This window comes from Lepidochelys kempii, chromosome 10, assembly GCF_965140265.1.
Source record: "Lepidochelys kempii isolate rLepKem1 chromosome 10, rLepKem1.hap2, whole genome shotgun sequence".
NCBI lineage: Eukaryota > Metazoa > Chordata > Testudines > Cheloniidae > Lepidochelys > Lepidochelys kempii.
This window is the reverse complement of record NC_133265.1, coordinates 40490232-40778589: the sequence shown is the minus strand read 5'-3', so window position 1 is coordinate 40778589 and position 288358 is coordinate 40490232. Positions and strand designations below refer to the sequence as shown.

Below are 288358 nucleotides of genomic sequence, written 5' to 3'. Positions count from 1 at the left end.
TGTGTATCTGGAGAGCCTGGGTGCTGGGCATGTCCGAGGTCAAGCATCAGACAAGTGAGATCTGAGCTGCATGTGGACTAGGTGTGACAGACACAGCAATTTCCTGCTGTATCCTTCGGAGACCTCACTGAATTAAGTTCAAGCCTCTTTGGGGTCTGTTAAATTATATAAAGGTGTCGGTGGTAGGCTACCGTTGCACCTCAGCTCCAAACATGCACTGCCATGCCCAGGCCTAGTTAAGGAGGGTTATTCTTTTATGACAAGGTTAAACAACAAGCAGAGTGCAGTCTGAAGTCAATACCTGGCCCCCCGGCCTCAGGGCCACTCCTCCCAGGGGTCTCTGACACTCCATGTCCTGGCAGCTCCCTAGCCTCAGCCAGCTCTGCTCCCCTCTTGGAGCAGCAGCTACAGGGATGCTTCTCTGAGACCCCCCTTGCGCCTGGTACTTACCACAGGAGTTAGCTCCACTTCTCTGTGGCCTTTGTTGCCCAGGGCCCAGCTTGTCTCCATCCTTCCCCCTCAGCTGCCTACTAGTGGCCCTTTAGAGACCCAGGGGAAGCCCAACCCTCTTTAGTTAGCTGGGTTGGGTTCACCTGCTCCAGTCCAGGGGCTCTGGGCTCAGTCCATCCACAGAGACCAGCTCCCCTGTGACCACCAGGGTTGTACGTAACCTCTTGAGGGGGGCGAGGTGACAGAGGTGAGGCCTGAGGGCTCAGAGGACTGTAGTGAACAATGGGCCAGACAAGAATAGACTGTCGGAGCAAAAGCATGACGTGATTTTCCTGGGGAATATCTAGGGGTGGAGAATGTCAAACCCTCACCTTCAGTTATGCCAAAACCCAGCCTTTGGGAAACTGTGCCCTGAGCAGGGGGCCATTAACTGCTGGGCACTGTTACATGAGGCCAAGATCAAAGGCCCAAGCTGTATAAAGGAAAGACTGAACTATTCCTGGTGGTTCTGGTTCTGACTCTGAGACAGCTGCAATCACGGGGAAAACCTGGGGGTGGGCAGTGGTGCTGGAACATTTTTCATAGTGAGGGTCCTGAAAGCCAGCTAAGGAAACTGTACAGCAATGGTCCCCAAACTTTTTACCTCATGCCCGCCCTTACCCCTCTCAAAACCTTCCCCACCCACCTGAGCTGGGGTCGGGAGCGGGGCTGTGGCTCCGGGAGTGGGGGACACGGACAACAGTAAGAGAGCCAAGGCTGTGGCCACAGCTGGGGGATGGCCATGGGCCCAGTACCACAGGCATGAGGCCAGGAGCAGAGCCGTGGGGATGGGGCCAGCAGCCGGGACCCAGCACGCAGGGCCAGGAGTGGAGCCTGGGGCATGGGCTGGGGGTGCTGCAGCACCCCCCTCATTCCTAGTTCCCGCACCTATGGTGGTGGATTTTGAAGGACTGACACCTACCAGAATCCAATGTTGGAGCTGGGTTGGCCTGTGGTCAGCTTTTTAGCATATGTAGGTTCTTTTATTATTTTTAGTATGTTTCCTCTGCAATGCTTTCACCTTAAGAATAAATATGCTTGCTTAGAAAAAGCTCTGGGATAACTTATAACTGCAGCCATTACACTGTTCATAGACTCTGGAGAGAAAGGAAAGAGCAGATGTTGGCCTGTTTAGGCTGTCTGGCTTGCTGGGGATATCACAGTGTAGGCAGAGAGTTGTGCAACCTGGAAAAACAACCCGCTCAGAAGGAAGAGAGATGCGAATCTCTGCCCAGGAAAGGTGATGACTTAGGAGCTGGGAGCCTACAGTGAGTGCCCTTGCTGAACCACAAGGTGGAAATTCAGGTGCAGTTGCTCTGAACTATGACACTATCAATAGCTGAATTTCAAGCATGCACAGGGCCAGGATTTGGGTGAGCCTAAGGCGAGTTTCAAGCAAGACTGGCCTGACATAACTTTGGGGTGGAAGCATTGGAAATTGTCCAGTGAGACATGTTTTTGAGTTCAAACCCCTTGTAACTCATTGGATTCATCAGTATTTTGCTTTTTAGTGCTGGATTCATTTGAATCCAGGATTGAGAGGATTCCAACCTACACTGAGCAAAAGATTTACATGACACCGCTCAGGCAAGTCCCCATATTCTCAAGCCTCTGCCCTACTGCCCCTCTATAGGTGAGGCCAACAAGAAGTGGGTGAGCTCAGGCCAGATAGATAAGATTCACACTTACGGTGAGAGCACCGGGGCCTCAATCTCCCCCCTGTCTGCGATGAGTAGAGAGAAATTGGTTCATTCTGGGTTTGTGGTGTTGAGTGCTCTATGGGTGCTAATTAGAATCCCAGCAAAGTTTTCATCCTTACCTGGCAGATAAACCCATGACAGTACCATTTACTGGGCTGGTTTTTCAGAGGACAGTTGAGTTCCTATGTGCTCTGTGTGGATGTAAATAAGTCTCATGGCACGGAGTCAGGGTTTGGACTGTTGTCTTTGGCCTAACTGACTCCACAACTGTCAAATGTCCTACCTGTCTGGTTCATGCCCTCCCTCCCCGTGGTGGCTGCATTTCACCAGTGCTGTGTGTCTATAGCTTGCGAAGGGCTTTGGGGTGAAAGGTACTATATGAATGGGGAATGTTATTAAAGCTTTGCATGCCGTTCCTGTCTCCACGGTTTAGGAAGGATTGAGAGGAGAACTAGAAAAAATACAGCTGAGATGACACATGAGGAGTGGATTATCAAATACATGAGGAGAGACTACAGGACCGGATGGTATAGAGTCTAAAAAAAGAGACAGCTCAGGGAGACGTGATCAAAGGCTGAACTGGAAAAGCCTTTGAGGTAGCAGTTGACATGAAGGAAGGGAATTATTCACAGTCTCAGAAGATGGCAGGGCAAGGAGCAAGGGCCTAAAGTTAGAGAAGGAAGAGTTGAAGCATCAGGACAAAATCCTAACAGTGCAATTGGGCAATGGAATGGCAGTCCCTAGGGGTGCAAATGGGGCTCTGCCACTGCAGAGAGCCAAGAATGGGCTAGCAAAGGCAACTGGGGACAAAGGCGCATGAGGCTGCCCAGTGCAGTGAGATGGGATAACTGGCCTCTGCTCGCCCTACACTGATTCTGTGAGCGAGGGAACTGGTTCCACTCTGATTTACACTCTTACAATAAAAAGCACAAGAACAAATCCACACAGACACACCCCTGGGATCCCGACCTGGGGTATTCTATCTGCTACCCAAGATCCATAAACCTGGAAATCCTGGACGTCCCATCATCTCAGGCATTGGCACCCTGACAGAAGGATTGTCTGGCTATGTAGACTCCCTCCTCAGGCCCTACGCTACCAGCACTCCCAGCTATCTTCGAGACACCACTGACTTCCTGAGGAAACTACAGTCCATCGGTGATCTTCCTGATAACACCATCCTAGCCACTATGGATGTAGAAGCCCTCTGCACCAACGTTCTACACAAAGATGGACTACAAGCCGTCAGGATTCTATAAGTTTTTAAGGTCAGGCTTGACAAAGCCCTGGCTGGGATGATTTAATTGGGGATTGGTCCTGCTTTGATCAGGGGGTTGGACTAGATGACCTCCTGAGGTCCCTTCCAACCCTGATATTCTATGATTCTATGAATTGTGTAGCTCATTGGGCCAAGTCCTGTGTCCTGTTCCAGCTGCTTTCTGCCTCTTTGGCAATGCAAGGCAGCCATAAATGGCTGAGGATTTGCCATGCATACAGGAAATCCTATCTGAAAGGGGGTTCCAAAGAGGGTGGCTCTAGACTGTTCTCAGTGGTACCAGATGACAGAACAAGGAGTAATGGTCTCAAGTTGCAGTGGGGGAGATTTAGGTTGGATATTAGGAAAAACTTTTTCACTAGGAGGGTGGTGAAACACTGGAATGTGAGGTGGTGGAATCTCCTTCCTTAGAAGTTTTTAAGGTCAGGCTTGACAAAGCCCTGGCTGGGATGATTTGTTTGGGGATTGGTCCTGCTTTGAGCAGGGGGTTGGACTAGATGACCTCCTGAGGTCCCTTCCAACCCTGATATTCTATGATTCTATGATTCTATGAATCCTCAGAGGGCATAGAACTGCTACAGCAGCTATATCCCTCCTCTGTACATGGCTGGGGAAAGAGTGTTTGGCCAGGGTTTCCCCAGACCCCAGAATCCTGGAACAACCTTTGCGGGGGGTGGGAATTGGCAAGTGGTATAAATTAGAGCAGCCTTGAGACTGCTCTAATTTATGCAGCGAACTGGCTCTCATATGGCCCCAGAATCAGCAGAGTGCAAAGGTGTCTGAAATCTGGCCTTCAACCTCCCTTTCTTCCTGACTTGTATGATTCCAGATTGGTCGCCACTCAGAATCTGAGCCAATGCCTCTAGTTCCAAAATGCTTTTACATTTGAGTTTATGGTTCGATTTCATTAAAACTTGGTAGAGCTGTACATAATTTGTTTGTAATTCAACTAAAGCCCTGTAAACTACTCAGTCAGGTAGACAGACTGCTCCGACTTAGTCTCCCTCAGACATATCAAGTAGAAATGCCAAGAGGATTCTCTGGCACAAAATAATTGTAGTTTTAATTAGTCTTACTTTCTGATGCCATTTTAATTTTGCTTCGGATTTTCCCCATAAGTAAGCAGCTTAACAACAGGGAGGGGGAAGGACTCAGTCCTTCTGAAGCAGCACTGCTGTAAATTTTAACCTATAGGGTCAGTAGCTGTGGTTCTATGGGTGCCTTCAGAAATGCATTTAAAATAGGAGGAGCTGGCAGCAATCACTGTATTTAGATTGTCCGACACTTTCCATTATAAATGTATTTCTTTGAGATGTTCTCGCACCTCCATTTTTGCAGCAGGCCTTTGATATTCAGTGGGATAAAGGCCCCTCAGCTATGGAAGTGCCTTTTCTTTGGCCCATGAAATTCCATTCAGCTTCTGCTGAGATATAAGCTGTTAAAATGGCTATTTTCCTTCTTATGCGTCCAGAAGGGTTTCTTCAGGTATGTTAGCAACAACAAGAAAGTCAAGGAAAGTGTGAGACCCTGAATGAATGAGGGAGGCAACCTAGTGACAGAGGATGTGGAAAAAGCTAATGTACTCAATACTTTTTTTGCCCCTGTCTTCACGAACAAGGTCAGCTCCCAGACTGCTGCACTGGGCAGCACAGCATGGGGAGGAGGTGATCAGCCCTCTGTGGAGAAAGAAGTGGTTTGGGACTATTTAGAAAAGCTGGAGGAGCACAAGTCCATGGGGCCAGATGTGCTGCATCCAAGAGTGCTAAAGGAGTTGGCAGATGTGATTGCAGAGCCATTTGCCTTTATCTTTGAAAACTCATGGTGATTGGGGAGGTCCCGGACGACTGGAAAAAGGCTAATGTAGTGCCCATCTTTAAAAAAGGGAAGAAGGAGGATCCTGGGAACTACAGGCCAGTCAGCCTCACCTCAGTCCCTGGAAAAGCATGGAGCAGGTCCACAAGGAATCAATTCTGAAGCACTTAGAGGAGAGGAAAGTGATCAGGAACAGTCAGCATGGATTCACCAAGGGCAAGTCATGCCTGACTAATCTAATTGCCGTCTATGACGAGATAACTGGCTCTGTGGATGAGGGGAAAGCAGTGGACGTGTTGTTCCTTGACTTTAGCAAAGCTTTTGACACGGTCTCCCACAGTATTCTTGCCAGCAAGTTGAAGAAGTATGGGCTGGATGAATGGACTATAAGGTGGATAGAAAGCTGGCTAGATTGTCAGGCTCAACGGGTAGCGATCAATGGCTCCATGTCTAGTTGGCAGCCGGTATCAAGTGGAGTGCCCCAAGGGTCAGCCCTCGGGCCGGTTTTGTTCAATATCTTCATTAATGATCTGGAGGATGGTATGGATTGCACCCTCAGCAAGTCTGCAGATGACACTCAACTGGGAGGAGAGGTAGATATGCTGGAGGGTAGGGATAGGATACAGAGGGACCTAGACAAATTATAAGATTGGGCCAAAAGAAACCTAATGAGATTCAACAAGGACAAGTGCAGAGTCCTGGACTTAGGACGGAAGAATCCGATGCACCACTACAGACTAGGGACCGAATGGATAGGCAGCAGTTCTTCAGAAAAGGACCTGGGGTTACAGTGGACGAGAAGCTGGATACGAGTCAACAGTGTGCCATTGTTGCCAAGAAGGCCAATGGCATTTTGGTCTGTATAAGTAGGGGCATTGCCAGCAGATCGAGGGACGTGATCGTTCCCCTCTATTCGGCATTGGTGAGGCCTCATCTGAAGTACTGTGTCCAGTTTTGGGCCCCACACTACAAGAAGGATGTGGAAAAATTGGAAAACGTCCAGCGGAGGGCAACAAAAATTATTAGGGGACTGGAACACATGACTTATGAGGAGAGGCTTAGGGAACTGGGATTGTTTAGTCTGCGGAAGAGAAGAATGAGGGGGATTTGATAGCTGCTTTCAACTACCTGAAAGGGGGTTCCAAAGAGGATGGATCTAGACTGTTCTCAGTGGTAGCTGATGACAGAACAAGGAGTAATGGTGTCAAGTTGCAGTGGGGGAGGTTTAGGTTGGATATTAGGAAAAACTTTTTCACTAGGAGGGTGGTGATACACTGGAATGCATTACCTAGGGAGGTGGTGGAATCTCCTTCCTTAGAAGTTTTTAAGGTCAGGCTTGACAAAGCCCTGGCTGGGATGATTTGTTTGGGGATTGGTCCTGCTTTGAGCAGGGGGTTGAACTAGATGACCTCCTGAGGTCCCTTCCAACCCTGATATTCTATGATTCTGTCATTCTATGATTTTAAAAAAACACGTGTTCCCCCATTGGCAAGAAATGTTTGAGCTCTTATAAGCCTTTCAGCCAGAGGGGGTCGATTTTGTCCGAGTTACGTATGTGGGGCCTGATTCAGACACTCTTGCTCATGCTCAGTAGTGTCTTGCCCCAGGAGGAGGCTCACCAGTTTAGCCTGTGGTTCTTCCCGTACGCTGGTGCAGAGAAAGAATTGTGGCTCAGAGAATCTGGCAAGTCATCTTTGTTGGGGCAGATCCTGAGACCAGACGCACATAGGCATTGTCTAGACTGGGATCTAAGGGGTGATGTCAGCCTGTGTCAGCTCATCAAGTGTAGACTAGGTGGCGTAGACTTTAACCCCTGCTAATAGGGGGCAACCAGGAGGAGAGTTGGGGGTCTCAGCGTCCTGCCCTTGGCCATAGGCACTACCACAAATTCCCGGACTCTCTGCTGGGAGGGGAGGAGAGGTCTGGGCCAGTCTCTCTCACCTGGGGCTAGTCCTTGGAGATGGGAAAGAAACAGCGATTGAAGCGGTCAGTGACTAGCATGGCTCCCCTCCTTAGGAAAATTATGGCTGTGCCTGTGCCTGCTAAGCTCATCAAATTAAAGCCCAAGTTCCCTGTATGCTTTAAGAGGACCAGGTTAACACATTTCAAAGACAGCATCACCTCGTCTACACTAGACTTTGAAAGTGTGTTTGCTAACATCACACCTTAAATCCTAGTCTAGACAAGGCCTAAGAAACCAGAGCTCAGGCCCCCCAAATGCCTCTCTACCAACCATTTGAACCCCAAGCAGTTGGGATGGTCCCATTCATAGAATATCAGGGTTGTAAGGGACAACAGGAGGTCATCTAGTCCAACCCCCTGCTCAAAGCAGGACCAATCCCCAATTTTTGCCCCAGATCCCTAAATGGCCCCCTCAAGGATTGAACTCACAACCCAGGGTTTAGCAGGCCAATGCTCAAACCACTGAGCTATCCCTCCCTCCCATTCCTTGGGCCAGTGCTTGCCTGACCTTTTTGTGCCATTACTTCTATTAGTATTTGCATTCTAATAGCATCTGGTGACCCCCTACAATGATCTGGACCCTGTTGTGCTGGGTGCTGTACAGACTCACAGTAGCAGACAGTCCCTGCCCCAAATAATTTGGTCTAATAGACGAAGTGGCGGGGGGGAAGAGAAAGAGAGGTGAAGTGACTTAACTTGCCCAAGGTCACTGGCACAGCCAGGAACAGAACCCAGGTCTCCAGCATTCCATCCCCTAGGCCCTATAGCCTCCCTACTGCAATACTGCTACCCACACCACCTTGCCCTGCTCTAGTGCACACTGCCTGGCATCCCAAGCACTTTACAAGCAGAAGTGAATGCAGCCCCTGACCCAACACCCCTTTAGTGCAGTCAGACAGCTTGGGATAGTCTATACATTTCCTCCTATTGATGCCACAATCCCTCATTCTGGGTTCACAATCTCCATGCCCTAGCATAGATTCTAACCCCCTTCTAATGTGGGGTGGTGGGGTTTGCTGGGTGACCAGATGTGACCAGAAATTCACGGTCTCTCAGCTGATCAGGAATGTTGGGTTTTTGGAAACATGTAGTTCACACTGAGCAGGTGTGGACTGAACACATGCCTGGCACAGTCAGTGCAGCTGGGTGGCAGGCCGGGAAGGTCCGGTGTGGCCAGGGAGGGGAGATATCAGTGGGGAGGTGAAGTGGAGTCTCATGGCACATTGTGGAATCCCGTAAGTCATTTAGTTAAGTTTCTGTGTAGGGTGTCTCGGGAGCAGTGGGACCTCAGGAACTGAATGGTTCCTGGATGGCCCCTGCCCCAGCACATCTCAGACAGGATTGCTTCCCTCCTAGTCATGCTCTTTGCTGGGTAAAATGATAATGGGGAAAGAAGAAGGGCACAAGAGTTTTGCTCCTATGTTGGCCTGGGTTAGATTGTCAAGCTGGTTAAGGGATTTAACACAACTCTGTTATGGATCAGACCCTTCTAGAGAGGAAGTATGGTCCAGTAATTAGGACTCGCACCTCTGGAGACCCTTGCTCCTTTACTCATTTCCTGTGGAGTGGGTCACTGAGTTGCCCTGTGCCTCAGTTTCCCCATCTGTACAATGGGGACATTAGCCTTGCACTGCCCCAAAGGGAGGTTGGGAGGATAATGACATTCGATATGGTGAGATGCTCAGGTATTGCAGTGATGGGGGCTGTACAAATACCTTAGCTAGACTGCACTGAAAATCTCATCGTCTTCTAATGTCATATGCCAGCCTCAGAACTATCTGCAACATATTGCTCTTCTTTTCCATCCCAGCTCTCATCTACCACTTTAAAGAAAAAGAGAGAATTGCTGGGGTTCTGAACGGAACTCAGAGATAACATTGGCCGGTGTTCATGATATTTAGCATGACATTTTCTGATGAGAGGAAATCCTGAAATGCATCATGTTGAGAGAGGATAATTTGTGCTTGGGGAGAAAAATCCCAGATAATTTATTCCATAGATTTCATGCCACATGAAACACCTGGAAAATAGCCATATGGTTTTCCATATGGGTGGTGACTATTTTCCAGAGTACAGAAAGGCAGATTGTTGGAAGAACTCCCTGTTCTGTGATTTGTTGTGTTATTTTTTTAAACCAGAGCGGCATTTACAGTGTAATGTTTCCTGAGTCTTGTTTAGATAATGCTCCGAGCACACCTCTAAGCAGGGAAAGGCAATTAGAAACAGCAATCTGCTCCTTCATCTAGAGCAGGAGTCGGCAACCTTTGGCACACGGCCCATCAGGGTAATCCGCTGGCAGGCTGTGAGACATTTTTGTTTACATTGACCATCCTCAGGCATGCCCCCCCTGCAACTCCCAGTGACCACGGGTCACCGTTCCAGGCCAATGGGAGATGCGGGAAGTGGCCCAGGCCTCAGAGACATGCTGGCTGCTGCTTCCCACAGCTCCCATTGGCCGGGAATGGTGAACTGCCACTGGGAGCTGCCAGGGGCTGTGCCTGTGGACAGTCAACGTAAACAAAATGTCTCGTGGCCCACCAGCGGATTACCCTGATGGGCCGCGTGCCAAAGGTTGCCGACCCCCAATTTAGAACATGATGCCTCACCTCTGCATGGGAGCTGCAAAGATCCACTCTGTACTCCAGGATGGAGGAAAAGACATTTTGATTTAAGCAACTGTGCCACTACAGGCTATGCAATTCCTGGGTCTCCTAAGTGAAGCAGCATTGGGCTTAGCTGGTCTGAGGATCGGAGACCTTTAAAGGAAATGGAAGATAGAAGATGATGTTAGTGATTCATTGGCCAACACTGTTCCCTCTGGATCAATAGGTCAGCATTTTGTTAGGGGACAAAGATGTGCTGTCATTCAATTGAAATGCGCTAGTTAAACCCTCCGAACCAAACCACACATGGTCATTAAAGATCTGATGTCACCATCTGCAAGAACATTAGCCCCAGTGTCCTAGGTAAACACCAGCTTTTGTAATGATTGAGGTTTCCTAAACTTCCCCTGCAGCTCCTCAGAGTAAAGGATTCTTCTTCACACACTGCCCTAAGCTGTTGTGTGGTGGATCTGCTGGATTGCATTTCAGAGGGGCAGACGGGTAATTCATACTTATATCATAAGCAAAGAGCCCTGGGGTCCTACTGGATGAAGGGCTAATGTGATCATGGGGTACATTAATGGGAATCTGGAATAGGAGCAGAGAGGTTATTTTATCTCTGTATTTGGCACTGGTGCAACCACTGCTGGAATCCTTTGTCCAGTTCAGGTGCCCACAACTCAAGAAGGATGTTGATAAATTGGAGAGGGTTCAGAGAAGAGCTATGAAAATGACTAAAGAATTAGAAAATCTGCCTCACAGTAACAACCCGAGAAGCTCAGTCTATTTCGCTTAACAAAGAGAAGCTTAAGGAATGACTTGATCCCAGTGTTTACATGGGGAATAAATACTGAATTATGGGTTCTTCTATCTAGCAGAGGAAGGTCTAACACCATCCAATGATTGGAAGCTGAAGCTAGACAAATTCAGAGTGGAAATAAGATGTAAATTGTAATGGTGTGAGTAATGAACCATTGAAACAATTTACCAAGGGCCATGGTGGAGTCTCCGTCACTGGCAATTTTCAAATCAAGATGGGCTGTTCTTCTAACAGGTCTGCGCTAGGGATTGTTTTGGGGAATTTCTCTGACCTGCGTTATATAAGGAGGTCAGACTAGAGATGATCACAGTGGTCTGTTCTGGATTTGAAATCTATAAATCTATAATAACAATACCTTACATAGCACTTTTCAGGGGTAGCTCTCAAAGTACTTTGCAGTATGTAATATATGTCATCCTTACAACAGACAGGGCTGTCATCCTCATGTCACAGATGGGGAACTAAGGCACAGAGAGGCTACATGATTTACCCAACATCCTACAGGAAGTCAGGGGCAAAGTGCGTACTTGAACCCAACTCCCCCAAATGCTATAGGAGGGCCCAAACCACCAGGCCAGGCATTCTGAGAGTAGCTGCCTGGGGCTTCTGAGCTTTTGTTGTGAGGGCCAGTGGAATGGATCCCTGAGGCCAGAGCAATGGAGCTCTGTTGATCTACATCTGCTGAGAATTTGGCCATTTAGAAATCTCTTGGAGCAGGAACCTCATCCTTATAGCACCTTGCACAGCTCTGGCACTCTATAAGGCTTGTACTAGTCACGTGGCCAGTGGAACTTGGCTGCCTCGCAACCAGTGGTCCATGAGCAGCTTGAATAGTGGGTGAGCAGCATGCAGTGCCAAACAAGCAGCTGTTGTGGGTCTGGGGACAGGAATCAAGGAAGATGTACCCCACTGAGGGGAGATTTTCAAAGTTACTGAAGGGATTTGGGGGCCCAATGGGGGCAGGGGTCCAGACCTTGAAAGACATTTAGGTGCTTAACTCTCACTGACAGTGTGACGCTCTGGGCCTGGGTGTCCAAATCCTCTAGGCAGCATTGATATTTTAGGAGAGGTGATAGAGGGGCTTTCCAGCCTCCCCTACATTCAGATATTTGGGGTCAAATCCCAGGCAGCAACAAATAAATGCCTGGTGAGGAAGGCCCAATACAAATGTCATCTTTACTCAGCCCTCAAAGGACTGAGGGGCAGCCACACCTCCTTCTCCCACAATCCCTTGGGGCTGGATATCCCATGGCATTGGGTGGAGTGGGAGGGGCAATTTTGCCTCTGGAATTCCTCAAGCCTTGAGCACCAAAGATCTTATGGCTGCTTCCATTCTTCCTCTTCCCCCTGCACCTTTCTCCAGCATGGGCAGGATTAAGGATCCTGTCTGAGCTGCCTGTTTTTCGTGCCACCCATTTTCACTGGGCAGAGGGGGGATAAGCCTTTGTAGCCGATCCAACAGGAGAGAATGTTTCTGTTTCTCAAATGTTGCTGCCTTGAGGGGCCTAGGAGCCGCCTCCAGAGCTTCTCCCAAAACAAACCACAGCTCTTCTGCTTCTTTCCCAGCCCCCACTCAGCTATGGAATTAGAAAGGTTGAGAAAATGACCAATTTTCAGCTGATCCACCAGCAGAGGCCAAAATCAATTATTCTGATTACAGAGAGTGCCATGGGGAATAGTAATCAGAGAGTCATGAATAAATTACTGCTGCTTTGTTTGCATCCTTTTCTCGCTGCATACCACATCAGGTGGGGATCGCAGCTCAGTCCAATGTGCCTCTTTCTGGGCTGGGAGAGGCTGTGTTATAGCCAGGGATTTTTGTCACTTCTGGAGGCCTGGCTTCAATGCTTCCTTGGGCAACAACAAATGTATTGAATTGTGGGGAGTCTCAGTTTAGTTCTTTGAATAATCCATTCAGTAGTATTGCCAAATGGTGGGGGGGCAGTCTGTGTTCCAAGGGGGAAGAGCAGGCTTATAAATCGGAGCAGGGGTTTATTGACACATCTTTGTGAAGGGCCAACAAGTGGAATTACTATGTTGGGAGTGCAGTGTGGGGAGGAGATCGGAAGAAAAGGGGAGTTGCACATCAGTAGTCAGAGCAATTGTGCATTAGCAAAGCTGTGTGCAGGATCCGGGGATGAAGCACCAGGGATACTGCAGGATTAAGGTGCACCAGCAGGACTGGAATAGCAGGAGGGCTGCAGCTCAGGGTAAGGTGCATCAGCAGAGCTGTGTGGGGACTATGGATTAGAAACCAAAAGGTGCTATGGGTCAGGACTGAGGTGCTTTGGTAGAGTTGGGAGGTAGGAGGCAAGGATTAGAATACCGGGGGGTTCTGTGGGTCAGGACTGAGGTGCACCAGCAGAGCTCTGTACAGGACCTATGTGAGAAAGCTGGGTCCACCTTTAAAATGATACTCCCCCAATGACAGTACAACCCCATTCACGCAGCAGGCATGCATATTGATGGTAACTTTAACACATAACAATCACTCGCCCTCTCCATCCTCTCCATCCTTTATTTCCTCCGTGATGGTGCTTACTAGTGCACAGAAACATACACAAGCACTGAGTGTCATTGTTCTGCACTGCTGCCCTAACAGGAGAGCTGGTCCTAAAGGGAGAAAGTTCCAATATTAGTCTTAGCACCTACACTCTGGTTACTGTGTGCCCTCTACTGGACAGAGTCAGAACTGCTCAACTGTGTGTCATGGGGCCTGCCTTTAGAGTTGACTGGGAATTTTTCAATGAAACTTCTTTTCATTGGAAAATTCTAATTTACTAAACTTAAACTTTTGGTGAAAATGTGTTGGTTTCGACAAAACACTGGTCAGGAAGGTTTCTATAGTCCAGGATGGAATTTCTGCTCAGAACCAGCAAGAGAGTATGTGCCCTAAATAGCCATATCATTCACCCAGGATGGAAGAGATATGTGTTCAAATCCCTGCTCTGCCAGGTTCAGAGCAGAACAGATCAGTTCCCTAATCACCAGGCTACAGATTCAATCGCTCTGTTGTGCTGGCCCAATGAATAACCAATTATTTATACAGAGTGTACCAACTCCAAGAGGCAAACAAACTCAAGATGACCTAATTGCCCAGTGGTTAGGGCAATGTGAGTGCCAGGTTCAAGTCCTTGCTATGCTGGATCCTCTCACTGATGTGTAACAATAACAAATTTCAAGCCTGTGAAATGGAGTTAGTGCTTTCTGGCTAGCCCTGCCTCCAAAGCAGAGAGTCCCTTTAGCTGAAGGGCTCTGTGCAGGCTCACAAACAGAAGGGGCAAAGGGGGCAATTGCCTAGGGGCTCAGGTGATTTAAAAGGGCCTGGAGGCCCCCAGCTGCCACGAGCCCCAGGTCCTTTTAAATTGCCCAGACGGGCTGCAGGGCTCCTAGGCGTGCGCAGGGTGGTACCGGTGGTGGCGAAGGCAGCCGGGCAGGCATGTGGAAGCCCTGGCCATGCCGGAAGAGCATGCCCAGCAGCACATCCAGCAGCTCACTGGGCACCAGCCAACGCGGGTGTAGCACCACCCAAATGTCAGGCAGATCGCATCCTCGGCTTGTGCATGCATGCACCAGCCACCACAGGTGGTCCAGCTCCGCGCCCATGTGGCAACACCACGCCAGGCCTGGTGTCCCATTGACTATTCTGCTCTGGGGCCCAGAATTACCATCGGCAGGCCTGGCTCTGTGCTTTTGGAGCAGGAGGATCTGAGTTTCACCTGTATTGCAGCAGTCTGAAGCTCTGTGTGGCTGAGGCTTGCACCAGAGGGACAGCCACAATACCCCAGTAGGCGTAGACTGGCTGTAATGTCTCACTGGTGAGCTAGCACGTTTTGTTCTGGAAGATGTTTTCCTGCTTTTGTTTACTATGAACACCACCCCATAGCACTGAAATGCAGCCACCCCTTGGGTAGGGCATTCTTCTTTGCTTCTTACACTCAGCTGCTATGGTGCTGTAGGTAATGTGTACCCAGAGCAACAAACAGGCAGCCTTCAACGCCTCCTTTTCTGTGATCCTCATTCTTATCCAGCAAGACACTGCTGCCAGTTAGTTACTGCATAAAAGCAGCATGTGTGATACCGAAGAGGCAGTGGAGAGGGAATACTGGTGCTGGGCAGGTGCCTGTAGCCTGAGGTAATGAGTGCCCTCTGCTTTTGCTGTCACGTGCACTACATTCTCAGGATCAGACCCACGGACTTTCCCCTGGCCACTGGCTGTTTGGCAGCACTCCTGCATTTCTAAAGAGGTCAGTTTGCTTTTAAACATGTCATTGTACATCCATGTTTCCTCAGGCCATGAGGCATTGAGAAAAGCCCCCTGCCAGTGGGGCTGGGAGGAGGTTTTTCATTGTAGCAGCCCCAGACACTTGAGGACATTTGAGGACACAGAGCTGAGGAGTAGAGTGGAGGCGGGGAGAGCCTGTCTGCAGTGTGTTTATAGACTCAAGCCTTGCCAAAGGAAGCTAACAGGAAGCTGTCAATTAGCCTCTGTGCCTTGATTTGTGTGGTAAATCAGCTCCTCCAAAGAAACATTAAGGAACTCTGCTATATTTTGTTTTCCAAAGTCTGTCATAGAATCATAGAGTCATAGAATATCAGGGTTGGAAGGGACCCCAGAAGGTCATGTAATCCAACCTCCCGCTCGAAGCAGAACCAATTCCCAGTTAAATCATCCCAGCCAGGGCTTCGTCAAGCCTGACCTTAAAAACCTCTAAGGAAGGAGATTCTACCACCTCCCTAGGTAACGCATTCCAGTGTTTCACCACCCTCTTAGTGAAAAAGTTTTTCCTAACATCCAACCTAAACCTCCCCCACTGCAACTTGAGACCATTACTCCTCGTTCTGTCATCTGCTACCATTGAGAACAGTCTAGAGCCATCCTCTTTGGAACCCCCTTTCAGGTAGTTGAAAGCAGCTATCAAATCCCCCTCATTCTTCTCTTCTGCAGGCTAAACAATCCCAGCTCCCTCAGCCTCTCCTCATAAGTCATGTGTTCCAGACCCCTAATCATTTTTGTTGCCCTTCGCTGGACTCTCTCCAATTTATCCACATCCTTCTTGAAGTGTGGGGCCCAAAACTGGACACAGTACTCCAGATGAGGCCTCACCAATGTCGAATAGAGGGGAACGATCATGTCCCTCGATCTGCTCGCTATGCCCCTACTTATACATCCCAAAATGCCATTGGCCTTCTTGGCAACAAGGGCACACTGCTGACTCATATCCAGCTTCTCGTCCACTGTCACCCCTAGGTCCTTTTCTGCAGAACTGCTGCCTAGCCATTCAGTCCCTAGTCTGTAGCTGTGCATTGGGTTCTTCCGTCCTAAGTGCAGGACCCTGCACTTATCCTTATTGAACCTCATCAGATTTCTTTTGGCCCAATCCTCCAATTTGTCTAGGTCCTTCTGTATCCTATCCCTGCCCTCCAGCGTGTCTACCACTCCTCCCAGTTTAGTATCATCCGCAAATTTGCTGAGAGTGCAATCCACACCATCCTCCAGATCATTTATGAAGATATTGAACAAAACCGGCCCCAGGACCGACCCTTGGAGCACTCCACTTGATACCGGCTGCCAACTAGACATGGAGCCATTGATCACTACCCGTTGAGCCCGACAATCTAGCCAGCTTTCTACCCACCTTATAGTGCATTCATCCAGCCCATACTTCCTTAACTTGCTGACAAGAATACTGTGGGAGACCGTGTCAAAAGCTTTGCTAAAGTCAAGAAACAATACATCCACTGCTTTTCCTTCATCCACATTTCCCTGTCTATCCACCTAGCCGTCCAGCAGCAGTATTTTGCTATCTAGGGATACAGATTTATTTATTTTAGAGCCAGAAGGGACCACTTTTATCATCTAGTCTGACCTCCTGCATGACACAGGCTAGAGAGTTCCACCCAGTAATTTCTACAATAAGCCCATAATTTACGGTTGAGCTAAGTATATCTTTTAGAGAGACACCCAGGCTTGATTTAAAAACTAGGTAAGGTAGGTCTCTCTGTCTATCAGAATTGTATCTAAGAACACCCAGAACTCTTTGATTTTTGAAAATGAACACATTTTAAAAGTCAAATAGAGTTTTCATCACTGATAGTGGCTGTTTCCTTTTCATGAGTCACCATGCTTGGGCAGGGACACTAGGCTGGTTAATTTCACATCCTGTTTCTAGTCTGTTTCACATCCTGGTCTCTCCTGCTAGCCCAAGGCTATGGTATTTGGACTCCTATAATAAGCTATATATATATAACATCTTTTACAAACCTAAACATGGGGGCTAAACAATCACTTCTCAATGGCTATTTAAATAGTTTTAAAGACAAGAATCAAGCAAGTGTGTAGATATCTGATACGAAACACGATGAAAGATCATCCTTCACTGGGGCATGCTTTAAAAGGGGCTCTGGGAGACATCAGCTACACACATCACAGTGCAGTGCCAGGGACAAGGCAAACCAAGGGTAGGAGATCAGTGTACCCCCATTTACAGAGGGGAAACTGAGGACCAGGGAGATTAAGGGCCAGATATTGAAAGCATTCACCACTGTGAGTGCTAAATTCTTTTGAAAACCTTGGGTCTAAGCCACTCGCTCAAGGTGCTACAAGAAGTCTGTAGCAAAGTGGGGAACTAAATAAACAGCTCAAGAATGCCAGTCCACTCTCTTAACCACAACTCCAGCCTCAACCTTGCCCATCCCAGACTGCCTTTATTCCTTGGAACGGCTCTTCCACAGTCTCAGCCCTCTCTGTTCAGAAATCTTGCCTGCTTATGCAGCCTGCACTTGCCTTTGGTTGTCAGGATTCTCTCTAAAATGTCACAATTCACTGAAGTAAAACCAAAAGGAAATAAGAAAAACCCTATACTAAAATAAAGATGCTAATAAAGATATTGTTCATTTGTTTGATGGCATTAACTGCATTTACATATGCTCCAACAACATTTCTGTCTGTCCAACAGTTCACTCTGAGTTTGAATTCAGCTGAGTGTCCCCAGTAAAATGTTAAATACACAGTAATATAAGCACTGGCAGCGGGGAACTTTCCAATGAGTACTGAGAGGGTTAGAGCTTGGGAAAGCAGGAAAGTGAGTTGGAAGCAGCTTGAAAGACAACCAATTTTTTTTTGGAGGGGGGTCTATCTAGGTTCATATATGATAAATCAAGAAGGGACCACTGTGATTAACTAGTCTGGCCTTGTGCATAACACAGGTCGTAGAACTTCCCTGAATTGATTCCTGTTTGAGCTAGACTATCTGGACTGGGGTGCGATAGAGTCTGTTAACCCCCTTACCAGCTATTCTACCACCATGGACAAAGTCACAGTATGGCCAGCCCCAAGCATTCAAAAATCATGAATCAAGTGGCCCAAAATCATGAGATTGTTCTAAACATGGCCATGTTTTCAAGCTTTACCCTGTAGCCACCAGGACTTGAAATTTTCCTTTTTGTAAAAATGAAAACTGAGATTCTCCTGTCCCGTGACTCCTGGAGCTAGGGCTTTAGCAAAACACCAAGTCTCCTGAGACCCATTTTCAAATCACAAGAGTTAGCAACACTGTAAAGATTGAGGGTGGGGGCACTTCTCCCTGGAATAAATTCACTTGTGGGTCCACACTGGTTTGCAGAGGGCCCTGCGGGTGGAAAGGCCTTGGGAAGGCAGAGATGATGCTAGCTCCAGTCTCCTCTCCACTGAAGCTGACGTGGCCAGGGCTTAGATTCAGCACATGTCCCCACCAAAATCCTCTGACAATGGGTTGCATCTGGGGTGGATGCGTGCACTGACCCAGGGAAAGGGGATAGCAGTGCCATTGGCTGCCCTTTCTCAAGTAAATAGACCCCTCTCTAGCATCCACACCTCGCTGGATGTCTCTCTCATTGGCTTGCAGATGCTGTAAGCCAGGGCTGCTTCCAAAGCTCTCTTTCGGGCAGCATTTTAAGAATACAGCCATATGCTCACAGCTCTTAATGAGACAAGCATGTAGACTAAAGACTCGGCCTCCTTTAGACTAATTGTAGCCAACCCCTCAAGAACTGCAGGGTGCTGCTGAGCACATGCAGCACAGCGCAGCCTACAGGGCTGCAGTCAGCACTGGTGCGAGTCTCATTATTGCTGCTGAGCTAAGGCTGGCTTGGCAGATGGGCTCCCCTGGGACTTAATGGGGCATCTCCAGGGGCTGGGTGCAGTTCTAGCTTACCCCAAGAGCAGCTGGGCCAGGCCTGGACCACGGTCCTTTTTGAAGGGGGCAGAGGAGGAGGGAGGGGGCAGAACTGCCTTGATTTCTCACAGTAATTACAGCTGTTTATTTTCCATGGGGAAGGCGCAGAATAAACCTGTCTTCTCCAGAGCTGTTTAAATTGTGCATGAGATTAGCCTGCGATAAAGGGCACAGTGGCTGCTCAGAGCCTCTGGTTCATGGGGATCAGGGCTTCTGCCATTTGGGCTACAGGGCTTGCCCCCCTCTGGGTGCTAGGTTGGGTCACTCTCCCCGGACCCCCCTCCCAGGCGAGAGTAGGAGAGAGCAGCAGGCCCTTCCTTCCCCACCCCGCAGCCATGGCTGGCAGACCAGTGGGTTGCTCTTGTCTCTGCCCAGCAGGAGGCACGATCAGGCAGTGGTGGAAGGAAGGGGCTCCTCCTCTGGGTCTGGGCGGCTAGAGTGGCCTTAACAAGCCCCCAGCTGGTGGGTCTTTTGGAAGATTAGGATAATGAATCCCTTTGGCCTCCAACTGCTGCACCCTTCTCCACATAGGAGCAGAGCCTTGCTGACAATGGGCAGATCCCCAGCTGGGGTAAATGAGCCCCATTCCACTGGACATCAGAGTGACTCCCAGTGTAGGCCAGCTGAGCATCTGGCACACTGAGCTAACCAGAGCTAGGATGAGTTACGCAGGACATGAGACTGGCTGAGTAGGGGCAGTGAGTCCAGGCCCTGCTGTTACAGGGAACCCCATCGTATACCCCAATTTATACCAGCCAACCGAGCAGTAGGGCTATTGACTTCTCTGGCACGATGGTGATTTACACAAGATGTGGCCGCAGTGTGTTTGCATATCACATACCAAAGCAAACAGCTAAGCTTTGTGCAGGTGGATGGGAGGCATTGTTTACATTGGTTTGGCCCTTTGTTTATGTACAATGGGGATGTGGAGCATGGTGCATCCTGGGAGCTCCATTCCCATATCCGAAGGCTGATGGATAATTGGGGATTGTATTTAAGAGTTAGATTAGGATAAATAGTTTAATTTGCAGGGTGGAGTGGGTGCTGGGGAGGCAGGGAAAACAGGGCATTTGCAGCAAATATCCCACTGGAGTGTTGGAGGCAGTTATATTTGGATCCCAGCCATGTGATTTGAGTGATTGACAGCTCTGCCGCAGGTGCGTCTTTCCCAATGTTCCTCAGATGTTGCATTGAAATTCAAATTACGTTTCTCCGGCTGCCATGTCTCATTGTCACTTCGTTAAAGACTAATTGTCACTTTTTTAATACACTGGAATTGCAGGGAGGTAGGGGTGACACAGTGTTTTAATAATAATAATACAAAAGGAATCCTTTGGATAGTAAATCACTCCCTTCTTCCACCCAGCAGCTGCTCCGCTCCTCAGCACAACAGCAATCAAGACACTCCATCATTCATCATGGGTTTGTTTGGAAGAGCACTTTTGCTTTGGTAAACAGTGTGATTCCTTCTGCATAGCAGAGAGGTTCTCTGGTTGTTGTTTTTTAACCCATTATAGATGACTGGGATGGGGGGGGCTTACAACCATGCACTTGTCCCTTAAACAGCAAGGCTTCCTGAGGTTGCTTACCATCATTTCCCATCAATGGGAGTTAGGTGTCTACATACCTTTAAAAATCTGTCATAGAATCATAGAATCATAGAATATCAGGGTTGGAAGGGACCCCAGAAGGTCATCTAGTCCAACCCCCTGCTCAAAGCAGGACCAATTCCCAGTTAAATCATCCCAGCCAGGGCTTTGTCAAGCCTGACCTTAAAAACCTCTAAGGAAGGAGATTCTACCACCTCCCTAGGTAACGCATTCCAGTGTTTCACCACCCTCTTAGTGAAAAAGTTTTTCCTAATATCCAATCTAAACCTCCCCCACTGCAACTTGAGACCATTACTCCTTGTCCTGTCATCTGCTACCATTGAGAACAGTCTAGAGCCATCCTCTTTGGAACCCCCTTTCAGGTAGTTGAAAGCAGCTATCAAATCCCCCCTCATTCTTCTCTTCTGCAGGCTAAACAATCCCAGCTCCCTCAGCCTCTCCTCATAAATCATAGAATCATAGAATATCAGGGTTGGAAGGGACCTCAGGAGGTCATCTAGTCCAACCCCCTGCTCAAAGCAGGACCAATCCCCAATTTTTGCCCCAGATCCCTAAATGGCCCCCTCAAGGATTGAACTCGCAACCCTGGGTTTAGCAGGCCAATGCTCAAACCACTGAGCTACCCCTCCCCCCCCAAATCATGTGTTCCAGTCCCCTAATCATTTTTGTTGCCCTTCGCTGGACTCTCTCCAATTTATCCACATCCTTCTTGAAGTGTGGGGCCCAAAACTGGACACAGTACTCCAGATGAGGCCTCACCAATGTCCCTCTGTGTCTTGATGGCCCAGCTGTAATAGCAAGTTTAGGTGGATGAAAGATTGTGAGGAGCTCAGCTACTATGGCACTGGTACTTTTGGAATGCAATGGAGAGAAATGAAGTTACCCTGCTGTAAAAATAATAGTAATAACTAAAAAAATAAACAATTAGCCTGTGGCACTCATTGCCACAAAAATCATTGAGATCAAGAGATGAAAAAAAAGGATTGTCTGTTCATCTGAATAACAAGAATATCCATTTATAAGAGTAAATTGAGACAATGTTGCTGAGTAGCTATCACACTGGACTGGCACTCAGAAGATATGGGTCCTTTCCACATCCACGCTGGATGACCTTGAACATGTCACTCCCCCCATGCCTCAGTTTCCTCATCTGTAAAAGGGGATAATGATACTGACCTCCTCTGCAGAGCACTTTGAGATCTCCTGATGAAAAACACGAGTAAGAACTATGTGTCACTGTTATTAAATAAATGATTGGGAGCTTAAGAACATAAGAACAGCCAGAGTGGGTGAGACCAATGGTCCATCTAACCCAGTATCCTGTCTTCCACCAATGGCCAATGCCAGATGCTTTAAAGGGAAGGAACAGAACAGGGCAATTATCAAGTGATCCATCCCCTGTCTTCCAGTCCCAGCTTCTGGCAGTCAGAGGCCAGGGACACCGCGAGCATGGGGGTTGCATTCCTGACCATCTTGGCTAATAGTCAGTGATGGACCTATCCTCCAGGAACTTGTCAAATTCTTTTTTGAACCCATTTATACTTTTGGCCTGCACAACATCCTCTAGCAATGAGTTCCACAGGTCGACTGTGTGTTGTGTGAAGAAGTACTTCCTTTTGTTTGTTTTAAACCTCCCGCCTATTACTTTCATTAGGTGACCTCTAGTTCTTGTGGTATGTGAAGGGGTAAATAACACTTCCTTAGTCACTTTCTCCATACCAGTCATGATTTTACAGACCTTTATCATATCCCCGCTCAATCATTTATTTTCTAAGTTGAACAGTCCCAGTCTTTTTAATCCTCATATGGAAGTCCTCTAATCATTTTTATTGCCTTGTCTGCATCTTTTCCAATTTTGGAAATTCTAATGTACATGTTTTGAGACAGAGTGACCAGAACTGCACACAGTATTTAAGGCATGGATACTATGGATTTATATAACGGCATTACGATATTTTCTGTCTTATCTATCCCTTTCCTAATGGTCCCTAATGTTGTGTTAGTTTTTTTGACAGGTTTCAGAGTAACAGCCGTGTTAGTCTGTATTCGCAAAAAGAAAAGGAGTACTTGTGGCACCTTAGAGACTAACCAATTTATTTGAGCATGAGCTTTCGTGAGCTATAGCTCACTTCATCGGATGCATACCGTGGAAACTGCAGCAGACTTTATATACACACAGAGAATATGAAACAATACCTCCTCCCACCCCACTGTCCTGCTGGTAATAGCTTATCTAAAGTGATCATCAAGTTGGGCCATTTCCAGCACAAATCCAGGTTTTCTCGCCCTCCACCCCCCCACACAAATTCACTCTCCTGCTGGTGATAGCCCATCCAAAGTGACAACTCTCCACACAATGTGCATGACAATCAAGTTGGGCCATTTCCTGCACAAATCCAGGTTCTCTCACCCCCCCCCCACCCCCCTCCCAAAAACCACACACACAAACTCACTATCCCGCTGGCAATAGCTCATCCAAAGTGACCACTCTCCCCACAATGCGCATGATAATCAAGGTGGGCCACCCCCAGCACAAATCCAGGCCTTCTCACCCCCCCCCACCTCCATACACACACAAACTCACTTTCCTGCTGGCAATAGCTCATCCAAACTGACCACTCTCAAAGTTTAAATCCAAGTTAAACCAGAACATCCGGGGGGGGGGGGGGGGGGGAGGTAGGAAAAAACAAGGGGAAATAGGCTACCTTGCATAATGACTTAGCCACTCCCAGTCTCTATTTAAGCCTAAATTAATAGTATCCAATTTGCAAATGAATTCCAATTCAGCAGTTTCTCGCTGGAGTCTGGATTTGAAGTTTTTTTGTTTTAAGATAGCGACCTTCATGTCTGTGATTGCGTGACCAGAAAGATTGAAGTGTTCTCCGACTGGTTTATGAATGTTATAATTCTTGACATCTGATTTGTGTCCATTTATTCTTTTACGTAGAGACTGTCCAGTTTGACCAATGTAAATGGCAGAGGGGCATTGCTGGCACATGATGGCATATATCACATTGGTGGATGTGCAGGTGAACGAGCCTCTGATAGTGTGGCTGATGTTATTTTTGGTTGCTGCTGGACATTGAGTGGATGTTTTCAGGGAACTAACCAGAATGACTTCAAGATCTTTCTTGAGTGGTAACAGCTAATTTAGACCCCATTATTTTATATGTATAGTTGGGATTATGTTTTCCGATGTGCATTACTTTGCACTTGTCAACATTGAATTTCATCTGCCATTTTGTTGGCCAGTCACAGTTTTGTGAGATCCCTTTGTAATGTTTCATAGTCAGTTTTGGATTTAACTATCTTGAGTAATTTTGTATCGTCTGCAAATTTTGCCACCTCATGGTTCACCCCATTTTCCAGTTCATTTATGAATAGTTTGAACAAGTCCAGGACAGATCCTTGGAAGTCTCCACTATTTACCTCCCCATTCCTTTGTTTCCTGCTGGCTAGGTTGAATCCTTAAAGAGAAAGTGCTCTTTTATTCCTATGATATTTGGGATATGGAGCTATTACCTGACAGAAATTAAAGGTTAGAGCCCCGCTTTCTTCTAGCCCTGCATTCTGGGAGTTTTCTGTAGTGTACATGGTAACCTGAACCTCCTTGGTAAGTAGGTAATAAAGCATCTCTCCTGGTGGTGCTTTTGCAAGTACTGCCTTTCACTTCTTCAGTGTTGCTCTTTTGAAATTCCAGTGCCTTCTTTGAAGCTGATGGGCTGAGGGGGGAGTAGGCTGGGAAAGAAAAAAAAATCCTACTGAAAAATGAAATATTTGCCATCATGCTCATGTATCTCAGCAGATCCACAGCACTCCAAAATGCATTTGATGGCATGGGCAATTGATTTGATATGTTAGAGAATGTTTGAAAGGAATTGTCATGGTCCAATGATGATTGAAGCCCAGATTCAGCAAAGGACATAAGCATGTACTTGGTCCCCCTCCCCACGTTATTATTATCTATATTGTGGTAGCATGACACAGAGATCCCTTGGAAAAGGGTCTCCTGTTCTTTGCAAACAACTCTCGTCTCAGCCCTGACAACCTCACTACACCAAACATGTCTTGTTGGCTAGTTATCCCAAAGAGATAATGTAAGTTATTTACAGAAAGCTAGGAACTTGTCAAGACTCAATCATTGCAAGAAGCACATACAGGTAATATTTGAAGAATAATGTAACTATATTGAAAGTCTGCTTTATGGTGTTGGAGTAAAGTCACACAGGAGGGAGTTATTACCCTGCCCCAGTTAGCTGGTGATTTAATGCAAAGCTCAATTGTCCAGCCTTGCTCCATCCCAAACCAATCAATGGAAAATCATCAGAGACAACAGCGAGTAATCAAGCCACTGGGAGGTAAACAATGAACTCAGGGGATAGCCCTGCCTATGAATAGAGACAAAAGGTTATCTCAGTATAACACAGAGTAGAGAGGCACTTTGGATCCATTCACTGAGGAAACATCTTGCAGAGCCACTGAATTTTCATGGAAGTTTGGATCCTGGTTCCTCTGAGGCCAGTCAGCTCTGCAACAGACTAAACACTGGGTGGAAAACCTACTTTATAAGATAGGAAAGATAACTGTTAATAAATGTAGGCCCTAGTTTGTGTTTAATTAGTTTGTTTTGCATTGTAGCCATTTGTATCCATCACTCTCTCTCTCATTTCTGGTTGAATGTCTGTTTGCTTTTAAAATAAACCTTCTTTTGTTTTATTACAAGTACTCACAAGTGCTGTGTGATTTTACCAAACAGTGATTTAAGATAAAACTAATAAAAGGGTACACTCCTCCTTTGCGGGCAGAGGATCTGGGATTTCTGTGAGTAGCCCATGTCAGGGGCTGGATATCACAGGAGATCGATTCAAAGGCGCTTAGGGACTGGGGTTCACCTATTATTAACTTGTAAGGCAAAGCCAGGCCAGGCATAGCCCTGAGGAGAGTGCTTGAGTAGCTAGCAGGCTGGTGATGGGAGGATGCTAACACACAGCTACCTCTCACTCTAGGCAGGAGGAAACAAGATGACTCACAGTCTTGGATACCCAAAGAACAGGCACAGGTAGGGCCTAGGAGCCCTAGTCATGGATCAGCACCCCATTGCGCTAGGTAGCATACATGCACAGAACAAAAAGACAGTCTCTGCCCCAGCGAGCTCAGCAGAACACTCTCTTACATATAATCATGTGCACTGAAGTCGATGGGACTTAAGTACATGTTTTGGTGCTTTGCTGAATCATGGCCCAAATCCATGCATTTCACTTCTCTTGGGTGACATCAGCTCCTTGCACATAGGGCAGCTGCTTGGTCCAGGTGCTTTATACCACTTCAAGCCCATGCAGGGGCAGTGCTGGGAGCTGGCAGGTAGAACAGGCACATAGAGGTACTCACCTGCCAGCATCTGTGGGCCAGGGATAGGGTGACCAGATGTCCCAATTTTATAGGGACAGTCCTGATATTTGGGCCTTTTACTTATACAGGTGTCTATTACCCCCCACCCACTGTCCTAATTGTTCACGTTTTCTATCTGGTCACCCTAACCAGGGAACTCATCTCCAGAACTGCTTTATGCAGGGCTGGGTGGTATGTCAGGCCTGAGTAGGGGCTGTAGTTATGCAGCTCTAACAGCCTTGGTTCCTAGGGCGTACCAGCCCTGCACTGGTGCCACAGGAGTTAATCCTTCTCTTTGGGCCAAGGAGGCCACGCCCGCTCTGCTGTGCTGGGCATGTTCCAGCTGGAACCAGGATATAAAAGGAAACAGCTCAGCTCAGTCTGGGTAGACTGCTGGAGAGGAAGGAGGTGTGTTGCGGGCTCCTGCTGAGGGACTGCCTGCACTCTGGGATGCGGAGGCCAGCCAGTGATGATCCCCAACCCCCAGGCTCGGGACACCACAGAGGGAGGAGAGACTGTGGGGACCCCAAGACAGCAAGCCACAGAGAAACGAGTCTGTCTTTGCAGAAAATAGGTTGTAGAACCCGAGACTAGCTCTGTGTGTTTCAGCAGGATCCCCACCGAGCTGATAGTGGGCAACCCCACCACTGATAGAGCCCTGGGTTGGGACCCCATGGAGAGTGAGTACCCAGGATACCCTACCCTGGCCACTGCCCCACCCTGGGGTGGCAGCCCACCTTACCAATCCTATTGACTCTGGCTGCTGGGCTGCATAGCCTGACAGAAAGGGTAGTTATATGGACTCTGGCCAGTACGCCTCGTAGTCCTTACTGAGAAGGTCACCTTATGGATGCTGGCCATTAGGCCATACTGCCCTGAGGCCAGGGGCCTTCATCCAAACTCAGCCACGTGGCCATAATGCCCCTTCACCTCCCCCAAAGGGTGACAGGGTGTACCAGCCCCACGACAGCATCGATCAGCATGAAAGAGCCACAGCTGCTATGTCAGACCAGATGCTGGAGAAGCAAGGATGGGGCAGCGGGAAGTACAGGCGGGAGCAGCAGGATCTGATGGTGGCTCTGTGCGTTGAGCCTGGTTTGGAGGTGGATTTCACCTTCCCATTCTCCTCCCAGGCTGGGTGTGTAGTGCCCGAGTATTTGGGGATGGCATACATTCAGATTGTCCACATGGGTACAGGGCCTGTCTTCTTGGTATGTGTGCACAGTACCCGGCACACTGGGGTACATATCTCTGACTGGGGCTTGGAGCTGCCACTGCCAGCACAAATCATCACCCTGAGAAGGTGAATAGGTGAGAGCAGGCCCAGTGCAGGTAGATGTTGTGTAAGCTTCTCCCCTCCTCTGTAATCTGATTTCAAATGCACCCCTCACCTCGGTAACTGATCTGATGTTTGAGTTGGTCCATTGTCAAGAGTAGGGCCATCTGGAAACTTTGGATATAGATTCAGGTTTGGAGTTCACACACACCTTGAGATTTTTAATTCAGTGGTTTTGGTTTGGGACATTAAAGCTGGTGGCATTCATCCAGCTTTACACCAGTGGGGCTATGTGCAGACTATACAGTTAAGCTAATGTAAGCGGGGGAATAGTCCCGCTCTTGTGGGGAACTTTCCTGGCTTCTGCACTACCCTGGTGAAGTGGGCTAGCGAAAGGATCTGAGTCCTCGCTCCCACTTCCTTTACCCAGTGGCCTCCCTGCCCTTGAGGACTCCCCGTTCACTCTCCTGTCTGGCAGAGTCCTCGTAACCCCAACAAGGCTGGGCCCAGGATTCCTGCGGGGGCTTGACCCCCAACCCTGCTGTGGTCACCTAGGACAGGGACTAGGGTGTCCCCATTTTGGGGTACTCTTTCTGCAATGGGCACTTCTCTGACCATTACATACAAGTTAAAGCAAATGCAAGTTATTTAATCAATAATTAATTTTAAAAAGAATAAGGGAAAATGAGAGAGGTTAAAGGAAACACATCAACTTGCTCTGTGGCAGGGAACATCACAAACAGTGTCTCTGGAATGTCAGGGCAGTTCAGTCTGTTCCTTGTAAGTCCCAGGCCTTCTTCTCCAGCCCAGGCTGTGCTGCAGGGATGCTGTGGGTTGGACACTTGCTCTGGTGGTGGCCTCAGGCTCTAAGTGGTAGGACCCTTCTTCCCAGTGTCGCCCCCGCCCTGTTGGGGCTATGACCCAAGCCTGGCCTGCAGAGGCGTCTCCCTGTGCTGGGCCCGCTACCCAGGGTCCCCCTCACTCTTCCCAGCTGCTCATCACACCCAGCTCCACCACTCTGCCTCTGCTGCTCTGCCTCCAGCTCCCTGGGCTGCTTCTTTGGCCCCTCTGGTTGCTACAGCTGTCTCCCAGGACAGGTCTCCTCTGCAGGCTGCTTCTGTGACTCTGCTCCCAGCACTGACCTGCTTCCTGGGCTACTTTTCTGGACCCTCTGGCTCTGGTTGCTGCAGCTCTCCTCCCAGGGCAAGTCCGCTCTCTCTGGGCTGTGCCTCTGGCTTTGGGGCTGCAGCTCTGCTCCCAGGACAGGGTCTGCTCTCACTGGATCTGGCACAGCTCAGCTTGGGCCCCTGCTTTCTCCTTAGCTCGGCCCCACTCTGTCTGACCCAGGCAAATCCAGCTCCCATTGAGGATGGGACCTCCCTGGCCTCCGGACTCTCTGATTAGCCTGCTCGCCCTGTCATTCAGGCTGACCTGGAGCATTGGCCTCTCCCCACTGTTCCTGGGGACTGTCCATTTCAGATTTCTCATAGACCCTTCCCCTTTCAGTACTGGGAGCTAGCCAACCAAAACATCCCCACTGAATGTTAGTAAGGGGGCAACAGTCTCCTTACACTAAGCAGACAAGGCAATTCCATCTGAGGCTCTTCAGTCAAAAAACAAAACCAAAAAACCAACCTGGAAATCTCACAAGACAGATATTGCCCAGAGAGCCCCAGTGCTTTCTGATTCATGTGAGGTGGCAAATCTGCTTTGAACAGCTGCCTTTGCCGTATCTGGGCATTTCCATTTATCATTGTAGCCAGAACCAAGCAGTGCAGAGGCAGACAGTAAAGAGGGTAAAACCCCTCTGACATTAACCAAGCTTTTTTCAAACCTTAAGAGAGGTTCAGAGTTTGGAGATCAAATTTAGGGAGAAGGTTCGTATGACTTCTTAACTAAACCCATCCATCCCTAGGTCAGACACACAGAGAGGAAGAAGAAAAGGAACACTTGTGGCACCTTAGAGACTAACAAATTTATCCGAGCATAAGCTTTCGTGAGCTACAGCTCACTTCATCGGATGCAGCAGCAGACAGACACTTCAAGGGTACAAAGGGCCTAGAAACCAGTTACACCCTACTTAAACTCTCTTTTGAATGATGTGTTGGCCTGCTCTGGACTTCTGCACAGCGGTGAATATTACGCGAGCAGAGGCAGAAAAAACTTTTCCCTGGTTTATTTATCTCTGCATCTCTCACTGTTAACTACTGCCAGACCAATGCCACCTGGACTGTTTATGACGCCAGTAAAAGTCAAACAGAGACATAAAACTGCACCTGTCATAAGTGGGCTTGATTTAAAGGACACTCAAGCAAATAGAAGGCTAAAGGGATGTGTGCTGAAGGGAGTTCCAAACAATAGTATGGAAAATTTTATAGCATTTTGGGCCTCTCCAGTATGTCTTCATTTTGAGCAACATGCACAATTTGGATTACCTCTCTAAAGATCTGTCCCAAAGCCATTGAGCCTTTCCATTGATTTCAGTGAGCTTTGGAACTGACAACAAAAGAGCACATCAGGATCAGAAGGCAATGAAAATTAGTCTTGGCACCAGGGATGATGGGGGCAGGAAGATTCTGTCAATTAAAAAGACAATGTTGATTTAGTCTGGAAGGAAGAGGAAGACACGTATAAAGAATGACTGAGAAGACAGGTCAACGGGGCCCTTCTAACCACATTATACTGTAGCAAATCCGTGACCCCTTGGAACTTCATGGCAGCAGTGATCAGAATTTAGATTCATAGATTCATAGATATTTAGGTCAGAAGGGACCATTATGATCATCTAGTCTGACCTCCTGCACAATGCAGGCCACAGAATTTCACCCACCACTCCTAAAAAAGACCTCACACCTATATCTGTGCTATTGAAGTCCTCAAATTGTAGTTTGAAGACCTCAAGGAGCAGAGAATCCTCCAGCAAGTGACCCGTGCCCCATGCTACAGAGGAAGGCGAAAAACCTCCAGGGCCTTCCAATCTGCCCTGGAGGAAAATTCCTTCCCGACCCCAAATATGGCGATCAGCTAAACCCTGAGCATATGGGCAAGATTCATCAGCCAGATACTACAGAAAATTCTTTCCCGGGTAACTTGGATCTTACCCCATCTAAAAACCCATCACAGGCCATTGGGCCTATTTACCATGAATATTTAATTACCAAAACCATGTTATCCCATCATACCATCTGCTCCATAAACTTATCGAGTTTAATCTTAAAGCAAGATAGATCTTTTGCCCCCACTACTTCCCTCGGAAGGCTATTCCAAAACTTCACTCCTCTGATGGTTAGAAACCTTCGTCTAATTTCTAATCTAAATTTCCTAGTGGCCAGTTTATATCCATTTGTTCTTGATTTAGATCCTCCTGCCCCAGCAAGCACTGGCTTGAGTTCTCTAGTGCCACACTGGTAGCTGGATTGGCCAGCGTGGCACTACAGAGCCCAAAGTCTTACCAGACACTGGCCACACTTGCTGTGCCAGCTTGTCGTGAGTCTTAGAAAATAGAACACTGGTATCATACAGAGATGGGACAACACTAGGACAGCTGGTCATGAAACAATATTTTTCCCCACCAAAACACTAAGATGGAAATTACTTTAATTTTTGTCAAAGCAATTTCCATGAAAAATTCCATCAAAAACCCCAAAATTTGCTGAATGTTTTCAGACCGATACTGAAAATTTCAGTTCCTAAAAACTGAGACATGGTGTTTTGGCAAAAAAAACAAAACAAATATTTTAGGTAAAAACGGCTTTTCATGACAAGTTTCATTATTGACAAAACCTTATTTCCTGAAAAAATCATTTGGTCAAAAGTGTGCCAGCTCTATTATCTGACCCGCACTGAATTTTGACGGCTCAGTTCAAAAGGATTCCAGATCCAAACCATACCTTTGATTTGGGTTTTCTGCGAACCCAGCCCAACCCTAGTTTCATTCTGTTCTTCAAAAATTCAGTTAAAGAAAAGGGGTCTGAGAGCTAATTGCATTTAGTAGTGGAGATTAGGTTGTATACGCTCCCTGGCCCAAAAAGGAACTAACTCAACTAGTGAAGAAGCCTGCAGATTAGATCAGCGTTTTGGGAAGAAAGGGCTGAGCCGGCCTGATTGTGGGCCATGGCATCTGTTTTCTGTGTGGCTTCCAGTGCATTAAGAATCCTGCTGGCATCAGAAGCACAGGAATCAGATTAAAAGAACAGATAAATTCTTCACTCAGGTCAACCTTCATTTATTTTTCTCATTCAAATACTTGGGCTGAGATGCCAGGCTGGCAAAAGGGGTTTGTGGTCCATGTCTCTAGTCGCGACCACAATACAAATAATAAATTATGAAAACAATGCATCCTGTAAAATCAGGACAATTGAACATCCTAGTTTAGCAGAGATATCATGTTGCCGAGCTGCAAGTAAATGAGAAGTCAGGGAGAAGGAAAATGCTTTACTGTGTGTATTTTTCATGCTGCATAACTGAGTGTACCTGATAGCCCCACTGATATAATGAACCATTGAGCACTTCACTGCAGTGGAACAAAAATTGCTTTGATTCCCTCTGAAAGCAGGATCTCCTGCACGCTCTTGCTGTTCATTCTATATCACTACTGCAACAGGCGTGTATATTTTAAAATAATGAGGGGGAAGGATGGTTGCAGTTTTAATCTGAGGTTGTTGGGTTCCTTCTAACTTCACAGCATAGCGAGCTTCAAAAGCTGCTGATAAACAAAGATTGACAAGCATTTTTAACCCTTGGTGATCCAGCAACCTGTATTCTTCGGAAGGTGTTGATCCTCAGAGTCATCATGCTGCAATGAGCTATGTCCAGGCAGACCCCAAGCTAGGCTGAAATGAACTAGGTCAGGGATTTTGGCTGTAAGGAGCTGATTATGGGATCAGTGTGTGTTTGGAGAGGGCTTTGTTTTTAAAAGGTCGTGAAAAGATTAGGGGGCACTAGGGCCCAAATGTTCATTAAAATGTGGGCTAGAGCCCTTTCCCAGTCGAAAATGTGGATTTGTCAAATCAGGTGATAGCCCACAGGCCGCCTGGTTCCCGGCCTCAGATCAGTCACCTTAGAGGCTGCTAATTAGTCACAGGTGGGGCCTAAAGGGCCTTTGCATCCCTGACATCTGCCTCTAGGTTTATGATGAGATAAAATGTTTGGATGAATGAGCTGGAGGTTGAGGTAACAGTGAAACAAGCATATTTTTGCACAACAACCAATGCTCTCAGCTCACTCACTTAGCCACCATAACCGTGTGTGCGTGAGTCGAAATACGCAGCTGTGCGACTTGGTTATTTGCTCACACAATTGCCTCAATTGTGCATGCAGTCACGGTAACTGTGTAGATGAATTAGGCCTGCAATTGGATTCACATTTTCATCTCTCAGTCTAATTTGCATTTAGATAGCAGCTATCACAACAGTATCTAAGCACTGGAGAGGGATTTTAAAAAAAATAAAAATAAAAAAAAAATAGAGATATGCCTGGATAATCAGTTCTCCATTCTTCAGTAGACCGCCACATGGGATTGGGTTTGGAGCACCTGTTCTGTGTTCTGTCAGGGCTTGATCCAATGTCTATTTAAGTGACTAAGAGCCTTTCCATTTAATTCAAAGCCCCTAATGTACTGCCGTTGTAGATGAACACACCCGACTTAGCCAGAGGTCACTTCAGCCCTGAGCTACTTGCTTGTGTGCGCTTTTCTGTTTTCAATAGTCCTAAGATGAAATACGGACCACATCTGATCATTAGCAATTCTGGAAGTCTGGTTTCAGATACCCAATTTCAGAAGTCTTAACAAGCCTGGTTGTTTACAAAGTGCTGAGTACCCATTCTCTGAAAAATCAGACCCCTTTAAGGTGCCTCAGGTTTGGGCACCCAAAGCACTAGTCACATATGAAAAAAGGAGGGGCCTATATTTCCAGGGTCCACATGGAGAGGAACGTAATAGTGTTAAGGATACCCTGAGACCACGACACCAAAAAGGCCAGTTTATGTGTTCCCTGCGTTATGGGGAAACTTTTCAACTGTACCAACTTTCAAGAAAATGTGATAAGCTACCAGCTTGGTCAACACACCAGAGACTGAACCAAGCACCTCTAGAACTAATAATATGAGTGTCTATAGTTTGAACAAAAGGGCCAAACCTACATAGCAGGGGCTGTAACTGATTCACAACCTGTTTCACTTGCGCACAATGGTGAGCCAGTGATACACACTCATAAGTGGGTCTCACAGGTTTCCAAGCACTTTTTCCCCTTTTGAACCTACAAGATCAATTGAATTATTCAGAGACAACAGGCAGATTTTCATTTCATGGTGAGCAAGCCTAGAAATCAAAGATGGGAACAGTTCCAAAAGGCTATTTCCACCTATCTGCTCTGCTTCTCAGCCAGTGCAGGATTCTTTCCTACATATTCTGGATATAGTGTTTTCCACTGTATGCATCTGATGAAGTGAGCTGTAGCTCACAAAAGCTTATGCTCAAATAAATTTGGTGCTACAAGTACTCCTTTTCTTTTTATGGATACAGACTAACATGGCTGCTATTCTGAAACTTGATATAGTATGTAATACATTCTGCTATTTATTCCCAGTATATTCTTAATACCACAGCCATAGAATATCAGGAGATCATCTAGTCCAACCACCTGGTCAAAGCAGGACCAAGCCCCAGTTTTTGGCCCAGATCCCTAAAAGGCCCCCTCAAGGATTGAACTCACAACCCTGGGTTTAGCAGGCCACTGCTCAAACCACTGAGCTAGCCCTCCCCCCATGCTGTGTTATGACTTCTGCAACATACTGGCTTGTGGGTGGGTGTGATTATAACACCCTCTACTGAAAAAAGAAAAGGAGTACTTGTGGCACCTTAGAGACTAACCAATTTATTTGAGCATGAGCTTTCGTGAGCTACAGCTCACTATGAAGTGAGCTGTGAGCCGTAGCTCACGAAAGCTCATGCTCAAATAAATTGGTTAGTCTCTAAGGTGCCACAAGTACTCCTTTTCTTTTTGCAAATACAGACTAACACGGCTGTTACTCTGAACCCTCTACTGCGTGATTCACAGAAAGGATAAAAGCTTTACTACAAGTGCTAATGATCTAAGCATGTCCTGAATCTCCTGTGGTAGAAGGCTGTTTTTTCAATGACAGGGAGCCTGGGTTCTATTCTCTGCTGTCTTATGTGTGAAGAGCTTACTTGTTGTTAATGGCTGTACTTGGGGTGCAAGTGGCTGTAGACCTGGTTGAAATTTTTCACTCAAAACATTTATTGATGAAGAGTAATTTTTTAATCAAAACATTTCTCCAAGAAATGTAAATTTTTGATGGCTATTTTAAATTGTGTTCATAGAAAAAAACAAATCTGAAAATGCTTCGGTTTTCAGCAATTGAAACTCAAAAAACTTCATCCAAAAAGCCTCAGAATTTGTGTCATCAACCAAAACCCATAAACTTTCGGCCAAAAAGTGAAAAAAAAAAATTCAACTAAAACCTGAAAAATGTCAAAAACTTCATTTTTTCCCCAATGAAAACATGTAAAAAATTCTATGGAAACAAAACTTGTAAGTTCTTCTATAAGTTTTTTCATGGGAATCTACTTGGTTTTCTTACACTTGCTTTGGGCAGTTCTCAAAGATCACAGCTTAGTATGAATAAATTGTAATTATCCAGCAAAATCACCAGCCATCTGAACGGACTGCTGCTATGTGCGAGCTGATCATCACTAATGAGCCAAATCCAATACCTTGATGGATCTCTGTGGGGCAGCTACTATGTTCCAGACACATTCTTAGCATTATCACAGACTGCTCACAGGGCCAACCTCGAGTGTCTTGCACACCCAAGTGCTTCCTAAGGAAATTCACACGTTACAGTCCATACACACATAAAAGGCATTTAAAAAAGCATGTGTTGTGATAATGGATGGCAAAGCAAGGAGAGGGATCCACGCCAAGAATATCGATGCCCTCCATAGTGGGGTGCCACTTTCAGAGTCTGCTTAAAGTCCTTAAGAATATAGTCCACAGCCCATTTGATGGCAGCCTGGGACCACCCTGGCTACAACCACACTCTCTGTTCCAGGACAGAACTTTTCAAGAACCTGCTACGTTCAGTGGGCTGTGTCAGTCTAGGAACTAGGGAGTTTAGCTCCTCAATGGTTCTCCCAGTCTATGCCTAGCTGACAGGTTACAGTATTACTGATGGGATCAACTTAGCACAGTCCTGTATTGTTTCCTTCTGGTCAGTGATGGCCAGATCCTCAAAGGTATTTAGACTCCTAACTCCCATTGATTTCAATGGGACGAGGGTGCCTAAATACCTTTGAGGATCTGGGCCTGGCTGCTATTCAGCTCCCACTGTGCTCAAGCCACAGAAGATGTGAGCATGTCAGAGCCCTCCTACTCCTCCCGTCCCATGGCAGAAGTTCTCTTTAGCTTAGGCTGTAACAAGTTATATGTTCAGCTCTAGAAGGCCCTGGTTCAATCACTCATATCAGCCACTCTATCCCAGCATGCGTGCTACCATGTGTGACCAGTTATGCAAAAGTGGTGTTCTAGATTACAGAGGGCCAGATCCTGAGCTGGTGCAAAATGCATACTCCATGGACTTCAGTACAGCCATGCCATTTTACACCAACTGAGGGTCTAGCTTGGGTCCACTGGCCTGAGGGGCCATGTTACAGCTCCCTTCCTAACAGTAGGTTGATCCTTCTCTCCCTGTGCTTGGCATGGTGTGTGTGTGTGCACACGCGTGTGTGTGCAATAATAATATGCCATATGTTTCAGCCATTACATATTTTATGTACACTTGATAACTTAACGATAAGCACTTCAAGGATTAGCCAATTAGCACAGATGAGCATTTTGTTGTTACTGTCTGGAAGGCTGAGAGACGGACTGGCTGCAGGAAATAAATCACTTTCAAATAGGAGTGAGCCATTTCTGATCTGATATGCTACAATTACAACCCGGCCAAACTTCACTGAGAACAACAAAGAAGGCATGCTGGCCAGACCCTCAGTGGACATAGATCAGCTCCCCTGAAGTCAAAGGAGCTATGCAGATTTGCCCCAGCTGGAAATCCAGCTCCTGACCCTGTGTGTGCTTCGCAAAAATACAGTTGGACACTCTTCCCCCACCCCCACCAGCTCCATTACAAAGCAACTTGGAATCTTGTATGACCATCAGTGCAATTTTTGTTTTTTTTAATACAGAGCATCAGCATGGGGACAACCCCTGGGGAATGATAACGAGGATTCTCTGCATTTTAATCTAGGAGGCATTCTCCGCTTCTCTCCAATTGCATTTCTTCCAACTAATTCTCCCAGTATCCTGTCTTAATGAACAGCTGCTGGGATATCAGGCTAGTGCTTGCAGGGCATATTAAAGACATTTCCACATGCTAAGGATTGTGGCCTAGCTCCTGGTTCCCTTGTTTCTATGCTGCAGGACATCTTCCACATTCTCTGACCCTTCCCCAGTGTCCTCCCACTTTTGGAACTGTAACAGGGCACACTCACGTCTTGCGAGAGCCGCCCTTGGCGGAGTGCTTGTGCCCCTCTTTCCCCTCCCCCCCCCTTGGTGACTCAGCCCTCCAACCGAGTCTCACACAGTCTGTCTGTGTGATGAAAGCAAAGCAAAAACCTGTTCTGGAGTCTCAGTACCCCATGTAATGTCTCCCACAAGTTGTCCCTGCTCCAGGATAGAGCACTGCCTCAGGGCTCCCTCCTTAGTGACAAAGTCTTTGTCCTCTTAGGGCCTTTCTGGCCACAACTCTCCAGCTGGGCCTCTGCAGTTCAGTTCCCTCCCTTTGAGGTTTCAGAGTGGTAGCCATGTGACTCTGTATCAGCAAAAAACAACAAGGAGTCCTTGTGGCACCTTAGAGACTAACACATTTATATGGGCACAAGCTTTTGTGCGCTAAAATCCACTGCATCAGATGCATGGAGTGGAACATACAGTAGGGAGGTATAAATACACAGCATATGAAAAGATGGGAGTTGCCTTACCAAGTGGTGGGGGGGGGGGGTCAGTGCTAACGAGCCAATTTAATTAAGGTGGAAGTGAGCTATTCTCACTAGTTGACAAGAAGGGGTGGAAATCACTTTTGTAGCGCTAATGAGGCCAATGTAAACAAGGTGGCCCATTTCAAACAGTTGACAAGAAGGTGTGAATATCAGCAGGGGGAAATTAGTTTTTGTAGTGACCCATCCACTCTGTAAGCAAGGACTGGACTGTCTCCCAAAGTCTGTGAGAGTGCGGGATCGTCCTTCAGGATAGGTTGTAGATCCTTGATGATGCACTGGAGAGGTTTTAGTTGGGGGCTGAAGGTGATGGCTAGTGGCATTCTGTTATTTTCTTTGTTGGGCCTCTCCTGTAGTAGGTGACTTCTGGGTACCCTTCTGGTTCGGTCAATCTGTGTCTTCACTTCACCAGGTGGGTATTGTAGTTTTAAGAACGCTTGATAGAAATCCTGTAGGTGTTTGTCTCTGTCTGTGGGATTGGAGTAAATGCGGTTGTATCTTAGAGCTTGGCTGTAAACAATGGATCATGTGATGTGGTCTGGATGGAAGCTGGAGGCATGTAGGTAAGTATAGTGGTCAGTAGGTTTCCGATATAGGATGGTGTTTATGTGACCATCACTTATTAGCACTGTAGTGTCTAGGAAGTGGATCTCTTATGTGGACTAGTCCATGCTGAGGTTGACGGTGGAGTGGAAATTGTTGAAATCCTCATGGAATTCCTCCAGGGCCTCCATCATTGGTTGAGTTCAGGATCCTGACGCAGGGAACAAAGGTAAGCAGCAGGATACGGACCCTGGACTTCAGGAAAGCAGACTTCGACTCCCTCAGGGAACGGATGGCCAGGATCCCCTGGGGGACTAACTTGAAGGGGAAAGGAGTCCAGGAGAGCTGGCTGTATTTCAAGGAATCCCTGTTGAGGTTACAGGGACAAACCATCCCGATGAGTCGAAAGAATAGTAAATATGGCAGGCGACCAACTTGGCTTAATGGTGAAATCCTAGCGGATCTTAAACATAAAAAAGAAGCTTACAAGAAGTGGAAGGTTGGACATATGACCAGGGAAGAGTATAAAAATATTGCTCGGGCATGTAGGAATGTTATCAGGAGGGCCAAATCGCACCTGGAGCTGCAGCTAGCCAGAGATGTCAAGAGTAACAAGAAGGGTTTCTTCAGGTATGTTGGCAACAAGAAGAAAGCCAAGGAATGTGTGGGCCCCTTACTGAATGAGGGAGGCAACCTAGTGACAGAGGATGTGGAAAAAGCTAATGTACTCAATGCTTTTTTTGCCTCTGTTTTCACTAACAAGGTCAGCTCCCAGACTGCTGCGCTGGGCATCACAAAATGCGGAAGAGATGGCCAGCCCTCTGTGGAGATAGAGGCGGTTAGGGACTATTTAGAAAAGCTGGACGTGCACAAGTCCATGGGGCCGGACGAGTTGCATCCGAGAGTGCTGAAGGAATTGGCGGCTGTGATTGCAGAGCCACTGGCCATTATCTTTGAAAACTCGTGGCGAACCGGGGAAGTCCCGGATGACTGGAAAAAGGCTAATGTAGTGCCAATCTTTAAAAAAGGGAAGAAGGAAGATCCTGGGAACTACAGGCCAGTCAGCCTCACCTCAGTCCCTGGAAAAATCATGGAGCAGGTCCTCAAAGAATCAATCCTGAAGCACTTGCATGAGAGGAAAGTGATCAGGAACAGCCAGCATGGATTCACCAAGGGAAGGTCATGCCTGACTAATCTAATCGCCTTTTATGATGAGATTACTGGTTCTGTGGATGAAGGGAAAGCAGTGGATGTATTGTTTCTTGACTTTAGCAAAGCTTTTGACACGGTCTCCCATAGTATTCTTGTCAGCAAGTTAAGGAAGTATGGGCTGGATGAATGCACCATAAGGTGGGTAGAAAGCTGGCTAAATTGTCGGGCTCAACGGGTAGTGATCAATGGCTCCATGTCTAGTTGGCAGCCGGTATCAAGTGGAGTGCCCCAGGGGTCGGTCCTGGGGCCGGTTTTATTCAATATCTTCATAAATGATCTGGAGGATGGTGTGGATTGCACTCTCAGCAAATTTGCGGATGATACTAAACTGGGAGGAGTGGTAGATACGCTGGAGGGGAGGGATAGGCTACAGAAGGACCTAGACCAATTGGAAGATTGGGCCAAAAGGAATCTGATGAGGTTCAATAAGGATAAGTGCAGGGTCCTGCACTTAGGACGGAAGAACCCAATGCACAGCTACAGACTAGGGACCGAATGGCTAGGCAGCAGTTCTGCAGAAAAGGACCTAGGGGTGACAGTGGACGAGAAGCTGGATATGAGTCAGCAGTGTGCCCTTGTTGCCAAGAAGGCCAATGGCATTTTGGGATGTATAAGTAGGGGCATAGCGAGCAGATCGAGGGACGTGATCGTTCCCCTCTATTCGACATTGGTGAGGCCTCATCTGGAGTACTGTGTCCAGTTTTGGGCCCCACACTTCAAGAAGGATGTGGATAAATTGGAGAGAGTCCAGCGAAGGGCAACAAAAATGATTAGGGGACTGGAACACATGAGTTATGAGGAGAGGCTGAGGGAGCTGGGATTGTTTAGCCTGCAGAAGAGAAGAATGAGGGGGGATTTGATAGCTGCTTTCAACTACCTGAAAGGGGGTTCCAAAGAGGATGGCTCTAGACTGTTCTCAATGGTAGCAGATGACAGAACGAGGAGTAATGGTCTCAAGTTGCAGTGGGGGAGGTTTAGATTGGATATTAGGAAAAACTTTTTCACTAAGAGGGTGGTGAAACACTGGAATGCGTTACCTAGGGAGGTGGTAGAATCTCCTTCCTTAGAGGTTTTTAAGGTCAGGCTTGACAAAGCCCTGGCTGGGATGATTTAACTGGGAATTGGTCCTGCTTTGAGCAGGGGGTTGGACTAGATGACCTTCTGGGGTCCCTTCCAACCCTGATATTCTATGATTCTATGATTCTATGATTCATCAAGGATCTACAACCTATCCTAAAGGACGATCCCTCACTTTCACAGACCTTGGGTGACAGGCCAGTCCTCAGGGCCAGTGCAACCACTAGGCGGTCACCTAGGGTGCCAAGTGGTTGGGGGCAGCCAAAATCGTGCTCCGGGGAGTGGAGGTGAGCTGGGGCAGGGAGGCACAGGGAGGGCTGCCTGCAGCAAGTAACAGGCGGCGGCATGCAGGGGAACCACTCCCCACCCCAGCTCATCTCTGCTCCGCCTCCTCCCCTGAGCACGCCGCCCCACTCTGCTTCTCTCCCTCCCAGGCTTGCGGTGCCAAACAGCTGATTGGCACTACAAGCCTGGGAGGTGGGAGAAGCGAAGCGGGGCAGCGTGCCCAGGGGAGGAGGCGGAGCAGAGGTGAGCTGGGGCGGGGAGCTGCCGCACAGCTCCCCGGGCCGAGCGGAGGGAGGGAGTGGGAGGCGGGGAGCTGTGGCTCGGGGGGGGGGAGGCGCAAGGTGGAAGTTTTGCCTCGGGCACGAAACATCCTTGCACCGGCCCTGCCAGTCCTCGCTTACAGACAGCCCCCCAACTTGAAGCAAATAATCACCAGCAACTACGCACCACACAACAAAAACACTAACCCAGGAAACAAACCCCTGCAACAAACCCCGGTGCCAACTCTGTCCACACATCTATTCAAGGGACACCATCATAGGACCTAACCACATCAACCACACCATCAGGGGCTTGTTCCCCTGCACATCTACCAATGTATATATGCCATCATGTGCCAGCAATGCCCCTCTGCCATGTACGTTGGCCAAACCAGGCAGTCTCTATGCAAAAGAATAAATGGACACAAATCTGACATCAGGAATTGTAACATTCAAAAACCAGTAGAACACTTCAGTCTCCCTGGACACTCAATAACAGACTTAAAAGTGGCAATTCTTCAACAACAACAAACTTCATAAATAGACTTCAATGAGAAACTGCAGAACTAAAATTAATTTGCAAACTGAACACCATCGAATTAGGCCTGAAAACAGACTGGGAGTGGATGGGTAACTACAAAAACTAATTTCCCCCTGCTGATACTCACACCTTCTTATCAACTGTTTGCAATGGGCCACCTTGTTTACATTGGTGGGTTTTAGCCCACAAAAGCTTATGACCAAATACATTTGTTAGTCTCTAAGGTGTCACAAGGACTCCTCACTGTTCTCCCTCTGAGGGTGCCTCAATGTCCAGGCCACTCCCCCCAGCCCAGGGATCCTGTAGATAGCAGCTATCCATTGTGACTCTTTACCTAAGCCATGATCTGCTCTAATTCCCTGGGCCACTTCCCCACAGCCGTGCACTGTCTTCACCCTTACCTCAGGGCCTTGACCTAATGGAGTCCCTGCAACTAGCTCAGGGCTCCTTCTCACTCTCCCTGGCTTCTGGCAGCACTACTTCATCCAAGGTCTTGCAGCTCCCTCAGCCAGCCACACACACCATCCATGCTCCTTCAGCTCTAGCAAGGAACTGTGACTTAATCTGGCCCTGCAGTTCTTCTTATACTGATCTGCTGAGCCCTGGCTATGTCCCACACAGCCATTCTAGGCAGCTTGGAGGACCCTCTCCACTGCCTTTTTCTTAAGATATGGCAGGGCCATGAGGCCTCCAGCAGGGGGCCTCAGAGTGTCTGATATACCCTGTCACGGGACCCTAGTTGCCTTTTCCATTGTGTTGTTTGCCAAAACAGCTATGAACCGGCAATTTGTAATGGGTTTCTCAGGAAGCAGAGAGCCGAGGGTGTCTGGATCCAGGGTTTTGGTTCAGCCCTTATATAGAAAGGGCCAACCACAACATTTGGATGCTGAAGTGAATTTCCACAAAATCTGAGCATGCTGAGGCCCTTCTCCAATGGAATGATTCCCTGCCCTTAAGCATTTCCTTCTCCAGAATGCCAACATGCTAGGTTAGGAAACCCCCATAGGCACTGTCCTTTGGGAGGAAAAGTCACTGATTACACACCACTGCCAGCCCCACCCATTCAAAAACCCGGTGTAAGGCCCCCAGAGACTGGCTGAAAATAAAAGAATTCAGGGGTGTTTGCTTACTGGTTTCGGATCTTTCAGCCTCTGCTCAAGTCATGTTTTCAAACTTTTCTCCACACCCACGTGGCTTTCAAAAAAGAGAAACCACACAATTCTGGAGCTAGACTCCAGGAAAAATACCAGACACCATGAGACTTCTGACAAAATCAAAAAGATTTGGCCACACTGGAGCCACCTTTCCCCTCCCGCCTCATCTCCTTGCAGTATTACCAACCCCAAGCGTTCCAAAAATCAGGAATCGAGGCCCCAAACACCTGGAGATTGCCTTAAAAACTGTGAGATTGAGAATAAATATAAATAATTATACACTTTGTTCTTTGTATTTGTTTCAGGGCTTTCTCCCCCACACCCCCACCTGTAGGGTGCTTTCAGATTGCTTTTTCCAGCTTCTCTGTATAACCAAACCACCAAGGTTCATTGAAATCAGTGGGAGTTAAGCACCTAAATTCCTTTGTGAATGCCACCCTTACTTTAGTAAATGAAAAGTGAGATTTGTGCATAAACCCAGGATTCCTGGAGCTGGGGCCTTAAGGAAAATATCGTGAGATTCAAGAGTTGGCAATGCTGGGCTTGGCTTTCCCTGCCATGCTTCACCTTGTCACTAAAGGTCTCCTACATTAAGCAATGCCCTCAGCTCGGCATGGTGGGTGTCTGTCAAACTGGAAGAGATCTTTGGGACAATAAGAACAGCAGGGTTTGTCTGAAAGGTGAGATTTTTCTTTCCCCAGAGTTATTTATTCTGAACTCTGCTCAGTACGGCCTGCCCTATTGGGAGATAATGTTAGTGTTTAATCATGAGTAATGAAAGAAAACTGTGTCATGTCTGTGGTATCTCGTCGTCCTCTTCCCTCCAACAGTTTCATATCCTGTTGGAGTAGTGTCACGGATTAAAGCGGAGATGGGAGCAGTGACATGAGAGCTTAGAGCTGGGGGGCCTGGCCATCTCCCAATTAGCACTCTGGCTTTTGGAAAGTCATGGAAGCAGAGATGTTGTCCAGGCTCCTCACCCGCCCACCCACCCTATACCTACTTTAATGAAAAAGGATGCAGGGTTGTACGCATGGCTGAGCTTCCCTGCTGAGGAAAGAGTGACAACATCTCCTCCAGCCCCAGCCCAGCTCCTGCTTTAGCTCTGCTAATAAAACTGCTGGCTACAGAGTGTCAGAGGCCCCGACTGAGCCCTGGTTCTGGGATGCATATGGAATATCCACCTGCCTAATGCAGGACTCCAGCTAAGTGGTTAAAACCACTCTAGCTCATCTGCCTGGCTGTGGGCGAAGAGGGAGACACAAAAAAGACTTTGGCATCATGGCTCTCTCTCTTACCTTTCTGTCTATGCCCCCACCACCATAGGGTGGTACTGATGGAGGGACTGAGGCATAGCTACACGGAGGGCATGTCTACACTGCCATAAAACCCCATGCACCAAATCTGAGCCCAAGTCAGCTGACTCAGGCTCAAGGGGCCAGCAATAGCACTGTAGAGGTTCAGGCTTGGGCTGGAGCCTGGGTTCTGGGACCCTCACCTCATGCAGGGTCTCAGAACCCAGACTCCAGCCAGGAGTGGCAAAAGCTTCCTAAAAGTGGGTGGGGGCCCCCACCGGTGCCTGAACCATGGCCCTGCCCCCCATACCCCCCATGCCTCCCCTTGTCCCCAAGGCCCTGTCCCCATGCTACTCCTTCTCCCCCACCCCAACCCCCCATCGCTCACCCTTGCAGTTGGTAAAAAGTGGTGCAGCCATGGTCCCCTGGTTCCTCCCTGTTCCGGTGCCCCTGTCTCCAGCCCAAACCAAAGCTCTACCCCACAGCCTGAGCATCTTTTAGGTTTTCTCTAGCAAGAGCTAAAGAGGTTTGGAGGGTGTTTTGTAGGTTGTTGACAAAGTCCAGAATGTTAGTTCATGGAGAAGGCGTAAAACCCTCCCATTGCTGTTTCACCAACTATAATGGCCCCTTAACCTCGCAACCATACACAAGTTCAAATGGTGAAAACCCTAAACTGGGATGTGGTACAGCCCTGTAGGCAAAAAGCAACTGCGGCAACACTAGGTCCCAATCATTAGAGTGCTAATTTATGAATTTAGGTATCATGGTCCCCAAAGTTCCATTAAACTCCTTCACTAGGCCATTTGTTTGATGGTGGTAAGGGGTGGCAACCAAGTGGTTCACCCCATGAGCTTCCCACAGGCTTTTCATGGTCCCTGCCAGGAAATTAGTTCCCGCATCTGTAAGGATGTCGGAGGGCCAACCTACCCTGGCAAAAATGTCTGTTAATGCCTGGCACACACTTTTAGCCCTGGTGTTGCTTAGAGCTACTGCTTCTGGCCATCGGGTGGCAAAATCCATGAAAGTCAGTATGTACTGCTTTCCTCTGGGTGTCTTTTTTGGAAAAGGACCCAGAATATCCATAGCTACTCGCTGAAGGGAACCTCAATGGTGGGGAGTGACTGGAGAGGGACTTTGACCTGGTGTTGGGGTTTTCCCACTTGTTGGCACACCTCACAAGACCGGACATAATTTGAAATGTCCTTGCCCATTCCCTCCCAGTGGAATGACGTCCCCAGATGGTCTTTGGTCCTGTTCACCCCAGCATGGCCACTAGGATGATTGTGGGCTAAACTCAAGAGATTGATCCGGTACTTAGTTGGAACTACCAACTGCCTCTGTGGATGCCGGTCCCCCTGGTGCCCACCAGAAAGAGTTTCCTTGTATAAAAGCCCTCCTTCTACAGCAAACCGGGATCGATTAGAAGAGCTGAAAGGTGGTGGGTTGCTCCGTTGTGCCATCCAAGCTCCCTGGAGGCTCTCATCTGCTTCCTGCTCGGCCTGGAACTGTTCCCTTGACGCTGGAGACATCAGTTCCTCACGGGATGGTGGACCTGGGCTTGGTCCCTCGGGAAGCGATGCAGGGGATGGGGTTGGTTCCGGTGACTGTGAATCGCTCTCCATGGGTGCACTAGGTTGGGGTTCACGCTCCAGCTGAGCCTCTTGCACAGGTTTAGCTGCTGCTGCCAGGGCAGGCTCGGTGGTGCCCCCTGGTGTTGGAGTTGCAGATGGGGTTGCACGTGCTGGACTCAGAGCTGGCAATGGTTCTAGTGCTGGTTGCTCTGCCAGTTCTGGTTCTGGGCCTGGCTCTGGCTGGGTCTCTGCGACTGGATCCACTGCGGCTGTTCCAGACATTGGCATGGGGTCTGGTTCCATCACCTCAGACTGGGTCTCTGGTAACACAGGCAGGGCCCGGGTAGAAGGCTCAGGGACAGAGCTAGGTGTGACGGCTCACTTAGCCTGGCTGCGGGTAACCATTCCCACCCTGTTGTCTAGCTTCACATGGTTGGCCAAGTCTTCCCCCAGCAGCGTGGGAATGGGATAATCATCATAGACTGCCGTGAGGTCAGATGGTCCATGCCATAGAGATGACCTTCCCTTCTGGATTGCTGTTGTCCCCGGATATGTCACTACCCCCGGGAGTGCCCAGCAGCTCCCTGTTAGAGAGGAGCCCAGATGTAAGCTGCATACCCAGACACCTCTCAGTTTTGGAGATGTGCTGGGACAAATCCAAACCTTGTGGCTGAGGCTCATCTTTAGTCATAAGGCAGGAGCAGGGATTGACAAAGGGCTGCCTCCAGTGCTGTGACTCTACTGCAGATAGACCCCCCTGTAGATGGGGAGCCTGGGTATTCTGATGATGGGTGCACTAGAAGTAGGTGGATGGATGGAAAAACTAGATATTTTCACACTCGATGAGACCCCAGCTCTAAGCTGAGAGAATGTGTCACACTTTGGTCTGATAGGGATGCGCAAAAAAAACAAGTTGCAAAACTTATCAAATGGCAAAAAATTAACAAGTGTCTAAATTTGAGGCCCTCTTTGAGCTTGAGGCCCCGGCCAATTGGCCTTCCTGGCCCCACCTCTGGTTGGCCCTGAATGCTGGAGAAGACCTAGGTGAGGCAGGCAGGGCTCTGTGTGCACTATGTGGCTGCAGGCCCAGAAGTGTCATGCTGCGGTCCTGGGATGGAGGTTATAGTTGAAGCTAATGAGAAAATGCCAGAAAATGTTGATTCACCAAAACCAGAACCAAACCAAAACCAAAAACCAGAATTTTTTGTGGGACAGGGTCAGTTTAGACAAGCTTCTTGACTTGAAGAAACAATTCAGGATTGCCAAAGCATTTCACCAAACTATCTTTGAAGAACTATGCCTTATAAATGATTGAAAATAGAAAGTAAGAGCATAACTGAGAATACTTTGTTGGCTGTAGGGCATGAACTGGGGCCTTCTGCACTAGAAGCTTGGGTTTTTATCACATGAGCTAAAGAAGCATATCCATTAGACACCAACTGTAGTAGACTCTTATCCTCTTACATGAGCCAGCCACTAGAGGAAGGTGGAAAGCATGAAACGTGCAGACAGTCTATGTGATGGCTTGCGGGAGATATAATAACCATCCATAGGGATGTGAAGGGTGCAAGCACCAAGGAAGGATTGGTCCTGCACCAGTGCAGGGTTCTGCAATGGAGAGATGCAATGGGTGGTCTGGGGTATGGAGCGGACCCCAACCCAGCATTAAGAAGTGCTGCCAAGTCCCTCCTGCTGGGTAGCAGGTGCAGCAGCAATGCCAGTCTTGAGCATTCAAAGGTCAGGAGTCATGTACTGTCATGGATGGATATAAACTGTTCAGGAAGGACAGGCAGGGCAGAAAAGGTGGGGGAGTAGCACTGTATGTAAGGGAGCAGTATGACTGCTCAGAGCTCCGGTACGATACTGCAGAAAAACCTGAGTGTCTCTGGATTAAGTTTAGAAGTGTGAGCAACAGGAGTGATGTAGTGGTGGGAGTCTGCTATAGACCACCGGACCAGGAGGATGAGGTGGATGAGGCTTTCTTCCGGCAGCTCGCGGAAGCTACTAAATCGCATGCCCGGGTTCTCATGGGTGACTTTAATTTTCCTGATATCTGCTGGGAGAGCAGTACAGCGGTGCATAGACAATCCAGGAAGTTTTTGGAAAACGTAGGGGACAATTTCCTGGTGCAAGTGCTAGAGGAGCCAACTGGGGGGGAGCTTTTCTTGACCTGCTGCTCACAAACCGGGAAGAATTAGTAGGAGAAGCAAAAGTGGATGGGAATCTGGGAGGCAGTGACCATGAGTTGGTTGAGTTCAGAATCCTGACACAGGGAAGAAAAGTAAGCAGCAGGATACAGACCCTGGACTTCAGGAAAGCAGACTTCGACTCCCTCAGGGAACGGATGGGTAGGATCCCCTGGGGGACTAACATGAAGGGGAAAGGAGTCCAGGAGAGCTGGCTGTATTTCAAGGAATCCCTGTTGAGGTTACAGGGACAAACCATCCTGATGTGTCGAAAGAATAGTAAATATGGCAGGCGACCAGCTTGGCTTAACGGTGAAATCCTAGCAGATCTTAAGCATAAAAAAGAAGCTTACAAGAAGTGGAAGGTTGGACATATGACCAGGGAAGAGTATAAAAATATTGCTCGGGCATGTAGGAATGAAATCAGGAGGGCCAAATCGCACCTGGAGCTGCAGCTAGCGAGAGATGTTAAGAGTAACAAGAAGGGTTTCTTCAGGTATGTTGGCAACAAGAAGAAAGCCAAGGAAAGTGTGGGCCCCTTAATGAATGAGGGAGGCAACCTAGTGATGGAGGATGTGCAAAAAGCTAATGTACTCAATGCTTTTTTTGCCTCTGTCTTCACGAACAAGGTCAGCTCCCAGACTGCTGTGCTGGGCATCACAACACGGGGAATAGATGGCCAGCCCTCTGTGGAGAAAGAGGTGGTTAGGGACTATTTAGAAAAACTGGACGTGCACAAGTCCATGGGGCCGGATGAGTTGCATCCGAGAGTGCTAAAGGAACTGGCGGCTGTGATTGCAGAGCCATTGGCCATTATCTTTGAAAACTCGTGGCGAACGGGGGAAGTCCCGGATGACTGGAAAAAGGCTAATGTAGTGCCAATCTTTAAAAAAGGGAAGAAGGAGGATTCTGGGAACTATAGGCCAGTAAGCCTCACTTCAGTCCACGGAAAAATCATGGAGCAGGTCCTCAAAGAATCAATCCTGAAGCACTTACATGAGAGGAAAGTGATCAGGAACAGTCAGCATGGATTCACCAAGGGAAGGTCATGCCTGACTAATCTAATCGCCTTCTATGATGAGATTACTGGTTCTGTGGATGAAGGGAAAGCAGTGGATGTATTGTATCTTGACTTTAGCAAAGCTTTTGACACGGTCTTCCACAGTATTCTTGTCAGCAAGTTAAGGAAGTATGGGCTGGATGAATGCACTATAAGGTCGGTAGAAAGTTGGCTAGATTGTCGGGCTCAACGGGTAGTGATCAATGGCTCCATGTCTAGTTGGCAGCCGGTGTCAAGTGGAGTGCCCCAGGGGTCGGTCCTGGGGCTGGTTTTGTTCAATATCTTCATAAATGATCTGGAGGATGGTGTGGATTGCACTCTCAGCAAATTTGTGGATGATACTAAACTGGGAGGAGTGGTAGACACGCTGGAGGGCAGGGATAGGATACAGAGGGACCTAGACAAATTGGAGGTTTGGGCCAAAAGAAATCTGATGAGGTTCAATAAGGATAAGTGGAGGGTCCTGCACTTAGGACGGAAGAACCCAATGCACAGCTACAGTCTAGGGACCGAATGGCTAGGCAGCAGTTCTGTGGAAAAGGACCTAGGGGTGACAGTGGACGAGAAGCTGGATATGAGCCAGCAGTGTGCCCTTGTTGCCAAGAAGGCCAATGGCATTTTGGGATGTATAAGTAGGGGCATAGCGAGCAGATCGAGGGACGTGATCATCCCCCTCTATTGGACATTAGTGAGGCCTCATCTGGAGTACTGTGTCCAGTTTTGGGCCCCACACTACAAGAAGGATGTGGATAAATTGGAGAGAGTCCAGCGAAGGGCAACAAAAATGATTAGGGGTCTGGAATGAGTTATGAGGAGAGGCTGAGGGAACTGGGATTGTTTAGTCTGCAGAAGAGAAGAATGAGGGGGGGTTTGATAGCTGCTTTCAACTACCTGAGAGGTAGTTCCAGAGAGGATGGATCTAGACTATTCTCAGTGGTGGAAGAGGACAGGACAAGGAGTAATGGTCTCAAGTTGCAGTGGGGGAGGTTTAGGTTGGATGTTAGGAAAAACTTTTTCACTAGGAGGGTGGTGAAACACTGGAATGCGTTGCCTAGGGAGGTGGTGGAATCTCCTTCCTTAGAAGTTTTTAAGGTCAGGCTTGACAAAGCCCTGGCTGGGATGATTTAATTGGGTATGGGTCCTGCTTTTGAGCAGGGGGTTGGACTAGATGACCTCCTGAGGTCCCTTCCAACCCTGATATTCTATGATTCTATGATTCTATATGCTACATCCTCCCAAATCATGAGATCTTTAAAATACAGGGTGCTTTTAGCTGGCCTTCTGGGTTTTGAGCCTCTAGAGGTCATGTTTGCCAGCTTTTTTCTGGAATCACAAGAACTAGGAACTTACTGTTTTGTATATGAAAACTGAGATTTTCATGTAATCCCAGGAGTCCAGGAGCTGGGGGTTTAACACCACATATCATGTGACTCTGTGATGGGAGTCCCCACACTTGCCCTGAAAGGGTTAAGGAAATTTAACAAGGGGGTTAATTAACCCAACAGTCCACAGCTGAGAGGAGGCAGGTGGCTAAGCAATGCCCTGACTGAGGGAGGGAGCCCAGCTAAGGAGGAAGACCTGGGCTGGATGTGTAAGGACAAGAGGGGTGTGCTGGGAAGTCCCCAGTCATGCCCTGGGAGAAGGGAGGTGTGCTTGGAGGCTACAGGGAAAGGGAGCCCACAGTTACTTCCTGGGAGGGGGGGGTTAGGAGGCTGGCAAACCCAGAGAGTGGGGAGTGGCAGATGGTAGGAGAAGCTCAGGGAAAGGCAGTGAGGAGTGGAAGGGCACAGACTTGGCTGTTGGCTAGAGGGTCCCTGAGATGGAACCGGGAGTAGAGGGCAGGCTGGGTTCCCCTGCCAGCGGCTGTGGGAGTGGCACTATGCCTCAGTGACTGCCTAGGGTGAAGAAAACAGACTTTGGGACCCCAGAAGGGGAAAATAAGAATAGTGTCCTGGCTGGAGGGCTGAGTCACAAAGAGGCAGCAGCAGCTCATGGCGCAAGAAGGGGGCTGCAGACCCAGAGAGAGAGACTGAGATGGAATGTTGACCTCGTGAGCTATTCGCCAGAGTGACCAGTAGGAGGCACCAGTCTAGCGGTGAGTGGAGCTCCCATCACAGACTCACAAGGAAATGGCAATGCTGAACCAGTAGGGACCGGTTCTGTACTGGCAACTTGTGGGGGGCAGGATGGACAAAACAGACTAATGTATATTTCCCATCTCTAATTTCTATGATCCTGTGTTTTCCCTGGACCTCCAATTCCAGATGGCAAATCTTGAAACTCCCCTCCAAGCCAAAATCTCTCTGCAGCAAAACAGTACCCCAGGATGCTAGGAGACATTCCTAGGCCCAGACATACTAAGGCCTGGGAGTTTGGTTCCTTAATTCCTTTGAGGCTCTGGGCCCCAGTTGCTTGAGCTTTCCTTGTGCCTTGAGCTCCGAACACACCCTGACTGCTGCCCTAGTCTCTTTATCCACCCTGCAGGCCATGTGCTTCCTGAATCCAGGCTGTGATCTCGGCCCAAATCTACAAAAGCATTTAGTGACTAGATGTAGAAGTAGTCAAGGATTCATGGGCTGGGTGCTGAGGGTCTTGATGGGTCAAAGGTGTGAACCAATGTCACTCCTGGTTGGTGAAGTCCACCTGCTAAATGGGAGGAGAGGAAGCTGCTCCAAAACATCTGGAGTATTGCGTCCAGTATTTGGGGGCCCCCACTACAGAAAGGATGTAGACAAATTGGAGAGTCCAGCAGAGGGCAACAAAAATGATCAGGGTGCTGGGGCACATGACTTATGAGGAGAGGCTGAGGGAACTGGGGTTATTGAGTCTACAGAAGAGAAGAGTGAGGGGGGATTTGATAGCAGCCTTCAACTACCCGAAGGGGGGGTTCCAAAGAGGATGGAGCTCGGCTGATCTTAGTGGTGGCAGATGACAGAACAAGGAGCAACGGTCTTAAGTTGCAGTGGGGGAGGTCTAGGTTGGATATTAGGAAACACTATTTCAGTAGGAGAGTGGTGAAGCACTGGAATGGATTACCTAGGGAGGTGGTGGAATCTCCATTCTTAGAGGTTTTTAAGGCCTGGCTTGAGAAAGCCCTGGCTGGGATGATTTAGTTGGGGATTGGTCCTGCTTTGAACAGGGGGTTGAACTAGATGACCTCCTGAGGTCTCTTCCAGCCCTAATCTTCTATGATTCTATAATTCTATGATCTCACTGGGCTCTTACAGGTGAAGTTTAAACAGACTGAGGGGGGTTTATGAATCCTTGGTGCAGCTGTAAAGCTGGTGGTAGTGGGGGGAGGAAACACATGTAAACAGCTGGTTATCCCGGTAAGCCATTGTGCCCTAGAGTGAATTAGCTCCAGGGCTCCATCCTCCCCTGCCTCCCCTCTCCATCCCCGCCCCCACACCCACCATCCCCCAGTGGGAAGTGAAAGAACAATGGAAGATAAATTAGTTAATAGCTGTTCAAAAAAGCACACAGTCCCTAAAGCCTGAAAACAACCCCAAGTGTGATTAAGAATCCAAATCCAAGAGTCCAGCAGCTGTTTACTGCTGGAATCAATGGGGCCGTGTCATCGAATGACAGCTTCCCCATAATGCTATTTAGCTATCCTTAAGAGGATGGTGAAACGAAGCCTGTCACAGCTCAGCATCTCACATCAGATGAGAGAGCAAGAGCTTCAAAGCTATGTGCTGTAATTACTGGCGTCCCTGTACAGCCTTTTAAATTCTCTCTTTAAATCCTGGCTCCTTTGATTCGTGTTTTCTTGTTTGAGAAAGTAAGCGACATTCCCCTCCCATCTCTGGGTCTCTCCTGCCTCTACACATTAGTCTGGTGCATGACTTACCAGCTGCCTTGCATCCACATAGCAAGACAGACTCCCCCATCCTGCCTTCTTGCTTTGCTGGCAGGCTGTGGAAGAGATTCCAAAATGTATGGATTATAGGTTTTCAAGGGAAGTTTTAGATCTCACTAATAAGCCCCCAAACTTAGGGTCTAGGACTTCAGATGTGTGGCTGTCCTCAGTCCAGGATGCTGTTTGAGAGACTCCACACAGGGTCAGTTAGGGCCTGGTGCTATAGGGAATGGGAGTATGGTACTGCTCCCTTCTCCACTTTGTGACTGGTCTGTGGCCTCACTCCCTATTTTCAAGAGCACCACATCTTTAAAACACTCCAGTGACTGGATTGTATAGACCCGTAGATGTGTAACATTGCCCTCTAGTGGATGAACTTTTCATATGTGTATCAGAGTCTCTATGTTGCCAGCAGTTAACAGAGATTCTCCTTTGGCTAAAGTGGTAAGGGTCTGTGCTTCTGTAGGACGAGGAACTGAATTTATTCCCTGTTGGGAAGTTCTGAGTGCCTAGGGTCAGTGGTGGATTGGCCACTGGGTCAACAGGGCTTATGCCCAGGGGCCCCGGCCAATTGGGGTGTCCCGGAAAAATGGGCACCTCAACCCAGCTCCCTGGCAGAAGCCCTGGAGGTGATGGGGCGGGGGACTGCCCAGGATGTGCAGCACAGTGATAGCTGTGAAATCTTCTCTGGCCCCAGATTAGCAGTGATAAGAAATTTAATCTAAACAAGAGAGAAACAGCAGGTGGCTGTATGTCTCTGGGGAGAGGAAGTGGGAGAAGGAAGCTGTCACTTCTAGTACAGCCATGGGCTCAACGCAGGTGGCAAGAGACTGAAAATTATTGCCATGTGACTGGGACATATGCCAGTGGCTACAATGCAGTGATGTTGTGGGCATTGTACGGGAGACTCCAATAGATCAGCAGTTCTCAAATGGTGGGTCGGGATCCCAGCGTGGGTCGGGACCCCATTTTAATGGGGTTGCCAGGACCAGTGTTAGACTTGTTGGGGCCCAGGGCTGAAACTGAAGCCCAAGCTATACCCCCACCCAGGGCCATGGGGTTTGGGCCGCGGTCCCTCTCCCGGAGTGGTGGGGTTGGGCTCTGCCTCCCCGCCCCCAGGGTCATGTAGTAACTTTGTTATCAGAAGGAGGTTGTGGTGCAATGAAGTTTGAGAACCCCTGCAACAGAATGATTCTGATTTACACCAGCTGAGGATGTGTTCTTTAGTTCCCAGGATGTGTCTGAGGACTGTGAAAATGCCTGCACATTAGCTCTTACTGCCCTTTTAATGCCACCATGAAATCTCATCAACAGGAATATTCAGAGGATGGGTGGCTCAGGAGTTTTTTTAGAGCATCACATTTATACATTGCATCTGACTCGCTTGTAGCTGAAAGTAGCTAATGCCATCCCACAGCTATTTGATAATAGAGTTAAATTGATCTCCGTCTAGTTCCAAACGGACATCCAAAGGGCTTCAATGGCGCCTAGGTCGTAGGGTGCATAGAGGTAAATTTCACCCAAAGACAACAACAACTGAAGAAAGCCATAAAACTGAGTTCCGTGCTTGTTAATTTAACACACATGTAGAACTCATTCTGCAAGCATGTCTAAAACCATACAAAACCACATTAATGAGACATGAAAGATAATGATGGTAAAAAATAATGGCACTAAACAAAGATAATTGTGCATATAAGTGCAAAGTGCATTAAAAATGAATTGAGATCAAATCAAATAGAGTCAAAGTCTAAGTGTCATAAGCAGCTAATCACCAAGAAAGAGATTTATCTTGAGAGAAATTGTCTATGTGCCTAATTAAAGGAACACTGAAAACCATGAAGGAAAGATAAAAGCACTTGAAAGAAACTATTATGAATCACATCACCTGATACTTCATGAGATGTTCTAGGACATTTCCGCAAACAAAGTTAGATGCTGGGGGCTTGACCGCCCGCCTCTCATTTACAGCATACATTCCACGGCCAGAAGGGCCATAGTGACCATCTAGTCTGACCTCCTGCATAGCACTGGCCAGAGAACCACACTCTAGCTCAACCACACATTCTTAGACTAGATGTGAATCTTTCAGAAAGACATCCACATCTTGATGTACAGACTCCAAGTGATGGAGAATTCCCCACACCCATGGTGAGCTATTCCAATGGTTAATTGCCCTCACTATTTCAAACATACCCCTTCTTTCCAGTTTGTACTTTGCAGCCATCAACTTCCAGCCATCAGATCTTGCTCTGCCTTTTTGTTAGCTTGAGGAGTCTGCTAGTCTCTAGTACCTCCTCTCTGTGCAGGTATTTATAGACCAGGATTATGTCAACTCATATGTAAATCAGGAGTAACTCCACAGAGACAGACCCTGAAAAAATGGTGTAACGTGACAAGAAACAGAGCTGGGAGTTCGATGTGTGGGGCTGATGCTGATGTCACTTATACCAGTGACAGTCAGGAATAAATCCTCTGACATTACTAGAGAAAGGTAATAAACCAGAGTGGGATTAGAATCCAGCACCGTGCCTTATCCTTCAAGACCAAACACCCTTTGGGATGTACCTAGTACTCTGCTATATGCAGTCCTTTCAGCCTGCATACAGCTGTGGGCTGCTAGTGCCTAAACCTCACTGGGCCACACAGACAGGTTGATGAGCCTCTTAGGGGCGTAGGTCTTTCAGCTCCAACAATAGAGGCTGATGCTTGTTGATACAGAGCTCCAGTGTCTGATCCCCACTACTGACAATTCACCAATTGGTGCAGCACTACAAACCTGTTGTGGACATTTCTCCACTAGGAACTGTACTGATGGTCACAGTCCACCACACAGGTCAGCCTTCAGACCCCAAGGATTTTCAGATGCAACAGAAACAGATCTGCAGACCCAGAGAGCTGATGCTTAGATGGCAGCCCATTACCAATCCTCTGAGCCATGCACTTGCTGGTACCATGGAGGAAACCAGCAAACCTTGTCTCCTCTTTAGTCTAAACTACAGTTTAAGTCTTTCCCCCCTTTAACCTGGTTGCTGTGGACCTCTCTGCAGGCTTATATGGGATGAGATCTGGTAAAATCTTCCTCCTCGAGAGTTTATATACACCAGCCCTGGCAATGGTTTTCCCCCTCCAGCAGCAGGAGAGGGAGGACTAAGAGCTCTCATTCTGTGGCACTCATAATACAATACCCTGGCCAGGCCAGGTGACCTCAGCTGCACGTAGAAACTTGGTCACCTGAGCTGGGAACATTATCTCTGAACATAAAGATGGAAGCTCCCTGGGTCATGGGACCCCTTCCAATGGATTTTGCCCTCCCCTGTCTGGAATTTCTCTCCTGGTACGTACTGAGAGCAGGGCACAGGGAAGATGTGCCATTATTTTCCTCTAGTCTCAGCAATTTCCCCTTGGAGCTCCCCTCTGGTTTCTGGGGTCAGCCCCCAGCAATCTGGCCCATTTCATCAGCAATTACTGATCCGTGCTGCAAACTCAATTAAAGCTCCCTCCGAGCACAGGTAGCATATAGCTTTGTCAGTTTGGCTGTCATGAGGAACGCGCTTGAAAGGAAGGCGGCTGCTGGGGAGATCTTCTGGGAAGAGGTTTTCTTCAGGAGCCGAACCAATAGATACATGGAAATGACAGAGACTCCTGTGAAGCAGATCCAGCTGCAGGAAAAAAGGCTCGGGAACAAGCTGCCCGTTCTGCTATCCAGTACACTGCTTTCCTTACCATTCAGAAATGGCCCTGTATATATACCTGGGAGGTAGGGAACGACACACTTAGAGATATTAGCCCTGTGAGGTGGCACTGCGACACCCGTTCTATAGAGGGGAGGCTGAGACACAAGAGCAAGGTTAAGATTTCCACAGAGGACTGAGAGGCACAATCGCCCTGGAAGTTAAGAGTTGCATCCAGGCCTCTGTGTGTCACTGAAGATCTTAGGCTAAGCCATTAGCCTACCGTCAGCAGCAAACCAAGACTATGATCCTTCCCACATGTGGTTGAATGGGAACAAGGGCGAGCTAGCACTCTTGTGGGTCTGGTCTTGATTGGGCAATGACTCTAGAGTTCCCTGCTGTCAGCCCAGAGGGTCCCCAACCACTGTGCAAAATGCATGGTACTTGGACAGCCCATCATCACAGGCATGGTTGCTTCCTAGCCATGTCACACAGCTCGGCAGGGGGGAGTGGGAAGACAGGCTGGGCAAGGGGAGGGGGACATGGATGTAGATGGTAGGGCACTAGCCAGGCACTTTGGAGATGTGGGTTCAGTTCTTTGCCTCATGTGACCAAGTTTCTATGTGCAGCTGAGGTTACCTGACCAGAGTAGAGAATTGTGGCATGACAGCCAGGGAATTATATCACTCAATCAACCCTCTTCTGCTTGGCCAAGTCTCACAGGGGCCAGCTACACTTTGAGGTGGGGATGTAACTCCCTGGTTGAAGAGATAGACCCACCCAAGCTGCAGGGTAGCCATGCTGGCGAGAGCAGTGGGAGAAGCGAGCTGACCCAGGCCCATCTGTAGTGTGTACTCACGGCATCCAGCCCCTCCCACTGCTGCATACCAGCTTGACCACAGCCAATGTGAGTATGTCACATCAAGCTGGAATTTACACCCCTTAGCCTCAGCGTGTCCGTTCGCCCTGTGTGACATGGAGATCATGGCCCTGTCCTACCTCACAGGGGGGAATCACAGAATCATAGAATATCAGGGTTGGAAGGGACCTCAGGAGCTCATCTCATCCAACCCCCTGCTCAAAGCAGGACCAATCCCCAACTAAATCATCCCAGCCAGGGCTTTGTCAAGCCTGACCTTAAAAACTTCTAAGGAAGGAGATTCCACTACCTCCCTAGGTAATGCATTCCAGTGTTTCACCACCCTCCTAGTGAAAAAGATTTTCCTAATATCCAACCTAAACCTCCCCCACTGCAACTTGAGACCATTACTCCTTGTTCTGTCATCTGCTACCACTGAGAACAGCCGAGCTCCATCTTCTGTATAAAAGCCAGTCAGCTGCGAACCAGCTGAGCAGCGAACAGCAGAGAGGCTAACAGAGGGAGTTCGCCTGGGGAGAGCCTGCTGAGGCTTACATCTGGCTGGCTTCTCTGAGTAGTTACTACAACTCCTAAGGAAGCTTGTAGAAGGAAGGTAATATGGATGGGGGGTGTTCAACTGTTGTGACCTGCACTGGATGTGCCATGTTTGTCTTTCTTCCAGAGGACAGAAGCGACTTTGTCTGTACAAAGTGCAAGCTGGTCTCCATATTGGAAGAGAAGGTTCAAGGTCTGGAGCAACAGGTATCGACCCTGCGTTGCGTAAGAGAAACTGAAGATTTCCTGGACAGACGTCAGGATATGCTTCTACGGGCAAAATGTTCTGAAGATTCAGAGCAGGCTGCGCAGCAGTGACAGGAGGATGGTGAAGAAATTTGGCAGCATGTGACCGCCAGAAGAAGAAAGGGGAGCGTCCATGTACCAGCAACACAGATACAGGTAAGTAACTGTATTCATGTTCTCTCCACAGGTACTAATGGGGAGAGTGGACTAGACGATACATCTGAGGGAAGGGAACAGAAGGAGACTCCGCCAATTGGAAGGCATGAGATGTACTGTCCTAGGGATGGGGGGTTCCACGACCACCGCTCCCAAGAGAAGGAGGCAGGTGGTGGTGGTGGTGGTTGGGGACTCTCCTCAGGGGGACTGAGTCATCTATCTGCCACCCCGACCGGTAAAACCGAGAAGTCTGCTGCTTGCCAGGAGCTAGGATTCATGATGTGAGGGAGAGACTGCCAAGACTCATCAAGCCCTCCAATCACTACCCCTTCCTGCTTCTCCACTTGGGCACCAATGATATTGCCAAGAATGACCTTGAGCGGATCACTGCAGACTAAATGCCTCTGGGAAGAAGGATAAAGGAGTTTGAGGTGCAAGTGGTGTTCTCGTCCATCCTCCCCGTGGAAGGAAAAGGCCTGGGTAGAGACCATCGAATCGTGGAAGTCAACGAATGGCTACACAGGTGGTGTTGGAGAGAAGGCTTTGGATTCTTTGACCATGGGATGGTGTTCCAAGAAGGAGGAGTGCTAGGCAGAGACGGGCTCCACCTAACGAAGAGAGGGAAGAGCATCTTCGCAAGCAGGCTGGTTAACCTAGTGAGGAGGGCTTTAAACTAGGTTCACCGGGGGAAGAAGACCAAAGCCCTCAGGTAAGTGGGGAAAAGGGATACCGGGAAGAAGTAGGAGCACACGAGAGGGAAGGGCTCCTGCCTCATACTGAGAAAGAGGGACGATCAGCGAGTTACCTCAAGTGCCTATACACAAAAGCAAGAAGCCTGGGAAACAAGCAGGGAGAACTGGAAGTCCTGGCACAGTCAAGGAATTATGATGTGATTGGAAGAACAGAGACTTGGTGGGATAACTCACATGACTGGAGTACTGTCATGGATGGATATAAACTGTTCAGGAAGGACAGACAGGGCAGAAAAGGTGGGGGAGTTGCACTCTATGTAAGGGAGCAGTATGACTGCTCAGAGCTCAAGTATGAAACTGCAGAAAAACCTGAGAGTCTCTGGATTAAGTTTAGAAGTGTGAGCAACAAGGGTGATGTCGTGCTATAGACCACCGGACCAGGGGGATGAAGTGGACGAGGCTTTCTTCCAGCAACTCACGGAAGTTACTAGATCGCAGGCCCTGGTTCTCATGGGAGACTTCAATCACCCTGGTATCTGCTGGGAGAGCAATACAGCAGTGCACAGACAATCCAGGAAGTTTTTGGAAAGGGTAGGGGACAATTTCCTAGTGCAAGTGCTGGAGGAACCAACTAGGGGCAGAGCTCTTCTTGACCTGCTGCTCACAAACAGGGAAGAATTAGTAGGAGAAGCAAAAGTGGATGGTAACCTGGGAAGCAGTGACCATGAGATGGTTGAGTTCAGGATCCTGACACAAGGAAGAAAGGAGAGCAGCAGAATACGGACCTTGGACTACAGAAAAGCAGACTTTGACTCCCTCAGGGAACTGATGGGCAGGATCCCCTGGGAGAATAACATGAGGGGGAAAGGAGTCCAGGAGAGCTGGCTGTATTTTAAAGAATCCTTATTGAGGTTACAGGGGCAAACCATCCCGATGTGTAGAAAGAATAGTAAATATGGCAGGCAACCAGCTTGGCTTCACAGTGAAATCCTTGCTGATCTTAAACACAAAAAAGAAGCTTACAAGAAGTGGAAGATTGGCCAAATGACCAGGGAAGAGTATAAAAACATTGCTCAGGCATGCAGTAGTGAAATCAGGAAGGCCAAATCACACCTGGAGTTGCAGCTAGCAAGAGATGTTAAGAGTAACAAGAAGGGTTTCTTCAGGTATGTTAGCAACAAGAAGAAAGTCAAGGAAAGTGTGGGCCCCTGACTGAATGAGGGAGGCAACCTAGTGACAGAGGATGTGGAAAAAGCGAATGTACTCAATGCTTTTTTTGCCCCTGTCTTCACGAACAAGGTCAGCTCCCAGACTGCTGCACTGGGCAGCACAGCATGGGGAGGAGGTGACCAGCCCTCTGTGGAGAAAGAAGTGGTTCGGGACTATTAAGAAAAGCTGGAGGAGCACAAGTCCATGTGGCCGGATGTGCTGCATCCGACAGTGCTAAAGGAGTTGGTGGATGAGATTGCAGAGCCATTGGCCATTATCTTTGAAAATTCATGGCGATCCGGGGAAGTCCTGGACGACTGGAAAAAGGCTAACGTAGTGCCCATCTTTAAAAAAGGGAAGAAGGAAGATCCTGGGAACTACAGGCCAGACAGCCTCACTTCAGTCCCTGGAAAAATCATGGAGCAGGTCCTCAAGGAATCAATTCTGAAGCACTTCGAGGAGAGGAAAGTGATCAGGAACAGTCAGCATGGATTCACCAAGGGCAAGTCACGCCTGACTAATCTAATTGCCTTCTATGACAAGATAACTGGCTCTGTGGATGAGGGGAAAGCGGTGGACGTGTTGTTCCTTGACTTTGTCAAAGCTTTTGACACGGTCTCCCACAGTATTCTTGCCAGCAAGTTAGAGAACTATGGGCTGGATGAATGGACTATAAGGTGGATAGAAAGTTGGCTAGATTGTCAGGCTCGACAGGTAGAGATCAATGGCTCCATGTCTAGTTGGCAGTCAGTATCAAGTGGAGTGCCCCAAGGCTCGGTACTGGGGCCAGTTTTGTTCAATATCTTCATTAATGATCTGGAGGATGGCTTGGATTGCACCCTCAGCAAGTTTGAAAATTTGGACCTGCTCCATGATTTTTCCAGGGACTGAGGTGAGGCTGACTGGCCTGTAGTTCCCAGGATCTTCCTTCTTCCCTTTTTTAAAGATGGGCACTACATTAGCCTTTTTCCAGTCATCCGGGACCTCCCCCGATTGCCACGAGTTTTCAAAGATAATGGCCAATGGCAAGAATACTGTGGGAGACTGTCGTGCACCTCATCCCCCTGGTCTGGTAGTCTATAGCAGACTCCCACCACAACATCACCCTTGTTGCTCACACTTCTAAATTAATCCAGAGACTCTCAGGCTTTTCTGCAGTTTCATACTGCTCTCTTACATACAATGCAACTCCCCCGCCCGCCCCTTTTCTGCCCTGCCTGTCTTTCCGGAACAGTTTTCCATCCATGACAGTACTCCAGTCATGTGAGTTATCCCACCTAGTCTCTGTTGTTCCAATCACATCATAATTCCTTGACTGTGCCAGGACTTCCAGTTCTCCCTGCTTGTTTCCCAGGCTTCTTGCATTTGTGTATAGGCACTTGAGATAACTTGCTGTTTGTCCTGCTTTCTTAGTATGAGGCAGGAGCCCTCCCCTCTCACGCTCTCCTGCTCGTGCTTCCTCCCGGTATCCCACGTCCCCACTTACCTCAGGGCTTTGGTCTCCTTCCCACAGTGAACCTAGTTTAAAGCCCCCATGGGAAGACTGTGAACTGCTCACATCCTATGGCAACAGGATCTAGAGAACATTGCTGTTCTGCTGGCTTCATAGCAATTGCCAGGTCAGCCAAGGGACTCGCAAAGTCCTTTTATCCTATAACTCTGAAGCATCTCATGCTGGGATAATCTGCCCCCAGGGAAAGCTCCTCCTAAGACCCAGAGTTACGCGCTGGCTTATGCCTCAGAGGAGACTCTTGTTTGTTCTACCTCTGGATAGTCTGGTCTAATCGGCTGCTCATCTGCTCAGCTCACTCACTGAACTCACAGCATTATCTGATGCACTAGGCCAGTGGATTTCAAGCAGGATGACCCCTACAAATCTAATCGGGATTTCCTGCTCCCATTCATTAATATAGGAACGGTAGGAGTGTCACCACTCCAAAGTTCAGATCCTTTGCACTAGGCTAATGGGAGGTCAATCATGGCTACGAACCAATGGAGAACACCTTCCACCATGGGACAAACCGATCTGAGCAACTCGCTGCCACACCTTCTTGGGGCATGAAGGCCCATCCGAGGGAGGAACCTAACCTGCTCCCATGGAGGTCAATGGGAGTATCACTGTTACACGTGTGTAGTGTGGTAGCAGCTAAAGGGCCCAGTCGTGGACTAGGGCTTCCGTGATGCTAAGTGCTGCACAAACACAAGAGAAAGATGGTCCATGGCCCAAAGAGCTGAGAGTCAGTTTTGCTACTGACATTACTAGGAGCAGGACTGGAGCCTTTGTCTAGCCTATAACGTGGGTCCTTTATTCTCTTGCAGGTGTCTGCATTTCGTGCCTTTTCCTGGGGCTGAGTGGATCACAGATGCTCCATTGCAGAATGAACTGAGCTTCCTGGTGGCTAGTAATTCTGTTTTGGTTTTAATAAAATCGTCTCTTCTTTTAAAGTCTGTCTCTTCTTCCCAGTCAGTTCCTCAGCCCAACACCAGAATCGCCTCTTACAACGCAGCTCACATTATCGGTAGGGCCCTACCAAATTGACAGCCATGAAAAATGCGTCACGGACCGTGAAATCTGGTCTCCCCCCATGAAATCTAGTCTTTTGTGTGCTTTTACCCTGTACTATACACACAAAAGACCAGATTTCATGGGGGAGACCAGTGTTTCTCAAATTGGGGATCCTGACCCAAAAGGGAGTTGCAGGGGGAGCTGCAAGGTTATTTTAGGGGGATTGCGGTATTGCCACACTTACTTCTGCTCTGCCTTCAGAGAGCAGCAGCTGTCCTCAAAGAATCAATCCTGAAGCACTTGCATGAGAGGAAAGTGATCAGGAACAGCCAGCATGGATTCACCAAGGGAAGGTCATGCCTGACTAATCTAATCGCCTTTTACGATGAGATTACTGGTTCTGTGGATGAAGGGAAAGCAGTGGATGTATTGTTTCTTGACTTTAGCAAAGCTTTTGACACGGTCTCCCATAGTATTCTTGTCACCAAGTTAAGGAAGTATGGGCTGGATGAATGCACTATAAGGTGGGTAGAAAGCTGGCTAGATTGTCGGGCTCAACGGGTAGTGATCAATGGCTCCATGTCTAGTTGGCAGCCGGTATCAAGTGGAGTGCCCCAAGGGTCGGTCCTGGGGCTGGTTTTATTCAATATCTTCATAAATGATCTGGAGGATGGTGTGGATTGCACTCTCAGCAAATTTGCGGATGATACTAAACTGGGAGGAGTGGTAGATACGCTGGAGGGGAGGGATAGGATACAGAAGGACCTAGACCAATTGGAAGATTGGGCCAAAAGGAATCTGATGAGGTTCAATAAGGATAAGTGCAGGGTCCTGCACTTAGGACGGAAGAACCCAATGCACAGCTACAGACTAGGGACCGAATGGCTAGGCAGCAGTTCTGCGGAAAAGGACCTAGGGGTCACAGTGGATGAGAAGCTGGATATGAGTCAGCAATGTGCCCTTGTTGCCAAGAAGGCCAATGGCATTTTGGGATGTATAAGAAGGGGCATAGCGAGCAGATCGAGGGATGTGATCGTTCCCCTCTATTCGACATTGGTGAGGCCTCATCTGGAGTACTGTGTCCAGTTGTGGGCCCCACACTTCAAGAAGGATGTGGATAAATTGGAGAGAGTCCAGCGAAGGGCAACAAAAATGATTAGGGGACTGGAACACATGAGTTATGAGGAGAGGCTGAGGGAGCTGGGCTTGTTTAGCCTGCAGAAGAGAAGAATGAGGGGGGATTTGATAGCTGCTTTCAACTACCTGAAAGGGGGTTCCAAAGAGGATGGCTCTAGACTGTTCTCAATGGTAGCAGATGACAGAACGAGGAGTAATGGTCTCAAGTTGCAGTGGGGGAGGTTTAGATTGGATATTAGGAAAAACTTTTTCACTAAGAGGGTGGTGAAACACTGGAATGCGTTACCTAGGGAGGTGGTAGAATCTCCTTCCTTAGAGGTTTTTAAGGTCAGGCTTGACAAAGCCCTGGCTGGGATGATTTAACTGGGAATTGGTCCTGCTTTGAGCAGGGGGTTGGACTAGATGACCTTCTGGGGTCCCTTCCAACCCTGATATTCTATGATTCTATGTTGGCCAGGTGCCCATCTCTAAAGGCGACGCCCCACCAGCAGCAGTGCAGAAGTATGTGTGGCAATACCATACCATGCCATCCTTACTTCTGTGCTGCTGCCTTCAGAGCTGGGCAGCAGGAGAGTGGTGGCTGCTGACTGAGGGCCCAGCTCTGCACACGGCAGCACAGATGTAAGGGTGGCATATTATAGTATTGCCACCCTTACTTCTGTGCTGCTGCTGGCAGCAGCTCTGCCTTCAGAGCTCGGCTCCCGGCCAGCAGCCACCGCTCTCCAGCCACCCAGCTCTGAAGGCAGGGCCACTGCTTGCAGCAGCACAGAAGTAAGGGTGCCAGTACCCCCCGTACAATAACCTTGTGGCCACCCCACAACTCCTTTTTGGATCAGGACCCCTACAATTACAACACTGTGAAATTTCAGATTTAAATAGTTGAAATAATGAAATTTATGATTTTTAAAATCCTATGACTGTGAAATTGACCAAAATGGACCGTGAATTTGGTAGGGCCCTAATTATCAGGCTTATTACAATGGAGCCTTCACGTGATACAAGCTCACAATGGGCCAGCAATTTGTACGCATGAGAAGAGGGGAAGATGGTGGTTATATAATTACCATGATCTCTCACTCTCTTTTGGAGGCTGTCTGAAGCTGTGAGCACAGCTCCCTCAGCTACCTCCTGCTGCAGTGCTAGGTTTTACAATGGCACCAGTGGCTTAATAGAGCTGGGCCCATGCTCAGAAGGGGCCCCAGCCTGCTCCATTTGCACCATGCCCTGAGACCATGCTGGCTTCCCCCACCCACCACTTGCTCCTCTTGGCCTGCCCACCAGCTGGTTGAGAGCTCCTCTCCGTCCCCTGGCCCAACCCCTCTGCTCCTCTCTGCCCCCTGGACAGACCCCAGTGCACCTCCAGCTCCAGGCAGTCTCTGCTTCCCACCACCTGTGGGGCCCCACCTGTCTCCCTGGAGCTGAGCCGCCTGGGACTGGTGCAGAAGCCTGGACAGTCTCAGTCAGGTCGTGGGGGTGGGGGACAGTAAGGGAGGCTTGTCTGGGCCCTTCCAGGCAGGTAGCTCTTGAGGGAGCCCGGCCGGAGCAGGCCCTGGTCTGGCTGATCGCGCCACAGTCACCTCCCAGCAGGGCTGGTGAGTATGGCCAGGAGGCAGGGAGTGGGTCCCTTGGGGACCTGAGCGGGTGCTGGGCTGTGACAGGGCAGGGAAGATGTGTGTGTTGGGGCACTAGGGAGTGGGGGTTCTGTGTGGGGTGCTGGGCAGTTGTGGTGGGGCTCTGTGTAGGGGGGCACTGGGCAACGGTGGTGTTGTGCAGGGTGCTGGGTATTTGTGGGAGAGGGTCTGAGGGACGTGCTGGGCAGAGCGGGTCTGGGGGGGCTCTGGCCATAGGGAGGTGTTGGGTGGGGGGCTGTGTGGCGTGGCATGGGCTCAGCCCAAAGGGGAAGGGGCATGCTAGCAGCACAGGGCTGGGCAGGCCACTTTGTCTGGCAATTGCCAGTTTGTAAATAGAACCATCGCACTGGGCTGGGAGGAGCAGGGCCACCCCTGCCATGCCATGCCCCATTGCTTCTGGCTGGCTCCTCGCTCTGGGGATTGATCTCCCTGTGCCATGCTCCATTGCCTCCTTGTGGGCCCACAAATATGTTTGGCGTTGGGCCCAAAAAAGGTTAATCTGGCCCTGTCCTGCTGGGTGATCCACTTACTTTTGCAATCAGTATTCCACCAGCCAGGCTTACCCCACATACCAACTTGACTGTAACATTGTTTGACATTAGGTGATAACAGAACAATGTGTAACGCTGACAGACCCTGGTCATCAGCAGGCGGGATTGAACCTAGGATCTCGAGAGCTAAATGCATAAGTCTCTACTTCATGAGCTAAAAGCCATATGGCCCTTAACTAAGACTGCAGAGCAAACTCACTAATCTCTCTCTAAGTGGTCTTGGTGCCACTAGATGGGACAGAACACCACACCCAGGAGGCGTGTGGGCTACATACTTCCCCTAGCTGAGGAAGCATGTCCCAAGCTTCAGAGACTTCCCAGTTGAAATCCCAGATGAGCTCCTACTTGTATCACCGAAAGACCACCGTCAAGGGTGGACCGGATTGAACCTGGGGCATCTGGAGCTAAATGCATGAACCTCTAGTGCATGAGCTAAAGCCACATGGCTGTTAGCTAAGGCTGTAGCAGACTCGTTAATCTCTCTCCAAATGTTCTCGGTGCCACTAGATGGCACAGAACATTACTACCCAGGAGCTGTGTGGGTTACATATGTGTTGAGGCAAATCTGTTAATTGTCACCCACTGGGCTCCCTTATGAACCTACCAGGGCAGTGACTCAGGTGGAGATCAAGCAGGAAAGAGTGCAGAGGTGACACTGAGCATGAGAAGGGATGCTATGCGACCTCTGTCTACTGCATCAGGGAGACAACTAATAGAACACTCTGTCCACACATTAAAGAGGATGTTGAACAGAGAGGGCTCAGAGAAGAGCTGCAAGAATGATTTGAGGTCTAGAACACACATTCTTCAATGAGAGACCAAATCTGCACAAACTTTAAGAGAAGGTTAAGAAGAGACTTGATGACTGGCTGCACAGGGAGAAGATCTGATACCAGATGGCTCATTAACGCAGCAGATAAAATTATTATAAGGTTCAATAGCTGGAAGTTGAAATCAGCAGAGTTGGCTGGAAATTAGAAATAAGGTGCAAATTTTGGTTAGCAGCAAGTATAATTAATTAGCAGCAAGGATAATTTGTTGGACTAGATTACAAAGTGATGTGGTCAGCCACAAATAGTCAGTGTACTCTCCACTACAGAAATGAACATGCTGAGATGGTCAAGTCATTGGACACTCCATGATTGGAAACCAAATGAGGTTGTGAGGGGCCTAATATGGGTTGCCTCAACTGGCGACAAGTTGAGGGATGCTAGGCTATGTTGATATGGACACGTCCAGTGGACATCTGAGTTTTATTGGTAGGATGGTCATTGCAATGATCAGAGATGGAAAAGGACCAAGCAGGGGCCAAAGTCTCAGTATGTGGACTGGATATCAGCAGACCTTAGCCAGGCATACAATCAAGAGTTTTGTAAGAAGTCTATAAAGGTTGCTGACCCCAAATAGGGAAATGGCAAGAAAGAAGAGGAATATGACCAGTGGTGCAAGCAGAATTAATTTCTTACCTGTATGCTGCACCAGCTAAAGAGGGGGGGGAGCAAATAACCTCTCCAGGTGACCCCCCCCACATGACTCCTCATGTGACCCTGCCCCATCCCCAGCCCGGGGCCCGTGCTCTCCCCCTTCTCTCCCCATGATCCATCCCATGTTACCTTGTGGCGGGGGAGGGGCCTCTGTCCTCCTCCTGCTGCACCAAAAACTTCTGAACTGCAGGGCTCTCTGGAACCACAGCGGCAAAAGCAGCAGAACGTGGGGCTGCCATGCGGCCCCACACTGGCAGCTCCTCTGGCGTGGCTGTACTGCCCCCAGCCCTGCCCCCAGCCCTTCTATGCAGCTGCATCTCCGGAGTCCTGTCCGGGATCTGTACAGCAGCCCTGCTGGAGGACAGGGCTGGGGGGGCGAGGCTAGGGACGGTACAGCTACGCCAGAGGAGCTGCTGGCATGGGGTTCTGCTCTTTTTGTTGCTGTGATTCCTGGGACAGCCCTGAACCTCAGGGCTCTCCTGGGAACCAGAACAGTGAAAGGACCAGAACATCAGGCATCCCCATGCTGGCAGCAACTCCAGCACGGCTGTACCTCTCCCAGCCCAGTCCTCCAGTGGGGCTTCTGTACAGACCCTGGAAAGGAGATGCAGGCACACAGCTGCGTGGAAGGGCTGGGGGCGGAGCTGGGGGTGGTACACCCACACCGGAGGTGCTGTATGTTCTGCTCCTTTCACTGCTGGGGTTCTCAGGAGAGCCCTACAGTTCAGGGCTCTCCCAGGAACCCCAGCAGCAAAAGAAGTAGAACATGGGGCTGCCTGGCAGCCCCACGGTGGCAGCTCCTCTGGCACGGCTGTACTGCCCCCAGCCCTGTCCTCCGGCGGGGCTGCCTACAGACCTCAGACAAGAGATGCTAGATGCAGCTGCGTGGAAGGGCTGGGAGCTGTACAGCCGAACCAGAGGAGCTGCCAGCATGGGGCCACCCATGTGCCGTGTTCTGCTCCTCCTGTGTCTTTCCAGTACTGTGTACTGGCTATAAATAGCTTACTGGTACAGCATACCATACCATACTGCCTTACTTTCACCACTAACTATGACCGAGGGACATGGTAGATTCTCCATCAAGATTTGATGTCTTTCTAAGGGATGCTCTAGCTCAATTAGATATTATAGGGTTCAATTCAGGAGCCACTAGGTAGAATTCTCTGGCCTGTTATGGCAGAGGTCAGATTAGATTACCATAATACTCCCTCTAGTTTTACAACTTGAAGGTACCTGATCTGTGAGCAGAATCCGATGTTTAGATGCCCAAGTGACCAAAACTGCACACAGTGATTAGACCTGCATAAAGGCAGTCCCATGAAAGCCAGGCTGAACATCTGAGCCTAAATATTTATCATAAATATCATCTCAGTCAGGCAAAATAAGATGCTAAATCAATATGTTGGTCTCATGGCCAGTGAAATTCACTCTCCATATTTATTGAGCCCACACTCGCAGAATGTGCCTCTGTCCCCCTTTAGTGGCTGGAAAGCAGCTGTCCTTGAGTCTGTTAGTAGCTTTAAGATAATAGATCAGCCTTAGTCCAGTCATTAGTGATGCATCCAGTTAACCAAAGAGGTCCTGGGCTCACTCCCTGCTGCTGACAATCAAGCCAGGGTTCATAGAATCATAGACTATCAGGGTTAGAAGGGACCTCAGGAGGTCATCTAGTACAACCCCCTGCTCAAAGCAGGACCAATCCCCAACTAAATCATGACATTGCAAAGTATATACATTGCAAAGTATATGACATTGCAAAGGATATACACCTTCCATCAGAGAATGCCAGATGGTTTTATAGCCATTAGCTAAGCATTTCTTAAGCTGGAGGTGTCAGGTAGAGCAGGGAGATAGGGTGCAGCTGGGGCATGAGGGTGGGAAGCAAAACAATCTGTGTTATCTCAGATCAGGCAACCCCACTGCAAATATAAACCCACAGCCATGGGGCTAATGGTGACTGGCTCCTTGAAAGCCTGCTGCTCACACGGCAAACCCTGATGCAGCCAGGCATAGGAGCTGCTAGGCCAGGCCATGAGGCAGGTGAGAGGGCAGCCCACAAGTTCCATCTTCTCATGTTTGCCCTGGCTCCATTGAAGACTGCTTTGGAAACAAACAGAGAAGGAGGAAAAACCATGAAGGGGGAGAAGACAGCATGGCAGGGAGAGAATTGCCAGAATCACAGGTGTAACCCACACTAATCCCTCTAGTGAATGGACTCTGAGTGGTTTGATTTAAGTCTGCTACTGCAAGTAGCTTCAGCAAGCTGGATTTGCAGCTAGGAGAGTTGGAAGCACATACCTTTCAGAGCCTGGGTTCAATCCCCACAGATTGGCCCATGCAGGGCAGGATTGTCACTTCCTGTGTGTGTATAGTGCCTAATGTTGCCCAATCTTTATATTATGTATTAATTATATTGATTATTTAAGAATCCCCAGTTATCACTTTGAGGGTTGCCAGGTTCTTGCCCCAAGATCAGGCCCAGTATTATTCAAATTATTATATCATTGGGATCCCCGATGTGCACAGTTGCAACACTCACACTATAGGACAGAGGTGGGCAAACTACGGCCTGTGGGCCACACCCGGCCCATGGGACCGTCCTGTCTGGCCCTTGAGCTCCCTGTCAGGGAGATTAACTGCTGGCCCCTCCCCAACTCTCTCCCCTCCCCCGCAGCCATGCCACCACTCGGGCAGCACTCTGGGCGGCAGGGCTGCACGCTCCTGCAGGGCAGCGCGGTAGCGTGCCTGGCTCCGGCCGGGTGGCGCGGCTGCCAGACATGCTGCTCTAAGCGGCATGGTAAGGGGGCCGGGGCTGGGGCCAGGGTTTCCGGGGGGCAGTCAGGGGACAGGGAGCAATTGGATAGGTGTGGGAGTCCTGGGGGGCCTGTCAGGGGGCGGTTGGATGGGACAGAGGTTCTGGTGGGGCAGTCAGGGGACGGGGAACAGGGGGAGTTGGAAAGGCATGGGAGTCTAGGGGGCTTATCAGGGAGCGGGAGTGTGGATAGGGATCAGGGCAGTCAGGGGACAAGGAGAACTTGTCCCCTTGGATAGGGGCAGGGGGGTCCTGGGAGGGGGCGATCAGGGGACAAGGAGCAGGGGGGTTGGATGGGTGGGGGGTTCTGAGGGGGGTAGTCAGGGGGTGGGAAATGGCAGGTTTTAGGGGGCTTATTCCTTCACCCGCTTACTTCCCTGGTCCTTCTCGCATGAACAGAGAGCAACAATACCCGAAGTCCAAAGGTGCAAACAATTTGATGTTTATTGGGGTGAATTTCCAGCAAGCATGATTCCAGTTTCCTTCCTTAGTGTCCCCCTTCCCAGCTCTGACACCACAGAGCCTTACCGGTGTCCCTGTTCCCATTTCCCCCCTTAGCAAAACATGATTCCAATTCCCCACCCCCATTCCCTGTTCTATTTGCCACACTTGTCCGGGGCCCGGAGTGGGTTCTAGGGCAGCTGGTGGCACAGGATGTCCCGGTCGGGGGTTATTCTTTTGGCAGACTAAGCAGTCCGCTTGTACCTGGGCAGCCAGGGGTCGGAGTCCGGAAGCGATAAAGTATTTTCCCATTAGTTGAATAAGTGCTTCCCTGCCAGCATGAGTGGTTTGATGTAGTTTCTGCAGCACTGGCTGGATTAGGCCCTTTGGTAAGAGGACCTTCCCTTCTGGGGAATGGAGCCATCCCTCCTTTTCCCAGAGACTGAGTTAGTCAGTTAGCTGTCTCTCCTCCCCAGAGTACTGAGGGGTTGGAAGCTCCCCTACTGATGGGATAAGGGCATGCATATGGGCGTTCTCAGTCTGAGGGGATGGCAGGATGGCAGCATGCTTAGCCTCTCTATCTGCCCGGGCGTTACCTCTGGCCACATCTTGATCCTCCCTTTGATGGGCTTTACAATGTACCACCGCCACTTCCGAGAGGAGTTGTACGGCTTCTAGGAGCCGGAGGATTTGGGGCCCGTACTTGACTGGGGAGTCTTGGGCTGTCAGCATTCCCCTTTGCTTCCATAGGCCAGCATGAGCATGCAGCACACCGAAAGCATACTTTGAATCAGTAAAAATGTTGACCCACTTTCCTTTTGACAGTTCAAGTGCACGGGTCAGGGCTATTAGTTTGGCCAGCTGGGCAGAGGTCCCAGCAGGCAAACCTTCAGCTTCCACAGTGTCATGGAGGGTCACAACAGCATAACCCGCCCTCCTTTGCCCATTTATTACAGTACTGCTACCATCAGTGTTCCACTCATAATCTGCATTTGGGAGGGGTACATCCTTTAAATCTGGACGGCTGGAGTACTGGACATCTATGATCTCTAAACAGTCATGTTTCTGTTCCTCTGTTTCTGGCAAGAGAGTGGCTGGGTTAAGGGAGGGGCAAGGCTGTAAGGTGACTTCAGAGTTCTCTAACAGCTTAGCCTGGTACCGAGCAATCCGAGCCTGGGTGAGCCAAAGCCCTCCCTTTGCATCCAATAAGGCTCGGACCATGTGGGGAGTATAGATTTGCATAACCCCTCCCAATGTTAGCTTCTCGGCTTCCTCAAGCAATAGGGCAGTAGCTGCGACCGCCCGTAAACATGCCGGCCAACCCTTTGCAACCTGATCCAATTGCTTAGAAAAATAAGCCACGGGACGTCTCCATGCTCCTAACAGCTGTGTAAGCACTCCTAGGGCCACCCCCCTTCGTTCATGTACATACAACTGAAACGGCTTAGAGAGATCCGGCAGGTCCAGAGCTGGGGCTTCCATTAATTTTCTTTTCAGGATTTTAAATGCCCTGTCAGCCTCTGGGGTCCAATAGAAGGGGTCATGATCTGCTCCTTTTACACAGTCGTACAGGGGTTTAGCCCACAGTCCAAACTCTGGGATCCATATCCTGCAAAAGCCTGCCATACCCAGAAATGCCCTGAGCCGCTTACAATTATTTGGAGAGGAACTTGACAGATTCCTTTCTTTTTTTTTTTTTTTTCGCTTGAACGCTGACGCTCCCCTTGCCTTAGCTGTAACCTGATCCCTCTCCACCTCAGACAACAGGGTTCTCAGGAGGATATTACAGTCGTCCCAATCGGCTTGTGACTACTGAGGCACCCCTCAAAGACTGAAATAAACCTGCTTGCGTGCGTTGAGAATTCCCCAGCCTGTGTTTTAAAAGCTGCTAAGTCTATTGGATTGAATGGCACATGGGTGTAAACTTGCATAGTGGTAGCCTGACGTCCGTCTGCCCCTGGGCAAGCCACAACAGTCTCGGTAAGCAAAGGATAGAGTCCCACCGAGGGGGCAATCTCTATAACCTGAGGCATCCTACCCTTATACGGTGGGAGTGTGGGGGCCGAAGGGGACACCGGCTCTGCCATTACAGTGGGGGTGGGGGTCTGGGGACTAACATTAGCTACTACCGAACCAGTCGGAGTCAGATTACAGTGCTGTAAAATATCTGGCCGAGTACATAAAGTCAGAAACAAATGCGCATACATATGTTCATTCCATTTCCTTGTTCTCTGACAGAACAGGAGTAACTGAAGGATCGTGTTGTAATTAATTGACCCTCCTGGTGGCCACCACTCCTGGTCCTCTAGTTGATATTGAGGCCAGTCAACTGTACAGAATCGTTTTAATTGGCTCTTAGTCATCGGATCCGCACCAAATACCTTCCAGTTTGCTAGAATGCACTCTAGGGGCGTACACCGTGCCCTAACCTCTGAGCTCTGTCCCTGTCCCATACCTACAGGGTAACTCTGGGCGTCCCCAGGTTCCAACAGAGCATATAATCCGGATTTTAAAAGGTTCCTACCTTATCCAAGGGACCGGTTCTTCACCGTGGCCTGCAGCTGCTCCTCCCCCATGTCTAAGGGACCGGTTCTTCACCACCGTCCACAACAGCTTCTCCACTATATGAGTGCGTTGCACCGTTGTGCCCTCTGGGGTCGATCAAATCGCGTCTCCTTCGAAGCCCCCGATGAACTCTCCGGTGCGTGCTGGGCGTCGGTTCTCGCCGCAATCCTCAACCTCCAGGAGGGGTCCGGGCAAGGCTAAATTGCAGCCTCATCACCCACCCAGGGATGCCAAAAGCTGTTGCTGGCACCCAGTGCCGAGAGGCTGAACAACAGCTTGAGTGGTTCGTTACCCGGTGTGCTACACCCAATAATCACAACGGGGTGGAGAAGCAGAAAAGTTTATTTGCAGCTGCAAAAAGGTACAGGGAGAATAAAATCTCAAATCCTGCACAACAGAGCAGGAAGTTACACAGGCTTTTATACATCCTTTTTCCCAGCATACTTATCCAATAGCAAGCTGCCCCAAGTATCCATATAGCCAGCCAATCCAGTTCCCAGCTAGTTCCCTGATTCTCTGTATCATTTGTTAAACTATACATAAAGCTGCTTTATTCAGCATTGTTCTTCCATATCTCCCCTGTTTGGCCTTGCTTAATTTCAGGCAGTCTGACTCTGCAACATACTGTTGCAGATTCTCAGCATAACTGCTGTGTGTGCCTCCAGGCGGGGGGGCCAAGGACACTTGGGCCTAGTGCGAGGGGGCTTCATCGACACTCGTGGTCTTCCATCCCCTCGAGTTACCTAGTGGCCATGCCCCAGTGTCCCCAACAATTCCAATTTCCCCACCCCCATTCCCTGTTCCCATTCCCCGCCCCCTTACTTCCTGATTGACTGCAGACAATATAGTAAAACTTGAGTTCTGCTTAGCTATACCTTAACCTATCATTTTACTGAAATTTAACTAACCAATCCTAACATGATTATTTAACCAATTATATCCCACCACCTTAATTAGTTTACACCCAGCAAAATTAATTATACAACAGACAGAAACAATCACAGAACCAGACAGAGACCATGCAAATAAATAGCAAAGTGGGAACTATAATGACAAAACAATACAGAAGTGAGGATTTCACAACTACATCTATTGATAAGTGATTTCTTGCCAGACAGGATGCTATCAAACTAAGTTTCCTTTTACATTTTCTAGGCACTTCCCTTTCTCTGGAGGCGATAGGCACTATCAGGACAGGATTGTATTCCTAACAGCCCAATAGCACCTTATTTCAATGAGACTAGTTTGGAATGTGAGGATATGACCGTTCACTTCCCAGCTTATGGCTGCCTCTGCTGCTTAGCCAAAGGCCTTAGCCTAAGAACAGGGCCTCAGGCTGTCAGTGAGAAAAGGCCTTATACAGTCAGACAGTGATTTTGATTCTCTCTTTTATACCTCTATAACTAGCTAAGAGATAAGAATACACCTAAATTAGAGTATAGGCCTTTACAAACAGGCCTGAATATCTATATCCTAACTGCAGGGGTCAGATGGGGGCGGAGCCAGGCTGTTTGGGGAGGCACAGCTTTCCCTACCTGGCCCTCCATACAGTTTTGCAACCCCAGTGTGGCCCTCGGGCCAAAAGTTTGCCCACCCCTGCTATAGGAACTCTTTTTTGTTTACAAATATAGTTTATTAATATACTTAGCACAGTCACAAACACCCCACTCAGTGAGGTAGATAGAGATACTACAGAATGTACCTTTGCACATACTCACATCATCCCTTGTAGAACAACCTGAAATGTTAGCCATCATCTTCCTTGTCACCATCGCCTTCCCTATCATCACCAGCGGCCATCATTCTGGCGACTCCCAAGGACTACATCTCTCTCTTTCTTACCACCACTTTTATAATGTGTTATGCTGAATCCACTGTTTGATGCATATTCAGTGGGGGCCTTTTTCCCCTTTTCCTTTTTTTGTATTTCCTCACCTTATTAATGTTGGAGTGTCTTTTTCCTATAGGTTAGTATATCAATGATCTCAGCTAATTATCATATACGTCCATTTGTTACCATGGCCCTTTTGTGATTAGGTATCACATTTGTTATTTTTGTCCTAACTGGTTATTTGGATTCTTTCCAAGTTCCAAGTTGTGGTGTACCTGTTAAAAGGGTATGAACTTAGGAAATCCCCTATGCCAACCTGCTTTAACGCATCCTCTAGGTAAAAGGTCACATCCATACATGGACCTTATGCTTTAGCTCATCACCATCTATCTAGGTGAAAGTTCCCTAATATATGTATGCTAACTTTGCTTTAGCTCATCATACAGGATGTGGCCTGCAGGTCCCTTGTGTTACAGCCAAAATATACTCCAATATAGATCTATAAAACTATTATAAATAAAACAAATTATCAAACCCATATGAAAATAAGAAACTGATAAGAAAAGAGAGGCAAGCAAGCACGCTAGCCTTAGCCCTGGTCTATACTAGGAGTAGAGGTCGAATTTAGCAGCGTTAAATCGATTTAACCTTGCACCCGTCCACATGACAAAGCCCTTTTGTTCGACTTAAAGGGCTCTTAAAATCGATTTCCTTACTCCACCCCCAACAAGGGGATTAGCGCTGAAATCGGCCTTGCTGGTTCCGGTGACTATGAATCGCTCTCCGCGGGTGCACTAGGTTGGGGTTTAGGCTCCGGCTGAGCCTCTTGCGCAGGTTTAACTGCTGTTGCCAGGGCAGGCTCGGTGGTGCCCCCTGGTGTTGGAGCTGTCAACAGGATTGCAAGTGCTGGACTCAGTGCTGGCAATGGTTCTGGTGCTGGTTGCTCTGCCAGTTCCGGTTCTGGGACTGGTTCTGGTTGGGCCTCTGGGACTGGATCCACTATTGCTGTCACAGACGTTGGCATGTGGTCCGGTTCCACCACCTCTGGCTGGGTCTCTGGTAACACAGACGGGGCCTGGATAGAAGGCTCAGGAACAGGGATAGGTGTTGAGGCTCGCTTAGCCTGGCTGCGGGTGACCGTTCCCACCCTGTTGTCTAGCTTCACATGGTTGGCCAAGTCTTCCCCCAACAGCATGGGAATGGGATAATCATCATAGACTGCAAAAGTCCACATTCCTGACCAGCCCTTGTACTGGACAGGCAACTTGGCAGTAGGCAAGTTTAAAGAGTTTGACATAAAGGGTTGAATCATCACTTGGGCCTCTGGGCTGATGAATTTCGGGTCCACTAAGGATTGGTGGATAGCTGACACCTGTGCTCCAGTGTCCCTCCGTGTGATAACCTTCTTCCCGCCCATACTCACAGTTTCCCTTTGCTCTGAGGGTATCTGGGAGGCATCTGGGCCTGGGGACCTTTGGTGTGATTACGGTTTATTGAAGTGTAATCTGTTGGGGTTCTTGGTGCAGTTGACCTTCATATGCCCAGCCCGTTACATTTAAAACATCACCCAGCTGACTGGTCACTGGGGCGAGGTGGATTGCTGGAGACTGATGTGGTGGGATGATAAGGTGTTTGGGGTTTTCCTTGGGATGTAGGTGGGGCCTTGGGTTGCACCCGGTGGTAGAATGTTGTCTCGGGTTGCCCCCTTCTGATATCCGCTCCAACTGCTACTAGCTTTTTTCTTTTCCATCACCTCCACCCATTTGGTTCCAATCTCCCCCACCTCGATTAGGGCTAGCTCAGTGGTTTGCGCATTGGCCTGCTAAACCCAGGGTTATGGGTTCAATCCTTGAGGGGGCCATTTGGGATCTGGGGCAAAAATTGGGGATTAGCCATTGGACTAGATGACCTCCTGAGGTCCCTCCAACCCTGGTATTCTATGATTACAGTTTTGGGCTTCCCATCTTGGATGTACCTTTCTATTTCCTCAGGAATACCTTCTAAGAACTGCTCCAGTTGCATTAGGAAAGACAGATCTTCCAGAGATTTAACACTAGCTCCTGATATCCAGGCATCCCAATTATTTATAATACGGTAGGCATGTCAGGAAAATGCCACATCTGGTTTCCATCTTAGGGCTCTGAACCGACGACAGGCATGCTCAGGTGTTAGCCCCATTCTAATTCTGGCTTTTTTTAAAAAAAAGTTTGTAGTTGTGCATATGTTCTTTAGGCATTTCAGCTGCCACCTCTGCTAAGGGTCCACTGAGCTGAGGCCTCAGCTCCACCATATACTGGTCTGTAGAGCTGCTGTACCCAAGGCAGGCCCTTTCAAAATTTTCTAAGATGGCTTCTGTATCATCGCCTCCCTTGTAGGTGGGGAATTTTTTGGAATGAGGAGCAGTTCCTTGAGAAGGACTCTTAGGATTATTTGGTAGACCCAGCTTAGCCCTTTCCAGCTCTAAGCACTTCAGCTCTAACGCCATATCCAAGTGTTTCTCCTCCAAGCACTTTGCCTCTTTCCTCTCCTCCGCTTCCAACTCGAAGCGCTTTGCTTCTTTCCTCTCCTGCACCTCCAAGTGATTTAAGTCCATTTGTCTTTTATGTTCCTTCTGTTTCTCTTCAACTTCCAATGTGGCTAATTCCAGTTTCTTTTGGACCTCACTTTCCATCATTTTTGCTAGCCCTCCTCCCCTTAGCCTAGCCTGAGAGTTAGGGGGAAAAAAACAGCTTGTGAATTCCCTTGCTATACTCTGCCCTCAGGCAAAGAAAAAGAAAAACTCCAGCTGCTCTCAGCTAAAAAAAAAAAGTGTGTCCTTTAAAAAAAAAACCCCCCTCCCGGTTTTCAAGCAGCCAAAATCAAAAAATGAGTCCTTTTAAAATACTGAGGTCTGTGCTTCCGGTTCAAAATGATCCCACCGTGCTGCCACGATATCAGGGTTCCCTCCCCACTCTGAACTCTGGGGTACAGATGTGGGGACCCTCATGAAAGACCCCCTACGCTTATTTCTACCAGCCTCGGTTAAAAACTTCCCCAAGGCACAAAATCTTTTCCTTGTCCTTGGATGGTATTGCTGCCATCACCAAGTGATTCAGACAAAAATTCAGGAAAAGGATCACTTGGAGTCCCTATTCCCTCAAAATAGTACCCCAAGCCCATTCACCCCTTTTCCTGGGGAGGCTTGAAAATAATATACTAACCAATTGGTTACAATGTGAGCACAGACCAAACCCCTTGGTTTTGAGGACACTGAAAATCAATCAGATTCTTAAAAGAAGAATTTTATTTATAAAAAAGTAAGAGAATCACACCTGCAAAATGAGGATGGAAAGTAACTTTACAGGGTAAATAAAAATATTTAAAACACAAAGGATTCCCCTCTGACTCTGCTTCCCAGTTACAAAACAGGAATGAAATTACCTCTTAACACAGGGAAAATTCACAAGCTAAAACAAAAGATAATCTAATGCATTTCCTTGCCCTTACTTACAATTTCAGTAATTTTAGATGGATTATTTCAGGTATGTTTTCAGGAGATGTTTTACCTGCCTGGCCTCTCTCTCTGTCCAGAGAGGGAACAACAAAGAGAGCACAAAGAAAACCTCCCCCCTCCCCACCGCCCAGATTTGAAAGTATCTTCTTTTCTCATTGCCCCTTCTGGTCAGGTGCCAATGAGGTTATTTGAGATTCATAACCCCTTACAGGTAAAGATTCAGTACAGCTACCCAGGAGGATTTTATGTAACTGCATACATAAAGGTTGTTACTCTTCCCTTTATATTTATGACAATACCATGTTAATTCTCTACCCTTTTATTCCTGAGAAATCAAAGTTCTCCAGTTTACAGCCCAGTAAAGAAATGATGCTGAGTGGCCTGAAGAAGTCTACTATGATGAAAAAAGCAATGGTGGCATGGAAGAGATGAGCCTTTCCATGACCCTTGGGCGTAAGCAGTGACAGTAAATCCAGGAGCTGTGCACCAGCTTCATGCCAATGTTTTCAGCCACCCCAGGATGGACAGAATGGATGTACCACTCCATTGACACAGGTAATGGTCACCCAATAAGAGCCCAACCCTACCAGATGGCTTCTCAATCCAAAACCGCAATAGAAAGGGAGATCAAGAACATGTTACAGAAGGGTGTAATCCACCCCTCTGAGTGTGCATGGGCTTCTCCAGTGGTTCTGGTTCCCAAACCAGATGGGGGAATCTTCTTTTGTGTGGACAACCATAAGCTAAATGCTGTAACTCACCCAGAGAACTATCCAATGCCACGCACAGATGAGCTATTGGAGAAACTGGGATGTGCCCAGTTCATCTCCACATTAGACTTAACTAAGGGGTACTGGCAAGTGCCGCTAGATGACCCAGTCAAGGAACGGTCAGCCTTCATCACCCATGTAAGGCTGTATGAATTTTATGTGCTCCCTTTCAGACTGAGAAATGCACCTGCCACTTTCCAGAGAATGGTAGATAATCTTCTAGCTGGATTTGGGGAACTTGTATTAGCCTGCTTTGATAATGTGGCCATATTCTCAGATTCATGGGTTGAAAACCTGGAACACCTCCAAGCTGTCTTCCAGCACATAAGGGAGGCAGAATTAACCATTAAGGTCAAGAAGTGTCAAATAGGCCTAAACAGGGTAACGTACCTTGGACACCAGGTGGGTCAAGGAACTATCAACCCCCTACAGGTTAAAGTAAATGCTATCCAAAATTAGCCTGTCCCTAAATCAAAGAAGCATGGCCAATCCTTCTTGGGCTTGGCTGGGTATTATAGACGATCTGTATCACACTACAGCCAAATTGCGACCCCACTGACAGACTTAACCAGGAAAAAAACAACCAAATGTAGTTCAGTGGACTAAGAAGTGTCAGAAAGTGTCAGCTTAAGGCAGCCCTCATGTCAGACCCTATACTAAGGGCCCTGGACTTCGACCAACCATTCATCGTAACCACAGATGCATCTGAGCATGGTGTAGAAGCAGTTTTAATGCAGGAAGGACCAGATTAACAATTCCATCCTGTTGTGTTTCTCAGCGAAAAACTGTCTGAGAGGGAAAGCCACTGGTCAGTCTCAGAAAAAGAATGTTACGCCATTGTGTATGCTCTGGAGAAGCTACGCCCATACATTTGGGGATGGCGTTTCCACCTGCAGACTGACCATGCTGCACTGAAGTGGCTTCACACAGTCAAAGAAACTAACAAAAAACTTCTTCGGTGGAGTTTAGCTCTTCAAGACTTTGATTTTGAAATACAACACATTTCAGGAGCCTCTAACAAAGTGGCTGATTCACTCTCCAAGGAAGGTTTCCCAGAATCAGCCAGGTAAAAATGTCCCTGTATTCTAAGTCATTGTAGTCCTTGAAATATAAAAGATACTGTTTAGTTCTTCAAGTAATTAGTAGTAAAATTAGAGGTGCATGTATCTTATTAACTCTGTTTTCTAAATCTCCAGGAAGAAATCCCAGCCAGTGTGGCCCGACCTGAACCAGGCTGGCCAGCATTATCTGTGATTTGGGGGGCGTGTGATAAATGAAGGGGGGTAGGGAGCTCCTTTTCATGGGCACCCCGCCAGCCAGTTAGCTATAAAATCCCAGTTAGTAGCTCTTCTCTACTTGCTTTACCTATAAAGTATTAAAAAAGCCTGTAGGTAAAAGGAAGGGAGTGGTCACCTGATCAAAAGAGCCAACGGGAGGGCTAGAACTGTTTAAAATTGGGAAAAAACTTTCCCTTTGTCTGTCTGTTGTTCTCCGGAGAGAAGAGATGCAGAACAGGAGGAACAGGGCTGAACTGTGCTGTAGGAAGCTTTAAGTCAGGTATGAAAAACCATGAGATCATACCTAGAGACTACTTATCTGAAACCCCCAGATATATAAGTAGATCAGGGAATGTCTAGTAAGATGTGATTAGGTTTCTCTCTTTTTATCCTTATTGGCTTGTGGACTTCTCTGTGCTAACCCCCAAATGCTTTTGTTTTGCTTGTAACCATTAAGCTGGACCTCAAGAAAACCATTCTTGATGCTTAATTATTATATTTACTCTTTTTAAATCTAGCAATATCCTAAGTTCCAGATGTATTTTCTTTCTTTTTCTTTTTAATAAAATTTACCTTTTTAAGAACAGGATTGGGGTTTTTGTGTCCTAAGAGGTTTGTGCACATGTTGTTTAATTAGCTGGTGGCAACAGCTGATTTCTTTTGTTTTTCTTTCTCAGCTCTTACCCGGAGGGGGTGTGAAAGGGTTTGAGGGTACCCCACAGGGAGGAATTCCCAAGTGTGCCATCCTGGCTCCAAAGGGGTTTTTTGCACTTGGGTGGTGGCAGCATCTACTCAACCAAGGTCAGAGAGAAGCTGTGACCTTGCTAGTTTAATACCAGCGTGGAGTGGCCAGTATTAATGTTTAGAATCCTTGCCGACCCCCACCTTCTGCCAGAGTGGGGAATCAGCCTTGACAGGGTCTGTGGCATTCAAATATTTGGACTGTTCAAATCTGGCATCAATGGAAGCCAGAGAGATAAAATGTGTCAAATTAAGCTTCATTTTGCCATGGCTCAAGCTGCTTTTGGGACATGGGATACTGAAAGCAGAGTTTTCTTAGCGCACTTAATTAGAAAACCATTTAATGTGAAGAGTGGGGATTTTGCAGCTGCTCGGGAGCTCCAAGGGGATGCTTGCATTTATATGTTTGTAAAAATAAGTGTCTGTAAAGGGCTGGATGAGAGATCTAGCTGCTTTCAGCTCCCTTTGCACATGGGAGGAGTGCAGGGCCCAGGACTGAGACGTCATAGGGTAGTGTTGGTGATGCATCACAGGGCACTGCAAGGAAAAGACCTTTTTTGTGGCTTGTTTGACATACCCCTCTGTATGCTTCTCATAATAGCATGGGCACTTCTGAAGAACTTCTGTGACCTCAAAGACAAAAATGCTTCCAAACCTGGTGTCCTGGTCATCTTCTGGCCGCGGAGGAGGAGGATTAAAGTAGCCACTAGAGGCCCTACATGTGATGGGAGCCACTGCGTTAGGTGGTGCACATACATGCAGTCAGATACAGTCCCTGCTCCGAAGAGCTCACAATCTAAATAGACAAGACTGACAAAGGCTGGGAGGAAAAAAGCATCGGGGAGAGGTGGGATCCCCAGAGGCCTTACAGGAAAAAAGCCGCATGCTCTGTTTGTCCAGCTGAATCCTCCCCCACCCCATGTCATGCGTTGCCTGCCAGCCACATGCCAGCTCTCCAGGGGATCTGTAAGAGGACCCCATCTGTTCAACAGTTGCAAAAAAGGCTAATATCCTTCCAGGGTGTATGCAGGGCTGGATTTATACCTTGGGTGTCCCTAGGCTCAGGGGCTTAGACCCCCCACCACCACCCGCGGCAGCTTGGAGGCCCCTCACCACCTGCAGCGGCCAGGAGCTCTTAACCCTATCCTACCCTGCCACTTTTAACTTTTAGACACCCCGCCACCCACAGATCCCCCCACTACTCAGCGCCCCCGCACAGCCCCACCACAACTTCCCAGTGCCCCACACAGCCCCACCACAACTTCCCAGTGTCCTACACAGACCGCCCCACTTCCCTGTGTCCCAACACACACAGACCTCCCTCACCCCACACTGCTCAGCGCCCCCCACAAACCTCCCACTGCCCAGCACCACCCACCCCCTCACTGCCCAGAGCCTCCCCACAAACCAACCCCGAGACCCCTCTCCCAAGCACTACCCCCAAGCTGCACTCACTGGCCCCTCTGGGAGGTGACTCCATCTGTTGGCCTGAGCATGGAGTGCTCCAGCAGGCTGCGTGGGGCCATCTCCCCCTCAGCCAGCTCTGCTTCCTGCCAGGACCGGGGAGCGGCAAAATTTGAATTTTTAGGCACCCCTATAATGCCTGCATCCATAGGCACATGCCTACTGTGCCTAATGGATATACGAACAGAAGTGGGGCAAGGAAGACACAAGAGGTCATTGTCCCACTCTGCTTGGTACTGGAGAGGCCTCAGCTGGAGCACTGTGTCCAATTCTGAGTACCGCCTTAAGGAAAGATGTGGACAAAAGGGAGAGAGTCCAAAGCAGAACAACTAAAATGAACAAAGGTTTAGCAAACCTGCCCTATGTGGAAAGGTTCAAAAACTGGGTGGGTTTAATCTTGAGAAAAAAAAGACTGAGGGGGACCTGATAACTGTCTTCAAATGTGTTTGGGGTTGTTATAAAGAGGACAGTGATCAATTGTTCCCCATGTGCACAGAAGGTAGCGCAAGAAGTAATGGGCTTAATCTGCAGCAAGGGCGAGTTAGGTTAGACGTTAGGAAACCTTTCTAACTCGATGGTGAGTTAAGCTCTGGAACAGGCCCCAAAGGGAGGTTGTGGAATCCCTGTTATTGGAGGTTTGAGAACAGGTTGGACAAACACCTGTCAGGGGTGATCTAGGTTTACTTGGACCTGCCTCAGCGCAGGGAGCTGGACTGGGTGACCTCTTGAGGTCCCTTCCATCTCCATATTCTATGATTCAGGCCCTCTATTTTATGTTCTGTCCCAGTGAGTGCTTCTCCAGCATCCCAGCACCCCTAGCATCATTCTGGGGCTTTGAGTCAACCCAGCATTGTCTCAGAGGCAGAAGGAGAGTCCTGCTTACTAACAACATATTCCCAGTTCCAACAGAAACAGATCTGATGCGTCCAGGGCTGCTTGTCGGCATTCACTGAGCACCTGATTGTCTGCTGCATTTGTCAATGTGGTCACAGCAGCACCAGTATCTGACTCACTGCTTTGTCAGGTGCTTAGAGATACATGCCGCATTGGAGGTGGCTATAAAAAACCAAACTCTATTCTTCACCTGAGCCCCGGATTCATAAGGAAAGAGAATCTGAAACACTGGAGCCCACCAGAGCATGGGTCTGCCCAGAATATTTACCTGACCCCTCTCCATAGACGCTGGCTTGTGAGCACCAGTCAGGATTCTCCAGCTGGAAGGAACTGTTCAGACTTGGCTGAATAATTGATGAAGGAAAGGAGATGGGGGCTTGTATGACCACGGGGCAGAGCTGCCCCTGTATGTAATGATCCTGCATTCTCTTCATGCGCCAGAGCAAACAGCCCAGCTCCCCGCCCTGCTCAGAATATCTGCAAAGGACACACCTGCCGTTTTTCTCCTACAGCAACCCATTGTGTGCATGCATGAAGATTTCAGCATGGGTGTATATATATGTACGTATCTATGTCTGTGTGTCATGCCCTCTAGTGGCTGGCCCATGCAGGATAATTGACCTACTATTGCTAACAGAGTCTCCCTTAGCTCATTTGGTATAGGAGAGACTTTGTTGGGGGAACAATGTTCTAGTCCCAGGACCCAAGCCCATGTGATTTCTCTGGTAATTGAGTCTCTCCTTTGAAGCCCATGAAACTGTTCCTGCACCCCATCGCTGGAACAACTATGAGCTCCGCAAAATGTCATCACAGCCTAGCTGGCTCCTGCCTCCCGATTGCTGGCTTGGAAGCTGGGAGCACAAGCTCCTCTTTCGAAAGGACGCCCCCCCCATGTCACCCCATCAGCCCAGAACACGATGTTGCGATGGTGCTCCTAAACAGGATGTGCACTGTGCAATGCAAATGTGGCTATTGGGGTCTGCCAGATGCAGAGGGATTCATAAAACAAACAGCTCCATGGCAGCATTAATGGAATAACACAAACACTCTCCCCTCCTCCTCCTCCTTGTTTCTAGGAAGAAATTGTCTTGAATTTAATTAGGCCGAGGGTAATGGGGGGAGCGGGGAAGAGCCTTTGTATTCTGTGGCTGGGAAGAATATTGCTTTTTTTAAGCACAAGGATCTTAAACAGCACTAACAAAGCTAAGAGGATGGAAATCAGGCCATCATAGCCAACTGCTTCCAACTTCCCCCCTCCCTCCACCCCTGCAGCACAGCCAGCCAGGAACTCATGCTTAGAAGCCAGAACTACAGATCAATGAGGTGGGCTGCAGGTGGGGAGTGGCATGTGTGGTTTTAGGTTTGTTTTTCATTCTGGTCACTGGAGCTGTAAACTTCCCTTGTCTCCCTTCTCTCTCCCACTAAGGGTCTGCAGATCCTTGTATCACACAGAGATGCGTGCCTTGTGGATCTCAGAGCACTTTGCACACCATGAGCCCCGCAACCCCTCTGTGAGGTTGGGCTGTACTGCTGTCCCTTATTTTTACAGCTGGGGAAACTGAGGCAAGGAGGGGGACACCACTTCCCTAGGACAGTGCAGAGAGGCAGATCTGGCAGAGACTCCCTGAATTCTTGCAGGGCCATAGCTGCTCTGGAGCTCAGGGAAGGTTTCTGTCACCCATCCCCCCAAAAATGTTGGTTTCAAGTGTTCCAGCAGTGGCCAGTTGTGCCCTGAGGATTGGCACTCGGCTGCAGGACTCTGAGAAGACGAGAGATGAACCTGAGCTCAGGGGAGTCATTGGGCTGCAAAGGTAAAGGCCCACTCTCATTGGATCAGCAGATGCTCCGTTCTGCTCCTTGTTCCCATCGTTCCCAGCTGCTTCACCCAAGCGGGTGGGGCCAGCCCTTCTTGCAACAGCCCTGCCAAGCTGATGTCATCTCCACTCTGACTGCACTGCGGGCTCCAGCCATGAGCAGCCCTCCCCTCACATCTGGGAGCCTCTCAGAGCCATAGCAAAGATGCTGGCTGGGCTGAGAGCCTGTGGAATGCTCATCCTGAGAATGGAGCTATGGAGGAACAGGGAACCATAGGCCTGTGCAGCCAGAGATGGAGCATCCAAGGCTGATTGCAAGGAGTGGGGATTGGGAGCTGCTGACAAGCACAGAGGGAAGTGCAATCTCCCCCCCACCCCAATTCTAATCAGTGCTGCCCTGGGCTCCAGCCCCACCAGATTGCAGTTCTCTGGCGCAGGGGAGGTCTTAGACCATCTCTGTGTTCTGTGTTTGTACAGCCCCTAGCACCATAGGCGGTGAGTTTTATGGGCCTGTGATGCCCGTGCTCCACCAATGTTCAGGAACATGGGCCCGACTCCACCAATGTTTGGGCTTATATTTAATCAGAGCCATCCTGTCCACAGGACGGACTGGGGCAACCACTCCGGGCCCCATGCTCTGCGGAGCCCAGTGCTTTGGGGGCCCCCATGCTTCAGGGGGACACAGGGTCCAGGGCAGCCTGGGAGGGTTAGCGGGGGGTGTGGTGCTGGCAGCAGCAAGCAACGTGGCCCTAACCCACCCCACTCCGCCTCTTCCCACCCCCTGTTCCACCCCTGCCCGCACTCCACCTGTTCCCCCAAACCCCTGCCCCACTTCTTCCCACCACTGCTCCGCCCCCACCCCACATCTTCCTGCCCCTGCTCCACCCCCATTCTACCCCTTCCCTCAAACCCCTGCCCTGTCTCTTTCTGGCTGCCGTCCCCTCCCCTGAGTGATGCCAGGAGCCAGTGGAGCAGGGCAGGCTGGGGCCAGGTCGCTCACTGCTGCCAGCACCAGGCCCCCTGCTTACTCCCCAGGCCACCCTGGACCCCACGTCCCCCTGAAGTGTGGGGCCCAGGGCAGTTGCCCTGGTCCATCCTATGGATGGGACGGCTCTGCTTGGACCTGTTCTGGGCACCACCAAAAATTATACAAACCTGGCACCCATGCCTAGCACAATGGGATCCTGGCTATGACCGGGGCTCCTAGGTGCTATGGTAATACAAGTACTAAATAATAGTAAGAAAAAGGTGTCCAGCATTCTGTACCTCTGGCTCCCTGAGCATGGCTGTATGCAGAATCAGTACAGTCTGTGCTACTTGGGGCCCCATTATGGAAAGAGTATGGTGAGTGCCTACAGCCACACTGGGTCCACAGATGGTGGATATTATTCTAGAAGTATTAGAAATGGTGTAGTGACCCTATGACAGGAAAGCAATGGACCACAATGGTACATGGAGGTATAAATAGGAATAATGGGGTGAAATCAAACAAAGGAAAATTCCCTAACAGTGAGATCCATTACTCAACGAATGGAAGGGGTGAAAATGCACTTGCTTAAACCATTTAGTTGGATCAGAGGTCTGGGCATCAAGATTCCTATGCTCAGCTCAGCCATTGATGGACTGTGTGACCTTGGGCAACTCCTTTAACTCCTCTGGGCCTCTGTTCCTCCTGCTGTGAAATGGTTCTGATTACAGGTACCTAACCTCACAGGGCATTGGGAGACTGAATGAGAGTTTGCAAAGCCTTGGGAGATCTTTGGATGATGGGATATATATAGACTGGAGCTGGTCAGAGATATTTGGATCGAACCATATTGCATCAGAACATGCAGTTCCATCAAAATTGAAACACTTCATAAATTTGGATCAGTTTGGCCATAACTTCATTTGGAAGAAAACAAGGGACAAAACAAGTTCTAACAGGGTCGCAACGTCCCATTCTCAGAATGCAACATTTTGGTTTTCCATTTTCCATTTCAAATGTATTAATTTTACATTATATTTGTCTTATACGATATAATAACATAATGCAACATGTTAAAAAAGTCAAAATCCAAATTAAATGTTTTGAACCACCCAAAAGGAAATTGTTGCTGGAGTTTTCATTCATGGACTGTTTTTGAAATGACTGGCTTTTGTTCCATCTGGAATGAAGCCAGATTTCAAAATCTCAAACTCCTTCACAAAATGGAATGTCCATCCTCTGCCCAGCTCCAATATAGACAGCTAAATATAGTTATTTTCTCCATTTAAAATTAGACTGAATACAACACTAGTGCACAGTAGAGAGCAGTCATGCCCTGGCTGGTGGATTGACTAGCTGATCTCATAGGTTCTCTCTCCCTCTAATTTCTTTGGGGTCAGTCCTTGCTTTGCTGGGAAAACCAAGATCACAGTTTCTTTTCTAGGCACTCTGCTGCTCTGGAGAGAGAGCAAACTTCCCTGCACAGAGTATATCACCCAGTGGGCTTGCACAGTTCCTCTGAGTGATACATAGAGTGGGTGCAGCCAAGGTTCCACCCATTTCTGACCTGCTTACTTTGTCAGGCCTGCTTCTCCTCGCATGCTGAAGTTGGCAGGAGTAGCCAACGCCCGGGAACAAAGGGGCAACTTGCCTGTTGTGACAGGGTGGGGTGCCACTCCTGTCCTCTGCTCTGTCTACAGACTATTTGGAGACCTGCAGGTGTTAAATGCCACCATGTAGTTTATTTACATTTCTCTTCCCACCATCTTACTGCTCCAAACACCACATTGTTTAGAGCAGTGGTGTCATGCCCCGCCTTACCAGGATTGGAATCTCTCCGTGCCCCCCTCCATTACTGCAGTTGGCTCAGCAGAGGAACTTGGGGTGATGACAGAGCTGGGGGAAGAATGGGGGATTGGGGAGGAGCTGGGACTAGAGGCAGAGCTGGGCTGGGAGCAGAGAGGGAATGAAGGCAGAGCTGGGCTGGGGCGGAGCAGGGGGTGGAGTGGAGCTGCAACCGGAGCTGGCTGGGGGTGAAGTGGAGCTGTGACTGGAGCCGGAGCTGGGCTGGGTGGCACTCCTTTCTCTCCCCCCCCATAGAGACTTGCCCGGACCCTACCGTGCCCCCCCAAACATTCCTCCATGCCTTCCTAGGGGGGAGCCCCACAGTTTGGGGACCAGGGGTTTACAGCATCAGGTTTCTCCTCAGCCCTCTGCCAAGGAGAGGGAAGAGATCCCTCCACACACAGATCCTTCTTCGTTCTGGCTCCACAAGCCTATCTCTGCCCCCAGCACTTCCTTCCTGTGCCTTCTTCCACCCTCTTCAGTGATAGTCTTATTAGCTCTTTAGTCTTCCCCAGCCCATTCTAATCTGTTTATTAGGCACAGTCAGGAACACCCAGCATGGGGGAATTAAATGGTGTTTAAATGCTCAGAGTGCTGGGTCAGCTGTTGGTTCCCAGCACTCTGTCATACCCCTCCTTTTTCCCATGACCCAGCAGGCTGGATGAGCCACGATCTGGCTCTTTGATCCCACAAGGGTTAATCCTAAGTATTAATTGTTACTGAGAAGCTTGAACATCCTCTTGTCAAACATCTTCCCTGCTGTTACCAAGGCAGATTCAACAAGCTTGGAGAGAGAACAGCTAGCAATGGAATGAAGAACAAGCTGATGTCATAATCATTGGCGGGGCCATCATCCTTCCTGACTGTGGATGCAGCATAGTATGTGCAAATATGTAGACCTGTACCCCACACAGCCACACAGTCATAGATATTGCAAGAGTTGATTTATTAACCTTCCTCTCCAACAACCAGGGTTGTGGAGCTGAGCTGGGAAATCATGTGGACTTAAGTTGGAGGCTGGTGGAAGTGCAGCAGCATCAGACTAACGTTTGCAAATTGCTGACAAACTTGATTTTGTCTGCAGTCTGACGATCCTACTTAAAGACATTGATCTATTTCACTGGCAGCAGCAGCTCTTCCAAAATTTATAAGTTGCACTCCTAAAGTTGCAAAATATGTTATTATGCTGCCCGCTGGCTTCAGTTGCTAGATGATTCCAGGGGTTAGGTTGCTGTGTCTGATGTGCAAATCTAGGTGTCCGGGCACCATTTTGCTAGAAGCCCTAAATAAATGGAAGACTTCTCAGCTGACTAAAGCTCTCCCAGACTAAGCGTGTGCAAGGGCAGTTCTGAATCTCAGGTGACATATTTTCAGCGGCATACACTCCTTCCTGGTGGGGGCACGGATGCCTCAGGGTACTGTGCCTTTTACTTCAACATCACAAGGCAGAATACAGAAGTGATTGAACATTATTAGCATCTGATGCCTCCTTGGCTGCCTATATGAAAAGCATTGTTGGATTGCTATGTGACCGAGAGTTCTCTACATCAAGGGACCACGGCTTGACAGAGTGATCCATAGCTTGGAGCTGTATTAATCATGTCTGTGCTGCATGGGCATCCACACAACACAATCGTAACTTCACTAAGTCCTGACCCAGCATGCACTGGGCTTGGGGTAACTCCACGGCAGGAATCTGTGATGTGGAGGGAGAGTGGCTTCTTCTTTGACTGTCTTGAGGTGCTGGTCAGGAACCTGATGGGGATGCTATTGAAGATGGCAGTGGTCTAAGCCCGTGCATCACAATCAGCATGGCCTGCCTCCCCAGCTGTCTGTCCAGACAGGGAGGCCATGGATGGAATGAGCCATGGAGGCTCAACTCCCCTCTTATCCTTAGAGGCTGAGCCTGAAGAGTCAGCTAAGATAATTCCCTGTGAGTCCTGAGGGTCCAGCCAAGCCACAAGCAAGGATCTAACCAGGAGACCCCAAGGCAGGTACCCACTCCAGTCTGCTCAGCGTCACAACCGTGTCGGGGATACTCCCAGCTGCTTGGTAGTTCTGAAAGACTGCTCCTGCTCCTGCCATGGCCACTCGCTCAGCTGTCCTGGCTCTGAGGCACTTTGGTGGGCCCATGTGGATGTGTCCACACTGCTGCCCTGCCTGTACTTGCCTGATGGCTACCCAGGAGGAAGCATGGGCTAGTTGGGTGGGATGCAGAAGATGGGGGTTCTCTTTCTGGCTCCGCTACTGAATTTGGACAAGTCCCTTCACCTCTGATTCTTTTTCACCACTGTGTATTTAGATGGTAAACTCTTCAGGGCACAAGCTATGTCTGACTGGCCTCCATGCTGGGTGGAACCTGGGAGGGTTACAGTTGTACACACAATGATAGCGGGCCTCTGTCTCTAGTGCTGTTAGCCCTTCACCAGCACTAAGCCATATTCATTCCAAGGTGTTCCCAGATGTGAAATGGGGATTTGGATCCTGCCCTCCTTTGTGATGGACTTTGAAATCTACTGAAGAAAAGCATGAGACAAGAGCTAGGGATTATTATTATTTTTTAAAAATCCCAAATATAAAATACGTTAAGAAACAAGGCATGTACACTGTCTCCAGCCAAGCCTCATTATCAAATGCATGCAACATTGCTGGGTATCTACATAGATCTAACCAAACCCTCCTGTCCCAATATGCACTAAGCCTGCTGCAAAATCCAGGATGGGTCCTTCAGGGCTAGCTCTCCTTTCGTTGTTAGACCATTAACCAAACCGGAGGCTCAGCAGGAGGAATTTCAGGGACATCAATGGTCCTTTTCTCCCCTGTCCATGAGGCGTGTCCCTGGAGATCCCATCCTCTTGGGCCCTCATCGATTTCAGTGAGAGGAAGGGTCAGGCCATTATGTTCTGCTGAGAGAGATGGAGCTACTTCATGCAAAGTGCGGTAGTTTTAATCTCACTAGTTTGGGTCCCAGAGTACTCCTGCCTAGTCCTGTGGGTAATTGGGATCGGGGAGGGCTTGTGCAGCCATGCTGCTGTGGCTTCACTGCTCTGGGACCCGAGATATCTAGATTGAAGCTAGCTCAGGTACATCTGCATGAGCTGCAATAACACTGCAGTCTGGACATACCCTTTGATGCCCCTGGACTGTCTGACACCATAGAATCATAGAATATCAGGGTTGGAAGGGACCCCAGAAGGTCATCTAGTCCAACCCCCTGCTCCAAGCAGGACCAATTCCCAGTTAAATCATCCCAGCCAGGGCTTTGTCAAGCCTGACCTTAAAAACCTCTAAGGAAGGAGATTCTACCACCTCCCTAGGTAACGCATTCCAGTGTTTCACCACCCTCTTAGTGAAAAAGTTTTTCCTAATATCCAATCTAAACCTCCCCCACTGCAACTTGAGACCATTACTCCTCGTTCTGTCATCTGCTACCATTGAGAACAGTCTAGAGCCATCCTCTTTGGAACCCCCTTTCAGGTAGTTGAAAGCAGCTATCAAATCCCCCCTCATTCTTCTCTTCTGCAGACTAAACAATCCCACTGTATAAGCATCACAGGCCCATTTTGGGGATTCAAGCTCAGCCTCTTGGGCAGAGATTCCTGGCCCAATCCACTCCCACAGCCCTGAAAACAGTGCTGCAGGGTGTTAAGGAGATACTGGAAAAAAGTGAACTGACCTGTCGATACCATCCTGAACAGTGACACCATGGCAACGGGCATGTTTGAAATAGAGAGAGAGAGAGAGTGCTGCACTGTGGTACAATCCTGCCTTCTGTCCACTGCTGTCTATGGTGATGCTGCTCTGTAGAGATGTTGCCTGGAAAGCTTCTGTCCGGAAACGTGAATGCTGTGGCCCACTGCCAGCCCGACTCCCAGCCCAGCTGTGATTGCTCCTCAGCAGAAATTAATCCCTGTTAGATGATCAGCTTGGCAGCCCTGTTTGATGGAGATGGAGTCTGTCAACAAAATGGATGGTGATGGAGTTATCTCTAATCTTTTTTTTTTTTAAGTGACTGACGGGAAGAAGATAAATTTTGTTCCAATTTTGTCTCACAGAATCCCTCTCTCTTCCCTCCCCACTCCCTCCCTTGCCTCTCTGTCACTTTGAGACCTGGAGGAGTGGTTGGTGAGTGCTAGTATCTTAGGATATGTCTACACTACGAAATTAGGTCAAATTTATAGAAGTTGTTTTTTTAGACATTGTTTTTATAGAGTCGATTGTCTGTGTCCCCACACAAAATGCTCTAAGTGCATTAAGTGCATTAACTCGGCGGAGTGCTTCCACAGTACCGAGGCTAGTGTCGACTTCCGGAGTGTTGCACTGTGGGTAGCTATCCCACAGTTCCCACAGTCTCCACCGCCCATTGGAATTCTGGGTTGAGATCCCAATGCTTAATGGGGCAAAAACATTGTTGCAGATGGTTCTGGGTACATATCGTCAGGCCCTCTCTCCCTCCCTCGGTGAAAGCAATGGCAGACAATCGTTTCACGCCTTTTTTCCTGAGTTACCTGTGCAGATGCCATACCACGGCAAGCATGGAGCCTGCTCAGCAAACTGTCACCGTACGTCTCCTGGGTGCTGGCAGAAGCGGTACTGCATTGCTACACAGCAGCAGCAACCCATTGCCTTGTGGCAGCAGACGGTGCAATAGGCCTGATAACCATCGTCATCGTGTCCGAGGTGCTCCTGGCGACATTCGGTAAGGTCGGTCAGGAGCGCCTGGGCAGACATGGGTGCAGGGACTAAATTAGGAGTGACTCGATGAGGTCATTCTCTTTACTCCTGCCAGCAGTCCTATTGCACCATCTTCTGCCGAGCAGGCAGGAGATAAGGATGGCTAACAGTCCTACTGCACCGTCTGCTGCCAGCCAAAGATGTAAAAGATAGATGGAGTGACAGCTACCTGTCAGTCGGGAATCAATTTGGAGTGGGCAAATCTACTGTGGGGGCTGCTGTGATCCAAGTAGCCAACACAATCACTGAGCTGCTGCTGTCAAGGGTAGTGACTCTGGGAAATGTGCAGGTCAGAGTGGATGGCTTTGCTGCAATGGCATTCCCTAACTGAGGGAGTTTCCCTGGGATCTGTCTGAGAGGAGGTACGCTAAGGGCTGCATTAGGGAGGCTGTGTTGGTGAGTTTCTGAGTGTTGGTGAGTATCTACATGGCTCTGGAAAGAAGGAAAAAGGAGTTTGAGGTGCAAATGGTGTTCTCGTCCATACTCCCCGTGGAAGGAAAAGGCCCAGGTAGAGACCGTCGAATCGTGGAAGTCAATGAATGGCTACGCAGGTGGTGTCGGAGAGAAGTCTTTGGATTCTTTGACCATGGGATGGTGTTCCAAGAAGGAGTGCTAGGCAGAGATGGGCTCTACCTAACGAAGAGAGGGAAGAGCATCTTCGCAAGCAGGCTAGCTAACCTAGTGAGGAAGGCTTTAAACTAGGTTCACTGGGGGAATGAGACCAAAGCCCTCAGGTAAGTGGGGAAGTGGGATACCGGGAGGAAGCACGAGCAGGAGAGCCTCCTGCCTCATACTAAGAAAGCAGGACAAACAGCAAGTTATCTCAAGTGCCTATACACAAATGCAAGAAGCCTGGGAAACAAGCAGGGAGAACTGGAAGTCCTGGCACAGTCAAGGAATTATGATGTGATTGGAAGAACAGAGACTTGGTGGGATAACTCACATGACTGGAGTACTGTCATGGATGGATATAAACTGTTCAGGAAGGACAGGCAGAGCAGAAAAGGTGGGGGAGTTGCACTCTATGTAAGAGAGCAGTATGACTGCTCAGAGCTCCGGTATGAAACTGCAGAAAAACCTGAGAGTCTCTGGATTAAGTTTAGAAGCGTGAGCAACAAGGGTGATGTCATGGTGGGAGTCTGTTATAGACCACCAGACCAGGGGGATGAGGTGGACAAGGCTTTCTTCTGGCAACTGACAGAAGTTACTAGATCACAGGCCCTGGTTCTCATGGGAGACTTCAATCACCCTGATATCTGCTGGGAGAGCAATACAGCGGTGCACAGAAAATCCAGGAAGTTTTTGGAAAGGGTAGGGGACAATTTCCTGGTGCAAGTGCTGGAGGAACCAACTAGGGGCAGAGCTCTTCTTGACCTGCTGCTCACAAACTGGGAAGAATTAGTAGGGGAAGCAAAAGTGGATGGGAATCTGGGAGGCAGTGACCATGAGATGGTCGAGTTCAGGATCCTTACACAGGGAAGAAAGGAGAGCAGCAGAATACGGACCCTGGACTTCAGAAAAGAAGACTTTGACAACCTCAGGAAATGGATGGGCAGGATCCCCTGGGAGAATAACATGATGGGGAAAGGAGTCCAGGAGAGCTGGCTGTATTTTAAAGAATCCTTATTGAGGTTACAGGGGCAAACCATCCACATGTGTAGAAAGAATAGTAAATATGGCAGGCAACCAGCTTGGCTTCACAGTGAAATCCTTGCTGAGCTTAAACACAAAAAAGAAGGTTACAAGAGGTGGAAGATTGGACAAATGACCAGGGAAGAGTATAAAAATATTGCTCGGGCATGCAGGAGTGAAATCAGGAAGGCCAAATCACACCTGGAGTTGCAGCTAGCAAGAGATGTTAAGAGTAACAAGAAGGGTTTCTTCAGGTATGTTAGCAACAAGAAGAAAGTCAAGGAAAGTGTGGGCCCCTGACTGAATGAGGGAGGCAACCTAGTGACAGAGGATGTGGAAAAAGCTAATGTACTCAATGCTTTTTTTGCCTCTGTCTTCACGAACAAGGTCAGCTCCCAGACTGCTGCACTGGGCAGCACAGCATGGGGAGGAGGTGATCAGCCCTCTGTGGAGAAAGAAGTGGTTCGGGACTATTTAGAAAACCTGGAGGAGCACAAGTCCATGTGGCCGGATGCGCTGCATCCAAGAGTGCTAAAGGAGTTGGCGGATGTGATTGCAGAGCCATTGGCCATTATCTTTGAAAACTCATGGCAATCGGGGGAGGTCCTGGATGACTGGAAAAAAGCTAATGTAGTGCCCATCTTTAAAAAAGGGAAGAAGGAGGATCCTGGGAACTACAGGCCAGTCAGCCTCACCCCAGTGCCTGGAAAAATCATGGAGCAGGTCCTCAAGGAATCAGTTCTGAAGCACTTAGAGGAGAGGAAGTGATCAGGAACAGTCAGCATGGATTCACCAAGGGCAAGTCATGCCTGACTAATCTAATTGCCTTCTATGACGAGATAACTGGCTCTGTGGATGAGGGAAAAGCAGTGGACGTGTTGTTCCTTGACTTTAGCAAAGCTTTTGACACCGTCTCCCACAGTATTCTTGCCAGTAAGTTAAAGAAGTATGGGCTGGATGAATGGATGATAAGGTGGATAGAAAGCTGGATAGATTGTCGGGCTCAATGGGTAGTGATCAATGGCTCCATGTCTAGTTGGCAGCCAGTATCAAGTGGAGTGTCCCAAGGGTCAGTCCTCAGGCCGGTTTTGTTCAATATCTTCATTAAAGATCTGGATGATAGTGTGGATTGCACCCTCAGCAAGTCTGCAGATGACACTAAACTGGGAGGAGAGGTCAATAAACTGGAGGGTAGTGATAGGATACAGAGGGACCTAGACAAATTGGAGGATTGAGCAAAAAGAAATCTGATGAGGTTCAACAAGGATAAGTGCAGAGTCCTGCACTTAGGACAGAAGAATCCCATGCACCGCTACACACTGGGGACCGAATGGCTAGGCAGCAGTTCTGCAGAAAAGGACCTAGGGGTTACAGTGGACGAGAAGCTGGATATGAGTCAATGGTGTGCCCTTGTTGCCAAGAAGGCCAATGGCGTTTTGGGATGTATAAGTAGGAGCACTGCCAGCAGATCCAGGAACGTGATCGTTCCCCTCTATTCGACATTGGTGAGGCCTCATCTGGAGTACTGTATCCAGTTTTGGGCCCCACACTGCAAGAAGGATGTGGAAAACTTGGAGAGAGTCCAGCGGAGGGCAACAAAAATGATTAGGGGACTGGAACACATGACTTATGAGGAGAGGCTGAGGGAACTGGGATTGTTTAATCTGCAGAAGAGAAGAATGAGGAGGGATTTGATAGCTGCTTTCAACTACTTGAAAGGGGGTTCCAAGGAGGCTGAATCTAGACTGTTCTCAGTGGTAGCAGATGACAGAACAAGGAGAGTGCGGTGCGCATCAGAGAAGCTTTGAAAACCAGTTTCATGAATGGCCGGGCTGCGGTGTGAAAGTTCTGTTTGTTTGTTTCTCCTTGATGAAACCCCACCCCCTTGGTTCACTCTACTCCCCTGTAAGCTAACCACCCTCCGCTCCTCCCTTCGATCACCGCTTGCAGAGGCAATAAACTCATTGTTGCTTCTGTAAGCAGAGTCAGGATGAGCTCCACCCTGACATCTGGTGGTGAGGTGTGGCAAGTTGTGGAAAAGAACTTCAGGGGCTGATCTCATTTGCATAGGCACACCCACCCTGCCTAGAATGAGGCCATAGCTGCCCAAATGGTCACCTTGACTGCTGTGGGATCCCCAGTGTCTCTGTTATTGGGGCAGGAAGAATAAATTGTTATTACCCTGATTATGGGAATCAAGGACAGTGGAACTGTACCTGGCCTTTTGTTATGATGGAGGGGCTCGTCATCAACTAAGTAGCACTCACTAGGCAAGGGACATGGGTTCCAAAACTCTGTGAATTGAGAGAGGCTGGGGATAGGTATTAATACTTGGTAGCATGGGCCCCCTAGTGAGGTCCTTACATGCTAATTGCACTTCTGTCTCTCTCCACTGTGGAATATCAGAGTTAATTTTGATTCTATTAGGAGTCTAGTTACTGGCTGCTGATCTGAATTCACTTTGGGCTAATAGTGCACCAGCACTGAGGCTCCCCTACTACAAGCTGAAATCACGGAAGAACTAAACTTACTAAGAGCTGAAATCACTGAGTGTTGTGTTAAGTAGTGGGGGAGCCGTTTGCGGGACGGTGAGCAGAGCGGCTTGTGGAGCAGAGCAGCTGGTGGAGCAGAGCAGTTTGTCGGATGCCTAGAGCAGCTCATGGGGCGGCTGGCAGAGCCAAGCCCCATGCAGAGGTGGGACCATCAGCTTTGGACCATGTAAGGTGCCCCTTAACATGCCCCCCCAGGCTCCACCCAGGTTGGGGGGTAAAACTCTGCAGATAAACGTTCGAACTCTGGGGCTGCCCTGACCAGGGACAGAGACTTTTGGGTTGTTGGACTTTTGGGACTTTGGGTGATTTTGGGTTGCTGGACTCAAGAACCAAAGGGAAAGGACATGCCCCAATTTGCTTGAAGTGGGTTTTTGCTCATGGGTTGTGTTATGAATCCTGTTGGTGGTGTTTCCCCAACATAATGCCACATTGTTTCTCTCTGTTATTAAAAGGCTTTTTGTTACACTCAGACTATGTGCTTGTGAGAGGGGAAGTATTGCCTCTTGGAGGCGCCCAGCGGGGGTGGTATATATTTGTCCCAGGTCACTGGGTGGGGGCTCGAGACGGTTTTGCATTGTGTTATTGGAATGGAACCCCTAGATACTGAACCCGGCCCTTGTTGCTGCCAACTCTGACGGGCAGAAGGGTTACACTTCACATTCATGCATTCTTTATTAATTCATCACACAAATAGGGGGATAACTGCCAAGGTAGCCCGGAAGGGGTGGTGGAGAAGGGAAGGACAAGGCCACACAGTACTTTAAAAGTTTAAAACTTTAAAACTTATTGAATGCCAGCCTTCTGTTGCTTGAGCAATCTTCTGGGGCGGAGTGGTTGGGTGGCCGGAGGCCCCACCCCCAGCACATTCTTGGGCATCTGGGTGAGGAGGCTATGGAACTTGGGGAGGAGGATGGTTGGTTACACAGGGCCTGTAGCGGCGGTCTGTGCTCCTGCTGCCTTTCCTGCAGCTCAGCCGTAAGTTGGAGAATATTAGTTTGATCCTCTAGCAGCCTCAGCATTGAATCCTGCCTCCTCTCATCACGCTGCCACCACTTTTAGCTTCAACCCTCTCTTCAGCCCGCCACTTACTCTCTTCAGCCCGCCACCTCTCCTCCCTGTCATTTTGTGCTTTCCTGCACTCTGACATTGTCTGCCTCCACGCATTCATCTGTGCTCTGTCAATGTGGGAGGACAGCATGAGGTCAGAGAACTTTTCATTGCAAGTGCGTTTTTTTCACTTTCTAATCTTCGCTAGCCTCTGGGAAGGAGAAGATCCTGTGATCCTTGAAACACATGCAGCTGGTGGAGAAAAAAAAAAGACACATTTTATAGAACAATGGGTACATTCTTTCAGGTAAACCTTGCTGTTAACATTACATACATAGCACATGTGCTTTTGTTACAAAGTCACATTTTGCCTCCCCCCACCACATGGCTAGCCCCCCCCCCCCTTGGCTAACAGCAGGGAACACAAACAGCCCAGCAGGAACGGGCACCTCTGAATGTCTCCTTAAGAAAAGCACCCTATTTCAACCAGGTGACCATGAATGATATCATTCTCCTGAGGATAACACAGAGAGCTAAAGAACAGATGTTGTTTGAATGCCAGCAAACATACACTGCAATGCTTTGTTCTACAATGATTCCCGACTACGTGCTAGTGGCCTGGAGTGGTAAAATGTCCTACCATGGCGGACAGAATAAGGCTGCCCTCCCCAGAAACCTTTTGCAAAGGCTTTGGTAGTACATCCAGGATTTCCACTCCATCTCCAGACACGTTAACAGAATTTTCCAGTAGCTGTACTGACTGCGAATGCCAGGGCAAATTAATCATTAAACATGCTTGCTTTTAAACCATATATACTATTTAAAAAGATACACTCACCAGAGGTTCTTCTCCTCCTGGCGCGTCCAGGAGGCAGCCTTGGGTGGGTTCGGGGGTACTAGCTCCAGGTCCAGGGTGAGAAACAGTTCCTGGCTGTTGGGAAAACCGGTTTCTCCGCTTGCTTGCTGTGAGCTATCTACAACCTCATCATCATCATTTTCCTCGTCCCCAAAACCTGCTTTCGTGTTGCCTCCATCTCCATTGAAGGAGTCAAACAACACGGTTGGGGTAGTGGTGGCTGAACCCCCTAAAATGGCATGCAGCTCTTCATAGAAGCGCATGTGTGGGGCTGTGACTCAGAGCAGCCATTTGCCTCTCTGGTTTTCTGGCAGGCTTGCCTCAGCTCCTTAAGTTTCAAGCGGCACTGCTTCAGATCCCTGTTATGGCCTCTGTCCTTCATGCCCTGGGAGATTTTGACAAATGTTTTGGCATTTCGAAAACTGGAATGGAGTTCTGATAGCACGGATACCTCTCCCCATACAGCGATCAGATCCCATACCTCCCATTCAGACCATGCTGGAGCACTTTTGCGATTCATAGATACTAAGGTCAGAAGGGACCATTATGATCATCTAGTCTGACCTCCTGTACAACTCAGGCCACAGAATGTCACCCACCCACTCCTGCAAAAAACCTCTCACCTATGTCTGAGCTACTGAAGTCCTCAAATCGTGGTTTAAAGACTTCAAGGAGCAGAGAATCCTCCAGCAAGTGACCCGTGCCCCATGCTACAGAGGAAGGTGAAAAACCTCCGGGCCTCTTCCAATCTGCCCTGGAGGAAAATTCCTTCCCGACCCCAAATATGGCGATCAGCTAAACCCTGATCATATGGGCAAGATTCAGCAGCCAGATACCCAGGAAAGAATTTTCTGTAGTAACTCAGATCCCACCCCATTAACATCCCATCACAGGCCATTGGGCCTATTTACTGTGAAGATTTAAAGATCAATTAATTGCCAAAATCATATTATCCCATCATACCATCTCCTCCATAAACTTATCGAATTTAATCTTAAAGCCAGATAGGTCTTTTGCCCCCACTGCTTCACTTGGAAGGCTATTCCAGAACTTCACGCCTTTGATGGTTAGAAACCTTTGTCTAATTTCATGATTAAACTTCCTGATGGCCAGTTTATATCCATTTGTTCTTGTGTCCACATTGGTACTGAGCTTAAATAATTCCTCTCCCTCTCTGGTATTTATCCCTCTGATAGAGAGCAATCATATCTCCCCTCAACTTTCTTTTAGTTAGGCTAAACAAGCCAAGCTCCTTGTGTCTCCTTTCATAAGACAGGTTTTCCATTCCTGGGATCATCATAGTAGCCCTTCTCTGTACCTGTTCCAGTTTGAATTCATCTTTCTTAAACATGGAAGACCAGAACTGCACATAGTATTCCAGATGAGGTCTCACAGTGCCTTGTATAACGGTACTAACACCTCCTTATCTCTACTGGAAATACCTCGCCTGATGCATCCCAAGGCCGCATTAGCTTTTTTCATGGCCATAGTACATTGGCAGCTCATAGTTATCCTGTGGTCAACCAATACTACGAGGTCCTTCTCTTCCTCAGTTACTTCTAATTGATGCGTCCCCATCTTCTGACTAAAATTCTTGTTATTAATCCCTAAATGCATGACCTTACACTTCTCACTATTACATTTCATCCTATTACTATTACTCCAGTTTACAAGGTCATCCAGATCCTCCTCTATGATATCCCAGTCCTTCCCTAAAGTGGCAATACCTCCCAGCTTTGTATCATCCGCAAACTTTATTAGCACATTCCTGCTTTTTGTGCTGAGGTCAGTAATAGAAAGATTAAATAAAATTGGTCCCAAAACCAATCCCTGAGGAACTCCACTGGTAACCTCCCTCCAGCCTGACAGTTCACCTTTCAGTATGACCCGCTGTAATCTCCCCTTTAACCAGTTCCTTATCCATCTTTCAATTTTCATATTGATCCCTATCTTTCCCAATTTAACTAATAATTCCCCATGTGGCACCATATCAAACGCCTAACTGAAATCTAGGTAAATTAGATCCACTGCGTTTCCTTTGTCTAAAAAATCTGTTACTTTCTCAAAGAAGGAGATCAGCTTGGTTTGGCATGATCTACATTTTGTAAAACCATGTTGTATTTTGTCCCATTTACCATTGACCTCGATATCCTTAACTACTTTCTCCTTCAAAATTTTTTCCAAGACCTTGCATACTACAGGTGTCAAACTAACAGGCCTGTAGTTACCCGGATCACTTTTTTTTCCTTTCTTAAAAATAGGAACTATGTTAGCAATTCTCCAATCATACGGTACAACCCCTGAGTTTACAGATTCATTAAAAATTCTTGCTAATGGGCTTGCAATTTCATATGCCAATTCCTTTAATAGTCTTGGATGAAGATTATCTGGGGCCCCCGATTTAGTCCCATTAAGCTGTTCGAGTTTCGCTTCTACCTCATATATGGTAATATCTACCTCCATATCCTCATTCCCATTTGTCATGCTACCATTATCCCTAAGATCCTCTTTAGCCTCATTACACACTGAGGCAAAGTATTTGTTCAGATATTGGGCCATGCCTAGATTATCCTTAACCTCCACTCAATCCTCAGTGTTTAGTGATCCCACTTCTTCTTTCTTTGTTTTTTTCTTATTTATATGGCTATAGAACCTTTTACTATTGGTTTTAATTCCCTTTGCAAGGTCCAACTCTACTTGACTTTTAGCCTCTCTCACTTTATCCCTACATGTTCTAACCTCAATAAGGTAGCTTTCCTTGCTGATCCCTCCCATCTTCCACTCCCTGTACGCTTTCTGCTTTTTCTTAATCACCTCTCTGAGATGCTTGCTCATCCAGCTTGATCTACAACTCCTGCCTATGAATTTTTCCCCCTTTCTTGGGATGTAAGCTTCCTATAGCTTCTGCAGCTTTGATTTAAAGTAATCCCAGGCCTCCTCTGCCTTTAGATCCGTAAGTTCTTCAATCCAATCCACTTCCCTAACTAATTTCCTTAATTTTTGAAAGTCAGCCCTTTTGAAATCAAAAACCCTAGTTGCAGATTTATTTTTGTTAATCCTTCCGTTCAGTTTGAACTGAATTAGCTCATGATCACTTGAACCAAGATTGTCCTCTACAACCGTTTCTTCTATGAGGTCCCCACTACTTACCAAAACCAAATCTAAAATGGCATCCCCTCTAGTCAGTTCAGCAACTACTTGATGAAGGAATCCATCAACTATCACATCTAGGAAAATCTGAGCCCTATTATTACTACTAGCACTCGTCCTTCAGTCTATATCTGGGAAGTTAAAGTCTCCCATGATCACGCAGTTTCCATTAGTATTTACTTCATTAAAAACATTAAAGAGGGCTCTATCCATATCCAAATTGGATCCCGGCGGTCTATAGCACACCCCAAGCACTATCCCAGGGGAGGCTCTCGTAGTTTTCTTCCCCAGTGTAATTTTTGCCCAGACAGTCTCTGTCTTATCCATTCCATCGCTTCTTATTTCTTTACTGTCTACCTCATCATTGATATACGATGCTACTCCACCACCTTTACCTTTATTTCTGTCATTCCTAAACAGCACATACCCTTCAATACCTGTACTCCAGTCATGACGACTATTCCACCACGTTTCTGTTATCCCTATAATATCTGGTTTCACTTCCTGCACCAGTAGCTCTAGTTCCTCCATTTTGTTACCGAGGCTCCTCGCGTTGGTGTACAAACATCTTAATTTTTGCTGTTTGGCCTCACTCACATTCTGTACCCGATTAGGCACAGTCATTCTACAGCCAGTATAACCTATTAGACTGGTATCCACGCTACCCTTCCTCCTTATCTACACATTCTCCCACCCACGGCTGTACCCTTTCTTACTTTGTTTTCTTCCCTCTCAATGCTAAAATCCGGCGTGGAGATTACCTGGACATCTCCCAACCATCTCCCCCAGATTCCTAGTTTAAAGCTCTCTTAATCAGTTGTGCCAGCCTCCATCGCAGAAGTCTATTTCCTTCCCTACTCAGATGAAGTCCATCCTGAGAGAACTGTCCTCTGTCCATGAATGCCTCCCAGTGGCCATACATCCCAAAGCCCTTGTTATGGCACCACTGCCTAAGCCATCTGTTGATAGTCATAATCTTGTCACACCTTTGTTGCCTTTCTCTAGGAACAGGCAGAACCCCACTAAAGATCACCTGAGCCTCAATTTCCTTAAGCGTCTTCCCCAGCCTAGCATAGTGTCCCTTAATACTTTCCAGCGAGAATCTAGCTGTATCATTTGTTCCCACATGATGGATAATTAGGGGATTCTTCCCTGCTCCCTTTAGGATCCTTTTCAACCTCAGGTCTACATCCCGTATCTTAGCACCTGGAAGACAGCACACCCTTCTATTCTCTGGATCAGCTCTGGTTACAGACCTGTCTATTCTTCTCAGTAAAGAGTCCCCGATCACATCGACCTGCCTTTTCCTGGTGACGGTGCTATTCTCCAGTCTATCCCCTGTCCCCTCTGGCTGCAAGTTCTTTCCATTCCTATTCTCCCTTTTAGTCCTCTTCAACCCATCCTGTATCCTCCTGGGGCTCATACTTGGTGTAGTCTCCATTGACTCTTCCCCTTTTCCTATAGGACTAGCCGCTCTTCTCTTCTTCCTTGCCCTTCCACCTTCAGTGACCACCTGCTGAGCCCCTCCTTCATTTTCCAACTCTGCAAACCTGTTCTTGAGCTCTGTTTCTCCTTCACTAGCCCGTCCTTTCCTCTGCCTGGTTCTTTTAGTCACATGCTTCCACTGACCACTTTCCTCACCCAGTCTCCCCTCAGAATTCCTCAGTCTTGCTTCCATCTGCAAGTCTGAGCTTTTCAGATACCTCATGTCTTTGCTCCATCATCTGCTTGAACCCCTTTCTAAACTCAACCAGATTTTCCACCTGCATCTCCAGACCTTGGATCTTTTCCTCCATCAGCTCTATCAGACGGCATTTCAGGTAGACAAAACTCTTACCAGGTACCCCCTCCAGGATCATGTACATACCGCAGCTTCCACATCCAGTCATCTTCATTGTGTCTTCCACTACATGAGTCACTCCCACTGCTGCCTCTGTATCTGTCATAGCCTTCCCACCTAAATCCTGTTAATCTGGGAAACACAAACCACACCAAACCACCACCACCCACAGCAAAAACAAACCCCAAACAAGTACTACAAGACGAACTTCCCTTACGAACGCCCACTGAAACTCCTCTGTTTACAGCTCTGTTTGCTAGCTCCTGTGCCGCTACAGCTGTCTGTGCCCCTGCCTGACTGGCTGGCTACCTTTATAGGACCCCTAGTCAGAGAAGCCCCGCCCCCTAATCAGGGCTCAGCTTCTCTCCCAGCACAAAGCCCCTACAAGCCTCTACACATACAAATAATACAAATACAAAACCAGATACAAATACCTTCTCCTCCAAGAGAACTCCCACTGAAACTCCCCTGTAAACAGGGGATTCTGGGACTCCATCATGGTCACCTCTGCTGATGAGCGCTGCACTCACCTGCAGCTTGTCACGCTGGCCAAACAGGAAATTAAATTCAAAAGTTCGGGGGCCTTTTCCTGTCTACCTGGCCAGTGCATCTGAGTTGAGAGTGCTCTCCAGAGCGATCACAATGGAGCACTCTGGGATAGCTCCTAAAGGCCAATACCATCTAATTGCAACCATAGTACCCCAAATTTGACCCAGCAAGGCTGATTTCAGCACTGATCCCCTTGTCGGGGGTGGAGTAAAGAAATCGATTTTAAGAGCCCTTTAAGTAGAAAAAAGAGCTTCATCGTGTGGACGGGTGCAGGGTTAAATCGATTTAACTCTGCTAAATTCGACCAACTCCTAGTGTAGACCAGAGCTTAGAAAGATCACCGCTGTAACATTGTGAATAATCACCAGGTGGTGCTACTGCAGATGAAAATTTAGTTCTATTTATCTGAATGCATGGGAGTTAGATCTTGGAAAAATGCTTATTGCCAGTTCCAGGCACTTTGAGTAGATTAACTCTGCTTTACACTTCCTCTCTTTCTCTGTCTCTCTGATTTTTTTTTAAGGTGTAGACGTTGCCTCAGACCTATAATTGCACAAACAAGCAAGAAAAAAAAATCAAAACCCCAATATATTATATCCTCTGTATTCTGGGCCTCTGGGAACAATGGAAGTACAGGCTGTTTTCACTCAAGGAATCCAACCCAGGTTTTGCATCAGACCCAGGTCACAGTGCTGGGAGATGTGTGGTGAGGTTTAATCAGTTCAAGACAGGCCACTGTCTAACCTGAATGAATTTCTATTTTATCTTAATGGATTCTTCATGTTAGTCTTAAACTCCTGATGATCTGGGACATGGCAATGAATGACTTGTTCTTCTGATTCCCAGAGAATGCTGTCTTGAGTGCACAGGGAATAACTCATGGCAGGCTTGGAAGATAGTATGGCTAGAATTTGTGATGGGGTAGATAAGAATCCATATGAGGCCTCACAAGACTCCTGTGACCCCTTAGAACATGGCTTCCCTGTCACTTCAAGTTAAAGCCTAAATAGCTTTGAGCCATAATGGCATATGTGTTGGAACTTCAGTTAGCCAATCAGATTGCTTCATCAGTCCTGCCTGTTCATTAGAATTTATTTTGATTGGCTTCTGCAGCCAACCCATATCACACCAGCCCTGCCATGATCTGCTGCAGCAGAAGAAGAAAGATAAAGCCTAGTGTTCTTTTAGTTGTCAAGAAAATGGGTTAGAAGAGCAGTAAAAATGGGGGTACTGGAACTGGCCAGCTAAAATTAATGCCTCTCAGCTATGTGTCAAGCCATCAGGTCTCCTAGGCACTGACAAAATGCCCTGAGTTTGGCTCATTACTGCTTAAAACAGTAAAAAAAATTTACAGATCAAAGGGGGATTCTATCTGCACCTGATTTTTATTTTGAGTACTGATGAAAGTTGTTGGATGGACAGTCCTGGGGAGCACATCCACTGACCAGAGATGGATCATAACATGCTCCCTCCGTACACTACCCCACCAGCCCACCTCAGCATCCTCCTGAAGTGGTCACCTCCTTGGGGAGAGGACAACTCAGCCTCCATGGCCCTATTGGCCACTGGCCTCCCGGCTGAGACATTCAACCGTAATGCTAGTTATGTGTTTATGATGGCTAATGGCACTGAAAAGAGGTCCTGCTGCAGCTCCTACTCTAAGTACCTTCACTGTTGTTTGGAGAACAACACAATCAAACTGGAACCACGTGCCAAACCCAGCAAGACAGCTCCCCTAAACAACTTGGGGAGTAAAATATTCCTCACCCAAATTCCCTAGCTCTCAGAACCACCATCACCAGGCTCCACCCTCTTCTGCTGCCTTGCAGCTTGCCCTGATGATCAACAGGCTCAGGCTAGATCAACCCAAATGCGGACGGTTTTTCCACAGCTGAGGGCACCTTATGGAGAATGTTCTCCCACCAGGCTCTTCTCTGTTAAATCAACCATCTCTCCTGGTCACAGCTGTGACAGCATCACATGGGGAGAGAGATGAATCTCAGGTAGGTAGTGTGACATTTTACTCCATATGTTTATGGAAATATGCTTATGAGTATAAATATAATGTAACTGGAATACGCTTTATGCAAAAGGTCTCCTGTAAGCTGTCATTACAAAGCTTATAATGTACTGAGTGTGTTCATCCTATTTGCATACATATATCATTCTTGTATCTGAAGCTAGAAATATGAAGTATTACTCTGAAGTACTATTGTAACCAATCAAAATGTGGGCCATTAATGGTGGCTTGGAATCTTGATGTCTCCCATTAACTAGGACAATTGGTTGTAAATGGCTCTGTTTACTTGTAAGCCTTCCTGTATACATGTGTGTGCCAGCCAGTGGGTAATGAAGTCTCACAGGACATGTGAACATGTCACATGATACTGGAATCCGTCTTAAACCTGGTGCTTTTCCATTTAGAAGGAAGGCTGGGAATGCAGAAAGAAACAAAAGATTCCTGCCTTGTGCCAAAGATATAAAAGGGGGTGGAACAGAACAAAGGGCACTGCCAGTCATGAGAAATCCCCTAGTTACCACCTGAGCTGGAACTAACAAGAACTGTACCGGGGAAAGGATTGGGCCCAAACTAGGAGGGAGTCTAGTCTGTGAAAGAAGTTTATTGGAACATCTCCAAGGGTAAGATTTACTTATATTCATTTTCTTAAGGTATTAGGCTTAGACTTGCGTGTTTTTTTTATTTTGCTTGGTAACATTTCTTTGTTATGTCTGTTATTATTTGAAACCACTTAAATCCTACTTTCTATACTTAATAAAATCACTTTTGTTTATTAGTAAACCCAGAGTAAGTGATTAATACCTGGGGGAGCAAACAGCTGTGCATATCTCTCTATCAGTGTTATAGAGGGTGGACAATTCATGCGCTTACCCTGCATAAGCTTTATACAGAATAAAACGGATTTATTTGGGGTTTGGATCCCATTGGAAGCTGGGTGTCTGGGTGCTGGAGATAGGTGACTTGCTAAAAAGTTTTTGGTTAAATTCTGCAGCTTTGGGGGCATGGACCAGACCTTGGTCTGTGTTGCAGCAGACTAGCATGTCTGGCTCAACAAGGAAGGGTTCTGGAGTCCCAAGCTGGCAGTGAAAAATGGGCTCAGAGGTCATTCCAGCATGTCAGGTGACAGCCTCAAAGGGGGGTCTCTGTGACCGAACCCGTCACAGGTACGTCCTAGGTTATTTAGGACGGTGTAGTCTGAGTCAACAGTGTGCCCTTGTTGCCAAGAAGGCCAATGGCATTTTGGGATATAAGTAGGGGCATTGCCAGCAGATCGAGGGACGTGATCGTTCCCCTCTATTCGACATTGGTGAGGCCTCATCTGGAGTACTGTGTCCAGTTTGGGGCCCCACACTACAAGAAGGATGTGGAGAAATTGGAGAGAGTCCAGCGAAGGGCAACAAAAATGATTAGGGGACTGGAACACATGAGTTATGAGGAGAGGCTGAGGGAAATAGGATTGTTTAGTCTACGGAAGAGAAGAATGAGGGGGGATTTGATAGCTGCTTTTAACTAACTGAAAGGTGGATCCAAAGAGGATGGATCTATACTATTCTCAGTGATAGCAGATGACAGGACAAGGAGTAATGGTCTCAAGTTGCAGTGGGGGAGGTTTAGGTTGGATATTAGGAAAAACTTTTTCACTAGGAGGGTGGTGAAACACTGGAATGGGTTACCTAGGGAGGTGGTGGAATCCCCTTCCTTAGAAGTTTTTAAGGTCAGGCTTGACAAAGCCCTGGCTGGGATGATTTAGTTGGGATTGGTCCTGCTCTGGGCAGGGGGTTGGACTAGATGGCCTCCAGAGGTCCCTTCCAACTCTGTTATTCTATGATTCTATGATTCTATGAAACCCAGGACTTTAAATTCCATCTAGGAAACCAACTGTGCAGCTCATGGAGATCCAGCATCACATGCTCCTAGTAGAACACACACTGACCACGTGGACTGCCACCTTCCCCATCAGCTCAGGTCTCCAAGTTAACCTGAGGTGTGGCCCCATGCCTGGTGGTGGTTTGGATGACACTAACACCTGCCTGTCAAGCACTGCACTGGGACCTGCAATTCTTTTCACACATACCACTGCAGAGCCAGCAGATGATAATGCTGCCATCCTAGGCTACATTCAGATGCAGGCCCAAAGTGTTAAAAGGCCTAGCAACATACTGCCAATCCCCCAAGCTTCCTGCTCCTCAAACTAGGACCTGAAATAGGGATTTGAGGAGTGGAAAATGAGCCTCAATGTCTTTGTTGTCGATCAAACTGTGGAAGGCTCACATGACTGTGCTGAGGCACTGAAAGTTGGAGAAATGATGGTCTTATGGTTAAGGCACTGGAGTGGGACTCACGAGATTTGCATTCAATTCAGGCCAGTGCTATAGGTTCCCTGGGTAAATCTCTGGATCTTTCTAGGCCTGACTTCCCCTTCTTTAAAATGGAGAAGATGATACCTCCTTTGTCTGTCTCATCTGTTTGGATTGTAAGCTCTTTGTAGGGGAACTGGATTCTGTTCTCTTTGCACAGCACCTAGCACAAAGGGGCTGTCATCTTGGTTGCAGTCTGCAGGCTCAACTGCAATAGAAATCATAATAACAGAGACCAGCTAAAGTACCTGGTGCAGTGCTATGCATGATATTGCTGCAGTCGTAAGTTGTTGCAGTGAAAGACGGTCCCATAAAGATAAGCTACTACGTAAAGACATGCATGAGCTACTAGGTAAAGCCATGCGTTGCTCATAGTTTTTTAAAAATACAAAACTCTTCCAAACCCTAAAAGCAATTTCATTTGGGGTGTTGGACAAGAGGCTGGGGTTGGTCCAAAGGGATGAAACATCCCCTGCTTTTTATCCAAGGGATCTGGTCAGAGAGAGTGGAGTACAATGAGGAAATTAATGGGCTTGCTTCAGAACGACCTATGAGAGAGATGGGGGAGGGCTAAAGAGCTTCTTCCGCACATGGAAAGGGAGAGGAGAGGATGCACAGGCCTCAGACAATTTTGGAAGCAAGATTATTATTTGTTTTGAGCTAATCCCCAGGAACCCTGGGCATGGCCCCAGAGCCCATTGTGCCCAGTGCTAGGAGCTGAGTGAATAACTGTTTTTTTGGCTCATGGCCAAACCACAAAAAAAACCAAAACTATTTGTTTCAAACTGGAAGTGAATGTTTTTGGTTTTTCTGACTGAAACTAACCAACAAACAACCCCCCACTGACATTTCCAAATGAGGTGGTTCAACTTTTTCAAACGTTTTCCTAATTTTTTATTCTGCTAAAACTATTTGCCAAATTTACTAATAGTTTCAGTTGCCCCCAAACCGTTTTCCAGCAAATTTACTGGCTGTACCCCTTAAGAGATCATTGCAGCCAGGGTTTGCTAGAAGTGTTACCAGGTCTGTATGTGTAGCTCTCACATAACCCTTTCCCTGGGTTATTGCCTTTGCTAGGGACCTTGCTCACCAGGAAGCTAGAGCTGGATAAGTTTAACTTGCACAGGTGAAAGGTTTAACAGTGAGGGCAGCTGACCATTGGACTAGCTCACTGAGGGGCAGGGAGGATTCTCCGTCACTTGCAGTCTTCACATCGGATAGGATGGCTTTTTGAAAAGTATGCTAGAGCAGCTGCCATCAAGTATGAGCTGGATGCTGGACTCACTGCAGGAGATTTTCTGGCCTGTGTTATGCAGATTAGATTATTACAATAATCCCTTCTGGCCTTAAATCTTAGGAATCAGACAACCTCTTTCTGCCAGCCCAGTGATCTCACTCGGATCTGGCTCACGGAGTATCAAGATCATGCCTGGCCTATGAATGGTTCCCATGTGTGCAGACACTAATGTCTTTACCCCAAACTTTAACCTCTCCCAGCATGCCACAGGTCCTGTCTGTTCACTTCCCCAGCACCCAAATTCTGCTCTGGAGTCATTCGGGTAGGGTGTGTCTTGGACTGTACAATGGCACAGGGAAGTGAGAACTCCCTTACACCCTGGCATGGGCTCTCCCAATCTTTGGTCCATATTCTTCCCTGGGGGCTCTGCCCTCAGTGCATTGGCCAGTGCAGCTGAGCCGGCATGGGAGGTATCATACTTAGCGACTGGGATAGGCCAACTGCAAGTTACTATCCTGTCACTTTCCAATAAGGAGGCAGTGGGGAGGGGATTGTGTCTCCCAGGGGTTTTCACCAAGAGATGCCCCATAAGCTTCTCCTGGGGTGGTGCAGTGCATGCACCACCCTTCACTCAGAGTAGTGCCTCAAGGTGCGATCTCACCTCCTCTATGGTGTATCTAAAATGAGATTATTGTCTCTGAATTTGTTCCCCAACATGAAATCCATGCTCTGGCTTCTGCTGGGCATGAGCCAGGCTCACCCTACAGGCCGTCAGTCACAGGTGGACAGATGAGTAATTCCAGGGGACGCTTGGCTAGTGTTTGCCAAGGGATACAATTTGGCATGGTGTACTCTTGGAGAAGAAGCAACATTTTATATTCAGTGCTGCTAGGCAAGGATGATAGCTTACCCCTTCTTATCTTGGAAGCTAGATCTTATCTATCTGTAATAGGGTGAGGCGCTGGAGGGCTGATTATTAAAGAGGCACACCTGGGTTGCATTAGGGGATTTCTTATAAAAAGCAGCAGGAAGCTAGAGGCTGTGATTGACAGAAGCCAGGGTAGAAGAGCTCCAGCCAGAGGGGACTGGGACAGGCAGCTCTGGGTGGAGCAGCCTGGGAGAAAAAAAGGAAGGAAGGAGAGAGAGAGTAAGCTCCATGTATGGCAGAAGACCCAGGTTAGGGACTAGATTTGGGGGGACTCTGTGGATTATTTGAACCTCTTCCATTTGTAAAGCAGCCCCGGCTGGGGGTGCTGTTAGCCACAAGGATAGTGCGTGTAATTCTTAAGGGGCCTACTGAGGCAGAGTGCCTGCAAAATGACCCTTGGCCACAAGGGGGTGCTCAGTAAGCACCTGCCCTGCCACACTATTTATCTCTCAGTCAGGCAATGCGCTGAATGATCCCCAGTGGGTCTGAGTCTCTTATAGAGATTACATGATGGAGCATATTTGATCCCTGGGTGCAGATCTCTTCCCCTGCAGCTCACTGTTACCAGGTTGTCTAAGTGGGTGAGTGGTGTGTCACAATCTGTTTGCTGAAGACTTTTCTCTGTAGCAACGTGTGAGGCAGTGCCCAGAGATTCTCCCAGGCACACACTCATTGAGCATGTGCAGACACCCACACACTGTCAGCTGTGCACAGGCTACATGTGCACACACACAGAGGCTCTCCCAGGCACACACTCATTGCCAGGGGGCGAGAGTTAGCACATGGCAAACCCTCCAGTCACATTGGGGGAGCCCCCTGAAATGGTCCTGCACACACTGTCCAGCAAACATCTTGGCCTGGGTTCCCAACCTGAGCAAGGGATGGATAGAGCAGCTCCAATAGCCTGGGTGTGGAGCGGGGAGGCTCCAGCCCTGCTGCTTCAGCTGGTGTTCTGGAAGGCCTGGTACAGTGGGAGAGGCCTGAGAGCCCTGCCAGGAGGGGTGAGTAGGTATGGTCTAGTCTGGCTCACTCTGCTGCGTGAGCTATACTCTCCTCTCGCCTCCCATGCTGGGCTGCAGCACCAGGGACTAGTATCAAAGCAGATCTGTTATCGTGTCATCCCCATTAGTGCTTTCAGCTGTGCCAGCACTCAGCCTGGCTTGGCATATGCTGGCTGCCGCAGGCAGAGGCAGTGCATCATGGGCACGTCCTGACTTCTAACAGCGCACGTGCCACACTCACACCAGCGCTCACACACAGAGGTTCTCCCAGGTGCACACTCATTGGGCACACACATGCACACACACTGCCGACTGCATGCAGTCTACACACACAGAGACAGACTCTTCCAGGCACACACTCATCACACGAACACACACAATGCCGGCTGCACACAGGGTACATGTGCACACACACAGAGGTTCTCCCAGGCAGGCATACACTCATTGGACATGCACGCACAAATATGCACACACTGCCGGCTTCACCCAGGCTACACACTCACAGGGCTCTCCCAGGTACACATTCATCCTACACACACACACACACACACACAGCCGGCTGCACACAGGTTACGTGTGCACACACACAGAGGTTCTCCCAGGCACACACGCATTGGGCATGCATGCACACATTGCCGGCTGTGTGCAGGCTACATGTGCAGATACACAGGGGCTCTCGCAGGCACACACTTATTGTGCACACACACACCCCCACACACAGACACTGCCCGCTGCACACAGGCTACGTGTGCACACACACAGAGGCTCTCCCAGGCACAGACTCATTGGGCAAGCACGCACACACTGCCAGCTGTGCACAGGTTACATGTGCACAAACACAGAGGTTCTCCCAGGCACACATGCATCGCACACATTCTGCCTCCCATCCAGTCCCATAGAAACACACCCACACAAGTTACATGCTTAATCTTCACCTACTCTTCTCAGGAGATGAAAATCCCAGCTTTCTTAGCTTCTGCCTGCTCTCCTCACATCCAGTGTGCAATTTACCAGCTCAGTGTGACACCAGCTAGAGCTACTGAGAAGGACACAGCTCCCCAAGTTTGTTCTGAACTCTCAGACTCTCCTATACTCCCCTCCCCCCCCCCATACACACACCTTTCTGAACTGCCCAAAGGCACCTGGGACTGACAACATCAGCAGCTGACTGAGGTCAGGAATTCCCTGATGCTTGTCACTCACTTCTGTCCTGCTGGCTGTCTCAGTTAGAGTTCTGTGGCATGTGTTAGATCTCTGCTGAAAATCCAAGCTTCGGTGTGAGGGGCATATATTTAGACTAGATCACCTGCAGGTAAAAAATGTTCAAACCAGATTTCATTTTTCATTGTGGCTTATACAACATGAAACATGAATATAAAACTTCTTTCCTCACTTGCAAACAGTCTTTTCCTTCAGTGACTGTGGTCTAGTGGCTAAAGTAGAGAGATGGGCTGCTGGGTTCTGTTATCACTCTCTGACCTTGGGCATAGAAACATATGGATTGCTCAACTGGATTAGCCACAAAGTCAATCTAGTCTAGGATCCTGTCTCTCATAGGGACCAGTGCCGGATTCTTCAGAGGAAGGTGTAGGAACAGATGTGGAATAATCAGCAGTAGCAGATGTGGAATAATCAGCTCCACTCAGTAGGTCTTATCCTGCTCTCTAATAGTAAGAGATGGGCTTAAGCCCTGAAGCGTGAGGTTTAATATCCCTTCCAACATTTATGTTGTCATTAATTATGGTAATGATGGCTATCAAGAATAGCCAGATAAATACCCAACCCCAGTTTGAGTCATAGAATCATAGACTATTAGGGTTGGAAGAGACCTAAGGAGGTTATCTAGTCCAATCCCCTGCTCAAAGCAGGACCAACACCCACACAATCATCCCAGCCAGGGCTTTGTCAAGCCAGGCCTTAAAAACCTCTAAGGATGGAGATTCCACCACCTCCCAAGGTAACTCATTCCAGTGCTTCACCACCCTCCTAGTGAAATAGTGTTTCCTAATATCCAACCTAGACCTCCCATACTGCAACTTGAGACCATTGCTTCTTGTTCTGTCATCTGCCACCACTGAGAACAGCTGAGCTCCATCCTCTTTGGAATCCCCCTTCAGGTAATTGAAGGCTGCTATGAAATCCCCCCCCCTGCCCCCCACTCTTCTCTTCTGCAGACTAAATAAGCCCAGTTCTCTCAGCCTCTCCTTGTAAGTCATTTGCCTCAGCCTCATGATCATTTTCGTTGCCCTTCGCTGGACTCTCTCCAATTTGTCCACATCCCATCTGTAGTGGGGAGACCAAAAGTGGGTGCAATACTCCAGGTGTGGCCTCACCAGTGCTGAATAGAAGGGAATAATCACTGCACTCAATCTGCTGGCAATGCTCCTACTAATACAGTCCAATATGCCATTGGCCTTCTTGGCAACAAGGGCACACTGTTGACTCGTATCCAGCTTCTCGTCCACCGTAATCCCCAGGTCCTTTTCTGCAGAACTGCTGCTTGGCCATTCGGTCCCTAGTCTGTAGCGGTGCATGGGATTCTTCCTTCCTAAGTGCAGAACTCTGCACTTGTCCTTGTTGAACCTCATCAGATTTCTTTTGGCTCAGTCCTCCAATTAGTCTAGGTCACTCTGGACCCTATCCCTACCCTCCATTGTATCTACCTCTCCCTCCAGTTTAGTGTCATCTGTGAACTTGCTGAGGGTGCAATTAATCCCATCATCCAGATCATTAATAAAGATGTGGAACAAAACTGGCCCCAGGACTGACCCCTGGGGCACTCTGCTTGATACCAGCTGCCAACTAGATCTTATTAAGCTCTTGGTCTTAACAACTTACAGTGGCAGTGAGTTCCACAATCTGGTTACACTTTGTATGAAAAAGTATTTCCTTGTATCATGGGAACAGTTCACTTAGCCTCTGCAGACCTGAGGCAGTGTGGTCTAGTAGATGGAACATGGGCCTATGAGTCAGGAGACCTGAGTTCTATTCCCAGGTCTGCCCCAAGCCTGTTGGCTGGTCTTGGGCAAGTCACATTCCTGCTCCATGCCTCAGTTTCCTCATCTGTTAAGTGGGGATAGTGAGACTGACCTGTTCTGTAAAGCACTTTGAGATCTACTGATGAAAACTGCTATGTAATAAACACATGATTAATTGTGTGCTCCTGCTAAACTCTAGGCATATGCTTAAATCCATCTCCAGACTTGACTTCTGTGGCACATACGTACAAAGGTGCTTTGCTGACTTGGGGAAATCAGGTACTGTGCAGTATGGTACAATGACGAACAAATAAAGAGTAGTGAACAATTGCTATTGCCAAAATCCTGTGCTCCTTGGAACAGCTAGCTCTTTAGGAGTGTTCCTCAATGCAATATTTCTCAAACCTTTCCTCAAGGCACTGTTACTGAAATCAGGTCATCTGCAGTCGAGAGCAGCCATGATCTCAAAGATATTTTGGGCTCTCATGTCCAAGTGCAGCATCAGTCGCACATCCATATGCCCTCTCCTTCTTAAGAGCCTGTGGAATGCCATTAAGGGAGCATTTCAGTTCACCTTCAAACACTGCAATAAGTAGAGTGTGTTTTCAAAGTAATGGTTAGCAGGAGTTGATTTACTGCTTGCCTGGGAACTCAGAACCTGAATGAGCCCTGCATCGCAGCACAGAGCTTTTGTGCCTATAGGTCAGGCTATGACAGAGGGGCTATCTCAGAAGAGCAACTGATTCTCACAGCTTGCTGTAATAACCCTCAACATGGGTCATTGCTTGAACATGGGACCTTTAGTACACAGGCATTTACTAACGTAAACTAATGGAATAACTCTGTTAGTTAGCAGTAGTAGTAAGGCTGTTATCCTCTATGTGGCCCTGCCACTAGAGTAGGATGCAACACTTCCTTTACAAACATGCTTGTATTGGGGTGCCTGCCCCAGACTGTGCTCTAAGGGGTTAATAGAGCCCTTGAGAGGCTGCAGAGGAAGCAGCCAATCAGAGATTGGCCATGAGGAGCAGTCAATCAGGGCCGGGCATGCCCCTACAGAGCAGCTTCAGTCATTCCCTGGAGTGTGAGGAAGGAGGAGGACTGGCTGCCTTGCAGGCTGAAGACAGCAAGCACTTCAGGACAGAGCAGTGCTGCAGGCAGAGACCCAGGGAGCTAACGGCAGCTCCTGGCAAACTGCAGGGATCTGCAGGCTAGAGCAAAGAGGGTTCTGGGGAACACGGAGAAGTGACCCAGGGAAAGGTACTCAAAGAGGTTGGAGGGGATGCAGTGCGTGGCTGCCATCTACAGTATCTCTGGGCCAGGATCCAGAGCAGGCCGGTTCCACGTTCCCTCCCCCCCCCCCGCCTTGCCATTGAGGAAGTGGCCAGACAATTGGCTACAGAAGCCACTGAGGGAAGTGGCTGGACAGTGGACTGTGATACTGTCCCTTGAAGTGGGGAGCACAGAGTGCAGCACAGACAGAGGGCTGTGTCACGAAGAGGACGCCGGTGTCCTGGGAGAGACCTGGGTGCAGAAGTGACGGTGGCGAGACACCACCAGAAGAGGGCACACTGGCTAGCAGAGCTGATCCTCATGACATCCAGCAGGGGATGCCGCAGTGGTGAGTCGCACCCTGTCACAATGCTATACTTGTATGATAGATATAGTACTGTCATCACCATACATACACCTCCTGCCATATCATCACCATACGTACACCTTTTTCCCTCCCTATCTATCTGGATAGCTATGAGGGGCAGACACAACACACACTTCACAAATATGTTGCACTTGTATCTCATGCACCCATTTAGAGCTGTGCAGAGTGAGTTTAAAATGTTCCTAGAATCTTCCCTCACTTGCACAAGCAATGGCCTTTCGCACCCATTTTGCCCACAGGTGTAAATGATCACCCGGACTGGCCTGGAGGAGGAGGCCCATGAATGCCAGCTACCCAAGCCATGTGCACAACTGGCTGTTTTCCCTTTGTTTCATTCCAGTGTGCACTGGAGTCAGCTGCATACACAGCACTCACAGGATGCAAACTAATGTAAGTTGTGTTCACAGCTGCTCATACTTCATTTGCCACTAAAGGTCATTACCAGCTATAGGTAAAGGCTATTACCAGCAGGAGAGTGAGTTTGGGGGGGGGGGAGGAGAGGGTGAGAAAACCTGGATTTGTGCTGGAAATGGCCCAACTTGATGATCACTTTAGATAAGCTATTACCAGCAGGAGAGTGGGGTGGGAGGAGGTATTGTTTCATGGTCTCTGTGTATATAATGTCTTCTGCAGTTTCCACAGTATGCATCCGATGAAGTGAGCTGTAGCTCACGAAAGCTCATGCTCAAATAAATTGGTTAGTCTCTAAGGTGCCACAAGTACTCCTTTTCTTTTTGCGAATACAGACTAACACGGCTGTTACTCTGAAACCTGTTTATAAAGGTCATTAATATTCCTTCCGAAAGTGGGGCATCAAACCCACAGCCTGCTACTGAAAGTGATCCATGTCTCTGCACTTTAACAGAGTGCAGAGACATTAAATGTTGCTTTTATTCCAACAAGCTTGTCTTACACTAAAATTCTTAAATGCATAAGACACTAATTTTGCATGTGTGATGGGAAGATATTGCCATTCTAGAGCCTAAACACATACACATGCTATGGATCCTTCTAGTCACACTTCAGCTCTGGCTATCGATTTCAACTGCCTCCAAGTTCAAGGGAGTTCGGTTCTGGTTCCAATCCATTTTATAGAGATGGGCCCTCACAGTGACATCTGGAACTCAGAAGCATGAGTTAGATCAACAATGATGTTCTGTCTTCCATCCACTGTGCCAGAACCACAGGTACGCTCTGGATACAACTTACCTGTGGACTGGAAGCTCACATTACTGCAATAGAGACTCTCACTGGGACCCTTGTGGAGATCAGGCAGCCACTGCTACACCTGCTGAGCCAAGACGAAATCTTCTGCCAGCCCTGCCAGTTTGAGCTGAGCTTGTCCCTGGTGGGCATTGCCCATGATGTGGTAACAACAGGACAGCTCCACTGACAGAACAGGTGGACGAAACACAGACAACATTGTTTTTCTGTAGGTCCTACCAGATGCCCTTTCACTCTGGGTTGGAGCCCTGTCAGCTCTCCCAGTTCGGAAGCAGGCTTGCCTCATTTGAAACATTGTCCTCTGGCTTCAAGCTCCACCTCGGAATCAAGGTGGTGCAGCGCTGTACCACCCCAGAGGCAGCCCCCTCATCCTCACCTACCTTAGCTCCCCCTGTCCCCAGGAACAAAGCCAGCATCCACCAATACTGCAGAGATCTAAAAGCCTCTGAACATTGAAAGAGATGTCAGTCCCAATCCAGCTGAGCATCTGTCCCCATCCATTCTCCAAGGGAGCGATAAACACGATGGATGGAATGAATCACGGAGAAAATAGAGGGATAAATCATGGTGACAAACAGGGTTTTTGTATTCATTTAGAGTATCTACCTTATACAAAGCAATGCCTTTTTTTGAGGGGGAAGACCAGAAATAAAATTGTAATCACTGATGCGCCTCATCCTTGGCATTATCAGTGTTTAGCATTTATGCTGCAGTATGGCCACACACACACAACACCATGTGGTTCCTTGCCCAAGTATTGTGGAAGATGCAAAAATCCATCTCCTCTGACCTTGCACAGCCTATACAAGAGCCATGATCACCATAACTGCACCCTGGGCATGCCCTGAAAGTGGCTGGATGGCAGGCAAAGCCGTGGCCCTGCGCTCTTCCACAACAGCCTGTGGATTGGCCCGGTGCTTCAGAGAGGGAGTACGCTGCAGCATCCCAGGTGATAGCATGCACACACCATCTGCCCTCCCTGGAGATTGGAGGGCAGCGGGGGCGGAGGGTGGGGGGGAGAGATTATGGCTCCTGATATACAATCATCCTTCTCAGACCTCCCCGTGGGCTGTGCGTGAATGCCACAATCCAAATTTTTAGTGTGCTTATTATGTACGGGTGGGTGGGTGTGGCTGCATGCACAGGTGCGTAATAGCTATACACAAGTGTATGACTAGATCAGATGAGAGATGATTGGAAAATGGATTATTTTCCCCACTGAATATTTCAATTTTTCAGGAAAAATTCCAAAATGGAAATATTTCGGAGCAAAACTGAAGTCATTTGAGGCTGAAATGTTGCCACAGTGCCTCATGGGAGTTGTAGTTCATGTAACTCATCCTTGCTTCCTTCTCTGTTGACTGGGCTCCCTGCTCAGATTACATGTCCCATGATGCAGCACCATCTTCTATATTGGTGAAGGAAGGCAGTGCATCATGGCAGTCCCTGGCCATGGTGCCTCATGGGATCTGCCATTTGGGTCTCTCATGCTCCTGTTCTCCTGTATGGAGTGTGTTCCCTAGCTGGAGAACAGGAGCATTAGAGACCCAAGTGGCAGCTCCCAGGAGGCACCATGGAGCATTTCTGAGTAGAAATGTTTTGATTTTGGGGTGGTCAGTTTTTCGACAAAAAACCTGAAATTTTCTGAGGAAAGCAAATGCTTTCGAGAAAGTTGAGGAAAAACATTCAATGAGCCCTAGTAGAGATATATGTGTTACATATAGATATCAATCAGCATAAAAAACAGGACATCAATCCCACTGAATCCTTAATTCTCTCTCTCCTTCCTTGCCAGGAGTGTGGTAATGAAGATGGGTTGGTCTTGCCCTTCTCACCCTACATCCTTTATCTCCGGCCATGTCTAAGTTCTAGATACTGAACATATCGTTGGTAGCATTGTTATTGGAAAAGAGGTGAACAACTTTCTATTATTCCTGGGGCCCATCTGTCAAAGAAGGAACAAAACATGTTTGCAAACCAAAGACTAAAATGCAAGATCAGGATTTATTTAGAAAATAAAACCCATAATTCATTCTGTTTTTTCCTCCCCTCCTATGGTCTGTTTATCTAATGCGTTGATATCTATTCATCTATCTGTCTTCTGTTTATATGTCTGTCTGTATTAGCTCTTTATGTATCAGGCTAATACAAAAAGGAAAAGACAGACATATAAACAGAAGACAGATAGATTAATAGATATCAGTGCATTAGATAAATAGACCATAGGAGGGGAGGAAAAAACAGAATGAATTATGAGTTTTATTTCCTTAATAAATCCTGATCTTACATTTCAGTCTTTGGTTTGCACAGACATGATTTATTTTCTTTTTCTTTCATCTTGCCCTCTGTCCCCTGAATATACTCTTTTATATAATGCACCATTAGCCAGTGGAACTCAGTGTCACAGGATGAGATGGGGGGGAAGAGTATAGGGACTTTAAAAGGATTTATAGAGATGTTTAAATATATTACTTACACACAAGTCAAGCTCTCAAAAGTTAGGAAGTGCCAGTATTAAGGTTGCTTGCTTAACCTTAATTTGGCCCCCCTTGTGTGTATGTATTATGATATGGTCTTTAATTACACAATCACATGGTTTTTTTTTCCCATGGGACTCCTGCCTCATTCAGTGTGAGTAGCGTATCGTCTTGGAGAAATGTTGCATTTCTGTTAGTTTTGTGCTATTGTTTCTCTAGGGGAAACATCTGGTTTCTCTGGCAAACATCAAACCAGTTTTCTCTCTGCTTGAATCTCTTTAAAGAGAGCCAATTCTTGAGGCAGAGTTGCTTCTTGGGAACTGGTATTTAGTGTCAGAAAAAGGTTTGCTGTTTGTGCCCCCCTCAGTTCCAGGTCTGGTGAATGTAGTGTAAATAAAACGAATGGGACTAAAAAAATACCAAGCTTCCATGTCACTTATTTCTCCTCCCACTAAAGCTGGCCTGCAAGGCTGTGACATTTGTTACCTCTTGGTAGAGGGGTGATGTTAGAAAACAGTAAACGAAAACTAAAAACCAATGAAAAACAACAAACATTTTTGCTGAAAAATGCAAAATGTTGAGAAAATCAAAATGTTTTTGCAAACCTTTCTGTTTTTGACAAATGGTCCCATGCAAATCTGTTTGGCTTCCAGTGTTGCCCCTCTCAGCCTCAGCAAGTGAGTTCTGCTACCGCTAAGCTGTGTGCCAGCTCCCTGACATACCAGCCTGTCTGCCTTGCCAGCAAACTCTTCTGGATTCTGCCAGTCCAGACCTTGCCTTGCAGTGAACCCCAACTCCTGAGTTCCCCAGAGACATCTCCAATGCAGGGTCCAGCCCTCTCCTGGAACGCTCCCAGACGTTATTCAGTTTGTCGTGCCTTTAAAGAGCCAATACACTGCAGCCCGTTAGTGTAAGTAGGGCTAATGCACTCTTCCCTTCCATCAGTGCACTGAATTGGTTAATAAAAATAAAACCTAGGATTCAGTGATATCAAGTGGAAGGAATAAAATAGAAAGGGTTACAAGAAAATAAAAGTACATATGTACTAAGACTATAGTCTTTTATTCTAAGACTATAACCTGATTTAGCAAATTAGAAGTTGTTGTTTCAATGGTTAATTAGACTCATTGTTAAACATTTGTGCCATGCATCTAGTCTGAATTTGTGTATTTTCTAATTCCAGACATTGGATCTTGTTGCTCCTTTGCTAGGCTGAGGAGCCCACTATTATGAAATTTCTAGTCCCCAAGTTAATATGTAGGCCCTTAGTCACCTATCTCCCATCAAAATCAAATCCTACGCCATAGGTGACTTTTGAGGATTTGGGCTGTATAGACTGTGATTAAGTCACCCCTTAACCATCTCTTTGTTAACTTAAATAGACTGAGCTCCTTGTCACTGTCACTATCACTATAAGGCAGGTTTTCTAATCATTTAATCATTGTTGACAGGTTTCAGAGTAGCAGCCGTGTTCGTCTGTATCCACAAAAAGAAAAGGAGTACTTGTGGCACCTTAGAGACTAACAAATTTATTTAAGCATAAGCTTTCATGAGCTACAGCTCACTTCATCGGATGCATTCAGTGGAAAATACAGCGGGAGATTTATATACATAGAGAACATGAAACAATGGGTGTTACCATACACACTGTAACCAGAGTGATCACTTAAGGTGAGCTATTACCAGCAGGAGAGCGGGGGGGCAGGGGGGAAACCTTTTGTAGTCATAAGCAAGGTGGGCCATTTCCAGCAGTTGACAAGAACGACTGAGGAACAGTGGGGGGTGGGATAGACATGGGGAAATAGTTTTACTTTGTGTAATGACCCATCCACTCCCAGCCTCTATTCAAGCCTAAGTTAATTGTATCCAGTTTGCAAATTAATTCCAATTCAGCAGTCTCTCGTTGGAGTCTGTTTTCGAAGTTTTTGTGTTAAAGTATTGCCACTTTTAGGTCTGTAATCAAGTTACCAGAGAGATTGAAGTGTTCTCCAACTGGTTTTTGAATGTTATAATTCTTGATTTGTGTCCATTTATTCTTTTACGTAGAGACTGTCCAGTTTGACCAATGTACATGGCAGAGGGGCATTGCTGGCACATGATGGCATATATCACATTGGTAGATGTGCAGGTGAACGAGGCTCTGATGGTGTGGCTAATGTGATTAGGCCCTATGATGGTGTCCCCTGAATAGATATGTGGACACAGTTGGCAACGGGCTTTGTTGCAAGGATAGGTTCCTGGGTTAGTGGTTCTGTTGTGTGGTGTGTGGTTGCTGGTGAGTATTCACTTCAGGTTGGGGGGTGTCTGTAAGCAAGGACTGGCCTGTCTCCCAAGATTTGTGAGAGTGAAGGGTCGTCCTTCAGGATAGGTTGTAGATCCTTGATGATGCGTTGGAGAGGTTTTAGTTGGGGGCTGAAGGTGATGGCTAGTGGCGTTCTGTTATTTTCTTTGTTGGGCCTGTCCTGTAGTAGGTGACTTCTGGGTACTCTGCTGGCTCTGTCAATCTGTTTTTTCACTTCAGCAGGTGGGTATTGTAGTTGTAAGAATGCTTAATAGAAATCTTGTAGGTGTCTGTCTCTGTCTGAGGGGTTGGAGCAAATGCGATTGTATCGTAGAGCTTGGCTGTAGACAATGGATCGTGTGGTGTGGTCTGGATGAAAGCTGGAGGCATGTAGGTAGGAATAGCGGTCAGTAGGTTTCCGGTATAGGGTGGTGTTTATGTGACCATTGCTTATGAGCATCGTAGTGTCCAGGAAGTGGATCTCTTGTGTGGACTGGTCCAGGCTGAGGTTGATGGTGGGATGGAAATTGTTGAAATCATGGTGGAATTCCTCAAGGACTTCTTTTCCATGGGTCCAGATGATGAAGATGTCATCAATGTAGCGCAAGTAGAGTAGGGGCATTAACGAGAGCTGAGGAAGCGTTGTTCTAAGTCAGCCATAAAAATGTTGGCATACTGTGGGGCCATGCGGGTACCCATAGCAGTGCCACTGATTTGAAGGTATACATTGTCCCCAAATGTAAAATAGTTATGGGTGAGGACAAAGTCACAAAGTTCAGCCACCAGGTTTGCTGTGACATTATCGGGGATACTGTTCCTGACGGCTTGTAGTCCATCTTTGTGTAAAATGTTGGTGTAGAGGGCTTCTACATCCATAGTGGCCAGGATGGTGTTTTCAGGAAGATCACCTATGGATTGTAGTTTCTTCAGGAAGTCAGTGGTGTCTCGAAGATAGCTGGGAGTGCTGGTAGCGTAGGGCCTGAGGAGGGAGTTTACATTGCCAGACAATGCCTGAGATGATGCGGCGTCCAGGATTTCCAGGTTTATGGATCTTGGGTAGCAGAATACCCCAGGTCTGGGTTCCAGGGGTGTGTCTGTGCGGATTTGTTCTTGTGCTTTTTCAGGGAGTTTCTTGAGCAAATGCTGTAGTTTCTTTTGGTAACCCGCAGTGCGTTCAGAGGGTAATGGCTTGTAGAAAGTGGTGTTGGAGAGCTGCCTACCAGCCTCTTGTTCATATTCCGACCTATTCATGATGACGACAGCACCTCCTTTGTCAGCCTTTTTGATTATGATGTCAGAGTTGTTTCTGAGGCTTTGGATGGCATTGTGTTCTGCACGGCTGAGGTTATGGGGCAAGTGACGCTGCTTTTCCACAATTTCAGCCCGTGCACGTTGGCGGAAGCACTCTATGTAGACGTCCAGTCTGTTGTTTCGACCTTCAGGAGGAGTCCACCCAGAATTCTTCTTTTTGTAGCCTTGGTAGGAAGGTCTCTGTGGGTTAGTATGTTGTTCAGAGGTGTGTTGGAAATATTCCTTGAGTTGGAGGCATCGAAAATAGGATTCTAGGTCACCACAGAACTGTATCATGTTCGTGGGGGTGGAGGGGCAGAAGGAGAGACCCCGAGATAGGACAGATTCTTCTTCTGGGCTAAGAGTATAGTTGGATAGATTAACAATATTGCTGGGTGGGTTAAGGGAACCACTGATGTGGCCCCTTGTGGCATGTAGTAGTTTAGAGAATTTAGTGTCCTTTTTCTTTTGTAGAGAAGCAAAGTGTGTGTTGTAAATGGCTTGTCTAGTTTTTGTAAAGTCCAGCCACGAGGAAGTTTGTGTGGAAGGTAGTTTTTTTTATGAGAGTATCCAGTTCTGAGAGCGCATTCTTAATCTTTCCCTGTTTTCTGTAGAGGATGTTGACCAGGTGGTTCTGCAGTTTCTTTGAGAGCGTGTGGCACAAGCTATCAGCATAGTCTGTGTGATCTGTAGATTGTAATGGATATTTTACGTTCAGTCCTTTTGGTATGATGTCCATCTGTTTGCATTTGGAAAGGAAGATGATGTCTATCTGTATCTATATTAGTTTTTTCATGAAGTTGATAGATTTCCACTCCATACAGCTAAATTCAGTGCCTTGCATAATGACAGGTTTCAGAGTTTCAGAGCCGTGTTAATCTGTATTCTCAAAAAGAAAAAGAGTACTTGTGGCACCTTAGAGACTAACAAATGTATTTGAGCATAAGCTTTCGTGAGCTACAGCTCACTTCATCAGATGCATTCAGTGGAAAATACAGCGGGGAGATATATATACGTAGAGAACATGAAACAATGGGTGTTACCATACACACTGTAACCAGAGTGATCACTTAAGGTAAGCTATTACCAGCAGAGAGCCGGGGGCGGGGGAACCTTTTGTAGTTTTTTTACCTCAGTGGCTGCCTGAGGTAAGTGCCGCCCCCTTCAATGGGCAGGTTCTGAATGGCTCTGCGGGTTCTCTGCAGAGAAGGACCTAGGGGTGACAGTGGATGAGAAGCTGGATATGAGTCAACAGTGTGCCCTTGTTGCCAAGAAGGCCAATGGCATTTTGGGGTGTATAAGTAGGGGCATTGCCAGCAGATCGAGGGACGTGATCGTTCCCCTCTATTCGACATTGGTGAGGCCTCATCTGGAGTACTGTGTCCAGTTTTGGGCCCCACACTACAAGAAGGATGTGGAAAAATTGGAGAGAGTCCAGCGGAGGGCAACAAAAATGATTAGGGTTCTGGAACACATGCCATATGAGGAGAAGCTACGGGAACTGGGATTGTTTAGTCTACGGAAGAGAAGAATGAGGGGGGATTTGATAGCTGCTTTTAACTACCTGAAAGGGGGTTCCAAAGAGGATGGATCTAGACTATTCTCAGTGATAGCAGATGACAGAACAAGGAGTAATGGTCTCAAGTTGCAGTGGGGGAGGTTTAGGTTGGATATTAGGAAAAACTTTTTCACTAGGAGGGTGGTGATACACTGGAATGCGTTAGCTAGGGAGGTGGTGGAATCCCCTTCCTTAGAAGTTTTTAAGGTCAGGCTTGACAAAGCCCTGGCTGGGATGATTTAGTTGGGGATTGGTCCTGCTCTGGGCAGGGGGTTGGACTAGGTGACCTCCAGAGGTCCCTTCCAACCCTGATATTCTATGATTCTATGAAATGAGGGACAGATTGGAGCACTGCCACCAGTGAAAATAAATCCCCAAAGCAAAGCAGTTCACCCCTAAATTATTTTTAAATAGCCACTTACATCTCATTTATGCACAACATTTGGACTGAATTAGCATGTGCAACAGCTAGGCAATAAAGAGGGAAGGTGGCGGCTGCTGCTGTGGTGTGGTATCATGGCAGTGGCACCAAAGGTCATGAGGATTTAGGCTACATAGGTTCAAGTTTCGCTCTGCCACACACTCTCTGTGTGACCTTGAGCCCATCACCATCTCTCTGTGCCTCAGGATATGTCTACACTGCAATGTAAGCCCAAGATTGGTGGGATTTGAGTCAGCTGACCCACGTTAGGGAATGCTGGACTTGCGTGTGTATGTTGCATTTTAACCCTAGGTTAAGACTTTTCCAACTTCTGCTCGAATCTAGGTGTCCATGCTGAAGTGTGCAGACCTGAGTCAAAGGAACCATATCCCAGACTCCCTAGCTCCCTCCCAACACCTCAAAAATGTGTCCACTCGAGCCCTAGGACCATCGTACACTGTGGGAAAACTTTACCACTCACCCTGCACAGTACCAGGAAGCAGCTCACTTTGCAAAAGGCTTGATAGGTTCGCTCTCCACTGCAAACCCAAGCAGCTCTCTGATTGTTGGGAAAGGGAGGACTAAGGAAGTTGTCCCATAGAATTGTGGGATACTTCCAGCTGACACCCTGGAACCCAAGCCAAATGCAGCTGCAACTACACTGTAAAGCAAATGAGCCCAAAGCCTGCCTGAGCAGTGAGCTCGGGCCCTCCATCCCTGCAGGGTCCTGGGGCCTTGTGTCCAAGCCCTGGGTTAGCGCAATTGCAGCATAGACACAAGGTGGGAAGGGGATAGGCTTGAGTCAGGGCTCAAGAATGGGTTTACACTGCAAGGTGGACATCCCCTCAGTTCCCCAGCTGGGGGATAATACCTCCAGTGTCTTAAGAACAGAACCTTCCTCTCAGATTATCATGGGGACCATCAGCTGCACAGGAAACGAGGAACTACAACCTGAATGAATTATCCTTCTCAGAACACAGTCCATAAATATCTCGTACCAAGGCATAACCTTACCTCTCTCCCTAAACATACATAATTCACTCTCTTCTTTTCTAACCTTTCTCCATCTTTCTTTCCCTTCCTCTGCTCATGTTTCTTCTCTCCCTTGCTTTCTACTCTTCTGCATTAGAAATTTTGGTACCCATGTGGCTACACTGATACAATGGCCCAGTTTAGATGGACGTTAATGGTGTGATACGCCCTGCTTTCAGCCTTCATGTACCCATCTCAGTTCTGTCTAGACGTCAGAATCACATTGACTGAGCTTAACCTGAGTTACTAAGCTTGATGCATGCCAGCATGAAGTAGAGAATCCATACTCGCTCACAGGTTTGGCCAATATGCCCCACACACCGTATTAGCTGCAATGACTTCTGGGCACACCTCCCATAGTTCCTGGCATTGCTCCAAACTACAGCACAATGTGTAGGATTCCACGCAGCCTTTTGGGAAAACTTTCCAGCCTTAAAGAGATTATAGCAGGAGGGGTAAAATGGTCATCCGCAAATGAGCAATAAGGGAGACGATTGGGTACACAAGGACCTTGTCTCTCACCTAAGGTCAATTACCTTTTGTCTGTGGACATAGCATTCTTTCTGCTTCCAGTAGGGTGAGAGATTACGTTTGTTTGTTTGAAGATACAATCCTGATGTAAGCAGAGTCAGGATGAGCTCCACCCTGACATCTGGTGGTGAGGTGTGGCAAGTTGTGGAAAAGAACTTCAGGGGCCAATCTCATTTGCATAGGCACACCCACCCCACCTAGAATGAGGCCATAACTGCCCAAATTGTCACTTTGGCTGCTGTGGGATCCCCAGTGTTTCTGTTATTGGGGCAGGAAGAATAAATTGTCTTTACCCTGATTATGGGAACTGTGCTTGGAACTGTACTTGGCCTTTTGTTATGATGGAGGGACTCACCATCAACTAAGTAGCACTCGCTAGGCAAGGGACATGGGTTCCAAAACTCTGTGAATTGAGAGAGGCTTGAGGCAGGTATTAGAACCTAGTCCTGACCGCAGACGACCCAGAGAACCTCCAGCGTATGCTAGATGCCACCAGTCGAGTTGCCGATTGGATGGGGCTCCGCTTCAATGCGAAGAAATGCGCATCCCTCCACATAGATGGCAGCAAAAGGGACTCCATGCAGGGGACGGAATTCCAGATTCAGGGCGAGCCCGTCATCCCCCTGGCAGAGGGGCAGGCCTACCGACACCTCGGCACGCCGACAGGTTTCCGTGTCCGCCAGACGCCAGAGGACACCATCCAAGAGATCCTACAGGATACCGCCAAGATCGACACCTCCCTGCTAGCACCGTGGCAAAAGATAAACGCCCTGAACACCTTCCTGATCCCCCGCATCTCGTTCGTCCTGAGGGGCTCCGCCGTGGCAAAGGTACCCCTCAACAAGGCGGACAAGGTCATCCGGCAGCTGGTGAAGAAGTGGTTATTCCTTCCCCAGAGAGCCAGCAACGAGCTGGTCTATATCACCCACAGGCATGGCGGTGCCAATGTCCCCCGCATGGGTGACCTGGGTGACATCGCAGTGATCACCCATGCCTTCCGCCTGCTGACGTGCCCCGACACCACGGTAAAGAGCATCGCAGCGAAAGCCCTCCACGACGTAACGCAAAAGCGGATCGGTAGAGCCCCGTCCAGCCAAGACACCGCCAGCTTCCTGAGCGGTTCCCTGGACGGCGAATTCGGCCGAGATGGGGGCGACATCGCTTCGCTGTGGTCCCGCGCCCGCAATGCCACGCGCCGCCTGGGGAAACGCATCGGCTGCCGCTGGGAGTGGTGTGAGGAGCGCCAGGAGCTGGGTGTCCTGGTGCCACAGATCGGGTCCGAGGGCAACACCATAGTCACCCCGAGCGCCAGGGGCCTGCTGGAAAGGACCCTGAAGACAGCCACCCACTCGCTGTACGTAGAAGCCCTGAAGCGCAAGCCGGACCAGGGAAAAGCCTTCGAACTGACCAGCAAGTGGGACGCCAGCAACCACTTCCTCGCCGGGGGCAGCTTCACCCGCTTCGCCAACTGGCAGTTCATCCACCGCGCCCGGCTCAACTGCGTCCCGCTCAACGGAGCCGTCCGCCACGGGAACCGAGACAAGCGTTGCAGGAAGTGCGGCTACTCCAACGAGACCCTGCCCCACGTCCTGTGCAGCTGCAAGCCCCACTCCAGAGCCTGGCAGCTGCGCCACAATGCCATCCAGAACCGCCTGGTGAAAGCCATCTCACCTAGCCTGGGGGAGGTCGCCGTGAACTGCGCCATCCCCGGTACCGACAGCCCGCTACGACCCGACGTGGTCGTCACCAACGAAACCCAGAAAAAGATCATCCTCGTCGACATTACGGTCCCTTTCGAGAACAGGACCCCGGCCTTCCGAGAAGCTCGAGCTCGGAAACTGGAAAAGTACGCCCCACTGGCCGACACCCTGAGAGCGAAGGGCTACGAGGTGCAGCTGGACGCCCTGATTGTCGGAGCCCTGGGTGCTTGGGACCCCTGCAACGAGCGTGTGCTGCGGACCTGCGGGATCGGTAGACGCTACGCACGACTCATGCAGCGCCTCATGGCCTCGGACACCATCCGATGGTCCAGGGACATCTATATCGAGCACATCACCGGCCACCGACAGTACCAGGAGGAGTGAGCCAGTACGACGCTGTGCACACACTGTGGGAAAGAGACTGAGAGGCCTTCCCCATCGGACCGTATGAACTGGAACCGTAAACCCGCTGAACATTAAACCCCACCAAATGAGGGTAGACCCATCCCCACCCCCGTATTCACTCACTATACCCAGCATACCGAACGTAGCTGTTGTGTGGATAACTTACCCCATATCTCGATGTCTGTACTCTGACCGGTTAAACTTTTCCCTCAGTCGGGGAATTTGCAGATTATTATGTGATCCTTGCTCCACCAGCTCCTAAATCGCATTTTGCACCCCTTGATAATCTGTACCTTATCCCCTGACGACCAGAAACTCCTATGCTTGAACTCTGTACCGTTCCTTATTTCAACATTATCTCAAATAAAATTATTAAATCTGGTGGTGTGGGCCCCTTTGTGAGAGCCTGAAACACCAGTTGCACCTCTGTCTCTCTCCACTGTGGAATGTCAGAGCTAATTTTGGGTCTATTAAGAGTCTTGCTACAGGTACTGTGCTGCATTCACTTTGGCCTTATGGTGCACCAGCACTAAGGCTCCCACTACTATGAGCTGAAATCACTGAGCACTGTGTCAAGTAGCGGGGAGCTGGAAGATCTAGAGTGCAGCTGTTTGTGGATAGGCTGGTGGAGCGGAGCTGTTTGTGAGATGGTGAGGCGAGCTGTGCAGAATCATAGAATCATAGAATCATAGAATATCAGGGTTGGAAGGGACCCCAGAAGGTCATCTAGTCCAACCCCCTGCTCAAAGCAGGACCAATTCCCAGTTAAATCATCCCAGCCAGGGCTTTGTCAAGCCTGACCTTAAAAACCTCTAAGGAAGGAGATTCTACCACCTCCCTAGGTAACGCATTCCAGTGTTTCACCACCCTCTTAGTGAAAAAGTTTTTCCTAATATCCAATCTAAACCTCCCCCACTGCAACTTGAGACCATTACTCCTCGTTCTGTCATCTGCTACCATTGAGAACAGTCTAGAGCCATCCTCTTTGGAACCCCCTTTCAGGTAGTTGAAAGCAGCTATCAAATCCCCCCTCATTCTTCTCTTCTGCAGGCTAAACAATCCCAGCTCCCTCAGCCTCTCCTCATAACTCATGTGTTCCAGTCCCCTAATCATTTTTGTTGCCCTTCGCTGGACTCTCTCCAATTTATCCACATCCTGCTTGAAGTGTGGGGCCCAAAACTGGACACAGTACTCCAGATGAGGCCTCACCAATGTCGAATAGAGGGGAACGATCACATCCCTCGATCTGCTCGCTATGCCCCTACTTATACATCCCAAAATGCCATTGGCCTTCTTGGCAACAAGGGCACACTGCTGACTCATATCCAGCTTCTCGTCCACTGTCACCCCTAGGTCCTTTTCCGCAGAACTGCTGCCTAGCCATTCGGTCCCTAGTCTGTAGCTGTGCATTGGGTTCTTCCGTCCTAAGTGCAGGACCCTGCACTTATCCTTATTGAACCTCATCAGATTCCTTTTGGCCCAATCTTCCAATTGGTCTAGGTCCTTCTGTAGCCTATCCCTCCCCTCCAGCGTATCTACCACTCCTCCCAGTTTAGTATCATCCGCAAATTTGCTGAGAGTGCAATCCACACCATCCTCCAGATCATTTATGAAGATATTGAATAAAACCGGCCCCAGGACCGACCCCTGGGGCACTCCACTTGATACCGGCTGCCAACTAGACATGGAGCCATTGATCACTACCCGTTGAGCCCGACAATTTAGCCAGCTTTCTACCCACCTTATGGTGCATTCATCCAGCCCATACTTCCTTAACTTGCTGACAAGAATACTATGGGAGACCGTGTCAAAAGCTTTGCTAAAGTCAAGAAACAATACATCCACTGCTTTCCCTTCATCCACAGAACCAGTAATCTCATCATAAAAGGCGATTAGATTAGTCAGGCATGACCTTCCCTTGGTGAATCCATGCTGGCTGTTCCTGATCACTTTCCTCTCATGCAAGTGCTTCAGGATTGATTCTTTGAGGACCTGCTCCATGATTTTTCCAGGGACTGAGGTGAGGCTGACTGGCCTGTAGTTCCCAGGATCTTCCTTCTTCCCTTTTTTAAAGATTGGCACTACATTAGCCTTTTTCCAGTCATCCGGGACTTCCCCGGTTCGCCACGAGTTTTCAAAGATAATGGCCAGTGGCTCTGCAATCACAGCCGCCAATTCCTTCAGCACTCTTGGATGCAACTCGTCCGGCCCCATGGACTTGTGCACGTCCAGCTTTTCTAAATAGTCCCTAACCGCCTCTATCTCCACAGAGGGCTGGCCATCTCTTCCGCATTTTGTGATGCCCAGCGCAGCAGTCTGGGAGCTGACCTTGTTAGTGAAAACAGAGGCAAAAAAAGCATTGAGTACATTAGCTTTTTCCACATCCTCTGTCACTAGGTTGCCTCCCTCATTCAGTAAGGGGCCCACACATTCCTTGGCTTTCTTCTTGTTGCCAACATACCTGAAGAAACCCTTCTTGTTACTCTTGACATCTCTGGCTAGCTGCAGCTCCAGGTGCGATTTGGCCCTCCTGATAACATTCCTACATGCCCGAGCAATATTTTTATACTCTTCCCTGGTCATATGTCCAACCTTCCACTTCTTGTAAGCTTCTTTTTTATGTTTAAGATCCGCTAGGATTTCACCATTAAGCCAAGTTGGTCGCCTGCCATATTTACTATTCTTTCGACTCATCGGGATGGTTTGTCCCTGTAACCTCAACAGGGATTCCTTGAAATACAGCCAGCTCTCCTGGACTCCTTTCCCCTTCAAGTTAGTCCCCCAGGGGATCCTGGCCATCCGTTCCCTGAGGGAGTCGAAGTCTGCTTTCCTGAAGTCCAGGGTCCGTATCCTGCTGCTTACCTTTGTTCCCTGCGTCAGGATCCTGAACTCAACCAACTCATGGTCACTGCCTCCCAGATTCCCATCCACTTTTGCTTCCCCCACTAATTCTACCCGGTTTGTGAGCAAACCGGAGCAAAGAGCGGAGCTGTTTGTCAGACGGCGAGCTGTACAGAGCGGAGCCCTGTGGGGCAGTCAGCTTCAGGACATGTAAAGTGCCCCTTACCTCTTTCCCCCACACACAGGCACATTTTAGCCAGACTGGGGAGTAACACTCTGCAGATGAACTTTTGAACTCTGGGCTGGACTTTTTGGACTTTGGGTGATTTGTGGATTGCTGGACTCAAGAGACGTTAAGGTTCTGGGAAAGAACCCGAGGGAAAGGATGTGGCCCAATTTGCTGGGGTGGGTCTTTGCTCATGGTTTGGTTAATGAACACTAGTTGTGGTGTTTCCCCAATTTAATGCTGATGTCGTTTACCTCATGTTATTAAAGATTCTCTGCTACTCCGAGACTCTGTGCTTGCGAGAGGGGAAGTATTGCCTCTTTGAGGTGCCCAGGGAGTGTGTAAGATTTTCCCAGGTCACTGGATGGGGGCTTGAGCCACTTTTGCATTTGCTTTGATGAGAGGGAACCCCTGTGTACTGAACCCGGCCCTCGCTGCTATCAACTTGGCCTGGCAGAAGGGTTACACTTAACTTTGTTTCACGAAATCATTGTGTAACAGCTTGGTTGCCTTGCCCTATTTGGGGTATAAGCAACAGCTGTACTGCATTTGCTGACACAGTTGTTGCACTCTCCATCTCTAATTCATTTCTTTCTCCAGCGCTCTGGGATACCATGAGTATAAAAGATGCAACAACAAAGTTCTGTTCTATTCCAAATCCCTTTTGCTTCTCCAGCAGAATATACCTCCTAAAAACCAACCAGGATTTTCATTGGCAGGTGATTCTGCCTCTTGAAAATGCCTATATCTTCTCTGTATTGAAGTATTCCAGAGGCCCTCCTACTGCTTCTGTAATAGTCTGCATTTTATTACTTTATTTTTTCATTATTTTTTTTTTAATACAAGAGACAGGCACGTTCAGAAAAAATCAGCAGCTGGCAGAAAATGGAGAGAGAAACTGTGGGGGAGGGGAAGAAATGAAGGAAACAATAAAGGAAAAGAAGAGGTTGCATTATTCAAGAAGGAGAGATTCAGACAGGATCTGCAGAACAGCCACATCAGATCAGCACAGAGAGTGACCAGCATGGAAAATAACATCACAGGAGAATAATCAGAGATGGTTAGTAATTCCCCTGGCTCATGTGGAGTCAGTTGAACACCTGTCCGTAGTGATTGATGCTACACAATAAGCAAGCTGGCTATTTTGCCATAATAATATTTTGCATCTTTCACCCAAAGAGCTCAAAGAACTTTACCAACATCAGGGGATTTATTTTTCCATCTCCACGGTGATGCAACTAAAACCCTGTTTTATAGATGGGAAAATTGGGGCACAGAGCAGTTAATAGACTTGCCCAAGGTCAAAAACTGACACTGTGACAAGGCCTGGAACAGAATCAAAGTCTTTGGGCTCCCATGTTTGTGCTTTAGCCCCACAAGAACATCCTTACTCCGTATCTTTAGTAACACCCCCAAGCACTAGCTATGCTAGTAAAACATCATGTGAGTTCTTGAGCTCCTGCAGATTGAGGTTAATATTAATTGCAGATACTGAGTAGAAACAGAGAAGCAATGGAGAAAAATGAAGGTGAGATGATATTATTTGTATTCCAGAGGCCTCAGCTGAGATCAGGGCCAGTTGTATTAGGTGCTGCACAAGCACACAGTGAGAGTCAGTCCCTGCCCCAGTGATCTTACAGGCTAAATATGCAAGACAGATAATGGAAGGGAGGAGAAACCAAGACAGAGGTAAGTGAAATGTCCAGCTGCCATTCACACAGCCAGTTAGTGGGAAAGCCAAGCTAGAACCTGGCCTCCAGAGCCTTAGACCTGTAGTTCTGCATACTGGGCCCTACTGGATAATTTAGGAGACACCTTCCTAGTGACTCATGTAACTGAAATGATTGTAGAGCGACTTCCTTCTAGCAGTCAGATGATCCTAAACTGTCACCTGACTTGGGTGGCAAAACCCCCAAGATAAAAGTGGAAGGTCAGGTTCCATCCGCAGTAGCCTGCTCCAGATAAAGTACTGGCTGGAAAATTGGGCTTGAACACTGGGATTAATACTGTAACAAGTGCAATTCATGGCTGCTCCCAGGAATTGCACTATGGCAACCAGAAACTTCACAGCAACAGAACTTCAGTCCTCCTTCTCCAAACAACACAGGCTCACTTGAGCTAGAGGAGAAGCTCTAGCAGCTGCTAGTAGAATTAAGCCTTGGATATGTTGCTGAGCTGTTCTGATAATACCCACTGAAAGGCAGAGGTACATGTGCACACGCATACAACAGTCCATGTCAATACTAACATGAATAAGGTAGGGCAGGGAGTGCAATGGTGACTCTCATTTTGATGGCCATCTTGATTTCACTGGACCATCTTGCACCCTGGAGCAGGAGATGGGCTCGCTATTGCCTAGCCTGATGTGGCTAGAGAATTGGAGGGTTCCAGAAAATGAGGCAGAAATGGGTTCAGCACTATAGGGAAACAATCAGAGTCTTGAAATGGGGGTACAACTTCTACATGTGGAAATCAAAATGGAAGGAAATATGAGAAACAGTTATCAAACTACTATATCACAATTAATAATACATCAATTATTAATAGGCTGGCAGGAGAACTTGTGATGCTCTCAATGTAACTAGAAATATAGCAATCCCTTTGGATTTAGAGCTGTCAGTGTTCCTGGAGAGACTAAGTTCCCCCTGTGGAGAGGATTATACTGTTCTTATTAAGATAGAGTGCCTTCTGCAGGAGGTTTCCATAAGTCCCGGGGGCCTCGGAAACACTAGTGTCGAGGTCCCATGGGCCAGAGAGTTGTAGCTGTGGGTTTTCTCTGATCAAGTGTGAGCTGAAGGCTGATGGGCATATTCAGCTAACTCCTTCTCAGGGAGTCCACAATTCCAGCAATGCCACAATTATGGAAGGACACAAAGCAGGAGCCAGAAGAGGTTGGGGAATTTGAAACTCAGTTTCTCCATGAGTCATGCTCCAGATCAGATGTTTTTAGGCTGGAGGTGACCACTTGTCTGACTGTGTCTCAACATGGATGGTAGGGATCAGTGCTTGTACAATGGGGGTCCAGCCTTATCTTCCCAGCTGAAACACAGGCATTGGCATGAAGACATTGGGATAGAAGTGCTGCTTGGAGTGCAATGACATCTCTCTACCCAGGTAAAACTCTCCCTGACTTCAATGGGAGCAGTCCAGCCAAGTCCTGTCTGTGACCTTCCCTCTGTCCTGTTGGAGTACGTGTAGAAACTACACATCAGTTCCATAACCCACCTCCAGCAATGGCCAGCAGTACCTCATGTCTCAGGGAAAGGCAAAGAACAGACCATATTGTGCTTATCTAAGCATGCCAGGGGCTGGGTGGAGAATGCCTAAAGGGGGAAGATTTCCTTCCTGACCTGCTTAGGCAGGCCATCAGCATACACCCCAAAGCATGAGAATTGAAATACTTCTTTATCACCCTGCTGCTTAAATTGGTCTTTAATTGTCTTAGAAGTAAGAAATCAGCCACCTGTTAAATGCCACGGATAAGGTTCAGTCATAATAAAGCTGCACAGCAGAATTAGGGCCTTCTATTGTGCTGTCTCCTGGGCAGATCCCAGCCCAGGTAATTACTCTACTTTACTCTGCCTGTCTTGGTGTTTCCCCAGGAGTTTCAATCAAAGAAATTGTTCTTCACTTCCCCTCCTAACATCACTATTGTCTAGGTGACACAGAGGGGAGAATAGGTGCTATTCAATCCATGCCCTCCCACCCCCAAAGACTTAAAACCAGGCACTTTCCACTTGTCATCTGGTCATAGGTTGAAGAGTCACCAGGGATGAACTCAAAGATTCAGAGGAAGAGAACAAGGCCCGTTTTATACCCAGCCAATATCTGTTCTTCTGAACGGGTCAGAGTGTCTCTGTTGTTACTGTGGCCCTGGCAGGCAATCGTTAATGGCTGTGTAAAAGTTCAGACTCACGCCTGCAGCACCTCCTGCTGGTAGTCGTCACGAATTATCTCGTCCAGCCACCGGAGCACCTTCTGCAGGCCAGTGATCCGCCTTACCGTCGGCCCCCCCGTGTCCCTCCCAGGACCCGATGCCCCTTTCTCTGGGGTACTGCCCGGGGGCAGTACCCCCCCACTCTCAGGTTCTGGGTCTTCCCACCCAGGAGAACCCCCACCCTCTAACCCCACCTTACCTCAGTCTGGGCTACTGCCAGTCCCCACTTAGCCCCTTATATCGGGGGCAGACTGCAGTGTATATGCCACTCATCGCAGGCAAGGGGGTTTTGGACCTGCTGCCTCCGTCTACTCACGGGCTGCCCCTAGAATCATAGAATATCAGGGTTGGAAGGGACCTCAGGAGGTCATTGAGTCCAACCCCCTGCCCAGAGCAGGACCAATCCCCAACTAAATCATCCCAGCCAGGGCTTTATCAAGCCTGACCTTAAAAACTTCGAAGGAAGGAGATTCCACCACCTCCCTAGGTAACCCATTCCAGTGTTTCACAACCCTCCTAGTGAAAAAGTTTTTCCTAATATCCAACCTAAACCTCCCCCACTGCAACTTGAGACCATTACTCCTTGTTCTGTCATCTGCTACCACTGAGAACAGTCTAGATTCATCCTCTTTAGAACCCCCTTTCAGGTAGTTGAAAGCAACTATCAAATCCCCCCTCATTCTTCTCTTCCGCAGACTAAACAATCCCAGTTCCCTCAGCCTCTCCTCATAAGTCATGTGTTCCAGTCCCCTAATCATTTTTGTTGCCCTCCGCTGGACTCTCTCCAAGTTTTCCACATCCTTCTTGTAGTGTGGGGCCCAAAACTGGACACAGTACTCCAGATGAGGCCTCACCAATGTCAAATAGAGGGGAACGATCACGTCCCTCAATCTGCTGGCAATGCCCCTACTTATACATCCCAAAATGCCATTGGCCTTCTTGGCAAGAACGGCACACTGTTGACTCATATCCAGCTTCTCGTTCACTGTAACCCCTAGGACCTTTTCTGCAGAACTGCTGCCTAGCCATTAGGTCCCTAGTCTGTAGTGGTGCATGGGATTCTTCCATTCTAAGTGCAGGAATCTGCACTTGTCCTTGTTGAACCTCATCAGATTCCTTTTGGCCCAATCCTCCAATTTGTCTAGGTCCCTCTATATCCTATCCCTACCCTCCAGCATATCTACCTCTCCTCCCAGTTTAGTGTCATCTGCAAGCTTGCTGAGCATGCAATCCACACCATCCTCCAGATCATTTATGAAGATATCGAACAAAACCAGCCCCAGGACCGACCCTTGGGGCACTCCACTTGATACCAGCTACCAACTAGACATGGAGCCATTGATCACTACCTGTTGAGCCCAACATTCTAGCCAACTTTCTATCTACCTTATCGTCCATTCATCCAGCCCATACTTCTTTAACTTGCTGACAAGAATACTGTGGGATACTGTGTCAAAAACTTCGCTAAAGTCAAGGAACAACACGTCCACTGCTTTCCCCTCATCCACAGAGCCAGTTATCTCATCATAGAAGGCGATTAGTCAGGCATGACTTGCCCTTGGTGAATCCATGCTGACTGTTCCTGATCACTTTCCTCTCCTCAAAGTGCTTCAGAATTGATTCCTTGAGGACCTGCTCCATGATTTTTCTAGGGACTGAGGTGAGGCTGACTGGCCCGTAGTTCTCTGGATCCTCCTTCTTCCCTTTTTTGAAGATAGGCACTACATTAGCCTTTTTCCAGTCATCCGGGACTTCCCCCAATCGCCATGAGTTTTCAAAGATAATGGCCAGTGGCTCTGCAATCACATCCGCCAACTCCTTTAGCACTCTCGGATGCAGTGCATCCAGCACCATGAACTTGTGCTCCTCCAGCTTTTCTAAATAGTCACCTACACTTTCCAAAAACTTCCTGGATTGTCTGTGCACCGCTGTATTGCTCTCCCAGCAGATATCAGGGTGATTGAAGTCTCCCATGAGAACCAGGGCCTACTATCTAGTAACTTCCTCAGGAGTTGTAGTAACTACTCAGAGAAGCCAGCAAGATGTAAGCCTCAGTGGGCTTTCCCCAGGGGAGCTCCCTCTGTTCACTGCTCAGCTGGTTCACAGCTGACTGGCTTTTTAAAACAGTCAGGCCCACTCAGGGCTCACCTGGAGCAAAGCACTCCCAATTCACACTTTTCAAACAAAAAACCAATCAAGTACACGGTCAAACTGCCCCCACAACAGACACTCAGATACTCCCCAACACAGTCTCCTTAATGCAGCCCTTAGCATACCTCCTCTCAGGCAGATCCCGGGCAAACTCCCTCCGTTAGCCTCTCTGCTGTTGGCTGCTCAGCTGGTTAGCAGCTGACTCTGCAAACCAGCACCTGTTCAGCCTGTAGTCAGGCCTGCAGCCTGAGGTTTTTCAGGCCGGAGCTCCCAGCTCCTCTGGCCCTTCCCCAGCCCTACTCCAATCCAGGTGTCCTGCTCAGCACCTTGCAGCCAGGCTCTTCTCCCTCTCTAGGCAGAGGGAGACTGACTGGGCTCCTGGCTCAGAGCCTCTTACAGGGGCCAGCTGGGCCTGATGGATCTGGCCACAGCTGTGGCTGCTTCCTTCATCAGCCTGGGCTTTTCCCACAGCCCCAGCCCTCTCCTAGGATTGCCCTCTGCCTTTCAGAACAAGAGCTGGTGACTATGCCACTCCAGGAGGGAAAGATCAGTCTGCTTGGGCTGCCCTGCTGGCTGGAGCCCTCCCTCTTCCTCTCTGGCTGCCCTGCTGGCTGGAGGTCCTTCTCCCTCCCTTGGGCTGTTGCTGGTTGGAGGGCTCCTTCCCTGGATTGCTGCTGACACTGCTGTTGAGTTGGGGGGGCCTTGCCGGCCTGCCCCTCTCCCCACCTCTGGAGGGAGAAGCCAGGACCCCACTACTGCCACCTGTGAGGGGTCCTTCCTGCCTGGCCACCAAGGTTGCTAGAGCTGCTGCGGCTGCCTCATTTGTCCTGGGGAGCTGCTGGAGCCTGAAGCAGAATAGGACTGAGAGGACCGTCAGCTGCTGGGGGAGCATACGGAGACTCTAGAGACCACATTAAGGACTGAGTGATTATCGAACTGTGCTTTTGTGGTGGAGGTCCTGACTGTGTTTGTGGGGATGTAGGGGGTGTGGTGTGGAGCCTACCCCCGTCCATCTATGTGTCCCCCTCCCCCACCATTGCTCCCTCCACCGGCCACCTACCATCTGCTCAAGGTCCTGCCTCTAGGACTGTGCTGCTTGCCTGGCCTGCCACGCCCATTTCCACCATTTGGGCCTGCAGCAACAGCCAACCACACAGTGACTTTTTCGCAAGCGCACCTTGGTGCACGTGCCCCCCCTTTTTTTGGACTGCCCCCCCTCCGATTACAGCCCTTTGCCCCCCCAGCTTCTTTGCCTAAGCCCCTTGCGAGCCTAGTTTGTTTGCCTGCCCCACCCTTTCCCCTCTGCGGTTTGGTTTGCTTGTCCCGCCCCAGCCCTACAGCTAGCCCCTTGGTTCCCCTGCCCCACCCCTAGCTTGGTTGCTCCCATGCGCTTGTGCCCCCCTGTCTTGGTTGATCACTGCACCCCCTTGATGTTATTGTAACCTTCCCTCCCCTAGTGTAGCTAGAGGAGCCAGACTTCCATCTTCTGTCAGTGACTGACCACCACCCCCACCCCCAAGTCCTTGATAGACCCCCTATCTGCCCCCCCATTTTGGCACCCTCCTCCCCTGCCTGCAGCCTAGCGGGGAGGAGTGGTTGACCTGACTCCCCTTTCCCCTGCTTTCTCAGGTGTTTTTCCCCTCCCTCACTGCTCGTCATGGTGGGAGACACAGCGGGTGGGATCCCTAGGGCAGACGCCTGTCTCCCCTCCACCGCTTGCCCCCCCCCCCCGACAGCCCTCCAGCCTCTACTTCAGCCGCTGCCAAACCACCTGCTATCACTCCCGCTGGGGCGCCGGCAGCGGCAGGCAATGGGGTGACCTCCACTGTTGCCACGTCCCTTGCCCCCTCTGATTCTAGAGGACCCACCGCAGCCGGCAGGAAGGGCCGGGGAAAAAAGAAGGGAAAGAGCCCCGCTACAAAGACTAGGCCCTCCGTGGCAGGGGCTGCCCACACTGCCGTGGCTCTGCAACCGGCTGCGACATCCCTCCCCACTGTTCCCTCCACCAGCACTGCGGGTGCCCTCCCTCCGGCCCCCAGAGCGTATGCCCAGGTGACGGCAGCCCCTGCCCGCCAACTACTATGTCATCTCTCCCAGCCACCGTCGCTGTTACCATCCCTAGCGGCCGGGGCCCCTTCCCCACCTTGACCAGGAAGCATGGCATCTCCTGGTGCCTGCATTGCCCCACGTGGAGACGTACTTGTGGGCGTTGGCGAGGGTGATGAGGCCCACGGCCATCGTGGCGGCCTCCAAAATGTATGGCAAGGTCATCTTCTTCCTTGCCTCTGAGGCCACCGCCCAGGAGGCAGTGGAGAATGGCCTGGCAGTGGGGGAGTGTGTTTGTCTCCCTGGAGCCGCTGGAGGACCTGGGTGCCGATGTAGTCCTGAGCTGCTGCCCACCCTCTCTACCCTGGGGAAACCAATCTCCATTATCAGCCCTCTCTCGCTGGGCAGCAAAGACCCCACCCTCCATCACATCCTCTCATTTGGCGGGCAGGTGCAGCTTCAATTGCCACCGGTGGCGGAGAGGCACTCGAGGGGTCTTTCCTGGTCCCCTACCAGGGGGCCCAATACTGGGTGCATTATTCCACGGGGGTGGCCCAGTGTTACCTCTGTCAGGCGATGGGGCACGTCTGGAGGGACTGCCCCTTGGCCCAGGACCCTTGAGCCCTGGCAGGGCGCCGGCCCCGTCCTCGCCGGTGCCCAGAGTCGCCCCTCCTCTTTCCCAGCCCCCCACTGCTCCTGCTCAGGCCCTAGGGGTACCTCCCCCAGTACACTGAGATGCGCGGGAGAGCCCCACCTCTGCTGCATGCACTGTGGCGGGGCCCGTAGAGGAGGGTGCAGTGGGGGTATTGCCGGGTGTGGGAGAGGGCCCGCCCCAGGGGGAATCTGCCCCTCCTTGTGCTGCCCCACCATTGCCTTCCCGGGTCCCTGAGTCATCCTCCCTGCCCCCAGACCCTACCCCTGTTACTCAGCCTGCAGACGATGCCATGGAGGGCTGGACCCTAGGTACAGGGAAAGTGGGGCAAGAGGAAGGCTCGAGCTCTGCTCCTGCCATCCGATGTGGAGGTCCCCCAGAAAACCAGGAAGGGGGGCACCGCTGCCAAGCCTTCCGCCCTGCCCACGGCAGCGTTCCATCTAGCGGTGCCGGCTGGGGAAGACATGGCAGCACTAGAGAGGAGTGCAGCCTCTCCATCGGGGTCCCTCCCGACGGAGGCCTCCAATAGAGCCCCTCCTGCGCCCTTAACATCTGAAACCCCTGCGAGCCCTAAAGCGAGTGTCACACTGGCGGAGAGGGCCCCAGGGTGGTGGGAGGCGATCTCCCCTCCATCTATGAGTGATCGAGGCCCGGGGTCTGACACCCTGGTCACCCAGGGGGAGGATGACCCTCTGCCAGCAGGCCTCACCCTGGCGCCCACTTCTCCGTGCCCCCTCTCCATAACCACTGCTTCTGCTCCCGCCTCCGAGGGTCCCCTGGACTCTTCGACCTGCCCAGTCGCAGGTGACACTCCGCTGACGGCCGCCGAACCTGCTGAGGCGATGGCCAGTGCCTCACGGCTGGGATCCAAGTTACCAGGGGTATCTCCCGTTGGTGTGGGGCAACCAACTTCCTTCCTGGGCGGGGGCCCCACTGAAAATTTCCCACCTCGTGATACCGTGGCTGTCACACCTGTCATTGAGCCTGAGACCGGCATCACTGGGGACCCCCTCCCCATCCCTCAGACCCCTGAGCCAGACCAAGGGGAGCCACCTCCCGGTGGCCCAGTTACTGGGGCCCAGGATCCTGCCTCTGCCCCTCTCCCTGACCCTACTCTTGACCCCTGACCTGTCCACCTCCCACGATGCCATTGCCACCCCTGGGGCCATCTCCTTCCCTTTCCTGGAGGATGACCCTCAGGGAGTGGCCTTTGTGTTTCACTGTCCCGACCCGCTAGGGGCTGCTGTCTTCCCTCTGCCGCCCCCCCATTGAGCCAGGGTCTGAGGTGGGCCATGTGGCGCTGGCCCGTCGGGCGCCACATCGAGGGTCCGCCCCTTGCCTGCCCGTCTTGGTCGGCCACGGGGCTGTGCCGGGGCCCCATCGGAGGATGACTGGGGGCCAGTGACCCCACCCCGCCATCAGCTACAAGAGGAGCTGCAGGAGTTTCTAGAAGACATCCATGGCTCCCGCAATAAGATGCAGCTCGCTCTCCAGCAATGGGGGGATTTTCATCAAATCCTCCAGGCCGTGAGGGCCCTCATTGGGGAGGGTAAGGGGACTGGGAAGCAGGGCACGATGGCTTACCATCAGGCCTGTGGCTTCTGTGATTCCTTGCTCACCTTCAGGGTAGGTCACAGTTTGCTGCGAGGCCCACTGGAGGCCGTGAGTGTCCCTGCCGGTGAGGATCTGCAGGAGACCCATATGGATCTGGCCACCGAAGACAGCTGGCAGCTAGACTCGGGGAACAGGGTCTACTTTAGCCATCTCACAGTTCATACGGCTGGAGTGGCAACCCTGTTCTCCCCGATCTACGGCCCGAGGTGCTGGGGGTCGCCGAGGTTGTGCCGGGTCGCCTGCTGCACCTCCGAGTCCACGTGGAGGGGCTTGTAGTCAACCTCATTATCGTCTATGCCCCGACATCGGGCCCAGAGCAGCTGCGTTTTCATCAGCAGGCGTCCGCCTTCCTTGGCTCCTTGGATCCTCATGAGTGCCTGGTCTGGACAGGGACTTTAATGCCACCCTCGAGAAGCGGGACCACTCGGGGACCAAGCAGAGCTTGGCTGCCGTGGATGTCCTCCGGGAGATTGTTGAACATCACTCCCTGGTGGACGTGTGGCGTGACCGCCACCCGGACAATGTCTCGACGTTTACCTATGTCCGGGTGGAGGCCCATCGGTCGTGCCTCTTCCGGTTGGACTGCATCTATTTGTCACGCTTCCATCTTTTGCGGGCCCACTCCTCCACCATTCGGCCGGCCCCTTTTTCAGATCACCATCTGGCCACCATGACGGCCTCTCTCCATGCGGAAAGGCTGGGGCCGGCCTATTGGCATTTTAACAACAGCTTGCTGGAGGATGTGGGCTTCATGGCATCCTTCCGGGAGTTCTGGCTGGCCTGGCTAGGGCAGTGGCATGCCTTTTCCTTGGCGCGGCAGTGGTGGGACATGGGGAAGGTGCGCGCCCAGTTCTTCTGCCGTGACTACACCCGGGGTGCAAGCCGACGGAGGGATGCGGCAATAGAGCAGATGGAATGGGAGGTCTTAGAGCTAGAGAGGCATCTGGGCACCAGCCCAGAGGATCCATCCCTTTGCAGAGCGTGCTGGGAGAAGCGGGAGGAGCTCCGGGCCCTCAACGACCATCGGGCCTGTGGTGCTTTTGTTCGATCCTGCATCCGCCTCCTTCAGGAGATGGATTGCAGCTCCCGCTTCTTCTACGCCCTGGAGAAAAAGGGGGGGGGGGGGCCAAGAAGCACATCACCTGCCTTCTAGCGGAGGACGGCACCCCCCCTTCACGGATCCAGAGGAGATGTACGAGAGGGCCAGGACCTTCTACGCACACCTTTTCTCCCCGGATCCGACCCATCCTACCGCTTGCAGAGTGCTCTGGGGTGGAGTCCTGACGGTCAGCGCAGGCAACCGGGACCTGCTAAAGCTGCCTCTCCCTCTGGCCGAGTTCTTGGAAGCCCTCCGCTGCATGCCCACCAACAAATCTCTGGGCATGGATGGGCTGACCGTGGAGTACTACCGAATGTTCTGGGATGGTGACTAGGTCTGGGCCGAGTTATTACAAAGCGGGGTCCTCCCTCTTTTGTGCAGGCGAGCCATGCTCGCCTTATTCCAAAGAAGGGGGACCTCCGTGACTTAATGAATTGGCATCCCGTCTCGCTCCTCCGCATGGACTACAAAATTGTAGTGAAGGCCATCTTGCTGTGGCTGGGGTTGAAGCTGGAGGATGTGATCCACCCAGACCATCCCGAGCCGTACCACCTTTGATAACCTGTATCTGGTCTGGGATCTCTTGGAGCTTGGGTGTAGGGATGGTCTGTCATTCGCCCTCCTCTCCCTGGATCAGGAGAAGGTGTTTGACAGGGTGGACCACGGGTATCTCCTGGGCATTCTGCGAGCTTTAGACTTCAGATCCCAGTTTGTGGGTTTTCTCCAGGTGCTGTACGCTTCCGCAGAGTGTCTGGTCAGGCTCAACTGGACCCTGACCGAGCCGGTCAGCTTCGGGTGGGGAGTAGGGCAGGGGTGCTTCCTCTCAGGCCAGCTGTACACTCTGGCAACTGAGACCTTCCTCTGTCTCCTCTGCCAGAGGTTGACGGGGTTGGCGCCTCGAGAGCCGGAGCTGCGGCTGGTCCTGTCGGCGTACACTGACGATGTGCTCCTCATGGTCCAGGACCTGGGTGACTTGGCATGGGTGGAGGCTTGCCAGACCGTGTACTCGGCGGCCTCCTCCGCCTGGGTCAAATGGGTCAAGAGCTCTGGCCTGGTGGTCAGGGACGAGTGGCAGGTGAGCTCCCTCCCATCCGCGCTTCAGGCCATCTGGTGGAGTGCAGGTCCACTGCTCTATCTCGGCGTTTACCTTTCTGCCACACATCCATCTCCGCCGGAGGACTGGCACGGTTTACAGGGCAGAATGACAGAGCAGCTCCGAAAATGGACAGGACTACTCACGTGCCTCTCCCTTCGAGGGAGGGCACTGGTACTCAATCAACTAGTCCTGTATATGCTCTGGTACTGGCTCAACACCCTGGTCCCGGCCCTGGGCTTCCTGGCCGACCTCCAGATGACCATTCTGCAGTTTTTTTGGCCAGGACTGCACTGGGTCTCTGCAGGGGTTCTCCATCTGCCCCTGGAGGAGCCAGGGCAAGGTCTGAAGTGCCTACGCACCCAAGTCCATGTCTTCCCACCTCCAGGCACTGCAGAGGCTCCTTTATAGTGCAGGTAGTCTGGCCTGGAGAGTACTAGCGCACGCCTTCCTGTGCCGCTTCCAAGGGCTCTAATATGACTGGCAGCTCCTTTATCACGATCCTAGAGGTCTTCTGCGAGACCTCTCTGGGCTGCCAGTCTTCTACCAGTACCTCCTCCGGACCTGGAAACTGTTCTCGGTGAGTTATTGATTCCCAGAGACTTTTTTTGGATTGTCACACTACCTAATTAGTCATGTGCTCATCGCACTCTTAAGATTGAGCTGAGTTTTTCACTTAAAGCAGTGATTCAACCGTTTGGTTTATAATAGTAACAAGGGGCAAGAGCTTCAGCTAGTGTGATCGGCATAGCTCCATCAACGCAAGTGCAGCCATGAGAATTTAAGCCAGCTGAGGCTCTGGCCCAGGATGTTATATCTATATATATAAAATCCACATATATACAAGGATCACTCCACTTCCAACTGAAATGCAGCCAGTTCTGGGGCAGAACAAAGAAGCAGCTGTTTAATAGCACAAAGGAACACTACACCAAAAGGTTAGGGCAAGAAAAATGTGGTACCTAGTGAAGAGACCACCAAAGAATTTAGGTCGGGAGAATGTAATTACCCAGGCTGGAACAAACTGAAGTTGGACACTTGTTTTATGACGGTCTTAGGCAAGCAGACCTAATATAGTACAGCTCACAGAAGAACTCTAAAATAACCCTGTCTGATTTTTCTTTCACCTCATGCAGCCTTGTTTCTTTGGTCTGCTCTTTGCTCACTCCCAAGTTGTGCATCCCCATTTATATATTTGTTCTTTTGGCTCCTTCCTTGCAACCAGGCTTTATAGAAGAAAATATAGCTCATCATTTTGATGTAATAGGAGCTATTTGGAAGCTTCTATTTTTCTTCCTTCTCTGCGTGTATCAATAATGTTGATTCAGAAGAAAATTATAAACACAGTAAGTAACATTTTTTAACAGAGGAAGAAAAACAGCAGCACATTTTGCTGTAGGACAAGGATACCTGAATTTCCAGTGCAATGGTTCTTCACGCACCCCTACACACTCGGACACCACTCTCATCTAGCTGGAATCTCCCTCTCATTTAGTGCAGAAGTGATGGATTCAAAGCAAGAATTCTCTGGCTTGTGTTGTGCAGGAGATCAGACTACATGACCATATTGATCCCTTACAGTCTTAAAACCTATGGATGCACATTGAATCTATAGATGTTATCAATAAGAGCAGGGTAGGGTGGTTGCAACCCTATAATACCTGTCCTACTTAGTGCATTTCTACTTGAACTAGAGGATAAGAGCCAAGCACTCAGCTATGATAATACTAATAGTACCTAGCTTTTCTCTTGTGTTTTTCACCAGTAGATCTCAAAGGGTTTTCCAAAGAAGGTCAATATCATTGTTACCATTCTTTTTACAGCTGGTGTGTGATTGGGTGCTCACCCACATAAGCCCTGAGTGAGAGAGGCTGGGGGCAAGTATTGATACTTGGTGGTATGGGCCCCTTGGTGAGGGCCTTACATGCTAATTGCACTTCCTCCTCTCTCCACTATGGAATATCAGAGCTAATTTTGATTCCATTAGGAGTCTAGTTACAGGCTGCTGAGCTCACTTTGGGCTAATGGTGCACCAGCACTGAGGCTCCCCTACTACAAACTGAATTCACCTAAGAGCTGAAATCACTGAGCGTTGTGTTAAGTAGTGGGGGAGCCTGAAGATATATTGTGGAGCAGTTTGCAAGGAGTGCTGGAGTGCCTTGTGGACAGGCTGGTGGAGCAGTTCAGAGGACAGCGGGAGCCACTTGTGGGACGCAGAGCGGAGCAGTTCATGGGATGGCGGGAGCTGCTTGTGGGCCGCAGAGCAGAGCCGAGCCGAGCGAAGCAGTTAGTGGGGCGGCTGGCAGAACGGGGTGGGGCGGAGCGAAGCGAAGGCCTATGGAGCTGTGGGGCGGACAGCTTCAGATCATGTAAGGTGCCCCTTACCTCTCCCCCCCCTCCCCCCCCGCCCACATCTCCACCCAGGTTGGGAGGTAAAGCTCTGCAGATAAACTTTCGAACTCTGGAGCTGCCCTGACCAGGGACAGAGACTTTTGTGCCTCTGGACTTTTGGGACTTTGGGTGCTTTGGGGTTGCTGGACTCAAGAACCAAAGGGAAAGGGCATGCCCCAATTTTTGGTGGGGGGAGGGATAGCTCAGTGGTTTGAGCATTGGCCTGCTAAACCCAGGGTTGTGAGCTCAATCTTTGAGGGGGCCATTTAGGGATCTGGGGCAAAAATTTGGGGATTGGTCCTGCTTTGAGCAGGGGGTTGGACTAGATGACCTCCTGAGGTTCCCTCCAACCCTGATAGTCTATGATTCTATGAATCAGGGAGCCAATTAACTGTATATGTTGCACCTTGAGGGGAGCCAAGGCTTGATCAGGCTTACGGGCAGAGGAAGCCCAGCTGGGAGGAGCTGGGCTAGGATTATAAAGCCAGGCAGTAAGAGCAGCAGGAAGTGCAAGGAAGGCCCTGCAGTCACTCTCTAGGGAGATAGGATGCTAGGTAGGAATAAAGAGAGGATCCAATGTCTAATGAGCCCTGGGGTCCTGCCCAGTCTAGGGAGTCTTACAAGAGGCCTACAGGGGTGGAGTAGCCATGGTGAGTGGAGGAAGCTCTGGTGGCAAACTCAGAGATAAGGGAGGAGATAGAGGCTGAGTAGGAAGAAACTGTTGTTGTGGAAAAATTAACCACGTGTTGTGTTTGGATCAGAACAAACCTGAGGTCCCTTTATTCAAGCATGCAAATACAGGGAGAGTCAGCCAGAGCTGCTCTGCCATAAAAAGAAATACAGGAGCTTATCTTGCTGAAAACCACAATTTGTCAAACCCACTTTCTTCAACAGCATTTTCCTTATTTGGCATATAATGCAAGCTTCAACAGTAGCTCTGCCTTATTTGGAGTTTAGCAAAAACAAGCTTTTTCTGTTATTGACAGGTGTTTTCCATGCAATTAATGTTTTTTTCCAACTTCTAGCGTTTCTTAAGCTGTGCTGTTTGCAATTGCTTTTCAATGGAATTTTCCACACTCTCTCTTCTTAAGCTTCATATACACAGTTAGCTTGACCAAAGTTTTAGGCCTACTTGATCCACTGAATTTTTCCTCCACATTCCCCCCCTTTTGGTGCCTTTTTTGGCTCCACTAATTAGGCCTAAACTTTTATAGCCATTAGCTTGTTAATTTTTTTTTCCTTTTTTTCTGTCCTTTTGCCCAAACTGTGCTACATGTTTCATTTACAGTTATTAGTGCCACCTGCTTCCTTGTGCCGAGATTGGCAAGTCTAGGGCTAGGCAATGATAAATACATTTCTTACAGCAACAATAACATAATCCTATTCTAGACAGCAGTAAAAGCAATAACATTTCCATGGTAATAATATGATGTGGTTGGGACTGGTGTATAGCTTTAGTTACAAAACACAATACATTAGTCTGGGTACACAAAGTAGACCTTTTATAGGCAGTATAAAAGGCATTCTTTTTGGCTTGAAATATATTTTGGAGCATGTAAATCTGAACTACAGAAACAAAAAATTTTTTAACCTTTGGTAGGATTGAAAGCAAATTTTGGAATTGGTCAGGTACTAAAGCAGTCCAGTTAAAGGGTATCTGGAACCTAAGGGCTAATTGTAGAGTTTTATTCGCAGGCCAATAAATGATATGATTGCCTGCAGCTGTGGTGAGATTAAAATGTATGTCATTTAAGGTAGTGGTCTTAACATGCACACAGCTGCTATTAGCTTGGAAAAGTAGATATCCTGTCATGGGAGTCCCATGTCCCATACCCTTTCAACAAATGTTGTCATGAACAGTGACAATCTTTCCTGGTTTTAGTTTATGTACACACTGAAGTTGAGGGGGTTCTAACGGTCAGAGTGTCCATTGGCTTCCAATGCCTACCCGAATGTCGGGCGTTACTCCAGGAGCACTGACTATGAATCGGTTGGGCATACCAGGTAGTTTTAGTTTTCAAATGTCTTGGTGAATTATCCAATCCCACATGCATTCTTCCCATGGACCCGGCAGGATTCGGTAGGTGGGAGCCCATACCCCTCCAACCGACTCGTATACTTGGAAGGAGCACTGTGAATGTCTGCATCTCCATTTAGAAAATCTCCAAGCCTGTCTCCACGGCCACGGATTAGATGGAAGTCCTGAGGTATTTGTAAGGGCAGTAGGCCACACCTGATATTCATGATCCCTCTGATGGCCGTGAGCTGGTCATTCAGAAATCCTGAACCTCTGAACAAGCCTGATCCCACTGCAATGACTTTTCAGTATTGGTGATACCTAGTACCATCTTTGTTAACAGCTTTTGGGTCATTGAACTAAGGGCGGAGATAACGTATAATTCACCAACACTAGCCTGAACCTGTGCTAGTTGTGCTCCAGTAATAAGGCCTGTGGCTTTTTTTAACTGTTTCAATTTTTCCTTATGTTGCTGACCTTTATAGATATTTCAGATTGCAGCTACGCTATTTGCCCCATCCCACAGGTGTCCAGCCAAGTCCCTTTTCTTTCTAGCGGAAACCCAGGTCCGTTGCTGTGCCAACCGAATTGCAGCTCCTTTTGAACAATTAGGATATATAGAGGTAATCTGAAAACTAGATAAGGGTAGTGTAAATTTTACAGTCCGTAGTGTAGCATTAATTACAGTTTATTGAAACTTTAACCCATCTTTTTTTTTTTAATGAAGTATTATACCACATTTGATGACTGAACACCCTTATATACTCTTGAGAGGCCTCAACATTAATATTATTGGACGGGGTGTACTGCAATATGGTGCAGTTTAAATTATTAGTGTAACCCTTCTGCCCGTCAGAGTTGGCAGCAACAAGGGCCGGGTTCAATATCTAGGGGTTCCATTCCAATAACACAATGCAAACCGGCTCGAGCCCCCACCCAGTGACCTGGGACAAATATATACCACCCCCGCTGGGCGCCTCCAAGAGGCAATACTTCCCCTCTCGCAAGCACATAGTCTGAGTGTAGCAAAAGTCTTTTAATAACAGAGAGAAACAATGTGGCATTATGTTGGGGAAACACCACCAACAGGATTCATAACACAACCCATGAGCAAAAAAAACCCACCCCAGGCAAATTGGGGCATGCCCTTTTCCCTTTGGTTCTTGAGTCCAGCAACCCCAAAGTCCCAAAAGTCCAATGCCCCAAAAGTCTCTGTCCCTGGTCAGGGCAGCCCCAGAGTTCGAAAGTTTATCTGCGGAGCTTTACCCCCCAACCTGGGTGGAAATGGGACAGGGGTAAGAGGCACCTTACGTGATCTGAAGCTGACCGCCCCATAGCTCCATAGTGGCGCTCCACTCCGCCAGCTGCCCCACAAACTCCTTCGCTCAGCTGCGCTCCGCTCCGCCAGCCGCCCCACAAACTCCTTCGCTCAGCTGCGCTCCGCTCCACCAGCCACCCCACGAACTCCTTCACTCAGCTCCACGGCCCACAAGCAGCTCCTGCCATCCACACACTGCGCCGCATCAAACTGCTCCACATTATATCTTCAGGCTCCCCCACTACTTAACACAACACTCAGTGATTTCAGCTCTTAGGTGAATTCAGCTTATAATAGGGGAGCCCCAGTGCTGGTGCACTGTCAGCCCAAAGTGAGCTTAGCAGCCTATAACTAGACTTCTAATGAAATCAAAATTAGCTCTGATATTCCACAGTGGAGAGAGGAGGAAGTGCAATTAGCATGTAAGGCCCTCACCAAGGGGCCCATACCACCAAGTATTAATACTTGCCCCCAGCCTCTCTCCATTCACACAGTTTTGGAACCCATGACCCTTGCCTAGCGAGTGCTACTTAGTTGATGGTGAATCCCTCCATCATAACAAAAGGCCACATGCAGTTCCAAGCACAGTTCCCATAATCAGGGTAATAACAATTTATTCTTCCTGCCCCAATAACAGAGACACTGGGGATCCCACAGCAGCCAAAGTGACCATTTGGGCAGCTATGGTCTCATTCTAGGCGTGGTGGGTGTGCCTATGCAAATGAGATCGGCCCCTGAAGTTCTTTTCCACAACTTGCCACACCTCACCACCAGATGTCAGGGTGGAGCTCATCCTGACACTGCTTACATCCTCCCCCCAGCCGAGACTTTGTCGTCCCGACAAATCACACTCCCTTTATACCAACTCATTGGTTTCCTCCAAAGGGCCTCAGGAAGCCCACTTTAGCTTCCACAAGCCTGTGTGCTAAATGTATTGGCTCCTCACTAGTCACCCCAGGTGCATCATAAGTTAACCGTTTCACTGGTCTTATCACCCTGTCTCGTCTATTGAGAATCTCTGTTGCCGAGGTAGGGGGAACATCCTCTTGAGTGACGGATGGAGAGGCTTCCCTGGAGGGTCCCTCGGCTACTGGCGTAGGCCCCTGCACTCCTAGTTCTAACGCTGGAGGGTCCAAGGTGCCCAGGACATCCTCTACCTGTCTGTCCCCATTGTCCAATAACCTGTGTGTGTCATCACAGGGGGGTCTCATCAGCAGCACCGGGGTATCAGAAAGGGGCCTAAATAGTTCCGCCATTGGGTTTAGGGCGGAAGAGGGAAAACTCTCGTTTGGTTCAGCTGATCGAGACTGAAATCTTGTCTCCATCCCAGGATACACCAGGGTTGTGTCTTCCTCCTCAGACTCACTCTCAGATGTGCAGAATAGGGGTAAGTTAGCTGCAGGGGGCCCACTGTCTGTGTTGGATGGCGGCTTTGGTCTAGCACCTCTGTTCTGCCCGACGGCCCTGCCGTGGCCCATCTCACAAGGGGTGCTTACCAATTCCCCCACAGGGAGCAAAAGGTTTCTATGTACCGTCTTTATTTGCCCTGGACCGTCTTCAGGTTTGATCTTGTAGACCGGCAGATCTCCCAGCTTTTCCATCACCAGGTAAGGTATTGCCTTCCATCTGTCAGCTATCTTGTGTTTGCCAGCAATACCCAAATTTCGCAGCAGGACTCTGTCCCCCAGCTGGAGCTCCTGCGAACGCACTCTAGCATCATATCGATGTTTGTTGCAGTCTGCGTTCTTCCGATCCGCAGCGGTAGCTAAGCGATAAGCATCCTGCAGCTTTTCTCTTAGTCGGGATACATATTGCTGATGAGTTTCATAGCTATCTCCATCCTCTGATACACCAAAGCACAAGTCTATGGGTAATCTTGGTTCTCGCCCAAACATCAAGAGATATGGGGTGACTCCCGTAGCATCGTTCTTTGTGGCATTGTAGGCATGCACCAGAAATGCGACATGCTGGCTCCAGGTTGCCTTCTGCTCTGGTCGCAAAGTTCCCAACATATCTAATAGGGTTCGATTGAACCTCTCGGGCTGAGGATCACCTTGGGGGTGATAAGGCGTTGTCCTAGACTTTTTAATTCCTGCTATCTTCAGCACCTCCTTCAGAAGGCGACTCTCAAAATCCCGCCCCTGATCAGAGTGTATCCGAGCCGGGAATCCATAGACTGAAAAATATTTGTCCCACAATACTCGAGCAACGGTGGTGGCCCTCTGATCACGTGTGGGATATGCTTGTGCATACCGTGTAAAATGGTCAGTCACTACTAGAATGTTTCCAACATTCCTCTTGTCTACCTCCACAGACAAGAAATCAATGCATACGAACTCCAAAGGTTTGTTGCTGGTGATGTTCTTGAGATATGCAGCCCTCGTGGGCAGAGTTTTCCTTTGAACACATCGAGCGCAAGTCTCACATTTCCTGCGAACATCTTCAGCCATTCGGGGCCAATAGAACCTACTACAAATAAGTTCCAGGGTCCTCTCCATCCCTAAATGCCCAAAGTCATCATGCAGGGCCCTCATGGCCAGGGCTCTGTACTTTTTTGGCAGTACTAGTTGTGCTCGTTGTTTTTGTAAAGGGTCAGTGGTCATTCGGTGTAGCACTCCCTGAATCAGTTTTAGTTTGGTCCATTCTCTCAATAGTAGTTTACCCTCCGGGTTAGGTGGGACAACCGCAGCTGGGCTTCGCCCCTCCCTTTTGGCAAGTAGTGTATCACGAATGTCAATATCTTGCCGCTGGGCTTCTTGCCAGTCAGCCGCATTGAGCATGGGCAAAGGAGATTGGTCTAATGCAATATAGTTCACCGAAGCAGAAGGCATGCATTCAGGGGGCAGGCCCAAAGCTTCTGCAACACATCCCTGAAAGCCCTCACAGGCCTCTGGCTCTCGGCGACTCACACTGCAAATAGCTCTCACTCCATCTGTGGGTATCACAGCAACTTCTGGAGCCTGCGGACGCCTGGACAATGCATCTGCATCTACATTGCTTCTCCCTGATCGGTACTGAATGCTGAACTCATAGCTAGCCAAGGCGGCCACCCATCTCTGCCCTGTAGCATCCAGCTTAGCACTTGTTAACACATAAGTCAGTGGATTGTTGTCTGTCCACACCTGGAATTGAGCACCATACAAGTAGTCTCGAAATTTCTCAGTGATGGCCCATTTCAAGGCCAAAAATTCCAGCTTGTGGGTGGGATAGCGAGTTTCACTATCAGACAATCCTCGGCTGGCAAAGGCTACAGGTTTACATTTGCCTTCCACTTCCTGGTACAGGACTGCTCCCAGACCCTCCAAACTGGCATCAGTATGCAGGATAAATGGTTTGCTTGGGTCAGCAAAAACTAGGACTGGAGCATGAGTTAGGCAAGTAATGATTTCTCGAAAAGCCCTTTCACATCTCTCATCCCACCGTGGCCCAAATGGTGCAAAGGGGCCATTGTGTCTCTGCACAGGAGGCTTTGGGGACCTCCCCTTATTCTTGGACTTAGATTTGTTCTTGCTGGACTGATGTCCCCTGGTAAGATCATTCAGAGGCTTTACAATCGTAGCATAGTTTTTCACAAATCTGCGGTAGTAGCCACTAAATCCAAGGAAGGTCTTGAGTTCTCTGTAGTTACTTGGACGTGGCCATGTAGTGAGTGCTTCTATTTTATCAGGATCAGTACTCACACCTTCTTGGGACACAGTGTGACCCACATACTTCACTGAGGTTCTGCAGAACTGGCATTTGTCAATTGAAAGCTTCAGACCATAATCCTCCAACCTATCAAGCACTTTAAGAAGTCTTTCTTCATGCTCCTCTAAGGTTCTTCCAAACACAATCAGGTCATCCAAATAAACTAACACTTGCAGTAAATTCATGTCTCCCACAACTTTCTCCATGAGACGTTGAAAGGTGGCAGGTGCTCCAGAAATCCCTTGGGGCATGCGTTCGAACTGATAAAACCCTAATGGGCAAATGAAGGCTGTCTTCTCCTTATCTTCTTCTCCCAGAGGGATCTGGTAGTATCCACTTCGAAGATCCAACACAGAGAACCACTGGCTTCCCAGCAAACAGTCTAAGGCGTCTTGCACTCGAGGCATAGTGTACTGGTCGACCACAGTACGGCTGTTTAGGGTGCGGTAGTCAATACACATCCGGATTTTCCCATTCTTTTTGCGGACTACCACAATGGGTGAGGCGTATGGGCTGCGGGACTTTGTAATGATGCCATTCGCAGCCAGCTCCTGAAGATGATGTCGCACATCTTCCATCTCAGAGAGAGCAATCTTCCTAGATCTCTCCCTGAAAGGTCGAGAGTCATGTAGTCTGATATTGTGCTCTACTCCTTTTGCACATCCCACATCCCACTCATGCAGTGAGAACACCTTGGATCTTTCACAAAGTTTCTTCCTCAGGCGATCTTTCCAGTCCTCGGACACTGGTGAATCTCCAAAGTCAAACTTTGCTGGGTCTATTGTCGGAACTTGAGTTTCACACTGGGGTTTTACAATCGACTCAGGCTCAAAGAGGTCTGCTATCTTTTATCCTTGCTTCACAAAAATATCACGACTCGTTTCATTAGCAATCAGTATAGTCACCCTTTCCTGGGCTTCAGCAGGTAGGGTTATGACTCCACTGGGGACCAGCACTCCTTCAGGGAGCTCTCCTCCCATCGGCTGCTCTATCATTGCTAACGTCCCTTTACTGCCTTTCAGACAGGTACTCATGACAAGCACTTCTTGCTCCGTCCTTGCAGGCACTACTAAGGGGGTTGTGCCCGCGTACTTCAGTGCCCCAAGCGGTAGCTCAGATGTGTCCCTTTTAGCGCTCTCAATTTTCCTATAGGCTTCAGCACAAAGCGTATGGATCATCAGGGTATTCAGGTATTGGTCCCCAGCCCGCCTTCTGCAGTAATCCACGAGTACCTTGAAGAGACTGGAGTTGGTCCCTATCAGCACAGACACATCAGAAGTCCCTTTAGGGTCAGGGCATATTAAGGCAGCTGTGTCTACCTCTTCTCTTACCCCAGCAACCTCCTCTGGGAATTCCAGGTGCACTATGACATACCCTTGATAGGGGTATTCATCCATGCTGAGGCCACACAGGCCAAGGCCAGTCAGTGGCTGTATAGGCAGGTGCCTAAGCATCTGTTGGTAGAATGACTGAAATATAATAGTCACTTGAGATCCAGTGTCAAGCACTGCTTTACACTCCACCCCTTCGATCCTCACCATGACCTCTGCTCGAGGCCCTATCAGTCCTGCAGGGATCCCAGCTGGACAGTCTTTTCTGGGGGAACCTTCAAATCCTGCAGACCTGGGGGGTCCCTGACCCCAGACCCTCTGGCAGCTACCGGATCTCTCCCAACTGATCCTCAGCTTTCCATACACTAAGGAGGGGTTTTCTTCATTACGGCACTTGGCAGCACTGTGTCCATCCTGACCACATCGGTAGCAGAAGAATTGACCTTTCCCCCTTCGCCTGGGGGGGATGGTGGCTCTAAGTGCGGGCTTCTCAGTCGCCACAGTTTGAGGCTTCTTATTCCTGGAAGTCTTAACTCGGTCAACGGTACTTTGCAGCTCAGCTAGCCGTTCCGTCAGGACCTGCATTTGTTGGGCAAGTTCCTCTCTGGTGCTCACCATCAGTACACTGGCCGTTTGCAGTGGTGTTGTGCTGGCTGGCTCCGATGTTTGGGCTTCCCAAAACTCACTGGCAGCCTGCCTTTCTTCCTCCTCTCGGACCTCTTTTATCAGCTGGGAGTAACTTGGGGGATGTTCCCGTCGTTCTCTTAGCTGGAGATGAAGTAGAATCGGGTTCTGATACTGAGTTCCTCTTACAATTTGAGCCAGTCTGGTCTGATCCATCTGCTCAGCAGTCACTGCTCCCCTCATGACAGCTCTCTGAAGCAGTCTCTCCAGTCTCTGTATGTAGGCTGAAGCCTTCTCGCCCTTTTGTTGTCGGGAATTAAGGAACTTACAGTAGCTGTCTTCAGGGCCCTCTACGCTCCCAAAGGTGTGTTCAAGGGCCTCTAGGCAGTCCTTCACACTGACCCCAGGGTCAATGAGCTTCAGGGTGCGAATCACATCTAATGCTGGGCCGCCAAGGCTCTCTATAAGGTATCTTCGCTTTTCTGCATCTGGTACGGCCCACTCTTGCAGCATTTCAGTGGTATGCTCTAACCAGGGTTCAAACTCCTCCTCCCCAGCAAATAATCTTAACTTAAGACAAGAGTCTGACTCAGCATGGGGCAGCACAACCTTTTCCAATATTTGCCCCAGAGCTTTTGTCCAATCATCAGCCGAGGCTGCAGCCTCTGAGCTAGAAGCTGCTGAGCCAGGGCCCAACAAACCTGACATATTAGCCATTATACAAACAGTAATTTCCTCAAAATATAAGCACAAACAAAAAAAAATATAAATTGTTTCCCAATGTAGTGGATCACTCAACAGGTGCTCGCGAGGGGTACTGACCCAGGTGATCCCGGACGAGCCCCCAAAAATGTAACCCTTCTGCCCGTCAGAGTTGGCAGCAACAAGGGCCGGGTTCAATATCTAGGGGTTCCATTCCAATAACACAATGCAAACTGGCTCGAGCCCCCACCCAGTGACCTGGGACAAATATATACCACCCCCGCTGGGCGCCTCCAAGAGGCAATACTTCCCCTCTCGCAAGCACATAGTCTGAGTGTAGCAAAAGTCTTTTAATAACAGAGAGAAACAATGTGGCATTATGTTGGGGAAACACCACCAACAGGATTCATAACACAACCCATGAGCAAAAAAAACCCACCCCAGGCAAATTGGGGCATGCCCTTTTCCCTTTGGTTCTTGAGTCCAGCAACCCCAAATCACCCAAAGTCCCAAAAGTCCAATGCCCCAAAAGTCTCTGTCCCTGGTCAGGGCAGCCCCAGAGTTCGAAAGTTTATCTGCGGAGCTTTACCCCCCAACCTGGGTGGAAATGGGACAGGGGTAAGAGGCACCTTACGTGATCTGAAGCTGACCGCCCCATAGCTCCATAGTGGCGCTCCACTCTGCCAGCCACCCCACAAACTCCTTCACTCAGCTCCACGGCCCACAAGCAGCTCCTGCCATCCACACACTGCGCCGCATCAAACTGTTCCACATTATATCTTCAGGCTCCCCCACTACTTAACACAACACTCAGTGATTTCAGCTCTTAGGTGAATTCAGCTTATAATAGGGGAGCCCCAGTGCTGGTGCACTGTCAGCCCAAAGTGAGCTCAGCAGCCTATAACTAGACTTCTAATGAAATCAAAATTAGCTCTGATATTCCACAGTGGAGAGAGGAGGAAGTGCAATTAGCATGTAAGACCCTCACCAAGGGGCCCATGCCACCAAGTATTAATACTTGTCCCCAGCCTCTCTCCATTCACACAGTTTTGGAACCCATGACCCTTGCCTAGCGAGTGCTACTTAGTTGATGGTGAATCCCTCCATCATAACAAAAGGCCACGTGCAGTTCCAAGCACAGTTCCCATAATCAGGGTAATAACAATTTATTCTACCTGCCCCAATAACAGAGACACTGGGGATCCCACAGCAGCCAAAGTGACCATTTGGGCAGCTATGGTCTCATTCTAGGCGTGGTGGGTGTGCCTATGCAAATGAGATCGGCCCCTGAAGTTCTTTTCCACAACTTGCCACACCTCACCACCAGATGTCAGGGTGGAGCTCATCCTGACACTGCTTACATTAGTTATTGGAACATTTTTAGTACAGGTAATTTTTTTAGCAGCAGAACAAACTTTTTGGGTATTTGTTTGATAGTTCACCAGTTGGGTGACCAAATAACAATAAGGGCCTTTTTTTATCTATCATGCTACAAACTTTGGGAATCGCCATCATATCTGTTCCGCTATGGACCCCATTAATTTTAATTTCTGACTTTTGGGGCTCAGTTGCAGTGATATCATATATTTTTATTTTTACCAAACCATCTGTTTTTTTATAAAATTATTTGCTTATATGAACTATTTGAACTTTAAAAAAAATTTTAACAAAATTTTAGTAAATCACTAAGATGTGAAGGCCTGGGCCATTGGATTTCATTAGAATATACAGTATTATTTGTATTTGGGTAAATTTTAGGGGTGGTGACCAAGGTGGAGGGAATGGTGGGAGTAATGTCTGTGGCAGCAAGGTGTTTTGATATTCATTTTCCTGAAGCCAATTAGGGAGGGCAGTGCATTTTGATGGTAGGCACAGAGCCCAGCCCCTGGAAAAAAAAACAAAAACCTACCCCACCATTTAACTCCACATTTCCAAGCGTGGTCCCCACAATTCCCTCCCTGCCAATTAACAATACTTTTGTCTTTTCCACCAGGACCCATTCTTAATGTCTTTTGTAGTCAGGAAATTCCTGGACTTCGGTGGTTTCAGCAGAGCGAGTGTTCCTTCTTCTTTCTTGGAACAGCCGTGGTTTAGCATTATGCAGGGGAGAGGTTACTAGCACATCACCCTGTAATGATTTGGTTTTTTCTAGCAAAGTCCAAATGCACATTAGTTCTGTCAGTGGATAAGGGAGAGGTTACCAGCTTTTCACCTTGTCCTTTACTCCTGCTGTCCAGAAGGAGTAACAATACCAGAAGGAAAGATAGACCGATCATCAGTCGGAGAGCCATTACAGTGAGAAACATGGGCAGGTAGTCAATTCTTGGCACTTCACAGCAGTGTTGCTAATTAACAGGACTTGATAAGGGTCTTTCAGCATGGGGCCAGGGTTGTTCCTCGCTGATGGACCTCTATGTAGATCCAGTCTCCTGGTTTCAGCGAGTGGCAGGGCTGCTGTATATAAAAAGACCTAACACATTTTGTTAGTGCCTGACAATAATTATGCATTGTCATCCATTAAATGACTGTCCATCTGAGCCAGGGCCAGTGGGGGCGCAGCCAGTAGTCACATCAGGTGCCCTGTTAGAATTTCATGAGGGCCACTCCCAATCTGTCGATTGGTAGTGGCCCTCATATTCATTAATGCTCATGGGAGGGCATTTGGCCACTGTACATTTGTTTTAGCACAGATCTTGGCCAGTTTATTTTTCAAAATCCCATTTTGACGTTTTACTGTCCTGGCGGACTGTGGGTGGTGGAGATTGTGTTGGATCTGTAAAGCTGCACATAACTTTTTATAATTTGTCCAATAAAATTGGGTCCACTATCATTGTTGCTACTCACAGGTATGCTAAATTGTGGTACAAAATCCTTAAACAAAGTTTTACAACAGCTTTGGCATCTGCCTTTTTACAGGGAAAGGCCTCAACCCAGTTGGAAAATACATCAACTAAAACTAACACACTTATAATTACAACATTTAGACATTTAAATAAAATCAATTTGAATATTTACAAAAGGTCCCCAGGAAGGGGGATGTGCTGCCTGCCTAACGTTGACAGCTTTACCAACACTATGTTGCTGGCAGATTACACACTGTTGGCAGTATTGCTTAAGATATTTTTTATTTTATTTTTTTTATTTTTTACAAATACCCTTGCTGATTGAAGGCAATACTGAGGAATTACTCCCCATATTTTCCTGTATTTGTTTTATAGGCAGGTTAGGTTTCAATGGCTTCTATTTTTATTATTTAGGTGATTTGCATTAACACAGACATTCTTAACTTTAAAAAAAGAAAAGGAGTACTTGTGGCACCTTAGAGACTAACCAATTCTTAACTTTGAATCCAAAAGCAAGCCATCAGCCGCTTAGAGGCTTTGTCTTAAAAGGACACAATTAACTTCTAACTTTTAACTTTTGCTTTTAAACACACATTGATTTGAAAAGGAAAACACAACCCAGTTTTGGCTTTTCTTTGGCAAAGTGACAGTTGATTACACAGAGCCACCTTAAGACTTAGTGTTCGGCACTGACTACAGCTTTTATTTGCTATTTGTTACCAAAACCGATTTAAAATCTTTTTTCATTTTCCTGGCTTTGACTGCCCTGCTGCAGCCACAACTTTGGTCTTTATTTAAAAACATTTTAAATCTTGTAAAGTATTAAGTCACTTTTAAGGATTAAATGCTAAATACCAAAATTAAACGACACTAGTTTATTTTGTTTGGCAAAAGTATTTTTTTGATTTTACAATTTTAAAACAACACTAATTTATTTTAAACTTATAAAACAAAGATTGTACACACCAGGAGTGTTTTTTAGCTAATTTGCCTAACTTGTTCATAGTTAAATGATTTTACTTAAATAACCTTTTGCCTGGATTATTTACAGAAATTCTTACAGAGAAATGTCCTTTCTCCAAAGGAATGACTGCAAAGAAACCAAGAATTTTCTTTTTATAACACTTTCTTTTAACATTTGTACAAAGTTTCACTGCTTAATTTCCTCCAGTAACTACAGAGTTAACCTTACTTTTTTTCTTTCAACTTTTTCAGACTGCTGTTGCCTGCTTGTCTGGGCCCAATCCTTTTTTTGTTGTTGTTGCATTATTTCTTTCCATGGGCACAGGCATTGTTTCACTACCAATTTAGCAAGGAGGGTGGGCTTTTTTGACTAACCCCCCTTTTATTTATTTATACACACCTATTTACATACACACACACATTTATTCCTTATATTTAGATGCATTTTACTTAACAAAAACCTTAATCCTCTGTGTCCAGACTTAATACAACCTTTCCCTTATTTGAGGCGGTAACAACCCCTCAGCACTGGTGCTTTGCAGGAAAGGATGGTGGCAGGGCTAGGGACAACAGGAAAGGTAGGGAGAACAGTAGCATGAACAGCATGGTAAAATGGGGGAGTTACACTCACTGACCATACGAAAAATGGCTCCTTGCTGAATGCAGGAGGTAAGAACAGGTTGGATTTTTCCTTGGCCTGTTTTGATAGAGGGTACTGCTGCACCTCGGGAAGGGGTTTAGGTGAATTGTAATGGGTTGGGCAGACCCAATGCACCCAACCTGGTTGGCATGATCGGCTCACAAGGCTTACAAGGAGGGAGAGACCTTAGCCAGCAGTTCCTGATGCAGTGAGGAAGGGCAGGGGTTGGTCTTCCCCTGTAAACTGCCAGGACCTCATTGTGAGCGAGATCAGGCACGTCCAGATTCACACTATTTGGGATACAGCAGATTATACAATTTAATTTACACACCAAGTCTTTTCCCAAAAGGTTAGCAGGTGAAAAAGGGCTTAGGAGGAAAGCATGACAGTCGAACAAAGGACCGATGGAAACGGACAGAGGTGAAGAGACGGGGTGGGGAATAAGAGTGTTGCCCACCACTACTGCTTTTGGATCGACCAGGGAGGTAGGGACATTTACTGTATCCAATGGCCCATTTGCTTGTAATAGTAACATGCGCCATCACTGGGTCCCTAGGAGAGGTGGATGGTGGGGACCTTGGTTTGGCCTTCCCCTTCTTCACCTGCAGTGGGCAGCTATTACGGGGTTCCTGTATGTTCTGGAACTGGAAGGTCATTAACATAGTTTTAATGTGGCGGTGAGAGTATTTGGGTTTTATTTAAATTCTTATTTTTACTTTGTTTACAGGTGTTAATTTTTGCTCCAGACAGCTTTCTTTGGGCAGACTGTGAGAATTTTATTTAACAGCTTCTTTCTGATTTTATTTAACTTTCTCTGGTTATGGCCTGGATTTTGCTTGGGCCACTGAGCTTCTTCACAAAGGCAACTCAGTGTTTCCCTAGGCATGACCCCTCATAGAAGCTGGTTTAAATCTGCCCATGTAGGGTTATAATAGTTTATAACCATTTGCAATTCCTCTTTGAATTTAACAGGGTCCTCTCTTATTTTTGGAAAATTTTTAGGTAAATTATACAATTTTGTAGGAGACCAAGGTGCATGTGCATACACAGAGGTCTCATGACCTGAAGCACCAATGCCCAGGAATTGGCGCAAGGGGAACGTTTTCTCAGTATGGGGAGTCACTGTCTGAGGGGTGAATGTAAGGGGCTTCTGTTGCTTCATATTTCTCGCCGGCTTAGTTGGATTTAAATTCTTTGCCAATTTTCTTTTTATCTCTTTTAATTGTGTTGAAAGTTTCTCCTGGGAGTCCTTGAGACTCCTTATATGAGATTCACAGAGCCATTTTTTTTCTTCTGTTTCTTCATGCCAATAGAAATATGCCTCACACTGTCATTGACCAGAAGCGCACTTCTGAGGTGCACAATCTTGTCAAGGTCAAAACTTTCCCCCTAAGGGAAACCATAACTTTAAATTATCCCTATCCCTGGTATACCAATTCCAATTTTCCAGAAACTTGCAAGAGAACTAGTGTGTGCCTTTTGGCAGGACGGTGATCCTTTTCGACTCACCGGCCCCCATTTTAGCTGGTGAGTGCAGGAATCCCTTTTGGACCCCCGTCTCCTAGAATCCCTACAGATCTTTCACTCATCCCACTCACACAGGGAAGGTTTGTTTAGGGCCTCCACAACTGTCTTACAGCCCCCCTTTAGCAAAGAGTGTTGGCTGGCACCACGTACTCTGTCGCTTTGGGTGAGGTGATCAGACCAGTCAGTGGCTTTTCAAACCGCCTTCAGGCGGGAACCAGAGACAGGGGAGGAAAGAGGGTATGGAAACAGACTGTCCAAGGACGGAAGGGATGGGATCACACACTCCTAGACCCAGACAGGCCCCTCACTGGTCATGAGCTTCACAAGGCGCTCTGGGTGTCTTCCTGTGACTCTCACTCACACAGGTCTACCGGCCTTCACTTTCACACTGGCACACAGAACCAGGTCTATCCACGACCTGCCCAGCCACCCTTAGTAGCTCTTCCCTGGGAACCCAAACCTGGATGGGACTCTGACCCATCCCAAGGGTGTCAGGCATGTCCGGCAGCAGAAGTCTGAATAGAGCATGCAACTCACCCAAACCCAGAGCCTCTGGGTGGTCCTCCACCAGAAACCCAATATAGAGATTTCAAAAGGTCTTTCACCTTTTCAGATGGGCCAAGGGTCTCGTGGGGAACAGCTCGCAGTCCTCCAGCTCTCAGGGGTCACTGAGTCACGGCACCAAGATTGTCGTGGAAAAATTTACCACACATTGTGTTTGGATCAGAACAAACCTGAGGTCCCTTTATTCAAGCATGCAAATACAGGGAGAGTCAGCTGGAGCTGCTCTGCCATAAAAAGAAATACAGGAGCTTATCTTGCTGAAAACCACGGTTTGTCAAACCCACTTTCTTCAACAGCATTTTCCTTATTTGACATATAGTGCAAGCTTCAACAGTAGCTCTGCCTTATTTGGAGTTTAGCAAAAACAAGCTTTTCCTGTTATTGACAAGTGTTTTCCTTGCAGTTAATGGTTTTTTCTAACTTCTAGAGGTTATGGTTACATTTCTTAAGCTGTGCTGTTTGCAATTGTTCTTCAATGAATTTTCCACACTCTTCTTATGCTTCATATACACAGTTAGCTTGACCAAAGTTTTAGGCCTACTTGGGTCCACTGAATTTTTCCTCCACGCTGTCCCTGCCCCAAAGAGCTTATAGTCTAGATAAACTGTGGGAGGGGAAACTGAGTCATGGAGAGGAAAGGTGACTTGCTGAAGATCACACAGCAGGTAAGTGGCAGAACTGGGACTGTAACCCAGGGGGCCTGACTCCCAGTTCTGTTTGGATCCACGTTAAAACTGCAGTCATTGATATTTTGCAGAACTCTACATTCTCAATGAAAAATACTTTAAAAAACCCCACCACAACAATAATGCTATTCTGTTCTATAACAGTTTGCCTGAGGATCTCAAAGCACTTTACAAACATTAGCCAATTAAGCCTCACAATAAAGCTCTGTGAGGTGAAAAAGGGATTAGAAGGAATAGTGTCACCCAACACTGAAATGGAGCTACTTCTGAGGTGGAGCAATGCAGCTGTTTAGCAGAACACATAACAACATATAACAGTTTGGGGGTTTTTTAGGGGGTGGTTCGGAGAGGAGGTGAAGAATACTGCAACCAACTGAAGCCTCAGGTGAGAACGCTGGGAGACAGAATGTCATTAATTGCACCAGCTGGGGGTTAGCCATGATACTTGGGCTATCCAACTTTTGCAAAAAGCGTCATGGGCTTTTTTAATAACTGCAAATGACAAGGAGCTTGCTTGGTATGAAAGACCAATGCCACACGATAGGCATGTATTTCAGAGATGGCTGTTGCATTTCTTTGTTGGGTAAGTGACTTGGCTCTAAACTATTATCCTCCCTGCCTAATCCCTACCCTCGTTTTTTTTTTTCTGATGGGGCATCAGGCCAGGGTTGCAAAGGTCCCATTCATTCCAGCTTCTATGCTGTAAATCAAGTCAAGTTAATTTTGCGCTCCCTTCATCTCAGGCTGCTTTAATGTAAATTAAATATCATGCTGATCCACCCAAATGGTTAATGTGCAACATAGAAATCAAGGATTTGGGCTAATGGTTGTAGAAATACAGCCTCCCTATTTGTGCAATTTCATAACAGTTTATCCCTGCCATTTGTACCAGTTCTATGGTATTCAGAGTGTGAGAGTCAGTCTGGGTTTAGCTACTGGAGCATAGTGGGCTAAATGGATTCCTGTAGTAAACCCATTAATACCAGTGATAGTGAATTTGGCCTTACTGAGTTTCTCATACACGACTTCCTTGTCATTTAATTCTTGTTCCACATTAAATCATACCTGTGGAACAGAGTCTGTGGCTCAGATGGCTCAGTGTGCTGAATATGTTCTCTTCAATGTATAGAAACTGCTGAATTCAGCCCTCAATTAAAGGGACATCGCAGGATGCTTTGCTTGCACGGCAGCTGCTATTTTTGTCCCACAATTATCTCTCTGCTCCCCTCCTCCCTGCAACCTTCCCCCTAGAGCTCAGATAATAGCGAGTTAGCAATAACGCAATCTGGAAATGAAGAATTAAGAAGGCAGTGACCCTCCTCCCCCATCGCCACCTTCTCATAGTATCTTCTTTCAATGAGATGGGAGTAGGCTGACTTTTTTACGATGTCCCTGGAGCCTCCTTGCTCCACAGAATGTTGGGAAAGGAGAGAGAGAAGAATTTATCTCCCATCATGGTCCTGCAGGAAGGACTGAAGGAGACAAAGTTCTCAGTTTGAATCCAGTCCTTCTCTGATATAGAATCATTCTGGAATATTCAAGAGAATTAATCAAGAGAATCATGTCTCATCTGTGGAAGAATTTCCACCCGAACTACTGGGATGGGAGCTGAGTGCAACATTTCTCATGGTTGCTGGGAAGGTGTATTGGTCTTAAACAAATTCTTTCCCTCCTTCCCCATCGGTATATTTTTACCTTTTGTTTCCTCCCTATTTTGGTCAGCTCTGCCCCTTTTCTTCATTAATCCATATTCCATGGAGCCTCAGGATTGCAGACAGGAAAAAAACAAAACAAAACAGAGCTGCTCAGACATATGCAATGTGGATTTTTGCCCACAAATTTAGAACTGGGCAGGAAACAATTTTCCCATCCCAACAGAATTTTTGAGATTTTAACATTTTTTCCCATCCTGATTTGGGACAAAGCGAAACACTTGAAAATTTGTCTCAAAAAAAAAAATTGGGTCAATTGAAAATCTTGTTTTGATCATTTTAAAGTATTACATTTTGATTTTGGCTAATATTTGTACGGTTTTTTAACTAACATAAATATCAAATACATATCAAATAACATAAATATAAAAATGAAAACAGGTTTTGAACTGAAAAATGAAACAGTTTAAAAAATATTTCTTATTTTTCTAAATTTTTTTTTTAAACAGGCAGTTCAGTGAAACCAACCCCAATTTCAGTTTTGATGAATTAGCATTTTTCCAACAAAAAAGAGGTTAGTTATAAAGTTCCCCACAACACAATCCCTTATGCTTCAGCATCCCAGCCCTGAAAATAACCCCAGGCCTAAATCCATTGCAGCTAAAAAGAAAACATTCCTGAGCATTTGTCCTGTCTAGGTGTAAGCAGAGTCAAGATGAGCTCCACCCTGACATCTGGTGGTGAGTTGTGGCAAGTTGTGGAAAAGAACTTCAGGGACTGATCTCATTTGCATAGGTAGACCCACCCCACCTAGCATGAGCTCATAGCTGCCCAAATGGTCACTTTGGCTGCTGTGGGATCCTCAGTGTCTCTGTTATTGGGGCAGGAAGAATAAGTTGTTGTTATCCTGATTATGTGAATCAAGGACAGTGGAACTGTACTTGGCCTTTTGTTATGATGGAGGGACTCACCATTAACTAAGTAGCACTTGCTAGGCAAGGAACATGGGTTCCAAAACTCAGTGAATTGAGAGAGGCTGGGGACAGGTATTAATATCTGGTGGTATGGGCCCCTCTGGTGAGGGCCTTGCATGCCAATTGCTCCTCTCCCTTGTAAGATATCAGAGCTAATTTTGATTCTAGTAGGAGTCTAGTTACTGGCTGCTGAGCTGAAGTCACTTTGGGCCAATGGTGTGCCAGCACTGAGGATCTCCTATTACAAGCTGAAATCACAAGAGAGCTAAAATCACTGAGTGATGTGTTAAGGGGGGGGCTGAAGATATATTGTGGAGCAGTTCATGGGATGAGTGGGGTGGCTGGCAGAGTGGAGTGGCGCAGGATGGGTGGAGCAGCTCATGGGGAGGATGGCAGAGCAGAGCGATTCGTAGGACAGAGTGGAGCGGAGCCCCATGGAGAGGTGGGGCAATTGGCTTTAGACCATGTAAGGTGCCCTTTAACCCTCCCATTTCCACCCAGATTGGGAGGTAAAACTCTGCAGATAAACTTTCGAACTCTGGGGGTGCACTGACCAGGGACAGAGACTTTTGGGTTGTTGGACTTTTGGGACTTTACTTAACTTTTGGGTTGCTAGATTCAAGAACCAAAGGGAAAGAACACGGCCCAATTTGCTTGGGATGGGTTTTGCTCATGGGTTGTGTTATGAATCCTGTTGGTGGTGTTTCCTCAACATAATGCCACATTGTTTCTCTCTGTGTTTCTCATTGTTTCTCTCAGAAAGGCTTTTGCTACACTCAGACTCTGTGCTTGCGAGAGGGGAAGTATTGCCTCTTAGAGGCGCCCAGAGGGGGTGATATATATTTGTCCCAGGTCACTGGGTGGGGGATCAAGCTGGTTTTGCATTGTGTTATTAGAATGGAACCCTTAGATACTGAACCGTGCCCTTGTTGCTGCCAACTCTGACGGGCAGAAGGGATAAGATCATATCATAGGCGCCGACTCCAGCCCTGGAGCACGCATGGGGGAAAAATGGTAGGTGTGGAGCACCCACCGGCAGCCCCCCATCAGCTCCCCCTCACCCCCACAGTGCCTCCCACCCTCTGGCAGTCCCTGCAGATCAGCACCTCCCCGTCCCTCCCAGCGCCTCTCATAAAACAGCTGTTTCCTGGCATATAGGAGGCTGGGAGGGACTGGGGAGGAGCAAGGATGTGGTGTACTTGGGGGAGAGGGTGGAGCGGGGACAGGAAGAGGTGAGGTGGGGGCGGGGCGGGAAGAGGCAGGGTGGGGCCTTTGGGGAAGGGGTGGAGTGGCAGCAGGGCCTGGGGAGGTGCAGGGGGGTCAAGCACCACCCAACACTTTGAAAAGTCAGCAACTGTGGGTTATATCCCTTTTTGATCCCTCTTGCAGTGTTTTAGAAGCCACCAGAGACTAATCAGAGCAGTCAGTGAGTATATGGAGCTAGGCCTTGTTAGGATATAGATATTCAGGCCTGTCTGCAAAGGCCTGTACTCTGAGAATTTAGGTGTATTCTTATCACTTGGCTAGTGATAGAGGTATAAAAGAAAGAATCAAAATCACTGTCTGCTGGTGTAAGGGCCTTCTCTTACTGTGACAGTCTGAGGCCCTGTTCTTAGGCTAAGGCCTTTGGCTAAGCAGCAGAGGCAGCCATAAGCTGGGAAGCGAACGGTCACATCCTCACATTCCAAACTAGTCACATTGAAATAAGGTGCTATTGGGCTGTTAGGCACTATCAGGACAGGATTGTATTCCTATCACCTCCAGAGAAAGGGAAGTGCCTAGAAAATGTAAAAGGAAACTTAGTTTGATAGCATCCTGTCTGGCAAGAACTCACTTATCAATAGCTGGGATGTGAAATCCTCACTTCTGTATTGTTTTGTCATTATAGTTCCCACTTTGCTGTTGTTTGTCTGTATAATCTCTGTCTGGTTCTGTGATTGTTCCTGTCTGCTGTATAATTAATTTTGCTGGGTGTAAACTAATTGAGGTGGTGGGATATAATTGGTTACATAATCATGTTACAATATGTTAGGATTGGTTAGTTAAATTTCAGGAAAATGATTGGTTAAGGTATAGCTAAGCAGAACTCAAGTTTTACTATATAATCTGTAGTCAATGAGGAAGTGATGGGGGGTGGGCATGTGGGTGTGTGAGATGGGAACAGGGAATGGGGGTAAGAAAATTGGAATCATGTTTTGCTAAAGGGGGAGATGGGAACAGGGAATGGGGGTAAGAAAATTGGAATCATGTTTTGCTAAAGGGGGAAATGGGAACAGGGAATGGGAGTAAGGAAGATGGAATCATGTTTGGCTAAGGGTAGGAATGGGATCAGGGACACAGGTGTAAGGCTCTGTGGTGTCAGAGCTGGGAAGGAGGATACTAAGGAAGGAAACTGGAATCATGCTTGCTGGAAGTTCACCCCAATAAACATCGAATTGTTTGCACCTTTGGACTTTGGGTATTGTTGCTCTCTGTTCATGCGAGAAGGACCAGGGAAGTAAGTGGGTGAAGGAATAAGCCCCCTAACAGGCCTTACATAGAATCATAGAAGATTATGGTTGGACAAGACCTCAGGAGGTCATCTAGTCCAACCCCCTGCTCACAGCAGGACAAACACCAACTAAATCATCCCAGCCAGGCCTTTGTCAAGCCAGGTCTTAAAAACCTCTAAGGCTTGAGATCCCCCTGCCTCCCTAGGTAACTCATTCCAGTGCTTCACCACCCTTCATGCTTATTGGGACCCCATTGTACCTGTGTTTGCATAAGAGCACAGGACATACCAGCACTGTAATGCTTAGTGAATTTCTTTCATTTTTAACTGCATGAGCTCTCGGCTAAGAATGAGTCAGCTTAGCCTCATGGAAGCTAGGTTACACAGGGCATGGTACACCCACCCTTCATGGTGGGATGTGATTCTAGCCTGAGGAGACATCTGTATATTAGCAGCTGTGATCTAGCTAACACACTAAAAATATGGTGTAGTGGTGGTAGCACAAAGACGCCGCCCTTAGTACATGCCCATCCGAGACACTAGGCATGTACTCAGCAGCCAGCCCTCTTGCATTGCTGTGGCTAATCGCTGTTTTAGCAATCAGAGCCAGCACAGCTAGGTCGCCTTCGGCTGGGCATCAACCCCAGCTAGAAGTCTAGATGTAGCTTCAGTTATTAGCACAGTTCCACACATCTTCAGCAACTCATTCACACACTCACTCCAATGCTAATAGTAACTCAAATTTCATTTTTACCCACTTTAATTCCTCTAAGACAACAGTCTGAACTTTGAAGTCCTAGCACTGGACACTTTGGGATAGATGTTCAAGGGCTCAGCATCCACAAATGAGCCAAGATGTTCAGCCTCCATTTAGATACCTAGGTAAGAGGCAGGTTTTCAAAGGGGCTTTTCAAAAGGGCTCAGCTAAGCACATGCTAAGAACTCTGGAAAATCCAGGCAATTATTTAGCTATTTTTTGAAGGTCAATTCATTAGTCAGTTCTAGTTTGATCCAACGAGAGAACTGAACCAGCTGACTCTCTAGGAGAGAGAGAGAACCTGCGTGAGGGGAAACTGAGGCAGAAAGTGCCTGAGTGGCATACATGTCCAGCAGGGGGTGATGCAGGGCAGGCACATTCTCTGACAGAAACATTTGATGGGAGCACACTGACTTTGATTAATTTCCCTGTATAAAAATGTTGGAATGAAGCGTTTCATAGATAAGACCAGAAGTTCAGTTAGTCTGATCTCCTGGGTAAGACAGGCCATAGGACTTCCCTGAGTTACTTCCCATTTGAACTACAGCAGATCTTTTTAGACAAACATCCAGTCCTGATTTAAAAATTGTCAGTGCTGGAGAATCCACTACTGCCCTTGGTCAGTTGTTTCAATAGTTAATTACCCTCGTGGTTTAAAATGTACACCTTATATCTCGTCTGAATTTTATAGCTTCAACTTTCTGCCTTTGGATCCCACCATACCTTTCTTTGCTAGATTGAAGAGCCCTCTTATATCAAATTGCTGTTCAATAAAGTTGAATAGAATGTTTACATTTTTTTGTTTCAAAATTACGTTTGGTTTCTGTAACGATGCAGACTCTGGTGGGACACAACTGAGAGTATCAATTCAGGACAAATTGCTTAGACCAGGGCAGTCACAGCCCAAAGCTAGGTGTGTCCTTTGTTATTAAGGCACACCAAACCAGCCAAACAGAGAGGACTTCAGTTTTACCCCACTGGCTAACCAGAAGTCATACAAGCAATTCCCTCAGACATTCCAGTTTCTCAGTATCACCACCAGGGCCACTCCTTATGGGGATGAATGGTTATGAAAAACAATACCCCAGTAAAAGAAAAAACGTTCTTCTGATCCCAAAGGACCAAGCCCTAGACCCAGGTCAATATACAAGTCAGATCTTACCCACAAATCACACCATTGCCAATCCTTTAGAATCTAAAATCTAAAGATTTATTCATAAAAAGAAAGAAATATAGATGAGAGTTAGAATGGGTGAAAGTAATCCATTACATAAAGCAATGGCAAAGTCCTTTGTTCATTCTTGTAGCAGTGATGGAATAAACTGCAGGCTCAAGTCTCTGGAGTACACCCACAACTTGGATGGGTCATTCAGTCCTTTATTCAGAGCTTCAGTTTGTAGCAAAGTTCCTCCTGACGTAAGAAACAGGATTGAAGACAAAAAGGAGGAGATGCAGCTGCCTTTTATAGTCTCTTGCCATGCAGTCTGTGTTTCCTTTGTTCAAAAAACAAGCTACCCAGCACATTGCATGGAAAAATCTTAGAGTTCTGTCCACAGGCATGTCCCTGCATGCCTTGCTGAGTCACAAGGTGTATCTGCCTTCTCTCAGTGGGTCAACTGTATAGCTGATGGTCCTTAATGGCCCATCAAGCAGGCTAGGCAGTGCTGACACAAACTTTCTAGGGTGTCACCCAGAAGCATAGCACAAATTTGAAATACAAACAGTATACAGCCAATACTTATATCTTTAAATACAAAACTGATACATGCTTACAGATAGCATAATTATAACCAGGAAATCATAACCTTTTCATGAACAACTTACGTGACCTCCTTTTACAAGATTTGGTGCCACTAGAGGCCTTTCGTTGCAACAATGATTTATATGGTCACAGTTCATATTAATAACAGTTTCAAAATTATTTTTATTTATAACTATAATTATAAAATAAAGGCTGCATCTGAATGAAATATTTTGACTTTTATAAAAGCAGGACATTTTGATTGTCCCATTTTTTAAAACATTTCTGCTTTGTGGGAAAATTGTATTAGTTTTGTTCTGATTTGGAACAAAATCAAATTTTGAAATGTTTTAATTTCCTGCAACTCTATTTCATCTTCTCTTCAAAGACATTTGGAAATCTGAGAATTTCTTCCTGCATGCTGTCTGTGACTTATAGATGTTGTGTTAAATTCAGAGGAATAAATGAGTCCAGAGTCAGAGGTTTAAGATAACCCTGTGCTAGTGCAAGATTAAACAGTGAACAGAGTATGAGGTTTAGAGAGCTCAGCCTGCTTATTTTCATGGCAATAAACACCGTTAAAATATAGCCTTTCATTAAAGAAACCAGAAAAGGAATGAAAAACAGTTAAAGTATGTAAATGTACAGTGTTAAGTACTGCTTTCATTTTAACAAAAGAATGGCCATACTGGGTCAGACCAATGGTCCATCCTCTGTCATCAAGCTTCTAGTAGTTAAAGGTTTAGAGATACTCCGAGCCTGGGGTTGCATCCCTGACCATCATGATTAATAGTCATTGATGGACCTATCCTGCAGAAACTTATCTAATTCTTTCCTGAAACATTGCATAATTTTGGCCTTCACAACATCCCCTGGCAACAAATTACACAGCTTGACTGCGTGTTGTGTGAAGAAGTACTTCTTTATGTTTGTGTTACACCTGCTGCCTATTAATTTCATTGGGTGACTCTTGTTTCTTGTGTTATGTGAAGGGGTAGGTAACAATCACTTTCTCCACACCATTCATGATTTTATAGACCTCTACCATATCTCCCCACAGTCATCTTTTCCAAGCTGAACAGTTGTCAATCTTTTGAATCTTTCCTCATATGGAAGCTGTTCCATACCCTTAATCATTTTGGTTGCCCTTCTCTGTACCTTTTCCAGTTCTAATAGATCTTTTTTGAGATGGGGTGATCAGAACTGCAAGCACTATTCAAGTTGTGGGCATACCATGGCTTTATATAGTGGCATTATGATGTTTCCTGTTTTAGCTATCCCTTTCCTAATGGTTCCTAACATTCCATTAGCTTTTTTTGACTGCTGCTGTACATTGAATGGATGTTTTCAGAGAACTATCTACAATGACTCCAAACACAACAAGGAGTGCTTGTGGTACCTTAGAGACTAACACATTTATTTGGGCATAAGCTTTCATGGGCTAGAACCCACTTCATCAGGTGCATTGAGTGGAAAATACAGGAGCAGATATAAATACATGAAAAGATGGGAGTTGCCTTACCAAGTGTGAGCTCAGTCTAACGAGACAATTCAATTAACTGTAGGCTACCAAGGGAAGAAAAATAACTTTTGTAGTGGTAATGAGCCCATTTCAAACAGTTGACAAGAAGGAGGAGTGGTAGTTACGCTAGAGGGTAGGATTGGATACAGAGAGACCTAGACAAATTAGAGGATTGGGCAAAAAGAAACCTGATGAGGTTCAACAAGGACAAGTGCAGAATCCATGAAGAATCCCATGCACCGCTACAGACTAGGGACAGAATGGCTCAGCAGCAGTCCTGCAGAAAAGGACCTAGGGATTACAGTGGACGAGAAGCTGGATATGAGTCAACAGTGTGCCCTTGTTGCCAAGAAGGCTAACAGCATTTTGGGCTGTATCAGTAGGAGCAATGCCAGCAGATCGACGGACATGATCATTCCCCTCTATTCAGCATTGGTGAGGCCTCATCTGGAGTATTGTGTCCAGTTTTGGGCCCCACACTACAAGAAGGATGTGGAAAAATTGGAAAGAGTCCAGCAGAGGGCAACAAAAATGATTAGGAGATGGAGCACATGACTTATGAGGAGAGGCTGAGGGAACTGGGATTATTTAGTCTGCAGAAGAGAAGATGAGGGGGGATTTGATAGCTGCTTTCAACTACCTGAAAGGGAGTTCCAAAGAGGATGGATCTAGACTGTTCTCAGTGGTAGCTGGTGACAGAACAAGGAGTAATGGTCTCAAGTTGCAGTGGAGGAGGTTTAGGTTGGATATTAGGAAAAACTTTTTCACTAGGAGGGTGGTGAAGCACTGGAATGCGTTGCCAAGGAAGGTGGTGGAATCTCCTTCCTTAGAAGTGTTTAAGGTCAGGCTTGATAAAGCCCAGGCTGGGATGATATAGCTGGGGTTGGTCCTGCCTTGAGCAGCGGGTTGGACTAGATGACCTCCTGAGGTCCCTTCCAACCCTGATATTCTATGATTCTAAGTTGTGAGTAACAGTAGGGGGAAATTAGTAGGAGGGAAATTAGGTTTAGGTTTTTTATTGACCCAGCTGCTTCCAGTCTTTATTCGAGCCTAATGTGATAGTGTCCAGTTTGCAAATTAATTCCAGTTCTGCAGTATCACGTTGGAGTCTGTTTTTGAAGTTTTTTTGTTGAAGAATTGCCACTTTTAGGTCTGCTATTGAGTGACCAGGGAGATTGAAGTGTTCTCCTATTGGTTTTTGAATGTTATAATTCCTGATGTCAGATTTGTGTCCATTTAATCTTTTGCATACAGCCTGTCTGGTTTGGCCAATAGACATGGCACGGGGGCATTGCTGGCAGATGAAGGAAGATATCACATTGGTAGATGTGCAGGTGAAGGAGCCCCAAATGGTATGGCTGATGTGGTTAGATCCTATGATGGTATCCCTTGAATAGATATGTGATCTTGAATAGATATGTGATCCGGGTAACTACAGGCCTGTTAGTTTGACATCAGTTGCATGCAAGGAAAAAAATTTGGAAAAAAATTTGAAGGAGAAAGAAGTTAAGGACATTGGGGTCAATGGTAATTGGTACAAAATACAACATGGTTTTACAAAAGGTAGATCATGCCAAACCAAGCTGATCTCCTTCTTTGAAAAGGGAACAGATTTTTTAGACAAAGGAAACGCAGTGGATCTAGTTTACCTCGATTTCAGTAAGGCATTTGATACAGTTCCACATGGGGAATTATTAGTTAAATTGGAAAAGATGGGGATCAATATGAAAATTGAAAGGTGGATGAGGACCTGTTTAAAGGGGAGACTACAACAGGTCATACTGAAAGGTGAACTGTCAGGCTGGAGGGAGGTTACTGGTGGAGTTCTTCAGAGATCAATTTTGGGACCAATCTTATTTAATCTTTTTATTACTGACCTTAGCACAAAAAGTGGGAGTATGCTAATAAAGTTTGTGGATGACACAAAGCTGGGAGGTATTGCCAATTTAGGGAAGGACCGGGATATCATAGAGGAGGATCTGGATGACCTTGTAAACTGGAGTAATAGTAATAGGATGAAATGTAATAGTGAGAAGTGTAAGGTCATGCATTTAGGGATTAATAACAAGAATTTTAGTCAGAAGATGGGGACGCATCAATTAGAAGTAACTGAGGAAGAGAAGGACCTCGTAGTATTGGTTGACCATAGGATGACTAGGAGCCGCCAATGTGATATGGCCATGAAAAAAGCTAATGTAGTCTTGGGATGCATCAGGCGAGGTATTTCCAGTAGAGATAAGAAGGTGTTAGTACCGTTATATAAGGCAGTGGTGAGACCTCATCTGGAAGATTGTCTGCAGTCCTGATCTCCCATGTTTAAGAAGGATGAAAAAAACTGGAACAGGTACAGCGAAGGGCTACTAGGATGATCCGAGGAATGGAAAAACCTGTCCTATGAAAGGAGACTCAAGGAGCTTAGCTTATTTAGAAGAATACCAGAGAGGGAGAGGAATTATTTAAGTTCAGTACCAATGTGGACACAAGAACAAATACATAGAAACTGGCCATCAGGAAGTTTAGACTGGAAATTAGACAAAGGTTTCTAACCATCAGAGGAGTGAAGTTCTGGAACAGCCTTTCAAGGGGAGCAGTGGGGGAAGACATATCTGGCTTCAAGACTAATCTTGGTAAGTTTATGGCAGGGATGGTATGATGGGAAAGTCTAATTTTTGGCAATTAATTGATCTTTGTCTACTTGCGGTAAATATGCCTAATGGCCTGTGATGAGACACTAGATAGGGTGGGATCTGAGTTACTACAGAGAATTCTTTTCTGGGTGTCTGGCTGGTGAGTTTTGCCCACATGCTCAGGATTTAGCTAATCACAATATTTGGGGTCGGGAAAGAATTTTCCTCTAGGGCAGATTGGCAGAGGCCCTGGGGGTTTTTCGCCTTCATCTGCAGCGTGGGGCACGAGTCACTTGCTGGAGGATTCTCTGCACCTTGAGGACTTTAAACCATGATTTGAGGACTACAGTAGCTCAGACATAGGTTAGGGGTTTATTACTGGAGTAGGTGGGTGAGATTCTGTGGCTTTTGTTGTGCAGGAAGTCATAATAGATGATCATAATGGCCCCTTCTGATCTTAAACTCTATGACTCTCTGACAGAGTTGGCACCAGGGTTTGTTTCAGGGTTTAGTTCCTGGGTTTGTGTTTTGGTTTTTGGTGTGTAGTTGCTGGTGAGTATTTGCTTTAGGTTGGGGGCTGTCTGTAAGCAAGGACTGGCCTGTCTCCTGTCTATGGGAGTGAGGGATCGTCCTTCAGGATAGGTTGTAGCTCCTTGATGATGCATTGGAGAGGTTTTAGTTGGGGGCTGTAGGTGACGGCTACTTGCATTCTTTTACTTTCTTTGTAGGGCCTGTCTTGTAGTAGGTGACTTCTGGGTACCCTTCTGGCTCTGTCAGTCCGTTTCTTCACTTCACCAGGTGGGTATTGTAGTTTTAAGAATGCTTTATAGAGTTCCTGTAGGTGTTTGTCTCTGTCTGAGGGATCGGAGCAAATGCGGTTGTATCTTAGAGCTTGGCTGTAGAAACATGTGATGTGGTCTGGATAAAAGCTGGAGGCATGTAAGTAAGTATAGCGGTGTCATAAATAAAAAGAGAAGAGTAACAATTTTATGTATGCAGTAACATAAAATCCCTCTTGTGTAGCTGTACTGAATCTTTACCTGTAAGGGGTTAAGAAGCTCAAGTAACCTGGTTGGCACCTGAAAAAAAAGGAGCAATAATGAAAGATGATACTTTCAAATCTGGGAGGAAGTGGGAAGAGGTTTTATTTGTGCTCTTTTTGTTTGTTCCCTCTCTGGACAGAGAGAGAGAGCGAGCCCAAGCAGGTAAACCATCTTCTGAAAAGATACCTGAAATGACACCTCTAAAATTGCAGAAATTTCAAGTAAAGGCAAGGAAATATGTTTTTATAGAATATTAGGGTTGGAAGGGACATCAGGAGGTCATCTAGTCCAACCCCCTGCTCAAAGCAGGACCAATCCCCAATTAAATCATCCCAGCCAGGGCTTTGTCAAGCCTGACCTTAAAAACCGCTGAGGAAGGAGATTCCAACACCTCCCTAGGTAACGCATTCCAGTGTTTCACCACCCTCCTAGTGAAAAAGTTTTTCCTAATATCCAGCATAAACCTCCCCCACTGCAACTTGTTAGTTTATCTTTTGTTTTAGCTTGTGAATTTTCCCGATGCTAAGAGGGAGTATTATTTCTGTTTGTAACTTTGAAGTTGAGCCTAGAGGGGAACTCTCTGTGTTTTAAATCTTTTTATTTACCCTGTAAAGTTACCTTGCATCCTCATTTTGAAGGTGTGATTCTTTTACTTTTTTAAAAAATAAAATTCTTCTTTTAAGAACCTGATTGATTTTTCAGTATCCTAAAAACCCAGGGGTTTGGTCTGTGCTCATTTTGTAGCCAAATGGTTAGTATATCATGCTCAAGCCTCTCCAGGAAAGGAGATGAAGGGTCTTGGGGGAATATTTGGTGGAAACAGGGACTCCAAGTGGTCCTTTTTCCTGGATTTTTGTCTAAATCACTTGGTTTTGTTAGCAGTACTGTCCAAGGACAAGAAAAGGATTTATGCCTTGGGGAACTTTTAACCTAAGCTGGTAGAAATAAGCTTAGGGGGTCCTTCATGCGGGTCCCCACATCTGTACCCCAGAGTTCAGAGTGGGGAGGGAACCCTGGCAAGCAGTCAGTAGGTTTCCAGAATAAGGGGGTGGTTATGTGACCATCGCTTATTAGCACTTTAGTGTCTAGAAAGTGGACCTGTTTTGTGGAACCAGACAATCTCTACACAAAAAATAAATGGACACAAATCTGACATCAGGAATTATAACATTCAAAAACCAGTAGAACACTTCAATCTCCCTGGTCACTCAATAACAGACCTATAAGTGGCAATTCTTCAACAAAAAAAACTTCAAAAACAGATTCCAACTTGAAACTGCAGAAGTGGAATTAATTTGCAAAATGGACACCATCACATTAGGCTTGAATAAAGTCTGGGAGTGGTTGGGTCATTACAAAAGCTAAACCTAATTTTCCCCATACTAATTTCCCCCTACTGTTACTCACACCTTTTTGTCAACTGTTTGAAATGGGCCACTCTCATTACCACTACAACAGATTTTCCCCTCCCTTGGTATCCTACTGTTAATTGAATTGTCTCATTAGACTGACCTCATACTTGGTAAGGCAACTCCCATCTTTTCATGTATTTATACCTGCTCCTGTATTTTCCACTCCATGCACCTGATGAAGTGGATTCTAGCCCATGAAAGCTTATGTCCAAATAAATTGGTTACTCTCTAAGGTGCCACAAGGACTTCTCATTGTTTTTGCTGATACAACCGCTCTGAAACCTGTAACAATGACTCCAAGATCTTTCTTGAGTGGAACCAGTTAATTTAGTCCCCACATTTTGTCTGTAGTGTTAGGATTATTTTTTCCAATGTACTTTACTTTGCATTTATCAACACTGAATGTCATCTGCCATTTTGTTGCCCAGTCACCCAGTTTTGTGAGATTCATTTGTAACTCTTCACAGACAACTTTGGACTTAACTGTCTTGACAATTTTGTATCGTCAGCAAACATTGCCACTTCACTATTTAACCCACTTGTCCATATCGTTCTTGAATAAGCTGAAAAGCACTAGTCCCAGAGCATATTCTTGGGAGACCCCACTGTTTACCATTTCCATTGTAGAAACTGTCAATTTATTCCTACCCTTTGTTTCCTCTCTTTTAACCAGTTACTGATCCATGAGAGGACCTTCCCTCTTATCCCATGACTGCTTACTTTGCTTAAGAGCATTTGGTGAAGGACCTTTCAAGGCTTTCTGAAACTCCAAGCACACTATGTCAACTAGATCACTTGTTCACATGCTCACTGACACCCTCAAAAAATTCTAATAGATTGGTGAGGCATGACTTTCCTTTACAGAAGCCACGTTGACTCTTCCCAGGTAAATCAATTTCATCTATCTGTCTGATAATTCAATTTACTTTAGTTTCAAGCAATTTGCCAGGTAATGAAGTTTGTCTTACTGGCCTGTAATTGCCAGGATTGCCTCTGGAGCCTTTTATTAAAAATAGGTGTTACATTAGCTACTCCCTGGTACAGAGGCTGATTTAAGTGATAGGTTACATACCACAGTTAATAGTTCTCCAATTTCATATTTGAGTTCCTTCAGAACTTTTGAGTGAATACCAGCTGGTCCTGATGACTTATTACTGTTTAATTTAACAATTTGTTCCAAAACTTCCTCTCACTGCAATCTGGGACAGTTTCTCAGATTGAGCACCTAAAAAGAATGGCTCAGGTGTGGGAATCTCCCTCACAACCTCTGTAGTGAAGTAAAATAATCGATTTAGCTTCAGGTTTTGCAGGCGCAGGTAACGACCCCCCCCACTCTCCTTTCAAAGCCATGATAAAAACCAGGGGTGCGGGTTCCCAACCCCTGCAGCCACACTCCTTGCTTATGGCTAAAAATATAACCTTCTTTGTCAAATATTTTTGCATACTGGTTAAGTTTTCCTTTATATCCTTTCTCAGTTTGCTAAACTTGCTGTTGCTGCCTATACTTTAAGACACCTTGATAGAGTTAACCTCTCTTGGCTCAGATCTCTGTACCTTCCTAAAAAGAAAAGGAGTACTTGTGGCACCTTAAAGACTTACACATTTATTTGAGAATAAGGTTTCGTGAGCTACAGCTCACTTCATCGGATGCATGCAGTAAAAAATACAATGGGGAGATTTTATATATACAGAGAACATGAAACACGGGTTACCATACACACTGTAACAAGAGTGATCAGATAAGGTGAGCTATTACCAGCGGGGGAACCTTTTGTAGTGATAATCAAGGTGGGCCATTTCCAGCAGTTCACAAGAACGTGTGAGGAACAGTGTGTGTGTGGTGGGTGGGGAATAAACATGGGGAAATAGTTTTACTTTGTGTAATGACACATCCACTCCTAGTCTTTATTCAATATTAAGTTAATTGTGTTAATTGGAATTAATTTGCAAACTGCCAACAAGGAAGGGGTGTGAATTTGAGTTAGACACCTGGCTCCTAGGCAGTAGGCTGAGACCCCCCCCCCAAGTTCATTTCACACTAATCCATCATCATTGTTAATGGGGCTGGATTTAACTCTCTGCTGAGTGCGCTCCTTTGCCAGCCTCCCACATCCCAATGCAATACAGGGAGAGATTTCATTTCCTTCACATACCCTTCCCCTGAGCATTTTGTCCATAGAACTCGTAAAGCACATTACTCCTGTGTGAGAGGGGAAGCTGAGCCACATAGCGAGGTGGAGTGACTCACTCAGGTGCCCACAGTGAGTCTGTATCTGAGCCACAAACAGAACCCATCTCTTCTGATCTCCAGTACTGCCAGCTAGACCAGAGAGCTAAGTAGCAAACACAACAGAGCAGCAGGTGACTAGTGGGCACCGAACGAGAGACTGCGAGGTAGGGCTTAAGATGGGGAGATTGAAAAGGTAGGGTATGGGCCTGATAAGAGTGTGAGGTTCCATAATGCTCTATGGAAATATGCTTATGAATGTAACATATCTCTGCAAAGATTATGATCTACTGAATATATTCATCTTATTTCTATGCATGTATCATTTTTGTATTCAAAGTTATGAATATTGGCTGTGTAGTTGTTTGATTTTAAGTAGCCTTAGTAAGGCATTTGGTCAGCTTCTTTAGAAAGGAATTTGCAAGTTCCCAATCAAGAAACACTTAACGGACAATGGATCTTGGAAGACTCCAATCCACATAAGAAGTCTACCTGAGGACATTCAAGGTAGCATGTGAAGTTCTGCATGTGAAGCTACCTGTAAGTTCTGAATCATATGTGGACATGTGACTTGCCCATGTGACTCTAAAAGTCCATTTTGTAGCTGGATTCTACACAGGAGGAGGAGGTCCCCTCCATTTTGTCTTCAGCTGGCTCAAGAGATAGCCTCTCCACCCCCAAAGGATACCTGGAAAGAAACTAGAACAAAGGACAGTAACCACGAGGGTGTGAGTGATTGCTGGACCAAGACTAGAAGAGGACTAGTCTATAAAAGAAGCTTACTGGAACATCTCTGAGGATGAGATTTCATCTGTAATCACTTTCTTACTGTATTAGGTTTAGACTCATGTGTTTCATTTTATTTTATTTGATACTTTACTTTGTTCTGTCTGTTATTACTTGGAACCACTTAAATCCTACTTTTTGTATTTAATAAAATCACTTTTTACTTATTAATCAACCCAGAGTATGTATTAATACCTGGGGGGGCGGGGGGCCAAACAGCTGTGCATATCTCTCTATCAGTATTATAGAGTGCGAACAATTTATGAATTTATCCTTTATAAAGGTTTAGGTTGGACATTAGGGGGAAAACTTCCTGTCAGGGTAGTTAAGCAATGGAACTAATTGCCTAGGAAAGTCATGGAATCTCTGTCATTGCAGGTTTTTAAGAAAAACCATCATCTCTCAGAGATGGGCTAGGTAATACTTAGTCCTGCCCTGAGTGAAGGGGACTGGATTAGAAGACCTCTCGGGGTCCCATCCAGTTCTACACTTCTGTGGTTGTGGTACAGAACACTGCAGTGCATCTCCTCAGCATGGGATACTGTGAGCCCATCATACCTGTCCTCTGTTCCCCAAACTGGCTTTCTATATAATATGGAGTCAAAGTGAAAGTGTAGGTCCTTATTTTCATGGCACTTAATGGCCTGCACTCAGGATATCTCCCGGGATGGAGACTGGTTGACAATACCAGTCCTCTGGCACAATGGAACTTTCTACCATCCGGGCAAAGCTTGTCTGTACAGGAGCCAGAGCTTTCTTGGGGGCTGGTATGAGACTGTGGAAAAAATGCCCCACCCCAAGAACTAAGGACCAACCCAAACCTTCCCCCCACCCTTCCACTGCAAGTGCCAGGCACACTTCTCCTTCTCTAATATAGACATAGAGTGGCATGGCCATATATAAAACCTACCAAAACATGGCATTCCACTACAGACACTTCTCCCCTGGGGGAGAAGATTGGAGTGAGAGAACAAACCACACGTGACAGATATGCATCATGTTGCTTAATGCTTTCTTATCTGAGGGTGACCTGAGGGTAGCCAAGACCCTGTATGAAACTGCATTGATTGATGCTGTGCTCGGACCAAGGAGCACCACTGAGCAAGTCCCATGCACAGAACGTGTCCACAACCAGTGGGACTCTCAACCTAGTTCTGTCAAATGGGACCTTGTTAGTGACATAGTCCACATCTGCTGCTTCCACTTGCTCCTGAATAGGAGCCAAGAGGGTTGCAATACAAAGAGTCCAACTCTGTTCACTCCTCACACAGCCAAAGCACCAGGCAATTCCAGACTCTCTCTTTGCTGAGACAAAATAGTCACTTTGGTCCTTGGGTCTGAGTGTATCCAGTGGAAATGAAATATGATCAAACTCCTCAACTTCAGGAGGGGGAGCTGTCTGAAAGTCATTTGAGGAAGCAGAAACAAAGGAAAAGTATTTTAATAAGCATCATACCAATTAATTGGCAATATTTTCCTCCAAGCACCAGTCATTCCAGAAACTTGAGGCACTTTACCAGCATGAATGAGCACAACCTCCTGGTGTTTAGTTATATGATGTCATCCTCTTATTTTACAGATAGATACAGCCCTCAGTTAGTTACCTTACCCATGATCATGCAGGAAATGAGTAGCATTGCTGGGAACAGAACCCAGGAGTCCTGGTGCCCAGATAACAGCTCTCCCTAGCCAGTCAGGGAAGTCTCTGCTCACATCTGTTGAAACTTACTGGAAGGCTTCTTCTGTTTCAAATCATCTAGCAGCAGGCCATTGCCTATTAGTCTCACTCTCACACACACATACACACACACACACAAAACTATACCAACCGACACCTTTGGCTTACTAGCTGCCTCCCCACCATGTTAGCCTCTCAGTACCATGAATGATTTCCCATCCTTCAGCATGTGGGGCCCAGCAGATCTGCTAGCACAGAGTGTGAGTAATTTCACTAGCGAAGGGGCAGTAAATGAATGTACACATTTGCTCTGGCTTATCAGTGTTATCCAATTTCCTGTCCTAGGTATTTCTGAATGGCTGCCAATTGCATTGATTAAACATTCATCTGCTGGGGCTTCGTGAATGCCCTTGACACTGATGCACAGGAACTCCCTGGAAGCACTGGTCTCAACAGCCCTCCATGGTATAGTGAAGACCCTGTGGCCTCAAGGGTGACTCTAGGAATGGAGTTGATGCCACAAGGCATCATTGCACACAGAATATAAGAAGGGATCAGCTTTTGCTTACCATTTACTGGGGTTGGTAATAGAGGTAAATGGCTCTGGGTCTCATTAGTAAGCCTGGGAAGCCACCAGTGCCTTATGGTTAAACTGGGTTGTTTAGGCACATTTTACATACAGTGAAATAGCTGTAGGGCTGGAGTCAGGACTACTGGGTTTTATTCCCAGAGCTGAAAGTGACTTATTAATACTATTATTTGTGGTACAGTAGTGGCCAGAGTCTGAACTCATATTGGAACCACATTGTGCTAGGCGCTGTACGTACAGATGGTGAGAGACTGTCCCTGGCCCAAAGAGCTCCCAGTCTACCTTGGAAAAGGGTATGGGAGGGGAGCAGAACTGAAGCTATAGCAGGTCATGGCGGAGCTTGCTCCCAGCTGTATCCACTGGGCCACACTGCCTCTCTGACTAGCTCCTTGTGTGACCTTGGGCAAGTCAGTTACCCCTCCTGAGCCTCAGTTTATTGCACCTGTAACATTATTACCACCAGAAACAAGGGATCCTCTCCGCACTGGGGAGAAGAGGAAGAGGCCATAGCTGCAGCGTGGCCCAGAAAGACAGGAGCACTCTTCAGCAGTGGCTAAGCTGCTATTAGCCAGCTGAGTTTAACGTCTGATGGTACAATAATATACTAAATCCAATCACCATTGCAGGGTCTTCCTATCTTGGGGCCCTAGTCCTTGCCCTATTTCCCTGTGGTGAGTTTTACTGTGTCTAGATCTGCTGATGAGCCTGCAACTGCACACACATATAAAGGCTGTCTAGTCCAGCTGCCAAGTGCAGCCCGGAAGCCTAGAGGCCACATGAACCAAACCCTTCACAAATGGCCACTTAGTTGCATCCTCTACATTTCTTTGGTGCCCAACTTCAGAGGTCTAGGGCCAGGTATTCAGGGGCACTGAGGCCTCACAAATTCTGCTGGACTCAACAGGAGTTGAAAATCCTCAGCAGCTTTGAAAATCAGGACCTAGATATCTCATGTTGGACCCCAAATCACAAGCCATTTGAGAAAATGTTGGCCAGCCTCTTTGTAATAGGGTAGCCTGTTCCTATAAGGGCTGGCATCCAAAGCTGGCCAGTCCTGTACCATTAGCCCTGGCTGCCACATCTAGTGGAACCAGCTGAGTCTGGAGGAGTTGATTTTCCTATAAAGAGTTGCAGGAAGCTGTGGGGGGGATGGTTAGGGAGACAGATTGCAGAATTGGTTGAGCAGATTCCAGCAGGGAACCCTGAGATCTCAAGCAAAGACTCCAGGCAGGAAGGCCTGGGAGACCCCCAGCAGAAGGCTGGGAGCAGGGATTCGATGAGGATCTGAGAACCTTTTGTTTGGAATATTTTGTTACTTTGATACATCCAGCCCCGGGGAGCAGTGCTGCTGAACTTGAGAAGAGTTGAACTTGAGATGTTTTTGATTGAGAAAAGTGTGGATATTGAGGCAGAGCTGCTATACAGACTCTTAAGGCCATGAGGGGGCGCTTGGCCCATCTCCACCCTGGTATTGACATTCCCATTGGCGATTGGTGTGAGAAAAGCTCGGCTCCTGAGGCTGACTCCTCAAACAGGCCCTGTTTCAGCACAGCATTTAAGCAAATCTTAACTTTAAGCATTGGCATAACCCTGCTCATATGTAGTGAAGGATTAACGTGTATTTGTGTCCCCTTGGCCTTTAAGATTCCCCATTGCCCCACCCCTCATGTAGTTCATTTATAGCAGTGCAAAGCAGGTATTGGTAGTATTTCATGCCCACTTGGCACTGAGGTAAATGACTGCACAAGTGCAGTGTGCTGGTGAATTGTGCCCATTAACTTCAAAGGAACATAAACAGGTGCTTAGAATTGAGCCTGTTCTTAAGCCCCGTGCTGCGGAGGGATGAGATTCCTTGCACACCTAAAGGTAAGCATGTGTTTAAGTACTTTGCTGGATCAAGGCCAAAAATTAAAACTCCAAGATACTCTAGCCCGTGTGCAATACAATTTGAAATTGCAAAGAGGTTCTATGGAAGCAGTTTGAATGTTCTCTGAGTGCTTTTGTGTGTCCCTGCTCCGAGGACAGGGAGGGCACTGTTACAGGAGTCCCTTACTTTGTAGCCAGCTGGAACAGAGACTGATCATAGAATATCAGGGTTGGAAGGGACCTCAGGAGGTCATCTAGTCCAACCCCCTGCTCAAAGCAGGACCAATCCCCAAACAAATCATCCCAGCCAGGGCTTTGTCAAGCCTGATCTTAAAAACTTCAAAGGAAGGCGATTCCACCACCTCCCTAGCTAACGCATTCCAGTGTTTCATCACCCTCCTAGTGAAAATGTTTTTCCTAATATCCAAACTAAACCTCCCACACTGCAATTTGAGACCATTACTCCTTGTTCTGTCATCAGCTACCACTGAGAATAGTCTAGATCCATCCTCTTGGGAACCCTCTTTCAGATAGCTGAAAGCAGCTATCCAATCCCCCCTCATTCTTCTCTTCCGCAGACTAAACAATCCCAGTTCCCTCAGCCTCTCCTCATAAATCATGTGTTCCAGCCTCCTAATAATTTTTGTTGCCCTCTGCTGGACATTTTCCAATTTTTCCACTTCCTTCTTGTAGTGTGGGGCCCAAAACTGGACACAGTACTCCGGATGAGGCCTCACCAATGTCGAAGAGAGGGGAATGATCACGTCCCTGGATCTGCTGGCAATGCTCCTACTTATACATCCCAAAACGCCATTGGCCTTCTTGGCAACAAGGGCACACTGTTGACTCATATCCAGCTTCTCATCCACTGTAACCCCGAGGTCCTTTTCTGCAGAACTGCTGCCAAGCCATTCAGTCCCTAGTCTGTAGCGGTGCATGGGATTCTTCCATCCTAAGTGCAGGACTCTGCACTTGTCCTTGTTGAACCTCATCAGATTTCTTTTGGCCCAATCCTCTAATTTGTCTAGGGCCCTCTGTATCCTATCCCTACCCTCCAGGATATCTACCACTCCTCCCAGTTTAGTGTCATCTGCAAACTTGCTGAGGGTGCAGTCCACACCATCCTCCAGATCATTAATGAGCCGCGGTGTGTCGGGTTTCCTTTGAGGATCAAATGATCCCTCTGAACTGTGGGGAAGGTCTCAATGAGGCTTTCCACATGGCTTTCAGATGTCAGTTTCACACCCCTACCTGCACTGAAGAAGTTCTGCCCCATGCAGTGGAGGTGGGAGCCAGGCGTGTGAGACCTTGCAAATTGCAAGGGAAGAGGGAAGGAGCTCTGCAACAATTGGAGACTGCTGGACTCTACAGTGAGCCAGCAGTAGAGACCAATATGCTTCCTATGGGAGCTGTGGGACATACATTCACACAGCAGAAAAGGGCGAGGGGGAGGAGGCAGTGAATTTCAGACAGCTGTGCTCATATGGTCTATGCAGACAAAGTTAATTAATGGATGAGTACTTTGCCTGAGTTCAAATCTGGCTGTCATACTGACCAGCATCCTACCGCCCCACATTTCAACATCATTTGTAGTTCCTTGGAAGAAACGCGGTCCTGGAATAGTGGGGAGGCTGCATGGCCGATGAAGGCGCATTGCCAGATCTGTGTGTGGGGAGCTCAGCACTTAAATAGCAGGGAGCTCTGGGGCTGGATTCAGTTGCATTGCCAGAGCTTTGGGATCTGAGCAGAGTTGGGATCTGAGCAGTGGAGTAGCAAGGGGCATCGGGGCTGGACTGAGGTGCATCAGCAGAACTGTGCCGTGGCAGGTTGCCCGGTACCTGGTTGTGTCGTTGGCTTTCCCTTTCCTTTACCTTAGAATGTATTTCGCTCTAAGTGCCCAATTGCCCCACTATGAGAACACTCCTGGGGCACCTTGTGGAGTTGTTTTCACTTTCTTCCATCACGGCTGATGTTTGCTCTCATGCTTCCCCCCACCCCCAACAGGGCCCAAATCCCTACACAAGAACACCCTGAGATCTTGGACAGGATTCAAAGGGTCATCATGTGCCTCTGGGCCTCCATGGTTACTCTCTAGGTCCCTGGCTAACATGGGCCTTGGGGTGGATTTCACCTGCTGACCTAGACATAAAGGCCTCAGTGCCCTATTGCCAAGCTCCTGAGCCACGCAGTGCCAATGTCCCTGCCCCACTTAGCAAAGCAAATTGGTGTAATACCACATCTGGCACATCACATAGCAGTCAAGGCACAGAACACCTCTTCCTTGCTGGCTGATGACGATGCTGGAGGGACGTCTCTGAGAAGGAGAATGAAATCCATGTTTAAAGCCGTCAGACATTATCTTCTGCCTCTCAGACCTGTCAGACAGGGGTCTCCCATGCCAGCCCAGTGAGCCAGCTGGGATGGCTGGAGGCCTCTGGCACATACCTGCAAAGGCAAATCAATGAGGAATTTCAGGGGAGGGGGTAGGTGGAGACACTCCGTAATTACTGGCCACAGAACTTTTTCAATATGGAAGTAATTGCCATTTTCACTCAGATTTCTCCAACGAGGGGAAAAACTTAGGAAATGAAATGGAAAAGAACTTTGTTAATGCAACAATCAGTGGCAAACGTCTTATACAAATGATGGCAAGTGTTTGTTTGAATCCTTGAACTCATTTGCTTCAACTCTGTTTGTCATGCAAACATTCCAGGTATATTTGTGAACAAACTTGGAGAAAAGCAAATTTTGAGCTTGAGCTTCTAGATTGCCAGCTGCAAAATTTCCCCTCAAATATGCCATTGAAAATCCATGCTGTAGTTAGCCATTAGTTGAATATTAGAGATCAGGAGGAGATGTAACCATGGTTGGAGGAAATTATCCCATATCTGCTACTGTAGGGTTCTGACCTCTTCCTCTGAAGCATCAGAGACAGGTAACTGGGCTAGATGGACCATACATCTGACACAGTGTGACAATCTTGTGTTCCTTTCAGTTTCTTCTTCAGTGAGCATTGGAAGCAGTAGTGGGGAAGTTGTCTGAATTATTTCCATTAAGCAGATTCCCCTCCCCCCTCCATGGAATGGTGAATAAATGGCCAGGCTGAGTCACAAGAGCCCCGGTCACGCTTCCTTTTCATCATGGTCTATTATAAGCCCCACATGCTCATGCGGGTGCTAAGCAATCTGCTGTTTCCCTGACTTGAAAATTCACTTTCTAGGAAATTGGATTTGTAGCGCTCAGCAGTATTAATCTTTCTTGCTGCTGCTTGTATCCATTTATCTTGCACAAATAGACTTAATCTGCATGTGGTTCACTCAGCGGCTGACCTCGATGGGTTTTGTTATTGAAAGAACCAGAGCTCTGTAGAGCTTTTAAAAAAAATCTAAAATTGCTTTGCTGTGACTCAGGTATAAGCATGTGCTCTATTAGCTAGGGGCCAACAGGCTTCCTGAGAGTAGTCTGCAATCCAGACGTCTCCAGACACTCTCTGGGCTTAAAGGATTCCTGATTTTGCCTGAAGAATTTCACTAGATTAATAGGTTTCAGAGTAGCAGCCGTGTTAGTCTGTATTCGCAAAAAGAAAAGGAGGACTTGTGGCACCTTAGAGCCTAACCAATTTATTTGAGCTTAAGCTTTCGTGAGCTACAGCTCACTTCATCGGATACATTCAGTGGAAAATACAATGGGGAGATTTAAATACATAGAGAACATAAAACAATGCATGTTACCGTACACAGTGTAACCAGAGTGATCACTTAAGGTGAGCTATTACCAGCAGGAGAGCGGGCGGGGGGAACAAGGTGGGCCATTTCCAGCAGTTGACAAGAATGACTGAGGAACAGGGGAGGGTGGGGAGGAGGGACAAACATGGGGAAACAGCTCCACCCCGTGCAATGACCCATGCACTCCCAGTCTCCACCCAAGCTTGAGTGAGTGACCAGAGTGAGTTAGTCTGCTACAGGGAGCCCTAGGGAGAAGACTGACTTCCTAGGGGGCACCTGATGGGCTGCTAGGACTTACAGCCCCCACCCACGCACTGATGAAGGAGCAGCCAAGCTGTGGACTGCCAAGCCACTGTGAGGAGTGGCTGGCTTCTTGTTGGAGGAGTCCCCTGGAACGGGGGGGGACTGGATGGTGATATGTCTGGAGGGCTGCCATGAAGCAAACGCCGAGAGAAAGGAGCTATTATGGGTCTGCAGGCGGAGGCGAGGACGGGAGCCACCACCACCTGAGGGCATACCCACTGGGACTGAGCTAATTCCCAAAACACCCAGCAGGAGATGAGTGAGTGACTCCCATGACACGTGGTGGAGAATGCGGGCACATGGTCACCCCCAATTTGAGGGGAGGATTGAGCACTGAGAGAGAATTGCCCAGGAATAACATTTTGAGAGACTCAGAGACTATGGAACCTGAATACAAGGAAGCCTTCTTTGCAAAGGGCTTGTGTATCCTCCTGGTATAGGCACAAGAGAAGCAGCCCCCACAGAAAGAGGGACTGTAGGCACTGCTTAGGCAGCTATTCAAAGACAGTATGAGGCCCAAGAGTACCTGCAGACTTATATAGCCAAGGTAGCCAAGCAGCATCTGTGTAAACTCCAGCTGCTACAGAAGGAGATCCAGAGAAGTTGCAGGTATAGAGAGGGAAGGGAGGATGCCAAGGCCAGAAGCATGGAAGTGGAGAAGGTTCCTTGTTATACCTGTGGGCAACTGAGACCCGGGAGGAGTGAATGCCCTTATTGAGAGGAAAAGGGGAAGCTTAGGAGAGCCCCACCTGTGAAGAGAACAGGATGGGGATGGGCGTGTTGCCCCTGTGGGCAACAGGGGCACTTGACGAAACAGGGCCTGGACAAGAGCCACAGAGACAGGCCTAGCCCAGAAGATCTTGATGAAGAGATCGGCAGGGTAAGACCCAGAGCTAGGCGGAATCAGAAGAGGCGCCCAGAAAGTGGACCACCAAAAGAAACATTGCCCTCTTAACGAGAAATGGGCTAAGAAAGGGATGTCCAGGAACCAGGAGAAGTCGGGGACGGACCAAGGAGATGGGCCAATGAGGACTGTGGCAGAGAGTGATCTCCCACACCAGTAGGGAGTGGTCGGGAGAAGATAAATGAAGAGTCTGTGATGGAGAGGACCCAAGAGGAGACGGGGCGAACCCAGGGGCACAAGACACTGCTGCAGAGTCCACGACTAAGGAAGAAAAGGGACTGGGGGACCTCCAGGGGCAGGTGCAAGAGGTGCAGGGGAGACTAGCAGCTGCAGAAGAAGAAGCCCTGCAAGCATAAGAGGGGAGCTTCGAGTTCCAGAGAACCCAGGTCCAATACGCCAAAGAAGAGAGGGAGAATATCCGCTACCTCTTAAAAGTAGTAGAGGAAGAGAGGGATGAACTTTGGGCCCAGCTTCAGGAGATGCAAAGCCAGAGACAACAGAAACCCAGAGGGCTGTAGACTTGAGGGAGAGGCCCTGCCCTAGCCCTGAGAGGGTTAAAACCAGCCTAGGGAGGCTGACCGGCAGACAGCTAAAGGCTGGATGGGAAACAGCCAATTAGGGCAGCAACTGGACTAGCCAAACTGAGCCCAGCCAGCCCACCCCTTGCAGCAGCTTGGCAGTCCACAGCTGGGTCACTCCTTCAGTGTATGTATAGTGAGAGACACAAAGGTCTAGCTAAGGTGACAGATACATAGATGATCAGGGGTATGTGTGATGAGAGATAGATGGAGAGATGTATGTATAGTGCTAGATCATAGAATCATAGAATATCAGGGTTGGAAGGGACCTCAGGAGGTCATCTAGTCCAACCCCCTGCTCAAAGCAGGACCAATCCCCAATTACATCATCCCAGCCAGGGCTTTGTCAAACCTGACCTTAAAAACCTCTAAGGAAGGAGATTCAACCACCTCCCTGGTAACACATTCCAGTGTGGGGCCCAAAACTGGACACAGTACTCCAGATGAGGCCTCACCAGTGTCGAATAGAGGGGAACGATCACGTCCCTCGATCTGCTGGCTATGCCCCTACTTATACATCCCAAATGCCATTGGCCTTCTTGGCAACAAGGGCACACTGTATGACCAGCAGTTCCTTTATCTCCATCCAAGAGGTCTTCTCTGAGACCTCGCTGGGCTGCCGGTTTTCTACCAGGACCTCTTCTGGACCTAGAAACTGGTTTTGGCCACCAGGCCCGTGGCGACCGCCGAGGGGGCAGATCTCCTCGCGGAACCTCTGCCACACAACCCCCAGCTCCCTGTGCCGGTGGCAGAGTCCCCCTCGGTGCACCAGAGGTTGGTGCTGGCAGAAGTCACCAGAGTCTGAGACCTCCTGGACCATGACCGGGGAGACTGGCTGGATCCCCTGACACTCTCTCAGCGCACGGGGCACTCCAGACCTTGTGCTCCCCAGCACGTACTTCAGGAGGCGAGGGCTGCTTTACCACCCACTACTCGGATCTTCCTCAACCGGGTCCTGTGAGAGGGCACACCACACCCACCCTGCACCTCAGGCCCTCTGGACCTTTTCATTGGGCCCGTGCCCCATGGCCCTGCCAGGCCATCCCACCCCTTTACCGCAAGCCGGCTGCATGACTTGCAGCCAGTTTGGTTCCAGACCGTGCTAAGAAAACATCTGTACATGCTCGTGCTCCACGCTCTTCATGTCCTCACCTTTGTGTTCTGCCCCAGCACGAAGTGGCAGGACCTCTTGCCACCTCTGGAGGGTGAGGAATCCCGGTGGGCCAGCCTATATACTACCCTGGTCCTGAGGCCCGCCAGGGACATCAGCTGGTGGCTCCTTCAGAGAGCTGTGAGCACAAGCATGTACTTGACATGGTTCACTCCCTTCCCGGACACCTGCCCGTTTTACAGCATGAGGGAGGCCCTGGCGCACGTTTATCTGGAGGGCACCAGGTTGCAGCCCCTATTCCAGCTCCTCTTGGACATCATGTTATGTGTTTGGTTGCACTTTTCCCCTCACCTGTTCCTCTACGCACTCCCCATCCATGACCCCAGAAAGTCGCTGGACCTCCTTGTCAACCTCCTCCTAGCCCTGGCCAAAATGGCCATCTACAAAACCAGGGAGAGGAGGTTGGCCAACGGGGTTTCCTGCAACTGCAGGGCCTATTTCCACTCCTCAATCCGTTCACGCATCCGGGCAGAGTTCCTCTGGGCGGCATCCGCTGGCTCCCTTGACACCTTCGAGGAGCAGTGGGCACTGTCTGAGGTTCTCTGCTTGGTGTCCCCGTCCGGTTCCCTTCGTTTAGCCCTGTGACCTCACTCCCGTTCCTGTTATCTCCTGAGTTGTCCCACACAATTATTTGGTATCCTGGACCTGTGGATCCTCCCCTTAGGTGGGGGCAGGTCCTTTTAGCAGTCGGCTTCTTCCTGCCCACTTCCTGGGTCCCAAAAGGACTACTCTACTGTACCCAACTGGCATGGCTCTATCATAGTAGATATATAGGTTAGTGTCCATATAGTGATGATAGATAGATAGATACCCACTTTAAATACTGGGCCTGTGGTTGCTACTGTCCTGCAAAAATAATGAAGTGACTTGCCCAAGATCTGTGGCAGAGTCAGGCCCTGGACCCAGATCTCCTAAATCCCACTGAGTGCCCTACCCAGGAGATTCTCCTGACTCCCCACTGTGGCCATCACTGCAATACTTATGTGCCAGACCGTGGAGGATCTGGTGCTCTCTCATTACATTCCTCCCCAACTCCCTCCAACCATACTCCTGCTGCTCCCGTGTTCTACCCCAAACATGCCTGCTCTTCTTTGCAGCATCATGCTTTGCTGGGCTTTGCAATTGGCAGTGCTACCCTTCAACATGCAAACCATCACCTCTCCAGGCCTGAGATCCGCATGTACTTTACCTGTATTCAAAATGATCCTTTCTGAAGGTGCTTAGTCCTATCATGGAGCAAGGAGCTGGGAACGGACAGAGTGGAGGAGCAAAAGAAAAGCGAGCTGTAATGAGGCTGGTTCGGCGGGACCCAACTGAAAGTGCCAATTCAGGACAAATTGCTTCAAGCAGGGTAGTTACAGTCCAAGGCTGGGGTTTCTATGCACACCAAGGCAAATCAAACCAGGCAAGCAGAGCAGACTTTGGTCTCACCCCACTGGCTAACGACAAGTCACACAAGCAATTCCCTTAGACACTCCAGTTTCCCAGTATCTCCACCAGGGCCACTCCTTATGGGGATGAATGGTTATGAAAACCAATACCCCAGTAAAAGAAAAAAGGTTCTCCCAATCCCAAAGGACCAAGCCCCAGACCCAGGTCAATATACAAATCAGATCATACCCACAAATCATGCTGTTGCCAATCCTTTAGACTCGAAAATCTAAAGGTTTATTCATAAAAAGAAAAAGATATAGATTTTAAAGATATATATAGGGGACTAACTTGAAGGGGAAAGGAGTCCAGGAGAGCTGGCTGTATTTCAAGGAATCCCTGTTGAGGTTACAGGGACAAACCATCCCAATGAGTCGAAAGAATAGTAAATATGGCAGGCGACCAGCTTGGCTTAATGGCGAAATCCTAGCGGATCTGAAACATAAAAAAGAAGCTTACAAGAAGTGGAAGGTTGGACATATGACCAGGAAAGAGTATAAAAATATTGCTCGGGCATGTAGGAATGTTATCAGGAGGGCCAAATCGCACCTGGAGCTCCAGCTAGCCAGAGATGTCAAGAGTAACAAGAAGGGTTTCTTCAGGTATGTTGGCAACAAGAAGAAAGCCAAGGAATGTGTGGGCCCCTTACTGAATGAGGGAGGCAACCTAGTGACAGAGGATGTGGAAAAAGCTAATGTACTCAATGCTTCTTTTGCCTCTGTCTTCACGAACAAGGTCAGCTCCCAGACTACTGCACTGGGCAGCACAGTATGGGGAAGAGATGGCCAGCCCTCTGTGGAGATAGAGATGGTTAGGGACTATTTAGAAAAGCTGGACGTGCACAAGTCCATGGGGCCGGACGAGTTGCATCCGAGAGTGCTGAAGGAATTGGCGGCTGTCATTGCAGAGCCATTGGCCATTATCTTTGAAAACTCGTGGCGAACCGGGGAAGTCCCGGATGACTGGAAAAAGGCTAATGTAGTGCCAATCTTTAAAAAAGGGAAGAAGGAGGATCCTGGGAACTACAGGCCAGTAAGCCTCACCTCAGTCCCTGGAAAAATCATGGAGCAGGTCCTCAAAGAATCAATCCTGAAGCACTTGCATGAGAGGAAAGTGATCAGGAACAGCCAGCATGGATTCACCAAGGGAAGGTCATGCCTGACTAATCTAATCGCCTTTTATGATGAGATTACTGGTTGTGTGGATGAAGGGAAAGCAATGGATGTATTGTTTCTTGACTTTAGCAAAGCTTTTGACACGGTCTCCCACAGTATTCTTGTCAGCAAGTTAAGGAAGTATGGGCTGGATGAATGCACTACAAGGTGGGTAGAAAGCTGGCTAGATTGTTGGGCTCAACGGGTAGTGATCAATGGCTCCATGTCTAGTTGGCAGCCGGTATCAAGTGGAGTGCCCCAAGGGTCGGTCCTGGGGCCAGTTTTGTTCAATATCTTCATAAATGATCTGGAGGATCATAGAATCATAGAATCATAGAATATCAGGCTTGGAAGGGACCCCAGAAGGTCATCTAGTCCAACCCCCTGCTCAAAGCAGGACCAATTCCCAGTTAAATCATCCCAGCCAGGGCTTTGTCAAGCCTGACCTTAAAAACCTCTAAGGAAGGAGATTCTACCACCTCCCTAGGTAACGCATTCCAGTGTTTCACCACCCTCTTAGTGAAAAAGTTTTTCCTAATATCCAATCTAAACCTCCCCCACTGCAACTTGAGACCATTACTCCTCGTTCTGTCATCTGCTACCATTGAGAACAGTCTAGAGCCATCCTCTTTGGAACCCCCTTTCAGGTAGTTGAAAGCAGCTATCAAATCCCCCCTCATTCTTCTCTTCTGCAGGCTAAACAATCCCAGCTCCCTCAGCCTCTCCTCATAACTCATGTGTTCCAGTCCCCTAATCATTTTTGTTGCCCTTCGCTGGACTCTCTCCAATTTATCCACATCCTGCTTGAAGTGTGGGGCCCAAAACTGGACACAGTACTCCAGATGAGGCCTCACCAATGTTGAATAGAGGGGAACGATCACGTCCCTCGATCTGCTCGCTATGCCCCTACTTATACATCCCAAAATGCCATTGGCCTTCTTGGCAACAAGGATGGTGTGGATTGCACTCTCAGCAAATTTGCGGATGATACTAAACTGGGAGGAGTGGTAGATACGCTGGAGGGGAGGGATAGGATACAGAAGGACCTAGACAAATTGGAGGATTGGGCCAAAAGAAATCTGATGAGGTTCAATAAGGATAAGTGCAGGGTCCTGCACTTAGGACGGAAGAACCCAATGCACAGCTACAGACTAGGGACCGAATGGCTAGGCAGCAGTTCTGCGGAAAAGGACCTAGGGGTCACAGTGGATGAGAAGCTGGATATGAGTCAGCAATGTGCCCTTGTTGCCAAGAAGGCCAATGGCATTTTGGGATGTATAAGAAGGGGCATAGCGAGCAGATCGAGGGATGTGATCGTTCCCCTCTATTCGACATTGGTGAGGCCTCATCTGGAGTACTGTGTCCAGTTTTGGGCCCCACACTTCAAGAAGGATGTGGATAAATTGGAGAGAGTCCAGCGAAGGGCAACAAAAATGATTAGGGGACTGGAACACATGAGTTATGAGGAGAGGCTGAGGGAGCTGGGCTTGTTTAGCCTGCAGAAGAGAAGAATGAGGGGGGATTTGATAGCTGCTTTCAACTACCTGAAAGGGGGTTCCAAAGAGGATGGCTCTAGACTGTTCTCAATGGTAGCAGATGACAGAACGAGGAGTAATGGTCTCAAGTTGCAGTGGGGGAGGTTTAGATTGGATATTAGGAAAAACTTTTTCACTAAGAGGGTGGTGAAACACTGGAATGCGTTACCTAGGGAGGTGGTAGAATCTCCTTCCTTAGAGGTTTTTAAGGTCAGGCTTGACAAAGCCCTGGCTGGGATGATTTAACTGGGAATTGGTCCTGCTTTGAGCAGGGGGTTGGACTAGATGACCTTCTGGGGTCCCTTCCAACCCTGATATTCTATGATTCTATGATTCTATGATTCTATAGATGTGAGCTAGAATTGGTTAAATGGAATCAATTACACACAGTAATGGCAAAGTTCTTGGTTCAGGCTTGCAGCAGTGATGGAAGAAACTGCAGGTTCAAATCACGTCTCTGGAGTACGTCCACAGCTGGGATGGGTCTTTCAGTCGTTTGTTCAAAGCTTCAGTGTAGCAAAGTTCCTCCAAAGGTAAGAAGCAGGACTGAAGACAAGATGGAGGAGCTGCAGCAGTTTTTTATATTCTCTTGCTATGTGGTCTTTCTTTCTTTGTCCCAAGGACAAGCTGTCCATCACATGGTCTGGAAAAACCTCAGAGTTCTGTCCATAGGCAAGAATACTCTGGGAGATTGTGTCAAAAGCTTTGCTAAAGTCAAGTCCACCGCTTTCCCCTCATCCACAGAGCCAGTTATCTTGTCATAGAAGGCAATTAGATTAGTCAGGCATGACTTACCCTTGGTGAATCCATGCTGACTGTTCCTGATCAAATCCAAGCAGATTTTGGCCCAAGTTTACACACAGGATTCTTTTTACTAATTACCAACCTTATAAACTCAACTTGGACCCTGAGAGGTAGGTGGTGTGTGTATTCCTTCTTATGCATCATCTTTGAAAACCTAATCCAAATGAGAGATAACTAAGGGATGTCTATGTGAATCTGATTTTGGGTCAGGATCACAGGCGATGACAAGAGGAGAAAAGACCCTAGCTTGTACTTCAGCTCCCAGATTGGCTTTCCAATGATGGCATCTTGTAAACTGAGCTAATGCTGAGATGGAGTCCTTAGGCCAAAACCTGCCTGGGTTTATGTAGTGACCACCATCCTGCTCATGACCAGTGACTGAAGTTAAAACACCTCATGCTATAGGACTAGCCCCCCCACCCTCCAGCTAAGAGCTGCACCAGCTCTCATCCTCTGTGGGTTGGGCAGCGAGAAGGGACATGTCACCTTCACTGAAAATTGGTGTAATGGGGTAGTCTGCCCTTAAGGGTAGTGGACAGGGCTGGTCTTAGGGAAAATAGCACGCTGGGTAAATTTTTATTTTGGAGCCCCATATCCCTGTGGGCTCTCCCCCGCCCCATTGTTCATGACTCCCTCCACCCCAAGTTCCCCTCCCACATTGCCCCTGACCCCCACAGGCTCCAAGGTTGGCCAGGGGTGACTCTATGGGCGGGGAGTGGGGTAGGGGCAGGAGCTGTGGCAGCTGCAGATGGCAGTGGAGCGGGGCAGAAGGAGCACCCCCACTTCGGAGGAGTTACCTGGCTGGGGTCAGGCTGTAATTACTTGACAGTAGGCACTGAGACTCAAAACGTTAGTTCTTTTATAAACCATTCCAACACAAATTGTCATGGTCATGTGTCCAAATATACAAAGTAAATACCCCTAAATCAAGCTCTAGTAAGTTCTCAGGCAGCAGTTTTCTTACTATCCCGAGATGTACATTTCAATTATTACTGATGGAAGTAGTTTTTGTTGCTTTGTGCGCATGTAGTAAAGTGGATGTTTACTGATAAAAATCTAATTCTTCCAAGCCTATTTATAACCTGGGTGAATATACACAGCATGTAGGTCAGTTTAAAATGTGGTCCATGGATTACGCCTACCATTTCTACAGGTTGCAATCTATCCCCAACCAGCACAAGACTGCCCCTTGCAATATAGAACCGGTGTTTTCCCTGGTCTGCTTTCAACCAGCCTGACCACTGGGATTGCCATTCCCATTCCCAAACCTGTTCTATGAGGTGTCCCCATGAGATGAAGGGTAAGGGTGAGGGCAAATGTCAAGGCTGGCACTTTGAGTGCAGAAGATGGGGGTCCGCAAAGGACTTTTAAAATTAATACTGGCCACTCCAGGCTTGTATTAAACTTCCAAGGTTACAGCTTTTCTCTGACTTTGGATTGGTAGATGTTGCCACCACCCAAGTACAGAACCCCTTTGAGAGACCAGGAAGGTGCACTTGGGAATTCCTTCCTGTGGGGTACCCTTAAGACCTTTCACCCATCCCGTTCAGAGAAGAGCTGAGAAAGAGTGGGGGGGAAAGGAAATCAGCTGTTGCCACCAGCTAATTAAACATGTGCACTAACCTCTTAAGACACAAAAATCCAATTCTGTTACTAAAAAAGGTAAATTTTATTAATAAAAAAAGAAAGAAAATACATCTGGGAACTTAGGCTTTTGCTAGATTAAAACAAACAAAAAACCTACAAGGATTAAGCATTAAGAATAGCTTTCTTGAAGTCCATCTTAAAGGTTACAAGCAAAATAAAAGCACTTCGGTTAGCACAGAGGAATCCACAAGCCATAATGAAACAAAAGTAATAAACCTAATTGCGTCTTCCTAGACATTTCCTGATCTACTTACATATCTGGGGTTTTAAATGAGTAGTTTCTAGGTATTATACTGTGAGGGAAAATTAACAGGACATAAAACTCAGGTCAAGGTTCTGACTTTGGTCAAGCTTGCCTGCAGGCCGTAAACTGAGATCCTGCTTGCTTATGTGTGTCAAGCGGTAGGAGAAGTCACAGTGGGAAGTCCCAAAAATGGAACAGTGGTTTTCCGTGCATAAGGGGCATGAAGGGGCAGGATTGAAAAGTCTCCAGATAGAACAAATTTGCAATAGTGAAGCTTATGAAATATATAACCGTAACAGTTGTGTTAGAAAGGTCGCTGACCGCAAAAGAACAGATAGTGAGTAACAGGAGGGGGCCTAGATGGGGAGACGCTTGTTTTTGCTTTGGACCAGTATTGATTTTGCAATGTATTCCAAATAAGGTAATTAATACGGAAATATGTGTAATTTGTCTGTAATGTAATGTAATGTGTAATTTGTTTTAACCTTTATAAGCTGGTTAAAGTTTAAGAAGGGCAAAGCAGCTATGGCTGACTCTCCCTGTATACATATGCTTGAATAAAGGTCGCCTCAGGCGGGTTCTGATTCAAACTTAACATGTGGTCAATTTTCCACCACAATATTGATGACTTTTTTCATACCTGGCCCAAGCTCTTTACAGCATGTCTGTTCTGTCCCTTCTCTCTGGGAGAACAACCACAGACAGACAAAAGTGGAGGCTTTGTTTCACTTTTAAAAAGTGGCCCTTTTCTCACTGGCTCTTTTGGCCAGGTGCCCAGTCACTTCCTTTTACCTATGCATAGCAGTGACACTTTTTAACGCTTTACAGGTAGAGCAATTAGAGGACAGCTACTAAGAGGGATTTTTATAGCTACTGCCTGTCTGGGTGTCCATAAAAGGGAGCTACCCCTACACCATTTTCATTTATCACGGCAAAAGAGGGAAGAAATACAAACATGGTGAATTACCTCATATCCTGTCAAGCAGGACAGGGGGTGAAAAAGACACAGGCTGAGGTATTCAAAGATGCCCACTTCACATTAAAATGAATGAGGAGAGTGTCCGCATCACATGGGCTGTTTAAAAAATTTCAGCCACAACCTTTATTTGCAGCAGAACGGGAGGTTGTTCCTACACCTGCATCATATCAATCTGACAATCCAAAGGGCCCAACAGTGGGAGGAGACACTGTGGCTCTCACCAAGGCTGGGTTCACTGCTCTGATATGACTGAAAGATAGATTGGAGGAAAATATGAAGGTGAAGTTCAGAACATGCCCATCCATATTCCTTCAAAGCTCCAAGAGAAGAGATGACAGAGCTAAGCATTTGTTTCCTTGATCTGGTGAATTTTAAAAAGACAGACACAAGACAAAACCAGCACCGTCGCTTTCAGGTATGCGTAGGTATGAAAGGAAATGAAAAACTAGCCATTGCACCACTTGCTCTCGCACTGAAGAATGCTTTGGAAGCTGCTTTTTCTCTTGTCTTGCTGCCTCTATTCCCTTGGGCATGTGTAAAACTAGTTTTGTAAGCCCTTGTTTACACTACAAAGTTTTGTCAATAAAAGACAACTTTTGTCAACAGAACAGTGGATGCATACACACTGAGCTGTGACTTTTGGTGGCAAAAATGCCCTGTTTTGGCGATAAAATAAAACCACCCCAAGAGAGACAAAAAGCTTTTTGCACAAAATTTTTGTCGACAAAGTGCAAGTGATTTTATCGCTTTAATTGGCCTCCAGGAGGTATCCCACAATGCCCATCCTGACCCTTCTGGTCAGCAACCAGGTAAACTTGACATTAGCAAAGCTTCTGACACTGTCTCCCACAGTATTCTTGCCAGCAAGTTAAAAAAGAATGGATTGGATGAATGGACTATAAGGTGGATAGAAAGCTGGCTAGATTGTCAAGAACAATGGGTGGTGATCAACGGCTCCATGTCTAGTTGGCAGCCGGTATCAAGCGGAGTGCCCCAGTGGGTGGTCCTGGTGCTGGTTTTGTTCAACATCTTTATTAATTATCTGGATGATGGGATTAATTGCACCCTCAGCAAGTTCGCAGATGACACTAAGCTGGAGGGAGAGGTAGTTATGATGGAGGATAGGGATAGGGCCAGAGGGACTTAGACAAATTGGAGAATTGGGCCCAAAGAAATCTGATGAGGTTCAACAAGGACAAGTGCAGAGTCCTGCACTTAGGAAGGGAGAATCCCATGCACCGCTACAGGCTGGGGACCGACTGGCTGAGCAGCAGTTCTGCAGAAAAAGACCTAGGGATTACAGTGGACGAGAAGCCAGATATGAGTCAGCAGTGTGCCCTTGTTGCCAAGAAGTCCAATGGCATATTGGGCTGTATTAGTAGGAGCATTGCCAGCAGATTGAGTGCAGTGTTATTTCCCTCTATTCGCCACCGGTGAGGCCAAACCTGGAGTACAGCATCCAGTTTTGGGCCCCCCACTACAGATTGGACAAATTGGAGAAAGTCCAGCAGAGGGCAATGAAAATTATTAGGGGGCGGGGCACATGACTTATGAGGCTGAGGGAAGGCTGAGGGAACTGGGGATTTGATAGCAACCTTCAATTACCTGAAGGGGGGACTTCCAAAGAGGATGGAGCTGGTAAGGAAAAGTTAGCACATGTGATTCCATTTTGGTTTGGGGCCCACCATTGTCAACGCAAGCACATCATGCAACAGGAGGAGTGTTCCTTCGATACTGCATTCCTGTGAAAATCCTCCTCCTTCTCTCCAGCCTGCCTTGACTCCCGGGATCTGTTTTTTGTCAGTCCCTAATTCCCTATCTCCTGGCCTTTGATGTGAGGCCACCCATCCTGATAATAAAAGTAATTGATGTATGGCTTTAGGACCATGCTGTGTAATTAACATACTAGTATAGCACGAGGAATGCACCAAGCAGGGATAGGTGGTAGATAAGAAAAGGGTTTGTTTATTGGTTTGTTTATTGGCTAAGGTTTCCGATGCACGAGGGCAACATGCTTTGCTAAAAAGTATATAACCTTTGTATAATCTGTATTTGGGGTCCCCTCCTGGCTAGCGGGGGGGCACCACGCTCGAGCGTAATAAACTTGGTGTTTTTTGGGAACTCTGCAGTTGTGGACTTTGTTTATGTGCCTCAGCCTAGATTCGAACTGTGCGTGACCTATCAGGTATAATTCATAGCATTTGTGTACGTGTCCTACCAGGTGTAATTCGTAACAGAGCTGGCTGTTCTCAGGTAGGCTATTCTCAGTGTTAGCAGACGATAGAACAAGGAGTAATGGTCTCAAGTTGCAGTGGGGGAGGTTTAGGTTGGATATTTCACAAGGAAGGTGGTGAAGCCCTGGAATGGGTTACCTAGGGAGGTGGTGGAATCTCCATCCCAGCTACCTTCGAGACACCACTGATTTCCTGAGGAAACTACAATCCATCGGTGATCTTCCTCATAACACCATCCTGGCCACTATGGATGTAGAAGCCCTCTACACCAACATTCCACACAAAGATGGACTACAAGCCGTCAAGAACACTATCCCCGATAATGTCACGGCTAACCTGGTGGCTGAACTTTGTGACTTTCTCCTTACCCATAACTATTTTACATTTGGGGACAATGTATACCTTCAGATCAGCGGCACTGCTATGGGTACCCGCATGGCCCCACAGTATGCCAACATTTTCATGGCTGATTTAGAACAACGCTTCCTCAACTCTCATCCCCTAACGCCCCTACTCTACTTGCGCTATATTGATGACATCTTCATCATCTGGACACATGGAAAAGAAGCCCTTGAGGAATTCCACCATGATTTCAACAATTTCCATCCCACCATCAACCTCAGCCTGGTCCAGTCCACACAAGAGATCCACTTCCTGGACACTACAGTGCTAATAAACACCACCCCATACCGGAAACCCACTGACCGCTATTCCTACCTACATGCCTCCAGACCACACCACACCATCCATTGTCTACAGCCAAGCTCTGCGATACAACCGCATTTGCTCCAACCCCTCAGACAGAGACAAACACCTACAAGATCTCTATCAAGCATGCTTACAACTACAATACCCACCTGCGGAAGTGAAGAAACAGATTGATAGAGCCAGAAGAGTTCCCAGAAGTCACCTACTACAGGACAGGCCTAACAAAGAAAATAACAGAATGCCACTAGCCGTCACCTTCAGCCCCCAACTAAAACCCCTCCAATGCATTATTAAAGATCTACAACCTATCCTGAAGGATGACCCAACACTCTCACAAATCTTGGGAGACAGGCCAGTCCTTGCCTACAGACAGCTCCCCAGTCTGAAGCAAATACTCACAAGCAACCACATACCACACAACAGAACCACTAACCCAGGAACTTATCCTTGCAACAAAGCCCATTGCCAACTGTGCCCACATATCTATTCAGGGGACACCATCACAGGACCTAATAACATCAGCCACACTGTCAGAGGCTCGTTCACCTGCACATCCACCAATGTGATATATGCCATCATGTGCCACCAATGCCCCTCTGCCATGTACATTGGTCAAACTGAACAGTCGCAACGTAAAAGAATAAATGGACACAAATCAGATGTCAAGAATTATAACATTCATAAACCAGTCGGAGAACACTTCAATCTCTCTGGTCACGTAATTACAGACATGAAAGTTGCGATTTTATAACAAAAAAACTTCAAAACCAGACTCCAGCGAGAGACTGTTGAATTGGAATTCATTTGCAAATTGGATACAATTAACTTAGGCTTGAATAGAGACTGGGAGTGACTAAGTCATTATGCAAGGTAAGCTATTTCCCCTTGTTTTTTCCTACCCCCCCCCCCAGACATTCTTGTTAAACCCTGGATTTGTGCTGGAAATGACCCACCTTGATTATCATACACATTGTAAGGAGAGTGATCACTTTAGATAAGCTCTTACCAACAGGAGAGTGGGATTGTGGGGAGGGGGCGAGGGGGGAGAAAACCTGGATTTGTGCTGGAAATGGCCCAACTTGATTATCGTACACATTGTAAGGAGAATGATCACTTTAGATAAGCTATTACCAGCAGGAGAGTGGGGTGGGGGGAGAGAAAACCTTTTGTAGTGGTAAACACCCATTTTTTCATGCTTTGTGTGTATAAAAAGATCTTCTACACTTTCCACAGTATGCATCCAATGAAGTGAGCTGTAGCTCACAAAAGCTTTTGCTCAAATAAATTGGTTAGTCTCTAAGGTGCCACAGTAATCCTTTTCTTTTTGCGAAAACAGACTAACACGGCTGTTACTCTGAAAAAAGAAAAGAAGTACTTCTGGCACCTTAGAGACTAACAAATTTATTTGAGTATAAGCTTTTGTGAGCTACAGCTCACTTCATCGGATGCAAGTGAGCTGTAGCTCACAAAAGTTTATGCTCAAATAAATTTGTTAGTCTCTAAGGTGCCACAAGCACTCCTTTTCTTTTTGTTAACGAGGTTGTTCTCTCTTGAGACTGAGAGAGGCCAGACAGAAATCCATCGTCTCCAACCCATCCTAATCCAAGTCTCCCATATTGCAACCAGTATAGGTAAACCAGGCAAGGCGGATTAGTTTATCTTTTGTTTTTTATGAATTTTCCCTGTGTTAAGAGGGAGGTTTATTGCTGTTTTCTGTAACTTTAAGGTTTTGCCCAGAGGGCAATCCTCTGTGTTTTGAATCTGAATACCCTGTAAAGTATTTTCCATCCTGATTTTACAGAGATGATTTTTACTTTTCTTTTTTTTAATAAAATCCTTCTTTTAAGAACCTGACTGATTTTTCCATTGTTCCAAGATCCAGGGATTTGGGTCTTTGATGATTTTGTAACCAATTGGTTAGGATATTATTCTCAAGCCTCCCCAGTAAAGGGGGTGTGTAGGCTTGGGGGGATATTTTGGGGAAAGACGTCTCCAAGTGGTCTCTTTCCCTGTTCTTTGTTTAAAACGCTTGGTGGCAGCAGCATACTGTTCAAGGACAAAGCAAAGTTTGTACCTTGAGGAAGTTTTTAACCTAAGCTGGTAAGAATAAGCTTAGGGAGTCCTTCATGTGGGTCCCCACATCTGTACCCTGGAGTTCAGAGTGGGGAAGGAACCCTGACACTAGTGCTAATCCCTGTGTGGATGCTTTGATTTTGGTTTGAGTTTGGTTTCCTTCATTTTGTTTAAGTCAGTTGGAAGCAGTATTAAATTCACCTCAAATAAGGCTCTCTTAATCCAAAATCAGAGTATTTACATATGAGTTTGGACAGGTTTAACTATATCAGTTTAAAAACCAATTTAAGTTCAACCAGTGTAGGTTTTTTTCATGTGGACAAGGCCTAAACCACTAATTCGCAGTAGAGTAGTTTGAATAAGCAGTGTTTTGGTTTGCTGGCCAAAATAGAGGCAGGGGAGTTTGGGGTTGACTGAAACAACAATTTTGTGAAATTTTGGCAAACCAAAAGAGTTGGAAAAAATTGACTTGGGGTCAAATGAAACATTTTATTTTCAAGGGGGTTTTTTAACCTTAAACATTTAAAAATGAAATCAAATTAGAAATGAGAAGTCGCTTCAAACTGGAAAATTACAGTGTTTTGCTTTGAAAACATCAAAATGAAACTTAAAAAAAAATTGCCTGGAAGGGGGAGGTTTCCAGCCAAACTAATGTGGATAATTTGACAGAAATTTACAAAATATTTTGGTCAGCCAAAACCTTCATTTTTAGGTGGAAAGCAATTATATCCAAAAAAATTTCACACAACTCTAGTTCTCAGCCATTTTCACACCTTGACCCCTTTTCCATACTAAGACCCCCGGGCTCCTCCTCCATTTCTTTCATTGGTAATAAGTGATGTATAAGGCAGGCAGAGTTGTAGGAGAGATAAGATCGCCAGTGGCAGAGGTTGACTGAACATCCAGACTTCCTTAAGGACCTAGCTATAGATGGATCCTGGTGGTGCTAGATCTGCAAGGAGGCTACGTCTTTTGGGATTTGCCAGGATGATGATTTAACTGAGTTGTATCTCTGCTTTAAATGCAAAACTCAACACAACCTGCAACTGACCCTTCTATGACAAATGGTGCTTGTTTCAGTTCTCAGGGACTGTCTCAGACAATTTCTTCCATTGTGGAGACATAAGTTTACATCTCCCACGCTTTACTTTAAGGGTCAGATCATCAGCGAGTAGATTGGTCTAGCTCCATTGTAGTCAATATGAAGCTCAGTTGTCTGCTAGAACTAGCTCCACTCAAGTCAAGAGAGTTATATTAGCAGAAAGTTTGGCCTGTCACTTTGTGGTGTGTGTGCAGCCCAGCAATGCCCAGAAGTCATAGTTTTGGGAGCCATCTGCCCAGCTTCACTTTTCTTTGTGAAATAGCTGGGAAAGTGCATCATTTTTTTCATTAAAAATTCATTTTGGAGCTGCTCTGTTTCACAACATATAATTAACTGAGTTCTCCTTCTCCATTAGTCATCCCCAGAGTTTGCAGGGATCTTGCTCATCTCTTTTCCTCTTCACTTCACTCTCTCTCAACCCTTTTGTAACTCACTCTGGCATCTCTGGAGATACAGGGGGCCAGAGCAGCAGCTGGTGCAACTCAGCTCCAATCTGCATAAGTCAGTAGAGCTGTGCTGATTTACACCAGCTGAGGATCTGGCTCAGATATTTCATCTGACAGCTGAAAGGGGAGGAAAGAAATAGCTTCCCTTTCTCTCCTACTATTCTCCTGCCCCCAAGATGCACATTTCTCAGTTCTCCCCTGGAGGATGGCCTCTAGGGGTGAGAAGGGTCAGCTGGACTCATGCCCCATACAGTCCTCTGCTCCTCTGCTTAGACTAGCTACAAGGGAGACAATTATTGATCCATCCATAGGCTATGTCTACTCTCCTCACTAGTGCTGGTGGCATGTAGGCAAGGGGTAGCTTACGGTGGACACTCACACGTTCCCACAATACCAGACATTCCAGTACTTCAGGGAATGCTGTGGGCCCACCTCTGCTGGTGTGACTCCGCTGCGTGACCTCACATGCACTGTGCCTGCACAGGGGGGAGGGGAGCCATCTGTAAGAGTGCACTGTTCCACCCCCGTAGGTGTGATCTCACATGAACAGTACTTTTGAGGTCATGCTGGAAGGGGGAGGAGTGGCATGCTATTAAAAATGGTGTCCCGCATCCAATATCAGACAAAACCAAGTCCAGTTTTGTCCCAGAGCCAGACAGGGGACAAACCACCCCAAAAGAGGATTGTCTGGGTCAAACCAGACGAGTGGTATCCCTAGGGTAGCTACACGCCACAGTGAAAAGCAAGCTGTGTCCATGCTGTGGTGTGTAGCAACACATGTCAGTGAAAGGCTCTGGCCAGGGGGAGGTAGTAGGGACAGGCTCTGGCAGTGGGGAGCTGGCAGAGCCTTTCTCTGCTACCGGAGTCTTTCCCTGTGTCAGACTCTAGCAGTGGGGCAGTAGTGAGACACTACACTGCTAAGAACATAAGAATGACCATACTGGGTCAGACCAAAGGTCCATCCAGCCCAGTGTCCTGTCTACCGACAGTGGCCAATGCCAGGTGTCCCAGAGGGAGTGAACCTAACAGGTAATGATTTAGTGATCTCTCTCCTGCCATCCATCTCCACCCTCTGACAAATAGAGGCTAGGGACACCATTCCTTACCCATCCTGGCTAATAGCCATTAATGGACTTAACCTCCATAAATTTATCCAGTTCTCTTTTAAACCCTGTTATAGTCCTAGCCTTCACAACCTCCTCAGGCAAGGAATTCCACAGGCTGACCATGCACTGTGTGAAGAAGAACGTCCTTTTATTTGTTTTAAACCTGCTACCCATTCATTTCATTTGGTGGCCCCTAGTTCTTATATTATGGGAACAAGAAAATAACTTTTCCTTATTCACTTTCTCCATACCACTCATGATTTTATATACCTCTATCATATCCCCACTTAGTCTCTCTTTTCCAAGCCGAAAAGTCCTAGCCTCTTTAATCTCTCCTCATATGGGACCCGTTCCAAACCCCTAATCATTTTAGTTGCCCTTTTCTGAACCTTTTCTAATGCCAGTATATCTTTTTTGAGATCAGGGGACCACATCTGTATGCAGTATTCAAGATGTGGGCGTACCATGGATTTACATAAGAGCAATAAGATATTCTCTACCCCTTTTTTAATGATTCCTAACATCCCGTTTGCTTTTTTGACTGCTGTTGCACACTGTGGTGGACATCTTCAGAGAACTATGCAGGATGACTCCAAGATCTTTCTCCTGACTACTGCACTGGGCAGCACAATATGGGGAGGAGGTGACCAGCCCACTGTGGAGAAAGAAGTGATTCGGGACTATTTAGAAAAGCTGGACGAGCACAAGTCCATGTGGCCGGATGCGCTGCATCCAAGAGTGCTAAAGGAGTTGGCAGATGTGATTGCAGAGCCATTGGCCATTATCTTTGAAAACTCATGATGATTCAGGGAAGTCCCGGACGACTGGAAAAAGGTTAATGTAGTGCCCACCTTTTAAAAAAGGAAGAAGGAGGATCCTGGGAATTACAGGCCAGGCAGCCTCACCTCAGTCCCTGGAAAAATCATGGAGCAGGTCCTCAAGGAATCAATTCTGAAGCACTTAGAGGAGAGGAAAGTGATCAGGAACAGTCAGCATGGATTCACCAAGGGCAAGTCATGCCTGACTAATCTAATTGCCTTCTATGAGGAGATAACTGGCTCTGTGGATGAGGGAAAAGCAGTGGACGTGTTGTTCCTTGACTTTAGCAAAGCTTTTGACACGGTCTCCCACAGTATTCTTGCCAGCAAGTTAAAGAAGTATGGGCTGGATGAATGGACTATAAGGTGGATAGAAAGCTGGCTAGATCAGTATCAAGTGGAGTGCCCCAAGAGTCAGTCTTCGGGCCGGTTTTGTTCAATATCTTCATAAATGATCTGGAGGATGGTGTGGATTGCACCCTCAGCAAGTTTGCAGATGACACTAAACTGGGAGGAGAGGTAGATATGCTGGAGGGTAGTGATAGGATACAGAGGGACCTAGACAAATTAGAGGATTGGGCCAAAAGAAATCTGATGAGGTTCACAAGGACAAGTGCAGAGTCCTGCACTTAGGATGGAAGAATCCCATGTACCGCTACAGACTAGGGACTGAATGGCTTGGCAGCAGTTCTGCAGAAAAGGACCTCGGGGTTACAGTGGATGAGAAGTTGGATATGAGTCAACAGTGTGCAGTTGTTGCCAATAAGGCCAATGGTATTTTGGGATGTATAAGTAGGGGCATTGCCACCAGATTGAGGGACGCGATCATTCCCCTCTATTCGACATTAGTGAGGCCTCATCTGGAGTACTGTGTCCAGTTTTGGGCCCCACGCTACAAGAAGGATATGGAAAAATTGGAAAGAGTCCAGAGGAGGGCAAGAAAAATTATTAGGGGACTGGAACACATGACTTCTGAGGAGAGGCTGAGGGAACTGGGATTGTTTAGTCTGTGGAAGAGAAGAATGAGGGGGGATTTGATAGCTGCTTTCAACTACCTGAAAGGGGGTTCCAAAGAGGATGGATCTAGACTGTTCTCAGTGGTAGCTGGTGACAGAACAAGGAGTAATGGTCTCAAGTTGCAGTGTGGGAGGTTTAGGTTGGATATTAGGAAAAACTTTTTCACTAGGAGGGTGGTGAAACACTGGAATGCGTTACCTTGGGAGGAGGTGGAATCTCCTTCCTTAGAGGTTTTTAAGGTCAGGCTTGACAAAACCCTGGCTGGGATGATTTAATTGAGGACTGGTACTGCTTTGAGCAGGGGGTTAGACTAGATGACCTCCTGAGGTCCCTTCCAACCCTGATATTCTATGATTCTATGATTAGTTGTAGCTAAATTAGCCCCCATCATATTGTATGTATAGTTGGGGTTATTTTTTCCAATGTGCATTACTTTACATTTATCCACATTAAATTTCATTTGCAATTTTGTTGCCCAATCACTTAGTTTTGTGAGATCTTTTTGAAGTTCTTCACAGTCTGCTTTGGTCTTAACTATCTTGAGCAGTTTAGTATCATCTGCAAACTTTGTCATCTCTCTGTTTACCCCTTTCTGCAGATCATTTATGAATAGGTTGAATAGGATTGGTCCTAGGACTGACCCTTGGGGAAAATCACTAGTTACCCCTCTCCATTCTGAAAATTTATCATTTATTCCTACCCTTTGTTCTCTGTCTTTTAACCAGTTCTCAGTCCATGAAAGGATCTTCCCTCTTATCCCATGACAACTTAATTTACGTAAGAGCCTTTGGTGAGGAACCTTGTCAAAGGCTTTCTGGAAATCTAAGTACTCTGTGTCCACGATCCCCCTTGTCCACATGTTTGTTGACCCCCTCAAAGAACTCTAATAGATTAGTAAGACATGATCTCCCTTTACAGAAACCATGTTGACTTTTGCACAACAATTTATGTTCTTCTATGTGTCTGACAATTTTATTCTTTATTATTGTTTCAACTAATTTGCCCGGTACTGACGTTAGACTTACTGTAATTGCCAGGATCACCTCTGGAGCCCTTCTTAAATATTGGCATTACATTAGCTATCTTCCAGTCATTGGGTACAGTAGCTGATTTAAAGGACAGGTTACAAACCATAGTTAATAGTTCTGCAATTTCACATTTGAGTTCTTTCAGAACTCTTGGGTGAATGCCATCTGGTCCCGGTGACTTGTTACTGTTAATTTTCTCAGTTTATTCCAAAACCTACTTTAGTGTCACTTCAATCTGTGACAATTCCTCAGATTTGTCAACTACAAAAGATGGCTCAGGTTTGGGAATCTCCCTAACATCCTCAGCCGTGAAGACTGAAGCGAAGAATTAATTTTTAATTAATTAGTTACTCTGCAATGACTATCGTCTTTAAGTGCTCCTTTTGTATCTCAATTGTCCAGGGGCCCCACTGGTTGTTTAGTAGAACAGCTAGCAGAACTGCCCCGCATCCCAAAAGTTTCCCCAGTTCCTAATAAATCTAAACACCATCTCTCTACACCATCATCTCATCCATGCAGTGAGACTCTGAAGCTCTGCCTGCCGACCTGGCCCTGAGCATAGAACTGGTAGCATTTCTGAGAATGCCACCACAGAGGTCCTAGATTTCAGTCTCTTTCCTAGCAGCCTAAAATGGGCCTCCAGGACGTCTCTCCTACCCTTCCCTATGTCATTGGTACCTACATGTACCACGACTACCGGCTCCTCCCCAGCACTACACATAAGTCTATCTAGATGCCTCGAGAGATCCGCAACCTTCGCACCAGAAAGCCAAGTCCACCATACAGTTCTCCCAGTCATCACAAACCCAGCTATCTATGTTTCTAATGATTGAATCTCTCATTACTAACACCTGCCTTTTCCTAATGACTAGAGTTCCCTCCCCTGGAGAGGTAACCTCAGTGCGAGAGGATACCCCAACATCATCTGGAAGAAGGATCCCAACTATCAGAAGGTTTCCCTCTGTTCCCGTTGACTGCTCTCCTTCTCTGGGCCTTTAATCCTCCTTAATAGTGCAGTGGTGGGACAAATCTACAGTGCCCCGGAAAGCCTCATCAACATACCTCTCTGCCTCCCTTAGCTCCTCCAGTTCCGCCACCCTGGCCTCCAAAGCCTGTACACGGTCTCTGAGGACCAGGAGCTCCTTGCACCGAATGCACACATATGCCACCCTCCCACAGGGCAGGTAATCATACATGCTACACTGAGTGCAATAAACAGGACAGCCCCCACTCTGCTGCTGGGCTTCTGCCTGCATTTTCTCCTACAGTTACCTAGGTTAATGACAGGGTTTTTGTTTAAATCAAGAAGTTTTGATTATAGTTTAGTGTAAAGATTTTAAAGAATGGCAAGTGTACCTTGCCCCCTTCCAAACTCCCTCTTGAAACTCCCTGTTAGCGGCCCCTGTTCACAAAGCTCCCTGGTCACTAAAAATAGTATGTAGACAGGGAGACATGGCTTGGGAAAGTAGAGATCCATGCAGGATACATATTCCCAGGCTTCAGGAGTGTCTTTACTCTGCTTGCCTAAGTCATGACTCACCATCTACATGGCTATTGATACCCATGCTAGGTATTACTAGCCGGGTCGGTACTCTACATGCCACCGAAAGAAGCGTGCAGTGTAGACATACCTTAGATTCAAAGGCCAGAAGGAACTATTATGATCCTCTAATCTGACCCACAGGTGACACAGGCTAGAGAGCTTCAGCCAGTGACTCCTGCCTCACCTCATTTTTCTGTGCCTCCATTTTCCCATCTGTCAAAGGAGGGTAATGATACGTACCACCCTCATAAAATATTCACGGGAAAAGGCCTACCTCCTGTAACAACTCTGATCCTGCCCAGATGATTCGCAGTCGAGCTTTGCCCTTTAAAATATCCCCAGCAGGTCTGTTAATACCCCAATGATAGGGCAGTTTGCACCTTTGAGATCAGCTTCAGGCTTCCTGCAGGCTCAGGAAAACATCACTGCAAGGGTTTCTGTTCCTTTCACCTTTAGTAAGTTAGTTTTGTAACCATAAGTGTGGAGAGACTCAATTTTTTTCTTTCTAAATTTAAGGTTGATTCAGGTTTTTTTTTTTAACTGAGAGCCTGGAACCCAACTATGCAGTAAATTCAAGAAGAACAATTCTGCTGCAGTTCACACAGCCTCATAATCACATTATAGATGGAATATGGCCCAAGACTGACCCGATCCATTGGAAAAAGGTCATTAGCAACCCAATAGAGGGTGATAAAGTTAGTCACCACTAAATCCTTGGCTGGGGTAAGATTTGAGCCAGTGTCTAGAGATGAGCTCTGTGGTACATGAAGGGAGGGGGTAGCTCCATTTTATGGACACCCACCCAGCCAGTTAGCTATAAAATCCCTGTTAGTAGCTGTTCTCTACTTGCTTTACCTGTAAAGAGTTAACAAGCCCACAGGTAAAAGGAAGGGAGTGGGCACCTGACCAAAAGAGCCAATGAGAGGGTTAGAACTTTTTAAAATTGGGAAAAAACTTTCCTTTATCTGTGTGTTGTAGTTCTTGAGGAAAGAGGGGAACAGGGAATAGTTATGCTGTGAGCCAGGTATGAAAAACCATTAGATCATACCTAAAGATTGCTTATCTGAAACCCCAGAAATGTAAGTAAATTAGGAAATGTCTAGGAAGATGTGATTATGGTTATTTCTGTTTATTTCTTATTGGCTTGTGGACTCTTCTGTGCTAACCCCAAATGCTTTTTGTTTTGCTTGTAACCTTTAAGCTGGACCTCAAGAAGGTTATTCTTGATGTTTTAATTTTGTAAGTGGGTTTTTTACATCTAGCAAAAGCCTAAGTTCCAGATGTATTTCCTTTCTCTTTGTTTTTAATAAAATTTATTTTTTTAAGAACATAAGAATGGCCCTACTAGGTCAAATCAAAGGTCCATCTAGCCCAGTATTCTGTCTTCCGACAGTGGCCAGTGACAGGTGCCCCAGAGGGAATGAACAGAACAGGTAATCATCAAGTGATCCATCCCCTGTCACTCATTCCCAGCTTCTGGCAAACAGAGACTAGGAACACCATTCCTGCCCATCCTGGCTAATAGCCGTTGATGGACCTAAGAATCTAAGAACAGTATTAGATTTTTGTTGTCCTAAGAGGTTTGTGCATATGTTGTTTAATTAGCTGGTGGCAACAGCTGATTTCCTTTGTTCTTCTTTCTTAGCTCTTCCGCAGAGATGGGGTGAAAGGGCTTGAAGGTACCCCACAGGAAGGAATACCCAAGTGCACCTTTCTAGTTTCAAAGGGGTTTTCTGCACTTGGGTGGTGGCAGCATCTACCCATCCAAGGTCAGAGAGAAACTGTAACCTTGGGAGTTTAATACAAGCCTGGAGTGGCCAGTATTAATTTTTAAAATCTTTGTGGACCCCCACCTTCTGCACTTGAAGTGCCAGAGTGGGGAATCAGCTTTGACAAGCTGTTATAGAATGTCCTTTGTAGGGATCCATACTCACAAACCCTTTGTGATGAGTGACCTCATATTCCTATGACATCATGGTAACTATCAGCAACCAGCTCAGTCTGTTTCTGTTCCTGAGACAGGAAGCACCACCTCTACAGGACTCTTGGAGTGGGCAGAGACAGGACAACCTTTTTTAAAAAACCACACACTTAAAAAAAACGTGCTACGAAACCCCCAACTTGTTTGGTTTGGTTTCATATGCCCATCTGTCTTGCAGGGCTCTGGTGGGAATTGCCAAGGGCAGGTGGAAAGGGCTATGGAAACCATCTCCCCACATGTGAGCGTCTCACTAATCAAATCTCTCTCATCCCTGCTGGTAAGTGAATTCTTCCCTATTCAAGTGGACTTCCATCCCAGACCATAAATCCACAGCCCAGGAAGATCAATGGAAAGATTCCCTTTGACCTCAGTGGCAGTTGGAGCAAGCCCCAGAAAACCAGCCACGGTGCCTGTGATGGTATTGACCTGAACTGGGACCATATAGAACACTGTTGCAACCAAGGCCCTGTGGTGGCACCAAATCTTGTATAAAGGGGGTCAAATAAGGTGTCCAAGACAAGGTTGTGGTTTGCTGGTTATGATTATGCTATCTGTATGCATGTATCATTTTTGTATTTAAAGATATAAGTATTGGCTCTATCCTGTCTGTATTTCAAACTTGTGCTGTGCTTCTGGGGGACACCCCAGACAAGTGGGTGTCAGCTCTGCCTAGCCTGCTTGATGGCCCATTAAGGACCATCAGCTATACAACTGACCCATGGAGAGAAGGCAGATACACCTTGTGACTCAGCAAAGTATGCAGGGACTTGCCCATGTGACTCCAAACTCCATTTTGCTGTAATTTTGCATAGTAAGCACAAAGAGGGTTCTTACACCTGGAAAAGACTGTGAAAGGCTGATGCCTCATCTCCATCTTGTCTTCAATCCTGCTTCATACCTCTGGACAAACTTTGCTACACTGAAGCTTTGAACCAAGGACTGAAAGATCCATCCCAGCTGTGGATGTATTCCAGAGACTTGATTTGAACCTGCAGTTTATTCCATCACTGCTAGAAGCCTGAACCAAGAACTTTGCCATTACTGTATGTAATTGATTCCATTTAACCAATTCTAGCTCTCATCTATATCTTCTTCCTTTTATGAATAAACCTTGAGATTTTTGATTCTAAAGGATTGGCAACAGCCTGATTTGTAGGTAAGATCTGATTTGTATATTGACTTGGGTCTAGGGCTTGGTCCTTTGGGATCGAGAGAACCTTTTTTCTTTTACTGGGGTATTGGTTTTCATAACCATTCATGCCCATAACGATTGGCACTGGTGGAGATACTGGGAAACTGAAGTGTCTAAGGGAATTGCTTGTGTGACTTGTGGTTAGCCAGTGAGGTGAGACCAAAGTCTGCTCTGTTTGGCTGGTTTGGTTTGCCTTAGAGGTGGAAAAACCCCTGCCTTGGGCTGTAACTGCCCTGCTTGAAGCAATTTGTCCTGAACTGACACTCTCAGTTAGCTCCCTCCAGAACCAGCATCGTTACAGTGCCTCTAATAAAGGTAGTTTAACAAAGACATATAAAGGCAAGGGGCTTCCTCCAGAGCAATGTTTGTCTCACCCTAAGACAAACAACTGCTTGCTTTGCTCTCGACTTCCTGTATCATCAAGACATTTGGACTCTCTATGCGTCAGTTTCCTGTCTTGAAAATAGAGATCACAAAGCTATTATAAGGGGGACTATGGAAGAATTGAGATAGAGAATATTAGTGATGAAAATACATTCTATATGGAACCCCTTACCTCTTGATCTCAAAACATGAGTTTAAGGCTAACACACTGGGGATTGAACCAGGGACCTCCAGAACTAAAAGCATAAACGACTACAGCTGGAGCTAAGGCTATGTAGCTGGGGGCTGTAACAGACTCTCATCCTGAAGGCAGTCAGAAGACTTTATAAATTCTTGATGAGACAAGCTTTACAGTCACTTTACCTGCTACTAAAGTGCAGCCACATCTGGGGTGAAACATAGCAGCTGTTTAACAGCACAGAGCAACAGTACGTAACAATTTAGGCCAGGACATGAAGGATAATAACTTTCTAGCTGAAGTACACAGGGAATGAGGTAAGCACAGTGAAATCGCCTAAGGGGGAATTTGACCAGGATGCTGGGCACCAATTCTGGAATTTTCCCTGAGTTTTTAACATCCACAGCAGGAGGGACCTGGAGTCGATATCTCCCTGGCTTTCAGAGATTTTTAACGCCAAATGAGACCCGTGTGCTCACCTAATTCTTGATTTGAATTAATTCTGAGCTCTCTTTCTGTCTCCAGGGGATGAAGAAGGTGCCTATCGACAAGGTCGAGTGGGAAGGGTATTTTGATGAGAGCGGCCACCTGGTGAAATCTCGGGATTTTATTTCATCCAACATCCTGGACAGGGTGAGCAGGGTCTGCTCTGAAATGCGACAGTCAGCAGGGAGGACTATGCACGGTGGGCCTTGTGTGCCCCAGGGTCTCCGGCTGCAGCAAAGAAACACTCAGGCTGGGCACAAAGGTGGGGTCAAAACTCCTGTATCCTCCCACAGTCTGGAGGCCATACTGGTGCCAGGCTGGACCCTTCCACCAGTGTAAGAGAGAGCAGTCGGCTGCCAATGCAATGCCCCTTCCACTTACCTTTCCCCCAGGCCACAGCCTCTGCAGCTGGTGCAGGAAGGATCATGTAGGAGCAGCTACACTAGCTCTTTGCCAGCCATGCTTCTCCCTAGGCAAGGAGCATCCTCCAGGGGGAAGCATGAACCTTCTCCTTCACAAGGAAGGATCTGGTGTTATTTCAGCAATGCCAAACTCCATAAAGGGACTAAGGCTCATTTCAGGACAGCTTATCCACCTGAAGGGTTGGTGACCTCCACTGGCCATCAGACCTTAGAGGTACCACATGCTGAGGTTGCTATGACGATTTGGAAGCCAAGCATTTTTTAAAAGAAATACATTGATTCTTTCAAGTTTGTGCATCACTGGACAAAAAAATCACTGTGAAAAATATTAATTTCCCAGTAAAGCACAGGAATTCCTGGCCCACTCCAATACAGCCATTATGCTTACTTGGCTTTTGCATTTTGGAGTTTGTTTAGAATCATAGAATCATAGAATATCAGGGTTGGAAGGGACCCCAGAAGGTCATCTAGTCCAACCCCCTGCTCGAAGCAGGACCAATTCCCAGTTAAATCATCCCAGCCAGGGCTTACAAATGACTCACTTTTGCCCAGTGAGAAAGAGCGTATTTTATTACAAAATAACCTGTTTTTTTTAAACCTCTAAAAATAGCTTTTAATTTTCATGAAAGCAGTCATGGAAATCTGAGCTGACTCCAGACAACCTGGCAGCTTTTCAGAGAACTGTGACAATGTCCTAGTTCCCTTTTGGCTTTGTCAGTAATGAGAAATCTTAGTGCTCAGCCTTAAATGCAGGTAGTTAGCTCTTGTGCTGGCTCCTGCAGACACTATCCTCCCTTGCATGACTCCACTGACCTCAGTTAACTTGCACAAAATCTGATGTCTGCATATTTTGTATTTTGTTCTCCTTGTGCCTGTGCGCAAGATATCACATTGGGACTCAAAAATCGCCATTGCAGTGCTCTGAGCTTCTGGCTATGCTGTGCCCAGAGAAGGTTATGGCTAAAGTCTGTCAATTAATCACAGTTAACTCACGCAATTAACTCAAAAAACTTAATTGTGATTAAAAAAAATTAATCACAATTAATTCCACTGTTAAAAAAATAGCATACCAATTGAAATTTATTAAATATTTTGGATGTTTTTCTACATTTTCAAATATATTGATTTCTATTACAACACAGAATACAAAGTGTACACTTTATATTATTATTTTTATTACAAATATTTGTACTGTAAAAATGATAAACAAAAGAAATAGTATTTTTAAATTCACCTCACACCAGTACTGTAGTGCGATTTCTTTATCATGAAAGTGTAACTTACAAATGTAGATTATTTTTGTTACATAACTGCACTCAAAAACAAAACAATATAAAACTTCAGAGCCTAGTCCTACTCAGTCCTACTTCTTTTTCAGCGAGTCACTAAGACAAACAAGTTTGCTTATATTTACGCTAGATACTGCTGCCTGCTTCTTATTTACAATGTCACCTGAAAGTGAAAACAGGTGTTCACCTGGCATTTTTGAAGCCAGTGTTGCAAGGTATTTACATGCCAGATATGCTAAATATTCATATGCCCCTTCATGCCACCATTCCAGAGGACATGATTCCATGCTAATGATGCTCATTAAAAAAATAATGCTTTACTTAAATTTGTGACTTAACTCCTTGGGGAATAATTGTGTGTCTCCTATTCTGTTTTATCTGCATTCTGCCATATATTTCATGTAAAAGTAATCTCGGATGATGACCCAGCATACATTCGTTTTAAGAACACTTTCACAGCAGATTTGCCAAAATGCAAAGAAGGTACCAATGTGAGATTTCTAAAAATAACTACAACACTCAACCCAAGGTTTAAGAATCTGAAGTGCTGTCCAAAATCTGAGAGGGATGAGGGGTGAGCATGCTTTCAGAAGAGTTAAAAGAGCAACACTCCGATGCAGAAACTACAGAACCCGAATCACCAAAAATGAAAATCAACCTTCAGCTGGTGGCATCTGACTTAGATGATGAAAATTAACATGCATCAATCCACTTTGCTTTGGATCATTATCAAGCAGAACCTGTCATCAGCATGGACGCATGTCCTCTGGAATGGTGGTTAAAGCATGAAGGGATATATGAATCTTTAGTGCATCTGGCAAATATCTTGCGATGCCAGCTACAACAGTGCCATGTGAATGCCTGTTCTCACTTTCAGGTGACATTGTAAACAAAAAGCGGGCAGCATTATCTCCTGCAAATTGTAACAAAACTTGTTTGTCTGAGTGATTGGCTAAAGTAGGACTGAGCGTACGCGGAGGCTGTAAAGTTTTACATTGTTTTATTTTTGAATGCAGTTATTTTTTGTACATAATTCTACATTTTTAAGTTCAACTTTCAAGATAAAGAGATTGCACTACAGTACTTGTATTAAGTGAATTGTATTTCTTTTATTTTTGCAGTGTAAATATTTGTAACAAAAATAAATATAAAGTGAGCACTGTACACTTTGCATTATGTGTTGTAACTGAAATCAATATATTTGAAAATGTAGAAAAACATCCAAAAGTATTTAAATAAATGGTATTCTATTATTGTTTAACAGTGCAATTAATTGTGCAATTAATCACGATTAACTTTTTTTAATTGCTTGACAGCCCTAGTTATGGCTAGAGCCATTTGGAAAATGCCAATTATTTGTCATGGGAAATTTTAAAAAGGATTTGTTTTGAAATTTCCTGTGAAAATGTTTCAGTTTTGTTGATGAAAGAACTGAGAGTAAAAACCAAGAAACTTTTGAGTTTTACACCACCATTTTCAGTAAGAATGATCAGTGACAACTTACCCAAGATTTTTGCTTGTATACCAAAGCTGTTTACCCCATTCCCCCTCCCCCCCTTAACTGCCCTTTGTGCCAATAAAAGCCCCCTGTATTCACCTTGCCATCCCTTTCAGGGTCTGGATCCAGCAGTGAGATCAGAGGCATGGAAGTTTCTCACTGGCTACTACTCCTGGAGGAGTTCACATGACGAGAGGCTGACCGTTGACAGCATGAGGAGGTATGGATCTGTCTGTTTGCAGTGTCCTTCTATATCGGGCTCCACAAGGACGCAGATGCAGCTGGTAGTTTCACAGGCATCCCTGAAGATTTGATGATGATAATGCAGATTATGGTAGAATCTGTGAACCCTAAACAAAGATCAAGGCCCCACTATGCTGGGAGCTCTGCAGACAGGAAGCAAAGAAGAGAGCTCACAGTCCACATGTCAGACAGGGCACCACAGGGAGAGAAGACAGACACTCCAGGGTGAATGGGTTAGGAGAAAGATATCATATAGTTGAGCAGAAACCCATCTGTCCCAGCTTGCCACTTGCCAACCCAGTGTATCCCGATGAAGGCTAAGCATCATGGTGGGTTCCATGGAGGGATTTAACAGGGTAAGGCTTTGCAGATATTGATGGGCCACAGTTATGTCAGCGTTGAATGCGGTAGAACAGATTTAATTAAAACATGTTCTTAATCTGGTGACTGCATTCTCTCTGTGCATGGGCCCCCTGGAGATGAAACTCAGGACCCTTATTGTCCACAGGTACCAGCCCCAAGGGTGTGATCCCACAGCAACTGTGCTGAGCTTCTCTTTTGGTTTCTTCCCTTCCAGCCTCAGGTCTGCCCTCTATTCGGCACTGGTAAGGCCTCATCTGGAGTACTGTGTCCAGTTCTGGGCCCCACACTACAAGAAGGATGTGGAAAAACTGGAAAGAGTCCAGTGGAGGACAACAAAAATGATTAGGGGGCTGGAGCACATGACTTATGAGGAGAAGCTGAGGGAACTGGGATTATTTAGTCTGTAGAAGAGAAGAGTGAGGGGGGATTTGATAGCTGCTTTCAACTACCTGAAAAAGGATTCCAAAGAGGATGAATCTAGACTGTTCTCAGTGGTAGCAGATGATAGAACAAGGAGTAATGGTCTCAACTTGCAGTGGGGGGAAGTTTAGGTTAGATATTAGGAAAAACTTTTTCACTAGGAGGGTGGTGAAGCACTGGAATGAGTTACCTAGGGTGATGGTGGAATCTCCTTCCTTAGAGGTTTTTAAGGTCAGGCTTGACAAAGCCCTGGCTGGGATGATTTAGTTGGGGATTAGGTCCTGCTTTGAGCAGGGGGTTGGACTCGATGACCTCCTCAGATGCCTTCCAATCTTGATATTCTATATTCTAAGAAGGTGGGGAGGGGCTAGAGGCTTGGCTTCCTATGGTAACCCAGCTTCAGGTCTAACACCCCTGAATGCTGCAGTTACCTTCAGAATTTCTATTTTGCAACATTTTCTTGAGCCTTCCCTTTTCCCTGTCAAACTGTAACTGCTACATGGAGAACACTGGCCTTCCACCCAGGTTGTTAGGGTGCACGCCAGAGCACCTAGGAACTTCACAGTGACGGCTGACAGAGAGTCCAGCAGCCACTTTATCATTAGTGTAATAGTAAATATTTATATAATGCTATCACCCCTTTCTGCTGGGTGGTGTATGAATGTAGATAAGAGACTATTCCTGACCTGCAGTCTACAATCTAAAAGACTGACTTTCAGCACACTATGCTGCTAGATACCAGCTGAGCATAAGGCCCCAGATCTTCCTGCTCCTAAAGCACAGCCTTTTATCTCTTGAGCTAATGGAGAATCTCTATCAGTTGTTAGCAGTATAGGGCTTAGGATGTGTAAACTGTGCACTCTGTCCCCCTCTTGTGGTGTCTAGGTCAGCTGGTGATTGATGAGTCTGCCACAGTAGTGTCTAGAAGAGACAGCTCTTTTAGCTCAGGATGTAGGGCTCATATATTAAGATCCACAGGTCCCACGTTCAATCAATACATTTTGGGATGTATACGTAGGGCATTGCCAGCAGATCGAGGGATGTGATCGTTCCCCTCTATTCGACATCGGTGAGGCCTCATCTAGAGTACTGTGTCCAGTTTTGGGCCCCACACCACAAGAAGGATGTGGAAAAATTGGAAAATGTCCAGTGGAGGGCAACAAAAATGATTAGGGGACTGGAACACATGACTTCTGAGGAGAAGCTGAGGGAACTGGGATTGTTTAGTCTGCAGAAGAGAAGATGAGGGGGGATTTGATAGCTGCTTTCAACTATCTGAAAGGGGGTTCCAAAGAGGATGGATCTAGACTGTTCTCAGTGGTAGCTGATGACAGAACAAGGAGTAATGGTCTCAAGTTGCAGTGGGGGAGGTTTAGGTTGGATATTAGAAAAACTTTTTCACTAGGAGGGTGGTGAAACACTGGAATGCATTACCTAGGGAGGTGGTGGAATCTCCTTCCTTAGATATTTTTAAGGTCAGGCTTGACAAAGCCCTGGCTGGGATGATTTACTTGGGGATTGGTCCTGCTTTGAGCAGGGGGTTGGACTAGATGACCTCCTGAGGTCCCTTCCAACACTGATATTCTATGATTCTATGATATTCTATGAATCTCCACTGCCAATGACCTACACAATGCTGTCAGCATTACCAATATGAAGTTGGACATTACCAATATGAGGTTTGCAGAGGGTAGAGGTGCACATGCACATGCCAGTTTGTTGCAATATTAGCTAGACAACCAAAATTAAAATCTTGGTAAAATTGCTCATTTTTGGCAACCTAGTTGCAAAACTGGTGACAATTTCTAAATAAAACAGATCAACTGCTCTTTCCTACCCCTCTGATTTCCTCCATTTACTGTGAATCTTCATTTACAAGGTTCTGATGGTGCAAAACTCTTAACAAAGCCCTTATGAGTTATGCTCCATTCTTGCAGCGTGTTCTCAATAACTACCTCCCGCATTCTTTCAGGAAAAGTTACGAGGCCTTGTGCAACATGTATGACAAGATCCAGCCATTACTAGAGACAGAGCACAGGGACTTCATGCAGGTCCGCAGCTTCATCAGTAAGTTGTCACAGGGTTGAGCCGGGTGTTTCTAGGGGTAAAGAAGCAGGGGAGGCAGCAGATAGATGAGTCAATGTGATTTGCCAGGTCGCTAGCCCCTTGTCACATGGATCTCCCTAAGCTCCAGTGATCTTCACTGGAGATTCTGACTCAAAAGTACTGTGATGTGTTTGCCTTTCAGAAGCTTAAGGACACCTGTAGTTTGATTTCATTCTTCTACCTGAGCACAAGCCTTACTCAGGAGAGGTCAGCTTAGCTTGGAGCGTGATCATTTTCCATCTTGTCAGTTAAGCAGTATTGGACATAACTTTATCTGGAGGCAGACCTCCAGGTGCAGCCAGGAATATTATTGTTATGATGCAAAGAAAAGGAGTACTTGTGGCACCTTAGAGACTAACAAATTTATTTGAGCATAAGCTTTCGTGAGCTACAGCTCACTTCATCGGATGCATTCAGTTGAAAATACAGTGGGGAGATTTATATACATAGAGAACATGAGACAATGGGTGTTACCATACACACTGTAACCAGAGTGATCACTTAAGGTGAGCTATTACCAGCAGGAGAGCGAGGGGAACCTTTTGTAGTGATAATCAAGGTGGGCCATTTCTAGCAGGTGACAAGAACGTCTGAGGAACGGGGGGGGGGAGGGGATAAATATGGGGAAATAGTTTTACTTTGTGTAATGACCCATCCACTCCCAGTCTCTATTCAAGCCTAAGTTAATTGTATCCAGTTTGCAAATTAATTCCAATTCAGCAGTCTTTCGTTGGAGTCTGTTTTCGAAGTGTTTTTGTTGAAGTACTGCCACTTTTAGGTCTGTAATGGAGTGACCAGAGAGATTGAAGTGTTCTCCAACTGGTTTTTGAATGTTATAATTAACTCCCCTTACAGTTAGAAAGGTTTTCCTAATATCTAATATCTAACCTAAATCTTCCTTGCTGCAGATTAAGCCCACTGCTTCTTGTCCTACCTTCAGTGGACACGGAGAACAATTGATCCCCATCCTCTTTACAACAGCCCTTAACATCTTTACACACTGTTATTAGGTCCTCCTCAGCCTTCTTTTCTCAAGACTAAACATGACCAAGGTTTTTTTTTACCTTTCCTCAGAGGTCAGGTTTTCAAAACCTTTTATCATTTTTGTTGCTCTCCTATGGACCCTGGCCAGTTTATTCCCATCTTTCCTAAAGTGTGGTGAGCTGAGGCTTCACCAGTGCTGAGCAGATCGGGACAGTTACCTCCCGTGTCTTATATACAACGCTCCTGTTATTACACCCCAGAATGATATGAGCCTTTTTCGCAAGTGCATCACACTATTGAATCACATTCAATTTGTGATCCACTATAACCCCCAGACCCTCTTCAGCAGTACTACCACCTAGACAATTATTCCCCATTGTATAATTATGCATTTGATTTTTCCTTCCTAAGTGAAGTAGTTTGCACTTGTCTTTATTGAATTTCACCTTGTTGATTTCAGACCAATAATCTAATTTGTCAAGGTAGTTTTGAATTCTAATCCTTCCTCCATGGTGCTTACAACCTCTCCCAGCTTTGCACCATCTGCAGATTTTGTAAGCATATTTTCCACTCCATTATCCAAGTCATTAATGAACATATTGAATAGTACCAAACCCAGGACTGTGGGATTCCACTAGATATGCCCTCCCAATTCAACAGCAAACCATTGATAACTGTCATGCAGCCAGCAGAATATGTTTTTATCACCTTGACTCCAACCGAGTATAAAAGAAATCACATTTTGCCTCTATGTAAACAGATATGCACTTAAATAGTAGATACCAACAATTGTTTCCTCCAAGTTCAGTCGTGGTTCCAGCGCAGCTCCCTTGTTCAGCTTGGCTTAGAGAATGTTGTGTTTCCCAACATTCCAAGGTCCTACTTTGCCACTCCCCCTGGGCCGCTTGCACCCAATCAGAAAGACCCACAGCCAGTAATTCTGGATGCAAAACACTGATTTAATGTAACACACATTACCTGCCATTTGGTGAGTTATTAGCAGCTGTAGAAGTATAGATTAGCAGCTGTAGAAGTATAGATTAGCAGCAGCTGGTGCTGTCACATCCAGGCACTTGACCAGTGTACTCTTCCCTCAGAAGTACATTTTGACATTTGGATTTCATCTAGCAAAGAGTTTGCATGTTTGAGCAGAATTTCTCTTCTCTTTATTTCTTGGCGACTGTTCTTGCTACTAAGGGGTTATAAGCCCACAGAAGTACACGCAGTACCGCAGCCTACTGAAATCCAACATTCACTTTCAAGATGGAGCACTGCCAGCACATTGGGACTGATTGTGGACCTAGAATACCCTGCTGCCAATCAGCAGCTTTGAGCTTCTGAGTTCAGAGCCCTTTCATACTGCTCACCTCACCACAGTTGTTTTACCGCAGCACCCATTCTGTAAGCATTTCTAATACACCCATCCCTGGGGTCTCTGCACAGGCCAGTCACATACAGTAAGAGCATTGCAGGGACCAGATACTGCACTGTATTGATTTTCCACTCAGTGCAGTATGGAGGGGGAGCTAGTTATGGCTCCCTTATTCTCTGCCCAGTCCTGGCACAGGATAAAGCACTCCAGGCTAGCATCAGTCTTCCAAGGACTGTCTGCCAGCTGAGGATAGCCAGAGTATAATGTGATCTGGATACATCCCCTTCTCTCCTCTTTCCTCCCCTCCCTGAGCATGCCCCTGTCTGCCTTTGCTATGCCCCCTGAATCAGAGCCAGAAGGAGAGGGTGGAGCAGAAGCAAGCTGTGCCAGCTGTATGCCCACTGAAGACTCCCTTCAGCCAGGAAAATCCTCGGCAGTGGAGTTTGGGCCAGATCCCACACGCAAAGCAGTGCAAAGGGAACAGAGACCTGTCCCACTATGTCCAGTCATACTATCACATGCATTTCCTTGGATAGTTCTGCAGCTAGCAAGCAAGTAGGAAATAGAATTATAGAATCACAGTATCATAGAATAGAATCATAGAATACCAGGGTTGGGAGGGACCTCAGGAGGTCATCTGGTCCAACCCCCTACTCAAAGCGGGACCAATTCCCAACTAAATCATCCCAGCCAGGGTTTTGTCAAGCCTGACCTTAAAAACTTCTAAGGAAGGAGATTCCACCACCTCCCTAGGTAACTCATTCCAGTGTTTCACCACCCTCCTAGTGAAAAAGTTTCTCCTAATATCCAACCTAAACCTCCCCCACTGCAACTTGAGACCATTACTCCTCATTCTGTCATCTGCTACCACTGAGAACAGTCTAGATCCATCCACTTGCGAACCCCCTTTCAGGTAGTTGAAAGCAGCTATCAAATCGCTCCTCATTCTTCTCTTCGGCAGACTAAACAATCCCATTTCCCATAGCCTCTCTTCAGAAGTCATGTGTTCCAGTCCCCTAATCATTTTTGTTGCCCTCCGCTGGACTCTTTCCAATTTTTCCACATCCCCCTTGTGGTGTGGGGCCCGAAACTGGACACGGTACTCAGGATGAGGCCTCACCAATGTCGAATAGAGGGGAATGATCACGTCCCTCGATCTGCTGGCAGTGCCCCTACTTATACATCCCAAAATGCCATTGGCCTTCTTGGCAACAACGGCACACTGTTGACTCATATCCAGCTTCTCGTCCACTGTAACCCTGAGGTCCTTTTCTGCAGAACTGCTGCCTAGCCATTCGGTCCCTAGTCCGTAGCGGTACATGGGATTCTTCCGTCCTAAGTGCAGGACTCTGCACTTGTCCTTGTGAACCTCATCAGATTTCTTTTGGCCAAATCCTCTAATTTGTCTAGGTCCCTCTGTGACCTATCCCTACCCTCCAGCTTACCTCTCCTCCCAGTTCAGTGTCATCTGCAAACTTGCTGAGGGTGCAATCCTGTAGCTCCCAGGATCCTCCTTCTTCCCTTTTTAAATGATGGGCACTACATTAGCCTTTTTCCAGTTGTCCGGGACCTCCCCCGATCGCCATGAGTTTTCAAAGATAATGGCCAATGGCTCTGCAATCACATCCGCCAACTCCTTTAGCACTCTCAGATGCAGCGGATCCGGCCCCATGGACTTGTGCTCGTCCAGCTTTTCTAAATAGTACGGAACCACTTCTTTCTCCACAGAGGGCTGGTCACCTCCTCCCCATGCTGTGCTGCCCAGTGCTAGTCTGGGAGCTGATCTTCTTCATGAAGACAGAGGCAAAAAAAGCATTGAGAAAAAAAGCTTTTTCCACATCCTCTGTCACTAGGTTGCCTCCCTCATTCAGTAAGGGGCCCACCTTTCCTTGACCTTCTTCTTGTTGCTAACATATCTGAAGAAACCCTTCTTGTTACTCTTAACATCTCTAGCTAGCTGCAACTCCAGGTGTGATTTGGCCTTCCTGATTTCACTCCTGCATGCCCGAGCAATATTTTTATACTCTTCCCTCGTCATTTGTCCAATCTTCCACTTCTTGTAAGCTTCTTTTTTGTGTTTAAGATCAGCAAGGATTTCACTGTGAAGCCAAGCTGGTCACCTGCCATATTTACTATTCTTTCTACACTTTGGGATGGTTTGTCCCTCTAACCTCAATAAGGATTCTTTAAAATACAGCCAGCTCTCCTGGACTCCTTTCCCCCTCATGTTATTCTCCCAGGGGATCCTGCCCATCCGTTCCCTGAGATTGTCAAAGTCTGCTTTTCTGAAGTCCAGGGTCCGTATTCTGCTGCTCTCCTTTCTTCCTTGTGTCAGGATCCTGAACTCGACCATCTCATGGTCACTGCCTCCCAGGTTCCTATCCACTTTTGCTTCCCCTACTAATTCTTCCCGGTTTGTGAGCAGCAGGTGAAGAAGAGCTCTGCCCCTAGTTGGTTCCTCCAGCACTTGCACCAGGAAATTGTCCCCTACCCTTTCCAAAAACTTCCTGGATTGTCTGTGCACCGCTGTATTCCTCTCCCAGCAGATATCAGGGTGATTGAAGTCTCCCATGAGAACCAGGGCCTGCGATCTAGTAACTTCCGTGAGTTGCCGGAACAAAGCCTCGTCTACCTCATCCGCCTCTTCCGGTGGTCTACAGCAGACTCCCACCATGACATCACCTTTGTTGCTCACACTTCTAAACTTAATCCAGAGACTCTCAGGTTTTTCTGCAGTTTCATACTGGAGCTCTGAGCAGTCATACTGCTCTCTTACATACAATGCAACTCCCCCACCTTTTCTGCCCTGCCTGTCCTTCCGGAACAGTTTATATCCATCCATGACAGTACTCCAGTCATGTGAGTTATCCCACCAAGTCTCTGTTATTCCAATCACATCATAATTCCTTGACTGTGCCAGGACTTCCAGTTCTCCCTGCTTGTTTCCCAGGCTTCTTGCATTTGTGTATAGGCACTTGAGATAACTTGCTGTTTGTCCTGCTTTCTTAGTATGAGGCAGGAGCCCTCCCCTCTCACGCTTTCCTGCTCGTGCTTCCTCCCAGTATCCCACGTCCCCACTTACCTCAGGGCTTTGGTCTCCTTCCCCCGGTGAACCTAGTTTAAAGCCCTCCTCACTAGGTTAGCCAACTTGCTTGCAAAGATGCTCTTCCCTCTCTTCGTTAGGTGGAGCCCGTCTCTGCCTAGCCCTCCTCCTTCTTGGAACACCATCCAGGAAGGGGTAGTGATCCGAGGGCTTGATAAGTCTCGGCAGTCTCTCCCTCACATTGTGAATCCTAGCTCCTGGCAAGCAGCAGACTTCTCGGTTTTCCCGGTTGGGGTGGCAGATAGATGACTCAGTCCTCCTGAGGAGAGAGTCCCCGACCACCACCACCCGCCTCCTTCTCTTGGGAGCTGTGGTCGTGGAACCCCCATCCCTAGGACAGTGCATCTCATGCCTTCAAATTGGCGGAGTCTCCTTCTGTTCCCTTTCCTCAGATGTATCATCTTGTCCACTCTCTGCATTAGTACCTGTGGAAAGAATATGAAAACAGTTGCTTACCTGTATCTGCGTTGCTGGTACATGGACGCTCCCCTTTCTTCTTCTGGAGATCACATGCTGCCAAATTTCTTCACCATCCTCCTGTCCACGCAGTGCAGCCTGCTCTGAATCTTCAAAACGTTGTGCCCGTAGAAGCATATCCTGACGTCTGTCCAGGAAATCTTCAGTTTCTCTTATGCAACGCAGGGTCGATACCTGTTGCTCCAGACCTTGAACCTTCTCTTCCAATATGGAGACCAGCTTGCACTTTGTTCCGACAAAGTCACTTCTGTCCTGTCAAAGAAACACAAACATGGCACATTCAGTGCAGGTCACAAGAGCTGAACACTCCCCATCCATATTACCTTCCTTCTACGAGCTTCCTCAGGAGTTGTAGTAAGTAGTCAGAGAAGCCGGCAAGGTGTAAGCCTCAGTGGGCTCTCCCCAGGCAAACTCCCTCTGTTAGCCTCTCTGCTGTTCGCCGCTCAGCTGGTTCGCAGCTGACTGGCTTTTTATAACAGTTAGGCCCACTCAAGGCTCACCTGGAACAAAGCACTCACAATTCACACCTTTCAAACAACCAATCAAGCACACGGTCAAACTGTCAAACTGTCCCCACAACAGACACTCAGATACTCACCAACACAGCCTCTCTAATGCAACCCTTAGCGTACCTCCTCTAAGACAGATCCCAGGCAAACTCCCTCTGTTAGCCTCTCTGCTGTTCACCGCTCAGCTGGTTTGCAGCTGACTGGCTTTTTATAACAGTCAGGCCCACTCAAGGCTCTGGAACAAAGCACTCCCAATTCACACTTTTAGGAGTCTCAGGAGGGCTGCATGATCTGAGCCAGCGATGTAGTCTTCTCCAGGCACCCTGCTCCCATAAGGGAAAAAAGTCTCTTTCTTCCACAACAGATTCTGACCTGCAGAGACTGTACCTCCGAGACGCACAAGGCTACGCCATAGTGGACAAGAAACGGCTGGAGAAGATCCTTCTGCTAAGTTACGTATGCAACACGGAGGCTGGTGAGTGCTGGGGCAGCAGCACACCTGGGCATCAGCAAAGGATCCTTATGATATCACTGAGGCTTACAGTGACCATACGTCCCATTTGAGCTGGGACAGTCCCTTTTTTAAGCCCTGTCCTGGCTGTCCCAACTTTTTATCCAAAAAGTGGGCATTTGTCCTGTTTGCTCTTGCTGACTTGATCAGTTGGCAAAAGCAAATCGGTCAAATGCCCTCTTTTGTCACAAAAGTGGGGTGCAGTGCTGAGGGGGCGAGCGGAGATATCAGCCCCCCGCAGAGGAGAGGTAGGGCTTGTGGGAGGAAGCAGTGTAGAATTCCAGCATGCGAGGCCCCCTCTGTAGGGTTCCAGCTACTGGCACTAGCATGGGGCGGGGCCCTCTGGTGAGCAGCTGCCGGTGTCCCGTTTTCTCTTTGGGAAATATGGTCACCCTACTGAGGCTCATTTCTGAAAGAGGGACATGCTGGTGCTTTCCACTGAGCGAGATGGCAGGATAGGTGAGGGGTGTGCAGAATGGCAGGGGGGAAACCACGTGTAGAAGAATAGGAGGTGGCAATTGGGCCAGGGAAATCATGGGAAGTGGGGTGACTAGGGGGCTGGGTGGTAGTGAAAGGGATGTCTGTATCACTTTCAGGTTTCCTGTTCAAGCATAGCCAAAATCCCTCCTCCCAGACTCTCCCAAACCAACTGGTGACATGCCAGTCATGCCACAGAATGCACTCCCGGAACATGCTCAGACACAACAGTGATGGGCACATTACAAGGACCTGGTAAAACAGAACACAGTTTAACCCTCCCCCCACCCCACTTGTGCGGTCCCTGTCCCTCAGTGACCAACTAAGCTCCCATAAGCTGTCTCAAAAGCACCTTTTCTTATTCTGTGCAAGGGCAAATTTCTCAGGGTGTTAGGGAGAAATTTCTCAGGGTGTTAGGGTGTTGTGCACTCATGCAGGCTGTCTCACAAAGAGGCTAAGGCTCACATGAGTCACTGGAACTGAACTCCCCTGTCCCCACTCCCAGCAGAGCTGCGACCCAGGGGTGGAGTAGGGGAGGGGCTAGCAATGGCACTGCCCAAACTATGGATAAATAAAGGACTTTGATCTCCACTACTGCCCATGTGACAGGGCAGTGAGCCCTTGAGTTAGACCCTGTGACCTGTACCCCATGCCTGTGTTTCATTCCCTTCTGATCTGTTCATTTCCGGAATTTATTGCCCCTCCTTCACTTAAGAGCGTGGGGCCTTTCATTGTCTTGGTGAGCTCCATCCACAAATCCCCATTATCAAGTGGGAGGAGAGCTTCCATGAGCATGTTAACCTAATCCCCAGGGACATGCTGTTTCATAGCATGTTTCTGGACTGCTGCAGTAGTCTGTTTGTACATCTGAGTGTGTCTGTATGTTCTCTCTCCTGGCAGAGTACCAGCAGGGGTTCCACGAGATGCTCCTGCTATTCCAATTGCTGGTGGAGAAGGAACATGAGGTCTACTGGCTGTTTCAATTCTTCCTCCAGAAAACAGTAGGTCAGAGGGTTTGTAGGGCCCCGGCTTTGTGCCCTCACTGGGCCATCCAGTTGACCAGCCTGCAGCAATGCTCCCTGGAGGCAATCTGCCTGACCTGACCACCCACACCCAGCTGTGGCAGACACCCCAGAGAGAAGAGGGCCAGCCTGACCCCCTCCTGGTTTGCAAGCCCGCCCATACTTCACCAGTGATAAGTCACTCAACTCAACTTTTCCTCCCAGCCACCCTGCTCCACCCCCTGTATGACAAATGGTGTGACTTGACCCATGTCCCGCCTGCCAAGCCACAGTGAGGAGGGAGATGGAGCCAGCCTTACAGGACATGCCCAGGCTGCTGGTGGAAGCTGGATAGTTGGGGAGGTGGTTACATCACCAGAAGACCTGGAACAGCAATTTGGCAAAACACTCCCCATCAGTCAGAATGAGGGGTGGGAGGGGAGTCAACTGTTTCCTAGCTCCTAATAACCCAGCAGATCAAACTCACTAGAACTGAAGCCAAGAGGCTCCTGGGTTTTGTAGTTTGGCACATTGTTGGATAAAGCCACCCCAGGAAAACTGCAAACTGCAGAAAGACGTCCTCACCTTGACTTCTCACCATGCTTCCCAGGGCATTGCACCCCTCCAAGTTGGCAAACCAGAGGCAGTGCCCCCTAGCTGTCTCAGAAAGACAGACCATCGTGGACACCACACAGGCCTGGTGTCTATGAGCACCATGCAAGCAGAGGTTATATCTAATGTATGTTTAACTCTAGACATATTAGTACATGGTTACAGAAACAGAGAAACATAAGCAACAGTGTGCACTGAGTTTGTGTCTAATGGCTGGTCCACCAGAGGGTAACAGCCTACTGCTGCTACCAGCTACTGGGAATGTACCTTTTGCTTAAGCATAGCGATCTATAATACAATTCAGAAGGTCCCAGGTTGAAACCCAGTTGGTGACTCATGCAGGGGCTTGTTTCATATAGATCTTGGTAGTGTAAACCCTTGCCAGATTCATTCCTGGGGTAAGGCCAATGGAGTTATGGGAAGGATTTGGCTTTATGGATTTAACAGGAGGCTATAGCCAAGCTGGGCCATCTGGTCTCTTCCTGTCCTCCAAGCCTTCCTGAATTGTCTCTTCCAGGAGCACAGCTGTGTTGTGAACATTGGGGTCGGGAAAAATCTGATAATGCTGAAAGCAGTGATATCATTTATGGATCCCGTCTTTGCAAAGCACTTGGGTAAGTCCTGCTACTCTCCCTCCCCACCCAGAGAACAACAAAGCAAATGCTACTGGAGCTCAGGTAATTTCCAGGCGTTGGAAGCAAAACAAAGGAACCATTTACACAGTGACAGGTTTTGCCTAGGTCTGCCACATCTTGTGTGCATGGAGGCTGAGGCCCTGAGCAGGGGTCCCACATCCTGGGTTCCCTGGCATTGGAGCAGGACGGTGAATCTCAACCCTCCCCATCTACTTTTCCTGTCTTTCTCTATCACTATCTTGTGATGGGTAGGGGGAGTGGTCCTCTGGTATTCCATAGAATCACCAAGCTGTGGGGATGGAAGGGACCATGCAAAGTCGTCAAGTCGAGCCCCCTGTGCTGTGGCAGGACCAAGTAAACCAAGACCATCCCTGACAGGAGTTTCTCTTTTAAGGCTCCTTTCCTGCACTGAGCTGTACTTTCCTTAGACTAGAAAGGCCAGACTGGCTTCCTTAGGGATCTATTGATGTCACCGTGGTGGAAAATCCAAGCTCTTCCTTCCCCTCTAGGTCCTACACTGTACCTCCATGGCACTCCCTGGGACATTACATGGGTTTAACTAGGAGGCTTGAGAATGACTAGGGTTGCCAACACATCCCAGTTTCCCTGGGAGAGTTCCAATATTGACTCACATTCTACAAGTCACAGGGATGGGCCATCAGAGTCTCAGTATCTTTTGAGGCCTGTGCAACATCCTCTTGTTATGACATAGCATGGAGTTGCCATGATAATGCCTTGACGTTGCATGGCAATGTAACAGCATCCCATTCTGTGACAATGTCACTATGTGCTGACGCTGCATTGCCTGATGATGAGAGCTGGCAACATGGTGATGCAATGTCCAGGCGTTGCAACAGGATGTGTGCTCTGGAGAACCAACTTTTAAAGGTGGCAACCTAACATCTATTGCAGCAAATAAAGCAACTGAGAAGAGAGCCCCAATGTGACACTCTCTGATTTACACCTGCACAGGCTGGATGGTAAGGTGTGTCTCGGTCCCTAACCTGAGCTTGCTTTTCTCATCCTCTAGAAGGGAAGGGCAGAGTTGTGCAGTCACTGTTCCCCTGGTTTTGCCTCTTCTTCCAGCGAGTCTTCAAATCCTTTGATGACGTCTGGAGACTGTGGGAGGTGAGAGCTTTCTGACATTCTGTGGCTTTCCTGGCACCTGAAGGCATGATGGATACCCGACATTTGTAACTTTCCTTTCCCCCTACAGAGGGCAAAGAGTCTCAGCCAGAGAGGCTGCCTAAGTGACTTGCCAGAGTGGATGTGACTCCAGGGCAATGAACTAATCATCTCTTGCAGCATTTCTGTGATTGAGGACCAATGACTTGGCCCACTCCAGAGTGGGACTGGAAACTGAGGCTGGTCACAAATGTTCCCTCTAAATTGTTTTTGATGGATTTTTTTTCTGACAGAAAAAAATCTTCATGAGAAGTGGCTGCTTTCCTTGGGAAATTTTGATTTTTTTTTTGTTATTTTTGAAAAACCAATATCCTGAAAGCTGAAATATTTCATAGATTCCAAGGCCAGAATGTACCATTGCGATCCAGTCTGATCTCCAGCCAGAGAACTTCCCCAAAACAATTCCTAGAGCAGTTTGATTTGGTAATACTGTCCTAGTGTCTCATTAGAGTTGTAGTTCTATTGCCTCTTGTACCCATTCTTCTCTAGGAACCTCTATGGGTCTACATCTCTCATAATGCACCATAGCCAGGGATTTCCATTATGCACTACTTTTCCTCTTCAAGAGGGGAGACTGTGATGCATCATGGGAAGTCTACCTGGGAAGTCTACCTAGGAAGCCTGGCCTATAGAAAACTGTGGACTTGACTTTGGAGTCCTGGGTTCTATTTTAGGCTTTTTCACTAGCCTGCTGGGTGACCTTGGGCAAGTCACAGCCCCTTACCGTGCCTCAGTTTCCCCATCTGTAAAATGGGAGTAGGATATTGCCCTCATTTGTAAAGCACTATGAGACATGCTGATGAAAAGCACTTAGATAAAATCTAGGAATGTTTATGGTGATTTTTGAGACTGGGAGAATGAGGCAGCTGGCTTCCATAAGGCATCGGCAGCAGCACTTCCAAATAGAAATATTTTGGGGTTTGGCTGAAAAGTTTCAGTTTTGCGAACATTTTCTGTAAATGAAACCCCATTTCCTGCCCAGTTGTGTTGAAAACTCCAGGTGGTGGAAGGCTAGAGGGCTGAGCTATGCAAAATTCTCATAAGAAGAGGTTTTGTTATAAACCTGACACATGGGCTGAGAAATGTGTGACTCTTCAGGTGAGCTTAGGCTGGGCTTTGATGGGATCTGAGTTGACTTATTTTCATAGCTCCAGGAGGCGCCATTGTGATCATCTGGTTTGACCTCCTGAATCACACTGGCTAGAAAACCTTGCCCAGTGAGTCCAGCATCAGTGTGGAATGATCCTAGTCTGCTTTTGCTCCCACAGCTGCAAGAGGCAGTTTCTTCTGGTATTTCCAGCCAGACTGGGAGATGGGAATAATGGAAACCTCACTAGACAGCATAGCATCTTGGGAGGTCCCTGACACAATTTTGCAGGCCAGAGAGATAGAGCCCTGCAAGGATACAAAATGTGGATCTGCATCCACCAGGATCAACCCGCGATCAGACCCGCAATCTGCTAGCTGACTTTTACCTGTATCTGCCCCACACCTGCAGCAGCAAGCTGTCTCACAAGGGCTAGTGATGAGGGGGAGGGGCAGAGACTGGGTGGGGCAGGGTCTTGCAGGGAAGAGGCAGCACCATGGTGGTGACTGGGGATAAGGGGTAATGAGGGGGTGTGGTGTTGAGGAGAAGGGTAGGGTTGCCTGACATCTGGTTTTCAACTGGAACATCCGTTCGAAAAGGGACCCTGGTGGCTCTGGTCAGCACTGCTAACCAGGCCGCTAAAAGTCAGACTGGCGGCACAGCAGGCCTAAGGCAGGCTCCCTGCCTCCCCAGCTCCACACTGCTCCCGGAAGCAACTGGCATGTCCTTGTGGCCCCTAGGCACAGGTGCGATCAGGGAAGCTCTGCGCGCTGCCCCAGGGAACTGCGGCCAATGGGAGCTGCAGGGTCGGCGCATGCAGGTGCGGACAGTACACACCATGTGTGTGTTCAAGTTCCAAGGTAAAGGGAGGATTGCTGCAGCAACAGGATTCTTGCCCCACCAAACCAAACCGCTCACTTAGTGTTCTCATTTCCCAGCCCTCTTCCCAGTGGTTTTCATATCTCAATTGGCATTTGCACAGAGCTCCCTCTCCATGCTCGCCCTTCCTGCTGAGGTCTCAGGGCTGTGCCATGGCAGGAGAAACTCTATCTGAAATGGGGAGGAGAGTGTCTGAACACCCTGCGCAGACAATGCTGGAAGTGAGATTATTTGGCCAAGTGAGTCTCCAAAAAAATATCAAAAGCCACTTTGCCCTTGAAAACCTAGAATCAGTTCACCCAGCAGCAAATGCAGCTCAGACCAAGTGGATGAGTTCATTGCAAGATGAACGACCAATATTGGTATATGGTTAATTTGCACTTGCTTAATATATTGGAGTCTGTATGGACCCAGCAAGTCAAGGGGCTCTGTGCTGTTGGAGGTGCCATGTTTTGTCTGAGAAGTCAAGGGTCTCGGCACTTGTTTTTGATAAAGAGCCCCTACTACTTATTTTGCAAGAGGAGTAGCATTAGCTGCAGTGTTGTCAGCCAAGATCAGGGCCCTATTGTGCTAGGCGCTGTACATATAGCAGGAGACAGGATCTACGCCCTAAGAGTGTATCCTCTAAATTGATCCCTGCTTTACACTCAAGTGGGAAGCTGATGGTCAAAGAGGATAAGGGAATCTGTGGCAGAGGTGGGAATTGAAGCCAGCTCTTCTCAGTCCCATTCATGTTCCTAAACCACAAGCCCAACCTTCCAAATAGATACAGTCCCCCTCCCTAAAATTACTCCTGTAATTTCATGTGCAGCAACTGTTTCTCCATTTCCCCTATTTATTTGTGTAGTGTTGCTGCATGCTCTGAAATAGCTGCCTTGTTCCACCACACAAGTGGCTGCATTTCAATGGCAGATGACTCAGTGATCTCAAAGATATAGTCTACGAAAAGCTTTGGGATCCTCCAGCATAAAAGGTGCTATAGACTGCTAGTATGTTTTGTTCCTGAGACAAAAGGTTCAGATTCTGCTGGGTTTGGGTGGAGCATGGGAATCACCTCTGACGTTTTTCACTGATTCTGGCCCATGGTCTGTTTCTTCCAAGGTATTCCTGATGGGGATACCCTGCAGAAATTTCCAAGTGATCGTGGCCTACACTATGCTGCAGAGTGTCAGAGACCAAATCCTCCGGGAAAATATGGGTGGAGATGACATTTTAATGGTGAGCCAGCCAGCAGGGAACCTGGTGTGTAACACAGTCCCCCCTCCCACAGAAAATCAGTAGATAAGGAGGGGAATGGGATGCACTGCATCATCCCTCTAGGAGAGGGATTCAATTCAAGCCCTTCTCAATAGCAATAGAGTGTTGTTGCTATCAGGCTGCTGTTGGTGCCCTGACTGAGATGAGTTGGTGGGTCTCAGGCCAGATCCTAGTAGACAGCTAGCTACATCACCAGACACACATTTCTGCTTGATATGGATCAGCCCCCTTGTTGGCAGAGAGGCCAAGCAATGAATGTGATTAAAAGGACACGCTTACCCGCTGAGGTGGTCCTCCTCACTCAAGGATGGGACATATTGGCAGGGAACACTGAGGGAAGCATGCACTTCCACAGCATGAGCTCTGCCTGTCCTGGGTGCCATTCTTCAAGGTAGTCAAGTGGCACTTTTCTCAGACACTCAGTTGCCTTTAACAAATGTGAGTTCAGTGTTTTTAATGGACATGAGCCCAAATATGAACACAGGATTCTAAACCCCCTGAACTTTGGGGATGTTCAGACCAGGAGCCAGATCTAAAGTCTGCAGCTTGGTCCTATCCTGATATGCAGAACTTGAAGGAAGCTTGGCATCAGCTCTGATTCCTGGCCTGACCTTTGTGAAGAGGTCCCATTTCAATTTTTCAAGCTGTAATCTCTGAGAATGAATGGGGAAGGACAAAGAGGGGGAATTTTCAAATAAAAAAATGGAATTAAGAATCTAGATCCCTGGTTCCTTCCTAATACAGCAGATTAGTTCTTCAGTAGGGTTTATGAGGAAAGATTTATTATAGGCAGAGCTAGTGGTGCTGCCTGGAGTTAAGGTTACCCAACACTTTCTTTTATATGGCCATGTTTACACTTGCTCACACCTTTGCCAAACTGTTATTCTGGCTGAAATTTCCCATGCTTGGTGTCAGCCTCAGGCTGATTATTTTTGGAAAGTTTCAGCAAAAGCAATTCAGACATTTCTGAGAACAAGATTAGGGAAAGATACATTGTTTTGCCCATGTTAAAAATTCTCACAACCATTTTGTTGAAGCTCTCCCCACCCCTCCCCTCGTGCTTTGGGACTAGAACTTGAAATCTTACTAAAAGAGGCAGTGGTCCTGTAGAAAAGATAGTAGGTGATCATGTAATTGAAGACTGTATCATAATGCATACACACAAGGGAGGCCCAATTCAGGGTGCTCAGAAACCTTAATTCTGGCCCATCCTAATGTTAATACTTGACTTTGCAGTCTTAGTATTCTTTTAACGGAGGTTTGCATGTGTAATATAGGATATGTTCCATGAAGGAAATGTGGGGGAGGGACAGGAGTGATGGCTGTGTTCAGTATTTAAAGATCTGAAATACCAATAAAGGAAAAGGATTGTTTGGATGATCAAAAGAGAAATAAATAGGAGTGAAATGAAATCAGATGAAAATCAGATGAAAGCCAGCAAAGGAAAATGTCAGAGTGACTCTCCTGACAGTCAGATCTGTGAGGCTGTGGAGTAGCCTCCTTTGGGAAATGGTAGGTCTTCCAGCACTAGAGCCATTTGAAACTGGGATGCATAGTAGAGTGGTGGTGGTCTTTCCTCTAGGGTATAATCTTGTGCCAGCAAGGGCATGGACAAGATGTTACCTAACAGCTCTTTCCTGCCTCTCATGTCTAAGATTCCCTGATATGACCTTTTCATGATTGCCACTTCTCTTGACCCCCCCTCTAGTTTTGCAATTGGCACCCCTAAAATTTGCAGATGGTCTAAAAGATGAGGTGGTTCAGTTCATCACCCATGAACATGGATGGTTGTCTAAACCTCCTCCAGACTGACCTGAACTCCCTGGCTCTCCAAGCATCTTCACTGACCAGCATGTCCTGTTGAATCTGCATTTCTTTTTATTAATATTACAGTAGGATCACTAGAGATTGCGGTCCTGTTGTGCTAGGCACAATAAAAGATACTCCCCGCCCAACAATCTAAACAGGCAAGGGCTAGGAGGGGAAACAGAGGGACAGGGACTTGCCCAAGGTCACCCCACAGTCAATGGCAAACCTGGTATAGAGGCTCAGGTTATTCATACAACAATGCTGCGTTTTCTAAACTGAAACATTTGCAGTAAAGGGCCAGTTTCTACTGGACACTCGGCGGGAAGGTTTCTAAGGTCCAGGATGGGATTTCTGGTCAAAACCACGGGGAGCAAGTGACCCACCTAAGACAAGTCATAGAATCATAGAATATCAGGGTTGGAAGGGACCTCAGGAGGTCATCTAGTTCAACCCCCTGCTCAAAGCAGGACCAATCCCCAACTAAATCATCCCAGCCAGGACTTTGTCAAGCCTGACCTTAAACACTTCTAAGGAAGGAGATTCCACCACCTCCCTAGGTAACGCATTCCAGTGATTCACCACCCTCCAAGTGAAAAAGTTTTTCCTAATATCCAACCTAAACCTCCCCCACTGCAACTTGAGACCATTACTCCTCATTCTGTCATCTGCTACCACTGAGAACAGTCTAGATCCATCCTCTTGGGAACCCCCTTTCAGGTAGTTGAAAGCAGCTATCAAATCCCCCCTCATTCTTCTCTTCCGCAGACTAAACAATCCCAGTTCCCTCAGCCTCTCCTCAGAAGTCATGTGTTCCAGTCCCCTAATCATTTTTGTTGCCCTCCGCTGGACATTTTCCAATTTTTCCACATCCTTCTTGTGGTGTGGGGCCCAAAACTGGACACAGTACTCCAGATGAGGCCTCACCAATATCGAATAGAGGGGAATGATCACGTCCTGGATCTGCTAGCAATGCCCCTACCTATACATCCCAAGATACCATTGGCCTTCTTGGCGACAACAGCACACTGTTGACTCATATCCAGCTTCTCGTCCACTGTAACCCCGAGGTCCTTTTCTGCAGAACTGCTGCCTAGCCATTCAGTCCCTAGTCTGTAGCAGTGCATGGGATTCTTCCATCCTAAGTGCAGGACTCTGCACTTGTCCTTGTTGAACCTCATCAGATTTCTTTTGGCCCAATCCCCTAATTTGTGTAGGTCCCTCTGTAAGCTATCCCTACCCTCCAGCATATCTACCTCTCCTCCCAGTTTAGTGTCATCCGCAAACTTGCTGAGGGTGCAATCCACACCATCCTCCAGATCATTAATGAAGATATTGAACAAAACCAGCCCAGGACTGACCCTTGGGGCTCTCCACTTGATACCGGCTGCCAACTAGACATGGAGCCATTGATCACTACCCGTTGAGCCCGACAATCTAGCCAGCTTTCTATCCACCTTATAGTCCATTCATCCAGCCCATACTTCTTTAATCTGCTGGCAAGAATACTGTGGGAGACCTTGTCAAAAGCTTTGCTAAAGTCAAGGAGCAACATGTCCACTGCTTTCCCCTCATCCACAGAGCCAGTTATCTCATCATAGAAGGCAATTAGATTAGTCAGGCATGACTTGCCCTTGGTGAATCCATGCTGACTGTTCCTGATCACTTTCCTCTCCTGTAAGCGCTTCAGAATTGATTCCTTGAGGACCTGCTCCATAAATTTTCCAGGGACTGAGGTGAGGCTGACTGGCCTGTAGTTCCCAGGATCCTCCTCCTTCCCTTTTTAAAGATGGGCACTACATTAGCCTTTTTCCAGTCGTCCGGGATCTCCCCCGATCGCCATGAGTTTTCAAAGATAATGGCCAATGGCTCTGCAATCACATCCGCCAACTCCTTTAGCACTCTTGGATGCAGCGCATCCGGCCCCATGGACTTGTGCTCGTCCAGCTTTTCTAAATAGTCCCAAACCACTTCTTTCTCCACAGTGGGCTGGTCACCTCCTCCCCATGCTGTGCTGCCCAGTGCAGTAACCTGGGAGCTGACCTTGTTCATTAAGACAGAGGCAAAAAAAGCATTGAGTACATTAGCTTTTTCCACATCCTCTGTCACTAGGTTGCCTCCCTCATTCAGTAAGGGGCCCACACTTCCTTGACTTTCTTCTTGTTGCTAACATATCTGAAGAAACCCTTCTTGTTACTCTTAACATCTCTTGCTAGCTGCAACTCCAGGTGTGATTTGGCCTTCCTGATTTCACTCCTGCATGCCCGAGCAATATTTTTATACTCTTCCCTCGTCATTTGTCCAATCTTCCACTTCTTGTACGCTTCTTTTTTGTATTTAAGAGCAGCAAGGATTTCACTGTGAAGCCAAGCTGGTCACCTGCCATATTTACTATTCTTTCTACACTTTGGGATGGTTTGTCCCTCTAACCTCAATAAGGATTCTTTAAAATACAGCCAGCTCTCCTGGACTCCTTTCCCCCTCATGTTATTCTTCCAGGGGATCCTGCCCATCTGTTCCCTGAGGTTGTCAAAGTCTGCTTTTCTAAAGTCCAGGGTCCGTATTCTGCTGTACTCCTTTCTTCCCTGTGTAAGGATCCTGAACTCGACCTCCCAGGTTCCCATCCACTTTTGCTTCCCCTACAAATTCTTCTCGATTGTGAGCAGCAGGTGAAGAAGAGCTCTGCCCCTAGTTGGTTCCTTCAGCACTAGCACCAGGAAATTGTTCCCTATACTTTCCAAAAACTTCCTAGATTGTCTGTGCACTGCTGTATTGCTCTCCCAGCAGATATCAGGGTGATTGAAGTCTCCCATGAGAACCAGGGCCTGCGATCTAGTAACTTCCGTGAGTTGCCGGAACAAAGCCTCGTCCACCTCATCCCCCTGGTCCGTTAGTCGATAGCAGACTCCCACCACGACATCACCCGTTTTGCTCATGCTTCTGAACTTAATCCAGAGACTTTCAAGTTTTTCTGCAGTTTCATACTGGAGCTCTGAGCAGTCATACTGTTCTCTTACATACAATGCAACTCCCCCACCTTTTCTGCCCTGCCCGTCCTTCCAGAACAGTTTATATCCATCCATGACAGTACTCCAGTCATGTGAGTTATCCCACCAAGTCTCTGTTCTTCCAATCACATCATAATTCCTTGACTGTGCCAGGACTTCCAGTTCTTCCTGCTTGTTTCCCAGGCTTCTTGCATTCGTGTATAGGCACTTGAGACAACTTGCTGTTTGTCCTGCTTTCTTAGTATGAGGCAGGAGCCCTCCCCTCTCATGCTCTCCTGCTCGTGCTTCCTCCCGGTATTCCACGTCCCCACTTACCCGAGGGCTTTGGTCTCCTTCCCCCGGTGAACCTAGTTTACAGCCCTCCTCACTAGGTTGGCCAGCCTGCTTGCGAAGATGCTCTTCCCTCTCTTTGTTAGGTGGAGCCCGTCTCTGCCTAGCACTCCTCCTTCTTGGAACACCATCGCATGGTCAAAGAATCCAAAGCCTTCTCTCCGACTCCAACTGCGTAGCCATTCGTTGACTTCCACGATTCGACGGTCTCTACCCAGACCTTTTCCTTCCACGGGGAGGATGGATGAGAACACCACTTGCGCCTCAAACTCCTTTATCCTTCTTCCCAGAGCCATGTAGTCTGCAGTGATCCACTTAAGGTCATTCTTGGCAGTATCATTGGTGCCCATGTGGAGAAGCAGGAAGGGGTAGCGATCTGAGGGCTTGATGAGTCTCGGCAGTCTCTCCCTCACATCGTGAATCCTAGCTCCTGGCAAGCAGCAGACTTCTCGATTTTTCCAGTCAGGGCGGCAGATAGATGACTCAGTCCCCCTGAGGAGAGAGACCCCAACCATCACCACTCGCCTCCTTCTCTTGGGAGCGGTGGTCGTGGAACCCCCATCCCTAGGACAGTTCATCTCATGTCTTCCAGTCAATAGCCTAGTGATCAAAGCACTCCCTTGGGACACTTAGGGTCACATTCCTGCTCCGAATCCAGCAAAGCAGGGATTGAAACCGCAGGCTGTCACATCCCAGGGGAATAGCCCCTGAGCTATTCTGGGGTGGGGCTCTGTCTCTTTGGTTCATCCTGATGCAGGATGAGATTTTTTTTTTTTTATTTCAAAATTTTTCACAGAACAGGAAAACTTTTTCCTACTCAGCTCTACTCCTTAGGCCTTAGACAGGCCTTAACCTCATGGGACCAGGTGACCTCTCCCCATTGTAGAATGTGCCAAAGATCTGCAGGGCAGAGTGGAGAGGAGACTGCTGCCTTTGGGCTGTATATCGTACCAGAGCAGAATCTCTCATGAGATTCCCAACCCCTGTCAGGGATGATCTAGGTTTACCTGGTCCTGTCTTAGTGCAGGGAGTTGGACTAGATGTCCCCTCAAGGTCTTTTCCAGCCCTGCATTGCTATGATTGTAATCCCTGGTGGGAAGTAGAAGGAGGGGATGAAATTATGAATAGGAAACGTGAGAATAAAAAAGTGAAGCAAATGTCAAAAATGCATAGTGTTCAGGCTTGGATGAAGATACAGGTAGCTCCTGGTAGCTGGGTCACCCAGTCCTAGCTGCCACATTAGATACCCCCTGCCCTGGTTAAAACATTCAGCAGACACACCATGGCAGCAAAGCCAGGTTTGGAGCAGTGGTGGGGTTGGGGGCTGATGGTGCCAGCCAGGGGTGAAAGTAACTGATGCCACTTACCGGTTCGGGGCGGGCTGGCTCCGGCCCCTGGAAGGGGCGGGGCCTTGGGTGGAAGGGGCGGGACTGGGGGGTCAGCATCCCCCAGCCAGTCCTTCCAGTCCGGCTGGCCCATGCCGCCTAGGGCTCCCGTGTTGATTTAAAGGGCCCGGGGCTCTGGACGCTGCTGCTGCCCTAGCGGCAGTGGTGTCCGGAGCCCCAAGCCCTTTTAAATCACTGGCCCCGGGCAGCTGCTCCCTTTGCACCCCCCGTCCGTTGGCGGCCGGGGGGGGGCCAAAAGGGGCAGGAACGTTAAAGCGCTACAGGGTCCTTTGCCGTGCCCTGCTGACAGGGGGGCACAGCAACATTAAAGAGCCGCAGCGGCAAAGGAGCATCCTTAAAGCACTGCTGCGGTAGCGCTTTAATGTCCCTGCCGCTTTTGCCTCCCCATCGGTGGCCCTGCTGGGACGGACCCCACCGGCAGGGCCACTGGCAGGGGGAAGGGGCAGCGACATTAAAGCGCTGCAGCAGCAGCACTTTAAGGACGGTCCTTTGCTGCGCCAGCGCTTTAACGTCGCTGCCCCTTCCCCCTCCCCCCCGCGTTGGTGGCCCTGCCGGTCCGGACCCCACCAGCAGGGCACTGACAGGGGGGGCAAAAGGGGCAGGGACATTAAAGCGCTGCCACGGCAACGCTTTACTGTGGGCTGGGTACGGGCCGGTGCGGTTCTTACCGGTAAGCAGTACCGGCCCCTACCGGCTCCCTTTCACCCCTGGTGCCAGCTTCAGTGATACCTATTGGCTTGAAAAGGCACTGCACATACAGCTAACGGCCACCAGGGGAGCAGCCTCCTGCCCCCTATTTGCTCTACCCTGGTTGGTGGTGTCTCTGCTCTCCTTTCCCCCCCCCCCCCGTAGGTCTGTGGGAACATCATAGACCTGGATGCAGATGAGCTGATCTCCAAAGCCTGCTCCACATACAAACTACTCATGGAACACAAGGAAAAGGTAATGGACAGAGGCTTGTGCTGGCGGGATGGGAGCGCTGGGAGAATCATCTCGTCAGTGTCTCACCCAGACCCTTTTCTCCACAGGTTCCAGATGAGCTGAAGGAGTTCTTCCTTCAGGGAGACTCATAGAGACAGAAGAGTTAGCAATAAATGTGTGTATGACCCGGAGTGGGCATCAGAGTTTGGCCCTGGCTGCTGCGCCACCCTGGCAATATAAACAGACTCCACCCTCGCCCCCCGGAGATCTATCAGTTCGGGGGTGGGGCAGGACTGACATAGGTAACCGCCGCTGGAGGGGAAAGGGCTGCAGCTGGAGTTCACTGGCATCTGGAGGGAAGCCCCCAACAGGAGCTGCTCTGCTGTACACCCACAGGGCCACCAGTCCTAGACCAGCTCCGAATCCTGGAGGTGCGAGAGTGGCATAAAGCCACCATAGTAATCCCTGGGGCTCCTGGGGCCATGCCCACTCCTTGGTGTGTTCGCCCATGTGGCATCAGGCAGAATTGAGCCTGCAGTTCACCCTGTCTCTCAGGCCATGAGCCAAAGCCCCCTGGCATGAAGAGGACTTCCATAGGCTGCAGCAGGCTATGGATGGCTCTGTGCTGTGCGAATGCCCCAGCTGAGCAGACAGCTCGTGGCACTAGAAGATGACCGATTCTACTATCCCCAGGTGCTGTTAGTAACCCAGGCAAACCAGGTGGTGGGCACCTCCATTAGAGCCCTGCCACTTGCCCTGAACCCGATGGGACCTGACTATGAGTCAGCTCCAGTCAGGGGGAGCAGAGATATCCCAGGGCAGAAGGCAGTGCTGACTCAGGTTCAGGGGGAAGGATCAGGGTCAGGTAGGGTGGACTTGGGTCCAGTTTGGGTCTGGATCAGGCCTATAAATTAAGCCCAAGAAGCCCTCTAACTTCTACTGGGTTAGAAGGCAACTTGTAACCTTGCAAGGGTCCCTTCAAAGACCAGGGCCTTCCAGCCCCCCCCCCCCCAGTCCCATTTCTTCCACCTGTTTGGGCAGCTTTCCTTCACCCCGAGGCACCACTGGGATCCTGTGCTGTTTGCACTGCGTTCCTAGCAGGACACAGCAGCTTTTCTGGGTGTGCAGCCTTCTCCCGACTGGGCACATAATCCGAGCCAAACTCCCTGCTATAGTGCCTGGGAAGGGAGGGGGCTGGTAACTCCCCCTACACAGATCTGTCAGTGCACTCTCATGCAGACCACTGGTGCCCCTGGATCATAGACTCATAGAAGATTAGGTTTGGAAGAAACCTCAGGAGGTCATCTAGTCCAACCTCCCAAACCTCAAAGCAGGACCAGCCCCAACTAAATCATCCCAGCTAGCTTAGCCATCCTCTTTGGAACCCCCCTTCAGGTAGTGGAAGGGTGCTATCAAATCCCCCCCTCACTTTTCTCTTCTGCAGACTAAATAAGCCCAGTTCCCTCAGCCTCTCCTCGTAAGTCATGTGCCCCAGCCCTCTAATCATTTTCATTGCCTTCTGCTGGACTTACTCCAATTTTTCAGATAGTCTGGTCTTGGGCAGCAGCACCCACCCCTGCTCCCCGTTCTTCCAGGATTGGGCCCCCACAGCTCTGCCAGTGCACCTGAGTCCTGCCCAGTGGCTTGCTCCTTGTACTGTGGTTCTGAGCCTCTGCTGAACTACAGCAGTGCTCCTGGTAGGCCCTGGGACCAAGCACTGGATGCACCAATCCTGCCTCTGCCAAACTAGTCCACATGCAGGCTTTGTCCTGCCTCAGTTTCCCCTCCCCCAGCTCCGCTACTATTTCTCAGTCACAGCCTGCCCTCCAACACCCACTGGTAGGGCTGTCCCCAGAGCCCATGGTAGGCAATGGAGAGACTCTGGTTGACTTCAGTGGGCTCTGGATCAGGCCATTAGTCCAGTGCCAGGACTCTCAGACCATTCCATCAGTTCTGATCGTACTTGTTGGGGCCCATTTTGACTACAGTGAATCCTAGTCCCCCGGGGCAGCCTTAGTATGCCAGGTGGAGGGGGGGAACCTAGGTACATAAAGCCACGGTGCTGCCTAACACTCGCTCACATTTGGTTGGGAATCTTAACGCACGTCAAAGTTGGTTCTGATCTGCCCATGTCACTTTAATATCCAGCCTGCTGCAGACATTTTATTGAGAGTCACCCATGTCCATTTAAGGGGTTGACGGGAAGCCAAGAGCACTCTGCAGAGCTTCCACTTTCCGCAGCCATTCCAACCCTACTGCTCTGCTCTCTTTGCCTTGCTGCTTTGCATGCCGTGGGGAGAGCAGATGGCAGGTTCTCAGGTGCCTCCCTGTACCAACAAAATAAACAAAGCCTGGGAAGGAGCACTGTAACTGCAATGGAGCAGGGCTGCCCACTGATCTGCAGTGTGTTCTAAGTGATATGCCAGGAACCTGCGCCCTGCAGGAGACTCTCCTCAGAAGAGACAGGGATGGACAGGAGATGCTTTTGGAGTGACTCAGGATGTTGGAAAGCCACTAGAGCCCCAGCCAGGTGGCACAGCAGATCGATCCTGTGAAATGGGCTTGGTCGCCTTCCCCTGGCATCCATCCCACAAAGTGCTTGGTGGCTTAATGGGAGGCCTGGGGGTACTGAAGTCAGTAGGGGGTTTCCCCTTCCAGAGGGCTAACCCTATTGGTTGGGATCCAATTCCCTCTCCTTCTGGAAAACTGGTCTGGAACCAGGCAGGCATGAAACCTGTAGGGGTTCTGCAGAACAGAGGCAGTGCACTCTGATAGGCCTATGTGTCCCCAGGCTTGCAGCAGGCGCTCACACCTCCTTGAAGCCTTCCACCACCTCTCCTTCCCCTTCACCTCAGCTTAGACCTTGTGTAAGGCTGGGTCATCACATACAGGGATTGAACCCACAAGCTGTTCATTGAAAGAGTATGAGCCTCCACCCGCTGAGCAAAAAAGCCAGCTATGGTAGAGCAGGGGCAGACTCATAAAATTATATGCATTGTCTGGCCACTAGAGTGGGACAACGTGCCACAATGCATTCGCCTGGGGCACATTTGCATCAACCCTCATGTGAGATACATACTCTGCCTCGCCTCTTTCACTCCCTGACTAAACAGATTGTCCCTGGCTTAGGCTCTGCTTCCTTTATGCTTCACGTCTTCTCTTCCCACACTCTCCCATCCCTCTGAGCTCTGGCTGGCTAGGTTGTTCCCAGCTATGCATTGGGCATTGCATGGGCAATGCGTGCCCTGAAGTGCCGATGAGCGAAATGGGCAAAGGGAAGATCATTACCCCATAGGTAACTGAGGCATATTGACTTCTCCAGGATCCCAGAGAATGACCTGAGTCCAGCTTAACCACATCATCACTTGTGGCTACCACAAGACCAGCCTTCACCTCTTAATAAAACACTGATGGAAATAAAACCACCAACCACTAACATGGGAGGGGTAATCCCCTAGCCACCATCCCCTGGCTGTCTTCCATGCCTTTCTCTTCATACTGCTCCTCTTTCCATCTCCAGCCAGACATCATGTGCCAGTGAACGCCACCCGTCTGGCATATTGTTGCTGCTAACTATCTTTTCATGCTTCTCAGCTTCAAGGGGCATGTATCAACATCAAAGCAACTTTTGAGTTGACAGGTCAGCATTTTGGCTTGCACTGGAAGGTGTTCCAAATGTTCTGCTGAATCTGGTGTGCAATCATCACACCGGTACTGGTGTGAGAGTGCATGTTGGTTCATGGCTTTTGCCATGTTTCTTAGGTGTGCAGCAGGGATGCATTCTCACCCTGGAACTATTCTGTTGAGTTATCGACTGGATATTAGCACATGCCACTCCACACACTGGAATCAAGGTTGGTCAAGCAATGTTCACCAACCATCGACAATGCTGCCCTTCTTGTGGAAAAGTCAGAGAATTTCATCCCTGCCCTCCGAAGTCTCCAAGATGTCACCTGGGCTCTGGGGTTGAACATTCCTGGAAGAACACCAAGATCCAAAATCTTAGAGTTGGGCACCAGAACCCCCAGTGCAGGTTGGTGGCGAGTACCATGGAGAATGTTGATGAATTCATCTGCCTAGGCTGCAAGGAGAATTCAAACATTCACAGCAAACTGAACATTCTTTGATGAGTAGGTCTTGCCACCTCCTGCATGATGTCCATGTCTCACCTATGGACATAAAAATGTCTTTCTTTGAGACCAAGTTGAGGATCTATCAAATGTATGTATTGCCTGTATTGCTAGATGGATCAGAAGCCAAGACACTTTCAACGGCAGACTTGGAGCCACTAGAGTCATTCCAGGTGTGCGGTCAGTGCCAAATCCTGAGAATAAAGTGGTATGACTTTGTGCTCAATGTCACAATCTCAAAAAGATCTGGCCTTCCTACCATTGCTCACTGTATTCAGAAGCAGTGTTGTGTGCTCTTTGGCCATGTTGTGATGATGGACAAAAACAGCCCAGCACACTGTGCTCTCAAATTCTCCACTGACACACAAAGGGATGCATGTCTTGGCCTACCTGGTTCCATCCACGGGGCCACCACAAAGATTTGTGGATTAATAGGAGTGAACAAAATCTGAGAACTTCCCTACATGATGCCTGGTGCGACACCATCAACCGTGGTACCTGTGGCTGCCACAACAGTCCTTAGTCCTCCAAGTCTAGTTGGCAGCTGGTATCAATTGGCGTGCCCCAAGGGTCAGTCCTGGGGCCAGTTCTGTTCAATATCTTCATTTATGATCTGGAGGATGGTGTGTACTGCACCCTGAGCAAGTTTGCAGATGACACTAAATTGGGAGGAGTGGTAGGTACACTGGAGGGTAGGGATAGGATACAGAGAGATATAGACAAATTAGAGGATTGGGCCAAAAGAAATCTGATGAGGTTCAACAAGGACAAATGCAGAGTCCTGCACTTAGGACTGAAGAATCCCATGCACCGCTACAGACTAGGGACCAAGTGGCTTGGCAGCAGTTCTGCAGAAAAGGACCTAGGGGTAACAGTGGACAAGAAGCTGGATAAGAGTCAACAGTGTGCCCTTCTTGTCAAGAAGGTTAATGGCATTTTGGGATGTATAAGTAGGGGCATTGCTAGCAGATCCAGGGACGTGATCATTCCCCTCTATTCAATATTGGTGAGGCCTCATCAGGAGTACTGTGTCCAGTTTTGGGCCCCACACTACAAGAAGGATGTGGAAAAATTTGAAAGAGTCCAGCAGAGGGAAAAAAAATGATTAGGGGACTGGAGCACACGACTTATGAGGAGAGGCTGAGGGAACTGGGATTGTTTAGTCTGCGGAAGAGAAGAATGAGGGGGGATTTGATAGCTGCTTTCAACTACCTGAAGGGGAATTCCCAAGAGGATGGATCTATACTGTTCTCAGTGGCAGCAGATGACAGAATGAGGAGTAATGGTCTCAAGTTGCAGTGGGGGAGGTTTAGGTTGGATGTTAGGAAAAACTTTTTCACTAGGAGGGTGGTGAAGCACTGGAATGCGTTACCTAGGGAGGTGGTGGAATCTCCTTCCTTAGAGGTTTAAAAGGTCAGGCTTGACAAAGTCCTGGCTGGGATGATTTAGTTGGGGATTGGTCCTGCTTTGGGCAGGGGGTTGGACTAGATGACCTCCTGAGGTCCCTTCCAACCCTGATATTCTATGATTCTATGATTAGTAGGCTGTGATTATTAAAGACAAATGTTGCAGGAGTGCAGGCTTCTATTATTGTGAAGGAAAGCGAGATACTTTGTTTAAAAACAGAGAGACGCACTTCAATTGTGCCCCAAGTTTGGGGGCTTTTGTCATTCCCCATGAAGACAGGCCAGCTGTAAAACAAAGTGAGATTTTAAGATGAAGAAAGAGATGCCAGCCCGTGTTGGAAATGCTCAGGTTGGCAGGTGGAGCAGAAAATCTGCCGAAATCATATTCAGAGCACGTGTTCTGGAGGTGTCCAGTGAATATTAACACAGAGTTGCATTTTATCACTCCAGACATTTTTGCTGACATTGGGCTATTTATTTTGCAACAGATGCTCCCTGGGTGGGGATTTGGGAAGCTGAGCTAATTCAGCCTGAAACACTTCATTTGGGAGATAAGAAGAGCCAGTGAAAAGAGAAAAAGTTGGAAGGACCTCAGATGGGAGAAGCTTTCTGTGATAGGGTGTCTGCCCCACAGTGGCCTGTAAGGGATGGAGCCCTAGGAAGGCTGTGCAGAAAGCAGCTAATAGGAGAGGGGCTGTGAGGAGCAGCCAATCAGGGCCCAGCAGGCCCATAGAAGAAGAGCTGCAAGGCAGAGCAGGTTCAGTTGCTCCCTGGAGCTCAAGGAGGGAATACTGGCTGCCTTGGAGGTGGAAGAAAGCCAGCACTCTGGACAGAGCAGTGCTACTTGGAGGGAGCTAGGGAGCGGCTGGAAGTTGCAGGCTGAGACCTTGAGGCAAAGGCAAAGAAGATGCTGGGGCTGTGAGGAAGTGACCCAGGGAAATAGACTGAGAGGTTTGACGGCGACACAGCTGCCATCTACAGGGTCCCTGGGCTGGGACCTGGAGTAGTGGGTGGGCCCGGGTCCCCACACACACACTTGCCACTGAGGAAGTGGCTGGACTGTGGGACTGTCCCCCAGAAGTGCGGAGCACAGAGTGTGACACAGCCGGAGGGCTGTGTCCTGAAGAGGACACCCTGGTCTTTGGAGTGACACGAGTCCAGGAGCAGAAGTGATGGCAGGTGAGACACCACTGAGAGTCAGCGTGACAACTTGTGGAGCTGATCCACAAGATGACCAGCAGGAGGCACTAGTGTGGTGAGTCCCACCCCATCACATGTGGTGGAGAATGCAGGTACACAGTCATAGAATATCAGGGTTGGAAGGGACCTCAGGAGGTCATCTAGTCCAACCCCCTGCTCAAAGTAGGACCAATCCCCAACCAAATCATCCCAGCCAGGGCTTTGTCAAGCCTGACCTTAAAAACTTCAAAGGAAGGAGATTCCACCTCCTCCCTAGGTAACGCATTCCAGTGTTTCACCACCCTCCCAGTGAAAAAGTTTCTCCTAATATCCAACCTAAACCTTCCCCACTGCAACTTGAGACCATTACTCCTTGTTCTGTCATCTGCTACCACTGAGAACAGTCTAGATCCATCCTCTTTGGAACCCCCTTTCAGGTAGTTGAAAGTAGCTATCAAATCCCCCCTCATTCTTCTCTTCTCAAGAGAGAATGCCCTTGCTGGGATGGGGGACAGAAGCCTTTCACAAAGAGCGGGAAAGAGCAAGAACCCAAGAGAGTCCCACCTGTGAGGCAAACAGGGAGGGAACAGGCGTGCTGGGCCTGTGGGTGACAGGGGCACCTGTGGCGGGAGCGCCCTGACCTGAGTTGTAAAGTTAAGGCTAGCCCTGGGAAAGGGGCTGAGCAAGGCAAAGACCATGGGAGGCCCATAGCCAAATGGAAGTGAAGGGTTTCCTGTCAGTGCCATGAGGAGGGCCGTATCAGAAGACATTACCTCCTTAGGAGAAAGCAGGATAGAAAAGGGCTGCCCAGAAACCAGACTAGGTCAGGGACTGCCCCAAGGTATGTGGTAGTGATGACAAGGCATGGAGCCATTTCCCGCACTCAGACTGAACATACAAAAGGGATTGCTCCAAGTAGAGCTGAGCTGCAGCTCTAAGACTGCTCCTGCTTGCACCAGGGGCTGAACTGGACTCAGAGGGGCTAGGAGTGGGAAGGCATACTGCCCTGAGTAGCTGAGGCCGTTCGGGTCAGACCAGAGGAATGTGTCCATTGATGTCAGCAGAGTTACTCTAGAATGACCTGGGTGCTGACAAGATCAGAATCTGGCCCCTCGTCCAATGAGATTGCATGGGCAAGTACTAGAGAACTGAATGGAAGGGCTCACCTGTCTCCAGACTTTGGGAACCAGCCTACGGAATGCAGGAGAGAAGCCTGTGCTGCTATAGAGTGCTACAGAACCAGGACCAGGTACTCAAGTAACCTCTCTAGGTGTAGAGAGTTGTTTCTATAGGTTGATTTCTTCCTTATTAAATTCTACTGGACATTGTTGTAAGGCAGAGCAGCCTCCCACTGAGCCAAAGGGACCACTCTGTGAACCCTGGTGAGTGAAGCCAGGTCAGACTTGCCCCTCCCACTGGAAGTCAGAGGGATGAACAGGAAGTATAAAGGGTGGGTTCTGGTGCTCATAGAATATCAGGGTTGGAAGGGACCTCAGGAGATCATCTAGTCCAATCCCCTGCTCAAAGCAGGACCAATCCCCAATTTTTGGCCCAGATTCCTAAATGGCCCCCTCAAGGATTGAACTCACAACCCTGGGTTTAGCAGGCCAATGCTCAAACCACTGAGCTATCCCTCCCACACTGAGCTATCCCTCCCCTCAGTTGTGCTGCAGCTGCTGAAGGAGACAGACACCTCCTGACCACTCCCGAGCTGGGAGTCTGCAGCGGATCCCCACTGAGCTGAGGACTGGCCAGAGCTGCTGGAGCCACCTGCTGACCCAGGTACTGAGGAGCCACTGGGACTGCCACTGGCCTTCTACCCAGATGAATGAGAGGACCCCCTACGGATTCAGGTACCCCCTGAGGGGAGGAGAGGAAGTGGCCCAGGGGCAGCCGACTCTAGTCTGGCTCCATTGCTGCCAGAGACCCCGTCAGCATATTGCAGCTGGATACCCCACTAACCCAGTGGTGGAAAACTCTGCCACTGTTAGGGCCCTGGGCTGGGAGGCAGTGGGGTTGGGTGGGCCTGCGTCACCCTACTCCTGCCACTTCACCCCTGGAGTGGCAGTTCCCCCTCTCTAGGCCAAGGAGCCTGCGAATGTCAGTCATCCACCAGAGCTAGGATGCCTGACCCTCTTGCTGCTCGGCCCTCAATACAGGCCTGAGCCATAGACTCTTGGCTGCCCTGCCCTGCCAAAGGACTTGGACTCACAGCTGTTTGCTCCTTTGCCCGGATTGCAGGCTAGAGACCCTAACCCACTACCCCTCTGCCTGGACTGCTTGCCAGAGCCACAGGCTGGGTTGCCCAGCTAAATCCCTAACTGTACTGACCCAGAGGAGGAGGGACCACCGCTAATCCACTACAGACATGTCTAAACCTATCAATATCTTCCCATTTAGGGCAGAGATGTAGGCCACCGACTTTATCACAGCCTATCCAAGGGCCTGATCCAGTGCCCAGTCAAAGCCTTCCAGAGAGTTCAATTGGTTTCGGATCAGGCTCAAATTGTGACCCAAATATCAGAACATTTCATACTTCGTTCTCTGGGTACAAGCTAAACCAAACACCATCTTTGGTCCACTAATCTATTGAGTATGAGAATGCCAGCTAGCTTCTGTATAAGACTTAACACAACAGGAAATCCTACCTCATTTATTGTTTCATTACATAGCACACAGTGGATCTACCAAGTGCAAGACAATGGGCTGTGTTCCCCATATTGGGTCTCCTGTTTTTAATCACTCAATTACGAGTACAACAAAGCTGGTGTATCTATCAATGTAGCTCATATCCCATGGAGATCTATTGTATCTGGAAGTTAACATAACTAACAATCAAGTTGTGATGTGAAAATGTCTTGAAGATATTGTAATATTTACTGTATGCCTGAGAGCTTTGAGATATAGTATTTAAAAATGCTATATAAAGAGCTAGGTATTATTATCAATTATTCCATCTGGTGGGTTGGGGCAGAGTTAAGGCTGTTTTTGAGGCTTTAGATGGAGAATGCTAATGGAATTAGATATTCCTAAGTATCTCTGGCTGGAAATCCCCAAGCATTTCCAGCTTTAAGCATAATGTTCCTTTCCAGTTGTTCTGTGTCAGTGAGGAATAATTTTAGCTCACCAGGGAGCTTTTTTCAATTTGGTGGTCTCGGTGGTCTAGAGATATAGAAGGACATAGAACAAAAATAAACCCTAATTGTTACAAATCTTGCCATATAAAAATAGCATTGAGGAGCACAGTGGGGTTCTGAATGGTGCGTTTGAAAAGAATTTGCTCATGTTTTCCTCTCTGCGTCAGCTCTGTAAAATAATGACTCAGCATAGTGTCCCTCAGTCCCACCTCTGGCCCTCACATCTCCAGAGCTGCTCATTAATCTCTGCGAAGTGCCATGGGCCCGCATACTTATTGCTCCCACTAACAAAAACATTCTCTCTGTCCCCCATCCATTATTTGTTCACAAACTCATCTAATGTATACAAATCCAGGACAAAAGAATGGTCTCTGCCCCACAGCACTTACAATCTAATAAGAAGCTATATCCCCTCCACAGTATCAACTGTATGTTCCCTAGTCAGTACAACACACATCTTAGCAGCCTCTTGAGAAAGGCAAGGATTTATTGTGCTTGGAAAGTACCTGTGTTAATTGCATTTTGTATCCACCACAATATCACTGGAGAAATATGGATTTGATTTTTTTATCTCCCTCTTTGTGATGATGAAATGAGCTGTGTGACAGCTGCTGATTTATTCTGAGGTGAATGAGGGACTGTTCCGAAATGAATTTGTTAGTATTAATTATGTTCCATCCCTGCTGACATTTTTAACAAGATTATTCCTTCCAAGTGGGGTTGCTTCGCTTATGCTTTTTTTTTTTTTTTTTTTTAAATTTCAAAGCACGTTGTGGGTTTATTTGTTTTGTTTAATGAAGTTGGTAGAGAAGAGTGAACTGGGTTTCTGTCTCTGACAAGTTGTAGCAGAACCAGGGAGTGCTGTGGTTCCATCAAGGCTGATATATGAGCAGGTGTGGGACTGCCTGGGAAATCTGTCGTCTTCATGACTGAAATCTGACCTTTGTGCATTCATTTGAAGTGCTCATAAAAGTGACAGACTGCACGAGCTTTACGCAGCACTCTCTTGCAATCTGGCCCTTCCACCCTAACTCCACCAGTGTGTCTTAGGGTACGTCTACACTGCAGACAGAGCCCCAGGGCCAGGAGTGTCAGAGCCTGGATCAGTTGACTTGGGCTCGTCTACAGGGCCAAAAATAGCAGTGTGGACATTTGGGATCAGGCTGTCACCAGGGCTCTGAAACCTGGCTAGGGGCACGGATCTCAGTGTGTTGGCTCCAGACTGAGCCTCAACCTCTCCTGTGCTACTTTTAGCCCCATAACGTTAAGTCCCGTGAACCAGAGTCAGTTGAGCCAAGCTCTGAGACTCAGTGCCGCAGGTCTTTTTTGCAGTGTAACCATACCCTTTCTCCAGATTTGCAGCTCATCTATTATCCCAGCTCTGCCCTCTCCCCACCCGCTCTGCCAAGGCACCCCAATCCTGATCCCCTCTTTCGTGCCTGGCCCCCACTTAACTCTGCCAGTATAGCTCATGCCTAATCTGAAACACTGCCTGCCACTCCAGTTTGTGGCCCTCATATCCCTCTGCTAATGTATATCAATCCTGATCCATTGCAGACACTGCTACTCCAGTCTTGCACTTCAGTCCTGACCTGCATTCCCCTGCTGTTCCAGGCTTGAGTCCTCCATCCCACAAACTCTGACCATGCATCTCAGTTCTGCTTTGCAAGAACCATACTCTTCCCATTCTGGGACACACACCAAACTTTACAAAGTATCTCAGCCCAGAACTGCTTCCATGTTTGCCTGTGCATGGTACTGATCCAGCAAATCAACAGATTGGTAGAGGGGATAGTGAGCTGTAAGGCTAGCTCCTTTGAGTTCCATGTAGATCTGGTCAGCAGTAATGGAGAAGCAATCTCTCCAAGACATCCATCGGAGGGTGACATAGGTACAAGCAAGAACAGCTACTAGGCAGCAGTGGCACACAACACATGCAGTCACTTATGATGGCTGCTTGCTTGTGGCTTGACTGTGGCAATCAAGTCACTATTGCTGTTGTGTGCAGCAACATTCAGATACGTTTTCTTCTTCAAGTGGATTGTGTTCTGTCTTGTGCACCATTGAGAAAACTCCCAGTCCAGTGCTGATTCCAGCTTCAGTAGTGCTGGAGGTGATCCCCACATGGAAAGCACAGACCTGCATTCTTAGCTAATGTGCCAGTGCCAATCATCAGTTCTTGCCTCTGCCCTGCAGGCATGTGTGGCTCACACATCTACAAAGCTGGAGTTTTGTTTCCTGAGTAGTGCATCTTTAAATGTCTAACAGCTCTCTTGGCCTGTCTCTGGCCTGTGCCCAGAGCTTTTGTAGCCTGTGATGAAGAGAGGACATACACACACACTGTATGCTCTCTTGTTGGGGACTTTACTTTTATTCTTTCTTAACCTAAATGCGGGAGATAGCTTCAGAGCTCTGGTATCATATGGGTGTGATGGTTTCCCTGGGGTGCAACCTGAAACTGGGGTACGCTGAGTCCTCTGGATTACCAACCAGGGTACCCTCTCACACTGTGATGCTGTGACAAGCTGCAAACCTCTCCAGGTATTGCAGTTACACAAACATCCACAGGCAGGGGCACACCCAACTGAGTTACATGAATGCTTTTGCCAGCCACTCATGAGCCGACAATAGAGAGGCTCCAGCCAATTCCCTTCAGCTCCCCAGCCTTGCACCCTAGAGCTACACCATCTTGCCCTGGTCAGAAATCTGACCAGTGTAAGTTTATAACCCAGTCGACCACTTCCACAAAAGAAAGTGGACATGCACCAGCCCTTGCAACCTGAGCAGATTTTCCAAGCACTTCAACCAAAACACACTGTTTATTAGCTACAGAAAGATAGATTGTAAGTGATTATAAGTAATAAGCATACAGATCAAAGTTGGTTACCTAAGAAATAAAAGTAAAATCGCAATCTGAATTCTATAAACTAGACAGGATTTGAATCAAGGAGTGTCTCACCCTGATAGATAGTACAAGCAGGTTACAGATCTTTCACATGCAGGCTGGAACTCTCCTTCAGCCTGGGACCACCTGTCAAAACCCAATGAGGTGATATATTCTATGTGAGACCCAACTCTGAAAGATATAGGAGTGTGGACAAATAGTGGTAGCACTTGTGTAGGAAATATTTAAAGGGAAGCAATCCAAAGATGATACTTTGTTCAAAAGATTACTTCTTTGAAACAGATCTTGCTCTGTTAAACCAAGCTCTGAAGCAAATAGGAGTTTGGGCAGTGTAGTATTTCTTGTGAGTGATAGTGTGGTGATTTCACAATTTTGAAAGAAATGTTTAAGGAAAGGGACCAGGAGGGGTGGTGGGTAATTAAGGAGCCCACCCTCCTTGCTAAATGGGTAGTGGAACAAAGCTTGTGTCCATGAAAAGGGACTGTTCGGTGAGGAAAACAGGATTGGGCCAAGACAAGCAGGCAGGCAACAGATAAAGAAATTGGAAAACAGGTTGGAAGCCCTGAGGGCATAGTGGCAGGAGTAAGGAAAGGAGTAAGTGCAAACATGGGTAATTTAGATCCCTGAAAAAGTATTTGGAATGGTGAAATCTGAATTGATTAAGGTGTCATTTTGGAAGATAAGCAAGAGATTTAAGGAGAGAGTGAGAAGTTAACTCTGCAGAGGCTGGAGGGAATTAAGCAGTTAAACGCTGTAAAAGTGTTAAAAAGGAAAAGTGTTATAAAAAAGAAAATTCTTGGTTTCTTTGCAGCCATTCTGAAGGAAAAATGGGCCCTTTTCCAAAGGAATGTCTGTAAATAATCCAGGCAAAGAGACTATCTAATTGAAATCATTTGACTACGGACAATTTAGTCAAATTTGCTAAAAGAATATAAGGGGGTCCTATTGGAACTTAACTCCCCCAAATGTATAAAAGGAATGTAATCTATATACAGCTATGTAAAAACAGAGCAGGGTAAAGGAAATGTGCAGTGTATATTGTAGAAGGGGTAAAAGAAATGCAAACATACCATACTACTTAATTAAAATCCTATTAGGGCTCCAAAGGGAGCCACAATAGGTTGTTTTCTTTTTCAGATTTTTGTATGTTTTAAAAGCAGGAGTTGAAAATGAAAAGTAATCAAAACTCTGGTGAAAATTGATTGTGTTCCTTTTAAAACAGAGTCTCTGAGCTGCTAATGGCTTTGGATCCAAAAGCAAACCAGAAAGCATCTGTGTTAATGCAAATTGCCTAACTGATAAAGGTAGAAGACATTGAAACCTGGCCTGCCTATAGAACAAACACAGGAAAATATGGGGGTAATTTCTCTGTTTTGCCTGCAATCAGCAAGGGTATTTGTAAAAGAAAGGAATATTTTAAGAAATAATTTGTCACCCCCAAAGGGGTAGAAACATGTTATTTTTGTCTTTCACAAAATCAGGAAAAGCTGACACCAGCTGAAGAGCAACCCAAAATTCCATGAATCTACTGTTACAATAGAAATTGTGTTCTGTGTTCTGTGTTTTGTCTTGTGTTGTTTGTCTTGTTGCTAGCACTGTTGTGTACTAAAAAAAAAAACTGCAGGGAAACATCCTCAGGTAGTAGGCACCATATTAGGGGGAATTGGTTTTGGAGCAGGGGTTATAAATACAGTAAACCTGGAGGTAATTACAAATAAATTAAGCTCTCTGTCCCAGCTACAGGACAGCCTAATACAGAAACAAATGGAAATGAAAAACCATACTGCTATAGCTATGGGATGTAGTGAAATGCAGATAGTTGCTTTGTCCACCTTGGAACACAAAATGTTTTGGGTAATATCAGGAAACACTAAGGTTTTAATACACTTGCTAAAGCAAAGCAAAAGATCACTGTTTGATACTTATCAATACGAATGGATGCAGTAGGTTTCTAGCATAGTAAGGCCAGGCCTTTTAATTGGGGAAATTGTTGTTAAAAACTCACACCAACAAGCTCCGGAAGCAAAGATATGAAAGGTTATCCCACTCCTCATATGGCACATGGAATCCTTCTGGCTACCCCAGACCTCGAGCCAGTGGGATATTGGACACCAGAGGTTGTACCAAGTGGACTCCTCAAAAGTGGATGTGCTTGTCCTTGCCTGTTGCTCCAGAGCCCTGTATAATGGGCAATGTGTATGTGTTAATTCCTGGAAAGAAGTGTTTTGGGAGAAGGGAAGTGTTAGCAACCCGCTAGTAGACAAATGTAATGTAAGTACTGTGTTTACCAATAATCACATTTACTGTTTGCCACAACCAGAAAAGTCTCAGCTTTGCCCAGTGGAGGGAGGAGCTATGTAAAAACCTGCGAAGCCATAAAGGCCGCTTTAGATAAGGAAAAGGCCAAGCGTAAGGGGATCGTCATTAAAGACATCCGAGGATGGCAAATTGGAGACAAGACAATGTTGCAAAAGCTGGGGAAGGTGACCCACACTCTGGACGCCAAGTGGGTGGGTCCATACTCCATTGTGAATCACATCTCCCCGGTAGTGTACCAGCTTCATATCCAGTAAACTAAAATGGGTACATGCCAATCAACTCAAAACATGTTTCACCCTAGGTTTCTGGTCATGGTGTCGTGGGCCTCAGTTGTGGACCAGCCACCTGCCTGGACCATCTGCGTCTCCATCTGTCCATGGGATTATTTGAATGATTATAATTATGAGGAGGGAAAATACCTCAAGAAGCTCTTCATGGTTCGAGCTAATGATGGGGCCCAAGCCACAATGTGGCACAAGGCTGAAGGGGAAGAGCCATGGGGGCAATGCATGGTCCAGATGGACACCGTAGGGCCACAGCAAAATACCTGGTGGGTGGCCCCAGACTTTCCATGTGTCACACCCCAAGGTGCCCCTCCTTCAGCGAGTTCCCGGGGCGGGCAGATCAGCATTGTATGTGGCTGACACTGTTGCAAGCATCACAAAGCATGCTGGGAAGGGGTAATGGTATGAGTGAGGAGTGAAAGTTTCCTTTGTAGGTTACAAGAGGCCAAGAAGGGGGGAAGAAGAAGAAAAGAGCAGAGAATGAGTTAACTCAACCCTGGAGCTAGCTCAGTGTGAAGATAAAACGCTGGCCCCAACCCAAGGACACTACTCAAAGCCAAAACTTGGCTAACAGCTGAGAAAGACAGGGGCTTTAATGTGCCCGAGCAGCCGTGAGAAAGAAAAATCCAACTGCACAGACCTGCAAGACAGCAAGGCCAGCAAAGAAGAGAACAAGGTCCAAGACTGCAGAGATGGAAAACACCAGCAAGACAATGACGGGGAGAGCAGAGCATCGCGTCCCTGGAGCTGTTTATGTTTTGGGAAAGTGGAGAAGACCACATCAAGCCCGTTTGGACTGGCACAAAGAGCACCAGGAACAGAGGTCATGGAACGGAACACCCCAAAGGAGCCCAGGACTTAAAACCCTCCTGAGACCTGCAGCAATTTGGAGATCACAGCAGACCCTGGATGACCTGTGCGCACAGGACAGAACTCCCATCCACCCATCCCCCCTTCTTCTTCTTACGTTACACTCAGGCCTGGCCAGCCTCAGATACTGACTGTGTGAGTATGAAAGTGGGTTAGGGCTTGGGGCACTAACGCTTTCTTCCTTCCTCTGAGTGATGTAGGGAGCACCCATCACGCTCCACTGTTATTTTATTATTTTATCAATAAAGCTTTAAAATTTAGAGACTTAATGTGTTTCGTCATCTCCTCCCCAAATGATCCTGTGGCTTCAGCCTGATCACCTGACACCTCAGGCAGATTGGTAGCAGAAATCTGTCACAGTTTTGATGGAGAATTGCGGCAGGGGGGAGCCCTGCAGAGTGCACCAACTGTTCTGCCCTTGATATTTCATGTTTGCTCAGCCCAGCACTGTTGGTGTTTCATGCTGAGGATTTTATGATTAAAGGTGTGTCCACCCTCAGCTGTAGTATGCCTGAGAACCGGGCACCGGGGGAAGGGTGCAAGTGGGTACACCCCAGCTGTAGAAGTCCCACGTGTTAGAAGGGAGGAGAATATAGAGATTCTCGCTCCAAGGAAATAATCCTCGGTTCATACGCCCTCAGCCATAGTGTGCCTGAGTATAAGAGGAGAATGTAAGGTGTCTCGCTGTGCCCGGGAATGGTTTTGGCATATGGATCCTCGGTAATTTTGGACCGAGTAATACGGAGGGAGACTTAGCATCTCTCCCTCCGGCCCAAGTGTGAGGGTGAACATTATAAGCCCTGGTGCCAAGGTGAGCAACGTGAAATCTCAAGTGATCAGCAGATCTTAGGAGTTGTCCCAATGGATTATGTCAGCATGTTCAGGAAACAGAAGGGTACAGCTGTGGACTCAGGAGTCCCGCAGTCGTGGGCGATGGCATCAGCGATGGATTCAAGCCTGGACATACGGGCATTAGGGAGCGCGGACACGATAATCCGGCTGTCCAGTCAGTCTGGTGTCATGGGAGGCAGGTGAACCTGATGCCCGAGCCACAGGAGAGGCAGCAAAGAGGGATGGGACCCTGCTGCCTCTTTCAAAGGGGGGTAAAGACCTCTCCCGGCAAGGTGGGATACAATCCCTGGGGTACCATGATGGAGCTTCAGAGAAGTGTGCATTCTTGGCAGGATTTGTTGGACCTATATACTGAGTATGAAGAGCAGAAGAGTAAAAACCTAGGGGCAGCTGTGGAATTAATTTGGACTGCAGCAGCCATGTGGTATCAAATGTTGTTGGGACAGAAAGAGGAGTTGGGAAAAAGGGAAGAGGTGTGTACCCGACAGGTGGAAATTGAGCAACTGAAAGTGCAAATTACTAACCAGGCAACAACCCAGGCCTATGCCCAGGACAAGTTGACAGCCTTGAGACTGGACTTCCAGGCAGAGAAGGCGGAACGCACCCGCCTGGAAGCACTGGCTAAGCAGGTACCAGTCCTTCAGGGACTCATCAAAGATTTGACTATCCGTTCCCATGATACACCACAATGACAGTGTGCTAGTCATGAAAAGAAGATTGAGCAATTAAAACACCAATTGGTCGTGCATTCAGTCCAGGTGGCAAGCTTCATGGGGGATGATTCAGGTGACCCTTGCGAGGGCTTTGATTTTTCCCTTTGTGAGGATTCCCAAGGGTGGGCAGACCCTTGCTGTGCCCCCGTAGCAGCCCTCATCAAGACCAAGGAGAGGTTCACTGAACAACTTCAGGAGGGGGCTTCGGTCCAAACTCAGTGTGTAACAGCCAGAATTCAGAGTCCGCTGGGCACAGCGGACATCTCCATGCTGGCTCGCAAGCTGGGCCCCTTTAAAATGAAAAAGGCCACTACCTGGCTCCTTTCCCTCTGAAACATCATACATATAAATAATTTGTCCCAGCAGGAAATTGAGTGGATGCTCACCGCTGCCAGCTCGGAGCTGGCCACCACCATGAAAACTGCGGTGGCTGACTTGCAGGAAGAGGGGTTGCTTATTGTTCAAGTGGTAGCGGACGTCCTTCTCTCTGCCAGGGAGAAACGAAAGCATTTATCCAATTTAGATCAGGCCACGGTGCAAACCGCGTTAGACTATTTTTATCAACAGAGTTTGATTACAGTGGTCCTGGAGCAGGTTCGACCAGAGAATGAGAGGCAGTGCCTTTTGGGCCTGCTTCCATGGACAGTCGCTCAGTTACAGGAGCTGACGGAAGGGATGAACAATTGGTGGAGGGATAAATTAGGGCTCTGGGCTGAGGATGAACCCACTAATTGGGAAGAATTAAGGGGTAAAATCATGCAAATTGCTAAGCATTTTGGGGAGCCAATTAAAAGGGTAAAAGTGGCTGCCCTCCAGGCCAGCCCAAAACCGGGAGGCACCCCCACATACACCAACTGGGTACCGGCGGAAGGCGGGAAAGAGCCAGTTGTGGGCCGGTCGGACCAGCGCTCCTGGGAAGGCCAGTTGTTACCGGACACTAAAGAGGATTTGGAAAGGACCAAGATGGAGGTTCGGAAGCAAACTTGGCATAACCTCTGGCATAACCTTTGTGGGAGATATGCAGCGGTGGGATAGAAAACCCACAGTCCTGTTGGTGGAATGGCTATTGGCCCTCTCCGCCTGGCAGGGGGAAACGAACTACCAGCATTCGCAAAACCCAGGCTCACAAGACGGGTGAGTGGCTGCCCCCACCTGCACCCGTGGCAGCTGCCACTCCATCTGCCCCTCCGGTGGAAGATCACTGCCAGTACCACACTGAATCTTCATGGACTGGGGACCAGGGGAAGGGCTCGGCCTAGGGTGGCCCCATTGTTGGCCAGGGGTCCCACTGGCAGTATCGGGGTAAAGTAACCTGGGACTCTAACCACCACCCCAGAATCGCTACTGTAGTCACGCAGTGCCCATGCTTGGCCCTGTTGGACACCGGGGCGGGTATAAATGTGTTAAATTTCACCCCCGTTGAGATTTTTCATGAAGTTGATAGATTTCCACTCCATATGACTAAATTCAGTGCCTTGCATAATGACAGGTTTCAGAGTAGCAGCCGTGTTAGTCTGTAGTCGCAAAAAGAACAGGAGTACTTGTGGCACCTTAGAGACTAACAAATTTATTTGAGCATAAGCTTTCGTGAGCTACAGCTCACTTCATCGTTGAGAGCGACCCAGGGATCCCCACCCAGGTCTCAGGGTTTAATTCGGGGCCGCAATAGCTACCGACCTGGGATCAGGTCCCAGTTACTATTGTAGGAGCTGTTTTTTTGCCTCTTTTACCATTGGCCCCTCCTCTATGGAGACAGTGATTCTGGGAATGCCATGGATGTTAGAAAAGGGGCTGTGGTTCAATCTATATGATCAAGGGGGCACGCTATGGCAGGAGAAGCACATGCCTCTGCCTCGGGACGAGGGGGGTAGGTTTGCCACCGCTGCCATGGCGGTGTTAATGGCAGAGGAGGAGGCATATTGGAGACAGGCGGTACGTGGAGTTTGGCAAATGTATCCCTCTGAGTGTGGTAGGCATAAAACAGCACTGGTGGAGATGGTGGGGTCCTCGGGTCCCCCACAATGGCAATATCCTTATTCCAAAGCAGCGGAGGAGGGTATAGTGGGGGTAATTGCCAATTTGGAAAGACAAAGGGCACTCCGAACAACCCATAGTCCCTTTAATAGTCTGGTCTTTCTGGTATTGAAGCGAGCTGCTGTGCAAGTGCCTCCCAGACACTGCCAAGCCTTTCTACCTTTGACTGTCATGTGGTCCAGAGGCACTAGGTGCCATCCTCCTCCAAAAATATACTGAGGGCCGGCTGATCCCAGTTGCTTATGGTTCCAGAGCACTGCAACAGCCAGAAATCAAATACAGCCCTTGTGAGAAAGAATGCTTGGTGGCGGTGTGGGTGATATAGACCTTCCAGGCATACACTGAAGGAGCACCAATAACACTGCAAACCCTGCATACACCCCTAAAATACATTCTAACAGGGTCCAAAATGAGCTCAGTCTCCAACACCCACCTCGCACAGTGGACCCTGTTCCTCACCGAAAGGGGGGTGGCATCAGAGACTCTGCAGTCCCCGGACCTGCTCAGTGCAGCCCTGGTGGATCAAGGCGCTGAGCATTCCTTTGAGGTGGCAGAGCGCGAACAAACAGTGGCCCAAGAATGGGACCCCCTCTCTATCCTCCAGGACCAAACCCAGATTAACCACTTGTGGTTTACAGATGGATCCTGCTTTCTCCACCAAGGAAATTGGTATGTCCAATGGGCAGCCTTGAATCGGGGGGAGGTGAGCCTAACCGGGAACCTAGCGCATGGTTCAGCACAAGATGCTGAGACAGAGACAGTGCTCCAGGTTCTGAAAGATGAAAGTCAGCTGTGGGAGGACTTTGCAGTATATCTAGTAGCAGACAATGAGTATGTGGTATGAGGGGTATCAACATACACGTTCTATTGGGAAAAGAACAATTGGAACACTGAGGACTGGAAGCCCATTAGACATCAAGAGAAGTGGCAGGAGATAATGGCATTGCATAGAGCTGCAAGGGGGAAGTCTACATTACTTGGGTGAAATCACATGCTCATAAGGACAAGGGGTTACTCCATAAATGGAATGGACAAGTGGATAAATTGACTGGGGTTCGTTCCGGCAAGGTAGCAGCCTTGGTCACAGGATTAGCTACCACCGAGCAGAAGGACATGGTCCGGGTGAGTGGGCACATGAGGGAGTGGAGGGAACCCTGTTCAAAGTCAAACAGGTGGCACAATGGCCAAGACAAAAACAGATGGTACAGCGAATTGTAGAGGGATGTCTAAAGTGTGCTCAAGTGAAGCGGGGACTCAGCTCCCAGTCTTGCAGGGGCAAAGAACCCGAGGGGTATGGCACCATCTGCAAATGGATTTTATTGACTTACTACCAACAACAAAGGAAGAGTATAAATACCTCCTAGTAATAATTGATTTGTTCTCTGCCTGGACAGAGGCTTTCCCAACCTGGGTAAATACAGTGGCAGTAGCCAGCAAAAAACTCTGTGAGGAAATTTTCTGCCGGTACAGCACAGCCCAGATTATGGGTTCTGATCGGTGGGGGGACCTTTGTGGGAGAGGTCCTTAAATATTTGCTGGCTGCCCTAAATATTAAACAACAAATACACATTAGTTATCGGACGCAAAGCAGTGGTGCTGTGGAAAGGCGGAACCAGGATTTAAAAAATGCCCTGCATAAGATGTGCTCCACTTCAGGAATAGGCTGGCCCCAAAAGCTTCCAACCATCTTGGCAGCTCTACGCAATTCAAACCGCCTTGGTACCGGATACACCCCATACCATATCCTTTTTGGCCGCTCAATAATGTGGGGCAATCTGTGGGAATGGGAGGGGAGCTCACCTGCCAAATCACAAGATGGTCAGTACATTGCCCAGCTGAGGGAATAACTTTGTGAAACCCGTGAGGCCGTAAAGGCCGCCGCTTAAGACAGGGAGAAGGCCATATGCAAAGAGACTATCAGTACAGATGTCTGGGGGTGGCAAGCTGGGGATAAGGTAATGTTACAGAAACTGGGGAGAGAGGCCCATACCCTAGATGTTAAGTGGATGGGCCCATACCCGGTGGTGAACCGCATCTCCTTGGTGGTTTACCAGCTGCAGCTACCCGATAAATTAAAGTGGGCACATGCCAATCAGCTCAAAACGTATGTTTCTTCCTAGATTTCTGATCAAGGCATTGTGGACCAGCCACCGGCCTAGACTGTCCGGGTCTCCAACTACCCGTGGGATTATCTGGATGATTACAGTTATGAGGAGGGGAAATACCTTAAGAGGCTCTCCATGGCATGAACCACCCCTGAGGCTCAAGCCACAGTGTGGCGAAAAGCAAGGGGGGGAGCATTGGCCACGGTGCATAGTCCGGATAGACACCATGCGGCCACAACGAAATACCTGGTGGGCAGCCCCAGACCTCCCTTGGATCCCAGGGGAACAGACCACCATGCTTCTTATGTGTTGGCCTGCAGCGGATTGGGAGGCCCTTTGGCAAGAGATGACAGTCCTTGACCCCTGGGCACAATATTGTTGTTGCGACCTCCTGAATCAGGCAAATGGCATCCGAGCTGGAGGCCCAGGGGGTCTGTAGCGACATAACCAGAGGTGAAAGTAAGCTGGTATGCCCTGGTACGGCATACTGGTAAGAGCCGGTGCACCTACGGGGACTGGCTTTCCCAGAGGGCAATTTAAAGCCCTGGGGTAGCGGCAGCACTGTGGTGGGGATTTAAAGGGCACTGGAGCTCCAGCCACTGCTACCACCCCAGCCCTTTAAATCTCCACCTGAGCCCTGCTGCCGAAGCCCTGGGGTAGCGGCAGCGGGGCTCTGGCAGGGATTAAAGGGCCTCGGAGCTCCAGCTGCCGCTACCCCCCAGGGGCCCTTTAAATCCCCGCCTGAGCCCTGCTGCCCGAGCCCTGGGGTATCGGCAGCGGGGCTCTTGCGAGGATTTAAAGGTCCCCAGAGCTCCGGCAGCCGTGACCACAGTGGAGCCCCAGGCCCTTTAAAGCTCTGCCAGAGCCCAGAGCCCAGAGCCCCGGGGTAGTGCTGGCAGCCAGGAGCCCACAGGGCTCCTCAGTGATTTAAAGGGCCCTGGCTCTGCTGCGGTAGCAGCAGCTGGAGCCCTGGGCCCTTTAAATCGCCCCCGAGCCCCAGGGTTCTCAGCCACCTCTGAAGCTCGTAGCTCGGGGGTGATTTAAAGGGTCTGGGGCTCCCAACTGCCACTACTGCAGCTGGAGCCCTGGCCCTGGGGATTTAAGGCCCTGCCTCTTCCGGTTAAGGCCACGCCTCTTCTGGTTGAGGCCATGCCCCCTGCTCAGGACTTCAGTGTACCAGTAAGTCCTTTAACTTACTTTCACCTCTGGACATAACCAACAGTTCTAGCAATTTTTGTCCATACCTCAGTTTCCCCAATAAGTGCCTTTATGCTCCGTCTCTTCTATCCCTCTTTCTTTGTTAACAGGACCAAGCAGTATTAGCGAGAGCCCTGAGACAACCTGAGCAGGAGTGGTGGGACTGCTCTTGTTGCTTAAAGCCTCCAAATTCATCCAGGCAACACAATGTATGTATGGTGATACGTTTCTGTGGGGATCGTGGGATTTCCAATGCTTTCAGCCTCCCTTGTTAATTTTACCACTGTTCAAAATTGGCCCTGGTTGAAAAAATGGTCAATTATCCACTGGCAGGGGTGCACCATACAATCACTTGAATTTATCATTCCACTCTGACCACCTGCACTCCACTGCGCCCCACCATGATTTCTTCTACCATTTTCAACGTCAGAGCAGCTTCAGGCTGTCGCTCTAATTTAAAAGAACCCTCCAGCAAAAAGTTTCCTTCTTCCCTCCAGAAGTGGAACGGATCCCCACAAAGCCATTGGCTGGAGGTCCAGGATGGTGAAATCACATGATCCCCTGGGCTAGAGCTACTTTGTATCATTGGGGGGAGGGATAGCTCAGTGGTTTGAGCACTGGCCTGCTAAACCCAGGGTTGTGAGTTCAATCCTTGAGGGGGCCATTTAGGGATCTGGGGCAAAAATTGGGGATTGGTCCTGCTTTGAGCAGGGGGTTGGACTAGATGACCTCCTGAGGTCCCTTCCAACCCTGATATTCTATGATTCTAAAGGGGAGATGCTTACTTTGGCATGGGATACACAGCAAGTCCTGGATGATCTGCCATATTGGGGAGGAAATCCTGGCTCGTTGATGTCAGTGGGAGTTTGGTAACTGCCCGTCTGCAGACGGGCAGAGTCAAACACTGGAAGATCTGGAACAATATTTCTAAACTGGTGGGTTGTGATCCCAGAGGAGGGGAGGGGGCATGAAAGACAATGGGGGGTCCTGCACTTAGGACGGAAGAACCCAATGCACAGCTACAGACTAGGGACCGAATGGCTAGGCAGCAGTTCTGCGGAAAAGGACCTAGGGGTGACAGTGGACGAGAAGCTGGATATGAGTCAGCAGTGTGCCCTTGTTGCCAAGAAGGCCAATGGCATTTTGGGATGTATAAGTAGGGGCATAGCGAGCAGATCGAGGGACGTGATCGTTCCCCTCTATTCGACATTGGTGAGGCCTCATCTGGAGTACTGTGTCAAGTTTTGGGCCCCACACTTCAAGAAGGATGTGGATAAATTGGAGAGAGTCCAGCGAAGGGCAACAAAAATGTTTAGGGGACTGGAACACATGACTTATGAGGAGAGGCTGAGGGAGCTGGGATTGTTTAGCCTGCAGAAGAGAAGAATGAGGGGGGATTTGATAGCTGCTTTCAACTACCTGAAAGGGGGTTCCAAAGAGGATGGCTCTAGACTGTTCTCAATGGTAGCAGATGACAGAACGAGGAGTAATGGTCTCAAGTTGCAGTGGGGGAGGTTTAGATTGGATATTAAGAAAAACTTTTTCACTAAGAGGGTGGTGAAACACTGGAATGAGTTACCTAGGGAGGTGGTAGAATCTCCTTCCTTAGAGGTTTTTAAGGTCAGGCTTGACAAAGCCCTGGCTGGGATGATTTAACTGGGAATTGGTCCTGCTTTGAGCAGGGGGTTGGACTAGATGACCTTCTGGGGTCCCTTCCAACCCTGATATTCTATGGTTCTATGATTCTATGATTCTATGAGGCATTGAAAATGTTATTGTAATCGAAAGCAAAGAAAATCACACTCCCGGAATACCCTCCCCGTTCAAGGTCACATAGTCACAGAATCATAGACATGTTGGGCTGCGAATCTCCCAAAATTTTCTCTCTCTCTCTCTCTGATACATACTTAACATTGCTAGCATGGACAGATTTTTCCCCTCTTATTTTTATGGTAGACATGAGGGGGCCGCAACCATTGCTGCCTTCAAACAAGGAGTCACCAACCTGAAAAGGGTGAGAAATACTGATCTAGAGAGAACCCAGAATCTTGGGATCTGAGTGTCCCCACCCCCCACCCCCACCCCCGCCCCATCCACACACATACTCATTGGGTTTCAGAGCCCAGACTCCAGCCCAAACATCTACACTGCTATTTTTACCCGCATAGCCTGAGCCCCATGAGCTCAGTGGCCCAGGCTCAGAGACTTGCTGCTGCAGGGTTTGGTTGGGATTTTTCTTTTTTTTGCAGTGTAGTCATGCCCTGGGTATCCTAGGAAAGACAGGTTGGCTTTTACCAAGCAGCTAATGGGTTAAGAGGAAAAAACAGCTCTGTGAGTCCTTTTTTCCCTCTAAAGCCTATCAATTTCCCTTCTTAAAATGCCACAAATCTGCCTGCTGCTTGGATGGCTTCATTCCAGGCCAGTAGGATGTCAAGTGCTCTGCAGAATGGGTAACAAAGCACATTCCATCAGGACCTTTCATCAGGCTGGCACTGGCATAAATCAAGACCATTGCAGGCAATTAAGCAGCAGAACATGTACAAAATGCAGTTAACAAACTGTGCACGTTCTGCCTCTGTGCTTGCATTGTTTAAGTTAGGTGCACATGCTTGGAAAGAGTTCTCCAGAGGTGTGGGCATGCAGGCTGGGCTAAGAGGAACATGGGAGTGGGGGCTGGATGGCACGATGCTGCCAGTGGCTGTGCAGAGCTACTAGCAAAGTTCAGTTCCATGCTATATGGCTTCCCAGTGGGAAATCCCAGCAATAAACAAAAGGCCAAGTCCGAATCCAAGAGGGCTCTGCATCTGCCTTCTGCCTCCATAGATCCTGTCCCCATGGCACATTAGAGCAGTCTAAGGGCTGCTCTCGCTTCTGCTGGAATTGTTCCCTGGGCACTGCTCTGGTGGAGGATGTCACCTCCTCCCCACCGCAGACATGCCCCCTAATTAACACGCACATGGGAAAACTCCTCAGCTGCCCTGTCGTGGTTGTTTAACGTTTAAAGTCTTTGTCAGTCTAGAGGCACAAAGGGACCTCAACAGGCAAGGATCTGGCTCTAACAGCAAAGGAACAGCATCTGGAGCAACTCTATGAAATGCTAGTTGAGGTTTGACAATGGAGCTCAGGGATCTGAATTCTATTCCTGGTTGTGCCACAGACTTTCCATGAAAACAAGGAGTCCGGTGGCACCTTAAAGACTAACATATTTATTTGGGCATAAGCTTTCATGGGTAGAAAACCCACTTCTTCAGATGCATGGAGTGAAAATTACAGATGCAGTCATGCCCTGTATTTCTTGATACACAATGACATGCGTGGGGGCAGGGGCAAGGCTGGGAGTAACAGTGGTACTAACGTTAAGGAGTTTATTTATTTGTATTGTGGTGGCAGCTAGGAGCCACAGTTCTGGGTGAGGTCCCCATTGCAGTGTCTGACACAGACAGAACACAAGGCAGCCCCTGACCCATGGAGCTTTCAGTTACAGTCTGAGACCACAAGCAGAGAAAGACAGCTGAGAGAGCACAAGCCTATCTTTGCTGATGGACACAGGTCCTCAGATACCATGACAATCCAGTCTGCACTAGTCTGTGACACGTCATGTGTGGTGCTGAGCCACTTCTACCTCACTCAGGAGCTCTGCCACTACAGGTTACACAAGCAGATTGAGTGGGAGACTAGAGGTGTGATGTATGTCGTATGAGTGGGACCAGACATAGAGGGTCGGGTGTCAAGTGGGACCTCCTTCTTCTTTGTGGCACCAGGAGGCTCAGGATTGTACGCAGAGGCCAAGCTGCTATCTCTAAAACTACAGAGCCTCAGCATTAATCACTGGTCCCTCAGCATACCTAACAAAGACCTCCCGTTTTTTTCATTTGTACTAAGTGATGAGGCAGGCCGACCTGTAGGGGAGAGCAGTGGGATGGGAGGACTGCCTCATGTTGACTTGCTAAGTTGGCAACACCCCCTGAATATGAGGGGCAGAGAGTGTGTGTGTGTGTGTGTTTTCATAGATTCATAGATTCATAGATATTTAGGTCAGAAGGGACCATTATGATCATCTAGTCTGACCTCCTGCACAATGCAGGCCACAGAATTTCACCCACCACTCCTAAAAAAAAGACCTCACACCTATATCTGTGCTATTGAAGTCCTCAAATTGTAGTTTGAAGACCTCAAGGAGCAGAGAATCCTCCAGCAAGTGACCCGTGCCCCATGCTACAGAGGAAGGCGAAAAACCTCCAGGGCCTTCCAATCTGCCCTGGAGGAAAATTCCTTCCTGACCCCAAATATGGCGATCAGCTAAACCCTGAGCATATGGGCAAGATTCATCAGCCAGATACTACAGAAAATTCTTTCCCGGGTAACTTGGATCTTACCCCATCTAAAAACCCATCACAGGCCATTAGGCCTATTTACCATGAATATTTAATTACCAAAACCATGTTATCCCATCATACCATCTCCTCCATAAACTTATCGAGTTTAATCTTAAAGCAAGATAGATCTAGTTTTGCAGGAGGCCCTGTGGTGTCCGATGCTTGCATCAAAGTCATGAGCACTTCCATGGCAGGTGAACACCAGAAACGCTTTGGAGCCAGGTGTGTGCCTATTTGGTCCCCATGAATGTGGTGGATCCCCAAAGGGATCCCCCATGAGAGGGGAAGGACAAGAAAAAACACAGGGATCAGCTGATTCCAGGGGACAACAAATGAAATCTCTGGAGTGAGAGGGAAGGTCAGAGGTTTACAATCAGGTTTCCAGACGGGAGGGACACCAAGCAGAGAACCCCAGACAGCACCTAATGCTCCCTGAAAGAGTCCAAGGAGACAGTGAAAGCGGCCCAGAGGAACTCTGGGGAGACCTGAATGGGCAAGTGTTCAGAATTGACAGGTGTGTGCATGGTGGCTAGGGTTGCCAGGTGTCCAGTTTTCAACCGGAATGCCCGGTTGAAAAGAGACCCTGGTGACTCCAGCCAGCACCGCCGACCAGGCTGTTAAAAGTCCGATCGGCAGTGCTGCGGGTCTAAGGCAGGCTCCCTGCTTGTCTTGTTCTGCGCTGCGCCCCGAAAGCGGCCTGCAGGTCCAGCTCCTAGGCGGTGTGAGGAGACCACGGGGCTCCTCCCACTGCCCCCACCCCAAGCACTGGCTCCACACTCCCATTGGCTGGGAACTGCAGCCAATGGGAGCTGGGGGGTGGTGCCTGTGGGCGAGAGCAGCACGCGGAGCCTCCTCCGCCTAGGAGCCAGGCCTGCTGGCCACTTCCAGGGCGCAGCGTGGAGCCAGAACAGACAAAGAGCCTGCCTTAGCCGCACTGACTGGGAGCCGCTCAAGGTAAACCCGTGCCCCAACCTCCTGCCCCAGCCCTGAGCCCCCCCAAATCCAGAGCTCCTCCCACACCATGAATACCTCGTCCCCAGACCAACCCCAGAGCCATCACCTCATCCCACATCCCAACCCCCTGCCTCAACCCACAGCCCCCTCCCGCACTCAGAATCCCTCAGCCCCAGCCTGGAGCCCCCTCCTGCACACCAAACCCCTCATCCTTAGCCCCACCCCAGAGCCCACACCCCCAGCCAGAGCCCTCACCCCCTCCTGCACCCCAACTCTCTGCCCCAGCCTGGAGCCCCATCCCGCACCCTGAACCCCTCATTTCTAGCCCCACACCACAGCACGCACCCCCAGTCAGAGCCCTCACCCCCTCCCGCATCCCAACCCCCTGCCCCAGCCCAGTGAAAGTGAGTGAGGGTGGGGGAGACCAAGCTACCGAGGGAGGGGGAATGTAGTGAGTGGGGTGTGGGGCCTCAGGGAAGGGGAAGGACAAGGGCATGGCCTTGGGAAGGGGCAGAGCTAGGGTGTTCAGTTTTGTGCAATTAGAAAGTTGGCAACCCTAATGGTGGCATTTTTTCTGCGGAAAAGGACGTAGGGGTGACAGTGGATGAGAAGCTGGATATGAGTCAGCAGTGTGCCCTTGTTGCCAAGAAGGCCAATGGCATTTTGGGATGTATAAGTAGGGGCATAGCGAGCAGATCGAGGGACATGATCGTTCCCCTCTATTCGACATTGGTGAGGCCTCATCTGGAGTACTGTGTCCAGTTTTGGGCCCCACACTACAAGAAGGATGTGGATAAATTGGAGAGAGTCCAGCGAAGGGCAACAAAAATTATTAGGGGTCTAGAACACATGACTTATGAGGAGAGGCTGAGGGAGCTGGGATTGTTTAGTCTGCAGAAGAGAAGAATGAGGGGGGATTTGATAGCTGCTTTCAACTATCTGAAAGGGGGTTCCAAAGAGGATGGCTCTAGACTGTTCTCAATGGTAGCAGATGACAGAACGAGGAGTAATGGTCTCAAGTTGCAGGGGGGGAGGTTTAGATTGGATATTAGGAAAAACTTTTTCACTATGAGGGTGGTGAAACACTGGAATGCGTTACCTAGGGAGGTGGTAGAATCTCCTTCCTTGGAGGTTTTTAAGGTCAGGCTTGACAAAGCCCTGGCTGGGATGATTTAACTGGGAATTGGTCCTGCTTCGAGCAGGGGGTTGGACTAGATGACCTTCTGGGGTCCCTTCCAACCCTGATATTCTATGATTCTATGATTCTATGAGTGTGAACTGAGGTTAAGCACGAGGCCTAGCCCTCAGCACAGAGCAAGGGTGACACTTGGGCTCCCCCCACCACACTTCATTCCTCACAAATGCTCAGGGTAAACCTGGGTAGGGTGTAGACCAGAGAATAGATGTGTCTGATGCATTGGCATCAGCGCTCTCCTATGTATAACTGGAGGGAACCTCCTGGGTCATCTAGTCCAGTCCCTGTGTATTGGAGGCAACCCTGCCATTCAATCCTATTCATAAACTTAGCAAGCTCCATCTTTAACCCAGGTAGGTTGTTTGTCTCTCTCCTATTCCTGTTGGGGGGCTGCTCACTCCTCTGATGGTTAGAAACCTGCTTCTAACATCCAGTCTACATTTATTGGTGGGCAGTGACCCAGGCACCTCCTGATGCTAACTAGCAGCAGGCACTGGGGTGCATGAGGGTTACAGGAATCCACAGGGTGTGGCTTTTACCTTCTCATTCACCAAAAGGGGTCATGAGAGGTCTCTAATAAAAGCCTGTCACACTGGCCAGCAATATCATTTCAGAACACCTGTATAGGTGTTGTGTATACACCGAACACTGTGTTCTCATGGTCTGCGTCAAGGGACGGTTGCTAGCAAAGGTGGAAAACACATTTTCTTTGAGGCAAGGCATGTTTATCTCTGTTTGTTTACATCTAAATCATGCATTGTATGCGTCAGTCGGCCTCCACTGACCAGTCTGAACCACATGCTAATGAAGGATTGTGAAATCTTCAAAGTCAGAAAAATAACAGGAAGAGGTTAACTGTTGGGGAGAAGGGTATCCTACCTTGAAATGAACATGAAAGGATTGTTCTGACACATTTGGAGGACAATGACAGCACCTGGCAGCCTTCAGATAGGAATTAAACGGACATAGAGTTTGCTTCATGCTGAGGAGAACTTAGTGTGAAATGCTGCTTTAGACCAGAGGAGAACATTAGGTTTAGTCTCTAGAAAGCATGTTATGATTTTGTTTCAGATGTAACCATTTGTTTCCCATATTCTCACTCACTATTACTTGATGTTCTTTGATAGTAAACTTACTGTTGTTACACTATAAATATATCTAAGTGCTGTGTGTTCAGAGGAGCTGTGGTCTAAGGTCCAGCTGGGCTGCTGCAATGTAGTGTTCCTTTAGGAACAGCAGGCCTGTTCATTCAGTGCATGTTCAGTGGAGAAGGGGCTGGATGCTGCACAGAACATGCAGAGGACTTGGTGGTTGGTGTGCGTGCCATTACCTGTACAAAAAACAAGGCCTGGGAGGCAGGGCTTGTGGTGCCAGGGAGCTGGGCCACAACAGGCACAGATAAGCCTTTCTCATGCTAAGAGCAATGATGGTGAGGTGCCTCTTAATGCTGGGTACCCTGGGAAGTGTAACAGCCAGTTATGCTATTTGTTCTTATGCCAATGCTGTCCTTCAGCTTATTGTGCTAATGAGGCAGTCACTTCTCAGGCCTGACTCCTTTGTCAGGCAGGTGTAACTTGACAGCTGTATAACAGCTCCCCAGTCATGAAGGGCCCACTTGCCCTGTGTTCTCTGCCCACCACATTTACCCACTATGCTGTCTAGTGCCAGGAGAAGCAGGCTAAGCTATGGAAGGAAGAGATCTTGCTGCACACAAATATCCCAGTAATCCAGAGTGATGGGGAAAGCATTGCAGCCAAAATACTCACTGATCGCATCAGCCTGTGACTTGAATTTTGCTAGCAGTTGGGGACCTATCAGCTGCTTAAGGGTTATCTGTTCCAAATGACCTCAGAGTAACAGCACACCCAGGGCTCCTGCAGGTTCCTGCTCAACAGCTGGGGAAAGCTTCCCTGTAAGCAAGGACAGGTGGGTCCTGACAGTTTCACTGCTGTGTGTTTGTTGCAATCAAACACTTATGCTCTGCCTGGGTCTCTCATTGCCACCTGAGACAACTGGGCTGTTACTCATCTTCTCTTCTCCCTCCCATCTTGTCTCTTAATAACTGGAGCTGGGAGAGCTGAAGATATAAATAACCTTTTCAAAATTAAGTTGGATTTGCACTTCCATCAGGAATGCAACATCATAAATTGTGAGCCTGCTTGGTTCTGATGTTGTTCTCTGTTGGATTTAGATGGGGGGGGTACATAGTCTGATGCAGCTTGCACAAGATAAATAAAAGCACATTGGTAATCAGCCATGTACCAGCTGGGAGCTAACCCTGATGTTATAGAGCTGGGTTTTTGCTTTCTGAAAGGTCTCTTCATAGGGCTCCAGAGCTGCAAATGGACATCTGCTTCTGTGTTCCAGTCTCTTCCCTGCTGGGCAATCATGGTGAGGCAGAGATGGCATATTACATCCCAGAATGGCATTTATTCACCTCTGCAGAGCCCTGCTCTGGGAAGCTGCATTACCTTCTAACAAGTGTGGGTCCTTGCTGGTAGAGGATTCCCAGTGCCTTTGCCCTGTTCCCCTCCCTGGGTGGCCCTGCCCCTTTTTTGGATGGCATCAGCTAGCTCCTTGGTCTCTTCTGGCACAGCCAGGAAGGAGGATCAGTTAGTGCCCCTCCTCTTCCCAACTAGCCATGTAACAGCCCATCAGAGAGTAAAAGATTATTTTTGGCCCCTTATTTGATAGGCTTGACCCTCCTGGGGGCCACTCTACAGGAACTGCAGGATGCCTGCAAACATGAATCTAGAAGCATGGCTCTTTCCCTTCTCTGGGTGCCAACTTCTCAGTGTCACCTATTCAGTCGTCCTTGAGACACTTTCCCATGTGCTTCCCCCCAAAGTGCTTCCCCTCCACCTAGGCGCCCTCTCGCTGTTGGCTGGTTCCCAGCAGAACACGCCAACTGGCTGATATTTCTTTCACAGGGTGTTTTCTTTTCAGTGTGCGTCTCCCATAAAAAGCCATTTGCTATGAAAATCCACTGGAATCTTATGAAACTATGACTTTAGGTTTTAGTGCTAACCATTTGTTAGCAAAGTGCATTTCCTTCCCTGCTGTCAGCTAGGAGATGTACTCTGATTCCCTGCTGGCCTTCCTCTGTCCCCATCCGCCAGGTGCCACTATGTCAGCTCAGCCTTGAGGCCACTTGCAGTGGCTCTTAGTTTTTTGGGAGCCTTGCCTTTCCTTATGATGGCTGGGGGATAAGGTGTTCGAAGACCAACCTTTTGGCTGAGGAATGGGGCTGAGAGTCAGATGGGTTCTGTTCCCATTACTGAGTCACTGGCTTATCTTGCACCAGTCACTGCTCGGCCTCCATTTCCTGCCCCATAAAATGGGGACAATGCTTATTTCTTGGCCAGGCTTGCTGGGGGGCTCTGATGGTGGAGATCTTGGATAAAATGGTGATCCGGGGAAGTCGCGGACGACTGGAAAAAGGCTAATGTAGTGCCCATCTTTAAAAAAGGGAAGAAGGAGGATCCTGGGAACTAGAGGCCAGTCAGCCTCACCTCAGTCCCTGGAAAAATCATGGAGCAGGTCCTCAAGGAATCAATTCTGAAGCACTTAAATGAGAGGAAAGTGATCAGGAACAGTCAACATGGATTCACCAAGGGCAAGTCATGCCTGACTAATTTAATTGCCTTCTATGACGAGATAACTGGTTCTGTGGATGAAGGGAAAGCAGTGGACGTGGTGTTCCTTGACTTTAGCAAAGCTTTTGACATGGTCTCCCACAGTATTCTTGTCAGCAAGTTAAAGAAGTATGGGCTGGATGAATGCACTATAAGGTGGGTAGAAAATTAGCTAGATTGTCTGGCTCAACAGGTAGTGATCAATGGCTCCATATCTAGTTGGCAGCCGGTATCAAGTGGAGTGCCCCAAGGGTCGGTCCTGGGGCCGGTTTTGTTCAAAATCTTCATTAATGATCTGGAGGATTGTGTGGATTGCACCCTCAGCAAGTTTGCAGACCACACTAAACTGGGAGGAGTGGTAGATACGCTGGAGGGGAGGGATAGGATACAGAGGGACCTAGACAAATTGGAGGATTGGGCCAAAAGAAATCTGATGAGGTTCAATAAGGAAAAGTGCAGAGTCCTGCTCTTATGACGGAAGAATCCAATGCACCGCTACAGACTAGGGACCGAATGGCTCGGCAGCAGTTCTGCAGAAAAGGACCTAGGGGTTACAGTGGACGAGAAGCTGGATATGAGTCAACAGTGTGCCCTTGTTGCCAAGAAGGCCAATGGCATTTTGGGATGTATAAGTAGGGGCATTGCCACCAGATCGAGGGACGTGATTGTTCCCCTCTATTCGACATTGGTGAGGCCTCATCTGGAGTACTGTGTCCAGTTTTGGGCCCCACACTACAAGAAGGATGTGGAAAAATTAGAGAGAGAGTCCAGCGGAGGGCAACAAGAATGATTAGGGGACTGGAACACATGACTTCTGAGGAGAGGCTGAGGGAACTGGGATTGTTTAGTCTGCGAAAGAGAAGAATGAGGGGGGATTTGATAGCTGCTTTCAACTACCTGAAAGGGGGTTCCCAAGAGGATGGATCTAGACTGTTCTCAGTGGTAGCAGATGACAGAATGAGGAGTAATTGTCTCAAGTTGCAGTGGGGGAGATTTAGGTTGGATATTAGGAAAAACTTTTTCACTTGGAGGGTGGTTAAACACTGGAATGCGTTACCTAGTAGGTGGTGGAATCTCCTTCCTTAGAAGTTTTTAAAGTCAGGCTTGACAAAGCCCTGGCTGGGATGATTTAATTGGGGATCGGTCCTGCTTTGAGCAGGGGGTTGGACTAGATGACCTCCTGAGGTCCCTTCCAATCCTGATATTCTATGATTCTATGAAAAGTGCTATATTATTGCACAGCTTCTAGAGAGCCCTGTGGCAGACTGACAGTATCTTGAAATAGCCTGAACAAACTTTAGGGAATTAAGATAAGATTTACTGAGTTAAGTTAGTCCATATTGGATTAGGGGTAACCCCTCGGGGGCCACTGTACTGAAAAGGCAATTGTGGTTGTGGTGGTATGGCATTGTCTGCATATTCTCTAGTAGGGTGGGGGGATGTTAATGAACATCTTCAGTTATCCGCCTTTAACTACCGTGGAAGATATGCGTAGACTGGTTCAAACGGAGGTCTCCACAGATCTACAGGCAAAGAAATGACTTTTGGATAAAAAGGCCTGCATTTAGACTGACTCGGCCTGTTTCCTGGTCCCAGAGGGCCCCAGTCCTTAGTGAAGGGTTGGAAGGACTTAGCCTACTAAGGCTCCAGAAGACTGGGTGCTTGTTCAGGGCTGAAGTGTTGATGAACTGGAAACCGCAAAGAATCCCCTAGGGAACAACTGCTTCTGCCAGAGCTCTTGTGAGAGTTGGGATGAACTCGGTAAAGCTTACTAGCAGGTGTGTAGGGTCTTTCATTGGGTTTATGTGTTCTCTGCAATGTAGAAGAAAGTAGGTAACTTCTATCTGAAGCAGTTCCTCTTTAATGGTCTTGGAAGAGAAGCAAGCAGGTCTGTGTAGAAAGCCTATCTTTGATGGGAAGTACACAGGGAAGGCAGGGCACTGTTCAGCCTGGCCACACCCCGGTCAGAAGGCAGAGAAACATGGGTCTCCACCCAAGAGAGGCAACAGCCAGAGAGCTGGGAGTCTGAGAGTAGGTGCCCTTGTGGACAATTGAGGGGAAATACACGTGTGGTTGCTGAGAACTGTGACCACCCCAACCGATATCGCGGCCCCAGTGTGCTAGGCTCTGTACAGAGCCTGGGAGACGGTCCCTGCCCTGCAGAGGGCACAGTCTGAAGGGACAAGGGGTAGGAGAAAGGGTTACAAAACACTAGCAGAAGGTAAGGAGGAGGAACTAAGGCACTGAGAGATGACTTACCAAAGGCTACATGGTGAGTCTGTGGCAGAGCTGGATTTAAATCCACCCCAATGCCTTAAGTAGAAGATCATCCTCCCTCTCCTAATCTCAGTGGAGGTGTCATTGCCAGGCCAGCTCAGGCTTGTTTACTTGATTTTTCCCTAAGGGGAAACCTCTCATTGAACCCAAGCGAGTTTGGACTGAGGGCAGTGTTGTCAGCTGGCGTGTGCGCTCTTTTTGTATGCTGTCCCAGCCCTACACAGATAGGTGGTGCATAAGACCTGGATAGCACCATCCTGAAAGCAAGACCAAAGGCCGGGTTCAGTGACACAGGCACTCAGCCAGGTTTAGTGCCCTCAAATTGCAGTCCTAGTGACCTGGCTCTGCAGTTACAGGTACACTGACACATGAGTACCCTGTGGCAAGGAGCTGCTCAGTCAGCAGCAGGAGTCTCTTCTGTCGCCAAGCCCCAGACAGGGGTAAAGCGAGGTACCCCAACACTTAGACTGAGACAACTAACATACCACCTTAGATGTTTCATGACATCTGCTTGTGACCTCCCCTTATATCTTTCTCCAGGTGTCTTGGGCAAAGCATCCCTATTCATCACTTCTGTCAAACCCTCTTCTATGGTGTTAGGCCAGGATGTTCCTGGGCTAATCTCTTGGGTGTGTTCACACATGAATCCAGTGTGTGTTGCTTCTCAGGCATGCCTGTGTTCTAGCCATGCTAGATGTACCTTTGCTAACGTCATGTGTCGGAGCATCTCCTCCAACACCTGGCCTGATTTTGGCGTGACTTTGCTGACTATAGTTCATCTGGACCCTGATTGTGACAATGAGAAATGCCCAGCTCCTTCCTAGGCGGTCAACAGGTAGGAATGTGATACACAGAACCACCACCAACTGTGGGTTTCTCCCCATGGCTGTAGCTTTGAGCTCCAGGCCTAGGGGGCCTTTCCAAGCCAACAGGAAGCATCATCAATGGAAGAGTTCAAGGTAGAATCCCATGGCAGTTCTGGAGGCTTCTTAATTCTGGGAGTGGAGGCTGGAGAGACTGTGTAGTGTGGGGAGAGGGCTTAGGAGTGAATTTTCACCCCTGCACAAACTAGTTTTTCTACCTCTCCAAGTTTGGGACCAGAACTTTAAGAACATAAGAATGCCCATAGTGGGTCAGACCAAAGATCCATCTAGCCCAGCATCCTGCCTTCTGACAGTGGTCAATGCCAGGTGCTTCAGAGGGAATGAACAGAACATGTTCATCAAATGTTGCCCATTCCCAGCTTCTGGCAAACAGAGGCTAGGGACACCATCCCTACCCATTCTGGCTAATAGCCATTGATGGACCTATCCTCCAAGAACTTACCTAGTTCTTTTTTTTTTAACCCTGTCATAGTCTTGGCCTTCACAACATCTGCTGACAAAGAGCCCCACAGGTTGACTGTGCATTGTGTGAAGAAATACTTCCTTTTATTTGTTTTAAACCTGCTGCCTATTAATATCATTTGGTGACCCCTAGTTCTTGTGTTATGAGAAGGAGTAAATGACACTTTCTTATTTGCCTTCTCAACACCAGTCATGATTTTATAGAACTTTATCATATCCCCTCTTAGTTGTCTCTTTTCCAAGCTGAAAAGTCCCAGTCTTATTAATCTCTCCTCATATGGAAGCTGTTACGTACCCCTAATCATTTCTGTTGCCCTTTTCTGTACCTTTTCCAATTCTAATGTATCTTTTTAGAGATGGGGTGACCACATCTTCACACAGTATTCAAGATATGGGCATACCATGGATTTATATAGAGGCAATAGGATATTTTCTGTTTTATTATCTATCCCTTTCTTAATGAGTCCCAACATTCTGCTCACTTTTTGACTGCTGCTGCACATTGACTGGCTGTTTTCAGAGAACTATCCACAGTGACTCCAAGATCTTTCTTGAGTGGAAACAGCTAATTTAGACCCCATCATTTTATATGGATATTTGGGATTATGTTTTCTAATGTGCATTACTTTGCATTTATCAACATTGAATTTCATATGCCATTCTGTTGTCCAGTCATCCCTTTGCAGCTCTTTGCAGTCTGTTTGGACTTAACTATCTTGATTAGTTTTGTATCATCTGCAAATTTTGCCACCTCACTGTTTACCCCTTTTCCCAGATCATTTATGAATATGTTGAATAGGACAGGTCCCAGCACAGACCTCTAGGGGACACCACTATTTACCTCTCTCCATTTTGAAAACTGACCATTTATTCCTAACCTTTGTTTCCTATCTTTTAACCAGTTACCATTCCATGAGAGGCCCTTCCCTCTTATCCCATGACAGCTTACTTTGTTTAAGAGCCTTTGGTGAGGGACCTTGTCAAAGGCTTTCTGAAAATCTAAGTACACTATATCCACTGGATCCCCCTTGTCCACACGCTTGTTGACCCTTCAAAGAATTCTAGTAGATTGGTGAGGCATGATTTCCCTTTACAAAAACCATGTTGACTGTCCCCGAACAAATTATGTTCATCTATGAGTCTGACAATTCTGTTCTTTACTATAGTTTTAACCAATTTGCCCAGTACTGAAGTCAGGTTTACCAGCCTGTAATTGCCGGGATTGCCTCTGGAGCCTTTTTTAAAAAATCAGAGTCACATTTGCTATCATCCAGTAATTTGGTACAGAAGCTGATTTAAATGTTACATACCACAGTTAGTGGTTCTGCAATTTCACATTTGAGTTCATTCAGAACTCTTGGGTGAATACCATCTGGTCCTGGTGACTTAATACTGTTTACTTTATCAATTTGTTCCAAGACCTCCTCTAATGACACCTCAATCTGGGACAGTTCCTCAGATTCCCAAACCTGAGCCATGTTTTAGGTGCCAATCTCCCTCATATGCTCAGTTATGAAGACCAATGCAAAGAATTCATTTAATTTCTCTGGAATGACTTTATTGTCCTTGAGCACTATGCTGGCATCTCAATTGTCCAGTGGCCTCACTGGGTTTTTTAGCAGGCTTCCTGCTTCTGATGTACTTAACTTTTTTTTGCTGTTACTTTTTGAGTCTTTGGCTAGCTGTTCTGCAAATTCTTTTTTGTCCGTCCTAATTATATTTTCAAAGTTTACTTTCCAGAGTTTATGCTCCTTTCTATTTTCCTCACTAGGATTTAATTTCTACTTACCTTTTTGCCTCTCACTTCTTCTTTTACTTTGTTGTTTAGCCACGCTGGCACTTTTTTTGTTCTCTTACTGTGTTTTTTTTAATTTGAGGTATACGTTTAAGTTGAGATTCTATTATGGTGTCTTTAAAAAGCTTCCATGCAGCTTGCAGGGATTTCACTTTTGGCACTGTACCTTTTAATTTCTGTTTAACTAACTTCCTCATTTTTGTGTAGTTCCCCTTTCTGAAATTAAATGCTACTGTGGTGGGATGTTACATTTTATGATGTTATAGTCACTATTACCAAGCAGTTCAGCTATATTCACCTCTTGTGGGTTCCAGGACTAGATGCTCCAAGAAGCAATCATTTAAAGTTTCAAGAAACTATATCTCTTCATCCCATCCTGAGGTGACATGTACACAGTCAATATGGGGATACTTGAAATCTCCCAATATTATTGATCTTTTTATTTTAATAGCCTCTCTAATCTCCCTGAGCATTTCACAGTCACTATTACCATCCTGGTCAGGTGTTCAGTAATGTATCCCTACTGCTACATTCTTATTATTAGAGCATGGAATTACTATCCATAGAGATTCTGTGGCACAGTTTGGTTCATTTAATATTTTTACTTCATTTGATTCTATGCTTTCTTTCACATATAGTGCCATTTCCCCATCAGCATGACCTATTCTGTCCTTCCGATAGATTTTATATCCTGGTATTACTGAGTCCCATTGATTATCCTCGTTCCACCAAGTTTCTATGATGCCTATTATATCAATATTATCATATAATACCAGGCATTCATGTTCACCCATCTTAATGCTTAGATTTCTAGGAATTGTAAATAAGCACTTGAAAAAATTGTCACTTTTTAGCTGTCTGCCATTACATAGAATCATGGAATCATAGAATATTAGGGTTGGAAGAGACCTCAGGAGGTCATCTAGTCCAATTCCCTGCTCAAAGCAGGACCAACACCCACAAAATCATCCCAGCCAAGGCTTTGTCAAGCGAGGCCTTAAAAACCTCTAAAGATAGAGATTCCACCACCTCCCTAGGTAACACATTCCAGTGTTTCACCACCCTCCTAGTGAAAAAGTTTTTCCTAATATCCAACCTAAATCTCCCCCACTGCAACTTGAGACCATTACTCCTCATTCTGTCATCTGCTACCACTGAGAACAGTCTAGATCCATCCTCTTGGGAACCCCCTTTCAGGTAGTTGAAAGCAGCTATCAAATCCCCCCTCATTCTTCTCTTCTGCAGGCTAAACAATCCCAGCTCCCTCAGCCTCTCCTCATAAGTTGTGTGTTCCAGTCCCCTAATCATTTTTTGTTGCCCTCCGCTGGACTCTTTCCAATTTTTCCACACCCTTCTTGTAGTGTGGGGCCCAAAACTGGACACAGTACTCCAGATGAGGCCTCACCAATGTCGAATAGAGGGGAACGATCACGTCCCTCAATCTGCTGGCAATGCCCCTACTTATACATCCCAAAATGCCATTGGCCTTCTTGGCAACAAGGGCACACTGTTGACTCATATCCAACTTCTCGTCCACTGTAACCCCGAGGTCCTTTTCTGCAGAACTGCTGCCGAGCCATTCGGTCGCTAGTCTGTAGCGGTGCATTGGGTTCTTCCGTCCTAAGTGCAGGACTCTGCACTTTTCCTTGTTGAACCTCATCAGATTTCTTTTGGCCCAATCCTCCAATTTGTCTAGGTCCCTCTGCATCCTATCCTTACCCTCCAGCGTATCTACCACTCCTCCCAGTTTAGTGTCATCTGCAAACTTGCTGAGGGTGCAATCCACACCATCCTCCAGATCATTAATGAAGATTTTGAACAAAACCGGCCCCAGGACCGACCCTTGGGGCACTCCACTTGATACCGGCTGCCAGCTAGAAATGGAGCCATTGATCACTACCCGTTGAGCCCGACAATCTAGCCAGCTTTTTATCCACCTTATAGTCCGTTCATCCAGCCCATACTTCTTTAACTTGCTGGCAAGAATACTGTGGGAGACCATGTCAAAAGCTTTGCTAAAGTCAAGGAAGAACACGTCCACTGCTTTCCGTTCATCCACAGAGCCAGTTATCTCGTCATAGAAGGCAATTAGATTAGTCAGGCATGACTTGCCCTTGGTGAATCCATGCTGACTGTTCCTGATCACTTTTCTTTCGTCTAAGTGCTTCAGAATTGATTCCTTGAGGACCTGCTCCATGATTTTTCCAGAGACTGAGGTGAGGCTGACTGGCCTGTAGTTCCCAGGATTCTCCTTCTTCCCTTTTTTAAAGATGGGCACTACATTAGCCTTTTTCCAGTCATCTGGGACCTCCCCCGATCGCCATGAGTTTTCAAAGATAATGGCCAATGGCTCTGCAATCACATCCGCCAACTCCTTTAGCACTCTCAGTGCAATGCATCTGGCCCCATGGACTTGAGCTCGTTCAGCTTTTCTAAATAGTCCCGAACTACTTCCTTCTCCACAGAGGGTTGGTCACCTCCTCCTCATGCTGTGCTGCCCAGTGCAGTAGTCTGGGAGCTGACCTTGTTCGTGAAGACAGGGGCAAAAAAAGCATTGAGTACATTAGCTTTTTCCACATCCTCTGTCATTAGGTTGCCTCCATCATTCAGTGAGGGGCCCACATTTTCCTTGACTTTCTTCTTGTTGCGAACATACCTGAAGAAACCCTTCTTGTTACTCTTAACATCTCTTGCTAGCTGCAACTCTAGGTGTGATTTGGCCTTCCTGATTTCACTCCTGCATGCCTAAGAGATATTTTTATACTCCTCCCTGGTCATTTGTCCAGTCTTCCACTTCTTGTATGCTTCTTTTTTGTGTTTAATATCAGCAAGGATTTCACTGTTAAGCCAAGCTGGTCGCCTGCCATATTTACTATTCTTTCTACACATCGGGAACAATGGACCTTGGTAGACTCCAATCCACATGAGAAGTCTTCATGGGAACGTTCAAGGTAGCACATGAGCAATGGCTGCTCTCCCTGTAAAGATCTGAGTCATGCATGGACATGTGACTTGCCCATGTGACTCCAAACTCCATCTTGCTGCTGTGACTTTCTACAGTAAAAACAAAGGAGTGTCCTTCCACATGGCAGAATATATAAAAGGCCCTGGAAACCCCTCCATCTTGTCTTCAATCCTGTTTCTTACCTCTGGAGGAACTTTGCTACACTGAAGCTCTGAACAAAGGACTGAATGAACCATCCAAGCTGTGGATGTACTCCAGAGACTTGATTTGAGCCTGTAGTTTATTCCATCACTGCTACAAGCCTGAACCAAGAACTTTGCCATTACTGTATGTAATTGATTCCATTTAACCAATTTTAGCTCTCATCTATATTTCTTTCTTTTTATGAATAAACCTTTAGATTTTAGATTCTAAAGGATTGGCAACAGCGTGATTTGTGTGTAAGATCTGACTGGTATATTGACCTGGGTCTGGGGCTTGGTCCTTTGGGATCAGGAGAACCTTTTTCTTTTACTGGGGTATTGTTTTTTATAACCATTTGTCCTGATAAGGAGCAGTGCTGGTGGTGATACAAGGGAACTGGAATATCTGAGGGAATTGCTTGTATGATTTCTGGTTAGCCAGTGGGGTAAAACTGAAGTCTTCTCGGTTTGGTGTGCCTTAATAATAAAGGACACCCAGCTTTGGGCTGTGACTGCCCTGCTCTAAGCAATTTGTCCTGAATTTTGATACTCTCAGTAGTGGCCTGCCAGAGGCAGCATTGTTACAGGAATCTAGCCACTAAACTGCTGCCCCAGTTTAAGGAAGGGGGGGAATACTGATGCCTACTTCACAGCCTTTGAGAAGGTGTGTGATCTGAACCAGATTGACCCCACAGATAGGCTCTACTGTCTACCCCCCCACACCCCGCTTGGTCCCAAGGCCACAGAGGCATTCAGCCAAATGGATGATATTGAGATGGGGGACTATGACCTGTTCAAACAGGCTTTGCTGCTGATGTTTTAACTGACCCCCGAGGCATACAGGCAATGATTCTGGAGTGTATGCAAGACCCCAAGGAGGTCACCAGCCTTCTGGGGAATATCTCAGTAAGTGTGGGAAGGACGAAGGTGTTATGATATACAAAGCACATGAGATCTTTTATAGGGGAGAAGGCAAAATGCCACATTTATTGAGAATAGAGCAGTTAGCATATCTTTTTCAGTCACACACACGCACATGCACACAGTACTGCCAGTCGATGTTTATAGTTACCAGTCCAGAGTCTGGATCAATCTAGTTGACAGCCAGATTGGTCACAGAGGGGAGTCGGGCTCTGTCGGTCACAATCCAATGCTCCTGGAGTAGTGGCAAGCCGAACCAAAGTCCCATGGCAAAGACCCTGTTCTTATAGTCTTTTTTCTCTATTGAAGTCTATGGATTTTGCTGTGTCAGTCTGTGACCAGTTATTCCTTAATCAGTGTTATCTTTTGATGTTAACATTCCAAAGCACCTTCCAGAGGGCCATCCTGTCCTTTTGATTTAATCAATTGTCTTGTCTTTAGGGGTGCCAGCCTCCACCTAGGGGTCATCAATCTGCCTTCCCTCAGTCATGGAAGCGCATTGACGGTTCTCTGGTGTCGATAAGTCTGTCAAATTTCTTCACTCCTCCTCCCTTGACCATCTGGCTCTGACAATGGCCTTCACACCTTATCTTTTCCTGATGCATGCATTCCTCATCACACAAACAGTCTTTTACAGAGACCTTTGAGAATACAAACAGCAGTATTTTATATTGAGCGAAAAGACATTGTAAATTAAACCTTGCTAAATTTTATAATCAAAACAGTTCACACTGTGGTTTGGGCCTTCGGTATTCCTCTAATCTAATTAACAGAGACACAATACATGACCCTGTCTTTTACTCACTAAACCTTAAAACAAAGAAATGACTAGAGGGAAGTTTATAATGCATATAGAAAACAAAAGCCCATCTTTTATAATACAACTTGTCCTAAAACCAATGCCCCAGAGGGTCATTCCTTTCTGCTTTTCAAAAAGGGTGGCTGGCAGGATAAACTATGACCTTTAATACAAATATAAAATCCTACCCCTACACAGGGGCTACTACTGCAGAGGGTATAACCTGGTGGGGTTGAAGCAGCTGTATGACATCTGCCATCCAGACCTTAAGATGTGGTTAGTGGACCAGAAGCCTAAAGATCTGCGCAGTGCTGGTGCACTGGCAGATGAGGAGATTGGGGGCAGGAGGGAGACTCACATCGGGGACTCAGAAGGGGAGTCTCCCAGAGTCCTCTCAAAGGTGGGACTCCAGGAGTGCCCGTGAATGCCGGGGCGGGCCAGCGGCCCTCGTGGGACTTGAGGGACCTGAAAGGCCAAAAAGGACACAAGGTGGCGCAGTGCCTGAAGAT

General features: G+C 47.8%; 1 protein-coding gene across 1 annotated transcript; it reads left to right on the top strand.

The window, feature by feature from the left end:
* The first annotated feature begins 116284 nt into the window (after window positions 1–116284).
* On the top strand, window positions 116285–260746 carry TBC1D21 (TBC1 domain family member 21). The gene is made up of 13 exons (XM_073361424.1): window positions 116285–116326; window positions 214311–214409; window positions 219698–219801; window positions 222580–222674; window positions 229523–229633; window positions 231047–231147; window positions 232277–232373; window positions 233425–233522; window positions 236647–236763; window positions 244205–244294; window positions 244381–244704; window positions 252651–252841; window positions 259651–260746. Exons 2-11 carry the CDS (start codon window positions 214350–214352, stop codon window positions 244423–244425), a joined length of 918 nt encoding a protein of 305 aa, XP_073217525.1. The 5' UTR covers window positions 116285–116326; window positions 214311–214349; the 3' UTR covers window positions 244426–244704; window positions 252651–252841; window positions 259651–260746.
* The last annotated feature ends 27612 nt before the right edge of the window (window positions 260747–288358 follow it).

Excerpts from the sequence above, each read along its gene's own strand:
- TBC1D21 (XM_073361424.1), top strand. The coding sequence starts at position 214,350 with ATGGAAACCATCTCCCCACATGTGAGCGTCTCACTAATCAAATCTCTC. Across the intron at positions 229,634-231,046 it reads CGTATGCAACACGGAGGCTG|AGTACCAGCAGGGGTTCCAC; the intron begins GTGAGTGCTGGG and ends CTCTCCTGGCAG. Across the intron at positions 232,374-233,424 it reads CGTCTTTGCAAAGCACTTGG|AAGGGAAGGGCAGAGTTGTG; the intron begins GTAAGTCCTGCT and ends CTCATCCTCTAG.